The 288358-nt window shown below is 41.8% G+C and overlaps 1 protein-coding gene, 1 long non-coding RNA gene, 1 other non-coding gene and 1 pseudogene across 7 annotated transcripts; all 4 read right to left on the bottom strand.

Annotated features, from left to right (window-relative positions):
• Nucleotides 1–11258: 11258 nt before the first annotated feature.
• LOC135232966 (uncharacterized) lies at nt 11259–33574 on the bottom strand. 2 transcript variants are annotated; one of them, XR_010323641.1, is made up of 3 exons: nt 33230–33574; nt 16237–16421; nt 11259–11805 (listed from the first exon to the last, which is right to left on the bottom strand). It is a non-coding gene; the product is annotated as an uncharacterized LOC135232966 (long non-coding RNA). The 2 variants fall into 2 exon arrangements; XR_010323640.1 differs by having other exon boundaries at nt 33294–33574.
• Nucleotides 33575–51165: 17591 nt separating this feature from the next.
• Nucleotides 51166–51237, bottom strand: TRNAT-CGU (transfer RNA threonine (anticodon CGU)). Its single transcript has one exon. It is a non-coding gene; the product is annotated as a tRNA-Thr (tRNA).
• A 15672-nt stretch (nt 51238–66909) lies between these two features.
• Nucleotides 66910–280329, bottom strand: MRTFB (myocardin related transcription factor B). Of its 4 annotated transcripts, none has more exons than XM_010597295.3 (17): nt 280286–280329; nt 265636–265699; nt 195664–195880; nt 126055–126120; nt 124166–124221; nt 122949–123024; nt 118848–119009; nt 117383–117561; nt 105883–106017; nt 98925–99172; nt 92403–92535; nt 90551–91609; nt 88068–88223; nt 82724–82882; nt 82270–82407; nt 78131–78191; nt 66910–75890 (listed from the first exon to the last, which is right to left on the bottom strand). In XM_010597295.3, exons 3-17 carry the CDS (start codon nt 195815–195817, stop codon nt 75355–75357), a joined length of 3318 nt encoding a protein of 1105 aa, XP_010595597.2. In that variant the 5' UTR covers nt 195818–195880; nt 265636–265699; nt 280286–280329; the 3' UTR covers nt 66910–75354. The 4 variants fall into 4 exon arrangements, with proteins under 4 accessions (XP_010595597.2, XP_064151683.1, XP_064151684.1 ...); XM_064295613.1 differs by lacking the exon at nt 280286–280329 and adding an exon at nt 208343–208461 and having other exon boundaries at nt 265636–265688; XM_064295614.1 differs by lacking the exon at nt 280286–280329 and adding an exon at nt 208343–208461 and having other exon boundaries at nt 90701–91609; nt 265636–265688.
• Nucleotides 176237–176369, bottom strand: LOC111752718 (U6atac minor spliceosomal RNA; annotated as a pseudogene).
• Nucleotides 280330–288358: the final 8029 nt, after the last annotated feature.

Below are 288358 nucleotides of genomic sequence, written 5' to 3'. Positions count from 1 at the left end.
ACTCTCTGGGTGGTGGACTCTCTGGGTAGTGGAGTCTCTGGGTGGTACAAATGGTTATGCGCTCAGCTACTAACCAAAAGTTTGGAAGTTTGAGTCCACCCAGAATCACCTCGGAAGACAGGCCTGACAATCTTCTTCCCAAAAGATCACAGCCTTAAAAACCCTATGGAGCAGTGCTACTCTGCACACATGGGGTTGCCATGAGATGGGATCAACTCCACAGCAACTCATTGTAGTAGTAGCAGGCTCCATGCTAAAAGCGGTAGCTGCCTCTTTGTCAAGTGTACACTCTGTGCCTGGTGCTGCAGCCAAAGCTTAGGGACCTTTAAGAATACCTGTTTTTTGCATGGGGAAACTGAGGCTCAAAGAGGTTGATTGACTTGCCCAAAAGGACATAGCTGACAGAGGTGGTGCCCAGAGACAGAGGACATCAAGGTGGGGTCCTAAGTCACATTATCCAGTTATTATGTAGTGGCAGGGCAAAGAGTTGGTGACAAAGGAAGAGCCTCAGCTATGGAGGGGCTGGGTGTAGGGGAAGCACCTACAGCTCTTAAGTCTGCTGAGTGGCTAGGCTGTCCCACTGCAGAGGGAAGGGAAAGGCTGCTGGCATCTGATTGAGGCTTACATTTCCTCAGGAAACCCTGGTGGCATAGTGGTTAAGTGCTACGGCTGCTAACCAAAGGGTCGGCAATTCGAATCTGCCAGGCGCTCCTTGGAAACTCTATGGGGCAGTTCGACTCTGTCCTATAGGGTCGCTATGAGTCGGAATCAACTCAACGGCACTGGGTTTGGTTTGTTTTTTTGGTACATTTCCTCAGCCTTCCCACTCAACTTAGTGTCTCTTAGCATAAATCAGCCACCACCCATCTGTCAGTTTGTCTTACTGTGGTGGCTAGCATGTTACTATGATGCTGGAAGCTATGCCACTGGTATTTCAAATTCCAGCAGGGTCACCCATGGTGGACAGGTTTCAGTGGAGCTTCTAGACTAAGACATACTAGGAAAAAAAGGCCTAGAGATCTACTTCTGAAAATTAGCCCCTGAAAACACTGTGATCACAACAGAATATTGTCTGAAACTTTGACTCACCTTTTTGGGCATGTCATCAGGAGGGACTGATCGCTGGAGAATGATATCATGTTTGGTCAAATGGAAGGCCAGCAAAGGCAAAGGAAATGCTCAGTGAAATGGATTGACAGCTGCAACAATGGGCTCAAATGTACCAATGATCACAAAAATGGCACAGGACTGGGCAGTGTTTTACACTGTTGTGTATGGGTTCACCATGAGTTGGAGCCAACTTGATGGCAACTAACAACAACAACAACAAAAGTGTTGAGAATGATTGGAAACATCTAGATATGGTTATAGACCACGTGGAGAAATATGGTGTTTTGTCACTTCTATAATAAGAATGTTTACCTGTATTTTCTTGACTGTATGAAGGCATTCAACTGTGTGGATCATAACAAATTATGAGTAACATTGTGAAGAATGGGAATTCCAGAACACTTAGTTGTGCTCGTGAGGAACCTGTACATAGATCAAGAGGCAGCCATCCAAACAGAACAAGGGGATACTGCATGGTTTAGAGTCAGGAAAGGTGTGCATCAGGGTTGTATCCTTTCACCAGACTCATTCAATCCGTATGCTGAACAAATAATCCGAGAAGCTAGACTATAGGAAGAAAAGCAGGGCATCAGGATTGGAGGAAGACTCATTAACAACCTGCGTTATGCAGATGACACAACCTTTCTTGCTGTAAGTGAAGAGGACTTGAAGCACTTACTCATGAAGATCAAAGACAACAGTGTTCAGTATGGATTACACTTCAACATAAAGAAAACAAAAATCCTCACAAATGGATCAATAAGCAATGTCATGATAAACAGAGAAAAGATTGAAGTTGTCTCACCAAAGAAGATGTTCAAGTGGCCAACAGACACAGGAAATGCTTGCCATCTCTAGCCATTATAGAAATGCAAATCAAAACCACAATGAGATGCCATCTTACCCTGCCATTACTGGCATGAATCAATAAAACAGGAAATAACAAATGTTGGCGAGGCTGTGAGGAAATTGGAACTCTTATGTACTCCTGGTGAGAATGCAAAATGATACAACAATTCTGGAAAATGACATGGCACTTCCTTAGAAAGCTAGAAATAGAAATACCACGTGATCCAGCCATCCTGCTCCTAGGAATATACTCTAGAGAAATAAGAGTTGTCACATGAATAGACATATGCACACTCATGTTTATTGCAGCAGTGTTCACAACAGCAAAAAGATGGAAACAACCTAGATGGCCATCAACAGATGAATGGATGAACAAACTGTGGTACATACACACAATGGAGTATTACGCAATGCTAAATAACAACGATGAATCTGTGAGGCATCTCATAACATGGATGAATCTGGAGGGCATTATGCTGAGTGAAATAAGTTAGTCGCAAAAGGACAAATATTGTATGAGACCACTAATGTAAAAACTCATGAAAAGGTTTACACACAAAAAGAAACAATCTTTGATGGTTGTGAGGGAGGGGAGGGGTGGGGTTGGAAAACACTTAATAGAAAATAGATAAGTAGTAACTTTGGTGAAGGGTAAGACAGCACACAATACTGGGGAAGCTAGCACAACCTGTACAAGGCATAGACACATCCAAACTCCCTGAGGGACCAAATTGCTGGGTGGAGGGCTGTGGGGACCATGGTCTCCGGGAATAGCTAGCTCAATTTGTATAACATGGTTTATGAAGGAAATGTTCTACATTCTACTTTGGTGAGTAGCATCTGGGATCTTAAAAGCCTATGTGCAGCCATCTAGGATACTACACTGGTCTCACCCCTTTGGGAGCAAAGAAGAATGAAGAAAACCAAAGGTACAAGGGAAAGATTAGTCCAAAGGACTAATGGACCACATCTACCATGGCCTCCACCAGACTGAGTCCAGTACAACTAGATGGTGCCTGGCTACCACCACTGACTGCTCTGACAGGGATCACATTACAGGGTCCCAGACAGAGCTGAAGAAAAATGTAGAACAAAATTGTAACTCAGAAAGAAAGACCAGACTTGCTGGCCTGACAGAGACTGGAGAAACCCTGAGAGCGTGGGCCCTGGACACCCTTTCAGCTCAGTAATGAGGTCACTCCTGAGGTTCACCCTTCAGCCAGAGATTGAACAGGCCCATGGAACAAAACAAGATGAAAGGGGTGCACCAGCCCTGGGGCAGGGACTGGAAGGCAGGAGGGAACAGGAAAGTTGGTAATAGGGAACCCGGGGTTGAGAAGGGAGAGAGTTGACATGCTGTGGGGTTGTTAACCAATGTCATACAATGATGTGTGTACTAACTCTTTGATGGGAAACCAGTTTGTTCTGTAAACTTTCATCTAAGGTACAATTAAAAAAAAAGATTGAAGTTGTCAAGAATTTCATTTTACTTGGATCCACAATCAACACCCATGGAAGCAGCAGTCAAGAAATTAAAAGACTCATTGCATTGGGCAAATCTGCTGCAAAAGACCTCTTTACAATGTTAAAAAGCAAAGATGTCACTTAAAGACTAGATGTGCCTGACCCAAGCCTTGGTGTTTGCAATTGCCTCCCATGCATGTGAAAGCTGGACGATGAATAAAGAAGACTGAAGAAGACTTGATGCCTTTGAGTTATAGTGTTGGCAAGGAATATTGAACATACCATGGACTGCCAGAAGAATGAACAAATCTGTCTTGGAAGAAGTACAGCCAGAATGCTCCTTAGAAGCGAAGATAGTGAGACTAGGTCTTACATACTTTGGACATGTTATCAGGAGGGACCAGTCCCTGGAGAAGGACATTGTGCTTGGTGAAATGGAAGGATCAGCAAAGGAGAAGAAGACCCTCAATGAGACGGATTGATACAGCAGCTGCAACAATGGGCTTAAGCATAACAACAATTGTGAGGATGGTGCAGGACTGGGCAGTGTTTCATTCTGTTGTACATAGGGTCTCTATGAGTTGGAACTGACTTGACAGCACCTAACAACAACAACCGGAAACCAAAAACCAAACCTGTTGCTGTTGAGTCGATTTCGACTCATAGCGACCCTATGTTGTTAACAACGACATAATAATAATTCATTCAACAAATATTTTGTGGGTGTCTACTATGCACAGAGCCTGGTGGAGCAGTGATCAAGAGCTAGGTTGCTAACCAAAGGTCGGCGGTTTGAATCCACCAGCCACTCCTGGGAAACCCTACGGGGCAGTTTTACTCTGTCCCATAGCGTCACTATGAGTTGGAATTGACGCTATGGCAATGGGTTTGGTTTGGTTTTTGGACTATGCATGGAAGGAGCCCTGGTGGTACGGTGGTTAAGTGCTCACCTGGTAACCGAAAGGTTGGCAGTTCAAACCCACCAGCCACTCCATGGTAAAAAGATGTGGCAGCCTCCTTCCGTAAAGATTATAGCCTTGGAAACTCTATGCAGCCGTACAACTCTGTCCTATAGGGTCTCTATGTGTCCGAATCAACTGGACAGCAGTAGATTTGATTTTGGTTTTATTATGCATGGACTCACCTTAAGTTGGAATCAACTTGACAGCAACTAACAAGTGTGTATCAGGCACGTTGTAGACACTGTGAGTACATTGGTAAATAAGAGCGATGTCTCTGTCTCACGGAGCTTATATTCCAGTGAGGGGAAGCAAAAACCACCATGTGAACAAATGAATGAGTCAGTTAAGCATTTGTGTTGTCATGAGTGCTGAGAAGGAATCAACCCTGCAAAGATCTGGGAGAAATAGTATTCCAGGCAGAAGTAACAGCAAACACAAAGCCCCCAAGGCAGAAATGAGCTAAGTACTTTTGAGGAAGAGACAGGCCACCCGTGTGGCACATTGTTAGTCAAAACAGTCATAAGGCCAGGCCAGATTCAAGGGAAGGGAAAGAGACTCCACCTCTTGGGAAGGGCATTAGAGAATTTCTGGCCATATTTAATCTACCACGGTAGACTGTGAAATCTTGGGCCAGTGGCCTAACCTCTCTCTGCCTTAATTTCCCCCTCCATGAACTGGGTCTGTTAGTGTCTATTTCATAGAATTGTTTATGAGAATTAAACAGTTGGGGTGTGTAAAGCTCCTGGCACACAACCTGTCCCTTAGAAAATGCCCAATGAATAGGAAACACTGTTACTGTGGCTGTTATTAATATTATTAGTAATTATAATGGGAACTTAACAACATTGAATGGATGGATGGATGGGCAAATTGCTTTTGACGTTCAAACATGTTGTTACTGGGTGCCACTGAGTCAATTCTAACTCATAGCAACCCCATGTGACAGAGTAGAACTGCCCCAAAGGGGTTTTCTTGGCTGTAATCTATAAAGAAGCAGGTCAACAGGTCTTTCTGCTGTGGAGCTGATGGGTGAGTTTGAGCCATCAACCTTTTGGCTAGTAATCAAGTGCTTTATCGTTGGGCCACTGGGACTCCTTAACAACATATAGGCCCACAGTCTTGACTGATGGAGAGACGTCATCTAATTCCATGGGGTTTAGAATAAAGGTCAGCTCTTTGCTCTCGCGTTCAAACGCCCTGATTTCTAGTGAGAACTATGACCTCTTGCTCAGTTTAGTTTTTCGTCATCTGTATTTGTCTGGGAAGAGAGGGGACCAGGCAATTCTGCTGCAGGATTTGTCTGTGAGAGATCATATACAGGCTAGGTGTGAGAGAGACCATATACACACGCACACGCACACACACACACCTTCACGGCCTTGGTGAAACACAGCCAAGCACTCAGAATTATGACGATCACAGCCAAGCTTTCCACTAAAAAGTTAAACAGCAAACCACAGGGTTGAAGCAAAAGGGAGTTTGTTGACACACATTCCGCTGGGCAGCCGGCCCAGGGGTGCCTCTGGCCGGCAGCAGCGAGGGACTCCCCAGCTGGTCCCTTAGGAGCAAGCCTGCCTTCTTCTAAAACTTGCTTCAGGGACCTGGCATTTTCCCCTGGAGCCCAAGCCTGGCCCCACGGCTACCATGGGCAAGGTGGTGGTGGCCTTCTTGGAAAAGATGCCTTTGAAGAGCATTTTGGCTATGGGTTGGCCAGGTGGGTTGTGAGGGGGTGGGGAGTGTTGCCACCTGCTAATGACATATTTCCCAACACCAGCCTGACCCTGGGTTTGGGAGAAGCAGAGAGGGCAAAGGCAGGGGATGGAGGAAGTGGGGAGGTGTATTAGTTCCCCCAGGCTGCTGTAACAATTATCATAGACTGTGTGGCTTAAAACAACAGGAATTTTATGAGACTAAAAAGTCAACACTTACTCTAAAACGAAGATGAGAAGATAAGAGGGAAGGGAAACTAGAGTACCGGAAATGGAACAACCAGAATGCAATTAAAGAGAATGTTGACACATTGTGAAAAATGTAACTAATGTCACTGAACAATTTCTGTGGAAATTGTCAAATGGGAACCTAACTTGCTGTGTAAACTTTCACCAAAAACACAATAAAGAATTATTTAAAAAAGAAAAATAAACTAAAGACTTAAGGAAATGATTAGTCCAAAAGACTGACAGACCACAGGAACCACAGCCTGCTAGCCTGAGACCAGAAGAACTAGATGGTGCCCAGCTACCACTACCAAGCCCTCTGACCAGGATCACAATAGCAGGTCCTGGTCAGAGTGGGAAAAACATGTAGAACAAAATTCAAATTCACAAAAAAAGGCCAGATTTACTAGTCTGTGAGAGACTAGAGGAACTGGGAGACTGCAACCAATGTCACAGAACAATTTGTGTAAACTAGTGAATGGGAAATTAATTTGCTCTGTAAACCTTCACCTAAAGCACAATTAAAAAAAAAAAAAGACAAAAACAGGAATTTTTTCTCTCACAGTTCTGGAGGCCAAAAAAATCCAAACCCAAACCCCTTGCTGTAGAGTCAATTCTGACTCATAGCGACCCTATAGGACAGAGTAGAACTGTTTTACAAGGAGCACCTGGCAAATTTGAACTGCCGACCCTTTGGTTAGCAGCTGTAGCTCTTAACCACTATGCCACCAGAGTTTTTTCTGGAGTCCTGAAGTCTGAAATTAAGGTGTCGGCAGGGCCATTGTTGTGGATAGAATTGTGTCCCCCCCAAAATATGAATTGATATCCTAACCTTTGTACCTGTAAATATGACCCTGTTTGGAAATGAAGTTTTTGTTATGTTAATTAGGTCATATCAGTGTAGAGTGGATCCTAAGCCTAATCCTTCTGAGTTTTAAAGGACGAGAATAGACACAGAGACACACACACACACAGGGGAACACAGACACCATGTGAGGTTCGTCTACAAGCCATGGAACCAAAGAGTGCCCAGGGCTAACGACAAGGAAAGAATCGACACAGCTGAGAGGCTGATTTGGACTTTTAGCTCTGCAACTGTGAGGAAATAAATTCCTGTTCTTCAAAGCCACCCGTTTGTGGTATTTCCGTTACAGCAGCACTAGGTACCTAAGACAGCCATGCTCCCTCTGAAGGCTCTAGGGAAGAATCCTTCCTTGTCTTTTCTACCTTCTGGTTGTTATTGTTAGTTGCCCTTGAGCCAATTCCTACTCAGTGTTCTTTAGCTTGTAGCTGCATCAGTCCAGTCTCTGCCTCCGTCTTCACACAGCCTTTTTCTCTCTCACTCTGTGTGTGTGTGTGTGTGTCCTCTTCTCTTCTTAACAAGGACACTAATCATTGGATTTAAGGCCCATCCCAATCCAATAGGACCTCATCTTAACTTAAATACATCTGCAAAGACCCTATTTCCAAATAAGTTCACATTCTGAGGTTCTGGATGGACATGAAGTTTTGGGGGACACTTCACTCTGTTACAAGAGGTAAGGCAGAAGCAGACAGGTGGGGGGGGAAGAGTCAGGGGTGCAGATATCAAGGACTCTGCAATATAAACCACTAGGCCATGAGCAGCACAGCCTTTAGACTCGGACAAGGCTGGTCCTGCTATTTGAGGGGGTCAACACTGATCCTTCTCTGGCCAGACCCCTTCCCACAGGGCACGGAATTCATGGGGCCAAGAGGATGTGCCCACCTGGCACCCATACTCTCCCCACTTCCAGATCACGCTCTGGGTGCCCAGGCCCTGAAAGCTCTCCCCATTGTCACTGAGTTGTCTTCAGGGCCTGTGCAGTTCTCTTCGCTAACTCAGCCCTGCTAGGGGAGGCTGGGTTACTCTCTCTCTCTCTCTGTGTGTGTGTGTGTGTGTGTGTACTCCTAAGTCTGAGGGGTGGCTAAGGGGAGGCTGTTTGCAAAGCTGTGGATGGAAATTGGACTTTTCGGCTAGGCTGCCCATACGTGTGTGCAAGTCCCCTCAAGCTGCAAGAGGGAGAAAGGTGGGAAGAGAAGGGGGGCTGTCTGTGGAACTCCAAGGAGTCTGGAAGAACTCCAAATCCAAACCTGGCCTTCCAGGTCGTAGTGAAGGTATATTTGTCAAAGAGAGAGGATAGAACATATTTTATGTACACATTTGTTAGCTTGACTTGTAACTTTGAAACAGGAGGACATATAGCACACCGGCCTGCATTTGTATTCTTGTGTTGGGCCCTCCACTTCTTGTGGGATCTGAGTTCAAATGGAGGCATCCGAAAGCCTCTGGATTGAGAGCCTGAGAATCACATTTGGTCCTGTCACTTTCTGAATTATGTCATATGTGTGTGAGTGAGTGTTTCGTGGAGTGGTTTGCTGGTGATGCTGCTGGTGGGGTGATGGTGTGTATATGTGTTTTAACTTGTTTTTTTTTTTTTTCCCTGTCTCCCTCATTAGAATATAAGCTTCATGAGAACAGGGACCTTTTTCTTCTCATTTTTAGAATTGGCTTCATAGGGCTGTCGGGGTAGTGAACGAGTTAACAGACTTGAAGCCCCCAGCCCGGCCCAGCCCGGGGAACTGCACTATGGTATTTGCTCATGTTGTTGTTACTTGAGCCATCTCTGTAGCCCAGTGCCCGGGAGCTGCCAGCAAATATTTGTGGAATAAATGATGGACTGGCCTTGGATGCAGGAGCTGTGTCCTTCTCAGCTCTTGGGCTCGCAGGCTTGGTGCCCGAAAGCTGGCATGACCAAGGTGTTGGATGATTCTCAAAACGTCCTCAGAGGCAGGTGCATGCCATTGGTTCATAAAACCCTGCCTTCCTCAGTGAGGATCCAATCAGATCTGCATTTTGAGTCAATTCCTCTGGTTTCCCAGGGGATCTAGACTGGAGGAGAAAAGGGAAATTGACAGAGGAGGATGAAGAGGTAGAAATTTCCAGAAGGCTAAGGGAGAAATGAGGGTGGCTCGAGCAGGGTGGAAAGGTGGGCAGAGAAAGAGAAGTAAACTGCTTCCAGGGCTGCTGAGGAAGCAGATGGGGCAGTACTTAGTGACCCTTGGATGTGGGGGTCTGAGATGACACCTAGTCTCTGGTTAGCACACCTACAGTGACAGAGGTACTATTCCTGAGATGGGGGACCCTGGAGGGCAAATCAGGTTTAGGGGGAGGCTCTTGAATCCAGGATAAGTCGAGTTTGAGGGGCCATCAAGACATTCAAGAAGAATTATAGCCCTGTGCTTGAATTCCTGAGCACCTATGGCAGTATTACCTGTGTGAGATTCCCTCACCCCTCTGAGCTTCCGTTTCCTCATCTCTAAAATGAAGTATCTCACTAGGTGATTGTGAGGGTTGTATTTGGGAATATTTCCAAGTTGCCCAACCCAGAGTCTGGCATCACCTGGGGGAAGGGGAAAGTGCATGTCTGTATTACTCAGCACCCTGCCACCTAAAAGCAACAGACTCACAACACAAATTGGCTTAAGCAGGAAAAAGAATTTATAATTCCTAAATTGAAAAATCCAGACTTGATCTAGCTTTCCCTATGGCTGAATCTGGGGCTCAAGCAGTGTCCCGAGGCCTCCTATTTCTGGCTGGCACTTGCCATGTGAGTTTACAATGGCCACCAGCTCACAAACTCAGTGGCAGGAGAGGAGGTCTTTTCCTATAGTTCTGGCAGAAAAGTCTCAAGGAAGGTTCTGATTGGCTCAGGTTGGTCATGTGCCCATCACAAAGCCAATCACTAGGGCCAAGTCTAGGTCACATGACCACCTGTGGCATAGCTCCCCTTAGGAAAAAGAGGTCTGTTAGTGAACAGTGAAAGCCGTGCAAGGAAAGCCAGCAGATGCCCATGACGTTCCCCATCTGTACAACTGGAGTTTCTGGCTAGAAGGGGATTCTGCATATAAAGTTTCTGGACTGTAGAAAGAATTCAGGAAATGGAGGTTTTTATTATGATTCTGGAGGTGGAACACCGTAATGGCCCTCCATGGTGCCCTTACCCTCCATGTGTTTTAAAGTCCTTTCCAAATGGGGCCTCCGCCTCAACAACGCCAAGTTCAACGGCATCGTTTTCCTCAGCCTCCTCCAGAAAGCTTTCCCAGGCTTAGCAGATGGCTGGGGGGACACCAGTCCTGGGGTACTTGAAACATCCCACCTGCCTCAGGTGGGGGTGGGGGAAGTGGGGGCCATCATACTGTTGGTCTGTGGTCAGCTGTGACTGAGTCCTGAGCAGCTCTGCCACTGACCCTAACCCAGCAACACAGGGACTCCCCCACTCCCCCAGGGAAAATTCCAGGATCTCTGGTGTCCCCCAACAGCCTGTACTCCTGCGAAAGGCAGATCAAGAGAACAGGTTTTACAGTTAGTCAAAGATGTCTGTGGTTCATCACGTCATCGAAAACATTCCCAAACCCTAGGGCGAGGTGCAGTATAGATGCTCCTCTCAGCAACCTGGCTGTGACTGGGGCTGCCCAGGCACTCCCTACCAATTACCACTGACACTGTGAAACCTGGAACTTCATAGCTCAGGACCGAGAAATCTGGAAGAACTTGGAATTAAGGAAAGGGAAGGGGAAAAAAAAAAAAAAACAGCCAAGAAAGCAATTAGCAACTGAGTAATCAGACTGGACGTTTTTATTATTACCTTTGCAGCCAAGGCTGGTAATAAATATTTCCAGCATTAATTACGAGAAGAGACGGATCTAGCAAGCTTTCTTGTCTAAAACTCTGGGGCTAACTTTTTTCCCCAAGCTAGTGCTGGACCTGGGGTATGAACAGAGCTAAGGCAGGTACAATAATTAAGAAAAGTTACATTCATCCTGGTTGCCACATCTTCCCCCAGGAGCCTCTTTGCCAGTCTCTTCCTGGTGTCTTAGTTATTTAGTGCTACTATAACAGAAATACAACAGTGGGTGGATTTAACAAACAGAAATTTATTTTCTCACAGTTTAGGAGGCTAGAAGTTCGAATTCAGGGTGCTGGCTCTAGGGGAAGGTGTTCTCTGTCTGTTGGTTCTGGGGAAAAGGCCTTCCCAGTCCCGTGGTTCCTTGGTGACCTTCAGGGGGTGTGGTATCTACCTTTCCCCATCTCTGCTTGCTTCTCTGTAACTAATCTGCTTGATTTAGATCTCAAAAGAGACTGATTTAAGATACACCCTACACTAAAACTGCCCTATTAGCATAACAAAAAACCCATTCCAAAATGGGATTACGACCATAGGTATAGGGGTTAGGATTTATCGAACATATTTTTGGGGACACATTCTATCCATAACATCTGGGATAGTTTTCTGAATTATGACATCATGGACAGAGCCTGCCTGGCACAGGAAGTAGCGGTTAGGGTGGCAGGTGGAGGGCTTCTGCAATTTCAGACGGCAGTATGGTTGGAAGTGACATTGGCTGGTCCATTCGATGACAATTTCTTGAGTGTCATTCCTGTGTCACCACCGAGTCTGAGGCTGTAAAACAGAAGTGAATGTCATAGACCCATTCTTGCCCCTGTGGGTTGACTGTCAAGTGGCAGAGGGGATGGTTGTTGTTGTTGTGAGGTGCCATCGAGTCAGTTCCAACTCATAGTGACCCTATGTACGACAGAACAAAACACTGCCCCGTCCTGCACCATCCTTACAATTGTTGTTATGCTTGAGCCCATTGTTGCAGTCACTGTGTCAATCCATCTCGTTGAGGGTCTTCCTCTTTTCCACTGACCCTGTGCTTTGCCAAGCATGATGTCCTTCTCCAAGGACTGATCCCTCCTGACAACATGTCCAAAGTATGTGAGACACAGTCTTGCCATCCTTGCTTGTAAGGAGCATTCTGGTTGTACTTCTTCCAAGACAGATTTGTTTGTTCTTTTATTAGATACTAATAATCAGTCATACAAATAGCTAACCCTCGAGCCCATTGCTGTTGAGTAGATTCTGACTCACGGCGTTCCAGAGTACAGCAGTGCTCTATAGGTCTTTCAGTGACTGTCATCTTACAGAACTAGACTGCCAGGCCTTTCTTCCAAGGCACCAGAGGCTGCATTCAATCCACCGACCTTTTGGTTAGAGGTCCAGTGTAAACCAAGCCACCGAGGGACCTTACAAGGAGCTATGTGATTACAACAAGAGCTCAGGTTGCTGGAGCAAAGGGCCGGGTACTAGGAAGAAAAGGTTTGTGGCAGGAGGAGAAGGGTGTAGTTAGGATTCTTCTCAGAGGAAGTGGCCTTCAAACTGAGATCTGGAAGGTATGTGTCCTCAGGAGAAGGGGGTAAAAGACGGAGCCAAGCAAAGAGAACTGCACGTGCAGAGGGGCTGTCCCGGTCCTGGCTGGAACATCATGGGGTGAGGGGTTATGGGAAGGGCTGGGTAGGGGGGCAGGGGTCAGCCCATCAGGGGCCTCCTGGGCCTGCGAAGTTTCGAGTTTGTCCTAAAGCCACAGGAAACCATTCAGGATTGTAAACTAGGGCACAGGTGACAGATTTCACTTCAAAAAGAGCACAGTGACTGCTGCGGGGGAGAGCAGGTTGGAGAGGGTGAGGAAAGGTGAGAATGGATGGACCACGTTGGGGGCTGCTGAGATGACATGTGGGCAGCACCTCCAGGGGACCACAGTTGGGAAAGCCTCTGGTACTTCTACAGGACCGTGTTCACAGCTCTCCCCGGCCAGCTCCATCCCAGGGCCTTGTTTCCTGGAAATATCCATTAAGATGCCTCTCTATGGGACAGAGGAGCCCTGGTGGAGCAGTGATTAAGAGCTTGGCTGCTATCCAAAAAAAGATCTGGAGTTCCAATCTACCATCACTCCCTGGAAACCCTATGGGTCAATTCTACTCTGTCCTGCAGGGTTGTTATGAGTCGGAATTAACTTGAAGCCAACGGGTTTGGTTTGGTTTTCTGTGGGACAGGGGGACCGAGTCATCCTGGTTTGCCCAGGACTTGCCTGGTTTTGGCAATGTAAGTCCCCAGTCCCAGGAAATTCCTCAGTCCTGGAAAACTGGGACACCTGGACACCCTTAAATGGGGCAGTCAGCTTCCCTCACAGCATGGGTCTTCCTCTTAACAACTTCTCTCTCTTAACAACTGGAACACAGAATGAGGGCTCAGAGGCTAATTTGCTGGGTGGCCTTGGGCAAGTAATTTGGCCTCTCTGGGCCACTGTTTCTTCATTTGGAAAATAAAGTTCACCCTGAGAGCTCTATGATCTCCTAGTAGCTCTGATTTCTTGGCCCAGCTACCCCATTTCAAAACTTAATCAAAGCACAGAGTCACCCCCCACCCCCACCCCATCCCCAGTAGAGAAGACAGGGCCCACAAACCAACAGTGCAGCCTCAGGGCAAAGCACTTCAGGGCTCCACACCTGGCAGTTTGCACTCTACTAACTGAATCCACCCCGTGTTACCTCGGAAGAAAGGCCTGGCCATCTACTGCCAAATGGGAGTAACAGTTGTTACCTCATGGAAGTGTGAGGACTAAGTTAAGTGATGTCATTCTCTGTGTTTGGCACAACTAGATACTCTGTAGTTGGAAAGTGTAGATACTCTGGTTAATGAAACAGTATGACTGAGAGTTATGAGATCTTCTAAGTAGTGACTGCAATTTTCAAAACAATTGGGATGTGATTAAACACCCTAACATCTCAAATTTCACAAAATGTACCTTCTCACAGAATATATACACTATTAAGATTGCCTTTCATCTTCCAAGAGTTCAGTGCCACAAGGTGGAGACTAGGTCCTTTTTGCCACCGTTCCCCCACAATAAATATTTGTTGAGTTGGTTGAGGTCACATCTTGCCCCTTTAACAGATGGGAATGCTGAGGCTCAGAGAGGCGAAAGTTCCTATCAATAAGTGGTGAAGTTGGAATTTGAACCTGTGTCTGATTCAAGTCTTGTTTTCTCCTCTAAGTGGCCTTGACTTCCCCATGGAGTGCAAAGGGAGGCCAGGACTGATGGGGGAAGGGGTACAGGGAGGCAGGATACCTCCCTGTGGAACTCCATCCAGGAGGCAGCCCTGGCAGGCCTGGCTGGACCTTCATGCCCATGCAAGCCTTTTGGATGTATCTCAAGCCTGCTACCCAGGCTGGTCCCAAAGACACCAGCCATGGAGTAGGCAGACCACTCCGACATCCTTGAGAGAAGGGTGGCCTTTACTTCTTTTTTTTCTTATTATGAAAAATTTAAAGCATGTACAGGAGTAGAGTGTACTTGGTACAGTGAACCCCAGCTACCCATGATCTAACTTCAACTGTCACTAACTCTTGGCGATTCTTGATCTATACCTCCACCCCTTGCTCCCCCAACCCATGTTACTTTGAAGCAAATTCCAGACATAAAATAATTTATTTTGCAAATATTTCAGTATATAACTCCAAAAAAAAAATAAGGACTTTTTATCACCTATTAAAATTAAAAGTAATTGTTAATATCAGCAAATATCCAGTCACTGTTCAAATTTCTCTGGCTGTCATACATGTTTTCTTTACAGTTGGTTAAATTCAGGATCTAAATAAGGTTCATACATTGTTGATTACTTTCTTAGATCTCTCTTAACCTGTAGGTTCTCCCCACTCTTCCTTTTTCTTCTCTTGCAGTTTATTTGTTGAGGAAACTGAACTGTTTGTTCTGTAGAGTTTCCCACAGTCTGATTTTTCTTATTGCATCCTGTAGTGGTGTTGACCAAGAATATTGACTATATTGTTGACTGCCAGAAGAATGAACCAATCAGTCTTAGAAGAAATACAACCAGAATGTTCTTTAAAGTGAGGATGGCTGGACTTCGACTCTCTAACTTTGGACACTTCATCAGGAAAGACCAATCGCTAAAAAAGGACATCATGTTTGATAAAGTAGAGGGTCAGTGAAAATGAGGGAAATCCTCTATGAGATGGACTGACAATAGCCTCAACAATGGACTCAAACATACGAACAATCATGAAGAAGGCTCAGGACCAGGCTCTGTTATATACATAAGGTTGCTGTTGAGTCGGAGTCGATTCGGTGGTGATGAACAACAACAAATGATGTTATACACGTTCTTCTCCCCACTGTAGTTCTTATAAATATCTACGTCTGTGCGATCCAATATGGTAGCCTCTAGCTCTACATGGCTATTGAGCACTTGAACTCATACAACCTACAAAGTGAATTTTTATTTTATTTTATTTCACCTAATTTACACAAAATAGCCACAAGTAGCGACCCTCTTGGACAGCGCCACTCTGGAAAGTTACTTAATGTCTCCAAGCCTCACATCTGTAAAATAAAGAGTAATAAGAGTTACTGCATTGGGCTGTTGCCGGGATTGTTGTTGTTGTTAGGCGCCGCTGAGTTAATTCCAACTCAGAGTGACCCCATGTGACAGTGTAGAACTGCCCCATGGGGTTTTCTAGGCTGTAATCTTTATGGAAGCAGATCGCCAGGCCTTTCACCCGAGGAGCTGCTGGGTGGGTTCTTACCACCAACCTTTTATTCAGTTAGCAGCCAAACGCTTAACCACTGAGCCACCTGGGATCCTTGTTGCTGGGATTAAAGGAAATGTATACAAAGTGCCTGGCACGGTCAAAGCACTCAATAAAACGCTGCCTATTTTCTTTCTTAACACCAGCCTGTCATTCTTTTTAAAAAAATAATTAAAAGCTCAACTGGAAAATGAGTGCACCCTACCACAGAGGTGAAAAACTCCGAGCTGTACTAAAGAAACCCTCAGCAAATATTCCTTAATTGTCAAAGTTCAATTGTAGCAGGAGGTTATCAGTTACAAAGGCTGTATTTCATTACAGATCTAGCCGCAGCTCAATAAATGAAGCAATCACTCAAAATAACATGTTGCTTTAATCCCCTCTCCTGGAACAATTTCAAGTCATTTGGTTTCATATTACCACAGCCCTTGAAAGACAACTCACATTGGCCATGTCTCTTTTCCCTCAATTCATCAGCCCCTTCACTGGAAACATCTTTGCATCTTCTGACAGGCAGGAGGGAGGCTTCCAAGGTGAGCCGGCCTCTTTTTATCAAAATCGGAGCGTTTTCCATGCACTGGCCTTCATGCCTTCCACGTTTCCTTTGCAGAAATAACTGGCAGGTTTATCTGCAACCAAGACAGAAAGAGACCCCTCTCAGCAGCGCAGTTCTGAATGTTTAATGCTAACCTCGCTGTGGCTCTTCCATTCTCTTCTTCTCTCTAGTGGTTTATAATCTCACAGTAGAATTTTGTTTCCACTAGAAACTTGGCACTGGAGGTGTCAGCCTGGGAACATATTTGTTTGTGTAAATGAAAAGAAGAATATGTTTGGACCATATTTAAGTTCTACCCGCACTAAAGAAATAAATACAGAGTTGCACAATGCTGCTCTCCGCTGGGTCCTGGCTCACCTCCCCAAACTCTGTCTTTGTTTATAAAACCCCAAATAACAAGAGCTCTGAACAGCCTATAAAACCAGAAACCAGTTGCTTTTGGGTCAGTTCTGACTCATGGCAACCCCATGTGTGTCAGAGTAGACCTGTGTGTGCTCCGTAGGGTTTTCCATGGCTGATTTTTTGGAAGTAGATCCTCAGGCCTTAATTCTGAGACGCCTCTGGGTGGACTCGAGCCTCCAGCCTTTTGATTAGCAGCTGAGTGTGTTAACGGTTTGCACTATCCAGGGACTCCCTGGACAGCTTATCCCCTAGAAACGACAGGGATGGCCTCGGTGGCCATGTCCACCCCACCCAGGTGCACCTAGAAGCCCACTTACCTCAATTCAGGATCTAATTCCACTCACCTACCTTTGAACTTTCTTCTTGCCAATGTGGGCAGCCAAAGGAAGCTAATACAGCTGGACCAGACTAGGAAGCAGGAATGAGCTATCCTTTGTCTCTTCCTTCCCTGCCTCCCTCCCTCTTATGCTTACTTCCTGCTTGCTATGTATCAGGAGCTGGGGTGCAAAGATGAACAGGGCCTGGGATCCCATCTCTGAAGTCCCCACTTACTGGAGAACAGAAACAAATCATTACAAATGTAACGTGGTAGGCATCAGAGCAGACGTCAGGCAATTTGCATGCTCGATGCTCCGTCCATGGCAGAGGGCAGTCTGGACAGGGTAGGGGAAGGGAACCCTGGGGGGCAGGGGGAGGAGAGGTGGGTGTGGCGGGATAAGGTAGGAGATAAAGGCTACAAAAGTCGGGCGGGGCTTGAAATCCAAGCGAGAGTTGTTAGCTCTGATTCAGTGTAAATTAGGAGCCACCAAGGGGTAGATGTGCCCGGGACACACTGGGATAAGAATAGGAACACTGAGGGTAACCCACCCCTTCCAGTTTCACACAATCCCCGAAGAGGGAAGCCGTCCCCTGGTCCTAAACTAAGACGCTTTGGGCCGCAAACAGAAACTTAAGTTGATTTCACCAAGGTAAAACAGGGGATTTATTCACTCGAATGGCTAAGATGGTAAGAGAACCAGGCAACCAGGATCTTGAAGGCTGCAGAACCCGAGGCTCAGTTATGCTCCCGCCTTCCCCATCTCCCATTCTCCTTCTCTGTTTATTGGCCTTTATCACTGGGCCCATGGGTAGCGCCAAGCCCGCCTCCTTACGGATGCCAGAAAGGGTCAAAAACTACTGTTCCCACCTTCTCCAGTTAGGAAAATTCTGGATTGGCCTAGCTTGGATCACATACCCATATCTAGGCCAGTCATTATGGCCCCGCTCAGAAGTGGACTGCTGCGATTGGTCGTATTGAGTCACATGCCCACACCTGGACCAATCACTATAGTCCAACTGAAAAGTGGGCTGCTGTGATTGATCACTTTGGGTCACGCGTCTATGCCTGGGCAAATCCTGCGTCCGAGACAGGATTGTTGAGAGGGGTCTAACTTTGGCCGTATTTCTACTCCTGTGGCTCAGAGGCCAGGTCTGTTACCAGAGGTGAGGGAGAGAGTGCTGGCAGGAAAAAAAAAAAGCTTCCTCCTGGGCCTTCTCCTGGTTGTGCTTCTACGTTCATGGCTTTACTCAGACCTGTTGTCGTTCGTTGCATTATTTTAATAGAATTTTAAACGTTTTTTCATTCTTTGCTTATTGCCTCCCTGCTGAAAGCTCCATGAGACAGGAACCACATCAGTTATGTGAACCCCTGTAGTGCTCATGCCGATGTCACCGGTGCCTAAAGCTGCTGCAAAGGGTAGGTGCTGAGCTGCTAACCAAAAGGTCAGTGGTTCGAACCAATCAGCTGCTCCCGCAGGAGAAGAGACCTGTGAAGATTACAGTCTAGGAAATCCTGTGGGGCAGTTCTATAGGGTCACTGTGAGTTGGAATCAACTCCACAGCACATAACAGCAGTGTACAGCTGGTACTCAAATAGTTGACTGAATGAATGAACAAATGAACAAATGGCAGGGCAGGAAATGGGAAGATCTGCAAGGTCCTATTCCCTTATCTGTTCTCTCCTTGTGAGTCCCTGTCTTCCTCCGTCGCCCCTTCCGAGTCGTGTTGTATACCCATTTGTGACAAGGCTCTGTTAATATAAGTGCACCCTTGAGTGTCATCCCAACACACTGGAGGTACTCTCTGGGTGTGCTGAGCAAAGCAGATATTAAGCTCTTGGGTTGAGGTAGGAACAAGGAATAGAGTTCACTTGGTTGGTGGAGACTACCCTTTGAGAAGGATAATGGAGCTCTGTCTGAGCTGGAAGAAATCGGGTGCCATGGTAGATTGGCAATGTCCATCATGGTCACCTGCCTCTTGGGCATCCCTGGTCCTGCCACTGTTCTGGAATGTTTGCTAACCAGAGGGCTTCTGTTCTGCAGTCTGCAGCCCTGTCATTTGCTGTGATATCAGAGTCCACTCAGAGTACAAGACAAAACCGTGTGGCCAAACCAAACAACCGTGAGCTTTTAGAGAAGAAAGCTAAAGACAAATGGCTATTTTTCTAAGTACTTACAACCCACATGTCAGCTGGGGTCATCTTATTTTTGGAGATTCAACTGAAATTGGCTTGAGCCCCGTCCCACATGCCATGGGAGACCCAAAATTCTTTGGAACCTTTCCAGGGATTGGGGGTGAGGGGTGCTAATGTCTCTCCCAATCACCCAAGGCTCTAAATTCCTGTGTCCAAGGAATCAGTTCTGCTTGGGCACCCTTTGCCCGCCTCAGGGCAGGGCTGATCTCACAGGCATAGGACTTATGCACAGGACCCCACACTTGGTTGAATGCTCTGTCACCGCCTTGAACGTCTTAATAATTTTCAAACAAAGGGCTCCGCATTTTGATTTTACCCTGAGTCACACAGATTATGTAGCTGGTCCTGCCTCACTGAAGAGCTGTTTCTTTTCCATCTCACACTGACTGGACCCTGCCCCAATTCCTCCAGGCTCTCCTAATTCCATCCACACAGGTGGGGGAGTGAGGGCAGAGGAATGGTGCAAGAGCCAAGTTCCTAAATGGAGGGCAGGGTTTGGGGTCGGGGAGAGACATAGGCAGACTATGGCCTATGGGCCAAATACAGCCCCACTCCCAGTTTTTGTAAATAAAGTTTTATTGGAACATAACCACAGTCATTCATTCATGTATTGTCTATGGCTGTCTTCGTACTTCAGTGGCAGAGTTGAGTAGCTGTGACAGAGACTGCATGGCCCACAAAGTCTAAAATATTTACTGTCCTTCTACTGAAAAAGTTTGCTGACTCCTGGGATGGAAGACCCAGGCTTGAATCCTAGCTCATGACGCCTGGGTGGGTGACCTTGGGCAAGTCAGTTCATCTCTCTAAGCCTCAGTTTCCTCATCAGTAAGCCAGAGATCATAGCAGTACCTCCCTTATATGTTCCTTGTGCAGCTACAATGACTTCATACATGTGAAGTGCCTGGTACATACAAAGCACTCAATATACAGTGGTGGTGATGAGGTTATTTAGGAGCCGTGGTAACTCAATGGTTAAACACTCAGCTGCTAACAGTTCGAACCCACACGGTGGCTCTGCAGGAGAAAGCCTTGATGGTCCGCTCCCGTAAAGATTACAGCCTAGAAAACCCTAGGGGGCAGTTCTGCTTCATCACATGGGGTTGCTCGGAGTCAAAATCGACTTGAGGGCACCCAGCAGTAACATGATGTGATTTAGAAAATAAGGAAAACAGCTCCTAAATCGTAGGGCTGTTATCTGAAGCAATGGAGAAAATGCCTGTGCAAATTGCTGGCAAAAAAATGTCTAAACGTTTTATCATTGTTATAAATATCTTAAATGTTTTTGAAATGATTCTTTGCTTCTTAGTAACATATAGTTTGGAGCTTTGAGAGTGTAGACTAACTCTAATTTTGGAGGGAAGAGGATCTTTAATCCAAACCGTCTCATGTAACAGCCCAGGAAATGGTGTCCCCCAGTCCCTGGCTGGGACTTGAACCTACAAAGGAAAAAGCCTGAGCATTTTTTCAGTTGTCCCGTGTGTCTTCCCCATTCACAGGCACCCCTGAATCCAGGCTCGTATATGCCTTTAAATACCTGCGCTGTCTCCATGTTCCCACCAGAACCAGTTAAACAATAATCTGCTACAAGGTGTTGGCACGCAGGGTGCTCTCTGTCGGGGCAGGGGGTGGAAGAGACCTGTGTCTGTACACCCTTTAGGGGCTCCTTAGAAGCCTGCTGGGGTAGCCAAGGCTGACACTGCCCCACTTACAACCTGAGTCCCCAGAAGGTGTTATTTAAATAGGTTTGGTTCGGGAGATACCAAAAAAACAAACCAAACCGATTGCCGTCGAGTGAATTCCAACTCACAGCAACCCTCTAGGACACAGTAGAACTGCCCTATTAGGTTTCCAAGGCTGTAAATCTTTACGGAAGCAGATTGCCACATCTTTCTCCCTCAGCAGCTGGTGGATTCGAACCACTGACCTTTCGGTTAGCAGATGAGCCCTTTAACCACTATGCCACCAGAGCTCCCTCAGGAGATACAGCAGCCTCTAATTCATTTGCTTTCACAAATATTAACTGAGCATCTAGTATCTGCCAAGCCTGGGATACAACAAGGAATGAGCTGTGGACCTGCCTTCAGCATCTGCCCCTGCTTGCCTCTTAACGGGGACAACAGACAGACAAATAGACATTTGGGCAATTCCATCCTACAGAGAGTCTTAAAAACTCTCCCCCAGGATTTTAGCCCTACTACTAAACCCCAGTGGTGCAGTGGTTAAGAGCTCAGCTACTAACCAAATGGTCAGCAGTTGGATCCACCGGTTGCTCCTTAGAAACCCTATAGGGCAGTTGTATTCTGTCTTATAGGGTCACTATGAGTCAGAACGGACTCAGCAACAACGGGTTTGGTTTTGGTGACTACACATTCTAAGGAACCCTGGTGGTGCAGTGGTTGAAGCACTTGGCTGATAACCAAATGGCCAGCGGTTCGAACCCACCAGCTGCTCCATGGAAGAAAGATGTGGCAGTCTGCTTCTGTAAAGATCACAGCCTTGGAAATCCCATGGGGCAGTTCTACCTTGCCCTATAGGGTCACTATGAGTCAGAATCGACTTGATGGCAGTGGAATCCCTGGCTAGTGCAAACAGTTAACATGCTTGCTTTCAACCAAAAGGTTGAAAGTTCAAGTCCACCCAGAGGCATGTTGGAAAAAAGGGCTGGCAATCCACTTGCAAAAAAGTCAGCCATTGAAAATCCTATGGAGCACAGTTGTACTCTGACCTATATGGGGCCACCACAAGTCAGAGTCAACTCAGTGGCAACTGTTTTTTTTATTAAACGCTGTACTGATTAATTGAAAAATGACTGTGGCCCTGGCTGTATCAATGAGAGCAACTGAGTGACAGCTTTGGAGTAAGTTAGATCTAGGCAGGATCTGTGGGGGACCTATGCAAAATGAAAATTCAGGACCCCTGGTTCCAAAATCATTAAGAATTTAAGACGGCGACAGCAGAACATTAAACCCTTCTAAGCATGAGGCGCACGCCCATGAAACCACTCCTGGATCTGGGGTCAAACGGCTTTCCAGCTGGATCCTTTAGACATATGTCTTCACCTGCTTGAGCTCAGTTTCCTCATGTGAATGAGGAGATGCTGACGATGCCCACCTGAGGACCGGGCTGTGGCTAAGTGAGATGAGGCACGGAAAGCTCTTAGCACGCTCTAGAGGCTCAACGATATCACACTGATGTTCTTGGCCTGCTGTGAAGGTCCCATTGCCTCTTACAATAATTAAAAAAAAACCAAAAACCAAACTCATTGCTGTCAAGAGTATTCTGACTCACAGCAACCCTATCGGACAGAGTAGAACTGCCCAATAAAGTTTCCAAGGAGCACTTGGTGGATTTGAACTGCCAACCTTTTGGTTAGCAGCTGTAGCTCTTAACTACTATGCCACCAGGGTTTTCCCTTACAAAAATAGTTCACACTTTATTATCCTTATGTAATAGCTGACACTTACATAGCACATAGTGCCAGGCCCTGTCCTTAGTTCTTTACAGATGATCATTTATGTCATCCTCCCCAGAGCCCTGTGATGTACGCAGAGGGCAGTGAAGGTTCAGTGGTAGAATTTTCGCCTTCCACGTGGAAGACCCGGGTGCAGCCACCACCCATCTGTCAGTGGAGGCTTGGTGTTGTTATGATGCTGAACGGGTTATAGTGGTGCTTTCAGACTGAGAGACTAGGTAGAAAGGCCTCCCAATACGCTTCTGAAAAATCAGCCAATATAAACTCTATGGATCACAACGGTCCGAATCACGGGGATGGCTCAGACCAGGCAGCATTTTGTTCCTTTGTGTGTGGGGTTGCCATGAGTCGGGGGCCGACTTGACGCAGCTAACAGCAACAACAACGTGCTGTTGGTATGATTTGAAGCAATGTGAAACTGAGGCACATGGAGATGAAGGAAATTGTCCAAGGTCACACAGCCAGCTGGTGGCAAAGTCTACACTCAGACTCAGGAGATCTGGCTCCAGGCTCTGTGTTTTTAACCTACTTGTGCATTCCATGAGTGGACACACGCAAGCTTGCACACATATGCACTCCTCCCCTGAAATCCTAAACCCAGCACTCAGTGTGGATCGTCCACCATGACGTGTAATTTTTCATTTCCTTGCTTGCTCTTTGGGTTGTCACCCTGGACTCAACTTTGAGCCCCATGAGGGCAGGGGCTATACTTGCTCTCTGCTGCATCAGCGTCACCTGGCTTAGCATGGTGCTTAGCACTGCACCACCCTTTGCCCAGTGAACGAAGGGCGGAAGCAGGGCTTGAGCCACAGCCATCTGACGGGAGAATCAACAGCCACAGTTCTCTCAACTCCAAGCCCATGTGGCTTAACGACTTGGTTCTGGAGTCCCCAACAGCTGCAGAAACCATCTCACCCACTCCTGGCTTTTGTCACTTGGGGCTCTCCCTCCTGTGCGGGGCAGTGGCAATTAGGGGGCACTCTGAGGGCCTAGGGGGTGGGCAGGCTGTGGGGGTCGGCAGCGGGCCTGGGGTGCTCTGGCAGCTGGGCCCGCAGCTGTCAGCCTGGCCTCTCAGTGCCCCATGCCTGCCCCAGCTGGCCAGCTGGGCCCTGCTGCCACCCTCCCCCCTACCCCATGACACAGCAGAAAGTGAAACCAGAGTCAGTGCCTGCTGCTGGGAGTGCTGCTCTCTCCCTGCAAAACCACCACCACCCTGTGGGGGCTGGTGCCATAATGCCTGCATTGAGCCCCGGTAACCCGGCAATGCACACACCACTCTGGGACAGGGCCTTCTTAGTCTCCCCATTTCACAGAGAAGACTGAGGCCCAGAGAGGTGCCCTGGCCACAAAGAGAATTATCATGATGCTAAAATGAAAAAAATAAATAAATAAAAATGAGGGACAACTCAGAAATGTGGCTTGGGGCGGGGCGGGGTCTGAGGTCTCTGCTTACAAGCCACCTTCCTTCTTATTGGTGTTGGTGAGTAGGGAAGGGCTGAGATCCCCCACCCCAAGAGAGAGACACGTGACACCCAGGTTGTCATGGATGAAACCATCCATGGATTTGAATCGAAAATCCACACCTCCCTTTCCCTCCAGCCCCCCTTCCCCGCATGCCAACTACACAGGTGCAAAAATTTCTAAGAGAAACATAAGAATTCTCCAGCAACTTGACCTGTTAGCTGATTCCAATGCATAGTGACCCCACGTATAAAGAGTAGAACTGTGTTCCATAGAGTTTTCGAGGCTGTAACCTTTTGGAAGCAGAATGCCAGGCCTATCTTCGGAGGAGGCTCTGGGTGGATTCTAACTGCCAACCTTTCAGTTAGTAGTCAAGTGCTTAACCATTTGCATCACCCAGGGACTTCTAATTGACCTGTCCTTGTTGTGCCGTCAAGTTGATTCTGATTCATGGTGGCCACCTGTGTGTGACCTTTCAGAAGCAGGTCGCCAGGCGTGCATTCTAAGGTTGTTGTGTGCCATCGAGCTGATTGCAACTCATAGCGACATCACCATCTTGATTCATCCCATCTTCAGTCCACCTGTTCTATTATTTACTTAACATTTTTCTTTCAAGCAATCCCCTCTTTTTATACCATAAATTGATATAAAAAGGGACCCTTGGCAATGAAACTACTCTGCAAGATCCTGTAATGGTGGACACCTGACGTTACGGATTTGTCAAGACCCACAGGGCATGTGAACTACCAAAACCAAAAAAAAGAATAAAATAAAAACCAAGTCTGTTGCCGTTGAGTGGATTCCGACTCATAGCGACCCTACAGGACAGAGTAGAACTGCCCCGTAGCGTTTCCAAGGCTGTAAATCTTTATGGAAGCAGACTGCCACATCTTTCTGCCAAGGAGCAGTTGGTGGGTTCCAACTTGCTGACTTTTCTTTCGATTAGCAGTGGAGCATTTCACCAGTGCGCCACCAGGGCTCCTATGAACTACAGATTCTAGTTAATACGAATGTATCAATATTGGTTCATCAGTTGTAACAAACGTACACACAAATGCAAGATGTTAAGAGAAGCTGAGCCCAGGAGGAGGAGGGAGCATATGACACCTCTCTGTACTTTCTGGGCCGTTTTTCTGTAGACCTAAAAGTCATCTAAAAAATAAAGTGTATTTTTTTAAAAAAGTAACATCATAAAAGGGATAACCTCAAATACGCTCTAATATATTTTAAAAAGAAAAAAAAAAAAAAGTCCTACAATATAATTTTTTTAAAGGACCCTTCTATCTCTAGCTTAAATGAAAAAACAACCACTTGCTATAAATAGACATTAGCTGTGCAAAGAAACATCTATTAAAGTAATTTACATCTTGAGCCATGTACCACTTAAAATCATCAAGTGGTTGTGCCTATCAGACTTGGGGAGCTCCTATTCCAAGCCGAAGGTTTCATGGATGAGGAACTGGGGCCCAGAGAGGTTGAGTCACTTGCCTAGCGTGACACAGCAAGAGAATAGCAAAGCTTGGACTGGAACGCAGGCCTGGCTGACACCGGAAACCCATGCTCACTATCTGCTGTGCCCCTCCCTCCTGTCTGAGTTGTCTCCACATATTAGATGTGTGTTAGTAAATATTAGTAATAACACCTTCTACGTTTAATGCTTTTGCGTCCCTATTTTCCACGCACCTTCACAGCCTATCCATCACTTGATCTCATTATAACCAGTAGGTACCACCCAAGAACGCTTTAAGGCCAAAGCAGGGGGTGTCACCCCTCCCTTGGTGGGTAGGGAAACTGAGGCAAAGAGCAGGAAGGTAGCCTCAGGGAGCTGTGGAGCTCAGGGCCCCCTGCCAACGGGAAGATCCCAGAAGCCCGGCTAGAAGGACCAGGCAGAACTGTGAACGTGAAATTCGCCTTGTCAAACAGGTAACACTCGTTTCTTTTCTACTTTCTCCACCTCCCGTCACAAACCCCAGACGTCCTATTTCCCAGGCCTGATCTCCATGTTCCGCCCCTGGAGGGCAAAAAGCACGTTTACCAACCATGTCTGTGGATGGCGTCTTTTTATTTTTCATAATGGTCACCGGTTCTGAGTGCAGAAAGGGGAGCCCTACAAAGGGGCCAGGGGAACTGTGTTGGGAGTTTGGGGAACACCTTTCTCTCTTCTTTTAGTTGCTGGAGGAACTCAGAGCTGCAGTTTTTCATGGCCGAGCGAGGCCAGCCCAGAGACCCCTGAGGAATACTGCAAGAGCAATAAGGATTTTTAGGGGCATTATGATAGTGGAATGGAAACACATCTGCCCCCAAAAGTCCCTCATTTTCCCTGCGGTAACCAGCCAGCTGGGCAGGAAGTGGTGGCGCTTGGAACACCAAGAGCCAAAACTACAAAGGAAAAAATGTACAAAGTTAGAGCAAACTTTAAACAAGTGAAGGCTTTCATCGTGTACGACGGCTCCGGTCAGGATCCCCAAAGGGACCCCGTTCTCTCCTTAGTTGGCTGAATGTGTCCCGAGGCGGTAGCTTCAGTACAGACTTGCCTTCCTCTACCCACAGAAAACCAAGGGTCTGGAATCCTAGGGCAGGTTTCCCAAATCATTCCAATAATTATTCCCTAAAGCCAGGGGACTGGAAGGAGTCTATGACGTTTCCCCAAGACCCCAAAGAGCTACCCCAAACCGTCATCAACCATCTAATTGAACAAATAATCCATAAATAGCTTTTCCTCTGGAATGTGGAAAAATTAGACGACTTGGAGCCCCAGAGGAAAATGTCTGGAAAGCATGCGGCTCTTTCCATAGCCAAAGACCAACTGAAGGTTGAAGGCCTGGGTGGGGGAGTGACCACAGACGAGGTGAAAAGGGAAAACTCATGGAGTATTATTCAGCCATAAAGAGAAATGAAGTCCTGATACATGCTACATGGAGGAACCTTGAAGACGCTATGCTGTGTGAATGAAGTCCGGCACAAAAGGATGAATATTGTATGATCCCACTTATCTGAAATGTCTAGAACAGACAAATGTATAGAGACAGAAAGTAGAGGAGTGGGTGAGGGGGGAAATGGGAAGTTATTGCTGAAGGGGCACTGAGTTTTTGTTGGAGGTGAGGAAAAACTTTTAGAAATGGAGAGTGGTGATGGCTGTACTACAGGGCGAATGTAATTAAAGTCACTGAATTGTACATTAAAAAGTGGTTAAAATGGAAAAAAAAATTTTTTTTAAATTTTCTTTTACCAAAAAAAAAAAAATTTTTTTAAGATATAATCCCACTTATTTAAAATATCTAGATGAGACAAGTGTTACAGAGGCCATAGTCTTCCAGCGAGTGGGCAGAAGGGAGGGGGAAACGAAGGCTCGATGCTTAGGGACCGCTCAGCTTCTGTGAAGGGTGACGGGAAAATGTGGGACGGATAAGGGTGATGGCTGAACAAAATGATAAACACAGTAATGTCACTAAATGTGAACATTGTTGAAATGGCAAATTTTTTGTTAGGCGTATTTTACCACAATAAAATAAAACAAAAAAAGAGAGGAGGGGGAGGGTCACTGCCAAGGTCCAAGGTGCCTTCTCTTTTCCTTGTCTCAGGCAGGCCACTAACATTTTAGGATTAAGGAATCCAGGCCAGTGTCTCCCCAGGGCCTTGGACCTCCAAGAGGCCTCAACTTACAGGCTGGTGGCCCCAGGCCAGCCAGCACCCCTGGGCCTGGAAGGGGTTAACCCTGCCTAGTTGCTGACACCCGAACACCCGAGGCAGGCAGCCAGTGGAGTTACTCACTCAGCAGGCCAGCATATCACACTGGGCCATCACCAGCAGAGAAGCCTCTGAGAATGGCCCCTGTACATTACTCTGTGAATGGAAGTGACCTTATCATGATGGCAGTGAGAACCGGGCCAAGAGCCTTCCCCACAGACCCAACGCCTGCGCTTGTTGGGTCCCGGGCCCCATGGCACGGCCCAAACCTCTGGCAGGACCTGTGGGCAGCTGCCCCGGTCTGTCACCACCAAATAGGCCCACCACCTCACCCAGGCCTGTGAAGGGCGACTCTACACTTGCCATGTAACTCTCAGCAAAGGCTGCTTGGATCTCCTCTCTCTCAGGTAGCACCTGAAAAATTCCCCGGTGAACCTGAGGCGAAATATGGCCTGGCCTACAGTGTCCGGTTTGGCCCTTTTCATGCCATTCTAAGATATAATCAGGAACCCACAAGGCCTTGGTGGCCAGGAGTCTGGTTACCGGGGTCAAAGGGGAGGCCTGCGGGTTCACATGACTCAGGGTGGGCACCGCTCCGGGCACCCAACAGTGGGCACATTTGGCGAACAGGTGTGTCACCTGGGAACGCCCACTCAGCTGCTTTCTCTGCTAACCCCAAGGTGGCTCAGAATTTGGTCCCTGCTCTGTTGCTGGTCCAGTGTGCGCCTCCCTCCACCCACCCAAATAGAAGTTGCTGGAGGGCCAAGAGGGCGTCAGCCTGGGCTGCCAGAACACAGATCCGCTCCTCAATCTCTGAGAGCCCAGTTGCTCTCAGGCAGGGCAGATTTGCTCCCAGCCTCCAGGACATCCTGATCTGTTTCCTTTTAGGCATTTGGGAGGCTGCACTTAGCAAAGTGGGGTTCTGCCCTCACCAGAGTCGACGTGGCAACCGGAATATTGAACCCTGGAGAGTCTTTGGGGAGGCTGCCTTCAGGAGCCAAATACCCACTTTCTCGCCAAGAACTGCTACAAGCCGAATCTCAGGAGGACAGACCCCAGGCACCTGTCTGGGTCTTGTTTGGGCTCTAGTGCTGGCTAAAAGGCCACATTTGGACCTCAGCTGGCAGCGGTTCAGACTGTTTTTTGGCAAAGGTGCCCACAGGCCCAGGCACTAATCTTAAGCCTGACTCCAGCGAGAACGTAGTTTTTTGCAGTTCTGCGAGAAAACGTTCACACCACACGGCACGGCTAAGTTAAGGCCCCAGTCAATCACTAACTCCTCTCTGCCCAGCCGAAAGCCTCCAGAAAAGTCTAAATGTGCCCCCTTCCTCCTGTCTTCCCAATGCAGTTTTAAAATGGCTTCTTGAGACACTGGCATCAGGAGTTTTCATTCAGGTGAGTCTGTCTTTATGTAGTTGTGAAGCCAGTCAGGGACATCGGGAAAAAAATTTTTTTCTTTTGTGGTTCCTTAAACTCAGATGCTTCATATAAGTAAGATGATGTAAAATTAGAAACTTTTTTTTTAAAGCTTTGTAAATATTTGCACATGTCACCTACAATTGGGGATGCTGCAAAAACAGCATCTGAACACTGGTTGCTTTGAAGAGACCGGGAAAAACGATGGGTGGGGGGGCTGATGGAGAACCCTTGAACGCCTGTCTATTCCTTCTAAATTCACTTTCTTCAACATCCACGCCTTTCCCTGAAAAGCTTGCTTGGCTACTAGGCCTGAAAATTCCATGGTGGTTTAAATCATGTTTGTGGGTGTCGGTGTTTTTGTGGGGTTTATTTTCATCTCATTCCAGATATAAGAAGCAAAAATGTCTTTACATTTTGCTGAGTTTGGGATGCAGGACAAGAAAAAAAAATCGAGTTGAAAGTAACTCTGATCAACAACATTTCATTTAGTTTGTATGTGCAAGTCTTTTCTGGCAAGGGATTCTAAGTGCCAATTTTTCCTTAACTTTTCCTATAAGACTAATTTCTAGCCTCATGCCTAAAATAGCCGCATTTATTATATCCAAATTATTTAATCCAAATTAAAGGAGGTGGATGGAATTGATCTGCTATTAGGAAGCTATAAGTTTATCTGGAAAGAATCTTCCTTCTGTTCTTAATTAATGTAAGGCTAAAGAAGAAACAGAAGGAGTGTTCCCTTGTAGGGACTTTTCCAACTTTTTTTGGTTTGAGTCATAAATACATGATTTATTTTTAAGGAAGTATTTTTTCGTTGCAGCACACCTCGAAATATTTTACCCTCAGCTAGACCCAATTCTTTTCTATCAAAAGATTTTTTTTTTTTCCCTATGAGATTAGCTATGGCTTGTGTATTGCTAGGAACTAAATTCAAAGTTGCTGTTTTTCCTTTTTTCATAAATCCACACTTCTTTGGGGGAAAAACGGCAACTGCTTAATGAAATTTCACACAGAGAGGCAAAAGGAAAAAAGCCAAAATGTATTCAGCAGTTCCACAGGGAATTTTTTTCTTATTGGGTGAGGGGTGGTGGTGGTGGTGGTGGTAAGAATATAAAAAGGAGCTGTGATTCTTTGCTGAATTAATGACAACTTCTTACTGCAAAACACTGATTTATAATCTCTTCACCATACTACTGTGCCTGTTTCCAGACTGGGAGGGGGGAAAAGTTAGCTAAATATATTCATAATTACATGCCGGTTTCAGAGGGCTGAATATAAGCAATACTGTGCTGTTACAAATGCTGGCATTAAAGCAGAAATCATGTCACATTTAGCCCTACATTCTGTCTGATTTTCCACACTTAACAATTCAGTAATTTTACCGTTCGGCTTCATCGCCTCGATTATAGCTCAGGATGTTGGCGCAACACTCACTGTGCGAGCCTCGTTAACTCATGTACAACACGCTATTTGTACAAGTATCATTAAAGGCTAATTTCGTGAGATAGCCTCCTTCAGCAAAACAAATACGATTCGACAGCCAGTTCTCTCAGGTGCTACGAGGAGGGTGTAAATTCAGCAAAATACAAACACAATTCACAACGTGACAACTCTCCCTCAATGAGCCACGTTGGAATTTCAGGCCACTGAAAATCGTGCTGTTTCATCGTGCCCCGTAACAAAGAGAAAGAACTTTGGAAGTCAAGAACTGTTTCTGCCAAAGCCTGGAGCACAAATGTCAACTGTGTGTACCTGTGCCATGGATATCGCACCCTGAATCTTATATCAAGGACTCTGTGTTCAAAAGTGTTTTCAGCTACAGCTCACTTTTCTGGTCCCTGCTGGGAACCTTTGATTTAAATCCAGGTTTGCAAATAACTTTGGGTGTGCAGATGTCTATAGAGGTTACAACCAGAAGGCTGGGATGTGTGTGTGTGTGTAAATTAATACAATGTAAAAGGTTCATGTTCTGGACGGGGCATTTGTACCCCCAGCAGAGAAAGACTTCCTATGAAGACATTACCCAGACTTTCCTATAAAACAACATATAGCGAGGTAGCAAGAAATCACAATTCCAGGTGGAAGCAGGTAAAGTGTTGCTCCTTTGACAAGATGTAAAGGCAAATCTAATGTAATTACCATTCCTGACTTCAGTAGTGTTTTATTTGGGGGATTTTAAACGCTTGACACAACTGCACATGTGTCGCGTGTCCCTTCAAATCCGGTTCACTAAAACATCTCATTAAACTATTGGGGGCAAAATCGTACTTTCGCCTTCTGACATCTTTTTGGCCTTCCAAGGAGAAAAGCCCTGGAAAACACAGCAGGTCAGCAAACTGAAAACCACACACGTGTAAGGCTATTCCCCTGCCCTTTCCCTTTTGCAGAAAGCAGCCAACCTCTCCTTTTTCCCTAGCTGGTGGTAGATGGGCAGCCTGGGGTGTCAGCTCTCTTCCCTCACCCTCCAGGGCCAGCTGGGGTCCGAATCCTTCGCTGTTTCGAATGACCCCAAAAGCGGGACTTTGTGGGCCAGTTGGATAAAACAAAAACTCATCTTGCCCTCAAAACCCCGATTCTGGGACCACAGCCTCCAAAGCCTAAAGAAGTGGGTTCCCCTGCACAGGCTCACTGCACTGGGCAGGCTGTCTTGAGGGCAGGATTTTGGAGAATCCTGGATAATTAAAGGAATCATTACTGGATTTTCATGCAGGGTCGAGGCAGAAGGGAGCGGGGTGGATCTGCTCACCCCATGGAGTGGAGTGTCTTTTCCCCTCCCAAGGGCAGTCATCCCACAGTCTGACCTGATAGCTCCCCAGAGAAGACCCGAGGTGCCCAAAATGTCCCTTAGCCAATCCCAAAACGGGTGCGTCTTACAGGTCCAAAACCCTCACTCCATCTTCAGCTAAAGTTTAGTTATTTGTGCCCTTAATTGTCTCTCATTCAAGTCAAATTTGCTGCTTACCGAGATTGGGGGAAAATTATTTCCATTTTAATAGCTCAATTAGCCTCTGGGTTCTGGAAAAGCCACCCCCCCACACACACACCTTTCCCCACTATTTTAACCCCCCTCCCTTTTTCACAACTTCTCCTAAAAATAAATTATAAATATGGATGTGTCCTCAGAGGATCGGAGCGGCACATTCCAACGCTCCCCTTGGTGACGACTGGAAGCAGGAGAAACCAGAAACACCACTCCCCCCCACGAAAGAAAAACCCAAATGCTTTTTTTTCTTTTTCTTCCCTAACTTTTGCCACAGCAACTTTGTGTCGTCTCGGGCCCTGACACCCCGAGCAGCACCCCGGAAATTAGTTTTGTACTCCGGCCGTGCAAAAGCTAACGCCAACGTGCTATGGCCGCCGGCTCCTGGCGGGGGAGGGGGCGGCCAACTTTACTTTGGGGAGGTGGTGACTCCCTGGGGACTGTCCTCCCCTGCTATCCCGGACGCGCCCAGCGCCCGACCCCCGCAGGCTCCAGCTGACCCCCGGACCCCGCCAGCCCTGCCCGGGCGCACGTGGAGGCGCGGGCGCGGCGGCCCAGGGGCAGCCGGGCGAGCGGGCGGCCTGCTCTTTGCATGGCATTGATATCGGGGTCACGCAGCGAGTCAGTTTCCCTCACCGGCTTTCCGGGGTGGGGGTGGGGTGGCTGGCTCTCAGACACCTCATTAATTCCCAATTCCCAGCCCAAGAGAGGTGGGCGGCAGCCGCGCCCCGATCCCACCTAATTGCCTAACACACCCCTCTTGGGAGCGAAGGAGGGGACAGGGGGCGGCCCGCCCCGCCGCCTCGGGGGACCACAGTCCAGACAAGCGTCTCCCGCCGGGTCCCGGGAGAGCGGTGCGCTGCCCCCGCCGCCACCTCCCCGTGCCTGTCCCCACCCACCCTCCAGGCAGCCGCCCCACACCCCCTTAGCTCGGGGGACCTGGGCACCCACCTGCCGCGGCCCCTGCCCTGGCCCAGAAGAGGGGTGCCATGCAGGAAAAAGGGGGCCGACTCACCGCCGCTGCCTCCTCCGAGGGTGCAGGGGGGCCCCCCGGGGCTGCGCCTTCCAGGGCTCCAGGGAGGAGTGTGCGGAGCGGGGGGCGCCCCGCGGGCCCTGCAGCCTCCGCCTCGATTGGAGCCCAGCCTCAGATTCTTCACCACAGTGGTGGTGGGGGGGTACTTCCAGAAAAAACAAATTCCCCCCCTCCCCAGACCAGACCGAGTTACGGGCGGGGGGCGTAGACAAGCCTTCCCTGCAGAGCGAGCTGAGCCCACGGGCTGCACCGGCCTCCGCGGTCCGCGGCCGCCACAAAGCCGCGCCCCCGGCCCCCGCCCCCCCACCCCCCGCCCCGCGCCCTCCGGCCGGCCCGGGGCGGGGGCTGGGCGGCCCGGGGTTGGCCGCGCCGGGGAGGCGGCGGCCCAGGCGGCCGGGCGACGGGTGGCTCCTCCCCGGCCGGCCGGAGAGAGCGGGCGAGAGCCTGGGAGCCGGGGTGGCGGTGGGGGCTGGGCGGGGGGGCGCCTTCCTAGAAACCCTCGCCAAATATAGTCAGTGGCTAGGGGCATTCCTAGAAATGCGGCGGCGACGTCAGTCCCGACCTGTGGGGGCAGAGCCTGGGGTTCTCCAAACGGGGTGGCGGAAGGAGGGGAAGAGTCCCCACTTCCACTACCCCCATTGCCCGGAGGAGGGAGCCGAGGCTGGGCCTCCCTCCTGGGGGGCTGGCAGGAGTCCCCCAAATGCGCTCGAGGGATCCCTGAGCTGGGGATGCAGGGGGCTGGAAACGGGGACATATACACTTAGGATTCAGACCCGCCCCTAGATTTGCCCCCTTTTGGGGGAACACCCAGTGGCCGTGGCAGCAGACGCTTTTAGCCCTTCCCCCAAGCCCATCAGCTCCCACCCCAAACAAGCAGTCGGAAGGGCACCAAGGTGGGCCCCCACCCCTCCTCCACCCGCCCAGTCGCGGCCCCCCAACCACCTCCTTCTGGATGACCCGAGGGCCCTGGAAACTCCCATGTTTGAAACTGGACGGACATGCTCTGTTGCCAAGGTCTCCCCAAAATGCCAACCCATCTTCAGGCCAAAAATTAAGTTGTGTGTCCTCCTCCCCAATCCAGTGTGTCACTGTGTTGCACCTTTCAAAGCTCCGCTCAGAGCGACGTGCTGGAAATTGGGAGGAGGCATGAGGGTACCTTCCCTACCCGGCAAAGATCTGGTCTCTGGCACTGACACCCCCTCTCCTTGTAAACTTCCTTCTGGTTCCAGCAGTATGGGAGTCCCCCCAGCTCAGCCCTCTGCCTGAAATCTGCTCCACGGACACCCCTTGCCCAAGGACCCCCAGATCATTGCAGAAGTTGCCCCCTCTTTCCCAGAGAGGATCCGGAATAACTGAGACATGACTTGTCCCTGTGCGTGGAAACGTGACTGGACTGAGTCTCCCAAGGATCATAAAAAAATGTATTTGCTGTCCTCTGTTGGCTGCCTAGTGTCACGCTCAGAAAACACATCGCCCGACCCAGTGGCACTCCTGATGCTGCTAGGCATATCCCAGGGTCCCCAGCCAGGGGGAAAGAGCCAGGCAGCCCCCTTCTCTCCTTCTGCCCCATTCCCCCCAGGGGGTGTCCTGGCTGCACTGGACTTTGACCCACTAGCCCTGTGGCTTCCTTCTCTTCTTCCTCATTGAGTCCTAATCCCAGAAACCTGGAGGGCAGTCTCTGGGGAAAGCCAGGTTCACTCTGGGCTAGGGGCACAGGGCTCCCTGCAGTGGGATGGTCTCTCCAATAGCGACTCGGAGGCGGGGGTGTGGGAAAAGAGGGATGGGTGGGTCAAAACCCCTGTTAAGGTAAAGGGCTGAGCAATGATACTAAGAGTCACCACTTTCTCCAGAGGACAAACTGTATGCCAAGCACATGGAGTACACTAGCTTATTGAACTCATCCCATTTTTCAGATGAGAACACTGAGGCTTAAAGGTCAGTATTCATGGAACAAATGCCTGCTTGCCACCTAATGCGCCAGGCCATGGAGGCAAACAGGACAGGAGACCTCTACCCTCCAGGATCTCATCATCTCAGGGGAAGGACCCAAGACAACAGGTGCTGCCGTAGTGTTCAGGGCATGGACTCTGGAGCCCAGTTGGTCACTTTGAGAGACCAAGGCTGGGCCAGGGACATCCTACCTGGGCACTTGCTTTTGGTCCCCCCTCTGGTGTCATCTCCCTTAAGGCTGCAGTGTCCTTGCTGTCCCCTCTCTTGATGTAGCACATGAAAGAGGCTGGAAGCTGCTTAACCTCTCTAGGCTTCAGTTTCCTCATCTGTGAAATGGGTTTTATAATCCCTGCTTCATGCAGCTGTTAAAAGTATGGAATGAAAGAAAGCCTGGGGAGGGTATTTGGCAAAAGTTTATAAGACGCTTGGTTACTTTTGGTATTACTACCTAGAGGAGGGGCTGTCTGAGCCGAGGCCAGAATGGAGGGGCTGGGCCAGTGGCAGGGTGGAGTCCAGGAAGCATCTGGGCCCCTCTAGTGCAACACTGCGCTCAGGGCCTGCAGGGTCTGAGCCCCACCACGTCTGTGTGCTGAGCCACAGGAACCTGGAAGCCCACCTCACCTCCCCCAGCTGGGGCCCTGCAGGGATCCAGGGACAGCTGGATGCAGTAGAAAAAGCAGGCTTAAGTGAGACCAGTAGGCCCCCCAAACGCAGCCAAGATCCCTATTTGTCTTGCACTTTAAAAGCCCCCTGAAAGATACCCCCCAGGTCCCTCTGAGGCCTGCCCTTGCCAGGCCCGGCTTGCCTTCCCGTGACTCAAGCCTGGAATCCGGTTAAACACCGGAAGTGCCGCCAGACTCTGGAAAACAGTGCGCTCTTGGGCCGGAAGCCCTAAGGTCCACTCCTGGCCTACTCCCAGGAAGGGGCCCCACCCACACCCAGGTTTCTGGCCCCAGGGCCATGCCAAGGCCCAGGCCAGAACTGGGGAGAGGCCATACTGGGCAGAGGATCCCTGTGGCGCCTCAGTCAGGATTGAGCCTGGGGAAAGGCCCGGCCTCCTGGCTCCCAGGCCCACAGAGAGAGGCGGGCACAGATCTCACACTGCCTCTCTGCTCACACTGCCACCTTCCGAGTCTCCCAGAATATCAAAAACTGCAGAACTTCCAAGGCAAGGTTACAAAAATTATTGCACAACAAATTTTAAATGTCTACATTGAACAACTGTATGCTTTTAAGAAACATGTCTTCTGCCGTCAGGCCGATTCTAACTCTTGACGACCCTAGTGTTACATAGTAGAACTGCTCCACAGGGTTTTCTTGGCTGTAATGCTTATGAAATAGATTGCCTGGCCTTTCTTTCATGGTGCCACTGGGTGGGTTCGAAACACCAACCTTTCGGTTACTAGCCAAGCACAAACCGTTTGCACCACCCAGGGACCTTAAAAAAATGTACACATACAAATACACTGCAATGTAGTTTACGCTAGACATGGAACAATGGCAGAATTTGAGGAAAATTGTTCGAGGTTCACAGGGCACAAGTTTTTTTTTTTTAATTTTTTTTGTTCTTGTTAAAAACATACACAGTAAAGCATATACCAGTACAACAATTTCTACACGTATAATTCTGTGACACTGAATTTAAGTCACACAACCATTCTTGCGCTCCTTTTCTGAACTGTTTCTCCCACATTAACATAAACTTACTGGCCCCTACGGTTCTTATCTAGACTTTTGAGTTGCTGTTGTCAATTTGATCCCATACAGATAGTTCGTAAAGGAGCATAGTGCTCAAGGCAGACATTCTTTACAAGTTAAGCTAAATTATTGTTTGGCTTAAAGGAGACTTCAGAGGATATTTTTCGTTTAACGTTTAAAGGTTATCTCAGGGCAATAGTTTCTTTGGGGGTTCATCCAGGCTCCATGGCTCCAGAAATTCTGGATTCTCATGGGGCACAATTTTAAAGTGGTTTGGTGGATGTCTTCCTCTGCCAACCCCATCAGAATGAGGTTGTGATGACCCCTCCCCGCTCAATCTACTGGGGATAATGGTAAGTACCTAGTTGGAAAAGCCTTTCTAAATATGAGGCCTTAGGCCAAATGGTCTTCCAGGTTAGCTCCGAAGTGCCCTGAAAGCTGAAGGTCTTCCCACCCCCAACCCACCTCAGCTTCAGACCCTTTATGGGAGGCTGAGTGACAGAAGCAACTGGAAAGCTGGCCCTTCATGCCTGCCCTTGCCCACCCACCACGATGGTGTTTGTTCCCCATCAGGAAGAGTGGGAATTGGGGTCAAGGGGAGTGAAGAGAAAGTACACTTTTCATGGTCCAAGCCCTCGGCTCTATGATGTCAGGGAGAGCGGCCAGGCTTGCCCTGCCTCCTTAGGGCCTCGCAGAGCCCTTGCAGACCTTGCGAAAACATTCTGGGTCCCTGAGGGCCTGCCTCCCTGCATTTCTTTGAGGAATGAGAACCATGGGGGCAAGTTGGAACCCCTGAATGCTTCAGCTCTTCCCAGTCAGCATTCCGGGCAAATGGTAATAATAACAAACATCTATTGGGTGCTTAGCATCCCTGGGTGGTGCAAAAGGTTAATGTGCTCAGCTGCTAACTGAAAGGTTGGAGGTTCAAGTCCACCCAGAGGTTCCTCGGAAGAAAGGCCTGGCAATTTTACTTCTGAAAAATTAGCCATTGAAAACCCTGCGGAGCACAGTTCTACTTTGACACACATGGGGCTGCCATGAGTCCAAGTCGACTCAGCAATTGGTTTGGGGTCTGTGGTTCTTGGCGGACTGGGAACAAGCCTCACCTGCTAAAGTGATAACGACACAGGCTCTCAAAAGGCGAGCTAAGAGCCAGGTTTTCCAGTGAAAAGAGAAGACAAAAATCCTGCTGTGTGACATGGCACAAATTCCTTAGCCATCCTGAGCTTTGGTTCCCTCCTTGGCAAAAACTAGATGTTAAAAGGATTAAACAGCTTAAGAAGGTCTAGCATATACTAAGTGCTCAATAAACCATAGGAATTGTCATTACTTATGCCTGTGTATAAGAGCCCTGGTGGTATAGTGGTTAAACACTCAGTTGCTAACCCTAAGGTCAGCAGTTCGAACTCACCAGCCGCTCCATGGGAGAAAGATGTGGCAGTCTGCTCCCATGAAGATTACAGCCTTGGAAACCCTATGGGGCAGTTCTACTGTCCTATAGGGCTGCTACGAATTGGAATGACTTGACGGCAATGGGTTTATGTCAGTGTATCCTATGAATGATCCGCTGCTATTCATAAGGTTTTCACTGGCTAATGCTTTTCAGAAGTAGACTGCTGGGTGTTGCTTTCATTGTCAAAAAGAACGTTTTAAGATCTATCCTGAAGTACAACGCTGGCAGTGATAGGATAATACCAATACGCCTATAAGGAAGACCAGTTAGTACGACTATTATTCAAATTTACGTACCAACCACTAGGGCCAAAGATGAAGAAATAGAAGATTTTCATCAGCTGCTGCAGTCTAAAATTGATCAAACATGCAATCAAGATGCATTGATAATTACTGGCGATTGGAATGGGAAAGTTAGAAACAAAGAAGGATCAGTAGTTGGAAAATACGGCCTTGGTGATAGAAACAATGCCAGGGATCGAATGATAGAATTCTGCGAGACCAACGACTTCTTCATTGCAAATACCTTCTTTCACCAACATAAACGGCAGCTATACACATGGACCTTGCCAGATGGAACACACAGAAATCAAATTGACTACATCTGTGGAAAGAGACGATGGAAAAGCTCAATCTCATCAGTCAGAACAAGGCCAGGGGCCGACTGTGGAAGAAAACTTGCTCATATGCAAGTTCAAGCTGAAACTGAAGAAAATCAGAGCAAGTCCATGAGAGCCAAAATATGACCTTGAGTATATCCCACTTGAATTTAGAGACCACCTGAAGAATAGATTTGACGCATTGAGCACTAGTGACCAAAGACCAGACGAGTTGTGGAATGACATCAAGGACATCATCCATGAAGAAAGCAAGAAGTCACTGAAAAGCCAGGGAAGAATGAGAAGACCAAGATGGATGTCAGAGGAGACTTTGAAACTTGCTCTCGAGTGTCAAGCACCTAAAGCAAAAGGAAGAATCGATGAAGTAAAAGAACTGAACAGATTTCAAAGGGTGTCTCGAGAAGACAAAGTAAAGTATTATAATGACATGTGCAAAGAGCTGGAGATAGAAAACCAAAAGGGAAGAACATGCTCAGCGTTTCTCAAGCTGAAAGAACTGAAGAAAAAATTCAAGCCTGGAGTTGCAATAGTGAAGGATTCTATGGGGAAAATATTGAACGATGGAGGAAGAATCAAAAGAAGATGGAAGGAATACACAGTGTCATTATACCAAAAAGAATTAGTCAATGTTCAACCATTTCAAGAGGTGGCATATGATCAGAAACTGATGGTACTGAAGGAAGAAGTCCAAGCTGCTCTGAAGGCATTAGCGAAAAATAAGGCTCCAGGAATTGATGGAATATCAATTGAGATGTTTCAACAAACAGATGCAGCGCTGGAGGTGTTTAGTCGTCCACGCCAAGGAATATGGAAGACACCTTCCTGGCCAACTGACTGGAAGAGATCCATATTTATGCCTATTTCCAAGAAAGCTGATCCAACTGAATGTGGAACTTATAGAACAATATATCATTAATTGTTCTATAATTTCTACATTCGAATATATCATTAATGGAAACCCTGGTGGCATAGTGGTTAAGTGCTACGGCTGCTAACCAAAAGGTGGGCAGTTTGAATCTGCCAGGCGCTCCTTGGAAACTCTATGAGGCAGTTCTACTCTGTCCTATAGGGTCACTATGAGTTGGAATCGACTCGATGGCAGTTGGTTTTGTGGTATATCATTAATATCACATGCAAGCAAAGTTTTGCTGAAGATCATTCAAAAACAGCTGCAGCAGTATATCGACAGAGAACTGCAGAAATTCAGGCTGGTTTTAGAAGAGGAGATGAAACCAGGGATATCATTGCTGATGTCAGATGGATCCTGGCTGAAAGCAGAGAATACCAGAAGGATGTTTACCTGTGTTTTATTGACTATGCAAAGGCATTCGACTGTGTGGATCATAACAAATTACGGATAACATTGCTAAGAATGGGAATTCAGAACACTTAATTGTGCTCAGGAAGAACCTTTACATAGATCAAGAGGCAGTTGTTTAGACAGGTTTAAAGTCAGGAAAGGTGTGTGTCAGGGCTGTATTCTTTCATCATACCTATTCAATCTGTATGGTGAGCAGATAATCCGAGAAGCTAGACTATATGAAGAAGAACGGGGCATCAGGATTGAAGGAAGACTCATTAACAACCTGTGTTATGCAGATGACACAACCTTGCTTGCTGAAAGTGAAGAGGACTTGAAGCACTTACTAATGAAGATCAAAGACCACAGCCTTCAGTATGGATTGCACCTCAACATAAAGAAAACAAAAATCCTCACAACTGCACCAATTGAGCAATGTCATGATAAATAGAGAAAAGATTGAAGTTGTCCAGGATTTCATTTTACTTGGATCCACAATCAACAGCCATGGAAGCAGCAGTCAAGAAATCAAAAGACGCGTTGCATTGGGTAAATCTGCTGCAAAGGACCTCTTTAAAGTGTTGAAAAGTAAAGATGTCACCTTGAAGACGAAGGTGCGCCTGACCCAAGCCACGGTATTTTCAATCGTATCACATGCATGTGAAAGCTGGACAAAGAATAAAGTAGACCGAAGAATAATTTACGCCTCTAAAATGTGGTGTTGGCGAAGAATATTGAATATACCATGGACTGCCAAAAGAATGAACAAATCTGTCTTAGAAGAAGTACAACCAGAATGCTCCTTAGAAGCAAGGATGGCGAGACTGCGTCTTACATACTTTGGACATGTTGGCAGGAGGGATCAGTCCCTGGAGAAGGACATCATGCTTGGCAGAGTACAGGGTCAGCAGAAAAGAGGAAGACCCCCAACGAGGTGGATTGACACCGTGGCTGCAATAATGAGCTCAAGCATAACCATGATTGTAAGGAAGGCTCGGGACTGGGCAGTGTTTCGTTCTGTTGTGCATAGGGTTGCTATGAGTCGGAACCGACTCGACAGCACCTAAGAACAACAACAACAATCCTGTGACTAGATTTACAAGTTCAAAGGGTTTGCCCTTCTCTCCTTTAAGATGTGATTGTTTGGCCCTGGTGTCAGATTCATGCTTGCCCCTTAGCTCTCCCTCTTACCCAAAAAACCACCATGGAGTTTCAGAGTAGAGTTTGTGCTCCACAGGGTTTTTGGGCTGTGACCGTTGGAAGGAAATCACCAGGCCTTCCTTCCAAGGTGCCTCTGGGTGGCCACCGACCTTTTGGTTAGCAGCCAACCTCTTGACCATTTGCACTACCCAGGGACTCTGCACCTCGGCCCAGTGAAACCAAAGGGAAAGCAGCCCCAACATCTTCTTGGTGGGTGGGTCTGCCTGGCCTGCTGCACCTGGTCATCCAGAAATTCAGAGTTGGCTTCTTAGAGTTTCAGTGGAGTGGACAAAGTGTGTCAAAAAACCAGAAGAACACTAGGAAGTCCAACCCTGACGGAAAGTAAAAAAAAAAAAAAAAAAGATCAACTTCCCCCCATCAGCATAGAATTCTTCTCTGGAACCCACATGACTGTGGAGATAGCATCACCTCTTAGACCCATTCAGAGGACCAGCTGAAAAATAAATGCTCTTGGACTTGGGTTTTTCTGACTGCTGCCCACAGGCCAAGTTCAGCCCACAGATGTATTTCATTTGGCCTGCAGGACATTTAAAATAATAATAATAAATTTGATTCCATTGCCTATATTTTTAAATCGGGAAATTTCATATTTACCCAAAATTTCTGGCTTTTTAAAAAATAGATCTGGCAGCAGTGGGTCTGCATTCCTACAGAGCAACAGTCAGCTGGAGCAGAGTAGTGGAGTATTGGTCAGGGAGGAGGAGCCCTGGTGGCACAACGGTTAAGCATTCGGCTGCTAACTGAAAGGCTGGCAGTTCAAACCCACCCAGCGGGTCTGCCGGAGAAAGGTCTGGAGATCTGCTTCCTTAAAGACTGCTGTTATGTGCAGTCGAGTCAATTCCGATTCATAGCAACCCTATATGACAGAAGAGAACTGCCCCACAGGGCTTCCTATGCTTTAATCTTTACAGGAGCAGATTGCCAGGTTTTTCTCCTGTGGAATCGCTGGGTGGGTTCGAACCATCAACCTTTTGGTTAGCTGCCAAGCGCTTAACTGTTGTACCACTTATAGCCAAGAAAACCCTATGGGACAGTTCTCCTCTGTCCCATGGGACACTATGAATTAGAATCGACTTGATGACACTCAACAACAGTCAGGGTAGGCTAGCTGCTGTAACAAATACCCCCAAGCTCCTAATAGTTAACACAGTGTAAGTTCATTTCCTGCTCCACAAGGCATTCAGAGACCCAGGCTTCTCTCATCTCATGGCTCTGACACCTCCTGGGGCTTTATCCTTTATATTGAGCTGAAGGACAGGGGAGGAGAGTATGGGGAAGGCACATCAATTCTTAGCCACATCAGCTAGGAAATGGGCCACACTGGTGAGAACCAGTCATGAGGCCCCATGGGACACAACGGGGCTGTGAAATATGATACCTTGCTCTGGGCTAAGGAGGAAGAGAACACAGAGGCTGCTAAGCACCAGCATCTCTGCCTCAAGTGGCTGCCCTAGATGGGAAATTCTTTCTCCAGTTGGCCATGGTAGTTCCATTCTTTCCATGATTCTTCCTCAATCCCTCCCCAGCTCAACCAGGCGGTTCAGGGGAAACTGCCAGTCATTAGTTGGAGAAGAGGCATGTGATCCAGTCCTGACCAATGAGATGAGATATATTTGGATGTGATGCCTGGAACTGCAGCAGCCATTTTGAGACCAGCCTTGGGTCAAAGCCAACACTATGATGGCAGAGAAGAGAGATGGAAGGAACGTGGGTCTGTGGTGGCCTGGTGGAGGTGCTCAACCAACCCAGAAACCCATCCTACCTCTTGACTTCCTGATAAATGCATAGTACATTTCCTTATTGTTTAAGCTAGTTTGAGCATGGGGTGGGGATGGGTGTTCTGTTCCTTGTAGAGTACAACATCGAAACAGATAAAAGCATAGTCCCTACCCGGCGGGCTTCACTTAGGTCACCTGCCTGGCCATGTAGGTATTTGAGTTTTGACCCTGACTTAAAATTCTCTCTTCTTCTAATGCAGAGCTGAGGTTAAATTCAGCCATCCCTTACCTTCATGACCTGGAATAGAAGTTACTCAATTCTTACCACCTGAGGTAATTAGGGGCCATCTTAGAGTCTGCCCGCCACACTTCTCGAAGGTGGAGCTTTTTATTTGGGTCTGTTCCAAGAACCGTGACAGATTTTACATCTAGAGAGGTCTCAAATTTGAGGGTTCTTTTTTTACCCACCCAACCCAACCCAACCCATTGCTGTCAATTCCAACTCATAGTGAATCTATAGCACAGAGTAGAGCTGACCCATAGTGTTTCTAAGGCCGTAATATTTACGGAAGCAGGCTGCTGCGTCTTTCTCCTGTGAAGTGGCTAGAGGGTTCAAACTGCTGACCTTTAGGTTAGCAGTTGAGGGCTTTAATCCCTGTGCCACCAGGGCTCCTTTTTATATCCACAGCAAGTAAAAATCACCCACACTCACCAGTGTGAGAAGGATGGGGCTGAAGGAGAAGGGAGCACAGAGTCAGGGGAAACGCTCATGGAACACCAGCCTGGTGATTTGCTCGGCAAAACTGAAGTTGATGTGATACAGACAACGTCTGCTCCTTCCAGGGGCCCGCCACAATATTTTCTTTTAAGTGCTACTCAGCCTGATTCTGGTTTTGAAATGTGGTTCTCAGCTCATGTACGTATACACACTACTCCCTCCTTTATTAAGAGTTTGATTTTTTATTCTTTAATGTCGGTTTTCTAAGCACATCATGTCAGCTTGGATGGCAGAGGTGCCAGTGCTGTGGGCTGGACTCCGAGGGCACAGAACTGCCCGGCTTCCACCAGGTGGGCCTCTCCTCGGACGGGTCACCTCAGATGACCATGGGAGCTTTTTCATCGAGACGTGGCATCTTATCGATGGTAGTGTCGGCCCCCCGTTAACATTTCTGCTGTCCAGAGCCCTGACACCTGTTCACTCGTTACATCTTCCTTTTTTTGCTGCTGTTGTCAACTTGGTACGTTTCTGTCACAAAAGTAGTAAATCCAAAAGTAACACAGCTTCTTTGCCAATGCCATGATATTAGGAAAAAATTAATAATTTTCCCTTCAATTCCTCTCCACCTCACACCCCACCTGGCGGTATTCGTCAACAGCGTGTCAAAAGCCTCAATGTGCGGAGAAACACCAGAAATTAGTGTAACAGAATGTGTTTATTGTGAGTAGATACGATTTGAATCAGGCAGTGTCAACCTGAAAGTATTGGGAAGGCACTCCAAAGAGGGGACAGTGAAAGCAGGTTATATATGGGCAGGTCTGAACAGGGTAGTCTCCTGAAGGTCACTGTAATTCACCAGAAGAGCCCACTATCTAAGACAAAAGGATCTCCACCAAGCTGCTTACCAGGCTATTGTTTGACCTGAAGGTGACTTAAGCAAGACAGTTCCTTTAAAGACTCAAGGTTCAAAAAGACACCTAAGGGCAAATGGCCTAGGTGGGGCACCCCAACTCCGTGGACCCAGAAATCTGGAGTCCAGGACAATTAAAATGATTTCTCAAGAGTGATGTGGTATCTTCCACGTGGGCTATGTGCTCTTCACGTTTCAAGAGACCCATATACACATACGTGTATTGATAAATGTTTTTTTATTTTTACAAAAGCAGGACACCAACTTTTCTCACTCACAGATCAATAAGTACATATCTACATTATTCCTTTTAATGGCTGCCCATGACGCCATAAGAGTCCCAGGTGGTGCAAACAGTTAACGGGCTTGCTGCTAACTGAAAAGCTGGAGGTTCGAGTCCACCCAGAGTTCCCTTGGAAGAAAGGCTTGGTGATCTACTTCTGAAAAACCAGCCACTGAAAACCCTATGGTGCACAGTTCTACTCTGACATACAGGGGATCGCCTTGAGTTGGAATCAACTAGATGACAGCTGGTTAAAATGCCATAAGGTAGGTGATCACTGTTTACAGAACTGCTCCTGCTGGTGGATGTTTACAAGGTGTCACCAGAAAAACTCCATGAGAGAGGAACGCAGAGAATGTGTGCCATTCCAGTTTTACAAAAGGAGAAATCGAGGTACAAGCGGTTACATGGCCCCCCTTGAGGCTCTCATCAGTTCCTAGTAGAGGTGGGGCCAAGTGAAATTAGCCTAGCACTGCACCTGCTTCCTGCCGCCACATGGCGTCACTGTTGAACACCGCCCTCTGCCACTGGCCGCAGCCCAGTGGAAGGGCCCTTCCCTGCTAACGTGTGGATCCTTGTAGAATCCTGGGCCCCCTCTTTTGCTTCAGAAGTCCTGTTACCCTTTTCTGCCCCTGGCTACCATGATCTATCCTTACAGGTCTCCCTAACCTTTTCGTTTTTTAATTAATTTTTTTTTTTTTTTCTTCTAGTTCTAACTTTGAATAAGAGAGAGGTGGGTTGCAGGAGTTCCATTTCTTTTCCACAAAGCCCTGGGCTCCTTATGCAAACACACTTTCTCTCCTATGGTCAATCTTTTTTTTCCCCCAAAGGAAAAAAGGCTTTGGTTTTATTACAAAGTCGTTTTTTTTTTGTTTATAAGTAGTCTATCAAAGAGCAACTTTGACAAAATCAAACAGAAGGTATACTGCTTCTAGAAGCAAAGAAAGAAAATATTAACCATGCTAGTAAACAATTTAAGACATTATGAAAAAATTATTATGGTTTTTAAAGGTCTCACTTTTTTTTTAATTGTACTTTAGATGAAGGCTTACAGAACAAACTAGCTTCTCATTAAACAATTAGCAAACATATTACTTAGTGATATTGGTTGCCAACCCCATGACACGTCCCCATTACCAGCTTTCCTGTTCCCTCCTGCCTTCTTGTTCTTGCCCCTGGGCTGTTGTGCCCAGTTAGTCTCATTTTGTTTTATGGGCCTGTCTAATCTTTGGCTGAAGGGTGAACCCCAGGAGTGACACTTCGTCACTGAGCTAAAAGGGTGTCCGGGGGCCATACTCTCGGGGTTTCTCCAGGCTCTGTCAGACTAGTCTTTTGTCCGTGTGTGAGTTAGAATTTTGTTCTACATTTTTCTCCAGCTCTGTCCAGGACCCTCTGTTGTGATCCCTGTCAGAGCAATCAGTGGTGGTAGCCAGGCACCATCTAGTTGTGTAGACTCAGTCTGGTGGAGGCTGTAGTACTTGTGGTCCATTAGTCATTTGGACTAATCTTTCCTTTGTGTCTGGTTTTCTTCATTCTCCCTTGCCCTAGATGGGGTGAGACCCTATGGTCAATCTTGACACAATTGTATCAGAGGATCACTCTAGGCTCTGTTACACCTGCCCCTCGCTCATCCCCACTCCTCAGCATCGGGGGCCTTCTTAGCTTTCCCTTCCACAATCTTCACCATCTTCACAGAACAAAGACAGCTGATTTCAAGGTGACTTTCAGACATAAACTTAATACAAAAGTTCCAGAAATCCAAACATGGCTTCATGTATTCATGAATACAAGTGGCTTAAATCAACATAAAAACTTCTTGCTCATTCAGACACGTCATCAGCTTTACCCATTCCAACGTACACGGAACCCGAATTCAGGATTTTGCTCAGTATTTTCTGATTCTGACTCAGTATTCAGGCTGCAGCATGTCCCAAGCTGGTTTTACAGCTCTGTGGCATCCCAGATCTCAATCAGAGGGGAGGGTTTTGAGATTAAATGTGTGATCTTCCAAGGGGGAAAAAAAAAAGGCACTTCTCTTATGTACCCTCAGTTATTTTGTGCATTTTTTTTTTATAAGTGGAATCTACAGTACACTATGTAACTTGCCTTTTTCTAAAGTAAACTCTTCAGCCGAAGCCAAGAAGCGCTGGGAAGTTTTCTTGGGTGATGTCACAAAGAAAGGGCGCTGGTTCATTCTTTGGAGCAAGAGGGAAGGACAGGAAAATTTGTATGGATAACGCCATCCTTCTCAGATACTAGGCTACCTGTCCAGGGGGGAAGCTTTTTTTTTTTTTTTTTCTCTCTCTCTCTTTTAATTAATGGGGCAGAACATTTTGTGACATTTTTAATGAGGAGGAACATAATTGCTTTTCGTGGCACTTGTTAAATTTTTAATTATTTTGTTGTTGAGAATACACACAGGAAAGTGTGCACCAATTCAACAGTTTCTCTACGTACGTTCACTGACACTGATTATACTCTTCGAGGCGTGCACCCATTCTCACCGTCCTCTTCTGAGTCGTTCCTCCCCCATTAACACAAACTCACTGCCCCCTAAGCTTCCAATCTAATCTTTCCAGTTGCTGTCAATTTGATCTCCTTATAAATAGATCTTAAAACAGCACAATGCTCAAGGCAGGTATTCTTTACTAGTTAAGCTAAACTACTGTTTGGTTTTAAGATTTTTTTTTTTGGCACTTTTTAAAAAAGAAATGAACGGATGTCCCAGGGGAGAGAGGAGAACACTCAAGCATTTTTCTGTTTGAATTTTGGATCATTCCACTTTGCCAATGTTCTAAAAGGTTATCTTTGTGTTTACTGGGCTTTGAAGGTGATTCTGGGGAAAAAATCATGCATGTAATACAAACAAACATCCTTGTAGAAAATCCAAATGATGCATGTTTATGTCATCTCCACAGCTTCCCCATTTATTCCCCTCCCAAGAAGCAACAACTGTGATTTGGCCTGTATCCTTCTATCCCCTGGCTACTTGGTGTGGGCCACAGACTGGCACTATCAACATGGCTTAGACACTTGTTAAAAATGCAGAGTCTCAGGCCCCACCCCAGACCTACTGAGTCGGAATCTGCATTTTAAAACAATCCCCACGTTCAGTGTCAGAAGCACTGGCATTCACTATTTTATATATATTAACTTACATATTTATATCTATGCATGCACACATGTCCCTGGGTTTAGAATATGCTTTAGAATATGGTTGCCTTTAGAGCAAACCAAACCTGTTGTCGTGGAATCAGTTCTTAGTCAAAATCAGTTCTGAGTTCAAGTTTGTATTTTAACAAGGTCCCCAGATCTTGCTCCACAGGCTCTTCTTCGCTGTAATCTTACAGAGCTAGATCACCAGTCTTTTCTTCTTCCATGATCTTTATCATTTTAGATTTTATATTTAGGTCTTTGATCCATTTTGAGCTCGTTTTTGTCCATGGAGTGAGGTATGGGTCTTGTTTCATTTTTTTTGCAGGTGGATATCCAGTTATGCCAGCACCATTTGTTAAAAAGACTGTCTTTTCCCCATTTAACTGCTTTGGGGCCTTTGTCAAATACCAACTGCTCATACGTGGATGGATTTATATCTGGATTCTCAATTCTGTTCCATTGGTCTATGTGTCTGTTGTTGTACCAATACCAGGCTGTTTTGACTACTGTGGCAGTATAACGGGTTCTAAAATCAGGTAGAGTGAGGCCTCCCACTTTGTTCTTCTTTTTCAGTAATGCTTTACTTATCCGGGGCCTCTTTCCGTTCCACATGAAGTTGGTGATTTGTTTCTCCATCTCATTAAAGAACGTTGTTGAAATCTGGATCGGAATTGCATCAAATGTATAGATCACTTTTGGTAGAATAAAAAAAAACCCAGTGACGTCGAGTCAATTCTGACTCAGATATTTTTATAATGCTAAGTCTTCCTACCCATGAGCAAGGTATGTTTTTCCACTTATGTAGGTCTCTTTTGGTTTCCTGCAGTGTATTGTAGTTTTCTTTGTATAAGTCTATTACATCTCTGGTAAGATTTATTCCTAAGTATTTTATCTTCTTGGGGGCTACTGTAAATGGTATTGATTTGGTGATTTCCTCTTCGATGTTCTTTTTGTTGGTGTAGACACCAGTCCTTTCTTCATGGTGTGGTTTTGAACCACCAACCTTTCAGCTGGTAGCAGAGAGCAAACCGTTTACACCACCCAGGATAGCAGTCGCTCTCAACATGTGGTTCCTGGGCCAGCAGCATCAGCATCACCTGGGAGCTTGTTAGAAATTCAGATTATCAGGTCCCACTGCAGACTTAGGGAGCCCTGGTGGCACAATGGCTAAGCACTCCCCTGCTAACCGAAAGGTTGGCGGTTGGAACCTACCAGCCACTCTGCGGGAGAAAGACCTGTAGATCAGCTCCTGTAAAGATTACAGCCTAGGAAACCTATGTTCCACTCTGTCACACGGGGTCGCTATGAGTTGGAATTGACTGGAAGGCATACAACAACAACCAACAACTCCAGACTTACTGACTTATAAATTCTGGGTGTGGTGTCCAGCAATCTGGGTCCTAACAAGCCCTCCAGGTGATGCTGATGAATGCTCAGAGGTGAGAATCACTGCTGTAGAGTCCGGAGTCTTAACCCTGGAGGCTCCTGCGGTCCCCTCCCACTCCCCGCCCTTCTGGTCAGCTAAGAAGAGCCCTTCCTGGTCTGCCTCATTCACAGAGGTCCCCCGAGAGTCCAGTTCCTTCAGCTACCCACCAGAAGCGCCATTAATGTTTCCTCCCCAATTTTAGCCAAGCTGGTTTTCAGATTATACAGCAGGCCAGTCTCGAACGTTGGGGTCATTGCATAATATCTTTAAATGCATTTGAGCTGCCCTGTGGTGCATCCTTTTGTGATGCAAAGAAACCCTGAGTAGTATGATGGTGGCTCCATTTACTGAGACGCTGCCACCTGCTTCACAAACGCTGACCACATTCCCATTTTACAGAACGGAAAACGGAGGCTCAGAGAGACAAGTTCAGATTTTCATGTCCAGGATTTTCTCTTTTTTGAATGCAATGCCTACAAATGTATTTCCTTCCAAAAACAGCACGCCAGACACCGGCTTGCTCTGGGTGTGGATTTGGTATCAGGAAAAGTCAGTTCTTTCATTATAGCGACCCTACTGTTTTTTACAGGACAGGGTAGAACTGCCCCAATGAGTTTCCAAGGACCCCCTGGTGGATTCGAACTGCCGACTTCTTGGTTAGCAGCCGTAGCACTTTAACCACTACACCACCACGATTTCCAAAGTGGATAAGACTGGATTTTTAATTTTCAGAAAAATGGAAAGTGACTCTTAAGCCAAATATCATCAGCTTTTTGCCCGAAGCGTGGTGGGCCTTTGCTGGGGTTACTATCGGTCTCTACACGAAAACTCGTTGCCCTGGAGTCGATTTCCTACTCATAGCAACGCTACAGGACTGAGTAGAACTGCCCCACAGGGTTTCCGAGGCTGTAAATCTTTACGGAAGCAGACTGCCACATCTTTCTCCCACTGAGTGGCCGGTGGGTTCGAACTGTAGACCTTTTGGTGGCAGCAGAGCGCTTAACTACTGCGCCACCAGGACTCCCTCCCTCTCTACCCAGGCCCTGCATTCTCCAGGGGGCCAGCTTGGATGTTTGAGTTTGCGACCCCGCGGACCCTAAGCCCTCCACCTTCTCCCGGAGGCAGAGGCTCCCGGGTACGGGAGGGGGCGCTGTCCGCAAGGAGCAGATGGCCGGGCGGCCAAAGCTGCAGCAAAGAGGCCTGGGTTGGATAACGCTGAGTCTTACCTCTGCGACGAAGGGAGGAGGGTTTGAAGTCAGATCAAGTGAAAACAGTTAGTGCCGGTCGGCAGTCCGTAGAAAAAGACCTAATTTCGGAGTCCCAGAAGCGTGGACTACTATATCACACTGGAAAAGTGATTCCACCCCTAAAAAGTTTCCACCCACTAGGGGAAGCCGACGCTAGGCACGGACGGGGTTCGAACCCGTGATCTTCGGTTTACGAGACCGACGCCTTACCACTTGGCCACCGCGCCTGCGTTAGAATGGCGGCCCCATGAACCTCTATGCTGGCTTCACTCCCGTGAGCTCCTCCCGCGAGCACGCGCTGCCGTGACTCCTCCTCCTCGCGCGGCCGGGGGGCGGGGCTCCAAGGCACCGCCGGCAGCCTTTAGAGGTTCGGTTGGACTTGGGAAGCGCGGGAGTGCGGCCCGTGGGGTCTCCCGGCCCCTATAGCGGGCTCCAGCCTTGTCTTGAGAGGAAGCGACCTGGGCAGCGTCCCCGGAGTCCCCACAGGCCTCGTCAGGAGGCGTGTCCGGGATTCGAGGGCGGGTGGGGCGATTGCTGGAGTCTCAGAGAACAGAGTTCGAATCCCAGCTCCGCCGGCGATTGCGTGCGCGAGCTGGGGAGGCGCATCTCGGAGCCTTAGTTTCCTCTGTAGAGAAAAAAAGTTGCAGCTCGAGGAGCGCTGGGCACCAGGAAAGCGGAGGAAGGGTGGCGCTCCTCGTTATCAGGCCGACCCCTAGCGATCCTCGGCGAGGCGGGGACGGCCGACTCGGGCTGTCTGCGCCTGCGCAGGGCGGACGCGCGGCGGCGGGGAACTTGGCACCGCGCCGTGGGGCTCGCGCCTGACCAGCTGGGGGAAACCAGGGAAGCGGCCGGCAGCCCGGGCGTTAACGAGCTCTCCAGGCGGCGCTGGGTTTGTCCAGGTGATCGTAGTGCACATCACAGTTTATATGCACATTTGTACATTCCAACGTGCGCTTTTACACAAACAGGCTGACTTTATGGTTCTCTGCACCTGGATTTTTCATGAATGATGTGTTAATAATTATGGAGCCCTGGCTAAAGCGCTCAGCTGCTAACCGAAAGGTCAGCGGTTGAAACTCACCAGCCGATTTGGGCAGAAAGATGTGGCAGTCCGCCAGTCCGCTTCCGTAAAGATTAAAAAAGAAACCCTGTCGCTGTGAGTTGCAGTCTACATGGCAGTGGGTTTGGTTCGATTTGTGTTAATAACACAGTGGTTTGTGATACATGTTGTGTGCGGTGGCGTCCATTCGGACTCACAGCGACCCGATGTTAGGGACTAGAACTGTCCCCTAGGGTTGCCTAGGCTGTGATCTTTATGGGAGCAGATCACCGGGTTTTTCTCCCGTGGAGCTGCTGGGTGGTTTCAAACCATTGACCTTTTAGTTAGCAGCCAAGCAGTTAATCATTGTGCCACCAGAGCTGTACATAATACAGTATAAACACCACAATAAATAAGAAAAACCTGTTGACATTGAGTCAATTCTGACTCATAGCGAGACCCTATAGGACAGAGTAGAACTGCCCCACAGGGTTTCCAAGGAGCAGGCTGGTGGATTCTAAACTGCTGAGCTTTTCCTTAGTGGTGGAGCTTTTAACCACTGGGCCACCAGGGCTCCACACAATAAATAATAACACATAAAAATATTGCTAATATTATATATTACACTGAGTAACAGAAATCATTAATTATATTATCAAATAGTACCCAAAAAACCCAGTGCCATCGAGTCGATTCCAACTATAGGGTCGCTCTGAGTTGTACCAATGGTCAAAGGTCGATGGCACTGGGTTTTTTGGGTACTATTTGATAAGTATAATTAATGATTTCTATTACTCAGTGTAATATATAATATTAGCAATATTTTATAGTACAGTAAACCAAACCCATTGCCGTTGAGTTGATTCCAACTCATAGCGACCCTGTAGGACAGAGTAGAACTGCCCCATAGAGTTTCCAAGGAGCACCTGGTGGATTTGAACTGCTGACCTTTTGGTTAGCAGCTGTAACACTTAACCACTACACCACCAGGGTTTCCTATAGCGCATAATATGTAATAAATTATATACTATGATCATTAAGGTGTAATAAATTATATACTGTAATTAATGTGATCATTATGCATGGATCGGTTATTCTCTTTAATAGCTTCATGGTTTCCATTGACTGGCAGTGCCATAACTGTTTCAGCCGTTTTCTGGGAGTTAGGCATTGGGCTATTTGAAGCCTTTTTTGCCACAGAGAACATTCTGCCACATGTCCTCGCCTAGTGGTACCAGCAAATGCAGTGGGGTATATGAGAACATATTTTAAGAATGTTCCATAGCCCACTATGCAGGTGTATAGGCAAATCCCCAAACCTGTTGCTATCGAGTCAATTCCAACTCATAGCAACTCTACAGGACAGAGTAGAACTGCCCCATAGGGTTTCTGAGGAGCACCTGGGGAACTTGAACTGCCGACCTTTTGGTTAGCAGCCAAATGCTTAAACCACTGTGCCACCACGGCTTCCATAGACAAATAGAAAACTTCAAAACACCAGGAAGTTGTGCTCAAGTGTCAAGTTCTTGGCAGGTGAGTGGAAAAGATACCGACATGGGGGATCTGTCCTGGCCCCAAGGTTTGCACACAGTAAAACCCAAAAACCCATTTCTTCCAAGTGGATTCCCACTCACAGCGACCCTATAGGACAGAGTAGAACTACCTCATAGGATTTCCAAGGCTGTAAGCTTTATGGAACAGACTGCCACATCTTTGTCCCAAAGAGCAGTGGCAGGTTTGAACCGCTGACCTTTTGGTTAGCAGCTGAGTGCTAAACCACTGGGCCAGCAGGGCTCCTTCTGCACACGGTACCAAAAAAGAAAAAAAAAAAAAAAAACCCGTTGCCGTAGACCCTCAATAAATATTGTTGAAGGCCTCAATGTGTGGGATTCCCTTCAGTGTGGGAGGGGTCTTTAAGGCGGTTCCAGGGAAACTTGGCTTTGTGGCTTCCAGCCACTGTTCTTATGCTGAACTGCCAGCAAGTCCCTCCCTGATCAAGCAGAAGCCTCCAGTTTCTCAGTGAGCAGGAATTGTCTATTCTTCACCTTTAAGGAATGAACTCAAATCCAGCACAGATCCCTGAGCCCTCACAGGGTCCCTGGTGCAGGCACGTCCTGATGGCTTATAAATAAATGTGTCTCGATCCCAGGTCTCCCCAGGGAATCTAAATGCTAGAGCTCAGTGTTGGCTGAAGCAGACGGTGCTTTGAAGAATCTGGGGGAGGTGACATTTTCACTGAGAAAGTGTCAAATTGATCTGGGGACAAAACCATACGACGTGATGGAATACTTTTGATCTTTTTGTTTCATCTGTATAATTAAGTTGCCTAAATCTGAATAGTTTATCAGCATCTACATTTCTTTTGTGTTGAAACTGCGTCACATTTTTCTATTTCAGGGAAAAAAATCTATAAAGTCTTTTCTTCTGAAACTCTTTGTTTCCCTGTGTCTGTTCACGAAATAAGAATTCTTAACCTGGGACCCATCCACACAAGACCAGGAAATCTGTGAACTTCCCTAAAAACCCACTGCTGTGGAGTACATCAGACTCATGGTGACCCCATGTGTTACAGAGTAGAACTGCTCCACAGGATTTACGGGGAGTCCCTGGGTGGCATCAATGTTTAAGTGCTAGACTATTAAATGAAAGATTATTGGTTCAAATCTACCCAGAGGTGTCTTGGAAGACAGGTCCTGCTTCTCAAAGGTCACAGCCTTGAAAACCCTATGGAGCAGTTCTTCTCTGCACACTTGGGGTCACCATGAGTTGACATGGCAACTAACAACAACAATGACAATCTTTACCGAAGCAGAGCACCAAGACTTTTTCTGAATCGCCACTGAGTGGGTTGGAATCACCTCAAGGGCAAACTGTGCCACTTAGGAACCTTGAACTCCCCAAAAGTTTCTGTAAAATGTATGTGTGTTTTTCTGGGAAATGGGTGTCACAGTTTTTATCAGCCTTTCAAAAAGGCCTCTGGAAGGTTTTAGGAGCCCAACCTTGACGTCTTTTTACTTCCTTGTTCCCTTTGGTCATGATTTTCCCAAACCCTGCTGAACTAAAATTTTTAACGTTGCTTAACCACAGTTAAGATTGCTTGAAAAGCCATTTCCAACCAATTCCACAAAGATGAATCCAGGACACTCTCCCATTCCAGGGAGAGAAAGCTTCGGCCTGGGCCGCCATCTTGGTTCCCCTTGCCTCAACCTGCTGCCCTCCATAGAACAACGACAGGACAACAAGGGCTATGGCCTCTTGCCTTCATTCGAGCACCTCCTCACATCTATGAGGTGCTTTCAGTTGAATTATTTCACTGAAGGCTCAGCTGTGGCCTCACAGACTTCTCATCCTTATACATGACCTACCTGGCGATCTCATTAAAATGTACCTGACTCAGTAGGGTAGCCCAGGTTCTGTGTTTCTAACAAGCTCCCAGGTGATGTTGATGCTCATGGTCCTGGACTGTTGAGAACCACTGCCCTAAAGTATTGGAGAGATTCATTTGCTTGTGAAAAAGAAAAAATCCCTCAGGCTTGGATATTTAGGTCACCAGAGGTAATGACAGACAGGCTTTTTACTAATGCCCTAAATAAAGATTTCACCTAAAGAAAGTTTGCTTAGCTACTGTCAGTGTCCCAGCAGGCTGGCACCTCAAATCCTGAGTAGGGCTGGGCAGGTTATGTAAACCTGCTAATTGAGCCGGGGTAGGACATAGAAAGAGGGGAGATTTCACCTAAAGAAAGTTTGCTTAGCTACTGTCAGTGTCCCAGCAGGCTGGCACCTCAAATCCTGAGTAGGGCTGGGCAGGTTATGTAAACCTGCTAATTGAGCCGGGGTAGGACATAGAAAGAGGGGAGCCTAGGGCTAGGTGTTGATGCACCGTTTTACATTCCCATCAGAAATCTGAGTTCCAGTTACTTTGCGTCTTTTACAGACTGCTAGTCTTTTTAATTTTGGTTATTCTAGTGGGTATATAAGGAACCCTCCTGGTGCAGTAATTAAGTGCTTGGCTACTAACCAAAAGGTCAGCCTCTAACCCACCTGTCACTCTGCAGAAGAAAGATGTGGCATCTGCTTCAGTAAAGATTTATAGCCTCGGAAATCCTATAGGGCAGTTCTAGTTTGTCCTACAGGGTTGCTGTGAGTAGAAATTGACTTGACAGCAGTGGGTTTGGTTTTTGAGATGGGATATGTGTCCCCTGAGTGGTGTGAAAAAAGAGCCCTGGTGGTGTAATGGTTAAGTGCTCGGCTGCTAACCAAAATGTCAGCAGTTCGAACCCACCAGCAGCTCTATGGGAGAAAGATGAGGCAGTCTGCTTTGGTAAAGATGACAGCCTTGGACGTCCTTTGGGGCAGTTCTACTCTGTTCTATAGGGTCGCTATGAGTCGGAATCGACTCAACTCCAATGGGTTTGGTTTTTGGTTTGGTGGGTGGTGCAAATGGGTATATTGTAGAGATGAAAAGTAAACTTTTCCTGCAGAAAAGTTACCATCGTACAGAGTGCCCTGGTATCACCCCATCAAATCAATCTTTAAACCTCTAACCCTGGAAAAGTATGTTTAAATCGGTTCATTCCTGAGCCAGAGCATGATCAACTTGGCAGCTATGAATAATAAAAAGCTTCGTTCTCTTTTTTTTTTTTTTCCAGATAAGCTCTTAAAAGGTCAACCAGATTATCTGAGGTACAGACATCAGCAAGCAGAGTTGGCAATGGATTTGTATATTTAAAAAAAGCAATAGAAAGTAACAGAGAATGAAAAGTGCTCTTCTCTTACTGTTCTTCCTGCCTCAGGCAGAGGGCCCTACCCTCCTGGACCCCAGTTCCCTGCCCCTCCTTTATGAGGCCACTGCTATTATGAGTTTAGTCTGTCTCTTTCCAAATCCTTTGCTTTTGTATCGATATTTTTCTTTGTTTTTGCATTGATATATCCCATTGCCATCAAGTTGATTCTGACTCAGAATGACCATGTAAGTACAGACTAGCACTACCCCATAGGATTTCCAAGGCCATAATAATCTTTATGGGCAGAAACCCTGGTGGTGTAGTGGTTAAATGCTACGACTGCTAACCAAAAGGTAGGCAGTTTGAATCCATCAGGTGCTCCTTGGAAGCTCTAAGGGGCAGTTCTACTCTGTCCTGTAGGGTCGCTATGAGTCGGAATTGACTCGACGGCAGTGGGTTTGGTTTGGTTTGGTTTTAATCTTTATGGAGGAAACCCTGGTGGCATAGTGGTTAAGAGCTACGGCTGCTAACCAAAAGGTCTGCAGTTGGAATCAACCAGGCGCTCCTTGGAAACTCTATGGGGCAGTTCTACCCTGTCCTATAGGGTCACTATGAGTCGGAATCAGCTCGATGGCAATGAGTTTGGGTTTTGTTTTTTTTTTTAATCTTTACAGAAGCAGACTGCCACATCTTTTTTCTGTAAGGTAACTGGTGGGTTCAAACCGCCGACCTTCTGGTTAGCAGCTGAGCGCTTAACTACTGCAACACCAGGGCTCCTGCATTGATATATATCCGTAGGATATAGCCATAAGATTTAGCTATAGGAAATACAGTGTTTTGGGTATGTATGTGGGTTTTGGTCCCCCCACAAATGGTATCAGAGTGCATGCGTTTTTCTTCAATGTGTCTTTTTTTCACTGTAGGTCATTTCTTGTAACTGTTGCATTCTAGTCAACTGGATGACCATGTCGCAGTTTTAATAATCCCCCCATTGCTGGACACTTGGGTTATTTCCAATTTTTCTTCATTACAGAGCTGTTCTTGCATCCTTGTAGTACCTCCCTATACACACGTGTTGGGGTAGGGGTTTCTTTATGGTAGATGTAAGGGCGCACTGCTTTCCTAAGATAACTTTACTGCTGTATCAGCTGCTATCCAGTCGGACGCCAACTCACGGTCACCCCATACCTAACAGAATGAAATGCTGCCTAGCTCTGCACCATTTCCTGGCTGGGGATCAGACCATTGTGATCCATAGGGTTTTCACTGGCCAAGTTTCAGAAGTGGATGGCCAGGCCTTTCTTCCTAGTCCATCTTAGTATGGAAGCTCCGCTGAAACCTGTTCAGCATCACAGCAACATGCAAGCGTCCACTGACAGGTGCTGGCTGTGGATAGGGCGCATTGGCCGGGAATCAAACCGGATCTCCCATATGGGAGGTGAGAATTCTATCACTGAATCACCACTGAGTTACAGGAGCAACAAAAGAAAATTGTTTGAGTCTCTCATTTTCAGCTTTGTGTGGAGTTAGTTGGCTGGTAGGAGACAGAAATAATCAGCCACGCTTTGTGCGACGATGTGGCCAAGGTTTATCCAACTGGTTGAGATGTATGTTTTGGTTTTGAGTGTGTTGGTACCAAACTAAGCCAATTCCTTTGGTTCTTTTCAGCATTGTGACCTGTCAGTTTGTCATACTGTGGTGGATTGCATGTTGCTGTGATGCTGGAAGCTATGCCACCAGTATTTCAAATACCAGCAGGATCACCCATGGTAGACAGGTTTTAGTGGAGATTTCGGACTAAGACGGACTAAGAAGAAAGACCTGGAGATCTATTTCCAAAAATCAGCTAATAAAAACCTTATGGATCACAACAGAATACTGTCCGACTTGCTGGCTTTGAACATGTCATCAGGAGGGATCAATTGCTAGAAGAGGACATTATGTCTGGTGAAGTAGAGGGCCAGTGAGGGCGTGGGAGACCCTTGATGAGATGGATTGGCACAATAGCTGCAACAATGGACTTGAAAATGGACTGGGGATTGTGAGAATGACTCAGGAGCAGGTAACATTTCATTCGGTTGTACGTAAGGTTGCCACGAGCTGGAGTTGACAGCACCTAACAACTCTCTCTCTCTCTCTCTCTGTGTAAACCCTGGTGGCGTAGTGGTTAAGTGCTATGGCTGTTAACCAAAAGGTTGGCAGTTTGAATCCACCAGGGGCTCCTTGGAAACTCTATGGGGCAGCTCTACTCTGTCCTGTAGTGTCGCTATGAGTTGGCATCGGCTTATCTGCAACCTGTTTTATATATATATATACACACACATGCATTGCATCAGGCAAATGCGCTGCAAAAGACCTCTTTAAAGTGTTAAAAAGCAAAAATGTCACTTTGAGGACTAACATGTGCCTGACCCAAGCTGTGGTGTTTTTGATTGTCTCATATGCATGTGAAAGCTGAACAACGAATAAAGAAGATGGAAGAAGAATTGTTGCCTTTGAATTATGGTCTTGGTGAAGAATATTGACTATATTATGTACTGCCAGAAGAATGAACAAATCTGTCTCGGAAGAAGTACAGCCAGAATGCCCCTTAGAAGTAAGGATGGAGAGACTTTTTCTCACATACTTTGGACATGTTATCAGGAGAAGGACATAGTGCTTTGTAAAGCGAAAAAGAGGAAGACCCTCAAAAAGATGGACTGACACAGTGGCTGCAACAATAGGCTTAAGCTTGACAACAACTGTGAGGATGGCGCAGGACCAGGCAGTATTTTGTTCTGTTGTCCACTATGAGTCGGAACCTACTCGACGGCACCTAACAACTAGCAACCACCTCTTTTCTAGACCTTGTATTTTGAGATCACTGTTAAACCATCATCTGGGTTGCATTTTCTTTTTTAAACCCATACAAAGTTTTGGGGAACTTATACTTGTCAACTGCCGCATCCCTCTCCCCCAGTTTTGACTCTAGGAGTTGAAGCAGTATATAAATGGTTAAAGATAGAATATGTTATGAAGTTTAAAGTGACTTATTTAAAAATGTCATCTCCTGTCATCAGACACCAATTATCATATTCCCAGCTTTGGTGTGGGAGAGGATTAGTTTCAGGGCTGTTCTTGGCAACTTGAAAAGGTAAACGGGGGGAAATGAGAAGAAATACGAAGGTGAATCGACTTACACAGCTGAACGTGCTTTTTGCATTTCCCCTCATGGCTTTGCTTTTGTGCTGGAAAACTATAAATGTATACAGACAACTCAGGGATAAAAATGTTGAACATGAAATATGACCTTTCCCTTCTTCCTCATTCCATTATGGACACATTAGAACTTCTTTTATGCAAACATGAGTAAGATTTTATCGGAAACCTTTTTGTTGTTGTTCTCTTTCATTTCATGGTTCTAAAAAGCTAGCCTCACATTTTTTTGTGACACTTTGTCTCCTTAGCTGCTTGTTGGACGCCAGCTTAATGCACTGGAAAAGTCTCAATGGTCTTTCTCTGGTGTTTGCCAGTTGTCACAGTATATTACAGGTGCTATTTAATCACTTGGTTGCTAACCAAAAGGTTGGCAGTTTGAATCCACCAGCCACTCCTTGGAAACCCTCTGGGTTAGTCCTACTCTGTCCTATGGGGTCGCTATGAGTTAGAGTCGACTTGAACACAACAGGGTTTTTTCTTCTTTTTATTCAATTTGATGCTATCTTGAAAAATAACAACAACAAAACTACACAAGGGAAAATATTTGGAGGCAGTACAAACGCTAATATTCAGGCCCCATCTTAAATAAAAGCCACCAGTTCCATTCATGTGAAAGAATCTGTAGAAATTCAGATGGCTTTTTTTTTTTTTTCCCTCCAAGTCTCTAACTTCTGGTTGTCATTTTCCTCGCTTAAGATTTTAATTTTTGGTCACACACGTAATGCATGAATACATTTTCTCATAAACAGTAAAAGCATTGCAAGTAGTGTAAAAGTGCCCTGGATACCACCCCCAGCTCTCCAGTTGGTTGTTTTATCAGTTTGGCCTGCCTTTCTAGAATATCTTCTAGGCCAGCAGTTGGGAAAGTATGACCTATGGGCCAAATCTGGCCCACTGCTCGTTTTATTCAATAAAGTTTTATCGAAGCACAGCCATGCTCATTTGCGTATGTATTGTCTATGGCTGCTTTGATGCTACAGAGGTAGAGTTGTGTAGTTGTGACAGAGACAGTAAATCCAAAAAAAAAAAATTTAGGATCTAGCCCTCTACAGAAAAACGTTTGTCAGCCTCTAGGTGATTATCTCTCTAGACGGCCACTGGTGATCTGTGGCATTACTGTGTGTGTTTAACAGGACTGCCATACTGTGATTGTCATTTCTGAGATGTGCTATTCCCCCCACAACATTATGTGTGGGAGATCTTTGCATGTCTGTCGATTCAGGTTTCCTTCCTTCTTTCTTCTCCTCCTTTTTCTTTTCCTTCTCTTCCTTCTTCTTTTAAAGTTTTAATCATTAAAACAAAAACCTTTGAGTATAACACACATATAAAAAATGCTCACATTGTAAATGTGCAACTTCCGTATATTGAACACTCCTGTGTCATTAGCACCCTGATCAAGAAACAGGGCATTACCAGCGCCTTAGCAGCCTGCCTTCCTGTCTCTTACCAGTCACTGCTCCCTCTCAAGGGGAGCGCCTGCCTTGACATCTAACATCACAGGCTAGTTTACCTGTTTTCCCTGTAAGTGGAATCGCACAATATGTCCCTTCTGTGGCTGCCTTTCTTGACTTTTGTGAGATTCGTCTACATTGTTGTTGATCATTCGCATTGCTGCTTCATTCTCCATTGTGTGAATATGCCCTATTTATATACATTGTACTGTTGGGTGTTCATGTAGTTCCCAGTCTGGGGCTATTATGAATGCAGCTGCTCTGACTTGCCCCTTTGTGGCTGCTGTGTTGGAGCTCTCCATGGGGGAAGTACAAGTTTCTCTCTCCATTCCTTCTAAGCAGACCTGTAGGCTGCCGCAGACATCCCTGCACGTGCCTCCTTGTGCGGTGTCGTGGGCGTGTCTCCAGCTGGTACCCATTCCTAAAGCTATTGCATGCCCCCAAATTGCCCTCGTTGGCAGCTGTCCCAGCTTGTCCTGAGAGGACCTGATTCTCTGAAGCTTTTCCAGCGCCTGATGTTATCAAAAGCTCTAAATTTAATGCCAATCTAGATGGAAAATGATACCAGAGCTCACTGCTGTTGGAGTGTGCCTGTGAGGTTTTTTTTTTTTTTTTAATTTACTTTAGGTGAAAGTTTACAGAGCAAATTAGTTTCTCATTCAAAAATTTATACACAGTTTATTTCGTGACATTGGTTGCAATCCCCGCAATATGTCAGCACTCTCCGCCTTTCCACCCCCGGTTCCCTGTGTCCATTTGTTCAGTTTTCCTGTCCCTTCCTGCCGTCTCATCTTTGCTTTTGGGCAGGTGTTGTCCCTTTGGTCTCATATACTTGATTGATCGAAGAAGCATGTCCATCACTTCTTAGTGATATGTTACTGTTTGTTTTATAGGCCCGTTCAATCTTTGGCTGAAAGGTGAAATTCGGGAGTGGTAGCAGTTCTGAGTTAGCATGGTGTCCGGAGGCCATAGTCTCAAGGGTTCCTCTAGTCTCTGTTAGACCAGTAAGTCTGGTCTCTTTTGGGAATTTAAATTTTGTTCTACATTTCTCTCCCACTGTGTCCAGACCTCTATTGTGATACTGGTCAGAGTGGTTGTTGGTGGTAGTCAGGCACCATCTAGTTCTTCTGGGCTCAGGGTGGTAGAGGCTGTGGTTCATGTAGTCCATTAGTCCTTTGGACTAATATTTTCCTTGTATCTTTGGTTTTCTTCATTCTCCTTTGCTCTGAATGGGATGGGACCAATGGGCACTCAATCCAGAAGCTACTCACCAGAGTAGGATGTAGAACATTTTATGAACTATGTTATGCCAATGGACCTAGATGTCCCCAAGCCCCAGTAACTTGGTCCTTCGAGGTGTCTGCATGTGTCTAGGAAGCATCTATGACTGTGCCCCTTTTGTGTTCTAGTAAATATATGAATACATATGCTGTACATACAGATATGGAGCCCTGGTGGCACAGTGGTTAAGAGTTCGGCTGCTAACCAAAAGGTCAGCAGTTCAAATCCACCAGCTGCTCTCTGGAAATCCTAGGAGGCAGTTCTACTCTGTCCTATGGGGTCACTATGAGTCGGAAGCAACTTACCAGCATCAGGTTTTTTTTTTAAAAACATACAAATATGTCTGTAAAAATGTCCATACCTATACTTGGGTATACACCTATAAGCCCTCCTTCCCCTCTTCAGCATATGTATTTGCCTATGTATCTGCTTGTAAGTTATTTGTTTTTACTGTTGTTGTAGGGTTGTATATGCAAAGTATTTACTTTGGTTGCCTCTTTTTTTTTCCTTTGCCTTGGTCAGGTTGTGCTGACTTCTCTTATGTTGTGTATTGTCTCTCCCTTCACCAATGTTAATACTTACCTACTATCTAGCGATTTCCCCTCCTACTTCTCCCCTTTCTCGTACCCATCAAAGATTATTTCTGTGTGTAAACCTTTTTTATAATAGTGGTCTCATACAGTATTTGTCCTTTTGTGATTGACTTATTTCACTCAGCATAATGCCCTCCAGATTCATCCATGTTGTGAAACCTTCCCTGGATTCATCATTGCTCTTTATCGCTGCACAGTATTCCATTGTCTATGTCCTTGAGTTTTGACTGCTTTATAAAGTCTATCTAACTTTTCAAAAATATAGGCTGGACTGCTTTGGTGGAGCACTTGTAATGGGGATGAGCCACCACCCAGAATTAGTTCAGGGCAAGAGAAGTGCCCTGATGCCTGCTGTGGTACTTCTTGAACACCCGTGAGGTCAGTGAATTGTGGTAAGTGGAGCGACAGACAGGCACGTGGGGCGGGACGGGGCCTGGTGGGGTGGGGGTGGGAGGGTGACCAATCAACCCGTTTACCCGGGACTGAGGGGTGGGATGTGGGTCACTGTTACATTGGGCGTGAGGGGAGTGACACTGGAGCTAAAACCTGAAGGTAAAATGAAGCTAGCCATGTATGTGTGCTTGTGAGTGTTAACTGGACAGGGGAACAGCAAGTGAAAGGCCTTAAGTGGTTGTAAGGTTTGTGTTTCTCCAGAACCAAGAAGCCCTCTGCAGCTGTAGGAGCAGGAGGTAGGGTGGGATGGCCAGAGACGAGGTCAGAGAGGTGGGTAGAGGTGAGTTTGTGAGTGCCCTGGGATCACGGTAAGGAGTGGAGCAGGAAGTCACTGGAAGCTTTCTGAGAGAAGAGTGGCCTGATTTATGCCTTAAAAATGTTGCTCTGGCTGCTGTGTGGAGAGTGGATTGGAGAGGCAGGCAGTTGCAGATGGTCTGAACTAGGTGGGAGGGTAAAGTGTGGTCCAATTCAGGATACATATACACAGGATGTATATAATATATATACACACACACAGAGAGAAGATATCCATACAGGATATCTATAGACACGATACATACGCAGACACAGGATATATATGCATAGACAGAAAGAAAGAAAAGGGAGGAAGGAAGGGAGGGAGGGAAGGAGGGAGGGAGGGAGATAGTCTGTTCCTCAGTGGTGGAAGACAGGCCTGGTGAAAGGTCACAGCCTTGAAAGCCCCACAGAGCAGTTCTACTCTGTACACATGGGATGGACTTGAGAGCAACTAACGACCAGAGATGGATTACCCAATAAGTGAGATAAGCACAGGCTTACTTGTGCTTACTTACTAATCTGTAGTGCACAATTTCACCTGTTCTCGCCACGTCTCTGCTGATCCTAGGGTGGTGGATGTCCCTGAGATGCTTGACAATGGTGGTGAAGATGATGATGATGATACACACTCTTCCGATAAAGGCTTTTTCTGGACTTCCACATTTAGCTTTTCCGGCTGTCGCCCCCCCTTCCCCTCCCCCACCTACATGACTCCCAGCGCTGCCCATCACCTGCTGGTGGGACCATTTCTATTTCTGGAGCCTCACTTCATTATTGTAACTCTCCACAGGCCTGCTCCTCCCACCCACGTTTCCTTTGCCCATCCCAAACATTGGGCTCCATCCACTTAGGGCCTTTCTCCCCTGGGATGCTCCGATAAAGTCTACTATAACACCTCTTCTTTCTTGTGATTTTGATGAATGTGTCAAATTATCATTTGTCATATATGTCAAATTGCCTTAGGAAAAAACTACTGGATTATCTGAGATTTCTCTGACTTGTCTGCTATGAATCTGCTGAAATACAAGGCATCTGGCAGTTCTACTCAGTCCTATAGGGTCGCTAGGAGTTGCAATCGACTTGACGGCAACGGGTAGGTTTGGTTTTGGTGGTCACCATGCAACTTGATTTGGAGGTGAGATAGTGTTTATCTCTTTTTTAATAGCAGAATTAAGGGGAGATTGTGTCAGACATCTTTTTGAGAACCGCATTAAAGGCAGAGGCTAATGTAGGCATTGACATCGTCATTTATTGCTGCGTTCTGTGTAAATTTAACTAAATTCACCCAGGGAGAATTGTTACCTGATAAAATTATGGCACCGAGGATGCAGTGGTTTTGAAACATGTCCACAAATCCTTTGACACGCTTGCTATCAAAAGGTGTAGCCTCATCCTGCTCTTCTTAAATATGGCAGGGCTCCTGCTGCCTCAACAAACAGAAAGCAGCAGAAGGGACACTGTGTGACTTTGGAGACCAAGTTAGAAAGGGTGATGTAACTTCTCTCTGGCTCTTTCTCGCTCAGATGCTTCCCTAGGGATCCTGAGCCACCATGTTGTAAGGAAGCCCAAGCCACATGGAGAGGACACATGTAGGTGTTCTGCCTGACAGCTCCACTGTCAGCATCTACCACCAGATGGTTCTAGCCACCAGCCTTCAAGCTGCCCTAGCTGACACAGAGTAAGCAAAGGTGAGCAGTCCTCTCTAAGCCTTGCCTATACGCCTGGGAAACCATCACCACAATCAAGGTAATGAACATATCTATCACTATCAAAGTTTCTTCACGCCCTTTTATAATCCTGCCCTCCCACACCTCCCTGGTGTTCTCCCTCTTCTTCATCAACTACCCTTCTGCTTACCGTCTCTATATATTGGTTCACATATCCTAAAATTTTCTATAATCAATTACAGGTAGTTCCTGACTTACAATGTGTTTGAGTTACAACTAATCACACTTTTTTTTGTGCATAAAATGTCAGTTTATATGTAATGTTTCTAAACCCCAAGACAAATAAAGATTGGATTTATAAAGATACTGATAATAAAAGGCAATAATAATTAAAAAGAAGAAGAAGAAAAAAGAGGTATTCTACTTAAAGCAGAACTTGTCGGAACAGAACCCCCATCCTAAGTTGGGGACTACCTGTGGTATGTACTTTTTTTTCCCCCCCGGCTTCTTTCATTCAGCATAACTGAGATTCCTCCATGCTGTACAGTATTGTGTCCCAGGAATTCATTCCCTATTATTGCTGAGTGATATTTCATTGTATGGAATACGACAGTTTGCTTATTTATTCACCTGTTTGTGAACATTTGTTTCCAAATTTTGGCTATTACAAATAAAGCTGTTATGAACATTCATGTACAAGTGTGTAAATCTTTGAATGGACACCAGCTTTCATTTTTATTGGGTAAATACCTAGAGGCAGGATGTCTGGATCATCTGGTAGGTGTAACTGTTTGCCAGAGTGGTTGTACTATTTGACATTCTCATCAGCAGGGTAAGAGAGTTGCACTTTCTCCATGTCCTGGTCAATACTAGATATGGTCAGGTTTTTACATTTTAGCCATTCTAATAATGTATTATTATTATTTATTATAATGTATGGAAACCCTGGTGGGGTAGTGGTTAAGTGCTATGGCTGCTAACCAAAGGGTCAGCAGTTTAAATCCGCCAGGCGCTCCTTGAAAACTCTATGGGGCAGTTCTACTCTGTCCTATAGGGTCACTATGAGTCGGAATCGACTTGACGGCACTGGGTTTTAATAATGTATAGTGGTATCTCATTGTGGCTTTAATTTGCATTTCTCTAATGACTGGTGATGTTGAGCATCTTTTCTTGTGTTTATTTGCCACCTGTATATCTTCTTTGGTGAAATGTCAGTTCAAATCTTTTTTTTTTTTTCATTGTGTTGTTTGTTCTCTTACTGAGTTTTGAGAGCTCTTTATGTATTCTAGATATAAGTCCTTTATCAGATATATGATTTCCAATATTTTCTTCCAGTCCATGGCTTCACTTTTTTATTCCCTTAACAATGTCCTTGGAAGAGGGGAAGCTTTAAACTTTGATAAAATTCCATTTATAGTATTTTTTTATGGATCATGCTTTTGGTGTTGTACCTAAGAAATCATTGTCTAACCTAAACTCACAAAGACTTTCTCTTCTGTTTTCCTCTAGAAGTTTTAGATTTTATACTTAGGTGTATGATCCATTTTGAATTAATTTTGTATATTGGTATTGTGATATTTTGTTCTGTTATACATAGGTCACCAAGAGTCAGAGCCGACTGGATGGCAACTAGTAATACTGTAGTTTCTATATAGCTACAGAGTGAATTTGATGTCCTGGTCAATTTTCCAGGTTTCTTAATAGACACAATTTAAGAAAGTAAGGCTCATGGTTTTTTTCTTTGTAGACCTTTTCTAGTGGTTAAGAAAGTACTGTAACAAAACCACTGTAACTGACCTATTTGTCTACAGAACTTCATTTGTAGATAATCTTTGCTTGTGATTCTAAGTAGCATGACCTGGACTACATGCAGGTAAGAGTGAGAAAACACATCAAAGCTCTCAAAGGTCTACATTTGAATCTTAGACAGGAAGCACTGAATTTTTAACTATCAACATAAACAAAAGCCACACCTCTTCTTGCCACCAATCAAACTTCAGCTTTGAGCACGACAATGCCAGTGTTTGAATTGTTTGGAGTTTGGGTGCTTTTGACAAGTGCAACAGCAGTAGGAGTACACTGAGGCACTACCATCAACCGGTTTCCTAGGCCCTTATGTCTTTGGTCCTTGGCCTGGAGAGCCTTGCAGGCCTCTATTATTCCAGATTTTTTTCTTACCACTCCCTTCGTGAAGACTGCCCTGCAGCCAGGATCCAGCACCCAGCCTGTTGCCTAGGACATAAGAAAAACTAGCCAAGCAGTCAAAACAACCCACTAACCTACCCATCCACCAACCAACCAACCAAAAAACCCAAACCAGTTGTCATCAAGTCAATTCCAACTTAAAGCAACTCCATGTGTGTCAGAGTAGAACTGTGCTCCATAGTATTTTCAATACTGTGGTCTTTGGAAAGTGGATCACCAGGCCTTTCTTCTGAGGTATGTCTGGGTGGATTCAACCCACCGAACTTTCTGTTAGTAGTAGAGTGCCTGACTGTGTGTACCACCCAGGGACTCCTTTGCCTAGCACATAAAAAAAACTTAATCAAAATTTCCCTGACAGGGAACACAACAGAGAATCCCTGAGGGAGCAGGAGAGCAGTGGGATGCAGACCCCAAATTCTCATAAAAAGACCAGACTTAATGGTATGAGACTGGAAGGACCCTGGTGGTCATGGCCCCCAGACCTTCTGCTGCCCCAGGACAGGAACCATTCCCGAAGCCAACTCTTCAGACACGGATTGGACTGGACAATGGGTAGGAGAGGGATGCTGGTGAGGAATGAGCTTCTTGGATCAGGTGGACATTTGAGACTATGTGGGCATCTCCTGCCTGGAGGGGAGATGAGAGGGTAGAGGGGGTTAGAAGCTGGTGAAAAGGACATGAAAAGAGAGAGCGGATGGAGAGAGCAGGCTGTCTCATTAGGGGGAGAGTAATTGGGAGTGTGTAGCAAGGTGTCTATGGGTTTTTGTGAGAGAGACTGACTTGATTTGTAAACTTTCACTTAAAGCACAATAAAAATCATTAAAAAAAAAGTCATTGCAAAAAAAAAAAAAACTTCTCCAATTAACTCTGACCTTGCCCAAGTGGTTTTCTCTGCTTAGAAGGTCCTTTCCATGTTCAAACACCACCTCTTTCATGACACCTTCCCTAAAGCCACCTGCTATACCCCTTGCCCGCTCCTCTGAACTCCTGAAGCATGTTATATGCTCCCTTTGATGTCATTTTCTCTCACATGGGTAGTTCATGTCCACATTTTCTCTCCTGAGGACAGATCTATGTCTGCTAACGTGATGCATTACGTATATTTTAGCCTTTTCTGAATCTTCATCTACTTTTATTATCTGTTGAGGCTGCTTTCCTGCTCCCTAAATGCCATAGATAATGAACACTTTGTTGTATTTAGGTAATCAATTATTGTTCTTTTCCCTTTTTTGTGGTTCATGCTTTGCTCATCTTCCTCCTCCCCCTACCTATGTTCCTTCTGCAGCCCTGGTGGCGCAGTGGTTGAGAGCCTGGCTCTGGGTTTGTTTGGTTATGCTCCTTCCAGGGCAGTTTATTGGTGCCATTTGTAAAAGGCCTTTCCCTTCAGCCTTTGCCTTCCCTTCCTGAGAAGGCAGTTGTTTTCTGGTCCTGGCCCCAAGGGCAACAGCAGGCCATGGTCTGAGGATGCTGCAACTCGCCTGCGTCCAGCTCTGGGGAGCCGGGGCAGCAGGGAGACCCAGGTCTGTGTGTGGAAGCTGGACTTTGCCCATCTTCTTAATCAGATGTTGATATAAAAGTTATGGCTGTCAGTCAAGTTCACTCATTACCATTCTGTTTTTCCAAAGCAAGGAGGAACATTTAATATTGCAAGGAGCAAAACCAAACAAAACCCACCGGCCGTTGTGCTTCACAGGGTTTTCACTGGCTGACTTTTGGAAGTAGATCACCAGCCCTTTCTTCCTAGTCTGTCTTAGTGTGGAAACTCCGCTGAAACCTGTTCAGCATCACAGCAACATCCACTGACAGAAAGAGGGTGGCTGCGCAGGAGGCGTATTGGCCAGGAACTGAACAGGTCTCCTGCATGGGAGATGAGAATTCTCATTTTGGTGTATTCAAGTTCACCTGGTACCTATGGGTTTCTATTTTGTATGTCATGGTCCTGGACTTGGGGAAGTTTCTTCACTTTCTGTGTGATTTACAAAGCCCCGCCTCGGTGAGCTCGTCTGTCTGGGGGCTCTCTGCTGTGAGTGGTCATTCTAAAGGTGGTGCCTCTGCCTTAAACCTCTACCCCCCAATCTACAAAGGCTCTGCATAGCAAGAATCATAGTACGTCAAAATGTTTTTTTATTTGAGACACAAAAATGCAAAATTGCTGAGATATCAAACATTTCCCGATCAGCTATGATACTGCCACTATGTACAAAAGATCTGATGATAAATGGGCACACATATAAAAATACATATGCATTACCTATGTACAGTACATGTGCAAAATGTATGGCATTTCAAACATGATATGGAATTGATCTCAGGGGTGCAAACAGCAAATACAAAGGCATCATGGTTTTTCTTTTTTAAAAAACAACATAAAGGCAATACAAGAATGGACCCCCGATTGCCATAATTTTTTGTTTACTAAACTAGTGCGTCAACGAGGAGGGCTCTGTGGATTGGTATCTTTCTCCTTTTTTTCATAAGGTGAGATGCTAAGACATAATCTGACAATGAAAATAAGAAGAGAAACACCGATCACGTTAAGCATGTCTACTGCAAGCAAGAAAAGGAGGAAACTAATTTCTAGGAAGGAAAAAAAAAAGTTGTAATACTACTAACTATGAATTATCCTTAAACCAACAAAACGAATCTATACTATTTTACATGAAAATAATAGAGAAATATCTACACCTTGGTGAAAATTATAACCGTAAGTGGATAATACCTTTTTGGGACTGATTTTTGAGATCTCATCTGTCTCAACTTTTAAATAAAAAGTGCCTCCTTTTGGCAAATACTTGGCAATGCCTTTGGTTCCTTTAAAGCGAAGTTTGCGTTAGTATTGGTTACTTGATGTTCAGTACTTTTGGTGGATACTCAACCCTTCCCTAAACACTTCCTCCTCCTCCTACCAAATCAGCAAGTGTACTTACAGCGTAACGTAGAGAGGTAATAGCTGTTGGGAGTTTCAGTGACTCTATAAACGTTGTCAAAGCCTTATCTCAGGAGTTGGCATAAAGCTCTGTTGAACACTACAGCTATGTTGATATCTCCAATAACGTGTTTTATTGGACTGCAGACAGCACCGTGTAGATCTGAGATTGCCACTTGTTGTCACAAAATTGTGACATTTTCCAATAATGAGTCACAGAGCGGAGTTCTGATAAGAGCTCTTTTGTAAACGTGTGCAGCTTTTTGAATTACAGGCCTCAAACGAAAGATTTTAGGAAGAAATCCCCTGCAATGATACATTTCCTCAGATACTGCAAGAAAAGGTGAAGTGGGGGGAAAAAACAAAAACGAAAAACATGAACCTGCTGATTACCACCCAGCCCAGAAAGACTGTCAAATGAACAAGTTATTGAAGGCTTGAGCCAGGAAAAAATGTCTACACCTTAATTGTTATTTTCCAGTTTTGACTGAAATCACTTAAACGATTAGCTGAAACGCAGTTAGGATGCTCTCCAAATACACATTTACTTACTCTTAAGCTGTGTTTATTGATAAAACTGACCTTCCAGTTAATGTTCTCTGACAATTTTGGGCTCAACGTGTGGCTGGCCTCCAGGGCAGCAGGACAATTTGTGCGCAGTATTCTGCTCTGTTGCCGATATCCAGCTTTCATGTTTGCAGGGGCAGACAGCAAAAAATGGAGGGTTATTTGTGAATTTGGTTAAACTGACCTGTGCTGCTCTGCTGGTAGACCTGGATTAGCAATTCTCTCTGAATTTCCCTAGAAAGTCCCCAGTGGTGCCTGGAGGCCCCTACCTTCCTGATGCCCGGGGCTTCTGGGAGGCTGACGACAAGGCGGCCACTCCACTGGGGGCTCCTGAAAACATGTGCAAGCCTGCCAAAGTGCTTCACCCCTTTTCCAAGGCCAAGTCCGTTTGAGGTCAGTAAAGGGGCCATCCTACCATGGTGGGGACTGCTGTCTTGTCAGCTGTTGGGGCCGGGTTTCAGTCTGCGGAGCCTGAAAGGGTCTGAGTGAGGGCAGACAAAGCCTGAGTCAGCTGTGGTGACAAAGGGGCTGGCACGCTTGAGGCATCACTGACTGTCGCCTGCCACACAGCTCAGTGGCACTGTCTTATGACCATGACTTTGCCTTTGACAGGCAGCAGTTTGGGGCCAACCCCAGGTTGTCTTTGCCACTGTTGGTGAACTGCACTTAGAAACCAGAAAGTGCCAGTGATGGGGGTCAAAGAACCATGCAGCTTTTCAACAGGAAATTTAAATAAGCTCTTCAGTATTACAAAAATATTCATAGAAAACAAACACAAATAGTATCTGAGCAAGAAATTCCACAAATTCGGAATACATCTATGTACAAATATGTGGCAAATACTATACAGTAGATTGCACATTTCAGAAAAAACACTAGAATATAAACCACTAAAACTGCCTAGGAGGTTTCCTAGTAGGTGCTTTGCTGAAATGTACAAGATGACCACATACCGCCAGATTTCCAAAGACTTCGTATAAGCTTTGGTGTGACTTTTTACTCAGCCCACCCCCAATACCATGATCTGATACCTAGACATAGCAGAAAGCTATGGTCGTTACTACTGTGTTTCAAGAATATAAAGGGAAATAAGACCGGGGAGTGAGAGAATACATTTCTAGGAGTTAGTTATTTTCTTGGCAATGTAAGATATTCTGCAATAGGATATATACCAGAGCTACTCCTAAGCTACACTCATGCAGCCTGAAAATTCAACCGGGCTGTTGTGACCTGTGCTTTAATAGCTGTGAGGCTAACCCTAAACAAATAAAGACACTGTTTTCTTCAGTAAATGCACACCATTCCCCATTGCACTTACCATTATGTACACTGAGATAGGTCACAGGGGCCTTGATCAGAGAGGATCATCTTTGGTCATACCGTGTGCTGTACGCGTCCTGCACATTGATTCTAGACCGGAACGCGTAGTTAACGTCCTGGAGAGCAGCGCGGACGTCACAGAGCCTGGGGCTCGCTACTCGAGCTGGGCAGTGAGGGCCACGAGGAATGGTACAAGTGGGATGGCTTTAGGATTAATAACTAGAGACGCCTTGCTTTTTTAAACAATAAATACATACAGGTTTGAACATATACGTGAAGTGGGCACTTAGGCAACTCATAGCCAAGAGAGGACAGGCTACTGAGCTAGCGTTCTTTGCACTGCACTGTGTATTTTTGGAGAGCAACCTTCCTGTGACATGTTTCAAACCCTATTTTAAAAGCAATACGAGGACCTGAGGGCTAGAAAGCTATCTATGTACACAACTCAGGATTACGGAAATATAAAGTGATTCAACAGGAGTTAACAGCACGAGTTGTTCACTTGCCCCCTACAGTCCCACTGATAAGTGGTGTTAACTCAGAAAGCCACTCAGATCTGAATGAAGATGGTGCTCAGAGGCCAAGGATGGACCTGATAAACCCCTGACCAAATCTTCCGCCAAAAACCCATGGCCAACGTCTACCAAAAAGAAAGTACCTTCCCAAGTAAATACTCCTGCCCCAGGAGAAAGGATCCCCTCCACGGAACCTGACTCAAGGGTTCACATCACATCCAATATGATGCATGCTCCGGTTGGACTTGGTCAGATGACAATGTCCTGGTTAGCAGAGTTACTGAATCCCACACATCGGGTTACCAGTTTCCAAGACAGACTACACTGAGCAGGACAGCCTCTGCCTCGAACAGGTCGGAGGGTACAGCAGTGCTTCAAGTTAGCAAGTGCCAGTAAGGACGGGGCTCCAGTGTCCGGCTGACTAGATGCCGGAAAACAGACTGTTCTGTTTGGAGTAAAACGTATAAGCCGAAACCAAACATGAAAACTGAAAGAAGCTCAGCTCTTAGGTAAAACACAACCCCAGAAATGATGGGAAAATTCTTTGCAAATGATGGGTCAGGCTGCCTTCCTGCATGTCACTGAAGCAACACTTGCCAGGGAAATCAGCCTGACCCCTGGGCTGACACAGGGTGAGGTGGAGGGCACGACAGTACTCTTTAATAACCGCCTCCCCCCAGGCTCTTTTGGTAGACTTCAGTTTTTTTTCTTTTTTTTAGTTATTTACATTTTGTTATATACTTATGTGAGTAGCCTGAAATTAATTTGGATATCCCACCATAGTTGGCATTTTAGAAAATTCTTAAGAAACTACTCAGCAAATATGTAATAACTTTTTTTTATATATATATATTTAAAAAAACTACTAATAAAACCTCCAGTTTTACAGTTTTAGGCTTGATAATATAGTGAGAGCTTGGGTATGACACCCAGGTACAAGCCTGTAAAACAATAACCAGGGACTAGCCAGAGAAGAGGGACAGCCAGACCTGGGTCTGGCAGCCAACCTTGTGGCATGGTCTAACCTGTGACCACGTGGGAATGTCCTGGGTTGATGATAGACTTCCCCTTGCCTTCTATTTGCAACTCACCAGCTCAAAAAGATATTCCATGCTAAAGCCTTTTCTTGGTTTTTTGAGATGGGTCTGGTTACCTGAAAGTCTGCAAGCAAGTCTTTAAATACAGAAATACATGTGGCTCAAGAACTCTAGAAATACTCGAGTTAGTAAAAGAAATAGGGCTAATGGACACCCACTTCCTTACCCCAATGTAGGCTGTACAAATCACAATATCCGAGTGTACATACAAATGTCTAATATACACATTAAAATTAAACTAATCAACCCAGAAGGCTGTTAATAGAATTTTCAGTGTTACCAATATACCTGGACTTTTTACAGTGGATTGCTTATGACAGTATTTTGTAGACACCTTCTGCTTATGGTGAAAGATTTTCCACTTAAATTTAAATTTGGGAATCTAAAGGAAGATCCCAAAAATCACAAGATAAACTACAACACACACACAAAAAGTACACAAGTTTCTGAATGGAACCCAAAGTCATCAGCTGGATGTGTCATGTCACTCAACCGGCCAGCGCTCTCCACTGCCTCTGGCCCCGCTGGGTCTTGGGCTCGGCTCAGGCCACCTCTAGGAAAATATCAAATGTAGTGATCTCTCACCTCCCTCACACCAGCCTTAGGTTTTGAGTGGAGCTGTCTGTCTTTCGTAAAGTGACCACAGAGGTTTAAATGTAGTTGATTACTAGAGAATCCTAATGTCATTTTCCTGCATACATCACTCTTCTCTATGTTTTCATCTAAAGGTACTTTTCATCTTTACTGAAGTCTGGAGCAACAGATGAGTCCTCCTTGACTCATGTATTTTCAGAAGGCCCTCTGCTATGTTAAATCGTAGAAGTTCACTGCCAAGTGCAGTGCAAGGTTTTCAGACTTGTTTCCAGGCTATGACCTTCTATCTCATTTTTTCTGTGATAACACATTTTAATTGCAGCGATGCAACTATGGATCTATCTCTAAGAACTGACCTTGGAGAATCGTTTTCATGTTTTTAAACCTCATGAACTCTAAGATTGGACATCTGTGACTTTAGTCCCAGGGCAACGGCAGGTCTTGTGTGTCTAGAAAGTCAGCAGAAAACATACTTGGAGTGGTGGCGCTGAGAGGGGTGAGTCCTGATGACGTGGTAGGCATTGTGATGTCTAACCACTCCATGTTGTCCAAGTTTGTGTCAGAAAGGTCAAGTGACAGACAGGAAGTACTGGCAGCAAACTGGGCCTCAGAAGTTTCCATGGGTGAGTGTGAATGGTCCAGCATGCTTGAGTGACTCAGCAGGTCATTGTGGAGGTCCTCGATCAGAGAGAAGGACTCTCTGTCTTCATTGCTGCTTTGTAGTGGAGTGATTTCATTGGCTGAAGGTAAAGTCCCATCCAAGAAGGCTTCTAGTTGGTTCTCTAAACTGGCAGATAAACTGCTCATAGGTTCTAAGGACATAGGTGGTGCCATTTGGACTTGGGGTGGCGGCCGGGACACCACTGTATTGACTGGCATTGTGGTGATGCTGGCTGTCACTGGTCTCATTTTGGAAATTGGAGAAGGTTCTTCTTTTATAGGGAGAGAAATCTCTGTGCAAAATAATCAAGTAATCAGTAAGTAAAGATTCACTACTATGGAAAACAATTATTAGTTATCAAGACAATTGTTTTGCTATTGTGATTCCTTAGGAAGAGAATGCTCTTGGACAGGTATAATTCTAAATAACCTTTGGGATGATGGATCATTTTAGCTAAATGCATGTAAGTTTATAACATTCTGATATGTTTTCAATTTTTTAAAATAAGGCTAGGCATTAAAAGCAGTATATCCCACTAGGCAGGAATCAATGATTTTAAATTACATTATCTTTGGGTCCTTCTTCTCAGTCATTGAAGGCTTAAGACAGGGCCAGTATCTTATACCTACAATATGAATCTACTATCAGAGCAGCCCTGGTGGCAAAGTGGTTAAGAACTCAGCTGCTAATCAAACAGTCAGCAGATCGAATCCCCCAGCTGTTCCTTGGAAACCCTATGAGGCAGGTCTACTCTGTCCTATAGGGTTGCTATGAGTTGGATCGGCTTGACAGCAACAGGTTTTTCATCATAGCAGCATGACATCTTTAAAGTTCATTGTAGTTGAACCATATGCCTGATTTAGCCATATACATTGTGTATAAATTTCTGAAAAGGTACTACCCACCTATGTCATTTCTGCACTTAAGCTAACACATGGCTCCTTTGACAATTTTCTTTGATGTGGATCACCTGCTTATTTGTCTCTTTTTTGACTTGCTTTTTGAGTTTGTATAAAATCGTAAGAATCTGGTAAGTGTCTTAGTAAGTGCTAATTACATATTATTCCTTGCCGGATCAAGTAGAACGTTAATGGACCACCTGCTACAGATACCAGTGTTCACTTAGATACCTATACTTGAATAAAGTATCTTTTTTTATCTCATTGGTTGCATTTATATGTATACTTACAGTATGCGGCTACACTAGGAAAATGGATTGAGGGATAGCTTGTAAAGCTCAGTGACTGGGATGGGTAAGTAGGTGCGAGAAAGAACGAATGCTCTGATTCCGTATGTGAATTGTCAACTGTGTATACTGCATGAGTTGTTAGGACAGTTTGTCACTTTTCAGTTATCTGTGGTCACCTTTAGAAACCTTTTGAAAGCTGTAAATGCAATCCAAGTGCCTAGTCCTATTATCAGCTGTTTACATCTTGGTTCTCATGTTTATTGGTGGCAGCATACAATAAGATGAATAATATACTTATCGGATCCTTTGCCAGAAAAAAGAAACATTCATTTTAAAAAATAACTCAAAACCGGTGAATCTGTGACATTTTTCAAGTTTAGGCTGTAAAAATTATTCTTTTTAATTATTATAAAAAGTCTTCTTATCTTCATCAGATTGGCAAAAACAAAAAAAAACCTAAAATCAGGGTATGGAATGTCTATTTCTTTAATTTCCATGACCTTAAATTATTTTGCAAGGCCAATAGAGTTCTCAGCAAAAAATGCTATTTGCACAGGTACATCTGTTGGCAAATGTCAGTAATTATCTTTGTTACACCAGACATCACAACCAGAGCATCAGTCTCCATGTCAGATAGTAGCTGCCATGAACGGAGAAATTTTGACTGCTGTTTGAAGCTTCAAATAAAACTCCTTTTGGCGGGGTAATTTAAAAGTGCTTTAAAATATTCCAAAATAGCATTTGAAATTTTGAAATATTGATTTTATACTTATTTTTAAAGATATGTAAACTGAGGCAGAGATTTTCTTGACTTTTTGTGGTTAATATCCTTTCTCCCCCTTTCTTCCTTTATCCCTTTTTAAGATTAAATATGGTAATACCTACAATTTTATATTGCATGTAGCAAGTATTTTAGCCTTACCTTTGAATTTTAATAATACTAAAGCCCAAATTAGGTAAGCAGTTTGTCACAAAATGAATGCATACACAGGAACAGTTTTATCCCATTATAATGGCTGATACGCAGGGAACAATTTTGGAGTTTTTCAATGTGGAAATTTAATCTGGTTCTACCCTGCTATTTTGACATGGCTTTTCTCTTTCAGCAGGAGCATAGCTATGGGTAATTCGAACATTACATTACCATTCTGAGTGCTTCCTCCATTTACAGTTTAAGTTGTTTTATTGGCCTAAATTTAACAGATTTTAAAACAGCAAATTCAGTTAGAAGTAGAATATGTTTCTCAGAACGCAAAGGTACGTTGTGATGTCCAGGAAGAAACATCTGTGCACTTGTGATAAGAGATTACTCCCTATGAGGTCTCACGGGACTTTTGACCTACCTCCACTCTTGATGAGGATGTCAAAGAGGTCGTCCATCTGCTGACTGTGTGCATTGGAAATCTACAATGAAGAACAGGAATTAGTTTTCTCTCATGCAATCCTGCGAGCATAATACAGTTGGGAGCACTAAGGGACCATACAGTGCACCTAGTTCTAGCATGTTGTTTGATAATTTTGAGAACACTGAGATTACTTCAATTAAGTGAAGTTAAGCCAATTTACCCAAGGTGTCACAGCTGGCTAGCGGACAGAGCAAGTACTGAGCTCGGCTGACTTTTACACTTCTCTCACTGTTTGTATTTTGAGAACCCTCTAGTACTTTATTTTAAAAATGTCTTTATTCATTTGCATTTTGGGAAACATTTGTGTGTGTAAATGTGATCAGATTATACATACTTCCAGCTTGATTTTTATCTGACAATAAACAGCACATATATATATATGTATATACACACACATATTAAAAAAACTAAACCAAACCCGTTGCTGTCAAGTCAATTCCAACTTACAGTGACCCTACAGGACACAGTAGAACTGCCCCATAGAGCTTCCAAGGAGCATCTGGTAGGTTTGAACTGCCGACCTTTTGGTTAGCAGCTGTAGCACTTAACCACTATACCACCAGGGTTTCTGTAAGTATACAATTAAATAAATTGTGACACAGTGTACACCCAAGAAACCATCATCACAATCCAGAAAATATACATATCCTGAAGTTTCCTCATGCCTTTTTAAAGTTTCCTCATGCCCCCTGCAATAACACTGATTTGCTTTCTTACACATAGGTTGGGTTATATTTTCTGGAGTTTAAAAAAATATATAAATAAATTCATACAGTATGTATTGCAGGTCTGGCTTCTTTAACTCAACAAAATTACTTTGGGATCCATTTATGTTGTACTGTGTGCCAACAGTTCTTGCCATCTATCACTGAGAAGTGTTCTATAGTATGGAAATAGCACAGTTTGTTCATTCAAACACCTATTGATGGACATTTGGGTTATTTCCAGTTGTGGGCTATTATAAAGTTGCTATGAACATTCACGTACAAGTATCTGTGCAGACACCTGTTTTCATTTCTCTTTGGTAAATACCTAGGAGTGGAATGGCTAGATCATAGGTTAGGTATATATTTAACTTTTAAAGAAATGTCTCAACTGTTTCCAAAGTGATCATACCATTTTACATTACCACCAGCAGTTCATGAGAGTTCAGTTGCTCTATATCCTTGTCGGCACTTGGTATTGCCAGCCTTTTTAATTTTAGCCATTCTTACAGTGTGTAGTGGTATCACATTGTGGTTTTAATTTGCCTTTCTCTAATGACTTATTATATCATATCATATTATTATAATGAGTAATGATATTGAGCATCTTTTCACATGTTTTCCATCTGCATATTTTCTTTGGCAAAATGTCTGTTAAATATTTCACCTATTCAGCCTTCTTAGGCTTACTGTTTGCATGTTATATCTTTTTTCAACCTTTTACTTTCAACCTACATCTTTATATTTAAAATATGCCATTCGTAGACATATGCATTAGTTATCTATTGCTATATAACAAATTACTCCAGAACTTAGTGGCTTAAAACACTGAGCATTTATTATCTCACAGTTTCTGTGGGTCAGGAATTTAGGAATGGTTTAGATGGGTGGTTCTGGCTTGGGGTCTCTCAGGTTGGAGTCAAGATGTTGGCTGGGCTACAGCCATCTCAAGGCTTAGGTGGAGGATGTACTTTTAAAGGTGGCTCACTCACATGACTGGTAAGTTGACGCTGGCTGTTGAAGGGAGGCCTCAGCTGATGGGAGGCCCCAGAGGGCTGCTGGAGTGTCCACATGACATGACAGCTGGTTTTCCCCAGAGCATGCAATCCAAGAGACAGCAAGGAAGAAGGGGCATGCCTTTTATGACCCAGGCTTAGACGTCCCACCATTATTTCTGCCAATTCTATTTATTAGAAGCAAGTCACTAAATCTAGCCCATGGAGGACTGTCAAAGAATCTGCAGACATATCTTACAATCACTCCATAGCATATAGTTGGTTCTGGGTTTTTTTAATTCAATCTGACAATCTCTGCATTTTAGAGTATTTAGTCTTTTTTTTTTTTTTTTTAGTCCACTAGTGTGTAACGTAAATTATTGATATGGCTGGATTTGGGTTTACCATTTTATTTGTTTTCTATTCATCCTATTTTTTGGTCACTCTGTTCCTCCTTTCTTAAAAAAAAAAAAAAAAACTATTTTAATTTTAGCTCAATTTTTCTATTGTTTCTTTTTTAGCTATACTTCCTGGCATTATTTTTTTTAATGTTTACTATATGTAGCTATGCTTCCTGGCATTTTTTTTTTTTTTTTAGTTTTTACTATACGTGTTATGGAAACCCTGGTGGTGTAGTGGTTAAGTACTACAGCTGCTAACCAAGAGGTCGGCAGTTCAAATCTGCCAGGCGCTCCTTGGAAACTCTATGGGGCAATTCTACTCTGTCCTATAGGGTCGCTATGAGTCAGATCGACTCGACGGCAGTGGGTTTGGTTTGGTTTTTATATATATTATAATACACATCTTTAAGTCTTCATCGTCTATTTAATGTTGTACCACACATTAAGTTGATTCTGACTCATACGGACCCTGTAGGACAGAGGAGAACTGCCCCATAGGGTTTCCAAAGAACGGCTGGTGGATTCGAACTGCTGACCTTTTGGTTAGTAGCCAATCTCTTTACTACTGCGCCACCGGGGCTCCCCCTGACCCAAAGGAAAAATTAAAAGACAAAACCTGAATTTCTGAATAAGTAGTGATGGCAGATTATATAGCTGCAGAAAGTTGTTTAGGATTCTTCAAAATAAATGATGTTTTGATTTTAAATAACCACGTGGAGGCAAGTCAATCTTAGACAAGGGATTCATTATATAGTTGGTCAGAATGGGGGGACGACACATCACATAAAAGCCTTTGTTCCAGGCTGACAAGCTGTGACCACTGAACATGCTCACCTCTGGGAGGGCAGACTGTGCCTCACTGACATCACAGTGATGTCCTCGCTCACCTCTGGAGGGAGAACCGTCCCTCACTGACATCACATTGATGTCCTCGCTCACCTCTGCAGGGAGGGAGCGTGCCTCACTGACATCACAGTGATGTCCTCGCTCACCTCTGCAGGGAGGACAGTGCCTCACTGACATCACAGTGATGTCCTCGCCCACCTCTGCAGGGAGAAGTGTGCCTCACTGACATCACAGTGATGTCCTCGCTCACCTCTGGAGGGAGGACCGTGCCTCACTGACATCACAGTGATGTCCTCGCTCACCTCTGGAGGGAGGACCGTGCCTCACTGACATCACAGTGATGTCCTCGCCCACCTCTGCAGGGAGGACCGTGCCTCACTGACATCACAGTGATGTCCTCGCCCACCTCTGCAGGGAGAAGTGTGCCTCACTGACATCACAGTGATGTCCTCGCTCACCTCTGGAGGGAGGACCGTGCCTCACTGACATCACAGTGATGTCCTCGCTCACCTCTGCAGGGAGGACAGTGCCTCACTGACATCACAGTGATGTCCTCGCCCACCTCTGCAGGGAGAAGTGTGCCTCACTGACATCACAGTGATGTCCTCGCTCACCTCTGGAGGGAGGACCGTGCCTCACTGACATCACAGTGATGTCCTCGCTCACCTCTGCAGGGAGGACAGTGCCTCACTGACATCACAGTGATGTCCTCGCCCACCTCTGCAGGGAGAAGTGTGCCTCACTGACATCACAGTGATGTCCTCGCTCACCTCTGGAGGGAGGACCGTGCCTCACTGACATCACAGTGATGTCCTCGCTCACCTCTGCAGGGAGGACAGTGCCTCACTGACATCACAGTGATGTCCTCGCCCACCTCTGCAGGGAGAAGTGTGCCTCACTGACATCACAGTGATGTCCTCGCTCACCTCTGGAGGGAGGACCGTGCCTCACTGACATCACAGTGATGTCCTCGCTCACCTCTGGAGGGAGGACTGTGCCTCACTGACATCACAGTGATGTCCTCACCCACCTCTGCAGGGAGAAGTGTGCCTCACTGACATCACATCATGTCCTCACTCACCTCTGGAGGGAGGACCTGCCTCAGTGGTACCAGTCATGTCATCACTCACCTCTGGAAGGGAGGACTGTGCGCTGCGAGTCTGTCTGACGGCTTCCTCATAGCGGGGAGGGTCTTTTGTCTTGGTGACCGGGCTACCAAACAGGGAGTGCTGGACAACAAACTGTTGAGGTGGCGGGGGTGAACTAGGCTGTCAAACAAAGATGGAGCACATGTTAGCTTTTGGCAACAAGCTTTCTTGTGCCCTGGCTAGACCCTGCTCCGCTGTAACCAAATTCTGCTCTTCATAAGAAGTCTTTTAAACACTCGTGAGGCTGGCTGTGCTGGTCGACCATTCCACATGGAAAGGCTAATGTGCCCCTTACCATGTTATTATCATGGTCTTTCCGGCTCTTTTACCCAATTAATACTGCTACCCCATCATTCCAGCCAACAAGCACTAGGCTTTGGAATGATTTTATGCCCACATGAGTGCTGTCATTGCTGCACAACTGTCCCAGGATTACCTTGCTGGGAGGGTTAGGTCCGTTTTGCACTGATGGGAGTGGAGCGTTTCTGGACTGGAGAAGGCTGCTGGATGTCTTACTAATAAAAGGCTGCTGGACTGCTGGAGCAGGCTGTCTCTGGTATGGGAGAACTGTAGGTGATGCTGAGTTTGTGAAAACCTGAAATGAATAAGTATTTCCCCTTCAATTTGTTCTCCTAATGAAGTAAGGAAACCCTAGGGGCATAGTGGTTAAGAGCTATGGCTGCAAGTCTTCAGACAGGGACTGAACTGATACTGGTAAGGATTGAGCCTCTTAGATCAAGCAGACACATGAGACTATATGGGCATCTCCTATCTGGAGGGGAGATGAAAAGGCAGACAAGCTGGCTGAACGGACGCAGGGAATACGCGGTGGAGAGAAGGAGTGTGCTATCTCATTAGGGAGCGGCTGGAAGTACATAGCAAGACGTATATACATTTTTGTATAAGGGATTGACTTGATTTGTAAACTTTCACATAAAGCGCAATTAAAAAAAAACAAAACTACAGCTGCTAACCAAAAGATTGGCAGTCCGAATTCACCAGGCACTCCTTGGAAACCCTATGGGGCAGTTCTACTCTGTCCTATAGGGTTGCTATGAGATGGGATCGACTTGACAGCAACGGGTTTAATGAAGTAAAGAAAATCAGTATTTAGAGCTGGGGTGGCAAACTTATTCTGCAAAGGGCCAGACAGTAAATACTTCTGGCTTTGAGGGTCATATGGTCTATCTCAACTACTTGACTCTGCTGTCTTAGTGTGAAAGCTGCCACAGACAAGAAGTAAATGAATACGTGGTTGTGTTCCAATAAAACTATTTACAGAAACAGGGAATGGGCTGCAGGCTATGGCTGGCCACCCCATTTTCGAACCTAAGTGGTCCCTTTACTCAGTAGCTGCCCTGTGAGGGCAGCGGGGACAGCATCCTGTGGGGAAGCACAGCATTTGCTCAGTTTAAGTTTCCCCTTAAGTCACAGCAGAGTTTGTGCTATTCCTCACTAGGATGCTCTCATCCCTTGTCATGTTTTAATTTTTTTTTTTTGTCCTGCTATTTTTTTTTTTTTTAATAATTAAAATATTTTCTTGCGTTTTCACTGAAAGTTTACACAGCAAATTAGGTTCCCGTTTAACAATTTCTACACAATTTGTTCAGTGACATTGGTTACATTTTTCTCAGTTCGTCAACTTTCCATTATTTCTGTTCTGGCTGTTCCTTTTCCAGTAATCTAGTTTCTTTGCCCCCTTGCCTCTTCTTCTTTGCCTTTGAGAAAATGTTGACTGGTCCCAGAAGATGATATTTTAAAGACACAGAGTTTCATGCTTTAAATTTTCATGATTAAGGTAATAATCCCAAATCAACTTCTCTTACTTCTCACACCTCAACATGAAGAAAACAAAAATCCTCACAACTGGGCCCATAAGCAACGTCATGATAAACGGAGAAAAGATTGCGGTTGTCAAGGATTTCATTTTACTTGGATCCATGATCAACACCCATGGAAGCAGCAGCCAAGAAATCATACGAAAGATATTGAATGTAATATGGACAGACAGAAGAACAAATAAATCTGTCCTGAAAGAAGTACAGCCAGAATGCTTCTTAGAAGTGAGGATGGCGAGACTGCATCTCACATACTTTAGACATGTTATCAGGAGGGACCAATCCCTGGAGAAGGACATCATGCTTGGTAAGGTAAAGGGTCAGCGAAAAAGAGGAAGACCCTCAATGAGATGAACTGACACAGCAGCTGAGACAACGGGCTCAAACACAGCAATGGCTGTGAAGATGGTACAGGACCGGGCAGTGTTCCCTTCTGTCGTACACGGGGTCACCATGAGTAGGAGCCAACTTGGCAGCATCTAACAACCACCGCCACCACCGCCTTACTTCTAACCTTATCCTAAGTGCTTAAGCCATGTTTACAACACCTTCCTGGCCATCTTAAATTTAATACATTCCAAACTAAACTTTCCCCTTTCCTTCTGCTGCCCTCAACCTGTGAGGGAAAACCATTCCTGATTCTGTCTTTTCTTTTTTTAACTTCAGTAAATGGAGCCGTCGATCAGCTCTGCTTTCCCCTCTCAGCACTGGCACATCTTAGAACAGTCTCTGAATCAGCCTCTGTTCTCTGCCCTGCGATGCCCTCACCCACTGAAGTACCGCCACAAGCTCCCTGCCTATCGTCCCACCACCAAAATTAGATTCTCAGCACACGAACCCGAAGGAATCACTACCACAATCCTGGCACCCCTATCTCTAGGATAAAATCCTTAACTCTCTGGCTAGTACGTAAACCTTCCTACCTGGCCCCCTTTCCACCGCACCCTAAACCTTACACAGGCTGTAGTCAAAATGAGCTTTCCATCGCTTCCTGAAATCCTTGCGAGGCCCCATTTATGATCCATCCCCTTCTGAGAATCTGCTCTATCAGGCAGAGGTGGTGATTGCTTCCTATGAAACCCCAAAATGTTCTGTTTAGGCCACACTGAGATCCAAAGGTTTTAGGGCCTTTTAGAAATATATAGCCATACTACTGATTTTTTTTTTTTTTAACTGGGTTTTTCCTCTGATATTTCCTACTGATATTTCAATTATATTTCACAGAACTTGGTTTGCTCATAAAAATATCTCATACACTTTATACTGTTAATAAGGAGTCCTGGTAGCTCAGTGGTTAAGCGCTCTACTGCTAATGGAAAGGCCAGCGGTTTGAACCCATCAGCCACTCCTCGGGAGAAAGACATGGCAGTCTGCTTCTATAAAGATTACAGCCTTAGAAACCTTATGGGACAGGTCTACTCTGTCCTAAACTAAAACCAAACCAAACCCACTGCCCCAAGTTGATTCTAATCATAGCAACCCTACAGGACAAGAGTAGAAAAGTCCTCTAGGGTCACTATGTGTTAGAATCAACTCAATAGCAATGGGTTGGTTTTTATAATATTCTGAAAGAGAAAAACCTTCCCTGTATATTTTTTATTGTAAAAATATATATATTTCTTAAGTGTGAAAGTCTGTACAACCTGTGTGACGATTCTATAAATTTATTCCCATTCCCTTATATTTCATAAAAAATTGCTTCCTTGAAACTAAAAGTAATCATTCCTAATTCTAGAATTCTGAGACTGAAGCCTGTATTTACCCTGTCTATATATTGTTTTTCTCTCTCCTCCCCAACACAAACTGTCTTAACATTTTAACATTTACTTACACTAAAATGGTATTTTGAGTTTTCCCCAAACTCAATAATATGCAGCTACAATTCCCTTCTTGCATTCCCCAGAGGAAATTCTAAGAGACAGCACACACACAGATGTGACTGCTGCTAACCTAAGAGGCTGTTTCTATCTGTTCCTAAAGTCATCTTAGCCCAAACAGTTACCTGTACCTGAGGCCTATGGACAGGTGTACCTAATTATCTAGGTTCTTTTAAGCTGAAGATCAAAACCCTGGGACCAACCATTCTCAAGGTTTATGATACCAAGACCTATTTTTGAGGCCTGAAGATTTTTCTGGCAAGGAGATGTGCCCACAGCTCCACCTACTGGACACAAGGATATTTTGGTATCTTTCCGGTCTACTTGGAAACCCTGGTGGTGTAGTGGTTGAGGGCTACCGCTGCTAACCAAAAGGTCGGCAGTTGGAATCCGCCAGGCACTCCTTGGAAACTCTACAGGGCAGTTCTACTCTGTCCTATGGGGTCGCTATGAGTCGGAATCGACTCGACGGCAGCGGGTTTGGTTTGGTTTTGGGGTCTACTTAACAAGAGCTTGTAAAGAGGATGGAGTCCCTGGGTGGTGCAAATGGTTAGCATGCTTGGCTGCACTGGTGGTTTGAACCCACCAGCTGCTCCGTGGGAGAAAGATGTGGCAGTCTTATTCCATAAAGATGACAGCCCACCCAGAAGTGCCTTAGAAAAAAGGCCTGCTGATCTACTTCCCGAAAATCAGCCACTGAAAACCCTATGGAGCACAGTTCTACTCTGATACACATGGGGTCGCCATGAGTTAGAATGGACTTGATGGCAACTGGTTTGTACAGAGGATACAGAGCTACGGCAACACCTTCATCTTAAAGATGAAGAAACTGCCGCTCAGAGAAAGTAAATTTTTCTAAAGACCAAATATGTAGGAAGTAGTGAGCCAAAATGATAACCAGACCTTGATCTTCTGGCTCTTAATTCCTAAGTTGCCAAACTCTTTAAATATTACACACACACACAGAGTTGTTAGGTATTGTCAAGTTGGATCCAACTCATAGCGACCCTATGTACAACCAATGAAACACTGCCCAGTCCCGAGCCATTCTCGTAGTCCTTGCTATGTTTGAGTCTACTGTTGCAGCCGCTGTGTCAATCCATTTCGTCAAGGGTCTTCCTCTCTTTTGCTGATGCTCTACTTTACCAGTATTATGTCCTTCTCCAGGGACTGGTCCTTCCTGATAACATGTCCAAAGTATGTGAGACAAAGTTTCACCATCCTCATTTCTAAGGAGCATTCTGGCTGTACTTCCAAGATAGACTTGTTTGTTCTTCTGGCATGCCACAGTATATTCAATATTCTTTGCCAACACCGTAATTCAAAGGTCTCAATTCTTCTTTGGTCCTCCTTATTCATTGTCCAGCTTTCACATGCATACAAGGTGACTGAAAATGCCATGCCTTGGGTCAGGTGTCCCTTAGTTCTCAAAACAACAGCTTTGCTTTTTAACACTTTAAAGAGGCCTTTTGCAGATTCGTCTAGTGCAATATGTTGCTTGATTTCTTGACTGCCGTTTCTGTGGACCTAGACTGTAAATCCAAGTTAAATTAAATCCTTGACAACTTCAATAGTTTCTCCATTTATCATGATGTTACTTATTGGTCCAGTTGTAAAGATTTTTGTTTTCTTTATGTTTATATGTATATATAAAAAGATCTTACCCAAGATAAAAAGTTCAGAAGTATCTCTGACATCTTCAAATATCTTTTCTCTGGGAGCATCAAATTTTTTTCCCATAGATTAATAATTTCAAAAAAAAAATTTTTTTTTTTAAAACTCAGTAAATTCAATATACGAGGACCGAAAAATACTTTTTAAAAAAGAGTTAAGTGTTATGATGAGCAATCTTTTTGTAACAGAGAGCTCTTTCTACTCCAAATAACTGGATAACCTGCAGCCATATGGCAGGGGACTTGAGGCTCATCCTATGAGAGGCTGAACATGGTAAAAAATAAACAGGGCCCTTCCCACTGAGCAGCCCCTATAAAGATGCCTGTGAAACGGGTACGTAGATGACAGCAGAAATAAGCTGCAGCCTGCTGTTACTGGTTAGCTCACAGACCTTCCTAACTTGCTGAGGCTGGTTAAGCACGTGCCGTGGGAAAGTGTCTTGTTTCTGAAGAGCAGGCTGGGCCAGGCCTGACGACAAGGCAGCGGTTGGTACTTGTGCAGCAGTTGCTATTTGAGGCTGAGGCTGGATTCCGGCTTGTGGTGGAGTCTAGGAGGTGAATCAAAAGCATCAATTTAATTGTTAGAATCAAAGTTGAACCAAGAGTTCAGATGCAGAGTAGCTGGTCACTTGGGGATTGTATTTGAAATAAGACAAATGTTTACACTGAATGTACATAATAAGACGGCATTCAAGGGCACCTTTAGATTTCAGTGAACACTTAAATTTAGAATTTTTAGATAGAGACAGGCATGTGTATCCTAAGAACGCTTAAGAATAGATTGCTGATTGGTATTCTAGATGAACTGACTTCATATGCTCATAAATTTGAATGTTAACAATCCTGAATCAGAATTAAATACTAGACCAGTTATTCTCATGCTCTCATTTCTTAAGTGACTAAGATTTTCATTTGAAAGTTTTGTAAAAATAGAAAGCTGCAATAAAAAGGACCTGTAAGTGTATAGCAAGGTGTGTATATATTTTTGTATGAGAGACTGACTTGATTTGTAATCTTTCACTTAAAGCACACACAAAAAAGGACCTGTAACAGCTCTAAGGAACCCTGGTGGCACAGTGGTTAACCGCTTGGCTGCTAACTGAAAGGCTGGCAGTTTGAACACACTGGCCGCTCTGCAGGAGAAAGATGTGGCAGTCTGCTTCTGTAAAGATTAGAGGCTTGGAAACACTACGGGGTAGTTCTACTCTGTCCTACAGGGTTGCTGTGAGTTGGAATTGACTCAACAGCAACAGGGTGTAACAGCTCTATACACATAGGTCAGGAGCTATAATACTTTTAATAGCAACAAGGAAATTCGTGAGGGCCAATTATCCAAAGTCCTGCTTTTTCAACTGCAGACTGTGCATTCTTTGGAGAGAGGCCCCTGTGTGCCGGGGGACAAACAGCCCCAGAATAAAATGCGCTTCTTGGGTCCTGGAACATTAACTCTATTGGAAGATTTGGATCAGAAAAAAAGTTATACATATATATTTAAAGACATATTATGGAAGAGATTTGCAAACTCAGACACTTTAAAGCTAAAACAGCAGAATTAGAATTTCCACATGTCACAGGGCTTTGGGTTGTGCCTCCTAACCCCAGGGGTTCAAGTTTATTCCTCTCTGCTGTTAAGGGCATCTGCGTAGTCAAGACTGAGGAGCACTGGTTCAAATGGCATCCTGTGTTTACTTGTGGTCCACAACTGGTTAAAACCTACCCAAAACACATTACGTAAAAACCACTGCGGGTAAATACACAGGTTATATGTTGGCATAAAGGGAAATTCTATGCTCACTAGCCATTTTATAATCTCCCTCAATAACATCCTCAGTCCTAAATTTGTAGTCCCTTTTTCCTTAGTTTAGGTATCTTCACATTAGTGGGGCCTTTCAAGAGCTAAATTTTGGAGGCAGGTATAAAAAGGCACACCTGACCCAAGCCAGTAGTTTCAATCGCCTCATACCCACGCAAAAGCTGGACAATGAATAAGAAGAGACCAAAGAAGAACCAATGCCTTTGAATTATGGTGTTGGCGAAGAATACTGAATATACCATGGACTGCCAGAAGAAAAAACAAATCTGTCTTGGAAGAAGTACAGCCATAGTGCTCCTTAGAAGTAAGGATGGTGATACTTTGTCTTATATACTTTGGACATGTTATCAGGAGGGAACAGTCCCTGGAGAAGGGTATCATGCTTGGTAAAGTAGAGAGAGTCTGAGAAAAAGAGGAAGGCCCTCAACAAGATGGACTGACACACTGGCTGCAACAATGGGCTCAACCACAGCAATGATTGTGAGGATGGCGCATGATGGAGCCGTGCTTCATTCTGTTGTACACAGGGTCACTATGAGTTGGAACTGACTGTACAGCACCTAACAACAAAGAGTAAGAGCTCTGGGGTTAGAAGTCCTGGGTTTAAATGCTAGGTCTGTTACATGCTAGCTGTGTCGCGGGGCAAATAATTAAACTTCTAGGCCTTAGTTTCCTTATCTAGAAATGGGCCTGTCACTGGGATTCTCTGGGAGGACTCAAGAAGTGAGACCTTTAAAGTACTTGCTGCTTACACATAAAAAGTACGTAATAGCAACAGCTGTTGTCATGATGATAATGTCGCTGATATTTTAAAATGTCTACATGTATGTTCACTGGAAAGTAAAAGGTAACAGAAATGGGAAAGCCCCCACATTTGTTTTTACTGTGTAAACAATGCTAGCTATTCACATTTTTGAAGACCCCTCCCTCCTCCCTGCAAGCTTTCTCCAACTGTGAAGCCTAATTTGGACGCATGTGTGAAAACGCTCAGGTACGGTTCCATCGCTGGCAGTTTCCGCTGGAAGCGCTGTGAGGTGAGGCCGTTAGAGATACACTTCACACCTGGAGTTGGAGGCTGCCAACTGGGAGCTGCACAGAAGTGACACTCGAGCCCCGGATGGACACTGGGAGCAGCAGCTGAGCAGTCTGTGTGGTCAGCAAAGCCTGGGGCTGAGCGACCACGGCGGGTGGCGGCTGTCCCTGGGAACTCACGTAAAACTGCGAGACCAGGCTCTGCTGCTCCGCTGCGGCCACAGGGACTTCTTGCTTGATAACTACAGCCTTTTTGGCAACAAGGCTCTGGCCACCTGTAGAGATGGGCTGGCCCACAGGATGGCTGGCGACAGGGATGGGCTGCCTGGAGCTTGAGCAGTCAGGGAGCGAGGCCTCGTCTTTGACGGCAGAAGCAACACTGGCGTGCTTCTGATCTAACTTATTGGCAGAGCTAGCTGGTGCACTGGGCTGGGGTTCTAGTGGCCGCTGCTGCTGCTGCTGCTGCTGTTGCTGCTGCCCTCGTTTTTCAACCTCAAGTTGCATTTTCAGTACTTCCACGAGCTTCTGCTCTTGTTCCAGTTTCCTTTTTAGCTCTTCGATCTGCTTCTCCTTCTCCTGAAGCTTGCGGTCCTTTTCAGCAGCATCCAGTTCCAGACTGGACAGAGTGCTGCTGGTGGGACTTAAGCTGTCTTCAGCGTTTGTCACTCTCAGGGGCGATGAGCACAAGAACTGCGAAGGAGACATCATGGTCATGATCTCGGTGAAGGTGTCTGCCATGTTGGTGTCGTCGGTACTGAGGCTGGACTGCTCGGAGGGGGACGGCGAGATGGGCAGAGGCGAATTAGCACTCTCCACGTGGGCTGTGTTGCTGGGTCCCGTGGATGGTAACTCTGCCTTGAGTGTGGAGACTGAGCTAGTCACAGAGCTGTGTACTGTTGTGACCGGCAAGGCCATGGTGACTTCTGGGTTACTGGTAACGATGGCAGGAGTGGACACTGCCACGATACTGCCAGCAGCAACACTGCTGCTGTTCATTTCCTGGTAGGGTTTCAGGCGTTCGATGAGGTCAGGTTTGGTGCCTGACACTGGCAGGCCCCTTAACTTCAGTTCTGTCTTCAGTTCCGATACCTAGGAATACCACAAACAAATCAGGTCTCTGCTTCAGGTATTGCAACTTTCTAACAAATCTCAAGGAAACTTCTGTGACAGAAACAGTGCCTGTGTCTGTCAGGTAACTGTGAATTGCTGCATACCTGTAAGTGGGACAGTTTTTTTTTCTTCTTTTTTAACATATAGAAACACATACAACTACAGACCTGACCTGAAGAACCTGAGAGGCCAGTGATAAAGTAAGGGTTTTTAGGGGGTAATTCCTCTTCTATGTCAAAGAAAAAATCTACTAAGGATGGGGATGATGGTAACAGCTATGCTTTTTGAACAGTTACCATGTACTTTACATGTACTCTAAACTAATCTTCACAATGTCCCCACGAGGGAGGCTTTATTATTATCATCCCCACTTTACAGATGTGTTGACTGAGGCAGAGAGAGGTTGAATCACTCGTCAAGATAGCACAGATAATAGAAGGCTGAGCTAGGAAAGGAACTCAGATGGCTGGCCCTGGAGCTCATTTTCTTGGCTGTTACATTTTCTTATTTCTCCCAAAGTTGGTATTGAGCAGAGAAGGAAAAAACAAAAAACAAAAGTCACAGCCTCTGGAGTCAAAGAGAACTGGCATGGTGCCAGGCACACGGTACTTGGTCAGTACTGATTGCTTTAAAGCAATGGAAGTAAAAAGAAAGTGCCTCTATAAAGGTTATCACATTTTCAGTAAAGATGAACATATATTGAAAATTTCCACATTTAGACAAAGCTGGCAAGTCATTTACATTTTTGAGGTACTCTATTTGGAATTATCACCTTTAAGTCATCCAAGCTGGAAGGCAGTGGGCCTGGCTTTCTCACAGGAACAGATGTGCTCTGTCTTGGTGTGCTAGGCGTGGTATTGTTCAAAGCTGAATTCCCACTGTTGTTATTTTTGTCATTGAGTGGCCTTTAAAAGAAAAAGAAAATTAGAGTTTATAATAAAATGATATCTGGATTTGCCACTGCTTGCTGTTACCAATTTGACTGTTATTTATGAAGAGAAAAATGCCATGGTCATGGATTGGAAGACTCAATATCATAAAGACGTCAATTAAATAAGATCCCAACAAAAATCCCTGCAGGTGCAAGCAAAGAAAAGCAGACAAATGGAAGAGACTAGAGAATCCAGAAACATACGTCCACGTACGTGGGCCCTTGAGTTACCATGAAGGTAACAATGCAATGCAATTGAGAAAGGCTGTCCTTCTAATACGTGCTGCTGGGCCAACTGGATATCCCTGTGGGGGGGTGGTGGGGAATGGCTCTTGACTGATCCCTACCTCACATCATTCCCCCAAAATCTAAATGTGAATTATAAAGCAATAAAGCTTTTGGAAGAAAACATAGGATAGTATCTTAATGGCCTTTGGACAGGCAAAGATTTGTTAAACAGGACATAAAAAAGCAGTAACTAAAAGGGACTTTCACTTTTGACAGTGAAAGTCAAACAAGAGAAAAGGAGAAAATACTTGTAATACATATTCTGACAAAGGTCTCATATCTAGAATATAAAAAGAAGTACTGCAAATCAGTAAAACAAAAACAGAAGCAAAAAGAAAATGCATGGAAAATGGGGAGGGGGTGGATCTTGAACCGGCATATCACAGGAGAGTATACCCAAATGGTTGATAACTATATGAGCAAGTACACAACTCCATCAGGTATGAGAAAAGTAAGAATTAAAATCACAACGAAACAGTACGGCATACTCAGCAGAATTGCTACAATTATGAACAAGAGTGATAATATCAAGTACTTAGAGAGACACAAACTCACACAGACTGCTGGTAGAGGTGTAAATTGGTACAACTACTTTGGAAAATGGTTTCATAGTTTTAGATAAACTAGACAAACTTCAGATATATTAAAGATAAACATATACCTATCCTATGTTTTTTTTTGATCCTATGATCCAGCAATTCCATTCCTCGACACCCAACAGGAAGACAAACACATGTGTCCCAAAAGGCACAGATTATTTATTATACAGCATTATTCATAATAGCTCCAATTGAACTACTTTCCAACCCTGCTTTCCATCAGGAGTGTGATGGATGGATAAATTATAGTGTAGTTATACAATGAAATACTAAGCAGAAATACAAAATTACTTAGCTACTGCTGTGGCACAGCAGATAAAGCACTTGGCTATTAACCAAAAGGTTGGTGGTTTGAATTCAGTGGCTGCTGTGAGGAAGAAAGATGTGCCAGTCTGCTTCAGTAAAGATTTACGGCCTCAGAAACCCTATGGGGCAGTTCTGCTCTGTCCTATAGGGTTGCTATGAGTCGGAATTGACTCAACAGCAGTGGGTATTTGCAACAGTAAAGATGCTTGTTGCATCTAGAAAACAATGTTAAGCAAAAGAAGCCAGATGCACAGAGTGGTGTTGTAAGATTCCATTTAAACGAAGTCGACAAATAGGTAAAACTAATCTATGGGGATGGAAGTCAGGAGAGTCGCTGAGAGGGTACATGCGGGTGCTTTTGGGGTACTGATAATGTTCTGTTTCTTGATTTAGGTGGTGACCACAGGGGTGTATTTACTTTGGAATTAGTTTTCACTTTATGGCTTATACACCTTTCTATTTCTAAGTTGTACTTCAATTTAAAAAGTTAATAAAAAAAAGGATGGTGAACCAGTGGTCAAGTCCAAAAGTTAGGTGCTTTGTACTAATTTCTTCAAACCCCTTTCCATGTCCAAGCCAAGCATCTCCCTAACCTCTTCTAACTTCTAACTCTTGGCAACAATCCAAAAATCCAAATCCACTGCTATCGAGTCGATTCCAACTCATAGCGACCCTACAGGACAGAGTAGAATTGCCCCATAGAGTTTCCAGGGAGTGCCTGGTGGATTCAAACTGCCAAACTCTTGGTTAGCAGCTATAACACTTAACCACTATGCCACCAGGGTTTCCCTGGCAACAATGGCATTTCCTTTTCTGGGTGGTTGATGCCTGTTCAAGAAAGGTACACATGATGGTTGATCCTATAGCCAATCCCATTGTGGTTTTGGGCTTTATTGTCATTACAAAGCCTTGGTGCTAAAACCAGAGACCTTGAATTCCACGTTCTGAAACAGGGGTCTGAAATGACAGCGCTGATGGGGTGAGAGCCGTCATGGGATGGGCTTTCTCAAATGAGTTTCAGGAAGCCTGTGGTGAAGCCAATTCTGGCCTTGTCAACGGTTAACTCCCGACATTCATTTTGGGGTCTTTTAAAATCTGCCTAAACTTTGTTGAAGTTAAATACCTGAAGTATTTGAAATGAAGTTTTTTGACGTTTGGATGAAATGACAAATATTTTATGTATCACTCACTATTCCCTTACAAATTCAACTTTTAAATTTCATGTTAGATTTATGGAAACGTATTATTTAAATCAGTTTCTCACCCTTATTTTCAGTATTGTCTTCCCAAGGAGGCATTTAAGACATTTTTTTCCTAATCTTCCTCCTCATGAAATTTTCATACTACAGATTTATTACCTATATCTGTTTATATGTGTCTGTGCTTTATACATAAATTGAGTAAGACTTTTTCATTCCCCCAGAATCAACTTTTGCCCCCTTGGGGGCAATATCACCCCTGTTGAGAATTCATGATTTAATTATCTGTTCATGCTGCCTTTTTGGTCAAAAATTTATAATATTGTACTTCTTCCCAAGATTAACAATTTAGTGTTTAACTTTTAAAATAACAAAAATAAGTTAATCTACTTTTCCCCAGATCAGGTTCAGAGAGATGATGTGACCTTCTACAACCTTTCAGGTCTGTGTGGCCCAACTGGGACTAAAGCCCGGCCTCTCCTGGTTCTGGCTCTCTTCATGGTACCAAACCCAAAACCAAACCTGTTGCCATCCAGTTGTTTTGACTCATAGCAACCTTGTAAGGACAGAGTAGAACTGTCCCACAGGGTTTCCAAGGCTGTAATCTTTATGGAAGCAGACTGCTACGTCTTTCTCCCACGGAGTGGCTGGTGGGCTGAAGCTGCCAACCATCTGGTTAGGAGCCGAATGCTTTAACCACTGCACGATCAGGGCTTCAAAAGGATATATTAACCCATTGCTGTTGAGTCAATTCTGATTCATAGTGACCCTACAGGACAGAGTAGAACTATCCCATAGGGTTTCCGAGGAGGGGCTGGTGGGTAAAATTTCACTCCTATGAGCTCTACCGAACAAACAAAAAAGCCCCAACCCCCTTGCCACTGAGTTGATTCCAATACACAGCAACCCTACAGGACAGAGTAGAACTGCCCCATAGGGTTTCCAAGGAGCAGCTGGTGGATTCAAACTGCCGACCTTTTAGTTAGCAGCCTGAGCTCTTAACCGCTACACCACCAGGGCTCCATGAGCTCTACAGGACTTCCAAATTTCGTTTCTTGTGATGGAATTTTGGTAAAAATAAAAATATGTTAGAAAATGTCTCCATTGTTAGGACCTGGAAATGAAAAAGAACTTCTGTTCCATTTTTGTGTGGTAAAATAATACACAAAAACAAGTGTTCTTTCCTCCTCTTGGTTCCTGGATCTTTATGCATGATGCTTTCTTTGGGTGGGTGGTTGGGTTATTTCAGTGGTGGGAATTTTTGAGGAAGCGAGAGGAGCAGAACGCTTAATGGAAGGACAAAAGAGATGGAATGGGGGGATAAATAGTTTAGCTACCACATACCTTAGATATATTCTTCCCATTGGCCCAAATAGCCAAATTCTTTCATTACACAGAAGACTCTTGAATAGATACTAAAAAAACCAAACCCGATGCCGTCGAGTCGATTCCGACTCATGGTGACCCTAGACACCACAAAAAAATTATTTTGTGGGACTTTCAGTTTAACAGTTTCCTCATCATAAAAAAGCCAAAACCAAACTCACTGTTGTTGAGTCAATTCCGACTCATAGCAGACTTAGGACAGAGTAGAACTGCCCCATAGGGTTTCCAAGGCTGTAACCTTTATAGAAGCAGAATGCCGCATCTTTCTCCCACAGAGCAGCTGGCGGATTCGAATGGCCTACCTTTAGGTTAACAGCTGAGCACTTAACCACAGTGCCACCGGGGCTCCTTCCTCACTATAAGATGGAGTCAATAGTATCAACTCCTCCTAGAGTTACTGTGAGGATGATGATGTTAAGTGTTAAGCACAGTGCTTGCTTGGTGCCTTGTAAATTACATATAAACATGAGGCACTGCTACTGTTATTGCTATTATTATTGGTGCCCAATGTCAAAGGAGTGGGGGCAGTGAAGAGCATCTCCCTAGGTCCTGGACAAAGCTGCAGAGCAGTGGCAGTTTATCTCTGATACTCTTCCAATTCTCTTTGGCCTTCCCTGGTTCCCTTCCTATGTCAATAGCTCACTCAGGCCTGCTTGCTCTTAGTAACATGTTACAAAATCAGTCCCTTCTTTGTCTGTATGCCCTAATGTTTTAAATTTAAGTGCTTCACGATAAGGTCTGAATTACTAACAGGTTTAATCTTTCTTGAGCTATCTGAATCATAAATGAAAAAAAAAAATTGATAATCATTAGCATGTGAGCAGATCTTTTTTTCTAAACAGAGAAGCTTTTTTTAAAAAAAAACTAGCAAGTCTTTATCCTCCACCAGAATCCTGGGAGATTAGCGGTTTGTGTCCACCCAGAAGCACCTTGGAAGAAAGGCCTGGCGACCTACTTCCAAAAAATCAGCCACTGAAAACCCTGTGGAGCACAGTCCTACTCTGACACATACGGAGTCACTATGGGTCAAAGCTGACTCGAAGGCAACTGGGTTTTACTGGTTTATCCTACGCCAGCTTTTTTACTCCTAAAAATTATAAATTGATTATAAATTGAATAGCTTCACCACAGAGAATAACTTTTCCCTGTAATGGGATTTTGCTTCTACTTTGACTTGATGGCAATGGGGTGGGATCTTTTCTAGAGTTGACTGCAAATGCATCTATCCTCTAAAAATGGGGGAAATGAAGGCCGGGGTTTTTGCATTTTCAATTAGGTTTCAGAAACAGCATACTGGAGATGTATGTCTAGAAATTTCCTTTACTACATATTAAAATTTGCTATGGATGTCTTGCTATGAATTCAGTCTCGAAATCATCAGAACTCACTCTCTTCTGTCCCTTCCGATTTGTCCTGGTAGCTTGTGGCTCACCATCCTCCTGGTTGTTGGTGGCCAAACTCTGGAAGCATTTTCTTCTCCACAGTTCTTGGGCACCAGGACCTTCTGTCTTTTGAAATATCTATGACCTACTTTCCACTACCAGTGTCCTTTCACCATCTCACATCTAACGTATTGCACAAGCTCTAGCCACTTTTCCCTTTTCCAGACTCCCCTTGAATACCAACGACCAACTATTCTTTCCTGCACTTCAATTTCACCATGTCACAACTACTGCTCTCTGAAGCACTCTGCTGTCTACCACATCAAGATTAAACTCTTCTGCCCAACTTCAAGTTCCTCCAGACAGTGGCTCTACTCAATTTTGCTTTCCACTTTTCTTAAAAATTAATCATATTCTTCATTTGGGCTCTTTATCTCACCATCCTTCATCTGTACTTACGTTCGTATCATTCCCCTTTGCCTAGAAGGCTACTTCCCAGCCCTTCCACATATACAGATTCTGCCTTTTTTTTTTTTTTGAAGTTCTGGCTCTTGCAGGGATTCAAGGTCTAAGAGTTAGATTGTTGTTGTGTATCATCAAGTCGAGGCCAACTCATCGTGACCATATAAAACAAAGCAGAACTGCCCCACAGGGTTTCCCAGGCTGTAATCTTTATGGTGGGTGGGGTGGGGAGGGGTAAGGGTCTTTTCTCCTGCAGAGTGGCTGGTGGGTTTGAACCACTGACCTTTTGGTTAGCAGCTGGGCACTTAACCATTACTGCCACCAGGGCTCCTTTAAATTCTGCCTTTCTCACAAAGCTTTTCTCTACCTGTCCAGCTGTTATGCCCATTCGTCTTTTTACCTTGTTTATACCAAGCTTTATACTTTTTATGTTTCTGTCCTAGTATCTAGCACTGTTTTGAGTATATAATAGACAAATCTTTCTTGGGTGTATAATTTCAAAAGGCATTTCTCACTTGGAAAGTTCAGAACCTATTTTGGAGGGCAGACACTGGACTGGAACACGGGCCACTCTCACTATGCTGACTTCAGGCATTGTAGGATAAGCTTTGAGACAATAAAATGAAAAGAATTGTTGAGTGCGAATAAATCACAACATCTGACCTTTAGTAACTTATGTCTCCTCATAAAGCATCACAGTAAAATCCCCTTTATGAAGACAGCATTGACCCCAGCCCGTACTTGAGTGGTGCAGGTAGGATGGTCTGGTAGTTGTAGTGTTGCTGCTGTTGACTCAGGATCTGCAGCTGCAGGAATAGCTGCTGCTGCTGGAGCAGGCGGGCGTAGTTGGAATCCATCTGCGGCTCGTTCTTCTCACCTTTCTGATCTGGTGGAATGTACTGGTGGTACTTCAGCTTCTTCACCCGTGGTTTGGGGTCTTTGCACTTTTTGCTACGGTGTTTGTCATTTGGATTCTTGGGATGGCTTTGCTGTTTTTGAGGAGAAGGAAGTAAAGAACATTTTAAGAGATGTTCCCACGTGATAATCTAGTTTACATGTGCAATGCATTTTAGAAACTTGTATAGCCACTTTGGAAAGCAATATACTAAACACCTTGCAAGAGCCTATTCCTAAGAACTGATTTTCTCCTGCTGCACTGTTACCTTAGGATACGGGCAAGATGCTGAGCCCAGAGTTCCCTACTCAAATTCAAGAAACATTTACCTTGGGTCTCCTGTGTAGACACATTGCTAAGGGCTTAATATATTATCTCAAGTGAAAAACAGGCCATACACTAAATATACAATAGGAAAAAGATTAAGTATATTTCACTATAACTATGTAATGTTTTACAGTCATTAAAAACTATGGAGTAGTAAACTTTCATCTGATGCACAATAAAAAATTTAAATAAAAAGAATCTATGGAGAACATGTAAAAACATAAAAATTCTCCTAAAGAGGAAGAAGCTGGGTATAAAACTATGTATTTCATGGAAACTAACACCAGAATGAAAATACTGAGTAATGTGAACATGGATCTTTAAAATATTTTAAAAAATGCAACACATTTTTATTTTGAAAATGGGGCATAAGACCTTATCTTGTGATTAAGAATCCGATGTTCCCCTCCCCCTGCATCCTTTTCTTTTTCTAAATTCATAAATTATGAGGTCATTTTTTACTTTTTCAGTACATATATTCATAAAATAACTTCATCTGAAAAATAAGCCCATCCAAAAAGAAAAGGATTAAGAAATTATGCCTAAGCTGCTTTAGGTAAAATACCCAACTTAATAAGACACTTTGAGAAGCACTAAATATAGCTATTGATGTGATCATGTTATCAGTGTTCACGTTCAAAGAACTAGGAAATTGCAAAAAGAAGAAAAATTGCAAAAACCGCCCCAATTCCATAGACCAGAAATAGTCAATGTTAACATTTTCTGTACGCCCTTTCTGCATATGTTAAGATTTAATGTAACTGGGCCGATACCATACGCTTCTCAGAAATATGCTTTTTCCCACCCTTCACTTAATACACCATGAACCTCTTCCCTTATAAGAATTATTCTGCAACCAGATGTTTGATGGCTGCATTGCTTGACAGTTTATGGACATTCCAATGGGGTGCTAGGGCTGATTCGAACTGGCTCTGACAGCCGGTTCTGTGCATCTTCTCTCAGTTCTACATTCAGCGACATCGTGATAGCAGTGTGAAATTGCCCACAGCAAGAATATTTACACCACAGGAATCTCCAAAGGCTACAAACCACCCCTCTCCCTGAGTCAGCATAATCCACTTAACTAGTAGCCTATTTCTGAACATTTTTAAGTGAGGATTTGTAAAAAGGAGAAGCGTGTTGGAAATGGCTTACCGTTGTGAATCTCATGGCTTCAGAGTTAACCATCAGGACAATCCTTGCTTTAGTCCTTTACTTACTCCCAGGACTTCCTCCCCACTCCTCACTTTCTCCAACACTACTCTGGTCATTGCTCTTGGTGATTTTAATACCCACACCACACACACACAATCCTTCTAATATTCTGCTCTTTCATTTCTTTGACCTCTTTTTCTCTACATATCTCATCCTCTACCTCAGCCACTCACTGTCTGAGTCATAACCTAGACCTTGTCCCTACCCATAACTACCTTCTCACTTTCCAGCATCCTATTATCGGGCAGCCACCACCTGTCTTTTCAACCTGCTCCACCCAGAACCCCATCTCCAGCAATTATTTGATGCCACTGGGATTTACAATCTTACTACTTTAACACTGTCCCTCACTGCCCTCCTTATCCAACCATGTCCCACAGTCCACTCACTTGCATGGCCCACCCTCTGCCATACTTACCCAGCACATCCCAGCCCAACTCTGTCAATTCCAGGTTCTCAATGTGTCTTTATTGATATTTTCAACTGGATCATTCTTTGTTGTGGGGAGCTGCCCTGTGCACTGTAAGATGTTTGGCAGCATCCCTGACCTTTAACCCACTAGATGCCAGTAGCACCGCCCCCACTGTGACAACCAAAGTTGTCTCTAAACCCCAAAACCAAACCCACTGTCGTTGAGTTGATTGTGACTCATAGCGACACTATAGAACAGAGTAGAACCGCCCCACAGGGTTTCCAAGGAGTACCTGGTGGATCTGAACTACTGACCTTTTGGTTAGCAGCCATAGCTCTTAACCACTACACCACCAGGTTTCCAAGAACCCCACTGTGGTTTAGTCCATTCTGACTTATAGTGACCCTAAAGGACAGAGTAGAACTTCCCTATAAGGTTTTCAAGGAGCGGCTGGTGGATTCCAACTGCCAACCTTTTGGTTAGCAACTCCCCTATAGGGTTTCCAAGGAATGGCTGGTGGATTCAAACTGCTGACCTTTTGCTTAGCAGCCTGAACTCCTAACCACTATGGCACCAGGGTTTAAACTGTCTCTAGACATTATTAAATGTTCCTGGAGTAGGGGCAAAATCCCTTGTTGAGAATCATTGGTCTATTCCATGCCTGTACTTATGGGGCTGAAAGTGACTGCAGAAAAAAAATACATAACCATGCTGACAAGTGTTACTTTAAAACATGACTACCAACTTCAAGTGGTTCTAATGCTACGTGGCCATTCAGGTAGGTACTTATTTTCCTACTCTTTTAGAATGCTACCTCATGCCTTCTCTCTCATTAAACCTTGAATATCTCCTCCCCCTTCCTCACTGTCAACTGATGACCTTGCTTCCTACACACCAAGAAAATAAAAGTGATTAGCAAAGAGCTTCCACAAGTTCCTGCCTTGGTATCTAACCGTCTGCCTGTACCTGAGCTCTGTATGTGGCTTTCCTTCTTGCCGCTATGGACGAACTGTCTGAGCTACTGCCCAGGGCCAGGAGGTCTCCTGCACTAGAATCTACCCCTCTTGCACGCACATGGTCATTTGCTCCAGCAATTCTCCCCCCTCTCCTGGACCATTCCCATTGGCTCACAGCCACCCTTCCTTGCCCTCACATCTGGACCGAGCAACTAACCCATTTCTCTGTGTCCCTTTCCAGCAAACATCCTCAGAAAAGCTTTCTATGCATACTGTCTCCAGTTTCTCCCTTTCAATCTCTCTTGTACCGGTTCCTCCCAAGCTTTTGCCTCTATCACTCAACAGTTCTGTTCTTGTCAAGATCACTGCAGCATCCATGTTGCTAAATCCAAGGTCAGCTCCCAGTATATTAATACTTAACTGATCCACAGCGGCACTCGACACGGTTGTTCTCGCCCTCTCTGCTCCTTGAAATGTTTCATTTGGCTTCTAGGCCACCGTACTCTTTTGTCTTAGTGGCTGTTTCTTCTCAGTCTCCTTCACTGGTTCTTCCTATCTTCCTCAAATGTCTGAGTGTTCAAGGACTCAGTTCTTGTACCTCTTCTTCATCTACACTTAGCCCCGAGGTAATTTTACTGAGTCTGACATACTGATAACTTCCACATTTACGAATCCAGTCTAGACCTCTCTCCTGAGGTCTGCACTCATCTATCCAACCACCTCAACATCCCTACTCCTGTCTAATAAGCATCTCAAACTCCAGGCGTGCCCCTTCCCAGTACAGGAAACGGCAATTTCTAGTTGCTCAGACAAAGCACAGTGGACTGGTTCATGACTCCTCCCTTTTTTCACAGGCAACGTCTGATCTGTCAGCAAATCCTGTTGGCTCACCCTTCAGAATACAGTCAGGAGCTAACCACATTTCACTCCCCTGACTGCTAACCTGTCTCCTGCAGTAGATTATACCTTCTGACTGGTCTCTGCTTCCACCTTTGCTTCCCTTGTTTTTAACACATCAGTTCAAACCCTGCCAGCAGCTTCCTACCTCAGTTGTAGTAAAAAGCCTAACCTCTTACCAGGCTCAGGCTGCGTGCTGGCCTCATGGTTTACTTTTTATCACTGACTTCCGTGCTCGGAGGCTTCAAATTTTTTTTCCCTAGTCACTTCATGGTGCCCTCCCTCACTTCTTTCAGGTAGCTGCCCAAATGTTATCTGCTGATTTTACCAACCGGCTGTTTAAAACAGGGGTGTCTCCCCAGCATCTCCTAGTCTTGCTTTCCTCTTCACCAGGGACTTGCCCTTTATTTTGTTATGTTTACCTCTCTACGCCTAACCATGGGTGGGGATTTGTGCTGTTTGCTTTGCTGTTTCCTCTACCACTTGTCTATCAGTTTCATTCTGCTAGGGCTTGTGTGTTGTGATGCTGGAAGCTATATCAATGGTATTTCAGATACCAGCAGGGTCATCCATGGTAGAAAGGTTTCTAAGAAGCTTCCAGACTAAGATAGATTAGGAAGAGGGACCTGGCAATCTACTTCTGAAAAATAATTAGCCAGTGAAAAATTTATGGACAACAGTAGAACATTGTCTGATATAGTGCTGGAAGATGTCCACCCCTCCCCCACCCCCACTTAGGTTGGAAGGCACTCAAAATATGACTGGGGAAGAGCTGCCTCCTCATAGTAGAGGCAACAATGGGCTTGAACACAGCAACAATTGTGAGGATGGTGCAGGACTGGACAGCATTTCCTTCTGTTGTATGCAGGGTCACTATGAGTCAAAATCGACTTGGTGGCACCCAACAACAACAGCACCCAGAACAGGACCTGACATATAGAAGGTGCCGAATAGGTACCTGTTGAATAAATAAATAAGGAATATGCATACTAATTAGAAATCACTTTAATTATCAGATACTTAACATATATCACACTGCCAGAAAATATTCTTACTTGCTAATCATCTCTCTACAATCTTACAATAATAATCAACTCACTGTCATCTGTTAATTTTGTTGTCCATAATAAATTTTATTTCCAGTCTTTTCAAACTGATCATAATAAAGAATGGAGTGTGAGCTAAGGAGGTTTGAGCCAATTGGTATGTAATGACAAAACAACTGACACAGCCACAATCACCTACCGGGAAGGGGATGGGGACGCAAACAGAACCAGTATTCCTCAGACTAAATCTGCTATCACCTATTAATTGGCATAAGTCTTCTCTCAGGACATGATGCTGGGAAACAGCCATCTTCATAGAAAAGTCCAAAGAATTGTAGTCTGTTTTCTCATACGTACCTGTCTTTCCTCTACTGATAAACTCAAAACCAAACCTGCTGCTGTCGAGTTGATTCTGACTCATAGTGACCCTATAGGACATAGTTTCCAAGGAGTGCCTGGTGGATTCGAACTGCCGACATTTGGTTAGCAGCCATAGCTCTTAACCACTACGCCACCAGGGTTTCCTGCCTCTACTGATAGAGTTCTAGAATTTCATACCTGAATTTCACATTCTTAAACAATATTTCTTCCTCTAGAACCAAAGCGCTCTCCTCTTTAAAGAAAGACATTAATGAAGAGCAGGAATTCAGAGAATAGGAGCAGAAGGGAACAGATTCTCAGTGCCAGCAGGGAAAGGTAGCTGGCATTCAAACCCTCTTTGCCATCCATGGGGCATACCTGGGAAGGTTGGGAGAGGAAGTGAGGGCTGTTTTCTTGGCACTGTTGCCACTTGTCACTCTCTGGAATTTCCCGCTCCATTGCTAGCCAAGGGAAGACAGTGATATATACCTGAGGCCACATACACTTGGCCACACTAAAAACAAAAAGAGCCTGGAGTAGAAATCTCTCCAGGGAGGTCAAGTGGCAAGGACAGATCCCAGTAGACAGAAGTGGGTGGTACTCACCAGGCTAACAAAAAGACACTCCCCTGCCTCAGAATAGCGCTGCAACTGATGGATGGAGAAGGCAGAATGAAGGCTGGACTGGGAATCGGGAGATGGGGGTCCCTCCTGGCTTTGTTATTTCTGACCTTCCTTGGGCCTCAGTCTCCTCATCTAAGAGCTGAGAGGGCTAGCTAGCTCTCTAATGTCCTTTCTTAGTTCCAAAAGCTTAAGTTCTATGTTCTCCTAGTTTTGGCAAAAACCACATCTGAAATGATTAAACTATTCGTCAGTTTGTTTCTCTCCCCGTTTATATAGCAGTTCTAAATATGCTTTTAATAAAAACTTAAAAAAAGTACTATATATTAAAATTTTTAATTTTCCTTTAGAATTATTCTAAGTGAATTATATCCACCAAGAAAAATGTAAGGAAGAGTGCCACAGATCTGAAGCTTATCTGAAGAACAAACCAAGCTTCATGTGGCCAAATCTGCCAAATCGGAAAACGTACTTGCTTCTCTAAAACCTTTAACCTGTCACACAATATATCCGGAATACCGCTGAGTATGACCTTGTTATAATCCCCAAACCATGTTACCATTAAAGACGTGTTTGTGAGACTCGTGAGTCACAAATGCTGTGCTGAAGCAACTATCTTACTTTTTTTCTCCTGTTTCATCTTAGTGCCTGCGGTGGTAGCAGAATTGGGAACGGCTGATAAAATGATCCCAGAAACCTCTCTGCAGAGCTCCAGGAGTTTTATCTGGACCAAATTTTGTGGCATTTCTCTGTGACAACAGCACAATAGATCGTTTGTTGTAAGGTGGCAGTTTCAAACATTAATGCTGAGTTCTAGCAAGTTCTTCTGTGGCTCCGTTTTCAGGGCTGCAGGCTAGAAGGCAGGCTGAGTGACTTAGATAAGTACGTGAAGATTTGCTTTCGGTTCACAGGGCTACTGACCACAGTTACCAGTGAAGACACTCAAGCCAGCGTGTGTCCAGGGTACCCACCTTTACCAGTGCTGGCCCAGGTTTTGCTGAGGACACAGAGTTTGTGGGAAGGATGGGAGCTGAGGACCTTGTGGGAGGCTGATCCGCAGGAGGAGTTTTCAAGAATTCAGGAACTGCTGGGGGCACTGAAGTAAACTGGTGGAAAAGACAGAGAGGGAACAAGTCTGTGAGATCAACAAACGTAAGAGAAGAAAAACTGGAATCACAAGGGAATGGCTTCATTTTTTTTTTTTTTTAATTAATTTTTATTGTGCTTTAAGTGAAAGTTTACAAATCAAGTCAGTCTCTCATACAAAAATTTATATACACCTTGCTATACACTCTTAATTGCTCTCCCCTCAATGAGACAGCATACTCCTTCCCTCCATTCTCTATTTTTCAGTCTATTCAGTCAGCTTCTGGACCCCTTTGGCCTCTCATCTCCCTTCCAGACAGGAGATGCCAACATAGTCTTATGTGTTCTTTTTTTTTTTTTTTAAGTTCTCAAGAAAAGAAACAAAAGAAAAATACACTATTATGTCTGAGACCCAGATGGTGGGGTAACATGCTTACCTCAGTGGAGGCAATTATTTAGTCTCTGCCCCAAGAGCAATGGAAAGCTAAAGCTAAATGAAGTTGGACCAACTAAAGTGTAGTAAGTGTTTTCATTAAAATATGGTCAGAAGGATCCTTTTTTGGTAGGAATTAAAAAAAAAAAAAAAGGCCAAGATTTTCAAAAATGATCAAAATTATATGTGGTATTATGGACTGAATTATGTATCCCCAAAATATGTGTTGTAAACCCTAACCTCTATGCCATTATAATCCCATTTGGGACCGGGCTGTCTTTGTTATGTTAATGAGGCAGGATTAGTGGATGGTATATTTTGAGTCCATCTCTATTGAGATATAAAAGTGAATAAACAAACCCGCAGAGCAGAGTTGGGGGAAGACACAAGCTAAGCCACATGAAGACTGTCTAGGAGCAGAAGCTCAAAGAGACAAGGACCTTCCTTCAGAGCTGACAGAGAAAGACTTTCCCTAGAGCTGGCAGCCTGAATTCAGACTTCTAGCCTCCTTAACTGTGAGAGAATAAATTCCTGTTTGTTAAAGCCACCCTTGTAGTATTTCTGTTATAGCAGCACTAGGTAACTAAGACACATGGTTTTCATAAGGTTTCCTTGCCTTGTCACGCTAACCCTAGCTCATTCAAACAGGGTATTTAGTCTTCATTACAGAGCAGGATGGGTGCCCTCTAGTGGTTAGGTGCTGCTGCCCCCTGGAAGCTCCCTCTGTACACAGGTCCTCAAGGTGCCGCCTCATAGCTCATCTTACTCTCTCCAAACCTGATGAGCACTCTTCTCTCTTGTTAACCATTTCCCATTTCTTACAACAAGAGAAGATCTGAAGAATATACCCTGATAAAATTGATCTTTTTTACTGACAGTACCGCCTCACTTAAAACAAGTAGCTAATTTGTTACCTAGGCTGAAAAAAAGCTATTACTGAATTTCAATTTGGAATTACATATTAACCAAAGACGCTACTATAGGGGACTTTGTTAGGTTTTATCAAGTCCCACTAGCATGCGAAAGCTGGACAACGAATAAAGAAGGTTGAAAAATTGATGCATTAGAATTATGGTGCTGGCAAGGAATATTGAATATACCAGGGACTACCAGAAGAATGAACAAATCTGTCTTGAAGGAGTACAGCTAGAATGCTCCTTAGAAGTGAGGATGGTGTGACTTCGTCTCGTGTACTTTGAATATGTTGTTGTTGATAGGGATCAGTCCCTGGAGAAGGACATCATGCCCGGTAAAGCAGAGGGTCAGTGAAAAAGAGGAAGACCCTCAAATGGATGGCCTGACAGTGGCTGCAACAATGGGCTCTAACACAGCAACAATTATGAGGATGGTGCAGGACTGGGCAGTGTTTCAATCTGTTGTGCATGGGGTTGTTATGAGTTGGAACTGATCCCACGGCATTTAACAAAAACTAGCTATCTCCTTTAAACAGATTTTAAGTACCCATTTACTGGAAAGAGATATTACAATTATAATAAATCAGCCGAATTTTGTATATTGATTATTGTTTGGATTCATTATCAGTCTTAAAATAAGGAAAAATTTCTTCCTTTATCACTTCCACTTCTTTGAACAATTCTTAAGTTCATTAGGCCAATAATCAACATCAGTTCTCGAGTTAGAAGTGTTTGGGTTTGAAAATAGCAAACCGTACTTTGCCTTCCTTAAAATAAATGACCTGAAAATTCAAAAGGCCATTAGCAGCAAGAAATATGAAGCCTGGCACATACTAGTTCCTCAATAAATATTTGCTTAATGGGTGAATGGAAATTCCTCTTGGCTTTGCTCATGCTGGGTCACGCTCCCAAAGCCCAGCAGAGTCTGTGAATACATGTGGGTGTGCAATTAATTGTGTGTGCCCACGTCTGCTCTCTCCTCAAAGTTTTTTTTTTTCATTCTGCCATCATGGCCAATTTTTAAGTAATCATTAGTAACGGGAAGTGCTGACGATATAAAAGACCAGCTCTTATTAACTTTGTAAAGATGGCCATACTCAATTTAATTTTCCAGCGGAAACGAACGGAGAGCACTCATCCCAGACTCTTGACACCTACGTTCTAGTCAGTCTTCTGTCCCCAACTAGTCCTGAGCCGGCCATCTCCCCAGTGATCCTCTGACTAGCCAACTTCATACTTGAGTGACAGATGAGGGCTGGCTGATCACTTCTTTAAGGGATATGGTTTTATGTTATTTGTTTTCCTTTCACTTTGCATAGTTTTAGCAAACGAAGATACCTATCTGTAGGTCAGTTTTCACACAGGGAAAAATTCCTTGGCTAATTATATAAACAGTATATAAAGGAGAATCAAAAGTTTGAATTTTGAACTGTATGTATATCTCCTTCCAGATAGATTCTACTAAGCTGGCATGCTATTTTACCAGTCCAGACTGAATGACAGATATACTAGGAATGATGCATCTGACAGCAGCCAGTGTTAACAATCCAAAAAAGAACCCAAGTACAGATGGGTATCAATTGTGGTATTTATGAAAATGTTTTGCCTATATTTTAAAACCCTGCCTAGTTGACTTCAGTGTTAATTTCTGATGCTGCTGTCTCATTAGTTCTTTTGGGATTTCAGTATGACTTTGCTATCCAGAAAACCACAGACTCTAGTACAACACAAGGGTAACACGACATGACTTTTAACTTTCCTTAATTTGAAGACAAATTCTGGTTAAAAAAGGAGAAAAATCTAAACCCCTCTCTACATTTTCCAAGCCTTTTTTATGTGTCTTAGAATGGACCACAAAAACAAAACAAACTTAGATCGCATCTAGGTGTTAGGATCCTGTTGTCTGAAGTTATCGAAAGAATCTAAAAATTAGTACATCTGAAATTATGGTATTCCAGGAAGGATTAAAAGAGTATCCAGATATAAAGTATATTTAAATTAATTTTGTTCCACAGTAAATTGAGCAATATGTTAAAAATCTTAAAAGAATGCTATGCCAAATATGTTTAAACTGTTACCAAGACCGAAATTTACCGTATGTACCATCATAATTTAATTTTAAAATGACTCAATCTTTTCCCTAAAGAAACAAAGAAGTTGCAAGCTTTGCTCTATTTTATTGGATCTGGTCACTGGTCTCTCCCTCACAAGTTACAGGTCTCATGATTGCCAGTTCTTTAATTTTCACCAAAACACTATTAAAGAAAATGTCAGAAAAACACTGTCACTTAATGATGGGTATTTATGCTTTTAAGAAAGCTCAGTATTAAAGGCTGACTCTTCTCTTACTAAAAATTGCTATCGGAAAGTTCTGCTATGAAAGAACAAATAAACGTCAGAGCAAATGTCTGAGTTGATTCAAGTTTTGTAATGTTTCGGGTCACGTTGGCACTGGTTTCTTTGAAGACCATGGCACACTTGCCAAGGGCCAAGCATGGTCTCAGTAAATTCCTTTCTTTTTTTTTTAAGAATTTTTTTGTCCAGACCTGAGGGGCAGAAAATAGAAAAAGAAAACTCTACTGTACTAAACATATTTAATAACAGAGCTCTTTTGTATTGCAGATTTTAAATCTACAATATATGTGTTTCCAATTTAGAATGCAGCTGAGTTCTTAATTAAGATGGCAACTGCAAATAAGAAGGATTTCAAAATGCAATTAGTCTTTAAATATTGTTTCCACATTCCAATCTCCAGACAAATAAAATGAACACTTGTCAATGAATGAGCTGAATATAAATGAAAAACACATGCTTTGCATGTTTAATACATGAATACTTTATGTAAAACCCTAGCTCTGCTAATAAAATGTATCACCTAACACTAACCATCTGTTTCTATAATATATAACTGTAAGCTCAGGTGCTTTTAGAACAAGCTATTCGACACTAAAAGTGAATTAATCCACTGGCACAATACTCAGTAGACATTCGGTACTGGATCACCTGATTATTATTGGGGGTTTACATGTATTTCTACTTTCAAAAATGCATTATCTTTTGTAGGAAGATTTTCTATCATTTATGAGACAGTGTTAGGCATGAGAATACATGTGTAAAATCTCAAAATGTGAGTCTGTTCATTTAGTGCTTCTAATTTTTAATAGTTCTACTATAACCAATACTACTTCAACTAAAACGGTGCCATAAGGTACTAGGCATTTAGAGTGCCATCAACCTACTCTAACCATTAATGAGTCTATTACTTTTGGTGCTAACTTCACAGATGGATCAACATAAAAAGTTCACTAATACTGTGAACCGACTTTGGAAACCTCAGAGCCCACGTCCACCTTCTTTTAAATAAAAAAGTTTCCTTTAAAAAGTTGATACATATCATCTGCTATAATCTCCAGAATTAACGTAGACATGTGAAATTTCCCCTCTAAGCCCAGGATGACCATGTTGGTGATTCACAAGTTACTGAAAGTGACCATTATAGGCCAGAACGGGAAAGAATAATAAGTACTAGAATTACTATTATTCATTTTTGGTAACTGAGCTATGATACTTAAGTAGACCACATGCAGTCAGGGAAAATGTTATCTGTGCTTAAGTAACACATGTAATAATGTCACTAGGAGTAATACCAGAATGACACAGGATGATGTGTTGGAAAATAATCTCAAGGAGAATTTCAAACTCTTGACCTAAGAGAACAAAGTCATTAGTTCAAACCCTATGTGGGCCAGACAGATGCTTCTTTTTTGTGGCATCTATCCCACGTAATACACATAAAGCATGTAGCTCAGCGCCTGGTCCACAGTAAGTGCTCAGCAAATGTTGGCCAATTTTTTATCATCCTCTGTCAATAAATATTTACCTGTGAATAAACAGGTGAGGCCTATTCTGCTTAATCCACCATTTTATGCATTTTGCTATAGGTCACTGGAGAATTAAGTCAAGAACCGGGATGGAACACAAATTCAGTTACTGCTGGAAACCAACTCAATGAGTTAATAATGGCAGAGTTTTCTTGACATTTAAGTTATAGAAACATAACTGAAGGCGTAACAACAAAAATCAGAGTCAATATCTTTGATGCCCCAATCAGGATTTCATTGATAAGTACTCACAATAAAAGTTTGCTTTGATTATTTACATATCTGTATATGGTCTTCCTATTAGATCTTGATCATTCTCTTTGCTAGCTTAAACCTGAGGTTTCTCAAACTTTTGACGAAAGATCAGGTAGCTCAATGTTACTTGATAACAACATGAAAAAAATATGTAGTTACCAAATTCTCCTAAGCTTGTCTTCCTGAAATACACAGAGTGCTTGACCAATAAGGTTCCTTTTAGCACTGCCAGGCTTTGAAACTTAACACAGGTCTGTTTGACCATGCTTGCAGTTGAACATCTGGGTATTTATAATAAATGATCAATTAAGGGGCTTAAGAAATGACTGAGAGAAAGAAGTTTTCAGCTCCTGGTGCCCACGTATGGCTGGCTGTTCTTAATTTTTTTACAGCTTTCCATTGTTCAAGAGTTGCTTAGCATAAAATAAGTAGAGCTCCAACATGTGATGTGTGTCCCATTAATACTTTGGCAAATTCCTTTCCAGCTGCACTTTGATCAGAATTGAAAAGACAAGAGAAAACCCAAGGAGAAGCAGCTTTTGTCTCTTACAGACCACACAGAAATACACACTTCAACAAAGAACTTTTTCACTGTTAGCATTTACATTTTGAAAAGAGGACGTGGTGGTGGTGTATTGTACTCCCTACTTTGTAAAGTCATTTGCATTTTGCACTGGGATTGCAAGAGAAGTTCCTAAAAAAATCTGTTCTTTACCTAGATGTTATGTGCTATAATAATTTGTAAAGAATATCTCTTATATTTGAATACTTTTCTGTAGCAGTTAAGCCTCTAGTATCCGTGTATTCTGAAAAAGAATTAAGGTCATAAAACATTTTTGGAATAAAGCGAGGCATAAAGAAGTCTTGAACCTACTGTTCTCTTAACTAATTATCTGTAAATATAACTTTTAAAGAACCTAGAAAAAATTCTCCGCACTGACCATGAATTTTAATTAAGCTAAGTATATTAAAAAAAAAAAAATTGAACAGGGAAACTAGAAAAATGTGTTTAAATCACACAATGAAACGTGCAGCACAAAATGATGTTTAATCAACCTGTGAAACACCTGGCTCAGGTGAAGAAGAAGACAAGTGAAGTCTATGGCAGAACGACTCCAAATGAGGCCTGTGGACCTCCAGTACTGGTGTGTAACCAGTATAAAAAGGCTTGTAGAAATCTGATGTTATTCCAGTATTTTTACTGTACTTTATAGGGGGATTAGTCCACAATGGGTTGGAAATTAAAGTTAAAAAAAAAAAACAAGCACTAGTCATTATGGGAAGCTTCCAAGATGCTGGCCTATAATAACAAAATTCACCATCGAACTCTTATACTGAGTTTCCGTTTTAAAAATTAACAATTAAGAGCCTCAAAGAATGCCCAAACTACAAAAAGTTTACATTGTTCTTTTATTTTTTGCTTTATAGGGACTACCTAATTAGATAGATTAGATTGCCCTTTGCGGGTGTAATGTTAATTCTAAAGCAGGAAAAATAAATAAGCTGCAGAGATAATCTCTTAGCGTTTTTCATTCATTAAATCAGCAAGCATCCTGCTGGACCCTGTGTGTTTGGTAGGAGGTTACGAAGATAAAATGAGGGGAAGTCCCTGCTCTCTAGGTACTTCTTGTCTAACTGAGAAGCAATGTTTTAAAGTACCTTCCCCTTGAGCTACAAATGCAAAACTAGACAGTTGTATTTTACATATATAAGTGAGATGCCTGGCCAAATTCTACAAACAAATACTGGACAACACCAAAAATAACTAACTACACAGTTCACCAAAACTTAACCTAATTATCACTTTCAGATGACAAAACAATGTCAACGACTGCCCAGAAATCACAAAGCTTGCCTCTACAGTCAATTCAAAAAACAAAACCAAAACACCTACAATATACTTAAAATCCATGTAACTCCTATTGCTTCTTCAGGATTTTCTTCAACATCAATACAGCACAATTCTCAAAGAGCTGCTTCTTTAGCTGTATGAGTAAAAGTCAAATACATAAGAATCTTTGTGAAATTCCTTATAAATACTAGAACATTTAATACAATGGAATTTTAAGAAGGACACACGATTTAAAGAGGTCTCAAGGAAAACAGTACAGAAATTACCTAACAGGTAAAGCCACAGTGGAGCCATATCTGACTCTAGGTTCTTCTTGAATGCATAGATAGGTTTTTTTTTTTTTTTAACATTTTCTAACGTAGGTCTTTGCTCATAGGCCTTGCTGATGGAGAAGAAACCTGAAAACAAACCTATTGCCACTCATAGTAACTCTATAGGACAGCGTAGAAGTGCCCCATGGGTTTCCAAGGCTCTAATCTTTACAGGAGCAGACTTTTCCCTGAGGAGTGGCTGGTGGGTCTGAACATGTGACTTTCTTTTTTTTTTAATGTAATTTTTATTGGGCTTTAAGTGAAAGTTTACAAATCAAGTCAGTCTCTCACATAAAAACCTATATGCACCTTGCTACATACTCCCAATTACTCTCCCTTTAATGAGACAGCCTGCTCTCTCCCTCCACTCTCTCTTTTCGTGTCCATTTCGCCAGCTTCTAGCCCCCTCTACCCTCTCACCTCCCCTCCAGGCAGGAGACGCCAACATAGTCTCAAGTGTCCCCATGATCCAAGAAGCTCACTCCTCACCAGCATCCCTCTCCAATCCATTGTCCAGTCCAATCCACGTCTGAAGAGTTGGCTTCAGGAACTGTTCCTGTCCTGGGCCAACAGAAGGTCTGGGGGCCATGACCACTGGGGTCCTTCCAGTCTCAGTCAGACCATTAAGTCTGGTCTTTTTATGAGAATTTGGGGTCTGCATCCCACTGCTTTCCTGCTTCCTCAGGGGTTCTCTGTTATGTTCCCTGTCTGAACCGGTGACTTTCTGATTAACAGCTGAGCGCTTAAGAACTGTGCCACCAGGGCTCTTTTGACAGAGAAGAGACAGCCTGCTGATGGTCTGCGGGCAGCAGGCAGAACTCGTGCTGCCACAACACTAATGGGTATCATGAAAACAAACGCCCAAATTCAGAAGTGACCTGAGAGTTTGTGTGTGCTGCGCTGGCAATAAATAGACCATATTTATTCTTCGAGAAATACTGTTATTCCTATTTTTCTTCAAGGAATTCTGGAATGTCAACTCACTGGGTACGACTGCCTCTGGTTAACATTCTCACTTGCAAACTTAGCTGGAGACCAGGTGTCAGGAGAAAAATGATAAAAACACAGTAGTACAAGCAATACAGGAAAAAGGAGAATGATAACTTCTTATGCAGGTGGAACTGCCATGAAGCCATTAACAGGTACGTGGCTGAGGTGACAAAAATTCTCCTTTACTAATGAAAAGCTTAGGCCATGCTAATAGCTGTCTGGTATCCTGACTCATTCAGATAGAAGCAGAGAACCACCAATCCAAATGGATAAGAGCTGTTTTTAAATGGTATTTACTTGCATACTTGACATTCTTTGTAGCCCTATTTTTAAAGCTCAAAACCAGGGTGCAGCAAATGTGTGAGAACACAGTAGGGGCTGGACTTCCTCGCTCTCCCTTCCTCTCTGCTCAGATCATGGGCTGGTCCCTGACCCTCATTCTTCCTCCAGGCCAGGGTCCAGCAAAGCTGAGGGGCCGGAGTCACTTTTGCCCTGGCAGATGGTAGACTCTTGACAGGAGAATGTGACCTGGAGCCACCCACACTACCTTTGATGAGTCTAAGCTGGAGAGACACTACTCTCAGCTGGAAGAAAACAAGCACTATTCACACAAACATTCCACACCAGTCTTTGCTCGTGATGCTTCATTCAATTCAACACGGACCCAGCACCTTTTCCGTACTTGGCTCTGTGTTAGATGCTGAGGACACAAACCAACAAAACAGAACAGCTCTGGTTCTCTAGAAGTCCAAGTCTTGTCCTCAAAGGCTCACGTTTTAGTTGGGGGCATGGAGACACCAACTAAATAAACTAATATGTTTCAGAGGTGGTAATGAGTGATGAAACTAATGCAAAAGACATGGTTCCTAACACATGTTTATGAATGAGAAGGAATGCTATAAGAAAATATGCAGACGGTTTTCATCCCTAAACTTCCACCTCTCTCTGGGCCCGGGGTTTCCTCTTGTGTTAAAACAGATTAACTGCTAAATTCCTTTCTAACTAAAAACTTACAGGATGCTGTGCTTTAAAAGAAATATTTTCTGCTGAACTGGACCACTCCCATTAAATAGTTCAATAGTTTTGACTTAAAGCAAAAATGCCACAGGGAGAGAGGAAAAACAGCCAACTACTAGAAGTTATGTACAGCACACAAGCCCTCTAAAACCAACACAAATGTGGACGAACAACATGAACACCCAGTAAAAAATAAGAAATGCAAATTTCCAAAGTAAATATCAAAAAAATATTTATTAGATACACTTGCATGCACTAGAGCCCTAGTTCCTAACACAAGCTGATGCATAACAAGTGCTCAATAAATATCTGTTCAACAACTGAACTCAACCTCACCACCAAAGAGCCAATTAATATATTCAAATCTCCAAACAGTATGCAAAGTTGAAAGCGATGGTTTATTACCTACTTGTGGTAAAGGCACAGTGACTGTGGAAATCCGTATTACCTCTCTGGAAGGAAATTAACAAAATGCCTTCCTTTTGCCTATCAAGTCCGTTTCAATTTATCTGGTAATTTATCCGAAGGAATAATCAGACAAGCGCCTAATAATACATATATAAAAAACCAGAGTGTAGTAAACGTGTAAGAATGGAATAGAGGCTAGTATAAAAATGTAGGTGTAACAGTGAAAAACAGGAAACAAATCTAGATGACCAACAATAGGAAACCGGTTAAAAGAGATGCTATATCAGTCCAACTGAATACTATGCGGCCATTTAAAGTGGTATGGGTATATATTTATAACAAGAAAAGCTATTGATGATGATTAAGTTACAAAAGCAAGCTGCATGAGTTACCATATGATCCAGCAATTCCACTCCTAGTCATACCCAAGAGGACTGAAAACTTATGTCCACACAAAAACTTGTACACACATGTTCACAGAAGCATTATTTATAATAACTAAAAAGAGGAAGCAGCCCAAATGTTCATCAGCTGATGACTGGATAAACAAAATGTGGTATACCCATGGGATGGAATAGTATTCAGCCATAAAAAGGAATGAAGCTCTGATAGATGCTACTACATGGATGACCCTTGAAAACACTATACTAAGTATAAGAAATCAGTCACAAAAAGCCACATATTATGTGATTCTATTTATATAAAATGCCCAGAATAGGCAAGTACATACAGACAGAAATTAGACTAATGGTTGACTATGGCTAGTAAAGTAGAAGGTCAATGAAAAAGAGGAAGACCCTCAATGAGATAGCACTGTGGCTGAAACACTGGGCTCAAATATAGTAACAACTTCGAGGATGGTGCAGGACATCATCTACTGTACACACGGTCTCTATGAATTGGAACCAACTTGGTGGCACCTAACAACAGCATGGCTGGGACAGTTAGAGGAAAATGAGGAGTGACTGCTAAGAGTATGAGGTTTCTTCTTGGGTGATGAAAAGGTTCTGGAATTAGATGGTGGTGATGGTTTACTAGGAAAACTCAATTGTACACTTTAAAAGGATGAATTTCATGGTATGTGAATTATACTCAATAAAAAATAAGTTATATAAAAATTTTTTAAATGCAAGTTACAAACCATAAGTAGAACAGAAGTTACATGTAAGGTATATTAAAAACATGTTAATAGTGGTTAGATTATAGGTGAAAAACTTTCTATTTTTCAGCACTTTCAGAATTTTTTCTAGTGAAAATGGATTGCCCTGACGTAAAAAAATTAAAGCTCTCCTTCGATTTAGGGTAAAAGTAAGAAAGTGAATACCTGGGCTGGAGTGTTTGCAGTCACAGGAGATGGTGATTCACTAACTTTTGGCTCACTTGGGGATGCAGCTGACCCCTGCGACTCCTGGCTAGCCGGCTGGTCCGGAGACAAAGCATCACTGCTGTCTTCGTCAAATGAGAAATCGCCCTGAGTTTGGGGGTCATCCTCCTTTCCAACGCCTACAGGAAGAAATGATTCTTAACTGGTTTTGGCCCTGGAATACCAAACTCAAAATGCAAATACAGAAACAATGTTTTCTGTAAGAAGTTGGTTTAAAAAAAAAAAAAACCCAACATGTTACTGAACATTATGTATCTGCCAATGGAAAAACACACTACCACTAGGATGTACTCTTTAAAAACAAAAAAATATGAATCTGAATCTGCTTAAGCCACTGAATCCAACTGCCAGTTGGAGAAGTACTGGAGATGGAGTAACACTTTTAATGACAAAGTGGGATGCAAAGGCCACAGTAAAATCCAGAACATGGGAAATAAATGCTAGAGGACACAAACCCACTTCATCAACAAATAAACAGTAAGGAAAAAGGGGACATAACAACCAAAGGTAGTATGTGGACCCTGTCTGGGTCCTGAATCGGGACCAAACTATTAAAAACCATTTTGAGGCAATCAGGAAATGGGACCATGATGGGGTATCTGCTGTTAAGTTTCCACTTGAAGGGCCAGCCTAGCCATAATGACATCTCACCTTTTGGGGCCATCTCTTTGGGACTGAATGGAATCATGGTTGATTGTACTACTTAGGATGCTGAATACAGATTATTTAAGATTTAAATTCATATTAACACAAAATATGAAGTTCCCATGAGTAATAGAAACTGTATTAGTTTTCAAAACAGGATACTAAGTTTTCCAAATTAGCTTGGTAAATAAACAGCAATACCCTTGACATTATTTTTTTTATGCTAAAGTTTATGCCAGAAAAAAAGAAAAAAGATCAGGAAGAGAAATAGACATCAATAATTAAGTATTACAAGACTATGATAAAATAGACAGTATTAGCATTCTTAATGAGTACTTCTATATTCACCTGCTATTCACCTTCCTAAACTAACATTGAACAAGCTATTTTTATTTTCCTAAAAGTAGGGAAATAAAGCAGTGAAAAGTTTGTAAAAATATTAAACAGAAATTAAGCAGTACAATACAAACCTCAGAAAACAGGATAATGAAATCAGAACATAACATTTAAACTCAAATGTAATTAGGGGAACCTTTGTGTTAATTAAGGTAAATGATGCTAATCTAACAACATGTAATGTCATGTCAACAATAACAATAACCGTAGTGAGAATTGTTGCAAGTGTTAATCAATTTCTAATTAACCCAGAAAAGAATATCCATGATTGATGCTGGCTTTGCGTGCTATTAATCTGCTCTGTCTAAATCTCCCAAGTTTCAAATACTCTTTCTCACAGAAAATAGTAAATTTTTAGTCTTGCCTATAATTGCTTCCTTAACACTGGAGTCTACAGGAAGGATGTTTTTCTCCACCAGCTCCATAGGACCAGGCCTTTGAGCAATCTTCTCATTCAGATCATCAGCTAGTCGAGCTCTTTTCAACTTCATCTGAGTAGCCTGTAGGGATGGCTCTGCAAATGTTTCTAAAAAAGGAAACAGAATTTTAACCGTTATTTGAATAACTATTTCTATTTCATAATGTTATTTCAGGCTGACTAATTTAACATACTGATGTGTTCTCAACATATTTATGGAGGAGAAAACAACTATTTAAGAATGCTCCAGGATACATTTTATATTTTTAGTACTGGGTAGCTTTATACTGTCTGTATAATACGGATACCCACAGACTCAATTATCAAGAACTTAGCCCGAAATGGGGTATTGCTCTTGTTCATTCATGGTGGAAGTCAAATTTACATTTACTAGGTATTGGGGATGGAGCCCTGGTGGCACAGTGGTTAAAAGCCTGGCTGCTAACCAAAAGGTAGGCAGTTTGAATCCACCAGCCACTCCTTGGAATCCCTATAAGGCAGTTCTACTCTTTCCTATAGGGGTCTGAACTGACTTGACTGCAATGGGTTTAGGTATTAGGGGTACTACTGATGAGCAAGACAGATGTGGTCCCTGGTTCAACAAGTTTACAGGTTTAGATTTGGCTTCACTGAAAAGTCAATTCCTAGGAGGCGAGATACTGTATCTTAGGCTAAGCTTCTCTGCAGGGTCAATGGGAAGAGCCATAATTCACGTTCTTGGATTGAGCCCCACGCGTTTCAGAATCAATCATCATAATTAAGCATCTGGATTTATTTCTGAATAAATCAACTTGGATCTGGTAGGAACATTCAATTACATCGTAATGGTCATACAGCAGCATTAAATCATCTGCTTACAAACACATAAAGCTGGTATAAGAGATGTGAAACTACTATAAATACCAAAACTCATTCATTTTGTTCTGTCAATTACTTGTGTTTCTGGTAACTTACACTAACATTTGTTTCTGCCGCTCTAAGTAATGATTATAATCTAGCTTAAAAATAATGATGAGGTGTCAAGCCAAAATTCCGATCTGAAAATTGCTTGCCTCTTAAATTATACGGTAGGTCTTTTGAGAAGCTTGCCCTTGAGTAATCTCAGCATTAACTGATTCCCTCCATTCTTGAGGGAAAATGTCCTGGCTGAAGCCAAGGTTCCCTGAGTGCTCATGGCTGTCGGCTATTCTCCAGCACACCTGTGCACTTCTCTTTCCATCAGGTGAGTTGTATGCTTACAAAAAGTCAACCCTGATTGTCCACAGAATAGGTCATATCTGTTGTAATTACTGTCTTTGCAAGATTTAACTAAATGTTACGGGAAAATGATAAATTACATAAGTAAAATTATTTCTTGGAAACTTAGGCTGAATGCTTTGGAAAGACTCAATAAAGGTGAGTCATTAAAAAAAAATTGTTGTCAAATTAGTTAGAGCAAGACAACTGTAAGAGATCTGGGAAAAAGATGGCAAAATCTAAGATCTTAGAACCCGGACTGCTTTTCAAGTGTCTTTACGTTTTTGTTCTACCATAAGTGGAAACTGCAGATGACGCACAATGACTGTGGTTTATGCAAGAACGATGACATAAACTCCATCCATTGAAGTCATCCCCAAAGAGAAGACCCTAGCCTTATAGTGGAATACTGGAAATAAATGCACACTTCTATGGTATAAATTAAAATAAAATGTATGCACCTATTGTCATAATTTTCCTGTTTTAAAACACACACACACACACACACACACACACACACACACACAAACTGTGGCCCTAGTCTAAATAGTATCTTAAGCATACAGGGAGACGACAGGTGGGGAGAATTAGATTATCCAAATCACTCTTAGGTTGATTTTTAAATGCATTCGTTAAGATCCAGGTAGGACAGCCTTCTGCCTTTCCCCGCTCTCCCACTAACTCCATCCCAGTGATAGCAGGAGTGTATTTGGCAAAGAAAATACTCCAAAAGTAAATAATTAGAGCCTGCTGAGATTTTGGTATGTTTCTGCTCCCAGTCTTATTATCCCCCCATCTCCACGAAGCTGGGGCTGGATTTTAGCCACGGAACTTCAGGAAGTAATTTAGGCTTTTGCCTGCCAAACATCCACTCCAATCTAAATTGGGTTAGCGTTAAAATACAGTTGGGGGTGGTTTCAAGGTATTCTTAAAATTGTGGATGGCACATTCTTTCTTACTTGAAAAACCCAATTTGGGAATAGATGTCCTAAAAACATCACTTGTGGTTCATTCATACATACTAATAGGTCTTTAAATGTTGGGTACACTTTTTATTAAAAAGGCAAGTATGACTACTCTTGATAGTTAAATGCATTTGCCTTGGTTTTAATTACATTAATAAACCCTGCTAAAGTTAGAGGGCAAGTTGAAATAGACAGCATTGTTCCTACAAAAATGCCCCTTATAAGTCAAGATGTTTTCAGGCACAGAAGGAGCCATGTACCCAGTTACTAATACTTACCAGTAAACTTGCTTCTCTGAAGATTCATTTATCCCTGACAGCTGGTGGCTGCTTCCACCCTACCAGTGGAGTTCTGGAAAAGTTTTTTTTAGTCCTTTAGATTTCTGAGAGCACAACCCTAAGTGGGGAAACGCATATGCCTCTCTCCCCCTACCCCTGGGATCACGAAGATAGTCACACAATCACAGATTCTTTGGATCAGAAGAACCCCTAAGGGTTGTGGAGCCCAATTTGATACTGGAAACTTCTTTATATCTTGACTGTGGTGCCTACCTGTGCTTATTCTTTATCACAGTAACCTGTTTATTTCCTCCAGAGCCCTTTTCACAATCTGTGATTCATCTGTCCTGCGCGTTTATCATCTGTCTCTGCCACTAGAATGTACGCTCCATGAAGGCAGGCATCTGTCTGTCCTGCTCACTCTTCAGGTCTCTGGTACCTAGCATGCTGGTCAATGGTCAATGAACATATGCCTCCATAAAGGTGACCACATCGCCTCCTGAAGATTCCATTTCTGACATGTATGACCTTTAGGATGTTATTCCTTTTGTTGAGGTACAACCTAATACTTTGTATTTGTAACATCGACCTAATTCTAATATTAATTCTACTCCTCATTCTATCCTTAGGCCCAGAGAGGACAAATCTAATCTTCTTTCTGCCCGATTATTGTCTATAAATATTTGAGAAGTTTTGAGATTCTTTATGTATCTTCTCAGTTTAACCTGGGAGCTTATGGTGGCAGTACCAGCTTTCAAGAATGCTATTTCTTTAGAGGGGAAAAATATCCTGGCCTGAACCATGTGTTTTCCCAAAGATGGAATGGAACTGCCCCTACCAGCTTTGTAAGTGATGAGACTAGATCATCAAGGCAACGTTGATGGATGGAATTGTTGCTGCGGAGTGCCACTGAGTCCATTTTGACTCATATCAATCCTGCATGACATAGTAGAACTGTTCCATAGGATTTCCTAGGCTGAAAACTTTCAGGGAGCTGATCACCAGGTCTTTTCTCCTGCAGAGCAGCTGAGTGGGTTCAAACCGCCAACCTTTTGGTTAGCAGCTGAGTACTTAACCATTGTGCTACCAGTGTTCCTTGGTGGGTAAAGAGGATGGTATTTATACTAACAGTCAGATCAAGCTGATCGTCATGGGCCTGTGGAACAGAGAGAACATGCTGGGTGCAGTCGATGCCCTCGGCAGGCATAATAAGGTGTACGGAGCTAAAAACCTAGGGTTAGAGTTGTGGCAACTGTACCCTTAATGAGAGGAACACATGTCCCTCATTGATGAAGAAATCCTCTGGACCAAGAATGTTTTTCCAGAACAGCAATGGTAGAGAGATACCAACTGGTGGGGAAGAGTCAGTCCACCAATGTGTTATCTGGAGAATAAAACCTTCCCCATGTATCTAACAAACATTTTAGCTTTGGGTCTTCATGTTGCTATCCAATTTGGAGGATGTCAGCCTGTGGGGTAAAAAGTCATTAAAATGGGAATAAAGAGAAGTGGTAGAATTCTCACTTCTTTTCTTGAGAAAATGCAGCAAAATGAGCAGAAATCTTTACCTTCTAAAATATGCATCCTGACAAGTTCAGAACGATCTGGTCGGCTCCGAATCTTGTGTTTCAGAAAGTTTTCAGTCTTAAAAAAAAAAGAAAAAGTCTTGTCATAAACTCTTTGACTTACTATAGTTTGAAAAATTTTCTCAAGGTTCTCTATTTAAATAAATTGTATGTCCTTTCTGTCATGACTTTGAGTAGAGAAGATATTAGTGCTAAGAAAAACTATTATGTGATATAGGATTTCAATTGCGGCATTCAAAATCTAATAGGTACTTGAATTGTATTGGTGTAAAGTAAGGGCAAAGTCACAGGATAATTTTGAAGATGATACGTGAACAGACGTAGGAGTTGGATGATTGAAATATCTACAATCTTTAAAATATACACTTCAGGTCAAGTCAAAACCCACTTAGATGATAAGAAATTTCCTAAAAGCCCTAACGTATTTTCTTTGATGAGCTCACATTCTTGATCATATTTTCTTAATCAGAACTATACTCAATTCTGAACACAGGCCTTTAACAGGGAGTTTACATTTCATAAGATGCTAAAAGATCATTAACGGCATCTGGGGAAAATCTTAGATGCCATTGATAAGGAATTTTGGGGACATGCTTATTTCCATATTGCATAATGGAAGTTTTCACCAAAACAAGTAAATAAAATAAAAATGAATACGCATAATGGCACTTTTAAAGGAAAATAATAAACATAATTCGACGTGCAACTATGATGCAGCCATCTCAAAGAATAAGCAGAGTCGAATATAACCAATATTCTTTCATTTACCCAACTCTCCTACCCTTGATCTGATGCACAGGTAACCCAAGCCCAGCAGGGAAGCCACCTAAGGACCTGGTATCAGGACATCACTTGGACTGTCCCTCTACAGGGTAACAGATGGCAGAATTACCCTCTTAATGCTTCTCCAAAAACTCTTCATGCCCAGGAGAGCACAAAAATGAAGACATGTGATTTGTCCTTTACATACAAAACTAGTTACTGGTTTTGAAGAACAAAATTTGAATGTCAAGTATTTTCTACAAACCTCCAAGATAAAACTACCCTAGAATATATTACTCTATATGCCATATGTCCCAAGAATGCACTATATTTGCTCTATTGACATATTTAGGAGTAAGACTGCTACTTGTACACAGGTACATTAGAATAGAAGAGGGAAGCAGAGAAGCAGAGTATTTTAAACTGAAATTTCTTACTCTGGCTCGTTCCAAGCTTTTTATCTGTTCATGGAATGCCGCTGGGCTCTTCAAAGCTGTGAGAGGAAAAATAAAAATTGTTTGCACAGTATAAACAGAGGAGTTAATACTTCAGTCAACGTTCTAGTAGATCGTGCTCAAGGTTCCTCTTCATCTTAGCCACTTGCACCAGTACAGGTGAAAGCCTCAAAGAAGGTAAATGAATTCTTGAGGTCATATAACTAGATGGTGGTCAAAGTGGGATTTAAATCTACAAATTCTGAATTTGAAAGGTCCATGCTCTTTCTACTGTTTACCACTCTAAAGACAAAGAGATTCTTTAATACGTTAACTGCTAGTCCATTAAATATTTCAGAATCTCAGATTGAAAGTAAGAAATGTTTACGAAAACATCACCTACTACCGTATTTCTACCAATTATCTTTACAAAATTGTGTGTGTGTGTGTGTGTCTCCACACTGCCTGATTAACACACTGCACTTATAAACACGGGGAGTCAGATGACCTGGATAGGACACGGGACCAGGCTTGCTTGGGCTATCACCTACAAGATTTGACCAATTAGCACTTCATCAGCACTATTCTCAACTCTGGTGCTTGAGGCACTGCAAAGACTCCCAGGAGCCCAGCCCAATCAGGTCTGGCTAGGGACCAGCTCCCAGAAGCAGACTAGAGCTGGCTGCTGGCTTGGCAGTGATGTCTTAAAACATCACAATTTGATCCTGTTTGATTGGTTCACACCTAGGAATGTGGTGGTGGAAAAACTTGGCAGATTATTAAAGCAGCTTTTGACTCTATTATTACAATGCTAGGTTTAAAATATTTAATCAATTAACAATAGCCCAGAATAAAAAAAAAAAAATCATTTGGAAAAAGATGCACTGCAGAGGAAAAACATTTCTTATCATAAACCAAGAAAAGGTAATAGAATGATTCAGAAGATAGTACGGGCAGCATAAATTCATTTTGTACTTTTTTTCTATTATTTAAAGCTGAATAAGTTATTTCTTAGGGAAGTCAATCTTTAGACAAAATCCAGATAAAAAATCCTAACACCCTACACAAAACCACCGGTCTTCCCTTCTCAAATATATAAAGACCGCCAAGCCATCACAAGGTAAAGCAGCAATTTGAACAAATATCCTAAAGTAATAAACTTTCAAAAATCTCGCAGAGGAATGAATCCTAGGGCTATTGGAAAAGACCTGTACTTGGCCAAGGAAGGTTTTATTAATTATAAATAGAATGTTTATAAGTCCTGTAACTGAGATACGCTTAATTATATCGGCTGTACTATAGCACCAAAGATAACTAATTTTAACTCAAGAAGTTAAAATAGAAAAAGGTTGTGAATCACTTTTATCAGGTTATTTTTGCAAGTCTAGCTAATCTCGGATCCATTATGTACAGTGATTATTTCAATCATTTTAAAACTGAAACAAATACTGAAGTTTGAAGTAAAAACTGATGTTAGCCTAATTATACAGCTTTAAAGGTATATTTTTTTGTATAATATAAAACTCAAGTCCATCTTTACAGTGGCATTAAAAAAATGTATTCTAAATGATTCTCTTAGGGTAGCAACGCTAATGCCTGATTATTATAAATTCACTTGGCAACTGTATATTGATTAAATGGATACAACTGAGAGTGGAGAAGAGGTACAGTGGTTAAGCATTCAGTTACTAACCAAAAGGTTAGCAGTTTGAATCCACCAGCCACTCCATGGAAACCTTATGGGTAGTCCTACCCTGTTCTTTAGGGTTGCTGTGAGTTGGAATCAAGTCAGTGGCAATGGGTTTTGAGAGTGGAATATGATAAAGGCTTTTCTTGAAAATGCCCATCTTGTTATCTAAGGTTAAAGATGACAATGACACTGTAGATCTTACGTGGCATGATGCCCTGGTCCACGAGTTGTTCTCTTGTCCTCCTTTGTTGCAGCCTCAGCTGGAGCACTGTAAAAGGGAACCATCACCGTTAAGAATGAATGGTAGCTTGAGAAATTCCAGAGAAAATACAATTCAGCTTTATTAAACACCTTCTATTTCATAATTGTTTCATAATTGAACAGGATGGCTATTACCTGGCAATATCCAACTCGTAAAAAGAAAATTATATTGTGGTTTCTGGCTGCTTAGTGAACTCTGGAGTTTACTCAGTGTATTTTTGTATAGTTAGCTAAGAATCTTAATTTGATAAATAAAACTGCGTATTTCTGGTTTAAATACATTCAGATAGTACCCAGCAAATAAGCAAAAGGTGTTGGGTTATATATTAAGATTTGTTAATAAAGAAGAAATAGAAATGTCAGATTCCTTGACATTCTTTAGGTTTTTTTTTTTTGTAAAAAGAAGTTATTTTAAGAAAAGATTGACTTATTTGGAGAGACTTACTCCATTTGTAACAAATTTTAAATAGCTTTAATGAAGGTTAACTGAATAATAAAAATCAGGTCTATGAGGAATTAAGATGATCCAAAGGAAAACTTTTAAATTAAAAATTTAAAGTTTAATAACCTTTGCAGAAACACAACACTCTACTTCATCCTACAAGTTCTAAGAAAGCCACAAACCAATGGACACCTCATCATTTTAATAAAAAAGAGAAATTTTCAGAACTGCTAGAGAACGGCATATACATCACAAAACGTGAAAATTCAGTTTGCAAAATAAACTTTCTCATAGATCTCTCAAGCAAATATTTTCTCCTTCCTTTGCTATAGCACCTATATATTTTTAATTGAAAAATGAGTATTTCAAAAAAGAGGACAATATGAAATAACTTCAAAAAACATTTTTCTTGATTTACCTTACATTCAATTTTAAGTTTCCATTTTGATTTTTGTTTCTAACTATGGATGAAAACCAGTGTTACATTATTAAGAGTCTGCTTATGGGTTGATAACATGCTAAAAAAAAATTACTTATGAATATTTCTTAAACTTTAGACGAGTGCTAGGTGGGGAGGGAAGACAGGAAGACAGGGTGATGGCTGAAAGAGGCTGGCTCTGACTAGTCTCTTACCCAGGCTCAAATGCAATGCACATGGCATCTTCTACTTGGAATAAAACCTTGAGATGTGAAGATGCAGAGACTGTGGTCCTCACAGCCCTTGGCCTTGGGCTGAGCGCAGAGCAAAGCAGAGCAGGATCTTAGACTTCAAAGAGTCTAAACTGCAACATGGCTATTAAACATATTCTCTTATTCATATTGGTAGATATGAATGACATCCCTTTTCAGTATTGAGTACTGAAATAATATAGGTTTTTTTGGGGGGGGCGGGCGGTTCTTTTGGGAGGAGCTCTGGTGGTACAGTGGTTTAATGCACGGCTGCACAGCTGTTAACCGAAAAAGTTGGTGGTTCGAACCCACCAGTAGCTCCTTGGGAGAAAAATGTGGCAGTCTACTTTTGTAAACATTAAAAAAAAAAAAAAAAATCAGCCTTGAAAACCCTATGGGGCAGCTCTACTCTGTCCTACAGGGTTGCTGTGAGTCAGAATTGACTCCGTGGCAATGGGTTTGGTTTTGGTATTTTGAGGGCCATAGGGTCACAAAGCTTTGCTGATATTCCCTTTAAAAAGGAAGCAAATAACATAAGATTCTGTTACATTAAGCAAAAGAAAAATTAAGGAATTAAAAAAAATATATGCACATGTTTCTCATATTAAAATGTTTTGTGATACTCTGAACCAGTTGTGCTCTAACACAAAGATCTCTTGCCTGATAACCTGTAGTTTATTGGGCATAGTATGTTCTCACTGTACTTTACTAGGAACAAAAAATAACCAAGGAGATGACCTGTGCATCTGATAGCGCCCAACTGCTTGGATACTCTAACAGAATCCCAAGAAAAGGGACACTGAGAGGAGAAAAGAGCTAGAACAATTCTCTAGTTCAAAGGTGGATCCTTCTGGAATATGATGGTCCATATCTGTTGTATAATCTCTAGCAGTAGTATCTTTCCTTTCTCCCAAGAGAGTCTTTAGAGAAAGGAGTGAAAAAGAAAGGGTGATGAAAACATCAATAGCCCTCTTCTTTGGTTTAAAACAAACAAACAAACAACAACAACAAAAGCACCATAATTGTGAGACAAATGTTATCAAACACAATATGCATTTATGGCTGAATGGCATCGCTGAATGTTGTATACATCTGTAACAACTTGATTTACAAGCCAACACTGATGACAACTGGTCAGCAGACCTGGAAGCATCTCCTGATTGTACGTCGGTCATTTCAGCTACCCTCATCACTATGAGAGAATCCCGGTCACCTATCTCATCTTTGATTACAAATTACACTTTCATGCTAAAGGTATCTACTACCACAGGGTAACACACAAAATGGATGTATGTTGCTAATCACCAATTAAAAAAAAACACAAATCATTATTCATCCAATTTATATATGGCAGAACAAAAACAAAAAAACCTACTTATGTCATCCTGCTAGATGGTAGGAGAATAATCTTCCCAATAAATGTCTCTCCACTGCCTCTACAATTTTTCTGAAAACAATATCATGCTGAAAGCATTACTCAAAGCAGTGTGGCCATGAGCTTTCCACCATTATGTTAATTTATTTAGGGCATATCTATTAGTGTACGGACTGTGTGCAGGGTGCTGTATGGATACAAACATGGGAAAGAGCAGCAGCAGTGGGAATGGAAGGTCATTATGAAGAATTTGAGGGAAAGAGGAGGCCAACTAACAAAGAACTAGTCATGTTGTTAAGATATGTTAATGTTACCTAGACTGAACCTAGGCAAGGAAGTAAAAGCCTTATTGTGATGGTTAAGATTGTGTGTCAACTTGGCTGGGCCATGATTCTCAGTGTTTATATGTGATCACTCCCATGATGGACTCTGCCGTGAGTAGCCAATCAGTTGAACAGGAGTATTCTTGGAGGTGTAGCCTGCATCTGAATATAAGCAGATGTTCTGGCTTTTTTGCTCACTCTGGATCCTGAGGCTGCCTCTTGTTTGTCTGACCTCTGGCTCTCTGGACTTGAACTATCAGCTTATCTGCTAATCTTGGGATTCATCTATCTTCATAGCCTGAGGGTGGGAGCCCTGCTCTCCGACCTGCTGATCTTGGATTTACCAGCTCACGCAGCTATGTGAATCAGGAGAAGCCTTGTGGTCTTGCCTGCAAATCTTGAGATTCATCAACCTTCACAGCCTGTGAGCAAGTGCTCTGCTCTTCCGTGACCTGCCAACCTTGAGTTCACCAGCCCCTGTGGCTACGTGAATCAAGAAAAGCTTCTATCCTGGTTCACGGACTTGGGACGTTCCAGCCTCTACAATCATGTGAGCCATTTTGTTGATATAAATCTCTCTCTATATATATTTATATGCTTTACTGGTTCTGCTTCTCTAGAGAACCCAGCCTAAGACACTTAAACAAACAAAACTACAAAATACTACCGCAATAAACCAAAAGAGACCTACATAAATGGAAGAACATACCATGCTCATAGATAGGAAAACACTGTAAAAATGTCAATACTACCCAAAGTGATCTATAGATATAATGCAATCCCAATTCAGATTCCATCCACATTCTTTAAAGAGGTGGAAAAACTAATCATCAACTAATATGGAAAGGAAAGAGGCCCCAGATAACCAAAGCAGTGCGGAAGAAGAAGAACAAAGTAGTCAGCCTCAAACTTCCCAATCTCAGAACCTACTATACATCCACAGTAGTCAAAAGGGCCTGGTACTGGTATGACAGACATATAGACCGATGCAACGGAACTGAGAACCCAGAAGCATATAAAAACACCTACAGACAGCTGATCTTTGACAAAGGGTCAAAACCCATTAAATGGTGAAGAGACAGTCTCTTCAACAAATGGTGCTGGCGGAAAAATGAAACAGGATCCATACCTCACACTATATACAAAAATTAAGATGGACCACAGATCTATATGTAAAACCTAAAACTATAAAGATTATGGGAGAAAAAATAGTTACAAAGCATAACAAAAAATGTACAAATAACAGAAGATAAACTAGATGACGGGGACCCCCTGAAAATTAAACACTTTTACATATCAAAAGGTTCTCCAAAAAAGTAAAAAGAGAACCTACAGACTGAAAAAAAAAAAAAAAAATGGCAGTAACATATCTGAAAAGGGACTAATCTCTAAAATTTATAGAAAACTCAACATCTCAACAACGAAAAGACAAAGAATCCAATTAAAAAGTGGGCAAAGGACATGAACAGACACTTGACCAAATAAGACATTCAGGTGGCCAACAAATACATGAAGAGATGCTCACAATCATTAGCCATTAGAGAGATGCAAATCAAAACAACGAGATAGCATCTCACCTGGCAATATTGGCAATGATAAAGAAAAAAAAATGCTGGTGTGGATGTGGGGAGACTAGAATTCTCATATAGTGTTGGTGGGACTGTAAAATGGTACGACCACTGTGGAAAACGGTATGGCACTCCCTTAAAAAGTCAGAAATAGAGATACCTTATAATCCAGCAATCCACTAGGTATGTACCCTAGAGAAATAAGAGCCATGCACACCCATGTTCACTGCAGCATTGTTCACAATACCAAAAAGATGGAAACAACCTAGATGCCCATTAACAGAGGAATGGACAAACAAATCTATGGTGCATATACACAATGGAGTACTACACAATGTTAAAGTATAACAATGAATCCATGAAATATCTCATAACATCAACGAACCTGGAGGATATTATGCTGAGTGAAATAAGTCAATCACAAAAGCAAAAATACTGTATGAGGCCCTTATTATAAAAAGTCAAGAAAAAGTTTACACACAGAAAGCAACATTCTTTAATGGTTACCAGGGATGGCAAAGGGAGGGACAGAAAATCACTAACTACAGAGTACACACATATTAACTTGGGTGAAGGGAAAGGCAACACACAATAAGGCAGAAGTCAGCACAACACGACCAAAGCAAAGGAAGACACTGTGAAGCATGCAAGAGTAAAAGGGAACAACAGTAAATACTATTAAATATGCAATTCTGCAATAACAGTAATAGCAAACAATAACATATGAGTGGATACATAGGTAGATATGTAAGCTCAACAGGTGTGGAATGGTGTATAGGAGTACAGCCACAATCATATATAGGTTTGGCAGATGATATTTCTACATAGGTATCTGTATGTGCTGCAAACAGGTTCATGTATACAGCAAAGCCCACCGGGGGTAAAGTTATGAAAACTCCTTAGCCATAACCAGACACCTTGGAGGACTGGGTCACTGGCCTCGGGGGCTTAGGACCATAATCTCAGAGGACATCTAGGTCAATTGGCATAACACGTCCATAAAGACAGTGTTCTATATCCTACTTCGGTGAGTAACATCTGAGGTTTTAAGAGCTTGCGAGCAGCCATCTAAGATAAAACTATCGGTTGCATTCCATCTGAAGCAAAGAAGAGTGAAGAAAATCAAAAACTCAAGGAAACAGTTAGTCCAGAGGATTGATGGACCACACGAACCACAGCCTCCACCAGCCTGAGATCAGAAGAACTAGATGGTGCTTGCCTACCACTACTGACCACTCTAATTAGGATCACAATAGAAGGACCTGGACGGAGTGTGAGAAAAACATAGAGCAAAATTCAAATTCATAAAAGAGACCAGACTTTCTGGTCTGATAGAGACTGGTGGAACGCCTAAGAATATGTCCCTTAGACACTGTTTTAGTCATCTACTGCTGTTATAACAGAAATACCACAGTGGATAGCTTTAACAAAGAGAAGTTTATTTTCTCATAGTAAAGTAGGCTGAAAGTCCAAAATCAGGGTGTCAGCTCCAGGGGAAGGCTTTCTCTCTCTGTCAGCCTTCTCATCAATCTTCCCCCAGACTAGGAGCTTCTTCGTGCAGGGACCCCAGGTCTAAAGGATGCACTCTGCTCCCAGTACTGCTTTCTTGGTGGTATAAGGTACCCCCTCTCTGCTAGCTTCCCTTTCATCTTTTGAGAGATAAAAGGTGCTGGAGGCCACACCCCAGGTAAACTCCCTTTACACTGGATCAGGGAGGTGGCCCAAGTAAGGGTGGTGTTACAACCCCACCCTAATCGTCTTAACATAAAACTACAATCACATAATGGAGGACAACCACACAATACTGGGAATCATGGCCTAACCAAGTTTATACACACATTTTTGGGGGGACATAATTCAGTCCATGACAGACACCCTTCAAATCTGGTATAAAACCCACTCCTGGAACTCACCTTTTCAGCCAAACAATAGACAGGCCTAGAAAGTGAACAATAACACCCATAAGGAACGTGTTCCTCAGAACAGTCAACCATTACAAGACCAAAAGGGAAGCATTTGCCCAAAGACTAAGTTCAGAAGGCAGGAAGTGGCAAAAGAGATGGGATGGAAACAGGGAACCAGGGTGGAAGGGGGTAGACTGTTCTCACATTGAGGGGATTGCAACTAATGTCACCAAACAAAATGTGTATAAATTTTTGAACGGAAAACTAATTTGCTCTGTAAACTTTGTCCAAACCACAACAAAATGTTCAAAACAAAACAAACAAAGATTATCCAGGCTGATTTAGTTTTCACCTGCCATCAGTAAGTGGACAGTACTGGATACATTATACTGACTATGAGGCATAATGCCCCATCAAGAGACTTGAGTACATCGTTCCTTTTGGTCAGTATTAAAACACAATTATAGCCTTTGTTCATATCAAATAAAACCAGTCACTCACAACCTTGACAAAGGTTTCTCTGAGAACAACTATCCGTTATAAAAAGTAGTGATCAAAAAGATACAGGCTCATGCTTTTAGAAAATATTAAACTTCCCACTCACCAAATAAATGTATAATAAACGACAAGAGATACCTGCACCTTAAAGACAGAATGTCTGAACCCAGGACGAACAAGGCTTGAATGATACGGACATCTAGCTGTCAGGCAACATCAGAAAACTGGAGCTGGACAGAATTTGGCAGTGTTTATCCAGGGCTGTGAAATGGGTAAAGTACCCTGAAAACAGAGGACCTGACTCTTAATGATCAGAGAGGCGTTTGTGCTTGTGGGATCAAGACCCCCCTGCCAAGTTTCTCTGGTACCTTTATGAATTAAGCCTGGAGAGGATGTCTCTCCCTTCGCAGCCTGTGCTCACTCACACCTGTGGGTAGGAAGGGAAGGCTCAGGTCACTGAACACAGGTTACTGGACCTGTTGCACAGTTATAGTTCTCAAGATAAATGAATGGACTGGTAGGATGGGTGATCATTGGAAAACTTGATTCACCCTGGATGTGTTGACAAGCTTGCACTTCTGTAGCCACATGATGATGGCTAGACGCTAGTCCAACACTGCTTTCCTGTGGTGACGGTGGTAGAGATGGTAGTGGCGGCGGGGGTCTTGCTGCCTAAGTGGTCGGTCTCCTGGGAAACAGCCTCACATCTGAAAACTGAACCACAGGGCATTCTCCGCTGGTGCCTAACTAAATTGATGAACTGTGCTATTGGGCTTAGGTCTCAGCCTCTACCCTATTAGTAAACTGGCTAAAATTCAGGTTCTTCCATGGCCCCAGCCATTTCCAAATTAACTGCATGTAAGAAAAGAATATAGGTAAATCCAAAGAATTCTCAGGAGGAAAAAAAGAGTTAAAACAAAAAAAACAGTTCAGTGAGTGAGTGGTACATCCTCTTAGAAAACATATAAGTGATAGAATAAAACAAATTGTGTTACAGTTGCTCACACATGAACATTTTTAAAGAATGGCTTTCTCTTTGGCAAACGTAGAAACCAAAATCATTAAACATACAGTACTAAGAAATTCTTAAGTTTAAAGTGGTTGAGTTTAAGCCTGTTTGATAGTCTCAAAAAGAAAAACAATTGGCAGATAGAAATAAGTATATCTCATTGTACAACTAGCACTATTGTCTTTGTTCAAAAACATTTACCACAAGTTGAGCATTCTACAATAGCTGTGTATTTGCAAATAAAACTGATAGGAGGTGAGAAAAGGACACCCCTCACTGGAGGAAGATGAGGTTACCACAGCCACCTGCTTACCACATTGTCTTAGTTATCCAGTGTTGCTATAACAGAAATACCACAAGTGGATGGCTTCAACAAAGAGAAATTTATTCTATCACAATTTAGGGGGCCAGAAGTCCAAATTTAGGGTGTCAGCTCTGGAGGAAGAGAAAAGAAAGAGAAAGGCTTTCTCTCTCTGTCGGCTCTGGGGGAAGGTCCTTGTCATCAATCTTCCCCTGGTCTAGGAGCTTCTCAGTGTAGGGACCCTGGGCCCAAAGGACATACTAGCTCCTGGCGCTTCTTTCTTGGTGGTAGAAGGTCACCCTCCTATCTGCTTCCTTTTCTCTATCTCAAAAGAGATTGACTCAAGATACAACCCAAGGTCAGAAGCTGGCTGAATGGACACGAAAATAGAGAGTGGAAATAAGAAGTGTACTGTCTCAGTAGGGGGAAAGCAACTAGGAGTATACAGCAAGGTGTATATAAATTTTTGTATGCAAGACTGACTTGATTTGTAAACATTCACTTAAGCACAATAAAAATTAAAAAAAAAAAAAAAAAAAAAGATACAACCCAGTCCTGTAGTTTGAGTCCTGCTGTATTAACTGCCTCTAAACCTGCCTCATTAACATCATAGCGGTTAGGATTTACAACACATGGGATAATCACATCAGATCATAAAATGGTGGACAGCCACACAACACTGGCCAAGTTGACACACATTTTGGGGGGGACACAATTCAATCTATAACATACATGTATCACATCTCTCTTAACCAGCCTGAGCCCATGGCTATTTTTTTATTTAAAAAAAAAAAAAAAATTTCTTTGAGACACAACTACTCTTACCATATTGGTAAATTTCTTCTATCATTTTTCTAAACTTATTTTTGAGTCTCTGCTTCTACATAGTATGATCATACTATACATACAACAATAAACATTCTTACTATTTTAATAGTTACAAAATATTTGACTGGGTGGACATACCATAGTTTATTAAATATCCTCCTACTGCTTGGCACTTAGGTTTTTCCAATATTGGCAACTATAAATAATGCTGTGGTGAAATTTTTGTGCATAAAGTTCATTCCTTATTTCTGGTTATTTAGCTAATTCAAATTCCTAGAAGAAAGAATACCCGTGTGGTCTCTACAAGGCATATACATAAAGAAATGAGACTAATTTCTTTGTGTGCAAAAAATCACCTTTTGAAATTACAGTAGACGTGTGAGAACATGGGTACAGATTATTTCCTTTTCATTTTGAGAAAAAAACTTAATTATTCAATTCTTCCAATATTATCTCTTTCAGGGCTAATATTCATGTTAGCTCATTTCAACAAAGAGAAAAATATATGATTTTGAAAAATTTATAATGCTTATTCCTTTTTATAGCAGATAAAAAATATATCAATAGAAGTATTTTGAATCTGTTCTATTTTTATATAAGAAAGGTAAAAGTTTGATTTTAAACATCATTCCAAACAACGAAAGGTAGCTTATATAATAACAAACTGGAAATATCATTTTCAGTCAGCACCACAAAAGTATAGGCATTAAAAGTCTCCTTTTTGAGTTCCCTCTCCATGCTTCTTAGTTTAAAGTGCTTTTAGAATAAAATTTTAAGATTGATATGTAATATAATCTAATTTTACAACATAAAAAAAACTTAAAATACAACAACTAACTTCTTTCATGTAATACTAATACCTCACTTCAAAATTTCCAGCTATTTTTCAAACCAAGATGATATGTTTATATTATTAAACTTTTTCTTAATGTGATGTAATTAAAGTTCCTTTTTAGTCTAAAAAAAAAAATGCAGTATTTTAATAACAGCAGTTTAGCATGAGTTAAACAAGCTAAAACAAAGCACAGCTTTGGGCCAGGTGGTTTTCAAGGGGACATCTGAGGACTGCACATTGCAAAAACAAGGCAGAAATGACATCTTCTGGGAAACAGAATGGCAGGCAGCCATGGTCTTGGAAATTCTTTATAAATAACTAGATTTCAGATACGGGATACGCAGGAGGGTGAGTTGAGAAGGGGAGGGGAGATGAAAAGCTGCCTGTAAGTTAGGAGAAGAACCAATGTATATTATTCCAATATATATCCAATGTGTGTATATATATATATATATATCTCCAATGTATATATTTTCTATTCATTGTAGAACAATGAATAGGAAAAAAAAAACTGCTGAATCACAAGGGGTGAAAAAACCTGAGCAGTCAAGTTAAGGCTGGATAACCCAGAGGCAAAAGCAAAGATGGTAGTCCCTAAAAAGATAAAATACTTAGGAATACGTCTAACCAGGGAGGTAAAGGACCTATACAAATAAACCTACAAAGCACTATTGCAAGAAATCAAAAGGAACCTAAAAAATAAAAAACATACCATGCTCATGGATAGGAAGAGTCAATATTGTGAAAATGTTTACTCTATCTAAAATGATCTACAGATATAATGCAATCCCAATCCAAATTACCAAGAGTATTCTTTAATGAGATGCAAAAACTAGTCACCAACTTTATATGGAAATGAAGAGGCCCAGAATAGGCAAAGCACTACTGAAAAAACAACAACAAAGTAGGAGGCCTCACACTACCTGATCTCAGAACCTACTATACAGCCATGATAGTCAAAACTGCCTGGTACTGGTACAATGACAGATGCATAGACCAATGGAACAAAACTGAGAGCCCAGACATAAACCCATCCACTCATGGTCAGGTGAGACGATGTACTGCATTGGGCAAATCCTCTGCAAAAGACCTCTTTGATGTGTTAAAATGCAAAGATGTCACTTTGATGACTAAGGTGCGCCTGACCCAAGCCATGGTGTTTTCAATTGCCTCATATGCATCTGAAAGCTGGACAGTGAATAAAGAAGAACGAAGAATTGATGCCTTTGAATTATGGTGCTGGTGAAGAACACTGAATATATCATGGACTGCCAAAAGAATGAACAGGTCTGTCTTGGAAGAAGTACATCCAAAATGCTCCTTGGAAGCCAGACTGGCAAGACTTCGTCTCGCATACTTTGGACATGTTATCAGGAGGGGTGGGCCAGACCCTGGAGAAGGGCATCATGCTTGGTAAAGTAGAGGGTGAGCAAAAAAGAGGAAGACCCTCAGGTAGATGGACTGACACGGTGGCTGGAACGATGGGCTCAAGAACAGCAACAATTGTGAGGATGGTGCAGGACCAGGCAATGTTTCACTCTGCTGCACATGGGGTCGCTATGAGTCAAAACTGACTTGATGGCACCTAACAACAACAACAATGGTTAGGTGATCTTTGACAAAGATCAAAGTCCATTAAATGGAGAAAAGACACTCTTTTTAACAAATGGTGCTGGCAAAACTGGATGTTCATCTGTAAAAAAAAAAATGAAACAGAACCCATATCTCATACAAAAACTAACTCAAAATGGATCAAAGACCCAAATATAAAACCTAAAATGGTAAAGATCATGGATGAGAAAATAGGGACAACATTAGGGGCACAAATACATGGCATAATTACAATACAAACCATAACTAACAATACACAAACACCAGACGATATACTAGATAACTGGGAGCTCCTAAAAATTAAACACTTTTGCTCATCAAAAGACTTCATCTAAACAGTAAAAAGAGAATCTACACACTGGGAAATGTGCTCTTGAATGTCGAGTACCTAAAACGAAAGGAGGAAATGATGAAGTAAAAGAACCGAAGATTTCGAAGGGCGCCTCAAGAAGACAAAGTAAAGTATTATAATGACATGCAAAGGCCTGAAGGTGGAAAACCAAAAGGGAAGAACACGCTCAGGATTTCTGAAGCTGAAAGAACTGAAGAAAAAATTCAAGCCATGAGTTGCAATAATGAAGGATTCTATGAGGAAAATATTAAATGACTCAGGAAGCATTGAAAGAAGATAGAAGGAATACACAGAGTCACTATACCAAAAAAAATTGGTGGAAGTTCAAACACTTCAGGAGGTAGCATATAATCAGGAACCGATGGTACTGAAAGAAGAAGTCCAAGCTGCACTGAAGGCACTGGCAAAAAAACAAGGCTCCAGGAATTGACAGAATACCAACTGAGATGTTTCAACAAATGCACGCAGCACTGGAAGTGCTCACTCATCTAATTGACTGGAAGAGATCCATATTTATGCCTATTCCCAAGAACGGCGACCCAACTGAATGTGGACAGTATTGAACAATATCATTAATACCACACACAAGTAAAGTTTTGCTGAAGATGGTTCAAATGTGGCTGCAGCAGTGTATCAATAGGGAACTGCCAGAAGTTCAAGCTGAATTCAGAAGAGGATGTAGAACTAGGGATATCATTGCTGATGTTAGATGGATCCTGGCTGAAAGTAGAGAGTACCAGAAAGATGTTTACATGTGTTTTATTAACTATGCAAAGGCATCTGACTGTGTGGATCATAACAAATTATGGATAACATTGTGAAGAATGGGAATTCCAGAGCACTTAATTGTGCTCATGAGGAACCTGTACATAGATCAAGAGGCAGTTGTTTGAATAGAACGAGGGGATACTACGTGGTTTAAAGTCAAGGAAAGTGTATCCTTTCACCATACCTATGCAATCTGTATGGCAAGCAAATAATCTGAGAAACTGGACTATATGAAGAAGGATGGGGCATTAGGATTAGAGGAAGGCTCATTAACCATCTGTGATATGCAAATGACACAACCTTGCTTGCTGAAACTGAAGAGGACCTGAAGCACTTACTGATGAAGATTACACCTTAACAGAAATAAAACAAAAATCTTCACAACTGGACCAATGAACAATAAGGGGAAAAGACTGAAGTTGTCAATGATTTCATTTTACTTGGATCCACAATCAACAGCCATGGAAGCAGCAGTCAGGAAATCAAAAGACACATTGCATTGGGCAAATCTGGTGCAAAGGACCTCTTTAAAGTGTTGAAAAGCAAAGATCCCATCTTGAAGACTAAGGTGCCCCTGACCCAAGCCATGGTGTTTTCAATCGCCTCATGTGCATGTGAAAGTTGCATGATGAATAAGGAAGACCAAAGAACTGACGCCTTTGAATTGTGGAGCTGGCAAAGAATATGGAATATACCATGGACTGCCAAAAGAGCGAACAAATCTGTCTTGGGAAGAAGTACAACCAGAATGCTCCTCAGAAGCAAGGATGGCAAGCCTACATCTCACATACTTTGGACATGTTATCAGGAGGGATCAGTCCCTGGCAGAAGGACCTCATGCTTGATAGAGGGCCTGCAAAAAAGAGGACAACCCTCAACAAGATGGACTGACACAGTGGCTGCAACAATGGGCTCAAGCATAATAAGGATTGTGAGGATGGCGCAGGACCGGGCAGTGTTTCATTCTGTTGTACATACGGTCACTATGAGTTGGAACCAGCTCAATGGCACTGAACAACAATAAGACTGGGAAAAATTTTTGGCTACGACATATCCAACAAGGGCCTAATCTCTAAAATCTATAGAGTACTTCAACATCTCAAATACAAGAAGACAAATAATTCAAGTAAAAAATGGGCAAAGGATATGAACAGATACTTCACCAAAGAAGACATTCAGGCAGCTAACAGACACATGAAGAAATGCTCATGATCATTAGCCATTAGAGAAATACAAATCAAAACTACAATGAGATATCATCTCACCCTGACATTATTGGCACAAATCAAAAAAACACAAAATAACAAATGTTGGCGAGGTTGCAAGGAGTTTGGAACTCTTATGCACTGCTGGTGGGAGTGTAAAATGGTACAACCACTATGGAAAATGATATGGCACCTCCTTAAAAAGCCAGAAATAGAAATACCATATGATCCAGCAATCCCATACTAGGAATATATCCTAGAGAAATAAGAGCCATCACATGAACAGACATATGCACACTCATGTTCATTGCAGCATTATTCACAATAGCAAAAAGAAGGAAACAACCTAAATGCCTCTCAACAGATGACTGGATAAACAAATTATGGTACATACACACAATGCAATAATACACAAAAATAAAGAACAAGGATGAATCTGTGAAACATCTCACAACATGGATGAATTTGGAGGGTATTATGCTGAGTGAAATAAGTCAATCACAAAAGGACAAATATATGAGACCACTATTATAAAAACTCAAGAAAAGGTTTACACACAGCAAAAAACAATTTTTGATGTTACAAGGGAGGGGGTGAGTAGGGAGGAGAATCACTAGATAGTCGACAAGTGTTAACTTTGGTGAACTGAAGGACAATATACAATATAGTGAAGTCAGTACAACTTGACCAAGGCAAAGTCATAGAAGCTTCCTAGACACATCCGAACACCTTGAGGGACCAAGTTACTGGGGCTGAAGGCTGGGGACCATGGTCTTGGAGGACATCTAGGTTAACTGGCATACCAGAGTTCATAAAGAACATGTCCTATACCTTACTTTGGTGAGTAGTGTGTGGGGTCTTAAAAGCTTGGGAGCGGCCACCTAAGATACATCTATTGGTTCCACCCCATCCACAGCAAACGAGAATAAAGAAAACCAAAGACAAGAAAAAAATCCCTAGTCCTATGGACTAATATACCACATGAACCACAGCTTCCACCAGCCTGAGCCCAGAAGAACTAGGTGGTGCCTGGCTACCAACACGAACCACTCCGACATGGGTCACAATAAAGGGTCCTGGACAGAGCTGGAGAAAAATGTAGAACAAAATTCAAATTCACACACACAAAAAAGACCAGACTTACTGGTCTGACAGAGACTGGAGGAACCCCCAAGACCATGGCCCCCTGCTACCCTGCTAATTTAGAACTGAAGCCATTCCTGAGATCTGCCTTTTGGCCGAAGACCAACCAAAGATAGGACAGGCCTAAAAAACAAATAGTAACACACGTGCAGAATGTGGTTCTTAGTTCAATCAAGTCTACTAGACCAAATGGGCAACACCTACCCAAAAGCAAATATAAGAAGGCAGGAACAGACAGGAAATGGAATGGAAATGAAGAACCTGGGGTAGAAAGGGGGAGTGTTGACACATTGCGGGACTGCAACTAATGTCACAAAACAATGTGTATAAATTTTGGAATGAGAAACTAATTTGTGCTATAAACTTTCACCTAAAACACAATTAAAACGACAAAGCAAAGATGGAAAACTAAAGAATACTTTAAAATTGACTATGTGATGACTATAAAATCAATACTAGGCACAAAACAAATCCTGGTTTCAGTGTTTTATTTTTTTCAAACAGATGTTTGAGTAGTTAAGAGAATGAAGTGGTTGGACTTTGGCAAACATTTACTATGTATTGTTCAAATAGTGTTAAGTAGGAGGCCTGATCCTATGAAAATAAGACAACTCAGAAAATCCAACAATCTCATATTATCTTTTGAGCTTCTATACAGTAGGAATTAATTATCAAGTAACACTTTAGAATAATTAAGCTGTGGATCTCACTTAATTCTGGCTTCAGTGTTACATCAAGCAACCATTTAGGTGTTAAAAAGCTTAGAATTTAATTTTCTCACTCAGGGAAGGGCAAACCCCACCCTGAGAAAATTTATATTGACAGGGCAGAGGACTGATGAACTACCTTTTTTCCCCCTTTTAGATAAATGTTTTCAAAGGTTGTTGTTATTGTTAGTACTACTACTTTAGATACTTGGTGAAGATAACTGTATTTCTTTTCAAATATAAAACCATAAAGATTAAAAAAAATTAATTCTACAAAGGTTCATATATGTATAGTTCTTTGCTGTGAATAGTTTATATTGCAGTCAAAGGGTAAGAAGTTCCTTCCAGAAGGGGTTCGTTCTGCACCTGGGACTCAGAAATGGACCATTACATGTATAATGAATACCTCTTTAAATATGTATGTATTGGAATACTTTTTTTTCTGTTTCTTTGCTAGATTAAAAGTGGCACGTGCATTTAAAAAAGGCATTATAAAGAAAAATAAAAGCCAATTCTTCACACCCTAGGCCTTTAGTCCTCAAAGGTAACCACTGTTACATTTCTATGGCTTCAGGAAATGTTTTGTGCATCTTCTAGCAATATTTCATATATATAACACGCAAAGGAAATGGAAACACACAAGGTGGGGGTCATGCTATTCATGCAGTTTGGCACTCTGCTTTTCAAAGCTCTTTATTAATGGCTGTGTTATTGGCTGTATCCACCATATGGATGTAGCAATTTAAGTACATTTAAGTTTCTAGATTTTTTGCTATTATCAACCCTGCAATGAACATCCTCCTTTGTTCGGGTTGTGAACCAAAACGTTGGCAATTTGAATCTATCCGCTGCTCCATGGGAGAAAGATGTGGCAGTCTGCTTCCATAAAGATTCATAGTCTTGGAAACCCTATGGGGCAGTTCTCCTCTACTCTGTTCTGTTGGTTTGCTATGAATCAGAATCAACTCGATGGCAACAGGTTTTTTTTTTTTTTTAAACAATGTATCTATAGATTAATGTCCTAGTAACAGAATGTGCATTTAAAATTTTGATAGTGCCACATCATCCAAAAAGGTTGCACCAATCTATATTCCTACTATAAGGTAAGAGAGTACCTTTTTGTTCATATCCTTCTCCCCAATGTACATCTTCATGTATTTAGGTAACTTTACATTCAGAAACAAAGATTACCTACTCTTATCTAAGAGTACTGACAATATCTTGCAAAAAAAAAAAAAGCATAACTTGGCATAATAAGCAGTAAGGAACCAAATGAATTAGTGAGGTGATGCAGCTGGGCTTTTGACTGAATGGGGAGACATTTACAATGGTCGTCCAAAGCTCAGGTTAGACTTTCTCTTATAAACCACAAACTTGTTTATAAACTTGGTAGAATTTTTCTGATGTTCAGGGTGGAAGCTTTAAGCACAAGACATCTTGTTTTTTTTCCTTCTTCAACTCCAACATGGCTGCGAGATGTAATGGACAGATTTGAGATACATGTAAAATAAAATCAATAGGACTTAGTAAGAGACTAGATATTGGGTTTGAAAGAGAAAAAGATAACAAAGATAGCTCCTGTGTTTCTAGCTTTACTGAGATAAAGAATACAAGTTGGCCATTAGGGAATCCAGTCTTGGAGATGTTTGAATTGGAAGTGGAGAAGTTAAAGTGGCAATTGGCTCTATGGGTCCAGATTTCAGAAGGTAGGTCGTGGCTAGAGGCTGAAATTTGGAAGTCATAACTTATGTGGCATTTGAAGCCATGGGAGTTTGCTGAGCTAGACCATATAGATGGAGGAGGCAAAACAAAACAAAAACTGAGTACTGTGGAAAATCAACAATTAAAAGTCCATTTACAGGTCAGATAGAGGATGAAGGGCCATCAAAAGGAAGCCAGAGGAAGAGGCCTAAGAAGGAAGAGAAACCTGAAGGGAGTGTGTTAGAGTGTTTCTAGAAGGGGCATGATCAACTTGGTCAAATACTGCTGTTTTATACACAAAAGTGCTACTTTCACGGAGTGGCAGGTGGAAGTCAGAGTGGAGGAGATTAAGGAGTAAACGAGAAGCAAGAGTGTAAATGTAGTTAACTGAAGCTATGCTTTCAAGATGTTGTCCATGAAGGGTAAGAGAGGTGAAAGCTTGAAGGATGTGAAACTTTAAGTTTGAAGGTACTTGAGCAAGTTTATAACTGATGAAGAGCAAGCAGAAATGGAGAAGGGAAGGAATTGGAAGGGAGTGCTGGGGAGGGGGGAAAGTGGGAGATGAATAAGAATGAATGAATATGAAGGTTAGAATGAACAAGAGGATAAGAGACAGCAGGTCCCTTGAAGACAGTAAGGAGGGGACTCAGGGCTTGCAAGAAAGTCTTTGATAAGATACCCCTCCTCTGTTATAATAGTAGGGCAATGAGGATGGACACAGCTGCAGTTAGGTTTACAGATTTTCTGTGGCAGTTCCCAGAGCATTCATGGGGTTCCCAGATGATGGCTTTTATTTCTCAGAGAGAGTAAGCATGGTCATCTGTTCAAAGTAAGAGGAATGAAGGGAAAATTAGTTTTGAGGGGAGTGATGGAAAGCTGAAATAATTATTGACGAAGGTGAACAGCAAGCTGAAAAGAGAAACATAGTTATATATTACTGAAATGCTCCAACTAATAGTGGCTCTCAATGATATTTTTATTAGAAAAAAGCCTACAAGATACAAAACTCGAGCATTTAGCTGTTCTCTTCAAAGCTCATTATATAAAATTATAGTTAAGAACAGTCAGCAGAAAAACAGATTTTAAGCAACTAATTTCTCAATAATCAAATTTCTTATTTCCCACCCACCCCTAACAGCCCCCATCACATAATTCCATTAGCCATTATTGGTGACTTCATCTTTTAATGATCTGATATCTCCAAGAACAGCTACAATTATACATCCCCTGTCACACTGAACTCTAGGTATTTGTTTCTGCCTCTATTTTCTTGACTAGACTTCATCTTTACATTTCTAGCACCGTCCACAGTACTTAGTACGTAGAAGTTTTAATAAGCATTTGTTTTATTTCATTTTGCATGGTATGCTTAGAGGCATACATCCGAGGGTATTTTGCAAGAAAAAAGAAAACCATGCTAAATTTAAGAAGAATTACCAAAAGGATTTTCTATGGACATATGATTTATCATGAGGAAAAATCAAAGCTGTTTCCCTACACTGTGTGAATTTGGGATTATTTCTGAATTAGTGTTGGTGGCAGGAACAGAAAACATCATCTAATTATGTTGTTCTGAGAGTAACAGAAGACAAAAAAGACCAAGCGCAAATGAGTAAAAACATTACACTAAATTCTTTTCATCTCCACTTACGATTAATGTGAAATTCATGCCGCATTAAAGAGGAGACAAAGCACATAAGTATTCGCATAGATAATAAAAAGTAGCAACCAAAGAGCAGGTATTTTTGGTTACATTTTGGTGCACTGGTTAAGTATTCAGCTGGTAACAGAAAGGTTGGGAGTTTGAACCCATCAGCTGCTCCGTGGGAGAAAGACGTGGCTATCTGCTTCTGTAAAGATTTACAGCCTTGGAAATCCTATGGGGCAGTTCTGTTCTGTCCTACAGGGTTGGTATCAGTTAGAATGGACTCAACGGCTATAGGTTTAGTCACAAAATAAAGCTCTTCTTAAACTAATTAAAAAAAAAAAAAAAAAGCAATGCAAAGAGGCCAAAAATAAAATGTCAGTTTGTCCTGTACAAACCATGCTATATGGACTGATTAAGCAAAGTTTTATCACCACTTCCTGTCTGAAACAAAACCAGAGTTACACAGTATTCACATAAATCTAAATAAAGTCCAGATAGTACAAAGAGCAAACAGCGTTTGGGGATTTTTATGTCTATTTTCAGTTCAAAAAAGAAAGACAATATCAAGTTAACTGAAAAACTGTACAAATCAATGTTTGATACAAAAGTGAGGCGTTAAAGTAACTGGGAAATGCTGCCTTTCATGTCAATTTAAGAATCTAACGCATCCTTATTAAGTACACTGGGGTGGTGGAGCCTGGGAAGAGGCAGGTGGTACGCAGTCTGGAATTCTAAGACACGGGCCCTTGCCTATGAGGGGGGCACAGTCTAGAATGCAGCATTTTGGGTCGTTATGAGCCGGAATCGACTCCATGGCAATGGGTTCCGCGATGGGAGGAGGTAAAGTTGAAAATGCGGACAGCATTATGATTCTGGGCTCACACACCGTAGGTTTCCTGCATTAATCTGCAGTATGAGGTCAGGAAGATGATGTTTTCAACACACAGCCTTGGAAATTTACAGGAGCTTTGATAACTCTGTGGTTGGCTGCTGCTTCTGTTCCCATGGAAACAGACTGCTAAAAATGGGGCATGTTTCTTTAAACTGATCATACCTTTACACAAATCCCCTTCTCTTTTTTGAAAAAAGTTGGAATGAATTTCAAGTATGCTCTTCATGGGGTGACAGTATGATGTCAAGCCACTCCAGGACAGCAGGAGTAACATCAGCCTGTGTCAGACGTGTGGAAAGACATACAGAAACGTACATACCTGCATATTAAATGACTCATTTGGAACTACAACTTAGAGACTCTAATCAATGTCATTGAATTGTATGTGTAGAAATTGTTAAATTGGTGTATGTTCTGCTCTGTATATTCTCAATAACGAGAGAAATAAATTATAAAAATAATAAAAGAATTCATTAAAAAAAAGGAAAAAAAGTAGTAGATAAACGGAAGTGCCACGCAAATCACAGGTACTTCAAGAGCGCAATCGCCCACTTAGTTGCCTGATTGTCAGCAATGCAGAGACTTAGTTAAACCAGTATTTGATTTGTCTTCTCAAGCAAATAATTTTAAATTTGTAGGACCATGTTGGCTTGGTGCCTGAACTTGTAGATTTCTTATTCCATGTGGCTCTAAAAGGAGAGAAAATTTTTTCTCCCTTATTTTTGTTGCAGTCAGAAATGCTACACTCCACCATTGCATCAGACGCTCAGCGTGCAGCTACAGGTAGACGTGCTTACGGGCAAAAGCTCTGCTTCCTAATCCCTCTATCACGGAAAAATATTAAGTTGTGTGAAAAAAGTCTGAAAAGCCCGAATCTCTGAATAAAAGAACAATCAACAATCAAACAGGAAAACGGTGGAATGCCGTTCACCTGCAGTTTTTCCCAGAATAGTAAACACATGCTAATCTCATGAAGTCACTGGACCCAGGCCTGATATCTTTGTTTTCCTTCCCAGTTTGTAGATTCAGGAATGGGATGGATATGTGTGTGTGTGCATGTGTGTGTGTACATGCACACACATAGACATAAATATACATGTCGCTGCTGTTGCTGTGTGCTGCTGAGTCGATGCCAACTCATAGAGAGCCTACAGGACAGAGTGGAACTGTCCCATAGGGTTTCCAAGGCTGTAATCTTTATAGAAGCAGACTGCCACATCTTTCTCCCTCAGACTGGCTGGTGGGTTCAGACCATCAACCTTCAGTTAGCAGCTGAACACTTAACCACTGCACCACCAGGGCTCCTTTATATAACCCATTGCCATCAAGTTGATTCTGACTCATGGCGACCCTATAGGAGAAGTAGAACTGCCCCATAAGGCTTTCAGGGAGCGGCTGGTAGATTTGAAATGCTGACCTCTTGCTTAGCAGACTGAGCTCTTAACCACTGTGCCACCAGGGCTCAATCACGTACACACGTGCAATCTGCCCACCCAAACATAAAGACAACTACGAACTGTCACAACCCATGTGCTATTCTAATATCACAGCCACTGTGCATTACGGTCCAGATGAACTGCACCAAGCAGCCACGCATAGCCTGGAGGATCATGCCTGTTACAGGCTGAACTGAACTGAGGATGATGATTGTCGTGGATTGAATTGTGTCCTCCCAAAATGTGTCTCAATTTCACTAGGTCATGATTCCCAATATTGTGTAACTGTCCACCATTTTGTCATCTGATGTGATTTTCCTATGTATTGTAAATCCTACCTCTATAATGTTAATGAGGCAGGGTTAGAGGCAGTTATGTTAACGAGTCAAGACTCAATCTACAAAATTAGGTTGTGTCTTAAATCAATCTCTTTTAAGATATAAAAGAGAGAAGTGAGCAGAGAGACATGGGGACCTCAAACCACTAAGAAACAAGAGCCAGGAGAATAGCACATCCTTTGGACCCAGGGTCCCTGCTCTGAGAAGCTCCTTGACCAGGGAAGATTGATGACAAGGACTGTCCCCTAGGGCCGACACAGAGAGAAAGGCTTCCCCTGGAGCTGGCACCTTGAATTCAGACTTCTAGCCTCCTAGACTGTGAGAGAATAAACTTCTCCTTGTTAAAGCCATCCACTTGTGATATTTCTGTTATAGCAGCACTAGATAACTAAGACAATGCCATTATCCCTTGCCACGTAAAACAGCTAGCCATTCTTGAGTTACTACAATGGCATGCTTTATAAAAGTAGTAACACGTAGAAAGATTCTGATGTTTGGATACTTTTAGTGTTTAGACTCCAAGATGGATAATCTATTGGCTCAATATGACCGTTTCCATCGAAATAAGAAAAAGTGCAGCCCCAGCAGAGGAACTTGTGCCAGAACTCACAGCTTCTGAAATTCTCTAGATGAGAAATGGATCCATATTAGCCAACAGGTAAAGACTGGACATTATATTTTCTCAGGCGTCTTACTGAGCTGGGAAACCGCCAGCCTCCTGTGTGTTCACCTGCTTCAACAACCTTGAAATTGGTTTTACTTTGCCCCAAACTGGCAACGAAAGTTAAGTAGGGCAAAGAGATGAACTCCTTTTCTCTTTAACATTTACTGAGGGCTTCAAGTCCGTCAGGCATCATCCTGAGAGCTTACCATGCATCACCTCATTTAACCTTCACTACAATCCCAGAAGATGGTACCAATATTTGTTTTTACAGAGAAACCAAGCACTTATCCAAGATCTCACAGCTAGTGAGAGGCAGGGTCAGAATTAATGAAGTAAAGAAAGAGCATACAGTCTCCATAGGATACTTTTTCTAAAAACAAACATCCTTTAGCACATAAAAAATATTTCCAGATATTTTATTAAGTGTTGGCTACTGTGCCAAGTAACCTCAGTAATGCTTTTGACCACACTGCCTCTATCTTATAAGTAATCCTCTGTTATATTTTTAACTGAAAATGTTACCTACATCAATAAGAGTTCAGAGAAGATACAAAGAAATTATCCTGTTTGCCATTTTGAAGCCTGTTAAAAAAACCTGATACGACTATCATCAGGAAACATTTGCAAACCCAATATTTTAAACTTATCTATAATTTTGAAATCTTTTGATAAAAATTAGAATGCTCATGATACCATATCATTCATTACTGCTGTGATACTGATATGACAGCAATCATTGCTCACTCCACTGCCACATACAGACTTTGAAATGGTTTCAAATGGTAGTTCTGATACACATTTTCCCTTTGAGATGACGGACTCAGGATAAGCACAGCAGCCATAGAAAGACTCTTCTGACTATTCTAACCTAGGAGATTCCTGTGAAATCCTGTAACATCTGTTGAGTGAGGACCGTACACCATGGGTTATGGGCTGTGAACACCAGTGAGACCAGTCACCACTGAGTAGCTTTCGACTTGTGGCAACCCCATGCATGTCGGGGTACAACTGTGCTCTGTGGGGTGTTCAATGGCTGATATTTCAGAAGTAGGTCACCAGGACTTTCTCCAAGGTGCCTCTGGGTGGACTCAAACCTCCAACCTTTTGGTGAGCAGCTGAGCATGTTAACTGCACCACTCAGGGACCCTGCTGCAAACACAGTGCTGAACAAAACAGACGCAGCCCCTGCCCTCATAGAGTCTACAGTCGAAGAGGGAAGACGACCATTCAATAAAATAATCGTAGTAAATACTACGATGAATAGAGGAACCTAATTTAGTTTGAGGAGAGAGCAGTAGGACAGAAAGTCCTCTGGGAGAGGTGACTTGAACTGAGATTGAAAAGACAAGCAGCAGTCACCCAGGCCAGCAAGGAGGGGTGGGTGAGCAGAGAGAGCATCCTGGGAGAGGATGGTGATGGAAGGAGACAGAAGTCCCAGATGCTTCTGGAGACATCGGCAGGGCTAGTAATGCAACATGGATTTTGGACTTTACCCCAAGTGCAACAGAAACCCATTGCAGGGTGAGAAGCAGTGGCACAATGGAGTAAGATTACATTTTAAGATGATCACTTTTTTTTTTTTTGTATTGTGGTAAAATATATATAACAAACCATTTGCCATTTGAACCATTTTCAAGTGTTCAATTTAGTGACATTAGTTACATTTCCCACAATGTGCAACCATCACCACTATCCATTTTCAAATGTTTTTTATCCCCCTAAATAGAACTTAGGAGCCCTGGTGGCTCAGCTGCTAACTGAAAGGTCAGTGGTCTGAACCCACCAGCCCTCCATGGGAGAAAGATGTGGCAGTCTGCTTCTGTAAAGATTAAAACCCATTGCCTTTGAGTCAATTCCGACTCATAGCAACCTTACAGGACAGAGTAGTACTGAGCCATAGGGTTTCCAAGGTGATAGGATTTGTCACCTGGGGGAATATAAGTGATGAGGAAGGAGGTCAAGGAATGTGTCGAGGAGTGCTCCTAGTCAGGTTTTTGGCCTTAGCCAGTGGGTGGACATTCGTTGAGGTGGGAGGCCCTGGAGGAGCATGTTTCCAGGGAGGATGAGAGGTCACTGGACCCACCAGGAAGGCGATGGTTGTGTAGGTCTGGAGCACAACAGGCCCAACACTCATGGTCTGTAATCCTGTAAACCCTGCTCAGTTGGACCATAGCATATATGGTTTTCTTCTGCTATCTCGTACTATTTTTTTTTTTTTAAACTACTGTATCGTCTGTCGCTGAGTCTCTCATTCCTCAGGCTGTGACTTCCTTGGACACAGAGGAGTACAGAGGTTTAAAACTTCTGGCATGATGCTCTGTAGAAGCACTCAAATTTCTGCTAAATCGAACTGTTTCTAATGAAAAATTAAACTATATAATTTCATCTCAAAGACACATGTGCCCATTAAGAAAAAGAAAACCTGAAGCACGTCCAGGAAGAGGGGTCTGTTACCTTTTCTAGTTAAAAAACAGCCAACTGCTGCACGGTCAATTCCGACCCTTGTTATTATATCTGTACATTATTTGGACTTCTTTTAAGGACCGTATCTTACTCTCCTGATTTATTTATTTTTAACATAAAAATTTAGTAACACCGCTCTGGTGCAACATCCTCAGTTTTGTAGAACCCTGGCAGAAAACAAAGGAGAAAAAATTCCAAGAAAATTTAAAATGTTGCCAAATGCACACATTTTAATTACAGAAAACTCTGTAAGCACTCTTTACTTCAACTATTTATCTGTCTGTTTTTCCCACTATGCCTCAATAAATTTTAGTTGAATCAACAATAGAATTAGGATGCCACTATTATATTTTGTTAATTTGTTGCCTACTTTAAAGAAAATTAGAAGTTGCCAATCAGAAAAGGAAGAGCAGTCCAAAGTGGCAGATGACAAAAACCAAAGGAGAAATAAAAATTCTAGTAATCTAGTAATGATCTAGGGATCATTTGACGCATGGCAAAGAATCCTATGCCCCTAACATAGTTCATAAAGAAAATGTCATACATCCCACTTTGGTGAGTAACATCTGGGGCCTTAAAAGCTTGCGTGTGGCCACCTAAGACGTGTCTATTGGTCCCATCCTATCAGGGGCAAAGGAGAAAGAAGGAAACAAAGACATAAGGGAAATATTATCCCAAAGGGCTAAAGGGCCACATGAACCTGAGTCTCCACCAGCCTGAGCCCAGAAGAACTAGATGGTGCCTGGCTACAACCACTGACTGCCCTGACAGGGATCATAACAAAGAGTCCTAGAGAGAGCAGGAGAAAAATGGAGAACAAAATTCAAATTCGCAAAAAAAGAGCAGACTTATTGGTCTGAGAGAGACTGGAGGAGCCCCTGAAACTATGGCCCCCAGACACTATGCTAACTCAGAACTGAAACCATTCCCGAAGCCCAATCTTCAGATAAAAAATTAAACAGGCCTATAAAACAAACAGTAACACATGTGAGGAAGATGCTTCCTAGTTCAAATATATGAGACTAGAGGGGCCACTCCTGCCCAAAAGCAAGATGAGAAGGCAAGAAGGGACAGAAACTGGACGAATGGACACAGGGAGCCCGAGGTGGAAAGGAGGAGATAGCTGTCATATAGTGGGGATTGCAACCAATGTCACAAAACAATATGTGTATAAATGTCTGAATGAGAAACTAACTTGAGCAGTAAACTTTCACCTAAAAAAAAAAAAAAAAGCACAATTAAAAAAAAAAAAAACCCTACGCCCCTCAGCAGTCCGTTAAAGGCACCATTTTGGGTTAGCTATTAATTTCTAATTGAATTACAAACTATGTCTGAAAACAACAGTCCAAATTTTATATTATGTTTAGGACGGCAGGGTAGGGTAAAATACTCTTTAAATACTTGTTACATAATAATAATGTGACTATGGGATGCAAGACACTAGGGGTGAGGTGCAAAAATTAGCCAAATGATGGTTCTGTCTCCAAGGTACATTATGGTCTGAGTGAACAGTACAGATCTCTATCACAGTGGCGTACGTGATATGCAACGAACGCCATAAAGAATGTAGGGGAAGTCACTGGAATATACAGCAGGGAAGAAATGACTTTTAGTTGACAGGGTCAAGTGGCTTTCTTCAGGAAATAGCACAGGAATTTCATTTTTAATAGATTTTGGGCCTGGAAAGATTGGGAGAGAGGAATACTTTCAGCAACAGCATTGAGGAGGAAAGCGTAGTGCTTAGAATGATAAGTCAATCAAATGTATTTGAACAATAGCTGTCACAGCAATCAATTATCTTGTATTAAATATAACTGATTTATGACACCATACCTAAAAGCTGATGAGTTTTTTTTTGAAATGTGGCCAGTGTGATCGAGGAGCTGCATTTAAAAATACTTATTTTTTATTTTTATTGTGCTTTAAGTGGAAGTTTACAAATCAAGTCAGTCTCTCATACAAAAATTTATATACACCTTGCTATGTACTCCTAATTGCTCTCCCCCTAATGAGACAGCACAATCCTCCCCTCCTCTATTTCTTTTTCATGTCTGTATCATAAGTATTCATGTAATGAAGGAGGGATAAAGTTTGGTCAGTTTCATTCTAATCATACGGACACGACATGTGTCCACTGCAAGGGATTCTCAAGTAGTTGTTTTATTTCTTGCTTATATTGGGATATTTTGGGATTTCTGTTATTGCTGACCATGCTTAAAACCAAACCAAACCAAACCCAGTGCCATCAAGTGGATTCCAATTCATAGTGACCCTGTTGGACAGAGTAGAACTGTCCTGTAAGGTTTCCAAGACTGTAATCTTTACAGCAGCAGACTGCCACATCTTTCTCCCATGCAGCAACTGGTAGGTTTGAACTGCTAACATAAACTCCAGCGATTGCTCCTTCAAACAAACAAAAACAAAACAAATAAACCCCAACTTTTGCAAAACCGATGGAAAACCAAATAAAATATAATAAATATTTTTAATTAGTATCCCTTAACATATGAGGAAGGAGCCCTGGTGGTACAATGGTTAGGCGTTCGGCTGCTAACTGAAAGGTCAGTGGTTTCAACCCACCCAGAGGCTCCTTGGGATAAAAGACCTGGCAATCTGCTCGCATAAAGGTTACAGCCTAGGAAACCCTATGGGCAGTTCTACTCTGTCCTATAGGGCTGTTAGGAGGTAGAACTGACTGGACGACACACAGTGACAACACATGAGGAATTACTAACAGTCATTCATATGCTTGTCTCTTTCGATAAAACAGAGGATCTAATTAGACTCGAGGGAGTTTGAGTGATAATCAAAGGTGTCTGAACAACAGCTGTTACTCAATTTTCACGTATTAAATACAACTGATTTATGACCCCACACCTAAAGCAGATGAGCTCACCAGTGGCTTGTCCCAGTGTCATATTCTAACAGTCTGATAAGCTGACCAGTGGTGCTCACCTGCAGGCAGTATCTGTGACATTCTGAAATGCGGCAGTTCTGTTTTTCATAGGGCACCGAGTTACTTTCATACTATTCCAAATAAAAAAGTAGCTCTCTACAAAATTTATTTTTCCTTTTCTAGTTAAACCCTGGGTCCCTGAGTGTTGCAAACGGTTAACATGCTCAGCTGCTAATCGTAAAGTTGGAGGTTTGGGTCCAACTAGAGGCATCTAAGAAAAAAGGTTCAGCAACCTATATCCAAGAAATCAGCCACCGAAAACCCTATGGGGCACAATTCTGCTCTGATACGGGAGGCCGCCATGACTCAGAATTGACTCGTCAGCAACTGGTTTGTAACCCTCTTTCAGTGTCACTAACTTACTTTGAGGTAACAGAGCACCCTTGATACCTACATTTTTTTTTTAAACCCCAGCCCTCTCTATAGCACGAAATAAGCAGAAACATACTCTATTAAGACATAAAGTAAAACCCCAGTTCAATGCAACTGTGGTAAAATGGATGGATTTCATCACTCAATCACTTCTGTGAAGCGTTTTGAAATACGGAAGTTCTCCTCCCTACCACTTCACATCCATGAGTTTACATGATAACAATGTACAGAACACATCTGTATTTTGTAAATGCATAAAGGCAACAAAGGCTTAAAAAAAATAAGACGGGGGATGAGAAACTGGCATTAAGCCAGGTACCTCAGAAAACATTACGAAGCAGGTTCTATTTATCCTTATTGTACAAATGAGGGAGTTAAGGCTCATAGCAACAAATGTGTCCAGAGTCACAAAGCTAGTCAATGCTGCAGCTGGGACTTATACCGAAGTATATCTGAGTCCACGCTCTGTTGACATTATACTATTGTACATGTATAAACTGAAAGCATGGTTGGAATTTTTAGGGCAAGCATCTATACATTATGTAATCATCTCAACTCTACTTCCTTGTTCCTGTTGATAATTCTCCTACCCTGTTTTTATATTTTTAATCGTTGCTTTCTATGCTCTTTGGCACACTCTACTGCTGTGACATCTTTTATTTTTTCCTATTCTATTTTTCCAGATTTTCAAGTAACACAAAAATTGTTTTAAATTTACGGTATTAACAGGAGCTTAAAACTTGAACTTGACTTAAATGACGTATAGATAATTCTTGAACTAACGTAAAAAAATTTAAGTTCTTCTCAATAAACTTTCCTTATTCCTCCAACTCTCCAGAAAGGTATCCTAAAAATTCCACTGGGATTGATCTAAGACATTTACGACGAGCCTTATTGTGCACAAGCAGAGGCAACCCATTGTTTGGTTCTTAGCAACAGCTATTTATACTTCATTGTGTGTCATTTGGTTCCATATAGGTGTTTTTTTCTACCCATACCCAAGAGTAGTTTAACTCTAGCAAGTCCAACTATTGTTTATTAACATTTAAATCTGTCACAAGCTACCATCATGTTCTCATATTCTAAATGTCTGAGGGAAAAAAGAGGAGGAATACCCTTTTGGAAGATGCTCAAACTGCTACTTAGGCTGATAACTACATTTACTCCCTGCGTCTCTATGAGAAGAGCAAGGGGAAAAGTGAGGGGGCGGCTGATGGCAGAAGCTGACGGCAGATGAAATGAAAAAGGGTTACTGAGGGGTTTTTCCCCCAAAAGGGACTAGAAAATCAGTTTTCAAGTTGAAGAAATAGAAGAGGGGTGACCTTCATGTCTCAAATTTAGGTAAAACTTATTCTCTGTAGATCCTGAATTTCTTAAATGATGACCGTTGATCTCTAGCTGCTGCAGCAAAGCAAGCTGTCCCCTGGCCGTGCCACACTTCGGGATGCCAGGGCAGAGGACAGAAATGCCTGCACCTTTGGCCAGATTCTTAAATGAGTCCGTGAGGTCCCTGTATGGTGGTCGTTAATGATAATAATTGACAGCATTCTCAGGCTTATTCTTTGCTTTGTTAAAGCAAACAAACCCAAAACTATACAATGTGCTTTATAACCAATTAAATCAATCATTTTAAGATTTAATTCAGAAAAAACCGTTCTGATTTCAAACAATCAAAACCATAAATTAGTTAATTAGAATAAATGAATTTTGCTGGTATTATATTTTTAAGCCTAAATTAAGCAACGTTCTGACTAACACTGAAGAGGAAATGGCTTCTCCTAAAAAAAGTGGGGAGGCAGGAGGCAAAAAAAAAAAAAAACCAAAAACTGGAGGACATGAGAAAATATACAAAATGAAGGATTTTTACTGAAATAAGGACTGGCTTCCTATGTCCCCCTACTGTATTAATTATTGCAAAATCCCCAGAGCTCTATCACTTAATGAATCTTTAGTAATAGCTATCCCAAGCAGCCTTCAGCTTTCATTGCAAAGAACTTCGCCCGCGTAAGGTATATGACTGAGCAGAGAGCAGACACACAGCAGGATTTAAGCAGACAGACACGCTCAGCCTGGGAGACAGGGACATGGATTCGGCGGTTTTGTCCCTGTCCGCAAACACACTGACCTTCCTTGAGACTCTTCTGGTTGCTCCCCTCAAGGCATTCCTTTTCTTTTAATGGTTCGAAATCCTCAGCAGTTAAAATCTCTGGGAAGCCCTGTTGCTGCTTCTTGGAGCTATCGATCATGGTGAGAGTCAGGCAGCATTAAGCAGAAGAGAAGCTCAATTTGCCGAACAGCAGACAACAGTGCTGAGAATCCTGGTCCCTGGGTCCTTGGTTCCTGCTCACAATATCCCAATCATCGGACAATTATGTCTTTAAGCAGCAGAAGGCAGCCATTACCTTCTAGTTCCCAGCTTGACCTGCAAATACACTCGTGCTGCTGGAAGCCCTCAACTCTCTCCCACGTTGGGAGGCAGAGCCTTGGAGGCACGACTCTGAAATCCCACCCCTTTTCCCAGCCAGCCCCCTTTCCTGTGCCATTCCAGCTTCCCCCGCGCTGAGGACTTCAATCTGCAGTTTGATGGTCCGAATCATCTGACAAACACTGAGTCAAGCAGTTAAAAATAAATCCTCGAGTTGTTAAGAGAGAAGACTCTGCTGATACCGAAGAAGACAAATTGCTGCCTGTGGTCTCTCGGGCTCTCTATAAACACAGCCGCAGGCTGTGGAAATACTTTCTACCAGCCAGACAAGCACATTACTCATTAAGTTCTCCAGCTAAACATGCGGCAGGCTTGGGCATCTGAAGGAAGCAGGTCTTAGCAGAGGTACCACACCGAATAAACACGCTCCTAGCATACTGGGAGAGAAACAGGGTCATTTCAGCACCAAAGTTCTGTTGTGCTGTACTTTTTGCTCTGCACGGCTCTCCCCAGCGAAGGCACTGCTCTTTGTAATAGGGCAATGGACTGTAACTGCAGCTTGCTTCCTCTGGCAGTTCAGCTCTGAGCAGCAGTTTTCCGCTGTGCCACTAGTCGGCTGAGAGAGTCAGCATTGCCGTGGTTTTCTAAGGAAAAATCTCTCCTGCACATAGAGACCCAGAGAGCCTCTATTTTGTAACATTCAGCCAGCAACGGGCACCTCTCCTGCAAGTCACAGACTGCGCTGCTCACACACGAGGGATGCTGCATGACGGAAATCCCGAGGTATGGTTCTAGAAAATGTGGAGGCAAACCTCAGTTTTCACATACACAAAATATATGTTTATCTGTAGCTGTAGCCAACAGCATCTGATTTTTTTTTTTAATTGGTTCAAAGAGATTCCATTACACCCATCAGAGATTAGAGGGGCAGCAGACTGTGAATCCTGTTCCCTGAAGGATTCACTTTGTTCACTTTTTAAAACCAGGACCTAGCAGAGTGCCTGGAATATTGTTGTTGTTGTTAGCTGCCATCAAGGTGATTCCGACTCTCGGCTGCTAACAGAAAGGTTAGCAGTTCAAATCCTCCCAGAGGCATCTCAGAAGAAAGGCCTGGTGATCTACTTGTAAAAGATCCCAGCCACTGAAGAACCCTATGGTGCGCAGTTCTGCTCTGAAACACACGGGGTTACACAGCGGCCACGTTCACCGTGGGATATTCGGGAATTCGCAGTCAATATTTGTTGGATGAATGAGTGAATGAAATTAAAACAGAAGAAGGTACAAAACTTGTAATACTCAGTGTTCGAAAGAAGTCCCAGGTCAGTAACCAAGTGCTACTCATTTTAGATGGACAACTTGATGTTCTCGAAAGGAAGAAAATTTTCTTTAAAAGAAAATCTACAGGTCTGTTTTGAATGTGAACCTGACAGGATCCTCTTGTGGAATAAAGAAAGGCTTACATATTTACACCCTGGAAAATCAGTATTCTTTTCACCGTTTAAACATAGATGGGAAGGAGGCAGGAGACCGGGTGAGGCAATCTGTCCTCTGTCCCTGGTTCCAAGGCTGGTGTGCACTAAACCCGTGCTGTTCCAGAAGGACACTTATCTACTCTTCTCCAGCGTCTCTGGAGAACAAGATTACGTAACACACGACATGCTTCTTGTCAACGGAAATTCCTTCTGAAGCTATTTAAGCCCATCCTTGGTCGTCCAAACCTCTGCAGAAACAAATAGTGACGAGCTTATCACACTTCTCAAAAATGCCCTCAAATTTTTTGCTACTATATCTGATCCTAAGGCTTTTATTCTTGTAAATTAACTACTCCCGTCGTTTTTAAAGAAGTAATAAAAATAACCATCATTTTTTGACGACATTCTTGATATCAGTCACTTTATTCTATGTTTTGCGAAATTTATCTCATTTAATCCCTAACAGCCCTTTGTGATCTCTCTGATTACTTGTACATTATAGACATTTTACAGGCCAAACCAAAGTCACAGAGCTTGTAAGTGAAGGTCTGGAATTTAACCAAAGTCTTAGGTCTCCAAACCCCAAGTTCTTTCACTTGCGTGGCATTCAGCCGGCTGTCTTCTAGGATAGGCCCCATTTCCAGGCTGTAGCTTGATTTTAGGACAGGTTTAACAGTAGAGGCCGTAACTTTTATAGCCTCCTAGTAATTATACTCCTGATGAGAGATAAGGAAACTAACAATCATACTAGAATACCTTTTAACTTTTCATGAACTAACAATAACAATAGCCATCAACTTTTTTTTTTTTAAGAGCAGTCAAATTTAAAGCCCTGGCGGTACAACAGTTAAGCAATCAGCTGCTAATCAAAAGGTTGGCAGTTCAAACCCACCAGCAGCTCCGTGGGTGAAAGACCTGGCAATCTGCTCTCAGAAGTTTACAGCCTAGAAAACCTTGTGGGGGAGTTTTACTCTGTCACATGGGGTTGCTACGAGTTGAAAATCAACTCTGTGGTACCCAATAACAACGTGTGATGGGCACAGTCTAAGTGCTTTTTATTTACCCTGTTGACAGACTGTGAGTTCAATATTATTATCCTGATTTACAGATGAGAAAACTAAGAACTAGAGAAATCAAATACTTTGTCCGAAGTCTCATAAGTGGCGGCAAGGATTCCAAAGCAGGCAGCCCAACTCCAGGCCTATATTCTAAATTACTTTGCAAAAAGAACAGCAAAAACAGTAAGCTCCAACATCCTCTTTTTCAGGATGTTGCTTTTAAATCCTTCCCAACTGTTTTCAGGCCATAAATCTACAAACCTGAGTGGCCACACAACTACATCAGTCACTTTAATATCAGTGTGGGTGTGTATGTGCGCGCGCGTATGTGTGTGCTGAGTGTTTTTTTTTTTTTTAAGTTCTCTTTTAAGGATCTTTAGCAAGCTGATTATTTTTATATCCGGTAAATATCAAAATCCCAATAAAGAAACACATTGTTCTGTTGTAGCTTTATATCAAAAGAGTCTTGCCTTTATAGCTTTGAAAGGAAATAATAATTTCTCTAGCAGTGAGTATGCCTGAAAGAACATTTACTTTGCTATTATTTCTGAAATAATTCCAAATTCACAGAGCATTTTTTTCCTGAACTATCTGTGAGCAGGTCCTGACATGGGACCTCTTTACCCCAAGTACTCTGGTGTGCTAATTCCTACAAACAAGAATATTCTCCTGTATAACCACAGTAGAACCATCAGTGTCAGGAGGCTGGCATTGATATGTCACTACCATCTAATTCACAGGCTGCTCTCAAGTTTCACCAGGTGCTCTAGCAACATCGTTTACAGCGAAAGCATCCAAACCCACATCATGTACGGCACTGAGTTGTCTAGTCTTAGTTTCCTTCCATCTTGGACAGCTTCTCAGTCTTTCCCTGACTTTTCTTTTCTTGAATTTTGAAGACTACAGGTCAGTTATTTTGTAGTAAATTACCCTCAATGTGAGTTTGTCTCCTGTGTCCTCGTGATTAGATTCTGGTTATGCATTTTTGGCAGGACTCCCACAGAAGTGATGATGTATTCTACCAGGTGGTAGAAATTCAACTGATCCCATGGTACTGATGAAGTTCATTTTCACCAACTGATGAAGATGGGATCTGCCAGGTTTCTCAAGTTTTTTCTTTTGTAATCCAGTATTGTGTGTTGAGCTACTCTGAAACTAATGCATTGATGTTCTTGGCTGAATTATTTATTGCTATGATGGTTGCCAAATGGTGATTTATAAAATGCCATCATTCCTGCTACATTTATTGGTGACACATCCTACTGCAAGGAAAAGAATTCTCTTCACCCTGTTTATTTATTTATATCAGCATGGACTCATGGATTCCTATTATATCATTAATGCTATCATTATCGATTTTGTGCTCACTTTATCCCAGATTTGGCCAGTGGGAGTCCCTTCAAGCTGGCTTCAGCTTCTTGTTCTTACCTATCATTCTCTGAGTACTTTTTTACTTTCTGGCACAACAGGATATTCCAGGCTCATTTCGTATTTTTCCTGTCCCAGCCATTTCTCCAAGTAGCCCTGGCTCCTTTTACTAGACAAAGGTATTTATAAACCAAAGCGTAAATGCTAGGTGTGCTCATTGCTATTATGGTATCACTGTTCCCAGGCCTTCCCTGTAGAGAGCGCTAGGGTATATGCATGTGAGTATATGTGTGTGTGTCTATAATAAACATATGGATACACATTCATATCTATGTTTGTAGATGTAGATACAGATCTATATATATATATATACTGAAAACCAGGAGTTCACTCAGATGCCTCCAATTCCAATCTAATACCACAAGGCCCATTCTCCCTTTGCTCTACTGTAACTTCCTTCTTCTACAGTGAGAAACCTGTCTCCTATGGTCTCCTGCCATCTGACTCACAAACATACTATTCATCCCACCGCTGCCACTGCCATAGCCAAACCCTCCTCACCCTACGTGGGCTCTGAAGCCCTATACTGGTCTGCCACCCCTACTCCCACTCTGAATGGGCAGTGTAATGTCTTCTGGGTTGAATTAGGGCGAGAGGGAGGAGACATGCAGGACCCAAATTTTAAAAAGAATAAGAGAAGCCCTACAGTTGTCGCATGAATTGCTTTCCAGTGGATTTGCCCTTGTTCTTTACTATATGTGTGTGCTATGTCATCTTCACTGTCATTTGGCTCTATTTCATGAGTGACATTTAACTTCCAATGATACGCGCCTAAAGTCACTTCTGCTATGATAAATCTTCCACAGTGTTAATGCGTATGCTGTTTCAAAAGAGCTGTTTTAGTATGAAAGAGACTATCATAAATCAAGTCAATTTTCCCACCACCCCAAGCACAGACATTTAACAAGCGTGAGAAAAACGGTATGGCTTAGAGACTACGAACAATCCAAGAAAAGGCCTTAGGGAATTAGAACACAAACAAACACGACTCAGGGGACCTACACAAAAACTTGGCAGAGTCAATATATGCTTACAACAGTACTGATAAAAAGAATATTGCTCTGATGATACTGTATTTGAATAAGGAAAAACCTGAGAATATTACCGACTGGGCAATGTCTCACCGAGGTGAAAACATTCAAAAGTAATGAGTGTTAAGTATTGAGTCCTATTCTTGACACTGACATTGAGACAGAGAACCTCTCCTTTTCACCCTCTCCATCTCAGCACTTCGTCTGTAACAGGTGCTCAGCAGCTAGTTGCTGAAGTGAATGAGGGTACATGCTGGGGCTTCCTTCATATGACTCGGGAGCCCCAGTATTACACAATTCATGCACACAATTAGACTGGATACATTTTGGGGGGGGGGGAATTCCAGTCTAGGTTACACCAACTTTTTTTTTTAAGGGTACTGTATTTTTAACTTACTGTTTTAAGTGAAAGTTTACAAATCAAGGCCATCTCTCCTATAAAAACTTACACATATCTTGCTATGTAACCCTAGCTTAAACCCCCCTAATGCGACAGCACACTCCTCCTCTCCGTCCTGTATTCCCTGTGTAAAAGGGTACCATATTTTTAATAAAATACATAATTATTCCTTAATTTTCTCCTTTTTAACATTATAAGCACCAGTACAAACCATCATGCCTTTATAGCGTTCCTCAATGCTTACGGTAAATCCCAACAGTTAATTAAAAAATTTTTTCAATAAACAATGAGAAAGAGTACTAGCACTGAAATCAGACATTATACCTTAACAGTCCTTCATTTTTATCACTTTTTAAATACAAACATATTAAAATACTGTACTTAAGATGGAAACAGATTAACAAATGGGCCCCTGAAGCAAACCACTGTTTCATAAGGAGTAAATTTTTCTGACATTTCTAAAGTTGTAAGATTTTAAAGGAAAGCAACAGTAATTTGTGTAATTAAGTATTGTAGCATAACTAAATACTGCAACAGCGCAAATCAGCTTAATAAGTGAACTATTTAGTTTGTAATTTGTGCTTATTATCCTGCACCCTAGAATACAGGCAGACATGACTGGCATGTACAGTATACGCTCTTGTGCTTGCTTTCTCTGAAGATGTGAACTGCCACCATGGCAAGGCTTTTGGGGACTGTAATTTTACTATTTGATGGTTTGCTGATTATCCTCTGCTTAGACTGAGAGAAAAGAACTTCGTGCTGGATGGGGGCAACTGGCAGGATGAGCAGAGGACATACTTCAGAGCCCATGCCAAGTTGGGTCTTCAAGTCATAGTAGCACCACTCCACTGAAGTGCTGTGACTCTGTAAACGTGCCTGAGGCCATATGTCCCCTCCAGCCCAAATCGTTAGTGAGGATAATCCATTCCGTCTTAGTCATCTAATGCTGCCATAACGGCAATACCACAAGCAGATGGCTTTAACAAAGAGAAATTTATTTCCTCACAGTGAAGTAGGCTAAAAGTCCAAATTCAGGGTGTCGGCTCCAGGGGAAGGCTTTCTCTCTCTGTTGGCTCTGGAGGAAGGCCCTTGTCCTCAATCTTCCCATGGTTGAGAAGCTTCTCAGGTGCAGGGACCCCGGGTCCAAAGGACAGGCTCTGTTCCTCGTGCTGCTTTCTTGGTGGTTTGAGGTCCCCAACTCTCTGCTTGCTTCCCTTTCCTTTTATCTCTTGAGAGATACAAGGTGGTGCAGGCCAACACCCCAGGGAAACTCCCTTTACCTTGGAGGTGATCTGAGTAAGGATGGTGTTATAATCCCACCCGAATCCTCTCAACATAAAAGTACAATCACAAAATGGAGGACAACCACACAAAACTGGGAATCATGGCCTAAACAAGTTGATACACATATTTTTGGGGGGACATAATTTAATCCATGACATTCTACCCTTTGGCCCCCCCAAAATCACATCCTTGCAAAATGCAAAACATTCACCCCATCATATCATAGCAAAAATCTTAACTCCAAGTCCAAAATTCAAAAATTCTTCTTCATCTGTGAAACCTAGAACACAAGTTTATCTGCTTCCAAGGGTACTATGGCACAATAGGCACAAGCTAGGCATTTCCATTACAAATGGGAGAAACTAAAGGGAAAGAAGGCATAACAGGCACCAAGTAAATCAGCAGAACACATTACATTAACCCTGAAAGCTTTGAAAATAATCCTCTGTTCTCTGAGACAATTTACACAATGGCCCTGCCCTCCAGACTCGAGGTATTGGCCACACTCTCTGAATTCTGAGTGGAGGTCCCCTGGGCCCTGGGCTTCACCTCTGCCTTCCTGGCCCACTGAGATAGCAACTCTGCTCCCCTGGCTTTAGGCGCACCATTCTCCTAGTCCATACGTGCGGCAACTCTACCCTTGGGAACACCAGAGGCCAGGGCTCCACCCTTTGAAACCCCTGAGGTCATGGCCATACCTTTTAAGACTGAGGCAGCTCGGCTTCTTGTGTTCTTTGTCTCTTCAGCTTCTGCTTCCTAGTTTCTTGGCCCCTCAGCTCCTTGGGCCTCACGCCTATATCTGCCCTGCTGGGGCAAGTGTTCCAAAGCTCTGTAGCTCCACCGATAAGTGCCTGGAGGCACCCCAATCCGCCAGGAAGCCTCCTGCACACAGGCACTCAGCTCTCTAGCTCTGTGGGTCAGCAAGGCCAGCTCCACCAATAAGTGCCCAGAGGCACCCCACTCTGCCAGGAAGCCTCCTGCACACAGGTACTCAGCTGTCTCGCTCTGTGGGTCTGCTTGCACTGGTCTCCTTGTTTTGCTGGTTCTCTGCTGTCGCCACTTCTCTGCTGCTGTTGCAATTCTACCCATTCACAGTTTCAAAACGGCTTCCACATTTAGGTATCTGTCAGAGCAGCGCCCCACTCTCTTGGTACCAAATTGAGGGATGGCAGAATACACTTCATCAGCTTAAAAACCGTCATTCAAGTCCCTTCTCTGCTTCCAATGTTATGGTTATTTATAAACATATCAATACAGATAAGCTGGCTGGAAGATTTATAATAAAGACCTTTCCTTAGATTATGTATCTTCGGATCAGCCTTCCTTGAATTCTGAGATGACTTCCCTACTTATGGAATGTAGCAGGAATGCAATGACTACAGCTCTGAAGGTTTAGCACAGACAGAAGGGGGGCGGGGAGTGAAAAGTTGCTTGTTACTGTCCAGTGGATTCCAACTCATAGTGACCCTACAGGACAGAGAACTGCCCCTTAGGGTTTCCAAGGCTGTAATCTTTATGGAAGTAGACTGCCGCGTCTTTCTCTTGTGGGGCGGCTGGTGAGTTTGAACCACTGATCGCTTGGTTAGCAGCTGAGTGCTTAACTACTGTGCCACGAGGGCTCCTTAAGAGGGTCACATTCAAACAAAGACTGGAATGTGCATCGATTCTACATAGAGTTCACCACACTGTGTCGTCAGTGTGGTGTTGAGGTCAGCAGTGCCAATTACAAGAAAACTATCTGTAATAGTGTTTCTCAACCTTTTTTACGTTTTTGCCCCCCCAGAGACTTTTTACATCGTTTTGTCCACATTGCCTCCCATGAAATTTTAATACCACAGATAAACTGTATATGTATATCTGAGCTTTATACATAAAAAGCATACCTCTGAACCAATTTTTGCCTCCATTGAGAATGCCTGATCTGCAAGATGGTAAGCCAATGTTTCTTTTTTTGAGGAAAAAAACAGCAAGATAATAAGAGTGAACTGAATGCAGCAAAAGTGTCCCTGGTTGGTGCAAACAGTTAAGTGCTCGACTACTAACCGAAAGGTTGGCAGTTCAAACCCACCCAGAGGTGCCTTGGGATACAGGCCTGGTGATCTGCTTCTGGAAGGTCAGCCTTGGAAATCCTACGCAGCGCAGTTCTACTCTGCACACGAGGCTGGAACTGACCTGATGGCAAATGGTTTTTCTGGTTTGGTATATAAGAAACCCTCAATAAGAAGCCAACAACTGTTCACCATCAAAACTAAAATCTCTGTAAAGATGGAAACATGTCAGAGAAGGAAAACTCAAATATTTTCCACTAAATAGAGAGCGACAGAAAAGTGGTGACTACATCGTGTCAAAGGCAGAAAACTTTCGAGACCTGGAAAACAAAGCAGCCCCATCGCGCTCCGGCTCTCACAGGTTTCATGTACAGGTTTCAAGTCCTCGGCAGCTCTGAGGAATGGGACAACATGTAACGATACTTATGCTTTTATAAAAGAATTAAATAAACTACAGTTCAGAAATGAAATGACACGCTTTCAAGTCACTTTGCTGGTAAGTATATCTCTTTAATCCAGGTCTTCTGACTCCAGGACTCTTTTCACCAAAAGGAAAGGCCTGTACATGTTTTTTCTGTTTTACTAATTTTACACATGATTTTCAAAGACATGTATTAAAAATCAGTTAGTTAATTTCAGGGGGATGATAACACCACAGATGGATTTATGAGGTATTGAGGCAGGATGGTTTTGTAGAAGGAACACAGGCTTTAGAGTTAAAAATAACTCGGCATGAGTCCTGGTTACACCATTTAATGGCTGTGAGATCTTGGAAAAGCAGGCTGCCTCATATAGAAATGTAACGGTAATAGTAATAGCAGCTGTTTTCAATGACTGGGAAAATGCATACAAAATACCCTGCACAGGCACGCTGGGCTCGCCCAAAATGGTGGTTTGTCAGGACTCATTTCTGGGAGGGTTTCCCTTGCCTAGAATCCTCCACAGGAGCCCTGGTGGTAGAGCAGTTAAGCGCTCAGCTGCTAACCAAAAGGTTGGCGGTTTGAACCCACTAGCCACCCTGCAGCACTCTGCCACTCTGTGGCAGTCTGCTTCTGTAAAGATTACAGCCTTGGAAACCCCATGGGGCAGTTCTACCCTGTCCTACAGGGTCGCTATGAGTCAGAATCGATTCGACGGCAACGGGTTATGGGGTATCCTCTAGGGCTGTGCGCTCACTAGATTTGGGTTTCTCTGGCATGTAAAAAACACAAACACAGACTCAGGCACTAGACACTATACCATACACACATTCTACACTTCCCAACCACATCCCCTAAAGCTTCAGGCTTGGGGGATACGTGAACTGCATGCCAACATACAACTCGCGATCACCAGCATAAAGCGCGGCTCAGTGTTCTACCACACAGCGGCACCTAACTGATTTAACAAAAGCTCTGCTGACTGACATGCAGGGGCCTCTCCAGTCTATCCGCTCAGTACTATACACAATGCTGTAACGATCTTTGGGTGAATATATACTTTCCCAGCTACTTTTTAAGGGTAAATACTGACCTTATGGAAACCGGTCTCTGGAAAGGTTCACCAATTTACACTCTTACCAAGTGTGTGGAAGAATGTCCTCTCACCATACCTTGCTGACACTAGATACTATCTACGAATTGTTTTCAACTTTACCAATCTGATGTCGTATTTTAATTTGCTCTTTTAAAATTACTAATGAGTTTGGGCATATTTTTAAATGTTTTCTGGCCACTTGTTTCTTCTTCTGTAATCTGCCTGATTGTGTCCCTTGATCATTTTGATACTGGGGTGTTATTTTTATGTATGAAGGACATTCAGGACAGCATTAAATGTCTGTCCTAGGTGACAATTAATGCTTTTCAAGTTTGTCATTTATCTTTTAATGCAGATGATGGTACGTGTGTGTTGAGAGGGAATAGAGAGGAGTTACTACAAAATTTCCCTCTCACTTATTCTTCTTGTTGAACTTTAAAACCACTGAGATTCTTATTGGAATTGCAATAAAATTTATTGGTTGATTTGATCTGGGAGAATTGACTCTGCCTCTAAATACCTAATTATGGCCAAGCAGTCAACTGTCTTAGGCTGGGTTCTTTAGAGAAGCAAAAGCAGTAAAGTGTATAAATACATATAGCGAGAGATTTATATAAGGAAATGGCTCATGTGACTGTAGAGGCTGGGAACGTCCCAAGTCCGTGGATCAGGAGAAAGGCTTGTCCTGATTCACGTAACTGCAGGGACTGGAGAACCCAAGATCGGTGGCAGGTTGGTGAGCAGGGCTCTTGCTCACAGGCTGTGAAGATCAAAAAAATCCCAAGGTCAAGAGGTAAGCTGCTAGCTTAAGTCCCAAGAACCAGAGGTCAGACGAACAGGAGGCAGCTGCAGGATCCGGAGCAGGCAAAAGCCTGACGTCCACTTATGTTCAGATGCAGGCTACATGCCCAAGAAAACTCCCTTTCAACTGACTGGCTACTCAGGGCAGATCCCATCATGGGAGTGATCACATATAAACACTGAGAATCATGGCCCAGTCAAGATGACACACAATCTTAACCATCACATCAACCATAGGGTGTGAGAACTGGGTAGAACAAACACTAAGACATAAGTCTCAGGAGTCTAAGGATATATTCTTGGGTGTTCATGAGTTCTTTATGAAAATTTTTAAATTTTGTATATTTAACTTGTTTAAACTAGAAAAAAAATGGAAACCTTTCAATCACCTAGATGACTATTTTATAATCAAGCACTTTGTTGTTGCTGTTGTGTGTTGCAGAATTGATTCTAACTCATAGCGGCCCTATGTGACAGAGCAGAACTGCCCCATAGAGTTTCCTTAGCTGTAATCTTTATGGGAGGAGATCACCAGATTTTCTTCCCATGGAGCTGTGGACCTTCTGGTTAACGGCTGAGCGCTTAACCACTGTGCTACCAGGGCTTCTCAATCAAGCAAGACCATATAGTAACGAAAAATAGAGCTGGACATTGTGATGATGACATCCAGCCTGCAGTAGTTTGAATATAGAAAATGGACAAGAGAAGTGAGTTATCATGGCATATGGCAGTACAGACTCTGAGCCATGCAGGAGCAGTAAGTACCACTGGCAGGCGTCAAGCAGCAATCACATTTATGCAAAAAAGCATAATTTCCCGGTAAATTAGTATTAATTTGAATTTCATAGTTTTAAAATTTTTATATCCCCAAATGTTTTTGTCTTGTATTTCTGTCAGTGTTACTAAGCAGAGTTTATATTTATGTTTGTACATAATTAGACAACATTTTACTGATAAAAATGAAGTTATCCTGTGGGTTCCACTAACTCTTATTAAAAGGGTCTGTATATTACTAAAGTTTGTGAAATATTACTTCACTGTCTAAATCAAATGGGAAGTGGGGACCTAGTTAATCTGCTACTTCACTTCCACAGTCAGCTTTTCCTGCCTTCTATGGCCATCTGCTTCTATAAAGATTTCAGCCTAGGAAACCCTATGGGGGCAGTTCTACTATCACACGGAGTCACTACGAGTTGAAAATTGACTTGACGGCACACAACAACAGTGTGGCCCCAGAATGTTATCTTGAAGTGGGGATTAAACATTTGCCTTTGTTAATCTAATATGACTGGGTATCCCGTTTTGCACCTTGGGATTCAAGACAAAGGTGGAGATAACACCAAGCATGGCTAGAGAAATTAGGGAGCCAAGGTGGCTATCCAAATGCAATATATAGTCATGACATGCCCTTACACAAGCTCCAAAATGTTCCTTTTTCTCTTATTCACTCCACTTTCAGTTGCCTGTACCAGTGTTCTAAAGCATTCCCTCTTTCCCAAGTCCACACTACTGCCCTCATACTTTTCTCTGCAAGTAACTCGGATCCCTAGATTACTAACAGTATTGAGATATTCAGACATAAGCTCCACTCCACCTTTCCACTCCCGTCCTACCTCCCGTCTTCGAGGAAACAGTAATCTTTTTTCTTTCTGTGGGGAACCCAGACATTTTGTTTCAGACTATACTCCCCCCTGCCTAAACACCCACTAATACATACCCACACACCCACACTCTTACGCACAGCCACATACACGCTCACACCCACTGTCACACGTATACTCAGAGTCACACATATACCCACACCCCCACACACATTCTACCTCAGGATCATATACTTTTTGCTTTCTAAACGGTAGTTTTTAAATGAGTTTGCTTTCTGGAGTTAAGACAGCCTTGATTTTAAGATTATATGCTATATTCTTAATCATCTATAATTTTATAAGAAAGACTTTTTTGACTTTATTGGAAAAATGAAGATAACAAAAATAACAATCACAAGTGACTAGGGCTAGGCTAGACCTCAGGTTGGTCCAGCTTCAGACAATGCACTTAAAATGACTAAGACTAACAAGAAGGAGTGCTGGCAACGACGTGAAGCAGTCAAACTCTCATATACTGCTGGTGTGGACGTCACACACAACTACTTTAGAAAACAATATGATAGCTTCTTTAAAAAGGTAAACAAACATTTGCCTGCTGAGCCATTCCATTCCTTGCTATTTACCCAAGAGAAATGAAAGTGTATGTCCATACAAAGGCTTGTACAAGAATAAGAATGTTCACAGCACCTTTATTTGTAAGAGCCAAAAACCGCAAACAACCCAAAAGTCCACCCTTACGTGAATGGAAAACCTAATGTCAGTATAGCCATACAACGGACTGGTTCAGCAGTAAAGAAGAATAAACTACTGATACATACAACAACATGGATGAATCTCAAATTCATTATTCTAAAGGAAAGAAGCCAGACCCAAAAGAATATATACTATGTAAGTGCCTTTATTTAAAATTCTAGAAAATGCAAACTAATTTACAGTGCCACAAAGCCAATCAATGACTGCCTGGGAACCGTGGTAGAAAGAGGAATGGATTACAATCGGCCATGAAGAAGCTTTAAGGGTGATGAAAACGTTTATTATCTTAACTGCGGTGACGGTTTCACAGGTATACACACATGCCAAAATTTCTCAAATCAAACACTTAAAATACGTGCATTATATAGCATATCAGTTATAGTTCAGTGAAGCTGTTTTTTTTTTTTTTAAACCGCAATGGTACTTGTGAGAACAAACAGAGAAATTCCTTTATGGAATATGATAACCTTGAAACAGCCTATTTATTTATAAAACTTTAATGCAGTAGAAGATTATTTACCTGGGTGTCTAAACCCTGAAAACAACAGAACAGTAAAAGTGTTCTAAAGAATCTTATGAAAAAACAAAAAACTATTCATCCGCTAAAATAAATCTCAATCTGTAGTAAGTGAAGAATGATGTCCAAAGTGCATGGTGATGGCTTAATTCACCAAGCTGTGATGGACAGGCCTATCCTACCTTGGTGGACTAATCTGTGTTACACTGCCTGGATGGTGAAGGGAGGGGATCTTGATGTCAGAAAACACAGAATTCAAGTAAGAAAAGATTGAAGCTGACAAAGAATGACACTTCTTAATGCTAAATGCCATAATTGACAATGAAGATACTACAGTTAGGACTATATGCAAAACGATACAACCACCACCATTATAAAACAAAAATGACAGGAGATAGGATGTGACAGTGATGGAAACAAACAACTAAAAAAACAAAACAAAAAACCTGTTGTCGAGTCAACCCCAACCACAGCGACCCTATAGGACGGAGGAGAACTGTCCCATAGGGTTTCCAAGGCTGTAATCTTTACAGAAGCAGACTGCTACAGCTTTTTCCTGAGGAGTGGCTGGTAGGTTAGCAGCCAAGTGCTTAACCACTGTGTCACCAGGGCTCCTTAAACATGAAAAAAAAAAACCCAAGCCTGTTGCTGTCGAGTAGATTCCGACTCATAACGACCCTATAGAAGACCTCTCTCAGTATAAAACAGATCAAATAAGCAAAAATAAGTGTGTATGTGTGTGTACATATATATACACACACAAAGACCTAAACAGCATAATCAACAAGGAGATCTTGTCAGTATGTATTGAACTTTATACTCTGATGATAGAGAATACTTTCCCAAATATACACTGGATATTAAAAAATGAATCACATATTAGTCAAAAAGAAAATTTCAGTGAGTTCCACAAAATATAAAATATTATAAACAACACTCTGATCTCAATTTAATAAAACTAGAAATTATTAATTAAATAATAAAAGAAGCCCGTCTACCTGGAAATTAGTAATATCGCCTATGAACTCACAGAAAAGAACAAAAATACAAACTGAAATAAAATAATTTCTAAAAACTATAAGTGAAAATACTATATATCAGAAACTATGGTATGCATCTAAAGCAGCGAAGCAGAAAAAAATTCAAATCCACAACCTTACCAGCCTTACTTGTTATATCAATACAAATGAAATAATAAAAATAAACTCTACACCAGAGAGAAAAAGAGATTTAAAAACAACAACAGCAACAACAAAACAAATACTAAGACCAGAGCCTCAGTTGCCCATAGGGTGACAGCAAAGGTCTATTTTATGTGCAACGGGAGCCCCAGAGAAGGGCAGAAACCATATTTGCAAAAATAATGGCTGAAAATTTCCCATATTTGATGAAATACATAAATTTACAGATTCAAAAAACTTAGCAAAGCTCCTGCAGGATAAATTCATACACATACAGAAATCAATTGCCTTCAAATATACAAACAATCAGCAGTTGCAGAATATAACAGCAGAGAAAACCCTGTTAATAATAGTGACAAAGACAAAACTCCTAGGAATAAACTTAACAGAAAATGTGCAAAACTCCTGAAAAACATAAAAGTAGGCTTGAACAAACGGAAAGACAGTCCTTGTTCTTGGATAAGATCACACAACATCATAAAGATGTCAGTTCTAAGTTAATTTGTAATCCCCATAAAAATACCAACGAGCTTTTTAATGGAGCTAGACAAGTTGATACTTAAATTCATAAAAAAAAAAAAAAAACCAAGCAAGCAAGACAAGCCAGGGAAACATTGAAAAAGCAAAGCTATGGGCGAGGGAGAGGGGAGCCTTACCAGGGAAAAATAAACTTCACATGGATCAGGGATATAAACGTAAAAAATTAAACCATAAGAGTACTCTAAGTAATCATGACAGGGTTTTTCCATAACCCGGGTATAGGAAAAGGTTTTCTAACTATGGCCCCAATGCAATAAATGCAATAAAAGATAAGACTGATTAATTCTGGTCACATTAAAAGGGGAGGGACCCACTTTTGCATAGAAAAACAAACAAAACACAGAACCAATCAAGCAACAAACCAAGTCCAGTAAAGCTAAATCTAAAGATAACTGACAACTGGCAGAAAATATCTATAACATGTATTGAAGATAAAGGGCTAATATTCCCAAAGCATAAATAGGTCCTTAAAAATCGATTTAAGTTCAAAATAGAGAAATGAGGGGAAAAAAAAAATTTACCACCCAGCCCCCCAAAACTGAAAAGGGCAAACATACGAAAAAATGCTCGATCATAATTAGAGAAATGCAATTAAAATTACACTGAATTACCATTTCTCACCTATCAGATGGTAGAATGTATGACAATACGTTCTGTTGGCGAGGCTGTGGGGAAAATCAATGTTCTCCCACATTGCTAGTTAGAATGCAAATTGGTGCAACGCTTTGGGAGAGAGATTTGGCAATATCTAACAAAAAACTACATAGGAATTTACATTTGGACCAGCAACCCCACTTCTAGGAATTTACCTGAAAGGTACACCTCCAACATTATAAAAATACATACGCCCAAAGTGATTCACTATAGTATTTCTTTATAACCGCAAAATATTAGAAACAACTTAAATGCCCACACACAGGAGACTGGGTGAATAAACTATACTACATCCATGCAACGTTATACTATACAGCTGTAAAAAGGAATTATGTCGATGTGTATGAACCGATGCAAGGAGATTTTCAGAGTATGTTGTTAAAAAAAAAGCCAAAAGTGCAAAACAGCACCCACATGTTACCTTTTGTGTAAAAAAAAGGGGAAATAAGATAATATAGCTGCTTGTTTGTGCAGAAAGAAGCAAAGGAAATATAAACTAGAAATTACTGAGACTGATTACCTATAGCGGATGAAGGGGAACAGGGTGGGAAGGATGGAGAGATGGGTAAGAGGTGAAGAGAGACACTTCTCTGAGGACACCTTTTTTTGTACGATTTTGCCTTTTAGAACCTTAATATTTCACATATTAAAAAAAAAAAAATGAAATCAGCAAGGATGTGGGAAAATCCAAACTTGAATATAAATAACAACAAACGAACCCAGCTGTATTTCAAATAAGGAGCCTAGTGGCCCAGTGGTTGGCTCCTAATTGAAAGGTCAGGGAGTTATACCCACTGGCTGCTCTGTGGGAGAAAGATGTGGCAGTCTGCTTCTGTAAAGATTATAGCCTTGGAAAGCTTATGGGGCAGTTGTACTGTGTCCTATAGGGCTGCTATGAGTCGGAACTGATTCAATGGCAACGGCCTCGAGTATTTCAAATGAATTAAAATGGACACACTGAAGATAGGTTAGAATCAACCTTAGCAAGGTTTGAACACAATAAACTATACACCTTTAGGCCAAAACAAAAACAATGTAAACAAAAACTCCAGTTAGGAGATTTTTAAACAGCTTTAGTGAGATATAATTTACATACCATAAAGTTCACTTGTTGAAAGTGTAGCATTTGTTTTTACAGTTGCATGGATTAGCAATCCTGAAATGTGTGTTCTAGTACTGAACACGTAAGAAAATATAGTATGACCAATAGGAGCAAAGTTTCTCACTATCAGAGAGGGAGTTACAATTACAGAAAGGGGGAAGGCTAGAACGAACCCTACGATACTGGATTAAAATTAGAGGTACCAGTAAGGATGACTGCTTTTTAATATATAGAGAGATACAGACAGAAGTAGATACAGATGTGTGTATGTCTAAGTACACATGTATTTCATATTTGTCTGTTGAGAAAGTTTAGAAGCAATGACATCCCAATAGCAATTAATACACTTAGTTCCCAGATATTGGTTTCTAAATACCACACAAAAAGGAACCAGACTTCTTTGGAGAAATGGCTGATTCAGGGGCTGGGTGAGGAAAGTACAAGTTGAGCCTAGAACATCTTGCTGTGCCACAAAGTAAGTACATGCTCACAGAAAGATAGGGATTGTCAAAAGGACATGGAAGCCAGCTACAAGGGGTTCCCACTGGGACAATTTTTTGAGCACCAAAATAAATACTGATAACAGATTATAACACATAGAATAAAATAAGAATCCATGATTCCATACTGACATAAGTGAATAAATAAATAAGGGCGAAAGGAAACCCTGTCTTTAAAGCAGAATGTCACCGAAATAAACGTAGGAGTAATGGAGTTAGAAAATCACCATTTGGCAATTTCCAGAGTAATAACTGTTCTAGGCAAAGAATTACCAGTGAATACTAAAGCTGGCAGGCCAGAGTTTCATGAGGAATAAGGTATTTACACAGTATCAATGTATTTCCTCACAAGATACTTATCTCAAAATTATAATGGGAAAAACAGTGACTTTACAGTGGAGAAACTGCCTTAATCAACTGACCAAAGTTAACATGACCAGTAACGGGACAAACGAAGTCTCTAGGTGGTGCAACAATTAAAGCATTTGGCCACTAACTGAAAAGCTGGAGGTTCAAAGCCACCCAGAGGTACCTTGGAAGGCCTGGTGATTTACTTCCAAAAATACCAGCCACTGGAAACTGTATGGAGCACAGTTCTACTGTGACACACTGGTATAGTAATGGGACAAACAGATAACACATGCCTCGATATGATGCACTGAGAAGACACAACATCTACTCTATGCTCTTCCTGCCGATAGTGTGTGTGAGCTGAATCCAATCATGAGGATCCAAGAGATGAACCCAAACTGACGGTCATTCCACAAAACAACTGATCTGTACTCATCAAAAATATCATTGAAGGGAAAAAAAAAAAAAGACTACAGAACTGTTCCATCTGACAGAAGGCCAAGAGACCTGACGATTAAACACAACATGTGATCCTGGACTGGACTGTGGGACAGGGAAACAAATTTTTATTTTATTTTGCTATAAAGGATATTATTGGGTCAAATGGCAAAATTTGAATATGGTCTGTAGATTAGCTAACGGTATTGTACTAATGTTAATTCTTGATTTTGATAATTGTACAGTGGTTATGTAAGAAAACGTCCTATCATTAGGAAAAATACACCAAAGTATTTAGGGGTAAAAAAGCATCATGTCTGCAACTTACTCTCAAACGGTTCAGGGAAAAAACATCATGTGTAGAGAAGGGAAGAGCATGATAAAGCAAGTGCGGTTCAGACATTAACATTTGGGGAATCTGGATGAAGGATATACAGGAATTCTTTGTACTTTCCTATAAGTCAAAAATTATTTCAAAATAAAGTTTTTAAAAACTTGTCAATTTATACATTTAAGATCTGCGTATTTCAGTGTATATAAAATATAACTCAATAAAAAAGTTAATGACTTTTTTCCCAAATAGATAAGAATGCTGTGAAATAAATACTTTCAAACAATGCTAATAAAAGTATAAATTGGCATAATATTCTAGAAAGCTACTGGGAATGTGTTTAAGAACCCAAAAAGAGCCCTAAACTCTTTGAACTGATAATGACGTATCTACGCCTTTATTCTAAGGAAATATTCTAGAGTATATACAATGGTTTATGTACAAGGCTATTAATGCCATCATTAACTATAGCAGCAAAATTCAGGAGATACAAGCTAAATGATAATAAGGAAATGATTAAATTATAACACATATATAATGAAATATCGTATACCCAACCCACTGCCACCGAGTCGATTCTAACTCATAGCGACCCCATAGGACAGAGTAGAACTGCCCCATACAGTTTCCCAGGACTGACTGGTGGATCTGAACTGCCGACCTTTTGGTTAGCAGTCGTAGCACTTAACCATTATGCCACCAGGGTTTCCAAAAAATGGTGGCAATGCCTTAACTGTTATGCGTGTTGTAAGGCCCAAGGGCTTCTACCATCCTTGTCAAGGGAAGTGCTAACCTTCTCTTCTTTCATACAGCAAGAAATACTATATAGCTACTGAAAACAAGAGCTTCAAAACCATTAAAAGAAGAGCCAATATTATTTCAAGAGACGTATTTAATAACATGGTAAAACGACTGCTATAAGGGTGAGGGGAGAAGAGGAGGCCGTAAAGATGTATTTCAGTATGGTCTGTATATTGTTTTTCTAAAAAATTACATGAATTAAAAAAAAAAGATCAGGACAAAATATTCCAAAATCTTACAGTGGTTATTGCCGAGTGGTAGGACTTACAGTGTATTTAAATTCTCTACTTTTTACCTTTCTGAATTTAAAAAAATGGTCTACAACAAGCACGCATTACTTTTATGATGGGAAAAAAAAAGACCAAAGTTTAAAAAGACATTTCCTATACGAAAACTTCCTGAATTGGTAATCTAAACTCTTTTTTCAGAGTAAATGCCTGTGTTTCATTTAAACAAATTTTAAGGTATTATAATGTTAGTAAACAAATACATGCCTTGATCATAAAAAATGAAAAACTGTCACCAAGAGAGAACTTAACAATATTAAAACGTTTGTACAGATTTAAAACAGAAAATGAGTAATTTATTCAATCACATCTGTCAGCAAATAATCATATTCCAACTCTCTGCAAACTAGATGTTTCCTTAACTCATATAATTATGATATTTGTCTAGGAAATGGCTCTGAAATATTACACACCCTAGCCATTCTCTATATTGTTTGGAAAATGAGTTACGTCTGACATTCCTTTTAAGACATTTTAAGAATGAGGTCATTTGAAAAGAATTAAGAAGATTAAAAGAAAAATTGTACAGAACAAAGATTCTACCTAGTTCGAATGTCTGAGGGAGCCAGATGACATAATATACTACCAACCCCAAAGCCACCTTTTCATAAAGCAGTCTAATAATGCTAATTGGAGAAAAACATTTTAGCCTATGATATATGAGTAACAAGCATTTCAGAATTTCCAACTACAAAGTTAATTTATAACAAGAGGCCTTTTGCCACCTTAAAACCAAAATTCTCTTGTTCACTTTGTACACATATTTAGGTGATCCATTCATATACAAGAGATGGCATTTTAGGAACAATAGATAAATTAGGCTAAATTTTGTTATAACTCCTTTTTTGCTATAAAATAAAAACAATTCAATAATAAAAGCACTGTGTTCAAGACACTGTGCTAAGACCTTTCTGTATAACTTAATTTAATTCTCTAAATGACCCTAGAAGGCAAGTTCATTTATTGTACCTTCATCCCAATTCACAAATGAAGGAACCAGAACAGCGGCAGGTAAATGGCTGGGATTTTTAAACTCAGGATTATCTGTGTCCGAAATCCACGCCCATAACCAGGATAAGTAAAGAGGAACTACTTTAGCAAATAGAATTAAAATGTATTTAATAGTTTCAAAAGTGGTATTGTGTTAGTATCAATTTTTTAATCTATTTCCTATTAAAAAAGAGAAAAACAATTTACATCTAGTCTTTAAGAGTAAGGATTTGGTTAACTGAACTATATCTGATGTAGTCATTTGAGCTAGTATGCAATCATTAGCTTGTGGTTTATAAAGCAATTATAAAAATAAAAAGTTATAAAAAATGAGAAAAAACAGAAAACAAATTTACATAAATGACATCGTAAAACTAAAAAAAAAACTATACAGAAAAAAAGATGTAAAAGATACTACAATAATTTAACAGTGATATCTGACTAGTAGAACATGTATTCATCTTTTTATCTCTCCTTTTCTTCCTCACAAATTTGCTGTAAGCATGTATTACTGCTATTTTTATAATGAAAAATCAAGCTACCTTTAAAAGAACGAATAGGCTTAGTATTTGGGCAGCACAAAAAGGCCACAGAAAATGCAAAACCAAGAATCAGAAGTGGAAACAATGGCTGACAATGAAAATGCTTCTCATAAAAACCATTATCAGCTATTCATCTATATCTGACCACAACGGTCTCTTCTCCAGAGTATTGGGTGTGTTGTGCCTTCAATTTTTTTCTAAATGTTATTTTTGGAAACATAACCTTTTTTTTAACCTTAGAGAACAAAACTTATAGGTTAACTTAAGAGGAGTTAGGAATTTTTAAAGACTCAAAGAGGAGGGAGAGGGCTTAGAACACGGAAGAGAGAAACAGGAAAGAAAATAGGAAATAGCACAAATTTACCAAAGCATTGTCAAGGAGAAACATTTTCTTAGTCACGATATTACCAAAACAAAAAACCAAACCCAGTGCCATCGGGTCGATTCCGACTCATAGTGACCCTATAGGACGGAGTAGAACTGCCCCATAGAGTTTCCAAGGAGCACCTGGCGGATTCAAACTGCCGACCCTTTGGTTAGCAGCCATAGCACTTAACCACTACACCACCAGGGTTTCCAGTCACAACATTAGAGACTATTAATACACAGAATACAAATAAAAACAAATATTTAAAATAAAAAGAAGTGTGATATTACTTGCATCCAAAGAGTATATTAAGATATTAAATTGTGTACAATTAAACAAATGCACCATACAACAATACCAAAGTCACCAAACCCGCAGCTGTTGCATCAATTCCGACTCAGAGCGACCCTACAGGACAGAGTAGAACTGCCCCATAGGGTTTCCAAGGAGCAGCTAGTGGATCTGAACTGCTGACCCCTTGGTTAGCAGCCAAGCTCTTAACCACTGCACCACCAGGGCTCCACCAATGTCACCAGGAGGTATCAATTATTTTTAAACATTATCATTCCAGAACACTCATAACAGCATCGGTCTTCATGAATATTTTAAGACCCCAGATGCTACTCACCAAACTAGGATGTAGAACATTATCTTTATGAACTATGTTATGCCAACTGACTGAGCTGTACCATGAGACTATGGTCCTAAGACTTTTAACCCAGCAAACCAATCCTTCGAGGTGTTTGGATATGTCTAGGAAATCTCTAACTGTGCCCCCTATGTACTTTATTATATATATGAGTGTACGTGCAGCACACACAAACATGTATATACATACGCCTAGATCTGTGCAGCCACACTCATATTTTTTGATAGTCAGTACTGTTGTTGCAAAATTGTATATGCTAAAGCATTTACTGAAACTGTCCCATATTCTTGTGTTCTTCTTAGGGTCTTCATTTACCTTGGTCTAGTTGTGTAGACTTCACTCATATTGAGTATTTACTGCCTTTCCCATCACCAAAAATAACAAGTGTCTACTATCTAGAAAGTGATTTCCCCTCCCTCCTCCTCCCATTGCTGGTAACCATCAAAGAACGTTGCTTTCAGCATGTACATCTATTCTTGACTTTTTATAAAAGTGAGACCATACAGTATTTGCCTTTCTGTGATTGACATATTTCACTCAGCATAATGTCCTCCAGACTGACCCATGTTATGTTTTGCGGACTCCTCATTCTTTACAGTTACGAAGTATTACACTGTATGTATGTACACAATTTGTTTATCTACTCATCCGTTGATGGGTACTTAGGTTGTTTCCATCTTCTTACTACTGTGAATAATGCTGCAATGAACATAGGTATGCATGTGTCTATTCATGTCACTGCTCATATCTCTAGGATATTTACCTAGGAGTGGAATTGCTGGATCATAAACGAATTCTATTTGTAGCTTTTTGAGGAAGCACCATACCATTCTTCATAGTGGTTATACCATTTTACAATCCCACCAGAGTGTATAACAGTTCCAATCTCTCCACAACCTTGCCAGCATTTGTTGTTATTATTATTTTTTATCAGTGCCATTTTTCCAGGGGTGAGATGGTATGTCATCATAGTTCTGATTTGCATATCTCTAATGGCTAATGATCAAAACAGTCTTAGCAAAAGAGGCTGTTAGTTTTGGATATATGCCCTTAATTAAGTTGAGGAATTTCCCTTCTACTCCTGTTTTGCTGAGAGTTTCAAATAAAATCTTAACATTTTTTATTGTATCTTTTACGCATGGCTATATTTATGCCCTTTTTCATATAAAAGTTAAAAAGCAACATTGTTGCTGTTGTTAGGTGCTGTGGAGTTGGTTTTGACTCACAGTGACCCTATGCACAACAGAATGAAACACTGCCTGGTTCTGTGCCATAATCACAACTGTTCGCCATGCTTGAGCCCACTGTTACAGACACTGTGTCAATCCATCTCCTTGAGGGTCTTCCTCTCTACTTTACCAAGCATGATGTCCTTCTCCAGGGACTAATCCTTCTGGTAACATGTCCAAAGTATGTGAAACGTTGTCTCGCCATCCTTGCTTCTAAGGAGCATTCTGGTTGTACTTCCAAGACAGGTTTGTTCATTCTTTTGGCAGTCCAAAATATATTCAATATTCTTTGTCAACACCACAATTCAAAGGTGTCAATTCTTCTTTGGTCTTCCTTATTCATTGTCCAGCTTTCTCATGCATATTAGGCAACTGAAAGCACCATGGCTTGGGTCAGGTGCACCTTAGTCCTTGACATCTTTACTTTTCAACACTTTGTAGAGGTCTTTTGCAACAGATTTGCCTAGTGCAATGTGTCTTTTGATATCTTGACTGCTGCTTCCATGGGTGCTGATTGTGGATCCAGGTAAAATGAAATCCTTCACAACCTCAATCTTTTCTCTGTTTATCATGATATTGCTTCTTGGTCCAGTTGTGAGGATTTTTGTTTTATGTTGAGATGTAATCCACACTGAAAGCGGTGGTCTTTGATCTTCATCAGTTAAGTGCTTCAAGTCCTCTTCACTTTCAGCAAGCCAGGTGTGTTATCTGCATAACACATGTTGTTAATAAGCCTTCCTCCAATCCTGATGCCCCATTCTTCTTGTAGTTCAGTTTCTCAGATTCTTTGCTCAGCATACAGAGTAAACAAGTATGGTGACTTTAAACCATGCAGTATTCCCTTGCTCTAAAAAGCAATAGTGTATCTTAAAAACTACTTGTATCTTAACTACCTTTCTTTAAAAAAAAAATTAACCTTACCTAAAAAAAAAAAAAAAATTTTTTTTTATTGTAATAGCATTCTTTATAATCTTTGCAGATAACTTGAGAGCCAAACATATCTTTAAAACTTTATTCCTTAATAGCTTTGTGACCTTGCATTAATCTCTCTGACCTTCTGCTTACAGGTCTTATAAAATAGAAACAATTAAAATCTACCTCATAGGTAAAGTGCCTTTACCTAGTCACGGATGAAAACCTCTCTCTACTGGTAGAATTTAGTACTTTAAGTTGGCTGGTTATTTGGGCTCCAGGTCTACTGTGTGACCAAGGGGGAAAAATATAGTAATAAGCAGAAACCTATGGAAAACCCAGCACACTGCGGTTTATATACATGGAACTAAAAAAGATAAGTGTTGACAGGTTAAAGTATAGATGGGAGAGCGAAAAAAAAGTCTTTCTTTGAAATATACACAACATATACCAATTCAACAATTTCTATATGTACAATTCAGTAACACTGGTTACAGTCTTCATGTTGTGCCACCTTTCTCGATAACCTTTTCTAAATTATTTCACCATTGTTAAAGGTCGTTGGTTTTTGTGAGAAGGCACAGGGTTAACTACCAAAAAAAAACCAAACCAAACCCACTGCCAAGATGATTCTGACTCATGGCGATCCTATAGGACAGAGTGGAGCTGCACCATAGGGTTTCCAAGGAGCGCCTGGTAGATTTCAACTGCCAACCTTTGGGTTAGCAGTCATAGGTCTTAATGACTAAGCCACCAGGGTTTCCACGGTTAACAAAGAAGGTGAAAATATAAGTGTTAGGCATTTAATTCACATTATCATAGTTCTGAGTTCTTAGAAAAGCAAAGGTAGGTGAACAGCATCTTATACAAAGTACGTAGTTTAAAATAAAACTTCTATTGGAAAAAGATTCTACATCAGCATATTTAAACAACACATTAAATTCAAATAATTACATTTTCAAACATCTCGGCCAATATAAGGGTATCACATACAAGGCTCATTTGATAAAAACCAAATATGATATACTCTAAAGTACAAAGTATATGAATATATTGATGACTCTAATTTTCAAAAATATAATAAGTCTTTTTACTTTTCATATTCAACAGTATCTTATTTATTTCGTTTCCATCTGTTACTATCAACAGGTCACCTGGACCAGTGAGAGTGAGATCCAAACCTGACAGCAACTTGGTGGAACTGCACATCTGTTCCAGGTTCAGTTCTTCTGGGTCTCTGGGGCCAGTCTGCTCAGGCGAGCCCTGCACAAGCCTCGTTAGCACAGCTACTAGTAGAGATTCTGATCTGTTCTGTCCCCTAACGCCCACCCTGGCTTCTCAGCACAAAGTCACCACAACCAGAAGTTTCACTGTTTCACCAGCAAATTATTAGTAATTTAACCAAATTTCATTTCTTTAAAAATCAAGACTAACAAAAAATAGAGAAAAATCTATATTAGATAGGAAAGTAATACTTTCTCATATTAATTAAGAGCATCTCCAGTTAAATATCACTTTCTTAGTCTTGGCTTTAGAAAAAAGGTAACACATACATTCTGTATATCTTTTTCACCATATATTTTATTTATATTTTAAGTATCAATCAAGAGCCACAAAATTCTCCAGTACAGTCAGTGACCGCTTTATCATTTTACTTTAGTATTCATTTTATTCTCCTAAGGAGACCTCTATAATATCTTGGATTTCTGACAGGTTATTAGAATATGATAAAATTGGTGTTATTTTTACTACTAATTTTTAGAAGCTTGGTTGAGATCATAAACCAATTTTACTTGCCCATGTCCCATTACTAAATCTGTTCAAAACATATTCCTACAACAGAATCAGATATGGAATTTTTTATATTGTAAGACTCTTCTATTTAATAGGCAAAGCTTTGTGGATCTAAAAGATTAACTCATTGAAAAGAATCATGCAAAGTAGGAAACAAATCACACAAAATCCCCCCAACAACCCTGACCCTTCAAATGTGGAATGTTGTTCACTTATGGTAATTTCATACATGCCACTCACAGACCTCAGACTGAGATACCATGAAGGATGTTAGCATTTAAGGCTAACTGAAAACCAAATAAATCCTAACTGCCCATTTCCTTAAGTTGTCCAGGCTTCAACTCTCTTGGGTTCTGCCCTGCTCATTTATTTTTAGCACTATATTCTTTTTTTAAATGTACAATAATGCACAATAAAATATTTTAAGGGGATTCAGATTAATTGAAAAAAATTTATAGATAAGCTCCCTCTAATAACCTTAAAGCATTATCTAACTGCTATCATACCAAGATTTCATAGAAGAGTATTCTAGAACACTAGAGGTCATTGTGAAACAAGTAACCATATATATATTTCTACACACACACATACACATACATATTTAGTGTGTATATTTTTTAAACGATCACTTCTGAATTTAGGCCATTTATTTGTTAAATAACTGGGGCTAATAAGGAATTTTTTTAAACTTAGAAATATGATTATGACATAGATTTCCTGGAATCAAAACTAAAAAGAAAAAGAATTTAAAAGACAACTCACAGAGCAAGAAATGGCTTTAAACATAACAAATAACTGTTTTATTACTTGAAAATACCAAAAGTCTTCTGCATAATACTTATCATATACATCAGATGCCTTAAAAGAGTTTCAGCAATCCTATCTACTATCTTAATCTCGTCAGAACAAGTACATAAGAAGAAGAAAAACCTATAAATCAGCCCTTGATGACAGAGGGTTTGTTTAGGAGTTTACCAAATGGAATGACCCTGCTGGAATCCCTTCAAGAAGCTTGTGAAAATGTCAGAATGGAGTCTGTTTTGGAGGTCATGGTCCCTAGAGGGCTCTGAGTTTTGGCCTGTTTGTCTTTTCACATGCTTTAATATTTGAAAATCATTCCTTGTAGACACTGACTGATGCCCAGGGAATGCGAGGATTGTGGGAACTGGCAGTACCAACAAGAGGGACAAACTTCATGGGAAATCAGTGCCTACTGCATTTGCCCTCTCAGCTCTCATCAGATAAGTTACTCTTCAAATGTTATGGACGTACATGGTGAGACATTAAGGAATTCCATGCCATTTTGACTTCTTTACAAAGAAATACTTCCAGAAAACGGGCAAAAACTACCGGAGCTATTGAAAGAAATATTTCAGTATAAAACTCTTAATATGAATTAAAATACTGTATACTCCAAATATGTGTACTATTAGCGAATAGTTATAAAGTGCTATGGCCTAAATACTAACACTAACTCATTTGATCCTCATAGCAACCCTAAAAGGCAGGTACTAGTATGATCCCCGTTTTGGAGATGATTAAACTGAGGCAAAGAAGGATAACTAATTTGCCCACATTTGCATAGCTAGTGATGGTGTACCCAGGATCCAGATGCAGACAGGATTAATAGCAGCTGGTGCTATTAATCACCATGTATTAATCAAACATTCAATTTGAGTACCTACAACGTGCAGTAAGGGAAACCCTGGTAGCACAGTGGTTAAGAGCTACCGCTGCTAACCAAAAGGTCGGCAGTTCGAATCCACCAGGCACTCCTTGGAGACTGTATGGGGTAGTTCTACCCTGTCCTGTAGGGTCACTATGAGTCAGAATCAACTCGACAGCAATGGGTTTGGGATGTGCAGTAAGTGCTTATGGTGTAGCACGTATGTGCTTAGATACTTTATTCCATTTAGTACTTCCAACAACCTGTGAGGTACACCTAACGCTATTCCTGTTTATAGATGAGACCCACAGGCTCTGCGTAGCGTGACGTCACACATCTAACATGGTGGAACAGGGTTCAGGCTTGACTCTGCAACCCTCTTTCTTTACAACTAGGCTCTTCTGCCTCTCAGCTATCTGTAAGAATCATCTCTAAATTAATTTTCTGTGTATCACTGGGGGAATTACTTTTATGGGTCTATGCGTCGAACCATTTTATGAGAATATACAACATTTTGAACTGCCAATTTTGTACTAGAGGCTTAAAATCTAGGAATTATTTTAAGCTATGACACATAATAACTGTTCCGTAAATGTTTGCTAACAATAAAAAAATTGTATCCCCATCTCCACCCTTGAAATACCGATTTCTTAATACTTTGGGAGAGCTGAGTAGTCTGATAATGCAAACTTTTATATAACAGGCTACGATGGTTTGATCAAACAGTGCAATTGATATACTTCTTAACTGCAATCAGGATCAAGGCTTCTGTCAAACAGGGTCTTCTATTTTGCTGCTCAAGTCTGCAGACAGCACTGACAAATTCTAACACTTGTCAGTTTTTTAATTTAGCCTACAAGAACCAAAGGCAAGTTGTGAGTCAGACTTTTGGCTTTTCTTGTTATGTCTTTATTAAACAAAGAGTACATATGTAAAAAATTTAAGTTGGTGAAAACAGATATGCAGCTATCAGCATTTTCTTAATGAAAACAATGACATAAATGACCAGAAAAGAATAGGAATAATTTGGGCTTTAAAAAAAAAACTGAAATATTGTCTTTTAGCTGATAATCTGATGCTGCTGTGAACATGTTAATGCATACCTGCCAACCCTTGAAAAAATAGGAAGATATTGCATATTCCAAATTAAATACATTACTTTTGAGAATAACATAATTTGAGTCAACATCTTTTTTTCCTTTTAAAATTGGGGTGGGGGAAGAGTCCGACTAATTGAGAGAGCTGGCATGTATGTATAGTAATACATTCATGAAGAACGTATTAAATAGCAATGTTACTAATTTGTATCTATGGAAAACTTCATCAGTTAACTGAGATGGACGTTATCTTCCATTCTTTCTGTTTCTGCCGCCCAATGAACAGCGCAAGGCAAAAGTGATAATGAGATATAAGAACACATGATGTAATGAGCAAGGGCAGCCAGAGAGACACAAGGGCTGAAAGCTACCATATGGAGATTAGGACGGGCAGACTGTGACACAGAGAGCTTCTGAGACTTACCCATGCTCACAGTCTGAGTCAGCGGAGGAGACTGGAGTCCTGACTCCCAAATGACTACACTTCCTGTTAATAGTAGTGAGGGCAGCAGGTGAGGGTAGAAGAGCCAACAGTATGGATTAAGTTAAAGGAGTCAGAAAACATTACATATGATATTTGCTAATAAGTCTCGGTGATTATTAACCACACACCAAAAAGAAAATTCCAACATGTTTGTTATTCTGCCGTATTTGTCTTATTGCTTCTTGTTACAGTAACCCTTTATTATAGATGCCTGAAAATATAACCTAAATAACAAAGGGAGGAAAAAACCCATAGATCACTTTTTTCTAGTATATTTCCCATATTTAGCAGGCCCTATTGTGGTGTACTGGTGAAATGCTATGGCTGCTAACCAAAGGTCAGCAGTTCGAATCCACCAGGCACTGCTTGGAAACTCTATGGGGCAGTTCTACTCTGTCCTACAGGGTCGCTATGAGTTGGAATTGACTCGATGGCACTGGGTTTTGTTTTGTTTTTGGTTTATTAGAGGCTGGATCCCTGGTGGCATAGCAGTTAAGAGCCTGGCTGCTAACCAAAAGGTCGGCAGTTTGAATCCACCAGGTGCTCCTTGGAAATCCTATGGGGCAGCTGTACCGTCCTACAAGGTCACTATGAATTGGAACTGACTCGGTGGCAATGGGTTTGGTTTTTGTTTTTTATTAGAGATATGGTAGAAAGGAGGTGTCAAGTATCTATCCTTTCCTCTTCCTTTCTAGCTACAAAAGGTCTTTGTGGTTGGGTTAGGTGACAGAAATAAGTAAAAATAGCCCCCAACTTAATTTTAACTAAATCTCTAGTCCCAGCAGAGGGACTGACTATAAACTATTCATTTCCAAGTGGCCTTGAGAGGTCTAAGGAGCTAGGGGGTTATAGCTGAATTATATTTATAAACTAATCATTTATATCATATATGTTATCTTTTATAATTGCTTTATGGGGGTGAAAAAGACTTTTTTTTAAGTAAATTTGTTTCAGTTTATTCACTGGTTGAGTGTCTAAAATAAATCATACCATGGACTTTAGTTTTATGAAAAGTATCCCAAGTAATCTATATAAGAAATAATAGCATGACTCTAGTAACTTTAGAAAAGTCTTGTAAAAAGTTTAGGTAGACACTTTTGTAAGTTTAAGACAATGTGGTCTCATGCTGGTTTGAACTGCTAATTATTACTAGGCTTTAACTCTTATAATGAATATATTAATTGTTGACTCTGAGGGCATTCTGGAAAGAGGACACATTTTAAAGACTGGATAAATAACTCAAAATGAGGCTTCAAAGGTGCTATAATTCAGAGCTATGGTCTTGTTGATGCAATTCTGAAACTGTACACTCTATCCAACCCCCAGTGGTAACTAAAGCACGCTCATGTTAGCGTTCTCATACTCCTCATCAGATCAGACTCGGTTACCAGCTACAGATGGGCTAATGTAAATTAATGCAGAGCTTTCCCCGACCCCCGCTCCAACAAATGCTCCTTGGGTGTGTTCAGTAATGCACTGAAGCAAAGAAAATTCTCAGTAACAGCGAAACTATCTAAATATCTAAATAAGAAACCCAGAGCTGAAAAAAGAAGGCAGACAGGGTTACAGGTGCTTATTTACATTGTGAAACACAGCATGCTATTTAATAGGAGATTTTATAAAGGTCATTATCAAACAGAGTACCTCACCCTTAAGCCACTTAAAAGGCTTCTTTTGCATTTTGAAGGGTTCAAGAGATTGTCACAATCAAAAAGTGCATGACAGCTGCCACAACTAATCATGAACTTCGTCTGAGATGTTAGGAGGTTCACAGACAGCTTTTAAACTTTACAACTGTGTTTAGTGTGAGTCCTAAAGCCTTATATATATGTGTGTGTGTGTGTGTAATTGGTTTTATTGAATTATACATGTAAAAAATACTGAATTGGCAAATGTGTTCATTATGTTTTTACAATAAAAAATTTAAAATACATTAGAAACTTGACTGAAGAAAATTATATTCAAGGAGTACGTATTCCTCTTCTTAGTCTAAATACTCTAAAGTAACTCCTAAAGCATCAAAACAAATGATCTACATGCGTCACTAGAACACGTGTCTTAATGCCCCCGAGAATTAAATATTCAAGATCCTAAACATGTTAACAGCAAAGTGAATGACAAGATTATCTGGCAGTGAATTATACATGTAACAGAACAGGAAAACAAGAATTCCATAGTTCTATGTCTTGGCTATTTAACGTCTATTTATTTCCTTTCCATCTATGACACTGTTAAGAATCCTCTGTCTGACTGTACAGGAGACAGCTGGAACTTTCCTCTCTTTCTCTCACCTATCTCCATTAGGTTACACAAACTTACGCACATTCTAAGGAACACATCTTTACCCAGGACACCCACCACCTTGCGTACTGCCAAATACCTGGCCTGACAGGTTAATGAGGAGAGGAGAAATGTTTTCAAAACTTTTGAAAAGAGCAGCTATGAATATACATCATTATTTTCTATGGTGCAATGCAAGCAGTTTTCTTTGGCTGGGTTCCAGGGCGAGGCAAAGTTTACCTGACTGTTCCTAAATACATTAACACAGGTACTGAATCCAGGGCAAAAAGCCACCTCGTGTTCTCTGTGTGCTACAAACTCTTGAATAAATTATTTCCTCTTTAAGTAAATGATTATTCAGGAACAAAACAAGAGGTAGTCTGAAATTGTTTAGTCTCCTCGATCTGCAACTGTTGTCATTAGGTGCTTTTCGAATCGATTCCAACTCACAGCAACCATATAGGACAGAGTAAGGTTGCCCCATAGGGTTTCCAAGGAGCGCCTGGTAGATTTGAACTGCTGACCTTCTGGTTAGCAGCCAAACTCTTTAACCACTGCACCATCATCAATTTAGGGATATCTCAGAGAAAGATTTTTCAGGTGGGATTCTAAGGTCAAAAGTATAACAACTGCAATAATTAGTAAAATCAAGGCTTCAAAATGAGAATAACAAGTCTCTCCTCTTTAATGAGGTCAGAACCAGGCTGAGTAGTTCATAGTAAATAACAGTTTCAAAAAGCCTCTTAATGTAGGAAGAGAAAGGCTGCAGACACTCATTTTATGCCCACTCGGTACTACTGACAACTTGTCTATTGTGTATCGGTGACCACTTAGTCGATGGACAAACATGATTGATCCTCATCTTAATAATGGCTGGACTTGGAGATGTACCAGAAAGTATTAAAAAATCAAATCGTTTTTAAAAATAGAAATCCCTATCAATGTATCCACTTATGCTATAACAGCACTGGTCATAAATTAAAAGTTTAAATTTGTCACCCAGCAGCATACTTACAGAGTTGCTCTGCCTAACAGTTTACTAGTCTCACAAATGACTGCGTGAATGAGAAGCCTCTTCCTCAGGGCCCTATCAAAGGGTAGGCACAAGCAAAGAGCTAGAGCTGCAAAGGTCAACCTGCAGGTATGCTCTTCCACCCACCTTGCTTTTCCCTGCATTTATAAAGCTATATCCAATTTACACCCAAAGAGCTTTGACTGGGTTTCCTTTTCTTCCAGGTGATGACCATTTGAAGCAATGTTAATATTAGAACATGAAAACAGACCTACTGTGTGTATAAAATGTCAAAAGGAAAATCCATTTCCCTGCGTATGCATTGTTTTAGTATAGGTAGATTATTTATGTGTTTCTATATATCCACTTTCCTTTATGAAGGCCTAACTTGTCGGGAAAAATTAATTTCCTAAATGTTTGCCTTACTCTTAAGGTGCTACTAGCTATAGAATTATTTTAACTACTTTTCAGGGTAAAGGAAGGTCCTCATTTATCTTTACTAAAACATCTTTCTTACTTTTACTCCAGTACTGGGAATATTTTGCCACTTCAATAATATTTCTAAAATAAATGTTTAAAAAAAAAAAATTAGGGAAAGTCTGGAATCATGACTTAAATATAAACTTCATTTTCCTTGTTCAGGTTTGTTTATAAACTATTTAATGTGGCAGTACTTCTACACACTAACCCCAAGGTGAAACATCTCCATTTCCCCCTAGCAGAAAAGGAGATAATTTTAACAAGTGCAATTCAAACAATTAGGAATAACAATAAAACACAAATAGCAAGAAAATATCTAAATTCAATTATTTCATGACATCGAAATAGTACTTAGTATTCATTAATTTTGAGGCCAACACCTTTATTCTGTATTTGATCTGTTTAAACATGGCATTAGGAAGACCTAAAAAGAATAAATAAAATGAAAAAATCATTAAGGTAAGAAAGTTTAAGTTTCTTTCGTCTATATATTGTTTGATGTGGATATACTGTGCTCACATAACTGCATAAAAGACCTAGATTTCTGAAAGCTGAACAAGGATTCCTTTTATGGCTGGAATGTGTATGCAGATTATCATAAGTCTGAATCTAGAGTACATACTCAAATATGAAATTTTTTATCTTCTGAAATTATTCATTAGAAAATAGGAAACTGTCTCATATTTGAGCCCTTCCACAGTATCCCATTATTATCAGATGCTCTTTTATTTATATTAAACAAAAAAATAAAAAGTGGGGAAAACACATTAACTTAAAAACAAATTTCATTCAAAGGATTTGGAGCTATTTACAGAAATGTCCTAATAGACTCAGAAAAAAAAGAGGGGAGAAAAAATACATTAATTATTTCCACATTAATGAACTTAAAATTGAAGTCTTGGATGTTGCTACAAAAGAAGTCTTTTAAAAATTGCTCTTAAATATTCTACTCTGTCAGAAAGGACACCAGTATCAATAGTTATTTCTGGGGAAGAGTAACTGGGTTGTTGGGGGACAAGGCTGGGAGAGTGACCCATTTGCATACTTTAAGTTTTAAACCATGTGAATGTATTCCCTGCTTAAAAAATAGGATAAATTCTAAAACAGAAACCATACCCCCATACAATGGTACAACAAACAACAAATAAAAAATAAGTGATTATGTTGTACACATTATGCATATAAGTGTAAGACAATTCAAAAACTGGTCCTACTGTTTTGTGATTGGGTACTTGTGGTGCTGATGTAAAATGTTCAGTATCAGATCATACATACATTTAGTACTTGCTGTAACTCAAACAAGAGATAGAAATGAAGATATGCGCTAGAAGTTAGTTTAGATGGGTGATTCAAAGTGGTTCTACTGATGATAAAAAAACATTGGCCATAAAAATTCATGTGTAAAAATTTGGGCACAAAAAAAAAAATGGTTTCATGAAATATGAGAGTGAATAAAGCTAATACTTGTATACTTTCACGTTGCTTCATAAAACATGCTTTTAATTACGTACATGTAACTAAATTAAAAATTGGGCCATTTCATCTACCTCCCTAAAAGTTTACATGGGGAGGCACCCTGATAGCCAGGTATACCTTATACCCAGGCACACACAGTAGCTTCTGCAAGAGAATGTGGTGAGTTGTATGAAGTAAATGACCATAATTTCAACTTTCCCTACACACTTCTCTCCCTCCCTACACACTTCTCTCCCTCCCTACACACTTCTCTCCCTTGCTACATATGGCCATTTTCTTGAGCAAGTGGATATTCCAATTTTATATCAGCTCAACTCTTATTTTCTTTGAGAAGGATAATTTGAACATTATATTAGTCCAAGTGTACTACCCAAATCTGATCACATGCAGTCACGTGTTGCTAAGCGTGGCTGTATTCCCTTAGGAACTGTCTAAGATACGGCTAGGTATTAATTGATAGAAAGTTCTAAAGCCATCACCACTCACCCACAACCTCCCAAAGGCTTTGACAGCACCTCAGCTAAGATGCTGCTTTGTACCAACCAAACTGGTCAAGGTTGTGCCTGGCAAGTATCAGGTACAAATCAAAACATAACTTAACTGAAGGGAGAACAAATACCCTCCAAAGGCATGTACTAAAGGACTGCGGTTAGTAGTAAATGTCTTTTATTCACGTTCTTGAGTAAGTTAAGGCCAATGATGAGAATGACTGGGGAAAATGCAGAACCCAGAAAAGTAAGTAACAAAATACATAAGAAAGTATTCTTCAGGGAAACTGTTTCATTACTTCTGGCTTTTAAAACAGAAATTTAAAAAATTATATTTGTGAATTTAAGACACTTTAGAACTCTGGAAAGCACAAAAAATCCAGCTGAAATTCTTAAATCTGCCTTCCTACTATGTAGCTTAGTGTATTTGTAAATTTTACCATTGTTTTGTATGTTAGTTTGTATGTTTTACAAGTTAAAAATAACTGTATACCATCTATATTCATTTATGTTAAAAACGAACAATGCTGTATTTTCTCGAAACTCTGGGTCAGGGCAGACTATCCAATAAGCAAGGTAAGCACGGGCTCACTTGTGCTTACCTACAAATCTGTAGTGAACAATTTAACACTTTTTCCCCCACATCAAAGGGATTCTGCTTCTAGGTATGGCTGGCATCTGTCTCTCTCTCAACTCCACAGCACCTTCCTATGGAATCGAAGCCTCTTTTCAATTTTACAATCCCTGGCAGGGGCGGATGGACTCAGTAAGTGAGGTAAGCACAGGCTTACTTGTGCTTACTTACTAATCTGTAGTGAACAATTTCTCACGGGTTTCACCTTGATGTGGTGTGGTAAAACTCATGTGAAATTGTTTACTACAGATTAGTAAGTAAGCACAAGTAGGCCTGTGCTTACCTTGCTTATTGGATAATCCACCCCTGTTCTGGGATGCCTCTGTGATCAAGGCAAATTTCCAGAACAGATACAGAATAAATAGAAAACAATCATTTTAATATATGCAAGGGGGATGAACCAGCCAAACTGAGAATACAGTCATACCCTAGAACAAATAAATATTAAAAAAAAAAAAGAACTCAAGTTCTTGATTTCTTAGTGATCATTCAGATAGCTTAAATTTTGCCAGTTCTGAAATTAAAACACAACACATTAGAGGTGGGGAGAGAAAAGTGGGAAGAGAATTTAATCATACCTACAATCTATTTTCCCTGGAATCAATATAGGAAGCTATTTTCATGCTTCCTATGTTGCAGAGCAGGAATCTTATGCTTGTGCTAAAATGGATGAATCTAAAGTTTATTTCCAAAAATAATGTTGCTGGTAGGTGCACCTCCGTGAACCCAGAACTGTCACCGGTCAGTGTTCCTACTCTGAGGTGCTGGCCCCATGAAGCCCGAATACCTACCAGTTTTTCCAGATTTGTGTTTCCTTTAACTGCTCTATCTTTGGATTTTTTTTTTTTGATGGGAGGCAAACAGTAGTGATAATTTTGTAATGTGCAGACTACCTCATCTATTTTCAGCCATTGCCATCTCTCTCATTTTGTGTAATACATATCTTTCCATATGATAATGAAAGATGTTTCAAATCTATACCAACAGGCTGGTCGATGCGCTCCAGCAGCTGAAGCTGCACAGGGTGTGCCCTCTGTCACTGCAGCCTTGGCCTCACTCGTCCTCCAAAGGTGTCTCCCTGCAGTGTCTGACCAAGGGCACTGATACCCACGGGGTTGCTTTCTTCAACATTTCTACTGATGCTGGGTAACTCATCCCCAGAAAGTAATACACTAAAGGACAGTACTGTGGGTGAAGGGAGCCCTGGTGGTACAGTGGGTAAGCGCTTGGCTCCTAACTGAAAGGCTGGCAGTTCAAACCCTCCAACTGCTCTGTGGGGGAAAAGACCTGGTTATCTGCTAGTGTAAAGATTACTGCCTTGGAAACCCTATGGGCTGTTCTATTCTGTCCTAAAGGGTTGCTCTTAGTCGGATTTGACTCAACAGCAACGGGTTGTGGGACTGTTATTATAAGGAGCCCTCAGCTGTTAACCAAAAGGTCAGCGGTTTGAACCCATCAGCCTCTCCGCAGGAGAAAGATGTGGCAGTCTGCTTCCATAAAGATTTACAGCCTTGGGAACCCTATGGGGTTGGTTCTACCCTGTCCTACAGGGTCGCTATTAAGTTGGAATTGACTCAATGGCAATGGGTTATGGGACTGCTATTAGTAGGAGCTCTGGTGCTAAGGTGGTTAAGTGTTCGGCAGCTAACCGAAAGGTCAGCAGTTTGAACCCACCAGCCGCTCCATGGGAGAAAGATGTGGCAGTCTGCTTCCGTAAAGATTACAGCCTTAGAAACTCTATGGGGCAGTTCTACTCTGTCCTGTAGGGTCACTATGGATCAGAATCGACTCAATGGCACATAACAACAACGTGAGGGGAGGGATTGGGGGTGCTGGTTCCCTATTTTCATTTTACTACAGCTGGTGGGGGAGGAGTTGAGATAGAGAAAATGATTAATCTGAGGGTGAGCAGGGTGGCTTTGTTTTTCTAATTTTTGTTTGGGCCAGACAAAAAATAAAATGATTTCATCACAATGTATTAGTTATGATGGTCTGCTACTTAAAAAAATAATCTGGTGATCTCACTAACTTTGCCCCTTTACTGCTGAACAATTATGAGGGGTCCAAAGCTGTATGTTTAGCTGGACAGCAAAGTTTTTACCACGAAAAAGTGCTCCAGGGCCTTATAATGCTTTCTACTTGAAGGTCAATTATTTGGGTTATTTTGGCATTTATCAACTATGCTAGCGAAAACTGTAAAAATGAGAAAAAGTATTTGTAAGTGGTCAATATCAGCCCTGTGTATATTTGAGTAAAAGTGCTGATTAGGGAGATCTGCCACCCAATATTGGATACGGGGGACAAAGGGCCTACACAGTTACACTTTTAAATCCCTTTTTGTTTTGCCATCCAAATCTAAATATATACTTTTGCTAGTAGATAACTGTTCTTTTACTGAGATAATCTCTACCTCAAGCCAAAACCAAACCCAGTGCCATAGAGTCGATTTCGACTCATAGCGACTCTACAGGACAGAGTAGAACTGCCCCATAGAATTTCCAAGGAGCGCCTGGAGGATTTGAACTGCCGACCTTTTGGTTAGCAGCCATAGCACTTAACCACTACGCCACCAGGGTTAGATATGTATTTTGAAGGCATTGATTTTACACAGCAATTTTATATCCATTAAAACTAACCTTTATCAATAAGATATTACTGATAATTTAAGATATTAAAAATAAAAAAGACAATGTTGCTACCACAGATTCTTAATGGAGAAAAAAACTGAAAGAACCGGAGAGAACATGAAATTCTGCCTATCAATCAAACCAGCCAGTACTTCTGTGAGGTTCTCCTTGGTGACAAACTGCCAAATCTAACTAACGAAAAATGTAACTGACGAAAATTAAAGAGGGATAAATTGGGCTGCAAAGCGGTAGTCTTTAAATCAAAGTTCCCACAGCACATGCTGGAGAACTCACCATTCTTCCTTTCGTTCAGAGGCGGTAAGTGTTGACTGGACTGCAAGGAGAGTTCCTGGAATTCGTGAGCAACGGCTTCACTCTGAGGACTTGGAGCAAGATGGGCTAACGGTCCCAATTCATCCTCCGTGTCTACTGCCCCTGTGTGATCCATTGTGTCCCGGCCACTGGTAACAGGTAGTATAAGACACCTCTTAAATGTGGCCTTTTGAAGAGACTGTCAAGACAAAGAATGGGTAATTAGATGGTATGTTTATTTTTTCTCCATATTGCACAAAAGTATTAAAACGGAAACCCCAGGTTCTAGACCAGTTTCGCTGTTGTGTGGCCATTACCAATTAATTTACCCTCTCTCAATCTCAGGTTCCTTACTGAAAATACATGACTAACATATTTCCTATCTACAGAAAGCAAATAAAGGGTAAACAGAAGTTCAAAATTATTCTGTATATTTTTTTATGCCATGGATTAAAGAAAATTATAGCTATTGGTGTCGTTACTTAAAGTTTTCATGAATACAAAAATGAGAAGAAAGCCAACTAATACTGATGCAAATAAAGCAATCTGGCTTGAAAAACCATCTTAATGCCTATATACCGAACAACTTCAAATCAGTCAACATTCACAGCAATCAGTAATGTCCTAGATAATAACTCTCCATCAGCCTGAATCTCAGAATGAGAACAGGTAACGGAACCCTCAGCTATGCTGTTATGGACATACGGCGTACACCAAAGAAGAAATTTTACTTTAGACCACTGAGATTAGGAGCTGTTTGTTACCACAGTAACCTGGCCCATTCTGACTGATACAGAAGCTGATACCCAGAGTACCAAAGATACAATAAAAACCATAAATATGTGGCACTGACTTAGGGGCTGAGCAGTGGTCAGCAAGAAAATTTTTCATCAGAAGCTAAAAGGCAAAACATTTGTAAAAAACTGTTGTCTGCTTAATAGCATTCCATACCACAGTTTGTTCATCCATTTCCTTATTGACAGGCATCTGGATTGCTTCCAGTTTTTTAGTATTACCAAGGAAGTCACTCCTGTACAAGTATATGGATATGTGCTTCCATTTCTCTTTCGTAAAACCAGGAGTAGAATAGCTGAATCACATGGCAGGTATGTGTTTAAATTTTTAAGAAACTGACAAGCTGTTTTGCAAAGCGGTAGCACCATTTTGCATTCCCACCAGCAGGGTATGAGAGTTCCAGTTACTCCACATCCTCCCCAACACTTAACATGGCCAGTCTTTTTAATTTTAGCCATTCTAATAGCTTTATAGTGGTTTGTCATTGCAGTTTTCGCTTGTATTTCTCTAATGACTAATAATGTTGAATACCTTTTAATGTGCTTATCTGCCACCCATACGTCTTCTTAAGTATCTGATCTTATCTTTTGTCCATTCATTAAATTGGGTTGTTTTACTATTATTGAATTTTGAGAGTTCTTTACAGATTTTGGACACAAGTACTTTATTAGACATGTGCTTGCAAATATTTTATTCCAATCTACAGCTTTTTTATGGATTACATCTCAACATAAAGAAAACAAAAATCCTCACAACTGGACCAATAAGTAACATCACGATAAATGGAGAAAACATTGAAGTCGCCAAGAATTTCATTTTACTTGGATCTACAATCAACACCCATGGAAGCAGCAATCATCAAACAACCTATTGCACTGGGCAAATCTGCCGCAAAAGATCTCTTAATTCAAGTGTTAAAAAGCAAAGATGTCACCCTGAGGGCTAAAATGAGCTTCACCCAAGCCACGGTATTTTCAATCACCTCAAGCTCACGCGAAAGGTGTACAATGAATAAAGACGATCAGGGAAGAATTGATGCTTTTGAATTATGGTACTGGTGAAGAATACTGAATACATCCTGGACTGCTAGAAGAATGAACAAATCTGTCTTGGAAAAAGTACAGCCAGAATGCTCCTTAGTAGTGAGGAAGGTGAGACTTTGTCTCACATACTTCGGACATATTATCAGGAGGGACCAGTCCCTGGAGAGGGATATCATGCTTGGTAGGGTAGAGGGTCAGTGAAAAAGAGGAAGACCCTCAAGGAGATGGATTCACGCAGTGCCTGCAAAAATGGGCTCAAACACAGCAACAATTATGAGGATGGTACAAGACTGGGCAGTGTTTAGTTCTGATATACATAGGGTCACTATGAGTTGGGACCAACTCGAGAGCACCTAACAATAACAACACAGCTTTTTAAAAATGCTCTTACCAGTAATTTTCTGAAGAACAGATACGTTTTCAATTTGGTGATGTCCAATTAATCAATTTCTTTCTTGTATGGATAGTGTTTTTGGTATTGTGGCTATGAAATCTTTGATTAACCCGAAGTAACAAACATTATATCCTATGTTTTCTTCTAGATATTTTATAGTTTAGGTTCTACACTTAAGTCTATGATTCATTTTGAGTTAATTTTTGTATATGCTCTGAGGTTTGGATCAAAGTTTCTGCTTTTGTTTTGTTTACATATGGACATTCAATTACCCTGCACATTTGTTGAAAAGACTCGTATTTTTCTCCACTGAACTCTTTGCACTTTTGTTGAAAGTCAGTTGACCATGTATACGTGGATATATTTCTTGACTTTCTATTCTGTCCCCAGAGAGGAGAGACTAAGAGAGGGGTTGCCCTAAATTCTGCGTATAAACTCTGCCCAAATCCCTGGCTGACCTCTAAACTACACAAGTGCAAGGCAGACTCCAAGTAGTCCAGCTAAAGCAAAAAGAACTGAATTGAGATTTCAGCTACTGCCCACTGTAGGAAATAGAGAGCTTATTGTTTGAGTTCAGCAAAGTTCACTGCCTGCTAAAACAAAACAAAAATACACCTACTCCTCACTTATCAGCGTGGTTAGGTTCCAAAGACCAGATCGATATGTGAAAATTGGCATTATACAAAAACAGAGAATTTTTTTTTCTGTCTTCAATCTGTGTGTCTGAATTTTTTAGTTTACAAAATATGAACATAGAAATAATAAGAGCTAAGATTTACTGATGTGCTTATCCCTGTGACAAGTCCAGTTACACATTATTCTTCTGCAGAGAAGGAGGCTTAGAGGAGACAAAGCTGGATAAAGCTGGGCTGTGTGACTGGGGGCCCACGGCTTAGCCACTTCACCTTCCTCCTGCGCTGGGTCAGAGCTTCTTGCCTCCTAAAACCACCTTGAGGGCTCTACTCTCATTCCCGCAAGCCCTGCATTCACAATCCTGGAGCCTGCTCTGCTCTCCAGGCCTGGTGAGTCACAGAGGCTCAGGGCTTCTTTTGAGGGTGCTGGGAGGCTGGAGAAGTACTCAACTCTGTCAAGGCAGAGGCTTCAGGTCCAGTTCAGCTTACTTTGGGATGTCATTAAACTCGCACGCATTTCTTCCAAATGCCCTCTCCAATGCCTCTTTCCTCCCTTTCCACCCCACAGCAATTGTGAGCTGCAGGGCCTCATGCCACATAGGAGCTGGGAAGCCAGAACAGGCAGCCACTGCCTCGATGCTGTGACCACAGAGGAAACCGGCCCCGTGCAGTGCCCCCACCAGCAGGAGGGAGCAGTGGTGTTGGGCAGCACAGCCCAACTCCCCAGAGGCCACCGGGAGATATTCCTCAAGGGAGGGGATGCTCTGCAGCTGTTGCTGCTATGCCCGCCGTCTTGTTAATACACAAAATAGTACGAGAGTAGATATTTTACCATTGCTGTAAATGAAAATGTTGGATACCAGGACAGTTGATAAGTGAGAAGCAGATGAAGCCTTGTGAAAGAACTTAACAGAATCCAGAGTCTCTACAACTGTAACTCCAGAATTCTATATCCAAGGAAAATGCCCATGAACAATGAAGGCAAAGTAAAGACATTTTCAGATAAAAGAGAAGTAAGACAACTGGTCATCAGTAGCACACACACTGTCTATTAAAAGAAACTCTTCAGGCTTAAGAGGAGTGATATCAGAGGAAAACTTGATCTTAGAGATGAAGAGCATCAGAAATACAAAACATGCAGATAAATATCAAAGACTAGCTTTTCCCTCAATTCCTTTAATATGACCATTCACAGCACAAATATAACACTGTAATGTAGGGTTAATAACGTATGCAGATGTGCTATATATGACAACTATAGCATAAGGATGAAGGAGGGGTAAATGGACCTATATGGTTGCAAGGCACTGACATTTTATGGGAAGTAATACAATTTTAACTCTAAGTTGACTGAGATGCTAAGGACACATACTGTAATCCCTAGAACAATCACTAAAAAAAAACAAAAAAAAGGCAAAGAGTTATAGCTGAAAAGCCCCTACAGAAATCAAAATGGAATTATAAAAATACTCAACCCAAAAGATGTAAAGGAGGAAGGAACCCAAAAAGAGACAGGACATATGGAAAAACAAATAGTAAAATAGTAGACCTAAATCCAACTTTATCAATAATTACATTAAATGTAAATGGGTTAAACAATCTGATTAAAGGCAAGAGTGGCAGAGTGGGTTTTTAAAAAAAGTATGCCTACAAATGACATATTTTAAGTATGAAGATACAAATAGGGTGAAAGTAAATGGAAGGAAAAAGATAAAGAATACAAACAGTAAGCCCAAAAAGTCTGGAATGAGTATATTAATATCAGACAGATTTTAAAAAGATGTGTTAGGTATACCACAATAAAATAAAAAAGAAGAGAAAAGTAGTTTTAGGTGGGTGAATTTCCATGTAAAACGATTTCTTTCACCATGGAATATTAAAATATGACTGTCAGATATTTTCAAAACTATGAATTTTTATTTCAAAGTATTCATTCATACGAAATAAAATCTATTCACACCAGATTTATTCTAAGTTACAAGTACCATAATACCCTTATCATGAAAAAATGTACAAACTCTGCACATTAGTGATAATGTTTTGGAAAATCCTTTATGCATACAATATTAAAACATTTTCATACAGTATTATCTGTTCTTCATATTAAAGAATTTTTTTCAACCCATTATGTGTTGGCATTATGCTCACCTTAAACTCCTACACATCTCTACAAATTAAGAAAATTATAAGCTAAGAAAATTTTTTATAAAATGTAGCAATGGAAAAGAGTAAGTGCTCAAAAAAATGTAACTTATTATTCATGAATTTTTTTTATGGATTACAGACTATATCTTCTGAAATTCTACTACAAAATTTGCATGCTCCCACCTAAAGTCTTCTTAGCTGCTTGCTAATTTTTTTAAACTGAAATCCAACATCAAACATAAAGAAACACTCTCTGTCCAGTAGTCTCTAATTGAGATTTTGAAGAAATGGCATTGGAACTGATTCTTTCACTGGGTCATAATTTAGTTATGAAAGTAAAGCAATCATTTTAGCTTTAACTGGAAGACCCAGGATCAAATATTATTTTGTCCAAATTTGATAGAATGAATACGTTATTAATGTTAGTATGATGTTAACACCTTACAAATCCCAATAACATATTACATTCCAAAGGGAAACTAATCCAACATTTATCCAGCATTAAGTAAAAGCATGGCACAATACTAGTTGGACTAACCTGGGATATAGTTTCTGCTCTCAAAAATCAAGCCATTTCACTGTCAGATATTATCTTACCAGAGACAAGGAAAAAGAAAAAAAAAAAAAAGAGGAATCACACTTTCATTTGTTCATCTATTTCTTCATTCATTTTTTTCTGAATAGAGTGAAGATAATATCAAGATTAATAATTTATACTTAAAAAAAAATGCTAGGCTATTGGGCTAAGGTTGTCCAAAAATTAGTGCTAACATTTATTTTGAACCAAATGTAAGTCCAAAGCCAAATCTCTTTCCACTGGATCTTACTGCCCATAATAATTAATTTACATGGAATTCTAGGGAAAGGGATGACATACAATCACTGCTATATACAAGAGACTCAAAGTAATCAAAGAGTTCAGAGGGTATCACTGACAAACATCAAAGTTTAATACATAATTGGCCAAATGCAGATTATCCAAATATACGCAACAAATAATGTTTTAGGATAGTAAAACTGTTGTCCCTACCTGTAAAGCTCCACTGAAATACAAAGAGGAAAACACCTGGCTAACAGCCAGTGAAAATAAATTTCTAAATTCAAACAAGATAAAACAGCAGACTTGGATCAAGAAGTTCAAAGACAAAGTTAATCATACACCCAAAGTAATCCCCTACACTTGAAAGTATTTACTGTATTTTCACACAAATAACGTGTGCCTTGTACATATGTTTGCCAACCATGCTACCCCCCCATGAGATATTTTCATAAATGTGCTACGCTGTTTTTTACAGCAACATACACACAAAAAAAATTGGCATGGTGGTGCTTACGAAAATACCTCATGGGGGAGAGTGTGGTTGGCAAACAAACGTACAAAGTGTGCATCATTTGCGTAAAACTATGGTATATCCTTAAGTCCTATGATCAAACAAGACCAAATTTTCAAGTCAAATGCACTTTGGAGAAACAGAACTTCGTGCTACTGGATTAGGTAAATTAATGATGTCAATCCTGGGTTACTTTATGTTATCTGTTCTTTGTTCTTCCCCCAAAACACCTGGACGGCAATTTGTTAAGCATCTGATGCTACAGTTCGAGATGTACTTACTAGTGTAAGAACAAAATTGTCAATAGTATATATTAAAATATTTCTTAATAACATATTGGTATTTCTTATTATCCTATTCTAAATGAAATTTCTTAAGGGTATTAAGAATTCAGTATTAAATGTATTTATTTTGTTACATAAACAAAATACACCGCTAGTTTTATAATACAGATAGTCCCTGACTTACAACATATTCGAGTTGTGATGAGCTACTTAGGGCTGTCAGAGTTTTTTTGGTACAGCTTATCATTAGCAATATGTACAACATACCAAAAAAACAAAAACCAAGCCTGCTGCTGTCCAGTCAATTCCAACTCATAACGACTCTATACGACAGAGGAGAACTGCCCCATAGGGTTTCCCAGGAGCCTGTCGTGGATTTGAACTGCCGACCTTCTGGCTAGCAGCCTTAGCTCTTAACCACTAAGCCACTGAGGTTTCCAACATACAATGTTACTACATACAATGTTAAACTATATATACAATGTAAAAACATACAGATCACTACATACAATGTTAAAATATATCTGTAAATTTATATGTCATGTTTCCAATCTCAAAAGACAAAGATTAGATACATTAAGATACCGATAATAAAGGGCACTAAAAATGAAAACTAAAAAAAAAAAAAAAAATGAGGTATCCAACTTAGTCAGAACTGACTTATGATGGAGTCTTCAGAATGGAACCCCGTCGTTAAGCTGGGGACTACCTGCACAATAATCATTTGAGGGGGTTAAAAAAAAACTCTGATGCTGGGGGCCCCCATCTCCAGAGATTCTGATACAATTGGTCCGGGGTAGAGTGATTTTAAAGTGTAACCTGCTTGGGAATCACTCATCTAGTGGAATCCTATCATTTTATAGAGGGGATAAACTCATGTCAAGGAGCGAGAACAGAAAACAAGCAAATTATAACAGCATATATGAAAAACAGTACAATACAGGTAGGTGCAAGGTGCTAGGAGACCCTAGAGAATTGAATGTCTAATTCTGTTGGGTAAGTTAGGAAAATCTTCAAGGATGAGTCGGAGTTTGCCAGGCACAAGAGTTCTTCTCATCAGTAAGAACATAGCAGCATGAACAGTTATCAGATAAGAGCAAAAACCTTGACGGGGGCTAGTGGAGAGATGGCATGGATGGAGTGGTAGAAGTTAAGGCTAAGGTGGGAAATTAAAGCGCAACTGTAATTATGAACCCTAAAAAATAGTGATGTGATTAGATTTGTATTTTAGAAAGATAATTCTGGCAAAAGCCAATACTGATGAAGTCTAACGACGACATGGTAAAGGGACTGAGTTAAGATAGCAGAAACGTAGAAAAGAGAATGAATTCATGTAAGATTTAAGAGGCAAAACGTAAAGGCTTGATGACTGGCTCATTGGAAAGGTAAAGAAATGACGGTGACTGAGGTTTCTAGATTTGGGGGTTCAAAAGGCTGCTGGTATCATTACACAGGTCAGGGATGAATAGTGAGGGGAAGGTGAGGACTGTTCATTTTGAGAAACTACAGGTCTCCTAGGAAACCCTGGTGGCATAGTGGTTAAGTGCTATGGCTGCTAACCAAAAGGTCTGCAGTTCGAATCCATCAGGCGCTCCTAGCAAACCGTATGGGGCAGTTCTACTCTGTCATTGACTCGATAGCAACAGGTTTTTTTGTTTTTGGCTAGGTCCCCTAAGGAGCCCTGGTGGCACGACGGTTAAGTGCTCAGCTGCTAACCAAAAGGTAGGTGGTTTGAACCCACCCTGCGGTTCCTTAGGAAAAAGACCTGACCATCTGCTCCCGTAAATACTATAGTCTAGGAAACCCTGTGGGGCAGTTCTATTCTGCCACAGGGAGGCTGTATGAGTCGGAATGGACTCGCGGGCACCCAACAATAACAACATAGGTCCCCTAGGTAGGGGCTTTGAAAAAAGAGTATGGTTTGTGAGACAGCTATTTGACTTCAGACAAATTGCTTAACCTCCTGTGCACCCAGTTTCCTAATTTAATAACAAAGGAAAGGAAGAAAAGGGAAGTATATTTGCTGCATCTCTACTCCTGGCACTAAGTTCACTCTATGTGTTCCCTAATTTTACCCTGATGACTTTTCTGTGAGAAGATTATTGACGAGCATCAAAGCCAGGATTTAAATTTAGGTCTGTCTAACTTCAGAGCCCATATTCCTTCCATGATAACATGACATTTATGTGCCCAAAGGGAAATGAGTTGGAGCAAAAAATTGGAAGAGACAGATGTGGGGGTTGGGGGAATGGTGGGGATGGGGAAGACGAAGTTGTGAAAAGATCCATTCATACACTTCTTTACCATTTGTACTGAAGGCCCATATGCATTAGGCACAGGGCTGGGCTCCTGGGTTCCAATGTCAAATCACTTGCAACCCCATCCCTCAAGGAGGTAATGGCCTTGTCAAACAGGCAACTACAACGTAAGTGCTGTAAACAGCAGCAAGCACGTCATGCCTGCTTCACGGCAGATGTAAATGAACACGCTCCTCCTATTGTTCGGTTTTAGCAACGCGTTAAAAGTGTAACTGGAATTCAACTCCAGGCCAGAAGAAAATCAAATCTACAGTAGCAGGTTCATAGAAACATAAACAGGACATCTTTTTGACACTAGGTTAAAATTCTTTCAAATAAACAACTCTAAGCAGTGTTATCTGTAGCAGTTGGTTTTTTATGTGTAGCCATTAAACACATAACAAAAATGTACTATAAATACATCAAATACTGACAACGCACTGTATAGAAAAGTTATATAACTGTTCCCCATGTTGCAAGTGGCTGCTACAGCTCTAAAAATGTCAATGTGATGATTAATTTTTCCCCTTGTTTACAGTAAATTTGTTTCAAATGAACATAACATGGAACGAATTATAGATTCAACACCCTCCAAAAGGATGCATTCTAAATAGGTACTCTACTACTTAAGTAAACAGTTCTGAAATATTCATTATGATTCATTTATAAATAAAAAATTTGAATTAGCAGTTTTAAAATACATGTGGCTTTTAAATCACTATATAAAAGACATAAACATTTAGAAATTTTTATCTGTTCTGCAAGTAAAATGGTCAAAACTAAGTCATTTTAGCTTGAACGATTGGGTTTTCCTTCTCCAAGTTTATTTATAATGAATGACTCTCAGAGAACAAGGATTGGAGAATTAATTTGAAATGGGAATGATTTCCATATTTAGCAAACACTGCGTTAAAAACAAACTCTACATATGTACACCTATGTTCACTGCAGTATTATTCACAATAGCAAAAACATGGAAATAGCCTTAAGGGACATTTTTTGTAAATGCTATAACATATACAATTTTGCGACAACAGCAATATCAACCAAAAACGATATGTGTGGTGACACAGGTAGATAAGTATGCATATATGTGTATAGGAAGGTGTATGCGTATACATACATGTGCATGTATAGGTGTACCCACAGACATAGCCATATACGTGCTTGTCTGTACTGCATACATAATTACACATATAATAAAGCAAAAAGGGGGCACAGTTACAGACAGTTCCTAGATATAACCAAACACCTCACAAAATTGGTTTACTGGATCTGAAGGCTTAAGACCATAGTCTCGTGGGATAACATGGTCAGCTAACTGCATAACGTAGTTCATAAAGTTTATGGTCTACAGCCTAGTTTGATGAGTAGTATCTGGTGTCTTAAAAGCTTGAAAGTGGCCATCTAAGATATTAACTATTGGTCTCTACTTGTCTGGAGCAAAAGAGAAAGAAGGAAATCAAAGACTCAAGAAACTACAGGACTAACAGCCCACACGAACCATGGCCTCATCTGTCTCAAGACCAAAAGAAACAGATGATGCTCAGCTACCACTTCTAACTGTTCTGACCAGAGACACAATAGACAGATGGTCCTAGATAGAATGGGAGAAAAATGTAGAAAAAAACTCAAAATCTTAAAAAAAGGCCAGACTTATTGGACCAGTAGAGACCAGTGGAACCTCCGATCCTGTTGCCCTGAGACACCCTTTAAACCTGGAACTGAAACCACTCCCAGAAGTCACCTTTCAATTAAATAACAGATCAGCTCATAACATAAACAACACCCCCTGTGAATACTGCTTTAAAAAAAAAATTAACTATATGAGACCAAACGGTCAACATCCGCCCTAAAGCAAAGATGAGAAGGTAAGGGGGAAGCAGAGAAGCTAGATTAATGCAAAGAGGACAACCAGAATGGAAATAATAAGAATGCTGACACATTGTGAAAAATGTAACCACTGTCACTTAATTTGCATTGAAATTGTTACATGGGAGCCTAATTTGCTGTGTAAACTTTCATCAAAACACAATAAAATACTAAAAAAAAATTAAACTCTAATTTTGCCAAAGCATAATTAGCATTTATCTTTAAATTATAACGACTAAATGTTTGTAATCAGATTTAACAAGAAATGTTTTCATTTAACAGACAAAACATATATATTTCCAAGATCTCTTAGGCAGGGAGAAGAGGAGGGAGGAAAGAGGAAAGGAAGAGGAAAAGGGAAAGGAAGGAAAAGGATACTAAAATGGGTGAAGCCTTTTCTTTTTGTTTTCTAACTCTTACCTCTTCTTCATTTCAACACTTTATAGACTTGAAAGACCTCTTTAAAGTGTTGAAATGCAAAGATGCCACCTTGAGGACTAAGGTGTGCCTGACACAAGCCATGGTGTTTTCGATTGCCTCACATGCATGTGAAAGCTGGACAATATATAAGGAAGACCAAAGAGGAACTGACGTCTTTGAATTGGGGTGTTGGCGAAGAATATCGAATATACCATGGACTGCCAAAAGAACACGCATCTGTCTTGGAAGAAGTACCAGAATGCTCTTTAGAGGCAAGGATGGCAAAACTACGTCTCACATACTTTGGACATGTTATCGGGAAGGATCAGTCCCTGGGGAAGGACATCATGCTTGGTAAAGTAGAGGGTCAGGGAAAAACAGGAAGACCCTCAATGAGATTAATTCACACAGTGGCTGCAACAATGGTCTCAGGCATAGCAATAATTGTGAGGATGGCACAGGACCAGGCAGTGTTCCGTTCTGTTGTGCGTAGGGTCGCTATGAGTTGGAACTGACTTGAGGCACCTAACAACACCTCTTCTTGATATTAGGAATCAACGTAATTTAAATTTAAACAAAGATAATGTGCTAAATTCAAAAGCATTCCAAAATACATAAAAAACAAAAACGAAAAAACAATAAAAAAACCCTGAAGTTTGATTTACTTCTTCAAGACATCATGACTAGTGAAGGAGCACAGCTGGGGCCATGAGTTTCCTAATTTGTAACAGAATTTTTCAGCAACAATCCCAAGTGTGCTCTTCTGTACTTAACCAGAGACGAAACCCTGAGTTAATCATCTGAGGCAGCCATGCCAGGTAGTTAGTTGGTAAAGAAAAACTCAAGACTCATTAAAAACGATATGCATAAATCTTAAAACAACTTCTTTTAAATTAGAGTCCACAAATGTCAATCTTTTAGCTAGTCTTTTGATATAGGATCACTAGGTCTGACACAGGTCCGTCTCTGAGGATGTGTCATCTGTCTGTAGTTGCCCGTGGCGCTTCTGGTATAAACGACCACTGCCTATGATTTCCAGGTTCTGTTTCTTAAAGCGGAGCAAAAATTTACAGGATTTTGAGTCTAGAATGCATCTACATTTTTACAGTTTTAACCCCAATTTTTTTTTGTTTTGTTTTCACCCATATTCTACTCAGTAGATTGCTTAAGCAGTATGCATTCTGCATATTTAAAAAGTAATATGTTTTCAAACATTTAACTTTTTTTGCACTTGTATTTCATCAGTTTGTAAAATACTTAAACTACACAATTATAATAACTACTACGACTGCTGTAAACAAATTCAGGAACAAATACAGCTGGCTTTTGGTTGGCAAACAACTCAACTAGTGAGAACAGAAACACATCAGCAGATTTCAATGTCGCCTTGTAGCCATAATCACTCAGGACGCCGGGGACAAAGGCAATGGAGAAAGCGGGTGATCTACCAAGCTGATTAGGTGGAGGAGGAGGGCAGGGGCTGTACCACAGAGCGTCTTCAAGTTCCATGCTGATGCCAAGAGCATCTCAAATTAGACAGCTGAGTCTTTTTAAAGTTTTCTGGAATCTGTTAATACAGATTATAAGTTTAAAATTATTTCAGTACTTTTAAATTTCATGCAAAATACATTAATGTTGAACTCTGAAACAACAGCTCAGAGTACATACCAAATAGGTAACATAACAAATAATAGTTCACCTTGAGAGTTTTGTAACAGCACCCCAGCAAGCAGTACAACCATAAATATGTTTCTAACAGCTTTAATTAAATAGGAAATCACATATTTTGATTTTATCACAGCCCTTCAAAATATCTGTGAATTCTCTACATTGAACACACTTTGGCATATATTATAAAATGGCAATTTCAATCACCTGTGAAAATTTTATTAGTTGTACTATAGTTGTGAATAAGGTATTCTTTTTTAAAATTGGGATATAATTTACATGCCATAAATTCACCATTTTAAAGTACGCAATTCAGTACACTCACAAGGCATGCAGCCATCACTATTTGATTCCAGAACATTTTCCTCACCCCTAAATCAAATCCTGTATCCATCAGTAGTCACTTCCGATTCAGCCCTCCCTCCTGTCCCTGGAAAACTACTATTCTTCTTTCTGTCCCTATGGATTTTACCTATTCTGGACAATTTTATAAATGGAATCATACAATATGTGGTCTTTTGTGTCTACCTTCTTTCGCTTAGCATGTTTTCAGCGTTCATCCACATTGCACCGTGTATCTGTACTACATTCCTTTTTAGGGCTAAATAATATTTCATTGAATGGATGTACCACATTTTACTTATCCATTCACTGGTTGATGGATATTTGGGTTGTTTTCACTTCGTGACAATTAAGAACCTTTGTGCTATGAACCTTGGTGCACAACTGTTTGTGTAGGATACATATTTTCAATTCTCTTGGGTATATATACCTAGGAATAGAATTGCTGGGTCATATAGTAACTCAATGTTTGTTTGAGGAACTGCTCGACTGCTGTCTACAATAGTTGCACCATTTTACATGTCCACCAGCCCTATATGAGGGCTCCAATTTCTCCACATCCTCCTTTTTTAAAATTATAGCTATCTCAGTAGTTGTGAAGTGGTATCTCATTGTAGTTTTGATATGCATTTCCCTAATGACTAATGAAAGAGTCCCTCGGTGGCACAAATGGGTTAAGTGCTTGACTAAAGCTGAAAGGTTGGCAGTTCAAACCCCCCACCCCCACCCCCGAAAGGCGCCTGGGGAGACAGGCATGGTGATAGGCTTCTGAAAGGTCATAGCCTTGAAAACCCTATGGAGCAGTTCTACTCTGACACACATTGGGTCGCCATGAGTCAGAATCAATTCAATGGCAACTAACAATGTTCAGCATCTTTCCATTGCTTACTGGCCATCTGTACATCTTCTCTGGAGAAATGTCCGTCTCAAATACGTTTTGCTAAGTGAAAGAAGCCATACTCAAAGGCCTTCAACATGGTCTGATTCTGGAAAAGGCAAAGCTACGGGGACAAAGAACAGCTCAGTGGTTGCAGAAGTAGTTACAAAGGAGCAACCAAGGCAATTTTTTGGGTGATGGAACTGTTTGTCTCTTGTTGTGGTGGTAGTTACATGGCTCCATGTACTTGTCAAACCTCAGACCTGTACACCAAAGCCAGCAAATTAAAAATAAATGTAAAACAATGACACTGTACAAGATTATCCACTGTAGTTATGATTCCTAATAGCAAACAACTAGAAACAACCCAAGTTACCACTGATAGGAGCTAGGCTAATGAGATTATTATACATCCATACAATATAATACTACGCAGCTATAAGAAAGAATGAGGAAGCTCTCTATGTAATACTGTTATGTTGCTAAGTGAAACAGTGAATTAGAAAAGGGGGAAAGAAGAATACACTCAATTTTGTTAAAATGAACCTCTCGATAAAGACACGAGAAAGTAGTACAGCAGTTCTCAACCTGTGTGTGTGTGGAGGGGGTATCGTGAAGGAGTGGATGCTGGCAGAGGTCAAAGTGGATTTGTAGTGTTGTTACAGTGTTATCTTTGAAAATGTAGATACATTACTTATTTTTCAAAAAGGAAGCAGATCAAAACAAAAAGACTGTTTTGAACATTGTCCTATCCTCTAATATATTTACTCTCTCAGTTTTGTGTCATCTGAAATTTGCTTGCCTTTTGTGTATTTATCTTAGTCATTGAGCAGAAGATTAAACTGAACCAAACTAGAGAAATCAATAAGCTAATACAAATCTTTCTTTACACTGGTGTTAACAAGCCATTAGTCAGCACTATCCCAACTTCTCGAGATACAAGAGGCATGACTATGGGTAAATTACTTAACCTCCCTGAGCTTCTTTGTAAATGGGCGCAAATAATATCTCCTTTGCAGTGTGCAAATTCAATGAGACATGTCAAGTACCTGGAATCATGTCTGGCACTGAGAAGACATTCAAGAATTGCTTGTTTAAATTCTTGTAAAAAGACTGGACTTAATGGTCTGACTGAGACTAGAAGGACCCCAGAGGCCATGATCCCCAGACCTTCTGTTAGCCCAAGACAGGAACCATTCCTAAAGCTAACTCTTCAGACAGGGATTGGACTAGACTATGGGACAGACAATGATACTGTTGAAGAATGAGCTTCTTGGATCAAGTAGACGCATGAGACTATTTTGGCATCTCCTATCTAAAGGGGAGATGAGAGGGTCAGAAGCTGGCCAAATGGACTCGAAAAGAAATAGAAGAGGGAAGGAGTGTGCTGTCTCATTAGGGGGAGAACAATTAGGAGTATACAGCAAGGTGTTTATAAATTTTTGTATGAGAGTCTGACTTCATTTGTAAACTTTCACTTAAAGTACAATAAAAACTAAAAAAAAAAGAAAAAAGAATTCCTTGTTGACTTAACTTCCAGGTCTGGTTGTTTCCTGGCTGATGTATTCACCTCACTGTGATGCTATTCAGCCCGTATTTCATGCTATTCAGCCCGTATTTCATGGGAGACCTTGTCAAGCAAGAACTGCGGTGAAGAGTTCCTACTCTGTTGTCGGGCTGCTTGGGTTCAAATTCCAGCTCTGAAATTTTTTAGCTGCTGGGCAAGCCACTTAACCTTTCACAGCCTCAGGACCTTTAGTGGAAAATGGAGTGCAACTGTACTTATTTCACGGATGCAAGGCGCACAGCAGAGCTCTGGTCACATGGTATGTAGTCAATAAACGTCGCCAATTAGTGTTATTATTCCGTCTACATCATTCCCTGCTTCCCTGCATCTATTATGTGAAATAACATAAAAAGTATTAAAATTATTAAAAAAAAATTTTTTTAAAACCTCATTTCTAGCTTGCCTTGACTTTCTAATTATACTTCAAACTTCCAAATAAAATTTATTCCTACCAACTGTTCTGACACACATACAGAAATATTCTGATGAAGAAACGATGATGGGATTTTTAAATTTCTCTAACACAGGCATAACACAGGTTAACTCCCAAAGTAACAGAGCTTGAGATGAACATTTATAGTCGCACTGTTTTTTCTAACATCTAGGATTCAACAGACATTCTAATTTCTAAGTATTTGGCAACATAATATGGCTATATGTATAAATTGAGCTTTTCTAAAAAACAAAATCTTTTTTTTTTTTTTAAATAGGTATTATTCCTAATTCATAGCGACCCTACAGAACCACCCAATAGGGTTTTCAAGGCTGTAAGTCACATCTTTCTCCCGTGGAGCAGCTGTTGGGTTTGAACCATACGCCTTTCAGTTAACAAATGAGTGCTTTAACCACAGCGCCACCAGGGCCCCTTAAAAATTAGGTACTCACATCAATCTCAGTGGATTATAAGGATGTTCCAAAGCGTTGCTTTTTTTTTTTTTTTAAGTTCAATCAGTAAAATAAAATCTCTCCATGTACTCTTTATTCCTTATTACATATCTGTCTCTTTAGCTCTTTCTTAAATAGCCAGAGACATTCAGGATTTTAATGTAGTCCTTGAAAGTAACTACGGAAGGTTACAATTTATGTGCTGGAAATGACTAACTAATGAAGAGGAAGGCAACTCAGGCTTCTGTGTTCTGTAAACCCTTTGTTTTTCAAGAAGAATAAGGAGCCCTGGTGAGAGAGATGTGGCAGTCTGCTTCCGTAAAGATTACAGCCTTGGGAACCCTATGGGGCAGTTCTACTCTGTCCTATAGGGTCACTATGTATCGGAATCAACTCAATGGCAATGGGTTGGTTTTTGGTTTTATTACTTTAATTATTTCCTATAAATACATCATTATCCTTAAAGAAGATATTTTTTCAGATAAAGATTAAAGGCCTTTAACCATCACTTGGGACATCACTTGGAAGTGACCTCAGCATATTATAAACTTCCTAAAACAGATTTAAAGCATGGCAAACCATTTACCAAACAAGAAAAGCAACTATGACACAGAATTTCAGTAAACAGGATGCTCCAAAAAGAAAAGGATTTATGGGTTTTTATCAGGTGAATGGAGACAGAATTTTTAGAAAATTTCTGGGGGATACCAACTGGACAGAAGTGAGGAGTGAGCCGGAGAAAAATTCTGCTCCCCGCTCCCCCCCTTCCCCAGCATGACCCTCCACTCCTCCGAGGTCTCTCCTCCTAGCTGCTCCCTTTGGCTGACATGACCGTTCTCTCTGCTAGGCCAAGATTTCCATTAAACCTTGGGCAGGAATTACGATTTCTTTTTGAAACTAAGAGAGACCTCAAGCCCAAAGTATTCCTCCCCGGTGGGATTCTGACCATGAAACAAAGATGGCATCTCCAGAGAGCCTACGCGGCATGTGAGGTTAGTGCTGCCACCACGTACGCACTCACCAAGATGGCCTCAAGAATGGTAGAGGCAACTGCACCCAGCCGAGCTGTCTGGATAGACAGCAGCTGGCAACACTCATGTTAACAAAAAATCCCAGTCTCTTTCTCCTTAGCACATTGGACGGCAAGTGGTCAGAACCACATCACTGCACTGTGAAAAGACTTCCACCCTCAATGTGGTCCTTGAGGTTGCAGGCAAGTGATTCTGGTGGAGTCTTTATCTGAAGGTCAATATGAAAGGAAAGGCAGGTTTCTAACAACCCAGCCCAGGGGACATCAGTAGTGTACTCAAGGAACACCAGGAAAAAAATACAGCAGGAAAAGTGTAGTGGTTAAAATAAATACTTACAGAGAAAAACTGAAAACAACCTACTAACCACTAGTAAGTTAAGTAAATGTAGGTACAGTCAGTCCACTGGAATTATGCTATGGCTGAAAAAATAAGACAGACCTACATGTACTCAGTCCCTAGGCAGTGCAAACGGTTAATGCGTTGGGCTGCTAACTGAAAGGATGAAGGTTCGAGTCTACCTAGAGGTGCCTCAGAAGAAAGATCCGGCAACCTACGTTCAAAAAATCAGCCACTGAAAACCTTGTGGAGCACAGTTATACTCTGGCATACATGTGGCTGGCGTGAGTTGGAATCGGCCTGACAATAGTTTTGGTGTATGTACTGAAAAGAGAAAATGTCTGTGATATGTAACTAAGTAGATACCCTTCGTTATTGAACAGAATGTGTATATACAGGACTATGAGAAAGAATGCGGCAAGCATGGAAAAGTGGCAGGCAGAGGCAGGCAGAGAGGGTGGCAGGTAGGCTGGCTGGCAGGGAAAGTGTGCACGTGACTGGCTGCAGGCCAAAGAGACAGAGAGAAGGTGAGAGAAAAAGAGATAAGGCAAGAGACAAAGACAGGAAATGGGCAGAAGGCAGAGGGAGCCGGGGGCGGGGGGTGGAGAGAGACAAGAAAATACATAACTGGTATCTCTGTAAGAGTCCAATACAGCGGCTATTGGCTACAGGTGTCTACCTCAGTTTAGTTTAATTAAAATTAAGCAATATTAAAAACTCAACTGCACAGTTACACTAGCCACATTTCAAGTATTTATGGCTACTGTCTGGGGCAGAGCACAACAGAACATTTCCGTCATTGCAGAAACTTCTACTGGGGAGTGCTGTTCCATACCCTTTTGTATTGTGTAAAATTTTTACAGAGTCCAGTACTTTTATGGTCTGCAAAGAGAATAAAGACATTCTCAATTTGACAAAAAAAAAAAAAAAGGTTTTCAGGGTTTTTTCCCCCATCCTGCATTTCATTTAATACTTCTTTTTCAAACATCTCAGAAACAACAGAGGTTTTCTAAGGGCTTAATGACCTATCTACTAGCCCATTTTCCTCTAAGTTGTTTGATTCTTACTAACTCGGTTCTACTTAACAAGAGTTCAAATGCCACCAAACTAAGAAAGACAACGACATACATTTGGAGCATTGTGACATCTGCTCTCGTTCTCTAAAATCGAAAAAGGTCATGTTACTCATTCTTAGTAGAAGCAAACGCTGTTGATAGAAAGCCCTCATGGTTTAGACAAACACTTTAAACTGAGGCTTTTCTTCAAAAGAATAATAGCATTTAAAAATAGCATTCTCTCTCTCTCTCTTTTTTTTTTTCTGATTCAATTCAGCACAAAGTAGGGGAAAAAAATTAAGCCTAAAGCTTAAAAAAAAAAAAAAAGTCACATTAACTGAAAAAGAAAATGGTAATGTTAAAAACCAGTTTTCAGATGAAGACTTTAACAACGAAGCAAAGAGTGTTGCTAATAACCAGTTCCTAAAGGCTTTGTGATGTAATAGAAGTTTGGAGCATCTGGTGAGGTTTTTAGAGGGTAACATTTTAAAGAAGAGTTAACAGAAAGGTCTTTAGAAGAACTATACGGTATATATACAAGTTTATAGGGAATGCACAAGTAACATCCCAGGATCCTCAGCCACCTCTGAAAAAACCACTGACTATGGCCGAAAGGTCACATCCACAGTGGCTTCTACCATCACCACAGCACCCAGCGACCCCTTCTGAGTACCCTTGAAGTTCTCCTCAAAGCTCTCCACAACATCGTGTCCACATACTTTCTGATGCCACCACTCACTATTCTGATTCCAGATCCTAAGTTCCAAGCATGATCATCTACGCAAGATTCTTCCCACAGGGCCTTAGACAATCAAGATTTAATACAAAGCCACAATAATTAAGACAGTGTAGAAATGACCCAGGAATAGATCACAGACCAATGAAACAGAACTCGTGTGTGTGGGCAATCCCAATACATGACAAGGTGGCATTACAAATCAGTGAGGGGGAACGGTGGACTACATGGGCTGCTATTAACTGGTTTATTCACATGAAAATTACCCTGTATTTCATACTGACACACAAAAATAAATCCCATGTGGATTAGAGACTGAAGCTGAAAAGCAGAACCAACATTTAGAAGAAAACATGACAGGAGCTCTTTATAACCTCAAAGTATGGAAGGATTTCTTAAACAAGATACAGAAAGTACGAACCACAAATGAACAAATGAACAAATAAGTATGACTTAATTAAAACGTACATCTTATACACAACAAAATACACCATAAAGAAAGTGAAAAGATAAGCCTCTAGGAAAATATATTTGAAATGTAAAATATCAACAAAAGATTAGTATCCAGGATATATAAAGAACTGAACACATAAAGACTTAAACATATATAACAAAAAACCAAAAACAATACAATAGAAAAACATGCCAAGGACAAACAGGCAAGTCACAAAAGAGGAAACAGAAATAGCCAGATCAACATAAAAAATCATGCTCAAACTCACTAGAAACTAAGGAGATGAAATATTTCAAATTGGCAAAATTCTAAAGTCTGACCATGCTGAGGCTTGGCAAGGATACAGAGTAACAGGAACTCTCATACAGTGCTGTTAAAGGTGGGCATTTGTACACCTACTTTGCAGCAGGACCTGGCAATATCTAGTGCAGACGAGGAAGGCACATATCCTATGCACCCGTAATTCTACCTCTAGGAGTAGGTACAAACCCTACAGAAAGTATCAAACATGCACACAAGGAGACATGTACCCCAATGTTGCCAGCAACATTGTTTAATAACAAAGCACGGAAATAACCAAAACTCCCGTTGAGGGAAGAATAAAAAACTGTAGTACAACCCTAGAATAACAGATAGCAACAAAAATGAGGAACTGCTGCTACACACATCTACGTGAACACATCTCAGACATAATGTTAACTGAAGAAAGCAAGCTGCAGAAATATGCAGACAGTATGACATCATCATACTGTACAAAGTTCAAGATCCACAAACTAAATATGTTTATAAATACCTATACATGTAGTGTAAGTATAAAGCCATGGGGAATGACAACACCAACTCGAGGAGGATGGTTTTTCTGCAGAAGAAAGAAGATAGGTCAGTGGCACCTGGGAGGGGTCCACAGAGAACATCAGCTATATGTGCACTGTGTTGATTTATTTTATTATTTTTATCTTTTAATATGAAGGAAAAGCAGACACATGTTAAATTCTTACTAAGCTGGGCAGAAATTATATTATTCTCTACATTTTTTCTGTATTCCTGAAATATTTCAAAGTATGAAGTAATCTCTATTCTAAAGAAAAAGGCTGATATTTACCAAAACAGGTGTCTCCTAATATTGAGCCTGACAGTGAGTAGCTTTTCTCCTTTTTACTCTTCTGTATTTTATAAATTTTTTTTTTCCATAAAACTATCCCAGATACCTCCAGTCCAAACTATCCTCCCATCCTACTCCTCAAGCCAGCACTGCACTCTCTTGTTCCTCTGGGGCAGGACTTGGCATTGCAGTAGAGGTTGTCTCTTCCTGTGGATATGGGGTCTTGCAGGGACTACCACATGCATTTTCATTTATATAAATTATGTACTGAATGCCTACCACGTGCCACTTACAGTGCCAGCAGCAAGTGACACAAATGAAAAAAAGAGACACAGTCCCTTCCTTCATGGAGTTGAGTCTCAAGGAACAGAAATACTTAGCAAATGTAGGAAAAAAAAAACTATATAATTAAAATCATGAGGAATGCTATGAAGAAAGAGTCTGTGCTATGGGGCCATGTAAGAGGAAGGCCTAGTCTCAAATGGATAGGTAGCCCAAGTAGGAGCATGCTAGGGAGGGGAGGGTGGATGGGCCTTCTAGACAGAGAGAAAAACCCTGACCTCTATTATAATCGTCTGCACACAAGTGCCTTTCTCACTAGAATGGAAGCACCTTGAAGGCAGGGACTGCACTGGATTCATAAGTGTCCACTACTTGTACAGCACTTCAACAAATGCTTTCAGGCTGATTCCACAGCAGCCTCTAAGCAATCAGATTATGTGACCTGAAGCTCTAAGGTAGAAAGAACTCCTTGGGGGCTGGCCCAACAGGCAAAAGGAGTAGCCAGTCAAAGGGCAGAAGAGATTGAGCCCATTGTGTGTGGTTTTTCAATTTCTTAACAATCATTTGCTATAAATTCTCTCATGCCCACGTCATGACAAAGAGAGCTAACTAAGCCAGACTCTCCTTTCATCTGTTCCTCTGTCCTCCCAACCATTGCCTGATCATCCCGCCGTCTGTCTATTCATCCATTCTCACCTTCCCTGCCCAGACCCTCATCTCCACCTTATTATTTTAATGTGATACATTTAAAGGGACCAATGTGTGCCTGGCTGGGGATATGAAGAACTGCACAAGCAGAGTCCCTGCCTCAAGGAGCTTTCTTTCTAGAGCAGTGGATTTCAACAAGGGTTCACTGTCTCCACTACCCCCCACTTGGGACATTTGATAGTATCTGGAGACATTTGTGGTTGTCATATCTGGAGAGGCATCTACACGTATCTACTGTCACTAAGGGCATCTAGTAGGTAGAGACCAGGGATGCTGTTACACGTGCCACAATGCACAGGACAAATCCCCACAAGAATTATCTTGTCCAAAATGTTAATAGTGCCAAGGTGGAGAAACCTTGATCTAGATTATTTAGAACCTTGTCTAGAAGTTGACTGCTAAAGCAGGGCAAATATCAGAGGCCAAGAGTCAGAGGCCAAAGCAGATCAAGTGTCAGAGGCCCAGCAGGGTATTAAACATGAAAGCATGAGATAAGCATGTAAAAAGAAATGTCAATAATGCTGAGGTTGGGAAACCAGCTGGGAGAGAATTAGCAATGCAATTACATCATAGTGCAACAGAGCATAAAAAAAATACCCAAATACAAAGGCGGGGTGCCTCATCTAGAACTACAAGTGGGCAACGTTTCCTTGAAAGTGGCATCTAATTCGAGACCTGAAAATAAGTGAGTTAGAAAAGGGATGTGGGATGGAGCCAGAAAAAAAGGGGCTATTCCAGACAGAAAGTGTAGGTAATATGCAAGTAGGAATTTAGAACAGAAATCTTATGTATGATGGAAAAGTGGGGAGTGGCTATTGAAGGGCTGGAGAAATAACCAGCCCAGATCACGATGTTTGTATGCCAGGCTAAGAAATATGGACCTCATCTTCAGGGCAATAGTAAGCCACTAAAAGGATGTGCACAGGGGAGTGACATGATCAAGACTTGTTTTAGGACAATCAGTGTGCAGAATGGATTGCTAAGGAACAAGGTGACTAGCCAGGAGAAGGCTCCTGCAGTGATCAAATCGACAGAGAGCCATGAAGTGACCTGATGGTGGTTCTGAGGACAGAAAGAAGGGAGGCATTCAAGAGGTGCTCAGACGGTAGTCATCACACTAGGATTTGTGTCTATGCAGTTCTCTGCACAGCAGTTCCAAAGTACACAACCTTCAAAACCTAAGTTTTTTTTATAACTCATCTGTGTCCCACCCTGACCAGAATTATTTGGTAGCAGAACCTGAACTGACTTGAAGTTATCTGTAGTACATTGATCCTATTTAATGTGAATATTTAAAAGCAGCAATATTAATGTTTCATCATGGGGTGCTGCTCCAGGCCTCACTGGGTAACATTAATTTTTTAAAATTCAAGAAATTCTGTATTCCAAAACGCAGCTGGGCCCAAGGTTAGGGACTGAAGACCTGTACAATGTACTGAGTAAACTTTGGTTGAACTGGGTTGAATTGGGCAAAGTGGGTTACTGAATGATTCTTTGTTCCAAGTTTTTTTCTAGGTCAGTATCCTTACTAATAGGAAAAATGGTCTGGCAATCTACTTCGGCCAACGAATACCTTACAGACCACAATACTCTGATCCGCAAATGACCATGGGGATGGCACAGGACCAGATAGCATTTTGTTCCACTGTGCATATGGTCACCATGAGTCGGGGCCACCTTTACGGCAGCTAACAGCAACAGCACCCGTAGTAACAATGGTACGAAACTTATAGATACTACATATTCACATACCACATGATTTATTGTATGGACCTTTCCCTTAAAAACCTAGAAATTGGGCATATGATCCCAGCATTAGTGGGATTGGAGGGAAGATTAAAAGTTATTTTGTAGAAATTTGCTTATTTACTTCATTAATTCCTGCTCCAGAGATGGCTACATAGAAGGGGCGTGGGGGAAAGAGGTACAACAGCATCAAGGTCCAGGTCTTCCTCTCAATTCCAAGTAAAGCCAGTTAGGAGCTGAATGGGATTGGCTGTCACCCTACCAATCACTGTTACCACAACCATAAACATGTCAGTGACGGGAAGCTTTCTGGGAAGATAAGACCTGGCCCTTTTTTTACTTGTGTCGGGGAATAAGAAAGCCAAGTCTCTTCCTCCTAAGTGGTGGTGCTGAAAATAAAAATGGTCACTAGCCATGGCTATAAGGAGCCCTGATGGTGCAATGGTTAGGTGCTCTGCTGCTAACCAGAAGGTAGCAGTCTGAACCCACCAGCTGCTTCACGGGAGAAAAGAGCTGGTAATCTGCTCCCGGAAAGATTACAGTCTAGAAAACTGTATGGGGCAGTTCTATTCTGTCCTACAGGGTCACTATGAGTCAGAATCAAGTTAGCAGCACACAACAGCAGCAGCAGCTATGACTGCGGCAGCAAGAAGAAGGGCTGAGAACTCACTCTCATTCATTCATTCTTTCATGCAACAAATATCTGTGAAGCATTTTCTGTGTGCCAGGCACTATCCTAGGTGCTGAGAATATAGAGATTCCCCAGATAGACATGGTTCCTTGAAGGTGTGGGTTGCAGGGGCACACAGGCATTAAGCATACAATTACAACAAGGTGCGAAAAGCTATGATGGGAAAGCATAACGACGACAATACACAGAAGAGGTACCTAATGCAACAGGAGGGAAAGACTCTAGGAAGAACTCCCTGAGAAAGGGATATTTAAACAGAGGTATAAAGGATAATTAAGGAGCCCTGGTTGGAATCGACTCAACAGCAATGGGTTTGGTTCAGTTTTGGTTGCCCAAATGGAGACCTAGTAGTGTAGCAGTTAAGAGTTCACACTGCTAACCAAAAGGTCCACAGTTCAAATTCACTAGCTGCTCCTTGGAAACCCTGTGGGGCAGTTCTACTGTGTCCAACAGGGTCACTATAAGTCAGAATCAACTCAACAGCACACAACAACAATGCAACAAAGCATAACTAGGAATTAGGGACTAGAAAGAGAGGAAGAAAGTGAACTGAAGGTAACTAGACAATAGGAGAAAATAACCATTGAAAGCTAAGAGTGGGAGGTAAAGTTTACTGAAACTTAGAAGCAGCACAAATATGGTGGAACACAGCCTCAAGTGTAGGCTGGAAAGGAGCTATTACCCAGCAAGAAATCTTCCTTGCAACTGGACTACTTTTTCTGATGTTCTGGAAGGTACTTCACACATAAAAATAGAATAAATGTGGGAAGTGGGATTTAAAATGCTTAAAAATGTACTTTAAGCTTATTTAGGCTGGGGAAAAACAATCTTTCCATGTAATAAAACATACCTAAATGTACTCTGGAGTACGGTGAATTACTTAATATGGCCGTTCTAGACACAGTCTTTGTAACTCCCACCAAATGACTGGGTGGGACTAAGCAAATGAGGCACCTAAGGCCCACCAAGGTGACTGGGTAACTTGCTAATAATGTAAATAAGGTGCATGGCATTCTTGTGGAGGTGGGACCATGCAAATAAGGTATAAGAACTGTAAACTGAATTGTTCCTGAACATGAAATTGTAACCTGTTACTTCTCTAATAAACCTCATAATCTTGAGTATTGTCTACGAGTGCTGTGTGGTCATTGCAAGGAATTATCAAACCTAGCAGAGAAGTAGAGAGTGCCATGGCAGGGACAGTTGGTGTCAGGATCGGTAACGATAGCGGAGAGAGGAGGTATGTCTGACCTCCACCTCATAGGAATCAGCGTTGGGCTGTTGATCTTGATTCTCCTCCCCTCCTCTGAAGTTAGAGGAGGTCAGACGCCTCCACCACGTCATTTTTACACACTTTAAATGGATAAAATGAATAGCTAATATTAAGACATTTAGAACTCTTACCATGGCTTTGAACGATAAATTAGGTCATCAGCAATATGCTGCCAACTTCGTAAAGTACTATGGTCTGGCAGGGTATTTTAAAATAATAAATTTACCAGAAACATAATTGAGATATTTAGATGTCAATGGAGAAGATTTTGGCAACATGAAAGTTTCCAACCACAAATATATCAGTATAAATCATACTCCATATTTTGAACCCATGGCAGCTTGAAAAGCAAATGCTCTACCCGCCCCCCCCCCATCTGAAGGAACTAGCAATCCATAGCAACAATATTTATTGACAGACTGTGGTTAATACCGTGCCAGAGTAACAGACTTTTAAAAACTAGTGTTAGCACATTTTACTTCTCAACCAGAAGAGCTCATATTCAATTAAATGCACCCCAGAGAGTTTGGAAAAGAGCCAAGCTTCATGTAAGGGGTACACAACTGGTACTTTCTTTCTTCATGGACATAGTCATCTTTTTTTTAACCATTTCCTCCTTCAATTTTTTTTAGAGTCCGCTATGATAGCCCTGACACTCTCATAAATTCCTCAGTGACTCTGGGCCTGATTCCTAGTTCTCCTCTCTACATAACCTCCTACCTCATGCTAAAAAAAAAAAAAAAAAAACCTACCTCATGCTAGAGGAGTCAAAATTCCTTCTAATTACCCAACGTGTTCCAGTAATCCAACTTCCTCAGCAAGAGGAACATTCCCATTCTTTCCACTTCAACCTCTCACAACAATGATCAACATCCTAGACTTCATCCTAGACCCTGAATTCTGAAATGACGTACTGTGAATACATTGTTTCCTCCTTCTTGATGCCTCCTGTACCTGTTTGCTGGTCCTTTCACTCATTCATTCTCTCATTCATCCATTCTATAGTCAACTAATATTCATTTATTACACACCCACTCTTTGTCAAGTTCTGTTCTAGGTACAGGAGAAAGAGCAATATTAAAAAAATAAATATACAATAACTCAGACAGAATCTCTGCCCTCATGAATATACAAATAGGTAAAATATATACTATGTCAAGCAGTGATAAGTGCTATAAAAAAATACAGGGCAGAGAAGGGAGTTATACAGTGGTTGGCAAGGGAAGTAGTTATATAGGGTAGTCAGAGAAGTCCTGAGCAGGAGACACTTGAACAAAGACCTAAAGTGTGGGAACAAGCTATAAAGATATCTGGAGAGAGAATATTCCAAGCAGAGGCCATGGCAAGTGCAAAGACAAAGACCCTGAGGCAGGAATATTCATTCCTGTTGCATTCTAGGAATACCAGGGCGGCAGGTGTGCCTTGAGCAGAAGGAGTGAAGGAGACCATAGTAGAGATGGCGAGAGGTCAGATCACAGAGACCTTTTACTCTGAATGAGATGGATGAAAAAAATCTGACTTTTGTAAAGCGATCGTTCTGGCTGCTGGGTAGGGAAATAAGAGCAGAAGCAGGAAAACCTGACTCCTACCTTGAACACACTGCTTCCTTTGCAGCCCTTTCAAATGGTGGTGCTTTTTTTCTCCCACAACCCCGTACTACTGGGTTTGGAGGTGGGGTAGGTGTCATCCCTGTTGTTTCCAAATCATTTTCTGTCCCTCCTTCCTCTCTTCCGAATCCTCAACTTTGAAGCTCGCGTCATTAGATTCTATCACTCCTCACTGTGGCTATCATCCAACAACCCCCCATCCTTCCTCAGCTGCTAGCCCCCTTAGTCATTCCTTAAACCAACAACTACCTCATCATTGCAATTTCATGCACCTACCCTTGGAATCACTGCCTCCTCTGTTCCCAGCTCCTGTTCTCTCAAATTTTGAATCTAACAGTCCATTTTTCAACCCACTAGGGTCTCCAAATCACTGATCCTATCACCGTTTTACTGTCCCTTAGCCCTTGATGGGGTGTGTTTTGCCTGTTCATATCTCCCTCTCCCCTCTTCTGTTTCATGGTCAATCACTTAAATTCCATTGCTTTTGTGTACCTGCTTGGCAGAACCTCAACACTGATTAAATTCTACCCTACCCCTACTCCACACCTGCTTTGGCACAGGGAAAAGTGATGTGATGGAGGGGAAGGAGAAAGTAGGTGGAACACTGTCCTTAAGTAGGTAAGAGGGGATGGTGTCCAATACAGAAGAGATGCCTTAGATAGGAGCAGAGAACTCCTGTCCGTAGTACAAGAAGAGAACACTGAGAACATTGGCACACATCTAGCCAGGATGGAGGATGCAGCAGACACTTGTGGAAGTTTTCTTCTGATTGCTTCTATTTTCTCAGGGCTTGGGAAGCCAGATCATCAGCAAGTGTGAGATGGGAAAGGAGAGGCTAGAGGATTGAGGGGAAAATAGGAGCATGGAAGAATGAATGGACCTGGTACCTCTCTTTCGCCTTAGCAAATTTCTTCTTAGTGTCCTCTCCTGCCTTCCCTTATAGGGAAGTCAATAAGACCAATCCCCAACTCTGGGTAAAACTCACCATCTGGTTCTCCCTATCCAAATCCCCAAAGCCAAGCACTCCTGAACAAATTTCAGAAAACTGAGATGAGTCCATTGTAAACTCATGTTAGATCACTTAACTGGATTCTCAATGTTTCTTATTAAATTTTTTATTAACTTCTGGTTAACACCCATCCTAATGCCCATAGCAAGTGGGGATTTCCTACTTTCTTCATGTCCCTAACACCATCCCCAATCACTCTGTGCAGATGAGCTTGACTTCTACTTTATTGAGGGCAAAGACCATTTAATACAAGAGAGCTTCTTTAAAAACTCCCTTTCTCTATGATTCAAAATTCCTGCATGTTTAACACCTACTTGCCCTTCCCTGGTAGCTCCCAAACATTCCTCCCTTCTTTCTGTGGCTAACCCTACCTCCGTCTCTACCACTCACTACCTCCCCAATCTGCAGAGTTTCAGTTACCCTATCTCTCTTGCATCTTGACTTTCTTACATGTGTAGGTTGTGAGGAGAAACAGGTACTCCAGATGAAAGAAACAAAATGAACAAAGTTAGAAAAGAAAACACATGGAATGCTTATAAAACAGTGACAAAAATGGTATTGTTACAGTGAAGGATGTGTTGGAAGGTGACAGAAAATAAAGTAAGATGGATCCATGTTGCAATCGAGTCAATCCTGACTCACAGTAAGATGGATAGGCTGAGACAAGACGACAGAGTATCTTAAAAGCCACACAGAGTCGTCGCTGATTTCTGGACAAAGAAATACTCATGATGAAAGGCAGTGGTTAAGGGAGATGAGACTCAGGACATGGGCTGGGTTGGGAAAGGAGGGGTTTACACTTGGAACGAGGACAAGATGGGTGCAGGGAGCAGGAAGGGCAGAAGACAAAAGGATGAGGCAATTGTCCCCACAGGTATAATAAGAGCTGGTCAAATGTGGGGGGAGTGAGAAGGAAGAAAAGGCGGAAGACATTTCCAGAGAAAACCGGACAGAACCTGGCGACTGACAGCATAGTGTGGGTGAACTTCAAGGCTGAGTCCCAGGGAAAAGCGCTGCAATCCTTACAACCAGAGGGGAGCCACTGCACTGCCGGTAAAGTTCTTAGCACCATAAGACTTGCAGGCTGGAAGGGGACAGGACATTTAAAATCACGTGACTCAGCTCTCTCAATTTCTACATGAGGAAGCTAAGGCCCAAAGAAGTGATTTTTGTCCAAAGTCACAAAGCAAGCTGGCAACACAGCTAAGGCTAGAGCCCTGCCTCCTGACTGCCTTCAGAGTGCCTTCTCCTCCACTCTGCTGCCTTTCCAAGAATCCATTTTAAGTGTCCAGTTTACCCACTCAGCTCCTCAGGTGCCACACTTCCGCTGACAAAAAACAAACCATGGAACTGGCCACCTGTTTTCTGGCCTCTGCAAGCATCCGGTCCAGGAGTCTGCCATCAACAATGCTGCTGCAAAACTGCAGGACTGACCCCTGGACCTTCCTGGAGATCAGCCTGTTTTGCCCTTTAATGGGAGCCCAGCCCAGACATTACCACTCCAGAAGCTGTTTTGAGGTTTCTAATAAGCCCATGTCCCAAGGCAATAGAATAAAACAGAAGCTCTACTCTAACAATCAAATCCTCTTGAGATTAAAGGGCAATCCGTACTGACCTCTGCCTGTTTCATTCTTTCTATTCCTGCTCAGTTGCAGAAGTTAAAATGCTGTCTGGCTCATTGCTGATGAAAATCTTGAGCCGTGAGTGATTCCCCAGCAAAGACTAATATGTGTGTTTGCCATTCTTCATACTGTCAGCTCATGATACTCTGCTGGTAACATAAAGTCATCTATAAATTTCTAGAGGGATTCTACCTTTTTTTCCCGAACACATCCATTAGTAAAATAGAGGAGTTTCTAGAAAATGTCCTAGTGAACCCTGAGCCTTAACAGAAGGGTACACAAACATAGCTTCCACTGTTCTTATAGAAACCAAGCAGGATTACAGTAGTCCCCCCTTATCTGCGGGGGATACGTTCCAAGGCCTCCTGTGGATGATCGAAACCTTGGATAGTGCCGAATCCTATATATACTATGATTCGTCCTATACATACCTATGATGAAGTTTAATTTCTAAATTAGGCACAGTAAGAGTTTAACAACTACAATAACAATAAAATAGAACAATTATAATATAACCCAGAACTAACCCAGTGCCATCGAGTCGATTCCGACTCATAGCGACCCTATAGGACAGGGTAGAACTGCCCCACAGAGTTTCCAAGGAGCGCCTGGCAGATTTGAACTGCCGACCCTTTGGTTAGCAGTCGTAGCACTTAACCACTACGCCACCAGGGTTTCCCAAACCAAACCCATTGCCGTCGAGTCAATTCCGACTCATAGTGACCCTACAGGACAGAGTAGAACTGCCCCATAGAGTTTCCAAGGAGCACCTGGAGGATTTGAACTGCCGACCTTTAGGTTAGCAGTTGTAGCACTTAACCGACTCAACGGCAGTGGGTTGGGTAATTATAATATACTGTAATAAAAGTTATGTGAATGACAGAGCGGGACAACGTGAGGTTTCATCATGCGACGCAATTCGTTTAACATTTTCAAGCCGTAACTGAAACCAGAGAAAATGAAACTGTGCCCTGGGGGAAGGGAGGGGCTACTGTATTTACACTGAACAAAAATGGACCACTGGGCAATCTCATTTCCTCCATCAGTGTCAACAAGGTACTGCTGACTTGGGCCAACTGTCCACATTAAAACAGGTATGTAGAGTGGTCTGTCGTGAACTATCTGAACTTAATAGCCGCCTAAATCAAAGCAAAAGGTAACGCTGACCAGTTTGATAACAGAAGTGTTTAGTATTATTGACTTTTTCTCCTCTTGCTACTCCAAAGAATTGAAACAACAAATTAAAAATAAATAAGTAAATAAGCCTATAAAATACACCAAATTTTTCTTTGGGAAAACACTGGCAATTCCGTGTTTTCAAGGACAAATCTTCAACATAACTGTCACCACAGTGATGACAACACTGTGATTAAAATGTACAAAGCTCAGGCACCAAACCTGGACCTTTGGTTTATGTTTCCTTCTTACTGTATTTCCTGACACAGTGTTCATTTTGAAATTTAATTTTTCTACCACATGCTTTGAGCATCTCAAAAGCTTCAACTGCTTCATGGGTACATCTGTTTGCTAAGCAGCTTCAAGACATCCTCTTTTGTGACTAAGCTGCAGGTGCTATTCAGTTTATTTTCATGCACGTAAACTAAGCCCTTGAACTTGAAGTGAGGAAAAGCATTCGGCTTAAAGTTTGGAAAGGAAGGAACTCCACAACGGCTTCCTTTAGAACAGCCTGCTTTTTCAGCTTCCTGTATGAACATAATACTGTATTTTTATAGTAATTGCTAAGAAACAATGAAGAAATTATACTTAAGCCTTTAGACAGTTAAGCTTCAAATCCTTTAAAATGCAAACACTTTCTTCCAAATAACTTTGATATTGAATTGAACTAGAAATAGAAAGACTAATAACATAAAATAGAAACATGGTACAAAGTTTAAGATCGATTATACAATTTTTACATTGCTTTATGGAAGGGTGGGTGCACATTTTCTTCCAGTAAATGGCAGACATTAAGACCTTGGGCTTTAAAAGTCTCATATTTCTAGCTATGGTATATGGTACGAGAGATAACGGAAGGAGGGTGGATGTTCTTTGTTACTGTTACTGCTGCTACTGTTGTTATTAATTTCTTTTGATTAAAACATACAAACACACAAAAGGTGGAAACAACCTAAAAGCCCATCAACAGAAAAATCCAAAAACCCACTGCCGTCGAGTTGATTCTGACTCATAGCAACCCTACAGGACAGAGTAGAACTGCCCCATAGAGTTTCCAAGGAGCACCTGGCGGATTTGAACTGCCGACCTCTTGGTTAACAGCCATTGCACTTAACCACTACGCCACCAGGGTTTCCACCAACAGAGGTATGGATAAAAGAAATGTGGTCCATACATACAATGGAATACTACTCAGCCAGTAGGAGAAATGAAGTCTTGATACACACTATGGTATGGATACAGCTTGAAGATATTATGCTGGGTGAATGAGCCAATCACAAAAGGGCAAATATTACGATCTCACTTACAATAAAAGACAAGAAAAGGCAAATGCACAGAGGCCAAAGTTTATTAGTGGTTAACAGGGATTGGAGGAGGGAGGAAAAGGGAGTTGATAGTGATGGAAAAATCACATTAAGGGTATTGCACAGGCAATTATTGTAATTGCCGTCAATAAGCTGTAAAAAATTGAATTGACAAAAGTTGTGTGACAGACTTGTTTACAATGGCAAAAAAAAAAGAAAGAAAGAAAAGAGTAGCTGCTGAGGCTGCTTATGTACAACTAAACACCTCATGCGATTTGGTTTCTTGGTTTGGAGGTGTAGGGTCATGGTTTCATGCGACATCCCAGTTAACTGACCTAATAATGTGTTTACTGCTCCCGTTCTACCTCCTAGCTCCTGGCATAGTGCCTGGGGTCTTAAAAGCTTAAAGCAGCCATCCAAGTCACAACAATTGGTCTCTATTCACCTGGAGCAACAGAGGAAGGACAGTCAGGAATAGGAAGAAGAAATGGAATGTGTGGCTAATTGCCTCCATGAACAACTGCCCCCTCTGCCATGAGACCAGAAGAATTGGATGGTACCTGGCTACCATTACTGAACATCTCGATCAAAGATTCCACAGAAGAATCCTGACCAAAAGGGGGAAAATGCAGACCAGAATTTCAAATTCTCATGGACTCCAGACTTTCATAACAAATCATGGATAACACTGCAAAGAATGGAAATTCTAAAACACTTCGCTGTGCTCATGAGGAATCCGGACATAGATCAAGAGGCAATCGTTCAGGCAGAACAAGGGGATACTCCATGGTTTCAAGTCAGAAAAGGTGTGCGTCAGGGTTGTATCTTTTCACCATACTTATTCAATCTGTATGCTGAGCAAATAATCTGAGAACCTGGACTATATAAAGAAGAACGGGCATCAGTATTGGAGGAAGAGTCATTAACAACCTGAGATATGCAGATGACACAACCTTACTTGCTGAAAGTGAAGAGGGCTTGAAGCACTTACTGATGAAGATCAAAGAGTACAGCCTTCAGTATGGATTACACCTCAACAGAAAGAAAACAAAAAACCTGACAACTGGACCAATAAATAACAACCTGATAAACGGAGAAAATGCTGAAGTTGCCAACAATTTCATTTTACTTAGATCCACAATCAACACCCATGGAAGCAGTAGTCAAGAAATCAAAAGACACACTGCACTGGGCAAATCTGTTGCAAAAGACCTCTTTAAAGTGTTGAAAAGCAAAGGTGTCACCCTGAAGACTAAGATGTGCCTGGCTGAAGCCATGGTGTTTTCAACCTCCTCATATGCATGTGAGAGCTGGATGATGAATAAGGAAGCTCAAAGAATTGATACCTTTGAATTGTGGTACTGGTGAAGAACACTGAATATACTATGGACTGCCAAAAGAACACACAAATCTGTCTTGGAAGAAGTACAGCCAGAATGCTCCTTAGAAGCAAGGATGGCAGGATTATGTCTCACATACTTTGGACATGTTATCAGGAGTGATCAGTCCCTGAAGAGGTACACCATGCTTGGTAAAGGGTCAGGAAAAAAGGGGAAGACCCTCAATGAGATGTTCTGACACAGTGTCTGCAACAACGGGCTCAAGCATAACAAGGACTGTGAGGATGACACAGGACCAAGCAGTGTTTCGTTCTGTTGCACACAGGATTGCTATGAGCCGGAACTGACTCAATGGCACCTAACAATGACCAGACTTTCTGGAGCCATGGAGGGTGGATGAACCCCTGAAACTATTATCCTGAGATAATCTTTAAATCTTAAACCAAAAATATCCCGTGAAGTCATCTTAAAACTGAACAGTAGTTTAGCCTAACTAGTAAAAAGGCCTGTCTTGAGCATTATGCTCTTTCAAGAACTCTCTGTATGGGATCAAACTGACAACGGCACTCCCAGGATGAACATACTAGGCTTGAAAGCTAAGGACCATAGACTTGGGGGACATCTACGTCAATTGGCATATCATAGTGCATAAAAACAATGTTCTATACCCTACTTTGGTGAGTAGCATCTGGGGCCTTAAAAGCTTGTGAATGGCCATCTAAGATACAACTAGTGGTCTCTTCTCGTCAGGAGCAAAGAAGAGTGAAGAAAACCAAAGACTCAGGGGAGCAATTAGTCCAAAGGACTAACAGATCACATGCACCACAGCCTATACAACTTCGAGACCAGAAGAACTAGATGGTGCCCAGCTACCGCTACCAAATGCTCTGAATGAGATCACAATAGTGGGTCCCAAAACAGAGTGGTAGGAAAAGTGTAGAGCAAAAAATTAAATTCATTAAAGAAGATCAGACTTACTAGCCTGACAGAGACAGGAGGAACCTCCAAAAGACTATGGCCCTCAGACACTCCTCTGACTTGAAACTGCAGCCATTCCTGGAAACCACCTTCTAGCCAAGCAATGGACAGGCCTATAAAATAAACAATAACAACACAAAAAGAACGTGCAAAGGGTAACATCTGCCCAAAAGTAAAGATGAAACGGCAGGAAGGAGTGGGAAAACCAACGAAAAGAAACAGGGAACCCAGGGCAGAAATGGGGAGAGTGGTGACACAGTGTGGGGACTGCAACTAATGTCATGAAACACTTTGTGTACTATTTGGTGAATGGGAAACTAACTTGCTCTGTATACTTCACCTAAAACAAATTAAAAACTGACAACAGCAACTCAAAAGATTAGATAGGAAGCTTAGGGGGCAGTGAGTTAATAAGAAACAACTCAGAAAAAGAGGGTGAGAACGGTTCCACAACTCGAAGAATGTAATCAATGTCACTGAATTGTAATGTAGAAACTGTTGAATTGGTGTGTTTTGCTCCGTATAGTCTCAACAACACATCAAAATAAATAAAATTCAGAAAACACACACACACCAAGTTTGTTATTAAACACAGCTTTTTAGACTCTAACTGAAACAGAAATAATCAGTACTCTTAAAAAAATAAAAAGCATCTAGATTCTTGAATCTCAGCGGACAGAGAATTAACCTCCTCGAGTTACAGGCCTTAAATGTCCTCTCCTACACTGCTACAAGGTGGCCAAGTTACCCAGGCAGTCCGCTTCCACTGCCACCTCTCATCATACAGATTACCTAATAGCTAGCAGACGCACAGCCAGAAAGATGGTTACGCTGTCTGGAGGCTCTAAATTTTCTCCGTGGACAATTCAGTGTGTTACTATTAAGTATTTAGACATTTTCTATCAAGAGTCGTTAAATGAACTTAATTTTAAGCTTATAATTAAATTCAACCTTTCGTTCTCACGGTTTCATCTTAAACTGTACTCAAGTATTCAAGATTTAAGTGTGCTAGAGAACTTTTATTTAGAGAACTCCACGTATTTGCACTGCTTAGGAAACAGCAATAAAAAAACAAAACTACAGATATTTCCAGGTTCCCTGGATGTCCTTTAACCCAGCCTAGCAGCTGCCTCCAACTCAGGGCTCAGAGAAGTGTATGACCCTGTCTAGAAGACCAAAGCCAGGCAGAAAATAGCTCGACTCATTGTAAGCTCCAACCTTGGGAATAAACCACAGTTCACTGATGTGGCCTGGACCCAGTGAAATAAAGAGGTCCTTGGAGAAAAAGTCATAGTGCGAACAGCAGGTAGTGGAGGCAGGTATCTGGACTACTGAGATGTGGACACTTACAGAAGACCAGGAAGCTGAGTTAGACCAGATGTAGGTGTGACTTCTAGAGTTCCCGATAAGCATTCCTGTGCACGCTCCCTAGTGCACCTTGCACTATACTGCCACTGGCCTTTCTGCACCCTCCTCTCCAGCAACTGCCACCCCAAGTGCGTTGTTTATCTGCTTATGTTCTTTTCACCTATCCAAGAGATTCTAGGCTTGCTGAGGTGGAGTTCATCTTTTCATCTAGGTATCTATCCCCAGTTTCTAGCAAAATACTTAGCACAGGTGGTCCTTCAGCATTTGTTGCAGAATGTCAGACTAAAACAAAGTTTGTCTTCTAAAATGTCCACCACTTCCAACTGTGCCCACTTGGATTCTATGCCTAGTGCTCTCATTCCTTATATCCAATCAAAAACTGCCACCAGGAAAGGACCTGATAAACCCCTTCATTCTAAAAGGAAGATGATGGCTGTGGTTGATCTCTCTTAATGATCCTGAAGATGATGGTGTTTCAATTGCCTGGACGTAAATGGAAGAGATAATCGAGGCAGCAGGCCCGAATCACACCACAGGGGCAACCGCTTCGCTAGTACATCGTCAGGCCTACCACAGTGCAAAGCTTCCACCTCTTTATTTATTTATTTATTTATTTTTTCCTGAGTATTCGGCTCCTTTGGTTCTGTCTAATTGCTATCTCTGTTCCCTGGTTCTCTCTCTGGTAACTTATACCTAGACCCCCTGGAAAACGCTAACTGAGCCATACAAGCAACTACACAACTTTAATCAACACACTGAACAACTAAACACAAAGATGTGTGGTACAGTTTGGCATATAATTACTCTACGCCCTATTTGTCCATTTTTGCTCTCAGCTAAGTTGGAAGCTGCCCAAGGATAAGAGCTATGTACACGTGGAGCACACAGTAGGTATTCAATGGGCTACTACAAATAAGACTTGTCATTCAGCAAGCATGGGACATATTTTAAAAAACACAGTACGTATACTCTGTATACTCTTACAAAAGCACTCAAAATGATCAGAAAGCTAAAATGAATGATGATGAAAAAGTAATTCACATTTTGCTTAGAGCTAACTAAATGCCAAAGTTGGAGTGAGACTCTCATTTAATCCTCCTAACAACTCCGTAAGGTTTGGAAAGGCGAAATAACTCACTCATGGTTACACAGCTATTTAGTGGCGAAGCTGGCAGTCTGCACTCAACTGGCACAAGAACTCAAAAACTGAAGATCTCCAGCTATTTCCTAATGATAAGGCTAGGAGAGAGTCTAGTGATTCTTTTAAAGAACTGGCTTAAAATAAGTCTTCAACTCCTAGCCTTTACCCATGTGGCTCCCTTTGTGGAAAAAGCATCTTCGTCCCACCTCCCTGTCTATCTGGCCAATTCCTACGCATCCCTGAAGCCACCTCACGTATTCCCTAACTCCCTTCCTCAACATCCATTTCACCTCACATATATTGTCATTATATCGACTGTGCTGCTCCAGACCATGTGTCTGTTTATTATTGCTCCATGAGGATCTAAGCTCCTTGAGGCAGAGAATCCCGTCTTTTCAGCTGTGTGCCTCAAGTCTCCAGCATGGTATCTATCTAGCACACAGCACATAAACGGTATTTGTTCCTGAAACATTTGTTGGAGTAGCATTAAGATTTTTAGTTGCAACATCTCCTATCTTTCACAGCACAGAATCAGGAACTACTTCACAACTTTCAACTTGATAATTTAAATTTGTTTCCATAGCAACTAGGCTAAGTGCTCCTTATAATGGTGAGAAAGGCAAGCTCTAACTTAACGTTCAACCCACTGAAATACTTCACAATCATTTGCTTTTGTTCTTAGTATGAAGAGACAGAATGACAGCATTTAACTTTCTGTAACTTCTTTTCTCTTTAAGAACTCTCTAACTTTACCAATACCAATAAATTAAAACTAATTTTTTCAACCATAACTAGACTGCAACTTCCTATAATAAAAGGATGGTACCATATTACTTCACAAATCCAAGTTATCCGTAAGAGAGCATTATGTCTAATCAGGCCATAGATATATCTCAGAGACTGACAGCCCTAAAGATATAAATTGTGACGTTTTATTTTTTTAAAGTAAACATCACTCCTTTCTGACAACTGACCTTTGATAAAAGATGTTATGAACAGGTCTATAAGAAAGGGCTCAGAGGGGAAACCTCTCTAGTGAATTTAAAATGTGCCCTAAATTTGGCGAAGGGTGGAGGGCGGGGGGCGGGTAAGGCCTGGTATAGACAACTTCTCAAGGCCTTTTGCTGTTGTTATTGATGTTAGCTGCCATCATGGCAGATCCTGACTCATGGCGACCTCGTGCACAATGGAGCAAAACGCTGCCTGGTCCTGTGCCATCCCTGTGACTGGACTGTTGTGATCCACTGTGTTTTCATCAACTGATTTTTCAAAGTAGGTCATCAGGCCTTTCTTCCTAGCCATCTCAGTCTGGATGCTCTGCTGAAGCTTGTTCAGCATCATAGCAACATGTCTTAAAGCCTCTACCAGCTCCCTAATTTTAACTCAAAGGAAAGTAAAAATGGTTTAACTTTTCATTCCTAATTAGGTGCTCACTCTCTCAAAGTTTACTGATTTCCATGATATTCAATTTTTAATCTGAGAATTAGTTCACATTTTTAAAACTGATGGCCTCCTTTTGTCCATGAACTTCCTCCACTCCCAGTTATAAGGCTAATAAAAAGACACTGAGAGCATCTTGACCGCACCAAGTTCTTATAAGGATAAAAAAGTAGACGTGGAAATAGGCCTCAGCTCAAACGTAGGGCAATGATGCCCAGCTGTAAGTCCTTCAGCATGGCAGGCCAACAAAACAGATACCACACATCCTCCTGGGAACAGCTGTCCAGTGAACGAGGGAGGTACTCAGTGAAAATGGACCGTGGTGACGAAGTCGCTAGGCTAACTAAGTAAATCCTAAAGTAGAACGTCTTACTAGAAATTTATGAAGTATCTCAAGCTCACATTTAAAAAAACAAATATCTTTCTCAAAATTTAGTACTGGAAGTAATTCTCAGGGTTTTTTTTTGGGGGGGTGGGGGTTGATTCTTAATGATAAATGGAACGTTCTTTGACTTGTAAGGTGAAAGTTCAAAAATTTAGATAATGAAACCTTCAAATAATACTAGATTAATTGGCAGGTTTAAAAGGTAAGATTCAGCTAGAAGAATAGACTAAGTGAACTTCACTATGTTACGCTGCCTGAGTGCAAAATCGACAGACATCAATCTATTTCATGAGCTCCCCTTATCGTGTTTACTTGTCAGTGCTGCTGCTGCTTTGGAGCGGCATCTGGTGACACGAACTTCAGAAATGAACCAGGAGACGACGTCACATAGCTTCCTGATGTCTCTATGAGAAACTCTAAGAAATGGTGAAAAGGAAAAGAATGAAAAAATATGCTTGGTTCGAGCATTCAAAAGATTTAGGTCTTTATAAGTCCTTCCTATTTGAATAAATGGACAGCCTTCAGTCTTTCTAGCTGAAGTTCAGTTTAGCAACTCATACCTGAACTGTCTACTCTATTAAAAAAAAAAAAAAAACACTGCCTTTGAGTCAATTCCAACTCATAGTGACCCTGTAGGAAAGAGGAGAACTGTTCTGTAGGATTTCCAAGGCTGTAATCTTTATGGAAGCAGACTGCCACATCTTTCTCCCACAGAGTGGCTGGTGGGTTCAAACTGTCAACGTTTTAGTTAGCAGCTGGGCACTTAACCACTGTACCACTAGGGCTCCTTCTCTACTCTACACCATGACAAAATTCTTTTGCAATTTGTCTTCTACGAGTTTTTTCATTCTGGTTCAAAAGTATCCTTTGAAAAGAAACTGTCATCCATTAACTAGGTAGATTACGCCTTAATACATACGTAATGTCATCACAAGTAACACTGGTGGCACAATGGTTAAGTGCTTGGTTGCTAACCAAAAGCTTGGTGGTTTGAACCCACCCAGCAGCTCCACAGAGAAAAACCTGGCCATCTGCTCTCCTAAAGATTATAGCCTAGAAAACCCTATGGGGCAGTTCTACTATGTCACATGGGGTCACTATGAGTTGGAATCAGCTTGACAGCACCTAACGACAACTCCATGATAATTTTTCTCCTCCAATATCAGCCAATACTGAATCATGGTTTCTATGCCTCAACAGCCAGTAAGTAGGCAGAGCTTCTCCAGAGTAGAAGTATTTACCTGATCGACTGCAGCAGAGCCTAAGTGATCTATGCATTCTGTTTGCCACTGTTAGGTGCCACCAACTCAGTTCTGACTCACAGCGACCCTATGAACAACAGAACACAACACCGCCCAGTTTTGTGCCATCCTTACAATCATTGCTATGCTTGAGCCCACTGTTGCAGACACTGTGTCAATCCATCTCGTTGAGGGTCTTCCTCTCTTTCGCTGACCCTCTACTTTACAAAGCAAGATGTCCTTCTCCAGGGACTGGTCCCTCCTGACAACATGCAACACGTCCAAAGTATGTGAGACAAAGTCTTCCTATCCTTGCTTCTAAGGCGCATTTTGGCTGTACTTCCTCCGAGACAGATTTGTTTGTTCTGTTGGCAGTCCATGGTATAGTCCATATTCTTTGCTAACACCAGCGTTAATTCTTTGGTCTTCCTTATTTACTGTCCAGCTTTCACATGCATATGAGGCAACTGAAGAAAACCATGGCTTAGGTCAGGCACATCTTGGTCCTTAAAGTGACATCTTTGCTTTTTAACACTTTAAAGAGGCCTTTTGCAGCAGATTTGCCCAATGCAATACATCGTCATTAAGTGCTTCAAGTCCTCTCCGCTTTCAGCAAATATTCTACTGTGTACATAGCCTAAATTCTCTACTATATTCTGTATTACAGAAAGGAGAAGCAGGGACCAGTTGCCTCTCCACTGCTACTCTTTGAATTTTGATAATTTCAACTTCAATTCTAATAATTATTTTATTCCAGCTTTTTTTTTTTTTTTTTTGCTAGACTGGCTTTGTAAAAGCATTTAAAGCAGACTATTTTTTTTATACTTATAGTCAACTGGCCGGTGTGTCTAACGCAAAAGCGTAGCTACTGGTAGTCACATTACTGTGAGATTCTGTTTGTTCCGATTTCTGCAGTGAAAACAGGAATCCTTGGGTGTATCCCAGGGTTTCACAAAAGTCCCTGGATCTAATAAGCACCGAGCAATGCCATGAACAGTGTCAATGGCACTAAGGAAATCCCTGCGCTCATTCTTGTAGCTCATGCGTTTCCTCAGGGAAAAAATTAGAAGTAGAAGAAATACTACTATGGCATTCTCTGAACTTAATGCACAGAGCTCAAGGCTTCTGAGGACCTTTAATCAAGAGCATTGCTGGGTGCTGGGATACAGAGATGAATAAGACCTCTTCCTGACTTTAAGGTTTCTTTAGGAAAACAGACAACCACAACATAGTGTGGTAAAGAATAGTAGATGAGTGTAAGGTGTTGTGGGAGCACAGGGGGAGGTGAAGAGGGAAGGGCTTTAACACAGCTGGGCAGGAGGGATGGCTAAAATTTGAAAATTGAACAGTCAAAGGAGTAGCTTGCTTTTCCAACTAACGTTTTAAAAGCAGCTCAGGTTGCCTTAAAAAAAAAAAAAAGAGTAGAACTATAATAATACACACAACCCTTCACCCTCATGGCCACTTGAAAATAATTCCTCTAATTTTTTTTTTTTTCTATTTCTTCTTTGCAACTGACCACCAGCCATATTAGTGCCTCCCAGCAAACGGATGTTATGTATTTTTCAAAATCCCTAAATATAGTGTCTTGATACAGACTGGAGAGGAACTCAACCTTCTAATTTGGACATTGAGAAGATGTTATTACATTTTGCTTGTTTCGATCCATCTATAAAATAATTACAGGATTAAGCCTTTTTAATGATTAAAAAATACTTTTTTAAAACTTAACAAATCATAGAACTTGGGTTAAACAAGAAACAGTTTGTTAGAGAAATATAAAGTTTTCAATAAGACACTGACGTAAATCTTTATAACAATTCTACCATATCCTGCTCCCAGATTTTCCTACTATTCAAAATCTCGTCAGCAACACCTGCCACTACGGTTACAGCTCTGGTCACCATGACTGCCACAAACAGTCATAACAGAAATAAAAAGTGGATCTGTCTATCATACCCAAGGTAACATTTAACTGTGTGCAGAATTACTCTTGGAATACTCTAACTCGTTTTTCACAATACAGTAACAAAGAGTTCTGAAGGCAACGCAAAAAAACTTTAAGAACTAACATTTTGGGTTTCGTCTCAGATCTATCCACAGAATCTGACAAAATAAGATACCTCGGGCATCAACTTCCCCAAGGAAGGCCTCTTATCCCACTCCTTACAGGCTAGGCACATTTCTTAAATATCCTCCTTGTACTCTCACCTGTCTCTATCACAGCATTGTCAGAAACGGATGTAAGGCTATGCATTTAACTATCTTAACTTCTCTGAGTCTCAATATCCTCATCTGTCTTGGGGAGGAAACAGTTTAAATCAAGACCTTTCAAAAACCTACTTTACCCTTAAAATTACAGGAATTTTGCAAAAGAAAAAAATTATTAAAATTACACACACACAAAGTAAGCAGTAACCCTGTTGCCATCAAGTCGATTCCAACTCACAGTGACCCTACGGGACAGAGTAGAACTGCCCTATAGGGTTTCCAAGGAGTGGCTGGTGGATCTGAACTGCCGACGTCTTGGTCAGCAGCCAAGCTCTTAACCACTGCACCACCAGGGCTCCAAAGTAAGTAGTAGAAGGAAATAACGAAGATCAGAGCAGAAAATCAATGAAACAGAAAAAAAGAGACAGAAAAGCAATCAAACTAAAGCTGGTAGAAGGTAATTTAAAACTGATACATCTCCAGTTGGCTTGATCAAGAAAAGAGAGAAAAGACACAAATTACCAACGTCAGGAATGAGAAAAATGACATCACCATAGATTCCATAGATATGAAAAGGATAAAGGGAATGTCATAAAAACTTTACAGCAATAAATTCAACAAATTAGGTGAAATGGACAAATTTCTTAAAAGATACAAACTACCAAAACTTATTCAAAAAGAAATAAATAATCTAAAGAGCCTTAAATTTATTAAAGTTATTGAACTTGTAGTTTAAAACTTTCCCTCAAAGAAAATTCCAGGTCCAGATGGCTTCACTGGTGTGTTCTAAAAAAACATTAAAGGAAAAAATAAAACCAATTCTACACTAACTTTTTCAGAAGACTGAACAGGAGGGAATACTTCCCAATTTATTCTATGAGGCCAGTGTTAACCAGTGTTAACTTGACACCAAAACCAGAGAATGATATTACAAGAGACTATCACATCTCCCACGAACACAGATGTAAAATTCTAAACAAAATTTTAGCAAATCAAAGGATAACAGATCATGACCAGTGGGGTCCATCCCAGAAGTATTAGCCTCATTTAACATTTGGAACACAATCAATGTAACTGACCATATTGATGAGCTAAAAATAAAAACCATAGAATCATCTTAATAGATAAAGAAAAATACCTAACAAGATCCAACATTCATACCTAATAAAAACTCTTAGCAGACTAGGAATGGAAAACACTTCTTCAAAGGGCCTCTAAAAAAAAACCCTTACAGCTAACATCACACTTGAGAGTGAAAGACTGAATGCCTTCCCCCTAAAATGAAGAACAAGACATCTCTTCTACTCAACATTACAGCAAGGCTCTGGTCAGTGCAATAAGGCAAGAAAAAGAAATAACAGGCATCCAGACTGGAAAGGAAGAAGTAAAACTGTCTTTATTCAAAAATGGCAGAGAAAGTTGATTTTTGAACATGGAGCCCTAAACAGCCACACCATGCCATCCGTCTGCAGCAAAGAAGTGAAAAACTAAGTAAAATAGACACAAACGTCAACCCTGGAACCCTAAAAATCAAATGAAGGGATAAAGAACTAGATCAAACACCAAATGAAAGAAGAAACTGATGGAAAACAGAACAAGGAGAGGTACAGATATAGAAGTCCCCTGCCAACTAACACAGCACATCATCGTCATCTTGGAAAATAGCCAACAACAAACACAGACAGGGCGTGTGGGAAGGCAACTTCAGGGAGCTCCCAACAGGAGACAGAGCACCCAGTAACCACAGAAACACACTTTCCCACCCCTCACCCTTCTGCTGAGTAACAGCAAGAACCCCTCTAGCAGCACCCACCATCAGAGTCCAAAATAGGAGCTTCCCTACCCCTGGGCCACCCTGTCCTCTCCCAGTGCATGGTTCCTCCCCCTGCCTCTCTTCCTTTTCTTTCTCCCTCCCATGTAGCCCTGTAAACCACCTCTCCCCCCCCCCTTAAGCCCCCACCACACCACTGTGGCCAGAAAGCCACCAGGCCGCCGCCCCCTGGGTCCACCATTCCCCCACCTGCTGGCTCCCGCTGTGCTGCCATTTTGTTTGTTTGCTTGTTTATTCCCTGTGTTAAATTATCTAGTGCTGCCATAACAGAAATATCACAAATAGATGGCTTTAACAAACGGAAATTTATTCTCTCACAGTCTGGAGGCTAGAAGTCCAAATTCAGGGTGCCAACTCCAGGGGAAGGTTTTCTCTCTTTGTTGGTTCTGGAGCAAGGTCCTTGTCATCAATCTTCCCCTGGTCTAGGAGCTTCTCAGTGAAAGAGCCCCAGGTCCAAAGGACGTGCTTTTCTCCCGGTACTACTTTCTTGGTGGTATGCTGTCTCTCTGCTAACTTCTCTCTCTTATATTTCAAAATAGACTGACTCAAGATACAGCCTAATCTTGTAGACTGAGTCCTGCCTCATTAACATAACTACTTCTAATCCTGCCTCATTAACATCACAGAGGTAGGATTTACAACATATAGGAAAATTACATGAGATGACAAAAATGGTGTACAATCCCACAATCCTGGGAATCACAGATTAGCCAAGTTGACACACATTTTTAGGGGACACAATTCAATCCATAACACCTCCTATTGAAAATAATCTTGTCAGCAACAACTGCTACTACTGCTACAGCTCTGGTCAGATGGCCACCACCGTTCTTTCTCTTTTTTCCCTTCCTCCTCCCACCTAGCCCCATACGCCACCTCCTCCCCTTTCCCACTTGCCTCTGCCACACTGCCATGGCTGTAGAGTCGCCAGCCTGCTGCCACCCTGGGTCACCCCCACCCCATGTGTCTGCTCCTTTTGCACTGCCATTTTTTTTCCCACTCGTTTCTTTCTCCCTTCTAGCTAGCCCCATACGTCACCTTCCTTCCCTTCCCACTGGCTCCAGGTCTGCCCCACCACCACTCGCTGGCCCCACAGTGCTGCCATTTTTTTCTCTTCTTTCTCCCTCCTACCTAGCCCCATATACCACCTCCCCCCGCTTCCCACCAGCCCCCGCAGCTAGAGATCCACCAGCACACCAGCCCTCCACTGCCCCAGCTTTACCCTGCCACCACTCGCTGACCCACATGGTGCCATTTTTTTCTTTCTTTTTTGTATTTTGTTTTCTTTTCTTTCTCCTTCTTACCTAGCTCCGTACATCACCTCCCCTACCTTCCCACCAGCCCCTACATCCACTCTGTGCCCATTTGCCAGCCCCCACCGCACCACCATTTTTCTTTTTTCCTTCCTTACTTTTCTTTCTTCCTCCCATCTAGCCCTATACACTACCTCCTCCCCTTCCCAACGGTCCCCATTGTGCTGTTGCAGGTAAGAGTGCCACCAGCACACTGGTCAGCCGCTGGCCCTGATTCACCCTGTCTCTACCTGCCACCCCCACCACAGTGCCATTTTTTTCTTTCTCCCTCCCACCTAGCCCCATATGCCACCTTCTTCCCTTTTCCACTTCCCCCAAGTCTGCCCTGCCCTCACCCAGCAGCTACCACCAAGCTGCCCCTTTTTTTCTTTCTCTCTCTTTTCTTTCTTCTTCCCACCTAGCCCCATACACCAACTTCCCCCCTTCCTGCCAGCCTCTGCCACACTGCCACGCCTACAGCATCCCCGGTATTCAGGCTTGCTGCCATACCACATCTGCACCGCCCCTCTGCTTCTCCCACTCAACCAGCTGCTGAACACTGGAATTGAGCCCGTATCACTCCCCATTTGACACCTCCGTCCATCTGACACGGGGCTGTGAATGCTCCCACGCTGCTGCACCAATATCGGGAGGCAGATAACACGTGCCCAGTTCGCTCTCGGCAACCTCACTAAACCGGTGAACAGCGCAAAGCAGGCTCACCCTTACTGCTGCTACCCTCTGCCTTGCCCACTCAGACAAGACGGTGAAAGCTACTGTGCCCACAGATGAGCAAGCAGTAAAGCTCACCCAGCCTGTCTGCACTGACATATCAAAACAAAACAAAAAATCAGGATAAAAAAGATGAACATACAATCAGTAAATAAAGAAAATACCTTAATGTCTCAGAGACAGTAGACACTATTTAAACACATATAAAAAGCAGGACAAGATGGCTCCAGCAAGTGACCAAAACAAAGAATCAGATAACCGTCCTATAGAAGAAATGGCAGTGTAACTACCTGATATGGAATTCAAAAGACTGATATTTAGGGCTCTCCAAGAGATCAACTAAAACACAGATAAAACCAACGGAAAAAATAGGCAAAATCATTGAAAACAGCCAAAATGAAGGAAAACATAAAGCAATAGAAGAACTCAGAGAAATAAAACAAGACAAAAATGTCAAAATAAAAAAACAGAAATCATACAAAAGTAGCAAGTAGAAACCCAAAAGATAAACAACAAAATTTCAGAAATGGACAACTCAACAGAAGGTTTTAGGAGCAAATTTGAAACAATGGGAAAATCAGCGAGACTGAAGACTAATTCATGGATGCCACTTTGAGGAAAATCAGACAAAAGAATGAAGGAAACCTAAGAATTACGTGGGGCACAATCAAGAGCAAAAATTTGCATGTGATCAAGGTTCCAGAGCAGGGGGAGAAGATGGAAAACACAGAGAAGACTGCTGAAGGTTTGCTGGCAAAAAACCTCACAAATATTCTCAAAGACGAAAAGCTGACTATATAAGGAGCTCAATGAACCCCACAGAGGATAGACCAGACCCCAAAACAGCATTATCATCTATGTAGAAAATCAAATTGAATCTACAAAAAAAGCTACAGAACTAAAAAGTGAGTTTAGTAACGTGTAGGATACAAGACCTACATACAAAACTGAATTGTACTTCTATATGCTAACAGTGAACAACTGTGTATCAACATTTTTAAAGCCATTTACAAAAACATCAAAAAAAATGAAATACTTAGGGACAAATCTGACAAAAAATGTACAAAGCCTGTACTATGAACACTATAAAACACTGCTAAGGGAAATTACAGAAGACTTAAATAAATGGAGAGAAATAACATGTTCATGGATTGGAAGATTTGATATCAGTAAGAAATTAATTTTCCCTAAATTGGTCTATGGATTCAATACAACCTTAAATTCTCAGCAGACTATTTTGTACAAATTAATAAGTTGATTCTAAACTTCATATGAAAATGCAAAGAGTTTAGAATAGCCAAAACAACTCTCAAAAGGACAAACACTACCTGATTTCAAGACTTCTGGTACATATATGGACAACTGATTTTCGATAAAGTTGCAAAGACAATTCAGTGAGGAGAGAATGGTCCTTTCAACAAATAGTGCTGGAAAACTAGATATCCATGTATAAAAAATACTAACTTTGATCCATACTTTGTATCACAATCAAAATTTGACTGAAAATGGATCACATACCTAAAACTATAAAAATTCTAGAAGAAAACATAGGAGATAATCTCTGTGACAGTGGGTTAGGTAAAGACTTTTTAGATATCACAATCAAAATTTAACTCAAAATGGATCACATACCTAAAAGTAAAGTTATAAAAATTCTAGAAGAAAACATAGGAGATAATCTCTGTGACAGTGGGTTATGTAAAGACTTTTTAGATATGACACCAAACCCACAATCCATCAAAGAATAAACCAATAAACTGAACTTGATCAAAATTAAAAACTTCTGCTCTTTATGAGGCACTGTCGAGAGAATGAAAAGATGAGTCACAGGCTGGGAGAAAATGTTTGCAAAAATCATATATCTGATAAAGAATTTGTATCCAGAATACATAAAGAACTCTCAAAGCTCAGTAAAAACAAAACAAGCATTACAATAAACATGCAGGCAAAAAGATTTGACATTTCGCCAAAGAATGGCAAATAAGCACATGAAATATGATAACACCATTAGTCATTAAGAAAATGTAGACTAAAACCACAATGAGATACCACTACGTACCTATTAGAATGGCTACAATTTAAAAGACTGACCATACTAAGTGTTGACAAGGATGTGGGACAACTAGAAATCTCATGCTTTACTGTAGGAATGTAAAAGAATACAATGACTTGGCAAATAGATTGACAGTTTCTTAAAAAGTTAAACACGTACCTACCACATATGATCTAGCCATTACACTGCTAGGTACTTAGCTAAGAGAAAAGAAAGCATTTGTCCATACAAAGACTTAGAAACCAATGTTCAGATCAGTTCTATTCGTAATGAAAAACTGGAAACACCTAAGTGGCCGTGACAGTGAACAGATATACAAAGTGTGGTATATCCACGCAATGGAATCTTTCTCAGCACAAAAAAAAAAAAAAAAAGGAATAACCCATCGATACACCCAACAACATGGACAAATCTCAAAATAATTATGCTGAGTGAAAGACGTCACACAAAAAAGAATATATACTGTATGATTTCCTGTATACAAATTCTAGAAGAGGCAAACTGATTTATAGTGGTAGAAACAGATCAGTGGTTGCCTGGAGACGAGGTGGGGAGATGCCCGAGGAGGGAATAGGGAGGGACACGAGAATAGGATTACAAAGGGGTACAAAGGGATGATGGATATGTTCATTATCCTTCTTGTGGTGATAGTTCTATGGGTGCGTACATATGTCAGAACTGATTAAACTGCACACTTTAAATGCATGCAGTTTACTGCACAACAATTATACTCCAATAAAGCTGTTTAAAAAAAAAAGCTTCCTCCACTGTTTACAACAGCAAAAAGATGGAAGCAATCAAGGTGTCCATCAACGGATGAATGGATAAATAAATTATGGTATACTCACACAATGGAATACTACGCATCGATAAAGAACAGTGAGGAATCTGTGAAACATTTCATAACATGGAGGAACCTGGAAGGCATTATGCCAAGTGAAATTAGTCAGATGCAAAAGGACAAATATTCTATAAGACCACTACTATAAGATCTTGAGAAACAGTTCAAACTGAGAAGAACACATTCATTTGTGGTTATGAGAGGGGGGAGGGAGACAGGGTGGGAGAGGGTTATTTACTGATTAGATAAGACCTACTTCAGGTGAAGGGAAGGACAACACTCAATACAGGGGAGGTCAACACAACTGGACTAAACCAAAAGCAAAGAAGTTCCCTGAATAAACTGAACGCTTCGAAGGTCAGCAAAGCAGGGGCAGGGGTCTGGGGACCATGGCTTCAGAGGACATCTAAGTCAATTCGCATAATAAAATCTATTAAGAAAACATTCTGCATCCCACTTTGAAGTGTGGCGTCTGGGGTCTTAAACGCTAGCAAGTGGCCATCTAAGATGCATCAATGAGTCTCAACCCACCTGGATCAAGGGAGAATGAAGAACACCAAGGTCACAAGGAAATTATGAGCCCAAGAGACAGAAAGGGCTATATGAACTAGAGACTACATCATCCGGAGACCAGAAGAACTAGATGGTGCCCAGCCACAACCGATGACTGCCCTGACAGGGAACACAACAGAGAACCCCTGAGGGAGCAGGAGAACAGTGGGATGCAGACCCCAAATTCTCATAAAAAGACCAGACTTAATGGTCTGACTGAGACTAGAAGGACCCTGGCAGTCAGGGTCCCCAAACCTTCTGTTGGCCCAGGACAGGAACCATTCCCGAAGCCAACTCGTCAGACATGGATTGGACTAGACAATGGGTTGGAGAGAGATGCTGACGAGGAGTGAGCTACTTGCACCATGTGGACACTTGAGGCTATGTTGGCATCTCCTGTCTGGAGGGGAGATGGGAGGGTAGAGGGGGTTAGAAACTGGCCAAATGGTCACAAAAGGAGAGACTGGAAGGAGGGAGCAGGCTGACTCATTAGGGGGAGAGTAAATGGGAGTTATGTAGTAAGGTGTATATAAGTTTATATGTGAGAGACTGACTTGACTTGTAAACTTTCACTTAAAGCACAATAAAAATTATTTTTTTTTAAAAAAAAAGCTGCCTCAATTTTATAATATGCATCTTAAATTATCCCTTTTTAATCAGCATACTGAAAATCTTTACTGCAGTATGCAACTGATGTAACTGCCTCCAACACACCTTTTCCTTTGACCTTTACTCTATATAAACACAACTGTAGAAGTAAATTACTATTAGATGGAAAAGTGAACAAACTGGTCTCCCAGGATTGCACAGTGGTCTGTTTACTGGCTTCAAATGAAGCTTGAATGTTTAGCTAAACTACCAGTACTGAATGCTTGGTCACTTAATATTGAAAATATTATAACCACAAGCTGTCCAACAGCAATTCATTAATTCAAATAAACACTGCACATGTTCTCTGCATCTGGCACTGTTGTTGGACTTCAAGCAGAATGGTCAGTAGCAAATTACAAAACCATTCTACATCTACTCTTGGGATAATTTGTAAGATTTTAGCCATTGCACTTAAAGATATAACACAACTAAAGAATATCAATGGAAACAGACTGAAACAGTGATTCTAATACAAAGTTTAAACAACAAATGCCAAATGGTAAGATGACCAAAGACTTGTACACTGATAAAAGGTAATTCTTGGAACCTCGATGAATTCAGGACAAATATTTTAAAAAAGGGACTTCCATGCCCGGCCAAAAGAGTGGAGCTTGTCATCTCCCAAGAGGTTCTTCTGGAAATAGAAAAGGATGTGAAAAGCTTATGTAAACCAAATCAAAACGATTAAGAAAAAAATAAGTAACAGACACACTAGGAAGTATTAAGTGAACTCCATAAAGGTTGGTATCAAATATAACATTCTGTGCCATAGCATACATAGTCTTCACTGCCAATCTTAGAGAATTCTATGCTAACTGAACTAGGATGGTAATTACATTTTTTTTTATTAACATTTTATTGAGCTTCAAGTAAACGTTTACAAATCAAGTCAGGTAATTATATTTTATAGAAGATGTAAGCGTATTCAACAGCCACAACAACGGACTCATCATGAAGATGGCGCAGGACTGGGCAACACTTCATTCTGCTATATAGAAGGTTGCCATGAGTTGGAGCCGACTCAATGGCAACTAACAACAAGCTTATTTACTCATCACAAATAAGATCCCAAAGGCCCACATCTCTTTCCACAAATACACAGGGTATTTTACTGCTCATCAAAGGTGTCCATTTGAAACCCCTTTACTATCTTTTTCCCTGCAGTGGTTGTTCATTTTTAGATGTTTTCTATAAAAGAATCTGATCAATGAGGGTGTGAGGCCTGAAGAACCTAGAGGCCAAGAAATCAGGAAACAGAAACTGAAGAGACAAGGAACACAAGAAGCTGAGCTGTCTCAGTCTCAAAAGGTATGGCCATGACCTCAGGGGTTTCAGAGTGGAGCCATGGCCTCTGGTGTTTCTAAGGGTGGAGTTGCCACTCAGATGGACCAGGAGAATTGTGAGCCTAAAGCTGAGGGAGCAGAGTTGCTGTCCCAGTGGGCCTGGAAGGCAGAGCTGAAGCCCAGGGCTGGGGGGCCTCCACTCAGAATCTGGAGAGTGTGGCCGATACCCAGAGCCTGGAGGGCAGGGCTACCGTGTAAATGGTCTCAGAGAACAGAGGATTATTTTCAAAGCCTTGAGGGCTAATGTAATGTGTTCCGCTGACTTGCTTGGTGCCTGTTATTCCTTCTTTCCTTCCAGTTTCTCCCATTTGTAATGGAAATATCTAGCTTGTGTCTGTTCTGCAATTGTACCTTTGGAAACAGATAACTTGTATTCTAGATTTCACGGATGAAGAGGAATTTTTGGATTTTGGACTTGGAGTTAAGACTTCTCCTATGATATAATGGGATGAATATGTTTTGCATGTTGCAAGGATCTGATTTGGGGGGGCAAAGGGTAGAATGTCATGGATTGAACATGTCCCACCAAAAATGTGTGTATCAACTTGGTTAGGCCATGATTCCCAGTATTGTGTGGTTGTCCTCCATTTTGTGATTGTAATTTTATGTTGAGAGGATTAGGGTGGGATTGTAATACCACCCTTACTCAGGTCACTTCCATGATCCAATGTAAAGGAAGTTTCCCTGTAGCGTGGTCTGTACCACCTTTTACCTCTCGAGAGATAAAAGGAAAGGGAAGCAAGCAGAGAATTGGGGACCTCATACCACCAAGAAGGTAGCACCAAGAGCAGAGCGTTTACTTTGGACCTGAGGTCCCTGTGCCTCAGAAACTCCTCGACCAGGGAAGGATTGATGACAAGGAATCTTCCTCCAGAGCCAATAGAGAAGGCCGTGCCCTTGAGCTGACACCCTGAATTTGGACTTGTAACCTACTAGGCTGTGAGAGAATAAATTTCTGTTTGTTAAAAAAAAAAAAAAGAATCTGATCAATGGATATACAAGACCCATAAATATCCTTTGTTAGAGATAACTGTTGATGCCATTGTATTTCAGGTTCCCTTAGAACTTGTTATTCCTTTTCTAAATTTTCAGGTTGCCTCCAAACTGTCATGTTTTGTGTTCTCAAAGGAAAAATTTTACTAAGCTATAAGCTTTTAGTGAATTTTGACTGACATAATGACTCCCTGTTACATGTTCTAAACATATCATGCCCAAATTCACATCCACATTAAACACTGTTAATCTTCTAAGTATCCCGTGACCATAGCATTCAGACCATGGGTTCTGCCAGCAGCGTTTGTAGATATTCTCATTCCCATACAGAAGCCATAACCCTTAGAGCAGAAGAAAAAACAAACCACAGTATTCAGTCATTTCACCTTCTGCTTTTTGTTCTTCAGAAGAAAATGATTCTTTTTTAGCTAAAATGGTAAAAGTACTCAAAAAGCAGAAACAGTCAACAGCTAACAGTCAATTTCAGAGATCTTTTCCTACAATATTTATGTTAACTAAGCTGGTGAAATGACGCCTGCTGTGACTTAAGGCCAACTCAAACTGAGAACCAAATGTGTGTTTCTTCATAGCACCTTCACTGTCAGTTATGGTCCTACTGTTCAATTTCCTTTTGGAGGAAGATATCGTTCCATTGCCTGACATCTACTGGCCATCTAAAATGTGCCAGTTATCTGTGCTAGACACTCTGTAGGTAACATCCCAGCTCACCCTCACAACAACCCTATGATGGAGCATTTTACAGTTGGGTGGGCTGTTTATGACTTTAGTAATCTCCTTAAAGTCACAGAGCTATTTCCCATTACTAACAGCACAAAGGCATCCCTGGGTGGTGCAAATGGTTAGAGTGCTCAGCTGCTAACTAAAAGGTTGGAGGTTTGAGTCCACCTAGAGGCACCAAAAAATCAGCCATTGAAAAGCCTATGGAGCACAGTTCTACTCTGAAACACACAGGGTCGCCATAAGTTGAAACTGACTCAGCGGGAAGTGGTAGTAATGCTAATAAAAAAAAAAAAAAGCACAGAGGTAATCTTGAACCCTTTTGCAGCGAGTCTCCAAGACAGACCCCAAGTGGGACCATACCTGCCTAAGAATGTGCACTCATCTGACCATGAGTACTTTGTGCTTATTTCTTTTCACTGTGGTGATTATTCTCTAATACACTTTAATCTAACCGTATGCCTTAACATGGAAGAGAAACGAGACAGTTAACAGGACTAGGTGTACAGCACAATTCACCGTATCTTCCGTGCTTTGGCTTTCAGGCACCTTTGCGACCCTCATCTTGTAAAGTCAGGCCCAGTCTCTTTTGTAAGAAGAGAAAGGCTACTTTAGAGCTATGAGGGAGCCAAACCAGTAGTGTGATTATTGCTCCTGATCAGGTTTAAAGTGGCTTTAAATATTTAACACGATATGGGCTAAAACTATATCGGTATTTGTCATACAAGCAAATAATGGAGAATAAAATTAAAACAAACAAGATACATAAATGAGGAATTTATTCTTATCCTTCACTCCTCCAAAAAGATTCTGTTTTACTAATGTCAGCATGAAAACAGTGGTTTTCAAATAGTACTCCTGGAGCCCCAGGGGAGAGTGCCTGCCCGGCCTACCGCTGCCTCTCTGGCCACAGCCCCTATCTTACCTGCTTTACATTACTGGGGTTTCATGGATAACACATACATAAAAGACGTTTACAAACTGCACACTTCCAATTTTTACAGAATTTTTAAACATTGTTTTGCTATCTTTGGATGTAGAATAAAACTTAAATTCAGATCTTACTAACATGAGAACTATAAGAACTGGAGCTGGTTGAATAGCTTTACATTTTCTTTGTCCATTAACAAAGACTATTCAGTAGAAAGCATAAACAAGACTTGTTACCTATTTAAACTACAGAAATGGTTGAAGTACATTAGAAATGCCTATTTACATACAGAATAGGTATATATTACTTAGAATCACTTATCAGTGTTTTTATATCTGCTAGGCAACACATTAGCCTAAATTCTACACACATTTAAATGGAAGTGCATTTCAATTGCTTTACACTTTCCGTAATTCAGACACATTTCTTCCTCAATTAGGTAGAGATAAAACAGTTGGGCTTGCATTCCTCCACCTCCATTATTTAGTGATCCTTCTTGAATTATATTTACCAGTCACCGAAATGTCCAAAAATTAAATGAACAGAGCCGTGGTGTGTGAACGTGATCCTGCGTTGCAGGCAGTGCAACAGAGGACAAGCTCAGTGACCAAGGGCCTGAGGGTGAAGGCTGCTTCCATCAGGACCATGGTTCACCATTATTTGTAAGATCTGTGTACTCTCTCCCTCGACGTCCAAGTTGTGAACTTTTCTCTCTATTCTGAAAGATATTACCTTTAAAGAATTAGCTAGGAAAGAATGGAGCTGACCGCCTCTTTAAGAATGTAATAATTTCAGAATATAGAATATGCTGTACCGTATCAGAGGCACTGTCATTTTCTTTCCCCAGGCGCTGATTAAAGGTAGCCCGAGAACTCACTGTTCCTTCATCTGGGCTCTGCTAGAAAAAACACAATCAGAATGCTCGAGAGAAGTAAGAATGGTGAAACTTTGGCTTGCTTACTTTGGACACGTCATCAGGAAAGACTAATCACTAGAAAAGGAGATCATGTTTGGTAAAGTAGACGGTCAGGGAAAAAGAGGACAGAATAACACAACAGCCACCACAACGGACTCAGACATACCAACGATAACGACGACAGCACAGGACTAGGCAATGCGGCGTTCTGTTATACATAAGGTCGCCATTAAGTAGGAGCCAACGCAACAGCAACTAACAACAAACAACAACAGATTTCAAACGTGAGGTAATTCACAGGGGTTTATGGCCTTGGTACAGGGATTTTTCATGTAATTACTTAACTACTCTATGTAGGAATCAAACTCATGATTTTGATCTCATTAGCATCAACATGCAAAATACATTCTCTTTCCCCATCTTATGGATAAAATTCAGAATACACAGAATCTTAGTACATAAATACTTGTTGAAGCTCTACTTGAAAGAAGCATTAATCTAAAATCCAACTGAAAAGTATCAGTTATTTTTTAACTAATCATTTACATCTATATATCTCTTACAGTAATTTAAAAAGTTGAGGTGCCATAATCTACTCAATTTGATTTCTTAGATAAGGAGAAGTACTCCATTAAATTACAACCTGCTAGAAGACATTGGCCTGCATCCTGAGCCAGGCAAATTTAATAAAAGCTTTTTGGTGAAAAAAAAAATTAAATAAATAAATAAAGATGACTCATATCTCTGTTGCAGGAAAAAAAAACCCTACGTAATAAACAAGACACTAAAAGTATGCACAATGTACTATAATGTCTTGTCGTATGACGGGGGATAGGACAGAAGCATGTTTAGTCTACAAAAGTAATACAAGTGTATTTATGCCTTTAAATTTTTTAAAAACTAGAAATGAAAAATCTCCCTTAACAAATTAAAATTACCAAAAAAAACCCCTCAAGTGTGAACATACTATTACTTTATATAAACACCACTATGTTTCTATGTTTTTCTACTATTTCAATAATACAAATTATGGCATATCCAAGCTACCAGTGGTTTGGTTTTCCTGCCTACATAGGGAAGACATAGCAGGAAGCTCACTCACCTCAAAATGAAAGGGTAAAAACTCAAAGTCAAATTCCATTTCTTGACTAGTGTTCCAATAGTTATTAAGAGATAGGAAATAGGAGGCAAGTTTCAAGGTGCCAAAATTTGAAATCTGCCAATTCATTTATTTTTATATAAAAGACGAAACCAAGTGAATATCTGTATTCAGAATACAAAACTTAAGTCTCAACGTTAACTGAATTCTTACTTTTAAGAGGAACTTTAAATCCTTTCCATTCACAAACAGGACTTGATTTACTAAGCTCCCTGCCTTGTATCTTCAGAGCTGATCAAAGCACATTTTCTTAGTACAATCCGTATTGTTCTGAGTGTTTTATAAACATCTTTTCTGAGAGTTTACAGGAGTGATCTGAAATCATTTCCAAGGTTTCATCCTATGAGTCAGTAATTCTTAAAAGGAAATAGAATCTCCCTCTCTTTATCACCTTTATTTCCCTACCCATCACAAGCCCGGAGCCCTGATGGCTCAGTGGTTAAGAGCTTGGCTGCTAACCAAAAGGTCGGCAGTCTGAATCCACCAGCCACTCCTTGGAAGCCCTATGGGGCAGTTTTACCCTGTCTTATATGGTCACTATGAGTCGCAATCAACTCGACGGCTATGGGTTTGTTTTTGGTTTTGTTTTATCACAAGCCTAATTCTCATCTGTCACAAAATTAAAAGAAAAAGTCATTGGCATGATTGTCAGCAGATACTGGCATTAAATGCAAGGCAAGGCAAAAAAAAAAAAAAGGTACAATTTCATTACCTGACATGAAAATTATAGGTCTATACAATATCCCCACCACCTGTCTGTCACTTTGTCATACTGTGGTGGCTTGCATGTTGCTATGATGCTGGTAGCTATGCCACCAGTATTTCAAACACCAGCAGGTCACCCATGGTAGACAGGTTTCACCAGAGCTTCCACACTTCAGACAGACCTAGGAAGAAAGCCAACTAACAATAATAATCTTCTAAACATCCAAACTTTTCGATTATAAACCTCCCTTTGCCAACAAGAATAACTCTCAAGGCTGTCTGCCACCTAGCCCTACACTGATAACTCCAAAGTCTGTATTTCCGAGGCTCATCTGAGATCCAGCTGCCTGCTAGACATGTCCATCTGAGTTCATTCATCCACACAGATATTTACTGAATATCTACTACGTGCCAAGTACAGTGTACCCTCGCGGAGCTTAACAGTGATCAACCAATCACACAAAATATCTAACATACAGATTGTGATTAGCCCTATGTCCCAGACTAAGCTTGTCTAAAACCAAATTCAGTTTACTCACTACAATCCAGCCTGCTGTCCCCAGAATCTTTGCTCTCAGACAGAAACAGTGCCACCCCAGGTGACCACAGCCACACCCTTTGGGGGCATTCTAGACCTCTCCCTTTCTCCTCAGGTCTTGCCAATCACCGACAAGGCCTGTATTACCTAAGTGGACAAGCATAGCTGGCTTTACCAAAAAAATGCTTCCCTATTTCTTAGGAATTCCCTCTGTGATGGTGGCAGTGATGTTCCAACAAAGACCCTGGTGCCTGGCCGCAGGGTACAAATCACAGGCAAGCTGCCCTTGAGATTTTAAAAACTAAAGCTGGGAGGGAGAAGCTCTTTCCTTCCTCTTGACTGGAGTGTGAGGATGGCCTCAGCCCCAAGAAGAAGCCTCAGGGAACTGCGATAGGAAAAAGGGTCCTAGCGATTTTAAGTACCACTTCCAATCCCTGAGGTCCCTGTCCCTGAAGTTCCTCTGGTTTCTGCGGGATTTCATTCCTTTTGCCAGTTTATCTAATGACTTTCCAACTAATCCCCCCTTCTTTTTTTTTTTTCAACCTCAGACAGTTTGATCAGGGTTTCTATTACTTGCAGCCAAGAGTCCTGACTAAATACAGGTAGTCCTGGACTTAGACATACTCGAATTACAACGAACTGCACTTACGACCGTCTGTGTGATTTTTTTTTTTTTTGGTACAGCTTATCGCTAGTAATACATACTACACACAATGTTGGAGCATGTAATTTCTCGGACGTTCACTCGCAGATGTTCAATGTTATGATTTACTGTTCAAAACACTGTTGTATTAGCCTGTATTGTGCCATGAAGGACAAAATCTAAATTCCTTAACAGGGCATAATCAATGCTCCATAATCACTCTTCCTCCCCAGCCCCCGTTGTCATCGAGTCAATTCTGACTCACAGCGACCCTACAGGACAGATAACTAACTGCCCCATAGGGCTTCCAAGGCTGTAACCTTTACAGAAGCAGACAGCTCCATCTTTCTCCTGCAGAGCCACTGCTGGGTTTGAACCACTGACCTTTCGGTTAGCAACTGAGAGGATTAACCACTGCGCCACCAGGGCTCCTTCCTCTCCAGCCAAGCTTGTTATCATCCCCTGCCTCATGCTTTATCTGTAACTATGGCATCCACCAGCCACTCCTAGGAAACCCTATAGGGCAGTTCTACTCTGTCCTATAGGGTCGCTATGAGTCAGAATCAACTTGACAGCAACAGGTTATGGAACTACTTAGGCTTACATACCTACGAGTTGGAATGAACTAACAGCAACAGGTTTGGTTTTGGTTTTTCAGGCTTACACTCACACACACACACACACACACACACACACACACACACACCATGATGAGCTGATTAGTAACCACGAAATTTTTCTTTTTTGAAAACCTGAAGAAATTTTCAGTTTTCTTTAGGCATATTTCTAGACATCAGAGTCATCTCACCTATGCCTACATTTTATTGCACCAATAATTCTACCTATGGATGCTATAAGGTATTTGGTGCCAGTGCACATGACATACACAGCAGCAAGTAACTGGAAGAGAACTGACCCTAGCAAAAAGTTCTGATGGCCTACCCATCTTTGTAGACTGAGTCCCAGCACCAACCCTCTCATGAGGCATTTTTACCAGAGAGAGTACTCCTTCCTCCCTTCTGTATACCTCCACTGTCCTCTATGGAAGCTTCCAGTACGGCACGTACACCGTGTCCTACTCACCTCTGGACTTCCAAAACCAAGCAGTGCTCAGTACATATTTGTAATTGTATAACCCACCGTCATCAAGTCGATTCCTACTCATGGCAACCCTGTAAGATAGAGCAGAACTGCCTCACAGGGTTTCCAAGGCTGTAATCATTACAGAAACAGACTGCCACATCTTTCTCCCACGGAGTGGCTGGTGGGTTCGAACTGCCGACCTTTCAGTTAGCAGCTGGGCGATTTAACCACTGCACCAACACACCTGCTTTATTGTTGTATAGTACTTATAAAAGCTTGTGGAATGAAGCATTCATCCAGAGCTGGGCAGAAAACACTGAAAGACATTTTTCTAGTAAAGAAAAAAGGCACATTGGGTATTAGGTCACGAAACTTGCTCTTCCCTCATTGAATCAGGTGGGACTATTTGAAAGGACAAAAGATGTTTAATGCCTCTAATCTACTGCACAGTTAATTTTGCATCAATTTTTTAAAATGAGAGATGTCTAGAGATAACATATGATTTAACTTATAGAAAATTTCACACAAATACAGAACTACATGAGCAAACAGAGAAAAAAGTAAATTATATTTCATCAAAAGCAAAAACTTTTGTGCTTCAAAAGATATCAAGAAAGCAAAAAGACAACTCACAGAATTGGAGAACATTCTTGCAAATCATATATAAGAGTCTAGTATCCAGAATACAGAAACAACTATTACAACTCCGTGTTAAAAAGGTAAATAGCTCAATTTAAAAATGAGCAAAGGAACCCTCATACACTGCTGGTGGGAATGTAAAATCCTTCAGCCTCTTTGGAAAACAGCAGGACTGTTCCTCAAACAATTAAACACAGAGTTACCATATGACCCAGCAATTCCACTCCTAGGCATATACCCAATAGAAATTAAAACATATGTCCACACAAACACTCGTACAAGAATTTTTTAGCTATTCATAACAGCCAAAAGGTGGAAACGAACCAAATGTCCACCAACAAACAAATGGATAAACAAAATGTGGTCTATCCATATGACAGACTATCATTTGGCCACAAAAAGGCACGAAGTACTGATACCTGCTACAACTTGGATGAACTTTAGAAACATTATGCTGGATGAAAGGAATCAGCCACAAAAGTCCACGTTTATTGCATCATTCCATTCACATGAAAGTCCAGAATAGGGAAGTCTATATAGTCAGAATGTAGATTACTGGCTGCTGTGGGGAGTGACAGGGAGATGGGGGGTGATAGCTAAATCGTATGGGGTTTCTCCGTGAGATGATAAAAATATTCTAAAATTGACTGTGACAATGGTTGTACTTATCTGTAAATACACTCAAAACCACTGAATCACACACTTTAAATGGGTAAACTCTACAGTATACAAATTATATCTCAACAAGGCTGTTATAAAAAAAATGACCGCACCAAGTCATACAGTGACACCTCCAGGCGGGCGCCTGGTAGAATCACTCTGCCTGCTATAGGACAATCTGTTATAAAAACACACCATCCGTTCAAACATGGGAATGATAGCTTTCCCTACCGCTAAATCCCTACAGTGACCAATCGTAACACCAAATCCAAAGTAAAAAGAAGAAAGAACAAAAACCCAACCAAACCAAATCTACTGCTGTTCAGTCAATTCTGACTCATAGCGACCCTACAAGACAGAGTAAAACTACCCCATAGGGTTTCCAAGGCTATAAATCTTTATGGAAGCAGACTGCCACATCTTTCTCCCACAGAGTGGTTGGTGGGTTTGAACTCCTGACCCTTCAGTTAGCACCTGAGTGCTGTAATCACTGTGCCACCAGGGCTCCTTGAAAGAACAAAAGAGCACACAATTTGCAATTACTTGGCAGGTACGGAATGGAATTAAGCAAAGGCTGCACAAAGAAAAATGTTTATCAGAACTGTTCACTTCCCTTTGATTACACAGATTTAAACAAGTCAAAGTCCTTTTTACTCATGAGAAAATGTGCCAGCTTCTTTATTAGCACAGAGCGAGGAAAAATAAGCATTCTCTCCTATAACAAAATTAACAGCCCACAGAAGGTCTGTCTGTGCTTGGCAGCCACGAACAGACCTTTCATCTAGGATCTCTGCTAAATTAAACAAGCCTATGTTGTGCTGAACACAGTGAGCCAGACACCCCGGCAGGCTTCTAAGGTCCCTCGGTCGATGCCGAAGAGCGTTCAAAATAAAGAGGGTGATGAGCAGGATGAAGTAGCTCTGTCTTCACTCCAGGCAATATTTCAGTTATCTACAATAACGCGACAATTCGAACAACTATGAGACCCTTTTCTCTATCAGTATGAATAAAAAGGCAACATAGACTTTGGGGCCAGGAAGATCTGGATCCAAGCCATAGATGTTCTTTGTTTGTTTGTTTTGTTTTTTTACTTTCTTAGCTGCACGCCCAAGAACAAATTTCACAATCTTACCAGCCCTTCTATTCTCTGAAATTGAGGTAATTATAACTATCAACACAGGGCTACTCTGAGGATGAACTTGGGTAATGCATGCAAAGTTCAATGTGTGCATCCCCCCTCCGCCCCCATAAAAATCCTCATTGCTAACTACTACCACCATTGCCATGAGACCAGAACAGGATGGCACCTGGCTACCATGACTGAACATTTTGATCAAGGACTCAATGGATGGATCCTGATCAAAAAAAAAAGAAAAAAACATGGGACAGAACTTGAAATTCTTATATAAACTAAACTTATTGGACCCATTGGGACTGAGGGAACCCACCAAATCTATTGCCCTGAGACAATCTTTAAGCCTTTAACCGAAACTAGTCCATGAAGTCATATCTAAACCAAACAACAGTTTAGCTCAACTTAGTAAAGAATGTTTGCCTTGAGCAGTGTGCTCTTTTAAAGGATTATCTTTATGAGATCGAACTGACAACAGTAACTCTGTAACACAGAGGAGAAGTTAAGGAGACAGAGAGTCTAAGTTAATGATGGTGAAACAATATGGGTAATGAGAGCAAGAATGGTGACACAATGAGAAGAATGCAATCAATGTCACTGAACTGTACAAAAAGAAAATGTTGAATGAGTATAGGTTTTGTTATGTGTATTTTCATCAAAAATAAAATTAGAAAAAAAAAATTCTCATTGCTCTTAACTCTACAAAGCAAATGCTCATTTCTGAGCTTGTGCTCAATACAGTGAAACCACATGAATTCATATTTAATGTGATTGAGGATTGGTTCCCATCCTCCATACCCTTACCATTTCATTAACTGTGCAATAATGTAACCTTTAGGAGTCCTGGTGGTACAATAGTTAAGTGCTCAGCTGCTAACCGAAAGGTCTGAGGTTCAAACCCACTAGCTGCTCCACAGGAGAAAAGACCTGGCGATCTGCTCCCGTAAAGACTGCAGCCTAGAAAACCCTATGGGGCAGTTCTCTGCCACATGGGGTTGCTATGAGTCAGAACTGACTTGACATCACACAACAACAACAGCATCAAAGTATAAGTAACTGACATCAGCCATTCCTATTCTAACCCAAAGACATCTAAACAATCAAAAAATCCTCTGCAGATTTCATTTTAAATAAATTACCTCTCACCTCTCCAGGCAGAACTGAAGGTGAGAAAGCCATCAATAAAGTCTCTTTTAAACGTATTAAATCAGGGCATGACACAAAGAAACACTTACTATTAGAGGCAAATGCATATTTTGCAGCGCAGTAATTGGTAACCTTTCCATAAAGATTGATGCAATCTGATTGTAATTCCCAAGTGTCAGGAATCAGTTCTTAAGGTAAAAGAAAAAGGAAGTGGGATGGTTTTGAGCACTCCAGAAAAGATGTAGGAGGATATCCTTTCCTACTGACAGCAATTAACGTTTGAGTGATGGCTGCTCGAACATTCAGACTGTGAAGAACTTTGTTACATTAGAATAGACTGGGGTATATTTAAAACAAAAACTTACTGGGTTTAACATACACAAACACTTAACCCACACCATGAACACAGGTGTCCCCTCTGAACAAACTGACAGGAAGGAAAAGCTTGGGTGAAATTCCAATAGTCACCATTGTATAGCTATGTTGTTGCTGTTGTATGCTGTCGTCAAGTTGATTCCAACTCAGCACCCTACAGGACAGAGTAGAACTTCCCCACAGGGTTTCCTAGATCACAATAATTTTTTTTTTTCTTTTGAACATTTTGAACGGATCTTTTTACTCGTGCATGACTTTGTAACCTTATATACTGGTCATATGGAAAATATTATTTCCTTCAGTTATGCAGGTCTTCCAAATATTGACATATTCCATTTAACAAAGCAAAGTATTACATTTGTTAATATCACTGATCTCATCAGAAGAGTCTTTAAGCTCACAGGAGCTATCAAGCTCAGAGAAGGAGACACAGCATTCCAACAGACAATTTTAGCTTGAAAGCAGGTGACAAACATTTCAGTTGTTTTCCCTGAAGTGTATCTAGCCTCACTTTGTTCTCATTTTCAAGAAAATGTCTGCTACATACTCAAGTCTGAGTAACTATAATCTGTCAGTAGCTGTTTTTTAAAATATTTTATTTCTGGTGTTGTTGTTGAAAACATACACAGCATACACCGATTCAACAGTTTCTACATGTACAATTCACTGACACTGATAATATTCACCGAATTGTGCCACCATTCTCCCCTTCACTTTCTGAGCTGTTCCTCCCCCATTAACATAAACCCACTGCCCCCTAAGGCTCCTATTTAATCTTTCAAGTTGCTGTTGTCAATTTGATCGCTAATAGTTCTTAAAAGAGCACAATGCTCAAAGCAGACATTCTTTACTAGTTAAGCTAAACTGTTGTTTGGTTTTAAGAAGACTTCAGGGGATATCTTTGGTGTAAGGTTTAAATATTGTCTCAGGGCAGTCATTTCAGGGGTTCATCCAGCTTCCATGGCTCTAGAAAGTCTGGAGTCCCTGAAAATTTGAAATTCTGTTCTGCATTTTTCCCCCTTTTGATTAGGATTGTTCTAGGGAGTCTTTGATCAAAATGTTCAGTAATGGCGGCCAGGCATCATTCAATTCTGGTCTCGTGGAGCAAGCAGTTGTTCATGAAGACAAGTAGCGGCACATTCCATTTCCTCCTCCTATTTCTGACTCTCCTTCCTTTGTTGCTCCAGGAATATAGAGACCAATTGTTGTGCCTTGAATGGCCACTTGCAAGCTTTTAAGACTCTGGACACTGTACAATGAACTAGAGGTAGAACAGAAGCACTGAACACATTTTTAGGCCAATTAACTGGGATTATTGAAACCATGACCCTAAACCGCCAAACCAAGGAACCAAATCCCATGAGGTGTTTGGCTGTACATAAGCAGCCTCGGCAGCTACCCTTTTTTTTTTTTTTCGTTGCTTTAAATATATCACACTTTTGTCAATTCAACCTTTTATAGGTATACAACTTATTGATCGCAATTACATTAATAAGCTGTGCCACCCTAGGCTGTAATCTTTACGGGAGTAGACTGCCAGGTCTCTCCTTCTGCAGAGCAGTAGGTTTGAATCGCTGACCTTTTGGTTAGCAGCCGAATGCTTTAACCGTTGAGCCACCAGGGCTCCTTTACATAGTTACATGTTTGATGTCTATTTAAAAAGAGTCCAGATTCCGCAGTAACAGACAGGGTCAGACTCCCTCTGCCCAGCTCCAGAGAAATTTCCATCATGCCACAACATCAGGCAAAGCTCTCAGGATTAGGAAAACAGAAATTTCCTCAAGGGGAATGGGACATCCAGAGGTTGGGGATATCTCTAGGGAGTCTCACCAAGCACTGAGCTTATTATGGAACTTGTGGTTCATAGCGGTTACTCTTCAGCCCTCTTTCCAAAACTTTACCCTTAAGATTCTGAGTTAATGATACCCCTGGAAGAGATCAACCCAGTTACAGATATGATAGAAGAAAAACCTGAGTGTTGGCTTTGCTAACAATATATCATCTATATTGCATAAAATCACTTAAAATTTTTTCCCTCCTATTCCAGTTCAGTACTCTCACTCCGATCTTAAAACAGTTTCATCTGAATATTCTACCACTACAAAGCCTTTACACGAAGACAGAACTTCTTCCCTCTGCCCAACTTTCCAATCAAATAACCACTTCTACTGCCAGTCTAAACTTTAAGCTTTATGTCTAAAATAGGAAAAAACTGCTATGAATGTACCAATTCCAACCCATTAACCTATGTAAGAATGTCTTAAAATCTTCTGTTTAAATACAGCATAGAATTTCTTTTACTAATATAAGCTAGAGGAGAAATAAATGATAAAGCCTCAGTTTTAATGAAGATTTCTATTCAACTACTATTAGCAATTCTTTACTTTACAAGAATAGTTTTAGAGCCTGGGTTTTAAAGCAAGTGATTGGAGAAATTAACTCATCATTGAAATAAATGCTACCACAACAACATATAGGCAAATTCCCATACTGCTGCAAAAGAGATTCAAGAACCCAGAACTTCGGGTATTTCAGAAAATATGGTATCAGAGGACTAGCCCAGGAAAACCTCATTAATTTAGACCCTACTCATGAAGACTCCGTGATTGTCTTTCACGTCTGCCCAGGCTTAACTTTGGACTGTCTATTAAGAAAGGAGCTGCTAAGCACTTTAAAGTGCAAATAAAAATTGCTAACAGGTTATTTAAGGCACTCAAAAAATTTTGCATGCAAATAACTGCTGCTAAAATACTAACTAAAACTAGCTCACGCCTTCCTTGGCATCCAGAGGAAACAAAATGTATTAAACAAGAGACCACGACACTGCTTAAAATCTACCAGATAACTGTTCCCTCTGCTCTGCTTATTTTGGCTGTGAAAAACTGGTTTGGGAGTCAGAAAAGCTTAATGGACAGGGTACTGGACGAAAATATACACATCCTTCTCAAGGGCTGGCAGCCTATTTCTCTACTTTTATTTTTAATAAATGCTGAACCATGTAATTAAAATATAGCTCAGTTTCTCTCCATTAAAAATAAAAATATATTTTGGGGCATTCCCTTTTCCTAGGCTGCAAATAACTGTGAAAACAATTCCTATATGAAGCACACATAGAACTCTTTAACTAGATTTAGTATCTTACCTAGTTCAGATTCTTACTTTACCCTTAACGGCAACAACAAAAACAAACAAAGCAGATTTAAACACATGATTTTGAAAATAAATGGGATGTAGTCCAAACCAACAGTCCAATCAGAATATCATAAAAAGCTGTTATGGTGGCAAATGTCACTACAACTACATATGTCTAGATGTAGGTGCCTATTAAAAAAAAAAAAAAATCACAGATGCTAGTTTTCTCCTCCAAATTAAAAATTAAACACTTTTAATTTACATTAAAAGCATTTCAGAAATAATTAGTGAGTTCAAGTGTATCTTAATTTTAATTTAACAATGATACAATATATACCAACCATTTATGCCTTCAAAAATGATTTGAATATCTGCCATATACATGCCAGGTACGGTATTAGGCACTGGATATAAACTGGTAAATAAATACACTTGGTCCTGCCTCAGTACCATTCCATCTACAGTATTAACCTGGAGGGAAAAGAAAAGCACCCACACGAAGGGTTAATTTACATTATAATAACATGTATTTTATGTCTGGGAAAAAGAGGTCGATTGTAATTGACTTTTTATTAAGTCAAAGAACAAACAGTAGGTCGACAACAAGTGTGAGAGTTTCCTTAAGTAATTCTTATTTGATTGAAATAAAATCTAAAACATAAAATTAGAGATCATTCATATGAGAAAATGGTAAAATCGTTTGGCAAGAAGAGATTCAAGGTCAGTATACATAAATTTACACGCGAACTCAAATACTTCACAATATTCCATAAACTCCTAGGTTTGTCAGTCATATTTTATATGCTATTTTGAAACTGGTATCTGTTATGGACTAAATCATGTCCCCCCAAAATATGTGTTGTAAATCCTAACTTTTATGCCTGTGGTTATAATTCACATGGGAATGGGTTGTCTTTGTTGTGTTAATGAGGCAGGATCAGTGTAGGGTGTATCTTGAGTCAACACCACCCCCACCCCCCCACCCCCCTGCTTTAACAGAACAGAAATTTATTTTCTCACCACTTAGAACTAGAAGTCTGAATTCAAGGCACCAGCTCTAGATCAAGGCTTTCTCTCTGTTGGCTCTGAAGGAAGGTCCTTGTTCCTTGGTTCCTTTTTGATCTTCATGGGGCTTGGCATCTATCTTCCTCTTTCTCTGCTTCCTTTCTTAATCTGCTCCTTTTATACAGTGAAAACTGTGAGAGCCGAAATTCAAGGGGGCTGCCTTGTTTTTCTCGGTCTCGAAAGTTTTTTGCCTTTGACGGGATGCAGTCTTACCACGTTTCTATTGCTTGTTTTAGCAAAAAATCTGAGTTTTCCTTCTCTGATAGGTTTCCGCCTTACACAGATTCCAGCTTTCCCAGATTTACTGTATCTCAAAAGAGACTGACTCAAGAAACACCCTACCCTAACAGAGTCAATCTCTTTTGAGATATAAAAGAGGTTAAACAAATGAGCAGAGTAGATATGAGGGAAGAGAGATGCCAAGCCACAGGAAGGTCGCCCAGGATCAGACGTTCAGAAGAGACAAGGACCTTCCTCCAGAGCTGACAGAGACAGAAAGCCTTCCCCTAGAGCCAGCACCCTGAATGTGGACTTCTAGCCTCCTAACTGTGAGAAAATGAATTTCTGTTTGATAAAGCCACCTACCTGTGGTATTTCTGTTACAGCAGCACTAGATAATTAAGACAACATGCGTGTCTGAAAGACGTTAAGAAATTTGCTTTTAATGCTTCTTTGAGCTCCCCCTATACATGTATAAAAAACAAAGGTCTTGTTCTCTATAGAGGAAAACTTTCAGTATTCAAAACAACTGCTGTTAGTTGACCAATAATTTTTAAATATTCAAAATGAGTTATCAGGACAATAGACCTAAAAACAAATAAATCAACATATTTTAACATTTTCAGCGCATTTAAAGTTCAAGGAAGTATCTCACTCACACATGAGAACCACAGGCATGTTCAATAAGGAAATTCTTCCGTCAGTGAGAACATCAAGAGAAAGAGGCCTTTGTACACATAAAAGGTTTCTTTCAATCAAAAATCTTGCTATCACAAAAAGATACCATTCTTCTCCTGTTGGAGTGGCAAAGATTAACAAATCAACAAACCCCAGTGTTGGCAGAGGTCTGGAATAGGACTCTCATGGACTTTGGGTAGGAGTACAGGTTGGTAGTTCTTACAGTGGACAGTTTAACCACACGTACCAACATTTAAAATGTGTATAATCTTTGACCCAGCAATTATACTTCTAAGAAGACAAACAAACAAGTTACGGTGATTTAAATACAGGGTTGATCAACACACCATTATCCACATGAAAGAAAAACTAGAAACAATCTAAATGGTCATTAAGGGAGTGGTTAAATAATGTATGGTGCTGCTCTACAATGAAATATTATACAGCAGGTAAAGTCATTATGTATGACTATGCTTGTCTTTTCAATTCACACAAAACATATTATTGAATTAAAAAAAAAGAATAACATGAATAGTGTGATCCAATTTATTTAAAATTTTGTATATAAATACTTCTACACAGGGTGGCTATGAGTCAGAAGTATGCTCGCCAAAGTATTAATGGCAGTCATCTCTGGATGGCAGATTCGGGTACTTACTTTTTTCATTATGTTGTTTTATATTGATGGAAAATTTTCTCATTATTATAAGAAAAGACAGTTTTCATTTAAGAAAAAGAAGTGTTACTAATTTACCAGAAGTGGTTTTAAGTTCTTTCAACTGCCTATTTTAAAAAGAAAGTATTCGCTGAAAGCATATTCAAATGTATATACCACCAAACACCGTATGGGTTTCTACTTGCTAGACCTCCTTCTCAGTACCATCTTTTAAAATAAAGAGATAGCAAGAATTTAATGATTAGAGGCAATGAGGATGGGAAAGCCAAGTGGCCTTACTCAAATAGCCTGTGTTACTGGCATACACCTTAATAATTCTAGGTCCTATGAACTTAAATGCTCCTAAAACAACCATTCTCTTACATCTTAAGAAAGAAGGCCATGGAACGGAAAAAAATCTTTTTCTTTTTTCTTTTTAATTGAATCATAAAAAGAAAACTTACCTCGATAAAGTATTTAATTATTTTTCTGTCTTACATTCTCTTTCTTAGCACCTTTATTGTGAACCTGAAAAAAATAAAAATTGCTTTGTAAACTACAATGAGATTCCATCTCACTCCAACAAGGCTGGCATTAACCCAAAAAACACAAAATAATAAATGTTGGAGAGGCTGTGGAGAGACTGGAACACTTATACACTGCTGGTGGGAATGTAAAAATGGTACAACCACTTTGGAAATCGATTTGGTGCTTTCTTAAAAAGTTAGAAATAGAACTACCATACGATCCAGCAATCCCACTCCTTGGATTATATCCTAGAGAAATAAGAGCCTTCACATGAACAGATATGTGCACACTCATGTTCAATGCAGCACTGTTTACAATAGCAGAAAGATGGAAGCAACCAAGGTGCCCATCAATGGATGAATGGATAAATTATGGTATATTCACACAATGGAATATTATGCATCACTGAAGAACAATGATGACTCTGTGAAACATTCCATAACATGGACGAATCTGGAAGGCATTATGCTGAGTGAAACTAGTCGGTTGCAAAAGGACAAATATTTCATAAGACCAGTATTATAAGAACTCAAGAAATAGTTTAAACAGAGAAGAAAATATTCTTTGATAGTTACGAGAGTGGGGAGGGAGGGAGGGAGGGAGAGGGGTATTCACTAATTAGATAGTAGACAAGAATTATTTTAGGTGAAGGGAAAGACAACACACAATACAGGAAAGGTCAGAACAGCTGGATTAAACCAAAAGCAAAGAAGTTCCCTGAATAAACGGAATGGTTCCAAGGCCAGAGTAGCAGGGGCGGGGGTCTGGGGACCACAGTTTCAGGGGACATCTAGGTCAACTGGTATAATAAAATCTATTAAGAAAGTATTCTGCATCCCACTTTGGTAAGTGGCATCTGGGGTCTCAAACGCTAGCAAACGGCCATCTAAGATGCATCAATTAGTCTTAACCCACCTAGAGCAAAGGAGAATGAAGAACAAAGACAGAAGGTAATTATGAGCCCAAGGGACAGAAAGGGCCACATGAAGCACAGACTACATCAGTATGAGACCAGAAGAGCTAGATGGTGCTCGGCTACAACTGATGACTGCCTTGGCAGGGAACACAACAGAGAACCCCTGAGGGAGCAGGAGAGCAGTGGGATGCAGGCCTCAAGTTCTCATAAAAAGACCAGACTTAACGGTCTGACTTAGACTAGAAGGACCCTGGAGGTCATGATCCCCAGACCTTCTGTTAGCCTAAGACTGGAACCATTCCCAAAGCCAACTCTTCAGACAGGGATTGGATTGGACTACAGGATAGAAAATGATACTAGTGAGGAGTGAGCTTCTCGGCTCAAGTAGACACTCGAGACTATGTGGGCAGCTCCTGTCTGGAGGGGAGATAAGAAGGCAGAGGGGGACAGAAGCTGGCTGAATGGACACGGGGAATACAGGATGCAGAGAAGGAGTGTGCTAACTCATTAGCGGGAGAGCAACTATGAGTGTATAGCAAGGTATATAAAAAATTTTTATATGAGAGATCCTGACTTGATTTGTAAACTTTCACTTAAAGGACAATAAAAATAAAAATAGTTACTTTGTATTAAACAACTACTTCATGTCAGGCCGAGTGGTCAGAAAGAGCCTTCTAAAGAATGTGATCCATTGCCATTGAGTTGATTTCAACTCATAGCAACCCTATAGGACAAAGAACTGCCCTGAAGTGTTTCCACGACTGTAAATCTTTAAGGAAGCTCCCGTGGAACGGCTGGTGGGTTCGAACTGCTGACCTTTCCGTTAGTAGCCAAGTGCTTAACCACTGTGACACCAAGGCTCCTTGAAGAATGTGAAGACGCAGATAAATCATAAAGAACAAAAGAAAAGTCACTAAAATGGGATGATTGGGAAAGAAAGTGAGAAGTTGAAAGTTTAAGCAAATAACGTTTCCTTAATTGTTCAAGGACCTATAAATGCTTGTATTTGACAAATATATTTGAAGCACCGCAGAAGGTTAAGAGTTGAGTCGCTAGACTCAGGACATGCCCATCTGAATCCTAGCTCTACCACTTCCTAGTTGTGTGACTTTGGGCAAGTCAGTTTCCCCATACATATAATAATAGTACCCAACTCATAGGGTTCTTATGAGAACCACCGTATATGAGGTAATCACACCAGACTTTAAAACAGTGCTTGGCACATAATAAATGCTCAGTAAATGTTAACTATTATTTTTTATTGTTATACGCTATTATTGTATAATAATAAATCCCCATGCCTCTCATCACCCATTATTATTGAAATGGGGCATAATCCTTGTCTTCAAAGTGCTTTCAATTTACAGGGTGTGATAAGAGGTAATGAGATATGTATTATAAGGCAGAAGAAAGGTCAATGTCAATTATTCATTAATTTATTTAACATATATTTGCATGCCCATTCTTTGCCAGGTATTTTGTTAGGCGCTAGGGATTCTTCCGTGCACAAGACAGATAACGTTTCTCTCTTCAAAAAGTTTCTAGGCTATCAAGGCACAAGCTACATGACACACAAGCTACACAAGAAGACAGATGTTATTTTGACTAGACTGGGACACTGGGTACCTATCCGAATGGGCAGAATTAGGCAGAATATTCCAGGTAGAAGGAACTGAGTTACAGGGAACACAGGGCTTTTGGGGAATGCTAAGTAGCCTCTTTTTTAGGATGCATCCAAGAGAGCAGTAAGTAGTAAAATAGAAAAGTAGGTGGGAGGCCTTGAATGCCAGGCTTAGTTTGTTCTCTATTCTCAAGTACATTAATTACCCTGCTTAAATTGAATAAGAGCTTCTTTTAACGGTCAATTCTAATATCTTTTGTTACTCTTTATGGTTTCTGTCTTTCGTTTTTTCTCTTGTAAAGGTAAGAGGATTAAGAGTAGGAAAAAGGAAATGAAAACAGCAACCTGACTCATGTTGGCACGGGTGCAATAATGATGGTGGTCGCTATGAGTCAGAACCAACTTGATGGCCGTGGGAGGAAAGGTGGTGGAGATGGGAAAAGGTACCATGTGATAAGTTTCATGTTTCCTCCCTTCATCTTCCCAGCATTCTCATGAAGACAGTATTGTTCCTTTTGCAGATTAGGAAACTGAGGCTCAGAGTAGTCAAATACATTCCCTGATGCCCATCCTATAAACCTAAACCAAACCTGTTGCCATCAAGCCTATTCAGACTCACAGCGACCTAACAGGACAGAATAAAACTGCCCCATGGGGTTTCCAAGGATGTAATCTTTTGGGAGCAGAATGCCAGATCTTTGTCCCACGGGATGGCTGGTGGGTTTGACCGCCAACCTTTCGGTTAGCAGCTGACCACTTAACAACCAGGGCTCCTATTAGATGCGCATTGAGCTAGAAATGCAGACAGAGAATTAAACTGCAAGCTTGACTCCCAAGGCTTTCTTCCTCTTAGCAAAAACAGACATGAGATTTTGCAAAATATAAAGTCTGTTTAAACCACTTACAACTTCAGGGTATATAAATTTCTGTATATATACAGAAATAAATAGCCTTCATACACACAATCAAAACCACTTGTGATTTTGATAAGATAAAGACGCCACTTTCAAATGGAACAAAAAGATAAAATACATAAGAATAAATTTGACCAGAAATAGGCAAAATCTATATGAGAAAAAATTTTAAATGCTCCAGAAGGACTCAAGAGTTAAACCAAACAAATGAAAAGATATATAAATGTTCTTGGCTAGGAATACTCAACATCAGAAAGATATCAGTTCTCCCTAAGTTAATTTATAAATTTAACATGATTCCCCCTCCCCATTTTTTTTTTTTTCTGGAACTAGACAAAATGATTCCAAAGTTCACATGGAAAAATAAATAAGAACTGGCAGGAAAATGAAGAGCAACAAGAGGGAAGTAGTTTTAAAGGATATTAAAACATTTTATAAAACAAATAATGTAGTACTGGCATATGAATAGAAAGACTAATGGAATTGAACAGAAAGTCTGTGGTGCAGTGAATTACTTAATGTGGCCTGTTACAAGTGTGTCTGCTTTGTATACCCAGTGTGTTCATCAAATATTTTTGTTTTCTTCACTTACAGAATACAAGATGTGAACAAGGCTAGTCCATTTTTGGTTGTAAGTATGTTTGTTGTATCGTGTTAGGCAAAAGTATGAATTTATAATTGTCTTTATTCAGAGATTATGTATGGTTTCAGGAGATGTGTACAGGTGCCAAGTTGACAAGGGGTGGACTGTGATGATTAAGATTGTGTGTCAACCTGGCTGGGCCACGATTCTCAGTGGTTTGGCAGTTATGATGTAATCTGGCAGTTCTATGATGTTGTGACCACTTCCATGATGGGATCTGATATATGACGGGATCTACTGTGAGCAGCCAATCAGTTGAAAGGGTTTTTCCTTGGGCATATGGCCTGCATCAAATATAAGTAGACATTCTGGCAAGGCTCAGGGGCTTTTGCTTGCTCTGGTTCCTGCAGCTAGCTCCTGTTCGTCTGACCTCCAATTTTGGGGACTTAAGCTAGCAGCTTGCCTGTGGTCTTGCCTGCTGATCTTGGGATCTGTCGATCTTCGCAGACTGTGAGCAAGAGCCCTGCTCTCTGACCTGCTGATCTTGGGTTCGCCAGCCCCTGCAGCTATTTGAATCAGGAGAAGCCTCTATGCTGACCTACAGGCTTGGGATGTTTCAACCATGTGAACCATTTCCTTGATATAAACCTCTCTCTCTCTATATTTATACATTTTACTGGTTTTCCTTCTCTAGAGAACCCAGCCTAAGACATGACCCTTCTAGACAAAGTTTCTGTAACTCTCACCAAATGACTGGGTGAGACTAAGCAAATAAGGTGCTTGTGGCCCACCAACGGGATTGGACAGCTTGCTAATAACGCAAATTAAGTGCATGGCATCCTTGTGGGGATAGAACCATACAAATAAGGTGTACAGAATCCTAATGAGGGAACTGGTCAGTTCTGCCATCACACCAGGCTTAAAATCAGTCACCCCAGAGGTAGAAAGTGGGGGGAACCTCACTACCACCAAGAAAGAAGAGCCAAGAGTGGAGCACGTCCTTTGGACTGGGGTCCCTGCATTGATAACCTCCCAGACCCTGGAGACAGAGAGAGACAGAGCTGTAACAGCAGAGACTGTGCAAGACAGTGAGAAGTGGCAACACAGAAACAGCAGCAGCAGAACCAGGTGACCAGTGAGAGACAGCACAGTGGGCTTCCCCACCCATGGTGCAAATCAGTTACAGTGGGTGTGCAAACCCACAGAGCAAGAGAGCTGAGACTTCAGGGAGGAGGCTTGCTGGTGGAGTGGGGTGGCTCCGGGCACTTGTCAGGAGGGCTAGGCTTGTGGTCTCACGGAGCAAGAGAGCTGAGCGCCTTTGGGCAGGAGGCTTACTGGAAGAATGGGGTGCCTCTGGGCACTTATCGGTGGCGCTAAAGAGCTTTCTAACCTTTGCCCAAGCAAGGCAGAGGCCAGGCCTGAGGGCTGAGGGTCAGAGAGAGGCCTGCCTACAGGCATGGCTGAGAAGAGGCTGTCCTAATCAAAGTACTGTATCCTGATCCTGAAGTTAACCTGTTGCTTCCCTAACAAACCTCATAATGGTGAGAACTGTCTGTGAGTTCTGTGTGGCCACTGCAAGGAATTATCAAACCCAGGAGAGATGTAGACAGTGCCATGGGAGGGATGGCTGGGATCAGAATTGGTAAAAAGGTTGGAAGGTGGAGGGAGGTGTGTGTGACCGCCACCTCATAGGGATCCACTTTGGGCTGATGCTGACAGTGATTCTCTCCCCTCCTCATAAAGTCAGAAGAGGTCAGATGCCCCCACCATGCCATTTTTGCGAAGTCCATAGGTGTACCCCAGTACATCCAGAAGTTCAGAATAGGCAGTCCAATTTACACCATATTCAAGTTATAACGAACGCACTTATGAACGTAGTGGTTTTTGTTGTTGTTGCTGCTGGTACATTTTATCAGTAATAATATGCTGCAGCACATCATTTGCTGATGTCACATTCTCAGATACAGGTTTTCAATTTTATGATTTACTGTTCAAAACACTGCCAGATTTATAAAGATACTGATTTTAAAAAAAAAAAAAAGGCAATACAAACTAAAAAAAAAAATGTGGTATTCAACTTACATCAGAACCATCTTACGAAAGAGCCACTGCAACAGAACCCCACCGTGAGTCTGGGACTGCTTGTATCATAGAAGCGTACCCAAAAGATGGGCTTTGAAACAAATGTGTAAAGACAACTGGTAGCCATGTGGAAAAAGATAAAGTTGTATCTATCACCCTGACCACAGGAATAAGTTCTAAATGGATTAAAGGCTTAAGTACAAAAATCAAACTATAAAAGCACTAAAAAGAAAAAGGGGGGGCTCAAAAAATGTTGGAGGCCTTTCTAACTATGACTCAAAATTCAGATATTATAAAAGATTAATATTTTGACTACCTAAAATTTAAAGAAAAAAAAGATAAACTTTCTATATGGCAAAATAAATTAAATTAAAACGAACAAAAAAAACCCAACAAGCTAGGGGAAATTGCAACTCATTACAAAGGGTTAATCTCCCTAGTTTATAACCTCCTAGAAATTGATAAGAAAAAATCAATACAAAAGAAAAATGTACAAAGGGCATGACAGCTCACAGAAAACAAAACACGAGTAGCCTGTAACCACAGAAAAAAATGCTTGGCCTCATTCATAATGAGAGCAATGCACATGAAAACTACACTGAGTTTTCCTTTTTCACCTATCCAACCGAGAAGAAACACAGTCTTCTGGAGAGGCTATAGAGAAAGAGCTGCTATCATTGCTTGTGGGAATACAAAATGGTACAACCCTGAAGTGGGGCCATTTGACAGAATTTATCAAAACTATAAATGCATAAATGCTAGCAAGTGGCCATCTAAGATGCATCAATTTGTCTCAACCCATCTGGAGCAACGGAGAATGAAGAACACCAAGGACACAAGGTAATTATAAGTCCAGGAGACAGAAAGGGCCACATGAAACACAGACTACATCAGCCTGAGACCAGAAGAACTAGATGGTGGCCGGCTACAACTGATGACTGCCTTGACAGGGAACACACCAGAGAACCCCTGAGGGAGCAGGAGAGCAGTAGGATGCAGACCTCAAATTCTCATAAAAAGACCAGGCTTAATGGTCTGACTGAGATGAGAAGGACCCCGGTGGTCACGGCCCCCAAACCTTCTGTTAGCCCAAGACAGGAACCATTCCCAAAGCCAACTCTTCAGACAGGGATTGGAGAGGACAATGGGAGAGAAAAAGATGCTGGTGAAGAATGAGCTTCTTAGATCAAGCAGACACTTGAGACTATGTTGGCATCTCCTACCTGGAGGCAAGATGAGAGGGCAGCGGGCGTCAGAAGCTAGCGGAATGGACACGAAAAGAGAGAGTGGAGGGAAGGTGCTGGCTGTCTCATTAGGGGAAGAGCAATTAGGAGTATATAGCAAGGTATATATAAATTTTTGTATGAGAGGCTGACTTAATTTGTAAACTCATTTAAAGCACAATAAAATTAAAAAAAAAAATTTATAAATGCATTGCCACTGACCCAGCCATCTCACTTCTAGGAATGCATTCTGCAGACATACTTACACCTATACAAAATGATAATGAGCCCTGGACTGAAAGGCTGACAGTTCAAACCCACCCAGTGACTCCATGGGAGAAAGACCAGGCAATCAGCTCCCGTAAAAATTACAGCCTAGAAAAACCCTATGGGGTAGTTCTACTCTGTCACATGGGGTCGCTATTACCCGCCCCCGCCATGTATTTTTTCCCTTCAATCAAGCTAAAGCATGTGGTTATAACAAAGCTATTTAGAGGGGTGAGGAATTAGAAGAGACTGTATGAAGATACAATGGGAAGGATGGTTTAGTCCAGTGGTTCTCAAAAGTGCGGTCCCATCCAAAAGCAAAGAAGTTTCTGGGATAAACTGAACGCTTCGAAGGTCAGCGGAGCAAGGGCAGGGGTTTGGGGACTATGGCTTAAGTGGACTTCTAAGTCAACTGGCAAAATAAATGAAAACATTATGCATCCCACTTTGAAGTGTGGCATCTGGGGTCTTAAATGCTAACAAGCGGCCATCTAAGATGCATCAATTGGTCTCAACCCACCTGGATCAAAGGAAAATGAAGAACACCAAGGTCACACGATAACTACGAGCCCAAGAGACAGGGCCACATGAACTAGAAACTTACATTATCCTGAGACCAGAAGAACTAGATGGTGCCCGGCTACAACCGATGACTGCCCTGACAGGGAACACAACAGAGAACCCCTGAGGGAGCAGGAGAACAGTGGGATGCAGACCCCAAATTCTCATAAAAAGACCAGACTTAATGCTCTGACTGAGACTAGAAGAATCCCGGCGGTCATGATCCCCAAACCTTCTACTGGCCCAGGACAGGAACCATTCCCGAAGACAACTCATCAGTCATGGAAGGGACTGGACAATGGATTGGAGAGAGATGCTGATGAAGAGTGAGCTACTTGTATCAGGTGGACACTTGAGACTGTATTGGCATCTCCTGTCTGGAGGGGAGATGGGAGGATAGAGAGGTTTAGAAACTGGCAAAACGGTCACGAAAGGAGAGACTGGAAGGAGGGAGCAGGCTGACTCATTAGGGGGAGAGTAAATGGGAGTATGTAGTAAGGTGCATATAAGCTTATGTATGACAGACTGACTTGATTTGTAAACTTTCACTTAAAGCTCAATAAAAATTATTAAAAAAAAAAAAAAAAAAAGTGTGGTCCCAGGCCCAGCAGATATCAGCACCACTTGAGAACTTGGTCGACTGGAAGGCAGTGGGTTTTGAGAACTTGGAGAATATGCAAATTATTAGGCCCCAGCCACACCTACTTAAGCAGAAACTCTGGAGGCGAGCGATCCTTGTTTTAGCAAGCCCTCCAAATCCATTGCCATCAAGTGGATCCCGATTCCGACTCACAGGGACCCTATAGGTAATTCTAATAGTCAGGTTTGAGAGCCATTGATCTGGTCGGCGCTTCTCAAATTTTCACAAGCATATGAATTGCTTGGGTGAGGACCTAGTGAAAATGCAGATTCTCGTTCAATAGGACCCGAGTGAGCCCCAGAGTCTGCATTTCAAAGAAGCCCCAGGATGCTGCTGACTTGCTGCTGATTTGGGGACCACACTTGGAGGGGCAAAGCTGAAACCCACCTGAGGACGAAGGCACGCAAACAGCTTTCATGGGGTTGAGCTGCCTACAAAACCTACCCTCAATATCACTCTGAAAAACTCCTTACACAGGTTTCCTTGTATATTAAGAGATAACATGTCAGTCCAAAAAGCAAACCCACTGCCATCAAGTCAATTTCGACCTCGCAGGGTTTCCAAGGCTGTAATTTTTATGGAAACAGATTGCCATATCTTTCTCCCGTGGGTGGCTGGTAGGTTTGAAAAGCCGACCTTTCATTTAGCAGAGAAGCGCTTTAACCATTGCACCACCAGGGCTCCTAAAGAGATACTATGTAGCCTCCCATATAAACTGTGTGCTTTACAGAGAGTAAATATATTTTCAAACACGTTTCTTATTAAAACAACAACTCTGATTTGCTAAAATCTAATTCAAGGATGTGCCATTTCAGAAAAGTTTCATTTACATGTGGACTTACAAGCCTCCCGGAATGAAAATAAAAACCAAACCATATTCGTAAACTGCCTGGTTATACTGTTTGATTAATTTTACCTCGAACACGTTAACCACACCATCTGCTCGCCACAAAAAATCACGAAGCAGTTTGTTTCTTTCTGAACGTTTTCAAAAAATGGTCCTTATATTTACAAACACTGAGTCTCCACTTGTTTTACCCGGGGGCGGAGAGCGGGAGGAGTGCTCTACAGAAATCTTCTGAGTACAGCATTCTACCTTAGATGCAAGTATCTAAAAATACTGTATATCTCCATTTTGAAAGTTATCCAGTGGATAAGGTTTTTGGGGTCAAACACTAATCAACGTGTGGAAAATTTCATATATACCCCATTTCACCGATTCTAAGATGCCATCGATTTCAAGACACACTATTATTTTGTGATGTTAAAAAGAAAAGCTGCCAATTAAACCACAACATGCCAATTTTAAGATACCGTCCCATCTCAGATGTGCATCTTAAAAATCAACAAAATACCTTAACTATAAATCAGACACGACTGCTAACAAAAAGGTTGGCAGTTCGAATTTGCCAGGCGCTCCTTGGAAACTCTATGGGGCAGTTCTACCCCGTCCTATAGGGTCGCTATGAGTTGGAATCGACTCGATGGCACTGGGTTTTCTGGGTACAAATCAGAGAGTATACTCCTACTACCCATTGCCTTTTCATTAATTCCGACTCATAGCGACCCTACAGAACAGAGTAGAACTGCCCCATAGAGTTTCCAAAGAGCGCCTGGCGGATTCGAACCGCCAACCTTCTGGTTAGCAGCTGGAGCTCTTAGCCACTACACCACCGCGGTTTTCCAGAGAGAACAGTGTAGTAAATTAATTGGATTTATTTTTATTCTAGTTAAGGTCTTGAGCCTCTCAAGTGTCAAACTCCATAAAGGTAAAGATCGTTACCCATTCAACAATGTATCCTCCATGCCTAGAAAACTGGAACAGTTTTGGCATCTATGAAATTCATACATAATTGGTTCGTTTTTATACAGGTGAATGTAAAATAAAATAGCGACAAAAAAAAAGTGACCTCTTTTACCCTGAAACATGATACTACTTGATCAAAGTAATAAAAATTACTCTTACTTCAGAAAGCCTTCCAACTCCAAAGTATTTGATATATCTATCTCTGGACAATATATTCTTCTACTTTGACAACAGCCTTTTAATTACATGTTTATTTCCATAGCACCTTTCAAAAATAACAAGCAATGAACGATAAACAAACATCTTACAAGCAATTTATCCATTCAACAAAAAGGGGGAAAATAAACTTCCTTTCCAAATTTAAACAAGAGTTGAAGAAACATATAATGTTAAACTATGCCTATATCATAACCATAAGTTAAACCTTAACTCAATTTTCGTTTTCCCCTAAGCAGCAAGACTAGGCAAGTTTTAAATGAAAAGACAATTTCTAACAAGTCAGGAAGACTGAGGGCATATGTGATTATAGATTATTTTAATTTTCATCTTTGTACATACCTGCATTTCCCAAATTCTCTAATATGAATGCTAGCAATTAAAAAGTGATTATACTAATTTGCATCATACTGAACTCAGACTTTTCAGTTATTCTACACGTTACTGCTGTCGCTTTCAGCTCCACGCTAATCTCAAATTGCTAATTGTTTCAAGTGTTAAGTTGTCAACATTTCTAATAAGAATTTCCATTAAACACATCAAAGGCTTCAGGCAGGGTATTAACCTTGCCTTTCCGCCTGTGATTGTAGAATAATCAATAAAAATGTCACTAGACAAGAGCCTACCTTTTTTGTATGTCAGACACTTCAGAAAGAATAGGAAAAAAAATTTTTTTCGCCAACAAATTTTAGCGTCCATTAAATTCTGCCCCCTTTCCTTTTATACCTGGCTAAATAACGGAGATTATTCTGTAAAGGGGTTCTCAAGGGGGCTGGTACTGTCTCCTAAGGGATATTTTTAGTCATCAAATGACTGAGGGACCCCTGGCATTTAGCGTTGGTGAGCAAAGGATGCTAGACTTCATACACTGCATAGGACTCATCTGCATAATGAAGACTCATCCGGTCCTGAGAGTCCATCGAATGTCCAGCCAGATTAAGCCCACTACAAACTGGCATTACTTTAGAATAAAAAACAAACCAAACCCAGTGCCATCGAGTCGATTCCGACTCACAGCGACCCTATAGGACAAAGTAGAACTGCCCCATAGAGTTTCCAAGGAGCGCCTGGCGGATTCGAACTGCCGACCCTTTGGTTAGCAGCCGTAGCACTTAACCACTACGCCACCAGGGTTTCCGACTTTAGAAAACTGGAAAGTCTTTACAAGAAATTGTGGGAAAGCCCCAGTAATTTAGGAGAAGGTAGCTAAAGCGAGGAATCTTTGAGTGGTGCAAACGGTTAAGCGCTCGACTGAAAGACTGGCGGTTCAAACCCACCCAGAGGAGCCTCGAAAGAAAGGTCTAGTGATCTGCAGTTCTATTCTGCACACGTGGGACCGTCATGAGTTGGAATTCGTTCAACAGGAACAAACAGTAACAGCAGCTAAATCATGGGAAGCGTATACAGAAAAAGGAAACTGAAAATTAGTGATCATTTTGCCACACCACATTTTCTGCTCAATCAACGTTGTAAGTGCAAAACTGTTACAGTACATATAAACGAGTGAGATATTGGTACTGCATCCAAAATTTTCAATCTTGTTTATTATTATTTATTATTAATAAACTACTGTTTATTCACTGTTACTGACAATAGGCAGTAGGAATTCAGCAAATTCCCTCAAAGTAGCACAGCCCCGTAAAGTTTACAAAACAAAAAGATGCTCTACAATGTAGTATGAAATATGGCATCCATGGGTGGTTTATTATGAATATTATTTATGTGCTGTTTGAGACAGTCTGTAATTCATCTTGACATGTTATCCCTACTTCAACTTACGTTCCTTTTCAAAAAAAAAAATTATCATAAATGGGTTATTGCAACACCAGGTTTTTTCCCCCAGTGTCTATTTCTCTGCTCTTTCATCTTCTTGTTCTTGTTTGAAATAGTTTTTACCTCTTCAACCCAAACATATTCACTAAAGCTGACGCAAGCACCTTAGTACATGTTGTCTTCTACCACAGTGGTGCTAACCACTTACATACAGCAATGCACGCTATATATTGTTCTCCTTTTATTTCTCCCTTATATTTAAGTTAGATGCCCTGGTGGTGCAGTGGTTAAAGCGACAGCCCGCTAACAGAAAGGTCAGTGATTTGAAACCACCAGCGGCTCTCTGGGAGAAAGATGTAGTACTCTGCTTCCGTAGAGATTTACAGGCTTGGAAACCCTAAGGGGTTGCTGTGAGTCGGAATCAAGTTGACCGCTGTGGGTTTTAATTATCATACTGATTTTTAATTATGGGCACACTGCACTGTGGTTAGTTTGCCAGAGTTGGTCCCAACTCATGGAGGCCCCAAGCACCACGGAGCAAAACACTGCCCAGTCCTGCACCATTCCCATGATCGGTTTTGGATCAGACTATTGTGATCCACAGGGTTCTCACTGGCTGATTTTCACAAATAGATTGCCAGGCCTTTCTTCCTAGTCCATCTTGGTCTGGAAGCTCCAAGGAAACCTGTTCAGCATCACAGCAACACACAAGCTTCCACTGGCACATGGGTGGTAGCTGCCCATGAGGTGCACTGTCTGGGAATGGAACCTGGGTCTCCCACATGGGAGGGGAAAATTCTACCACTGAACCACCGATGTCCTCCCAATTATGTGTATCCAAAATATCCAAATCCATTGCCGTCCAGTCGATTCCAACTCATAGTGATCCTATAGGGCAGAGTAGAATTGCCCCATAGGGTTTCCAAGGAGCGCCTAGCGGATCTGAACTGCCGACCTTTTGGTTTGTAGCTGTAGCTCTTAACCACTACGCCACGAGGGTTTCCAATTATGTGTACAGCTAGGTTATATTATTTGTGAATTTCATTTCAGGGTAAGAAGTAGGCTTGGTGGGGGGGAGTTCTGACAGGGTTGAGAACCATGGTTTTAAAGAACAAAATCAGTGCTTAACACAAATCAAACTTAAAAGTTCCCTTTGTTTAAGGCAAGCCCTGGGCTCCAGTGATCCCACTTGCATTGGGCCAAACACCCACCCACTGCGCACACCTACTGCTCTAAGCCCACCTCTGCTCTGGCACAGAGCGAAACAATGGTTTTTGAGCACTCTGGGGTCAGGGACCCTTCTGGGAATCTGACAAAAGCCGCAGACCCACCACCATGAAACTCACATAACATGTCGCATCCGATTTCATGGGGCTCCCAGGCACACCCTCTGCAGCCCAGGAAAAGAACTGGATTCCCAAGAAAAGAACTCCAGCCCTGAGAGACTCGGAGTGGGGGTGGGGAGCAGGATGGGAAGCTAGGAATGGGTGCAGGCTCCAGAGTCAGTGTGCCTGGGTTTGAACCCCAATCCCACCACTTCCCAGCAGTGTGACTTTGGGCAAAGCGCTTGACCTCTCTGTGCAGCATTAGGGTGAAATCGAGCAAGTAAAGTGCCTGGGAGACAGTAAGGGCTCAATAAGTGGTATTGCCACGGCCAGCAGCACCATCTCCTCGGCGCTAACCCCGCCGCCGGGAGACACTGAGGTGGGCCCCCGGGTCGCCCCCGAGCGCGGGGCCGGTCTGCGAGGGGGACCGGCCCGGGTAGCCCTGCGGCCCCGGCCGGGCCGCCCCGCCCCGCGCGGGTCCCGGACGGCGCGGACGGGGCGGCTCCGCTGCAGCCGCGCCGCAGGGCGAGCTGGGGCGGCCGCCCAGGACACGGGCCGCCCGCCCGGCCCGCTTCCCCGTCCGCCCCTCGGTCTCCGCCGCTCTCACCCCCGACTCAGCCCCCAACTGCCGCGGCCGCCGCCGCCTCCCGCAGCTCACCTCCCGGGCCGCCGCCGCCGCCGCCGCCGCCGCCGCTACCGCCGCCGCCGCGCGATCTCGCGAGACTTCGCTCCCCTGCGCTCCCCCGCGCTCCCCCTTTCTCCCCGCAGCGCGGCGCGCGCGACCCCGGCCTGGAGTCGGCTCTGCCCTCTCCTCAGACGCCGCTCCAGCTTCACCGGCAGGCCTAGCCGGCCCGACGACACCCCGCTCTCGCCCCTGCATCCATTCTGCCCACCCCCGTGACAGCAAAGGGTTAAAACCCAGGTGCGAGACGGCCGCCTCCTCTCACCTGGCCGGCGGGGTACGCATGCGCATGCCCGGGGCCTGGGACCTGAGAGGCTTTGCAAAAGCTTTGACAACAATGACAACTGTAATCGCAGCAGCCTGCCTTTGAGGATTTACAGCGTGCCCTGCACTTTTACATATTTCCTTTGGTGCTCACCATCCCCTTAACATCCTCCCCATTCCAGAGAGGAAGAAACGGAGGCTTGGCAAAGTTAAGTAACTGTCTCCAGGTCACATAGCTAGGAGTTGACAGAGGCAGGATTGGAATCCGGGGTTGTCTGACGCCCTAGCCAAATGCTCCCCTGTTTTCCCGCCTCCACTGACAACCCCAAGCTCTGTCCCTTGTCACCTGAGAGCGCGGTGTCTCGGCCCTGGTCCTCACTTCTCCACAAAGGTCTACAATCCCTCTGCACCAACTTCGTAAGGCCTCCCTGTGCCAGACCTATGCAGGCCCCTACAAATGATGTGACTATTTTTATTCCGTTCTGTCCCCACTTCAGACTGATGGTAGTGAGAACAATAGAATGGGACACAGAATGGAACCAGACGCACATGATGGTAGGGACCAGAGAGAAAGGTGTGACTTCCTTCTGGGAGTAAAATCTCATAATATGCACAAATAATTGTTTCTAAAGAAAAGCTGGCATTTATTGAGGGCCCATCAAGATTGCTACCAATCTTCTTCCCCACTAAGCAATAGGCAGACACTCAGGAAAATGAAGGACCTGACCTAAGGTTCCATAACCAAACCTGCACCCATCAAGTTGATTCTGATTCATATGTGTCTGTGTGTGTCAAAGTACAGCTGTGCTCCATAGGGTTTTCGATGGCTGAGTTTTCAGAAGTAGATCACCAGGCCTTTATTCCAAGGTGCCTCTGGGTGGACTCGAACCTCCAACCTTTTGGTTAGCAGCCAAGTGCATTAACTGTTTGCATCACCCAAGGACTCCAGAGTGAGACAGTATTTGCACCTCGGTCTGAGTCCCAAGCCCAGCACTGCCTTGCACTAATTTTCCACGAGCCGGCTAGTTCATGAGGGCTGACAAGCTACTGTCAAATTGAGAGCACTGGAGGTTGTACTTATCCCTTCACCAGGGTCCGTAAGGGCTTATCAGCCCACCTGACAGTCACAGCAATGTCAGCAAACATTGGCCGCCCCACTTTAAAATGTTCACTCCCTCCAGAAACAATCCCACTCTCTACAGACCAGAGCTACGGGTGCCCTGCATGTGCCAACATCACCTGACCCGCCCCCCCATAGGAGAAATGAGAGAAGAAGGGAAACCACACCCTTGAATGGCCAGCTCCAAGGTGCCAAGCACTGCTCCAGGTTCTATCCATATTAACTCATTTAGTCCTCCCAACAACTCATGTGGGGGGTACCAAAAAAATCAAACCAAGCCTGTTGCCGTTGAGTCGATTCCAACTCGTAGCGACCCTAGGGTAGAACCGCCCCATAGAGTTTCCAAGGAACGACTGGTGGATTTGGACTGCTGACCTTTTCATTAGCAGCTGAGCTCTTAACCACTGCACTGCCATTTTATAGGTGAAGAAACTAAGGGCCTAAGAGGTGAAATAACTTGCCCAAGGGCACAGGGTTGGTAAGTGGCAGGGTTGGAGTTTGACCCCGGGTCAGCCTGCCCCCAAAACCACCAACTTTGGCCTTAGTGACCTCCAAGATTCTTCCCAGCCAGGACAGCCTATGTCTTCGTGAAGCTATAAAAGCTTAGGGATTCGCTGTGGTCAGGACTCCAGCCTAAGGTACTGTATGTGCTCATCTGGAGGACTTGGCCTCAGCACCCTCTCTAGAATAAGGATATTAATAGGTTTGGGGGAGGATTAACTGAGTTAACACAGTAAAACCTGTAAAAACTAGAACCTGTGTAAGACGGAAACCTGTCAGAGAAGGAAAACTCAAATATTTTCCACTAATAGAGAACGACAGAAAAGTGGTGACTACACCCTGTCAAAGGCAGAAATCTTGCAAGACCTGTAAAAACAAGACAGTCCCCTCGAGTTCCGGATCTCACAGGTTTTACTATATATGTGAAGCATGTAGAAAAGTGCCTGATACAGACTAAGCACTCAGTAAATTACAGCTGTTATTACCATGGGTGGGTCCTTTGTGGTATTTTATTCTTTCCCCATTTCCCAATATAAACTCCAAATCAAGTTGGAGGATGTGACCTTATCTGCTCAGACATGGGAAATAATATGTTTCCAACATCCTGCAAACAATAAATGTTTCTTAAATGGAAAAAATTACCCTACCACTTTTTCCAAATTGTGGAAGGAGACCGTTCTCCTGAAGCTCTGATGGGCAGTCACTTCTCACTTTTCTGGGAGACTGGCAGTCTGTTTAATAAAGGGTTCCCTTTATATAGGAAAAGCCACCCAAACAGTTTCTGAGGATGTGACTCCTGAAAGTCACTTTATAGGCAAAAACAAAGACAAAGAAAATAATAACTAAGCTGAAACTTTTTAAGATAATTTTGGCGAGATGGGGGCAGTTAATACCACAGTGATACCATGATTGGGAGGACGGTTTTTATAGGAACTGCAGCTGCTACCACCCTCAGGCCATGTACCCCAAGTTCATGCTTCTACCCTGACACAAAGCATGTTATATGTTCCCATCAATAGCAATGGCTCGCTGGGAAAATGAGTCTCCCCAGGGCAGGCGTAGGCATAGGAGAATCCATAGGGAGCATTAGTGTTTGACAAAAAAACAAGGTAATTCAAATTCACGCTCCTAAGGCCCTAAGGTATGGTTTTCAAAAAGCACTATGGAAAGGCCGGTCAATTCAACAGGAATTTTATAAATGCCTGTAATAGGGTTTTTGTAATGCTCTTTCATTGAATAAAAACTTATTAAGCACTTAACCAAATCAAACCGAAGCTGTTGCCCGAATCATAGCGACCCTACAGGACAGAGTAGAACTGCCCTACAGGGTTTCCAAGTCCGTAAGTCTTTAAAGAAGGTGTCACATTTTTCTCCCCTGGAGTGACTGGTGGGTTCGAACTGTTGACCTTTCAGGTAGCAGCCTCTGTGTCACCAGGGCTCCTTATTAAGCACTTCCAAAAAACAAAATCAAACCCATTCCTGTTGAGTCGATGCTGACTCATAATGACCCTATAGGACAGAGTAGAACTGTCCCACATGGTTACGGCTGGTGGATTCAAACTGCCAACTTTTTGGTTAGCAGCTAAGCTTTTAACCACTGCACCACCGGGTCTCCTACACTTAAGCACTTAAGTAACAGTTTTTTTTTTTTATTATGTTAGTATCAGTAAACAAGACAGATATATCCATGTTGTCATTGCATGTATGGCCTAGTGGGAGAGAGAGATGTTAAACAAATAAGTGTTGAAATATAATGTGATAATAAAATGAAAAAGAAGAGAAAACGACAAAAAAAAAAAAAAAAAAAGCTAGATGGAGGACCAGGAAGCAACCTGGTTGAACTGAGTTCTGAAGGATGCCTTGGCAGGGACTAGGCAAAGAAGAAAGGGGAGGGCACTCCCGTACATGGGGAGGGCACGGATCAGTGAGGACTAACTAACGCCAGTTGCTGTCGAGTTGACTCTGATTCATGGTGACCCCATGTGTCTCAGAGGAGAGCTGTGCTCCATAGGCACAATGGCTGGGTTTTTTGAAAGTAGAGATCACCAGGTCTTTCTTCCAAGGTGCCTCTGGGTGGAGTCATACCTCCAACATTTCAGTTAGCAGCCAAGCCTGTTAACCGTTTGCACCATGCAAGGAGGGGAGGCCTGAACCAGGACCTAAGAGGTGTCTCTCAGACAGGTATGCACCTTTAGCACGTGGAAACAAGTGGAGAGGAAAGAACAAAAATGGAGGCAAAATGTGTTGTGGAAGATACCGTTGGCGATACTCATCCTGCCCTGTGGATAAATCCAAGCTCATTATGGAATTCTACCACTTCTGCCCTGGAGTCCCTGGGTGGTAGAAACAGTTACTGCACTCAGCTGCTAACAAAAAGGCACCTCGAAAGAAAGTCCTAGTGATCTACTTCTGAAAGATCAGCCATTGAAAACCCTACAGAGCACAGTTCTACCCTGACACACGTAAGGTCACCCTGAGTCGGAATCGACTCCATAGCAACTGGTTCCCCCTCTACCCCACCAGTGCTTCTCTAAGGATGGGAAGGCTGTACTGGACAAATATATTTATTTGAGGAAGTCTCTCATTATAAGCCCCAGCACCCTGGAATAGAAATCAGCAACCAGGAGAAGGGATATGACGCAAGCCCTGCCAGCTGGAGGCACCACAGGAGGACTGGATTTGGAAGTGAGCAATGTAGGCCTCCGCTCTGTTGATGTGACCAGTGGCAGAAGTAGCAGCTTTGGGATGGCGGCTGCAGGGCCAGGCTCCCAAGGGAGAGGGGCATTGGCACTAACAGTAGCAGTGGTTGTGGTGGGGCCAGCTCCTGGCTCTTACACGTCAGGGTGGCAAAAGCAGCCGTGGTGGTTGGCTCACTCTGCCAGGCCAGCAGTGCGGTTTGGGGCATTTTTCCTAGAAGCTTAGCCTCAAGTTCTTTTCTTCAGCCCTCCCAATGATTCTGTGGGATGCCTGGCAACCTTTCATATATTCCACTTTCTGCTTACACTAACCAGTACTGCTATGCAAGAGTGCGGACCCCTCAAAGGCCAAAGCCAATCAGAGCCAACAAGACTCAAGAAGGACCTGCTGGGAGGGAAAACTTCTCTACTGTAAGAGAGTCCCAGGAAGCCAGCTCGTTCTCCCCTGCCTACATGGAGCATCAATTGCCACCAATGGCTCCTCTCAGGACTGTGATGAGACCGAGTCTTAGGTGAGGGCATGCATGGCAGAGAGGAAAGCAGAGAAGCCAACAGATTCTGACTTCTTGACATCACCAAGCTGCTGGACTACCCCAGACCCACAGGGCGCTGGATCTTCCCTTCCCTGAGCTAAGGCGGTACTTAAGCCAACTTGAGCTGGGCTCACTGTTCCTTGCAGCCCCAACATTCACAGTGGTACACGGAGGAAGGAAGCAACTTAGAGAGCACAAACGTGCCTGCTCCCTGGCTATGTCAAGGGCCAGCCCCAAATCCTGTGCAACTCTTTCAACCTCCCTCCTTCTTCCCGTATAAGTTCTTCTCAGGTAAACTCTGTTGTTGTTGTTGTTAGCTGCCACTGAGTCATCCCCTGATCTCATGGCAACCCCATGCACAATGGAATGGGACAAGATGCTGCCTGGTCCTGCACTATCCCGGTGAGCGGTTGTGGATTGCACTGCTGTGATTCATAGGGTTTCTATTGGCTGATTTTTGGAAGTAGATCACTAGACCTTTCCTCCTAGTCTGTCTTAGTCTGGAAGCTCCCCTGAGACCTGGTCAGCATCATGACGACACGCGAGCCTCCCCTGACAGATGGGTGGTGGCTGCGCATGAGGTACATTGGTGGAGATTCAGACCCGAGTCTCCAGGCATGGATTCCACCACTGAACCACCCCTGCCCCCATGTAAGCTCTTTGTTGTTAGCTGCTGCTGAGTCAGTCCCCAGCTCATGGCAACCCCATGTACAACGGAAGGAAAACGCCCAGTCCTGTGCTATTCCATGATCAGTTGCCAATCGGACCATTATGATACATAGGTTAGTCCTACTCAGTTCCAAGCACTTTGCTTCTGAAAATACATCCTTCTTGGAGCCTTCCTACCCTTTGACTTACTCTTTGATGGGCATAAAGTGGTTCTGTTACTTGCCCAGCTCACACATCTGGTAAGCGGCAAAGCAGAAGATCTGAAGGCAAATCCCAGACTTTAACAACGAAACTTTAATGCCATGTGCCATCCAGTGTCATTACATATTTGTTTTTCTAAAGTATGGCTTTGAGCCGGGGAAAAAAAAATGAGCTCAAATCCAAATATTTGGTATATGGCCTTAAACAAGCTTCTTAAATATCACTGTGAAATGGAGTTAATAAGGCCAGCTTCATAGTGTCTGGTAGTCATCTAAAAGTCCCTGGGTAGCACTCATCTACTAACCTAAAGGTTGGCAGCTTGAAGCTACCCAGTGGCACCACAGAAGAAAGGCCTGGTGATCTGTTTCCATAAAGATTACCACCAAGAAAATCCTATGGAACAGTTCTACTGTGTAACACATGGGGTCACCATGAGTCAGAATCGACTCCATGGCAACTGGTTTTTTTGTTTTTGTTTTTGGTAGTCATCTCAGCTGTCCACCAATTCTTTCTGGCTCCCCCCACCCCCCACACTGGGCACATGTGGGATTACACTTCCTGCTCCACTTGGTAGGGTCATGTGACACGTTCTAGCCACGGAGTGCAAACGGAGAGAGTGCGTGTCACTTCCTGGCCAGAGCATTTAATGCCAGTGTGAGGCCATCTCGTTGAGGGTCTTCTTTTTCGCTGACCCTCTACTTTACCAAGCATGATGTCCTTTTCCAGGAACTGCTCCCTCCTGATAACGTGCCCACCTTCATTACTATGGACCAATTATGTGATAGAAGAGTAGAGCATGATCCCTGCTCTTGATGGCCACATAGACTGGAGGAAGACAGACGCAGAGACAGAAAAATTACAATACAAACGTTATCACACCATGGTACAAACCAAAGTAACTGCTATCAAGTCCATTCTGACTCTTGATGACTCCATATGTGCAGAGCAGAACTGCTCCATAAGGTTTTCAAGGTTGTGACCTTTTGGAAGCAGATCACCAGGCCTGTTGTCCAAGGTGCTTCTGGATGGGTTCAAACCATTGGTCTTTCAGTTAGTAGTTGATCACTTAACCATCTGTGCCACCCAGAGACTCCTACAAACATAGTAAAAAGTGATCTGAAATCTACAAAGTCAAGTGAGAATATGTAGGAGCTTTATGAACTATGGAAACCCTGGTGGCATAGTAGTTACGAGCTAAGGCTGCTAGCCAAAAGATCAGCAGTTCAAATCCACCAGGCGTTCCTTGGAAACCCTATGGGGCAGTTCTACTCTGTCTTATAGGGTCGCTATGAGTCAGAATCGACTTGATGGCAATGGGTTTAGTTTTTCTTTTTTTGGTTATGAACTATAAAGCTTTATGTGTAATAGAAAGAGGTGGGCATCCTGACAAATCCATTTACCAACTGTGTTACCTGAGACCAGATACTTAAGCTCTCTGAGCCTCCATTTCCTCATCCTAACACATTGAGTATGATTTGTCTCTCCATTTTCCAGATATGAAATTTCAAGCTCAGTGAAGTTCTAAAACCTAGCCCATGGTCATACAGCTAATACACGGCAGAACTGAAATTCGTACCCAGGTCTGTCTGAATCTAGAGCCAAACTTCTTAACCCATGGGCTCAATGGTTCATGCAAGGCCCCTGCTTCTCTCCCCAGCTTTAGTTCTTATCTCCCCTCCTCCCTACACCTCATAAACACCGTACTTAATCTCTTCTGAGCCTCAGTTTCTCAGATGTAAAATGGGAATAATGACAGTACCTACCTCGCAAAGTTGTTATGAGAATTCAATGATATATAATGTGTGTACACCCTCCTCTCACTTAGAAACATGGTTAGCTTCCAAAGATCAGGTTGCTACGCAAAATCAGTGTTATGTGAAAATGGAGGATGATCACAAAATGGAGGATAACTACATCATTACATAACTGCCAAGTTACATCATTACATAACTGACAAACCACTGGGAATCATCGCCTGGCCAAGTTGACACATAACCTTTACCATCAAAGCCAGCACCTCAGCATTTATTACTACCAGGCTTACGTTGTCAATGTGTAAAATTGT

The sequence above is a fragment of the Loxodonta africana genome, chromosome 12, assembly GCF_030014295.1.
Source record: "Loxodonta africana isolate mLoxAfr1 chromosome 12, mLoxAfr1.hap2, whole genome shotgun sequence".
Taxonomy (NCBI): domain Eukaryota; kingdom Metazoa; phylum Chordata; class Mammalia; order Proboscidea; family Elephantidae; genus Loxodonta; species Loxodonta africana.
This window is presented reverse-complemented; position numbering and strand designations above follow the sequence as displayed.

Excerpts from the sequence above, each read along its gene's own strand:
- MRTFB (XM_064295613.1), bottom strand. The coding sequence starts at position 208,420 with ATGCTCTTGGCATCAGCATGGAACTTGAAGACGCTCTGTGGTACAGCC. Across the intron at positions 123,025-124,165 it reads AAAGCTTGGAACGAGCCAGA|ACTGAAAACTTTCTGAAACA; the intron begins GTAAGAAATTTC and ends TTTTTTTTTAAG. Across the intron at positions 119,010-122,948 it reads CAGGATGCATATTTTAGAAG|AAACATTTGCAGAGCCATCC; the intron begins GTAAAGATTTCT and ends TTCCTTTTTTAG.